At 40.9% G+C, this 288,358-nt stretch overlaps 1 protein-coding gene across 2 annotated transcripts; it reads right to left on the bottom strand.

Moving 5' to 3' along the window:
* Positions 1-156,239: 156,239 nt before the first annotated feature.
* Positions 156,240-287,524, bottom strand: HIBADH (3-hydroxyisobutyrate dehydrogenase). 2 transcript variants are annotated; one of them, XM_073333627.2, is made up of 8 exons: positions 287,376-287,524; positions 271,485-271,645; positions 262,562-262,671; positions 254,510-254,631; positions 174,829-174,962; positions 174,154-174,230; positions 164,766-164,922; positions 156,241-157,201 (listed from the first exon to the last, which is right to left on the bottom strand). In XM_073333627.2, exons 1-8 carry the CDS (start codon positions 287,455-287,457, stop codon positions 157,043-157,045), a joined length of 1,002 nt encoding a protein of 333 aa, XP_073189728.1. In that variant the 5' UTR covers positions 287,458-287,524; the 3' UTR covers positions 156,241-157,042. The 2 variants fall into 2 exon arrangements, with proteins under 2 accessions (XP_073189727.1, XP_073189728.1); XM_073333626.2 differs by lacking the exons at positions 271,485-271,645; positions 287,376-287,524 and adding an exon at positions 270,986-271,176 and having other exon boundaries at positions 156,240-157,201.
* Positions 287,525-288,358: the final 834 nt, after the last annotated feature.

Here is a 288,358-nt window from a genome sequence, read left to right as displayed (position 1 = left end):
CAACATAACTACCTCTTCTCAAGGAGATGGATTAGCTACACTGGCAGGAGAAGCTCTCCCGCTCTGTGGAGTAACATCGTCAATAAAGTGCTGCAGCTGCGCCACGGCCGCTTTTTAAGAGTAGACCTGCCCTCAGTCTCTTTTTGTAAGGAAGTCTTTCCATGCTCCTAATCGTTTTTGTCACCCATCTCTCCACTATCAAGAGTGCGCTATTGACATATACATATGTATATATACACTTATATGTGCTTAAGAATGCATCTAAACACCTTCAAGATCTGGCCTAGCTTCTCCCCTCTCTACATCTTTTTCCTCATTTCCTTCTAGCTGTCCTCTTGACGTTTGCATTCTCCTCATGCTTTTTCTCCTCAATGCTTTCTGGGCATTTTTCTCCCATCATCATTGCCTCTCGTGCAACCCCTCATTCCTGGAATGACCTCTCTTTCTTGCACCATATGAAATTTAGGGACCCAGTACATCAAGTTCCCTGGGCCCTGCCCCCTGCCATTTCACTGTTTACACAAATGTTATCACAAATATTAACAGATGTTTTGGGGGGCCCCTCTAAGTTTGGGGCCCTGATACAGTTGCTTCCCCTTTCTCCCACTCTCATGAGTCCTGACTGTGTCCTATTAAAATTCCTGCTTAAAATTAATTCCTTCCATGGAGGTGTTCAGTGGTGATTCACTGATACACCTAAAACTGCTCCTAGCAATTCTCAACACTCTATGTATTATGTGTCAACTATATTTTCCGATTGTAAACTCATTGGGGCAGGGATTATGGGTACAATTCAGTCCCATTGTTAGGTGCCTAAGTCCAATCCGTGGCACCACTATGATCCACAAAACTTCTGCTTGTCTACTACCTAACTTCCGCAGGTGCCCATGGTGTCTAAGTCTCAGGCCCTGGAGTATGTGCACGGCCATCCCACTCTTGGCAGCCAGATGCCTCGCTCTCGCCTGAACCCAGAGCAATCAACAAGCCAGGGGAAGATACGCAGAGCAACACCTAGTCCATGTTTCAGACCTGATCCAGTAGATGTGCTCAGAGGCCGCCTAGCACTTGCCGTATACCAGCCCACGCAGCATGGGGGACAGAATGTAGCACTCTGATAGGTGCAGGGCTCCACATTCCATGTATCATGTAAGCCACAGGCATGCATAGGGCAAACATGAGTGAGGTCTTGTGTGCGAACGAGAGAGAAGTGAGGAAATCTGTTGGGGGCACAGGAGTTAGGCAGAGCTAGGTGCAGGTGGTAGGGTACTGGCCAGGGATGGGGATCAGGTTAGTACAGAAGAGGGATAGCTAGTGGAGCATCCAGAAGGGCATAAGTTAGAGGTCAAGGGCAGCTTGGTGTAACTGGATAGGGTGGGGAGCCACAGATAGCTAGGGCAAGAAGGAGGGGAGGGCACTCAGGGGAGGGAGAGGGAGGACTTGGAAAGGGCTAGGGAGAGACACATGTGGGTGGAAAAGGGTGGGGGGAAGAGGAGTGGCTACCAGGAAGGGAGAGAGGAGGCCAGAGAGTGCATCGTTCATGCATATTCATGATGCATCATCTGCTGTGGCAGCAGCAGGATGAAGAGGAACATAGGCAGAGGGTAGATGCACCCCAACCCGAGGCCAGCCAAAACTGAAGCCTAGCCACTAACTACTGCCATCCCTGAGAAAGTACCACCCTGCTGCAATTTCATGCATGCATGAAACCAGTATGCATGTCACCAGTGTTGAATCATTTTAAAGAAGTTCTGTATTAAAATCACAAATGAGTTTGATTCCCCATAGTTTAAATTCCAGGGTTTTACTAATTAAGAGGTCTCTTGGTTTTTGGTACTGTTTCTCTCTCTCTATGTGTGAAACTTGCAAGCTGCTAATTGTGTTAGTACATTCTAAGACAGAGTCTGTTCTCAAAGCAATTCTTTGTAACAACAACTACTCAGAGAGAGACTCAAAGCAATACTCTGTAACAACAGAAACAGCACCAAGAGACTCCCCGCCCTTTTGTTGTATTCATCTCGCTTTGTTAACAATTGTGATTAAAATAGAGATAGAGGATGTATGTGGATGGATGCTTGGGGTGGATAATAACTGAATGATCAGGGAGGTGCCAGCCTAAGAATCCAGTGTCCATCGGCTAAAGAAGGCGTCAAAAGGAAATAACCAGAGGACCCCCGGAGGGCAGACTGGAATCCACCTAACAGCCTCAAGAATGGGAGACCCAAAATAAAAGATAACATCTGGCAGCATGGAGCCATCAGGAATGTGCCATCTGCTGATTGATTCAGCAACAGCATGATGAAGCAATTCCCATAGACTGGCATAGGAAGAAATTCCTATAAAAATGGACTCTAGAAAGTGAGAACTTTGGGGTCTGATTCTGCAAACCAACTTCCAAGAGCATCAGATGAGCATCAGACAAGGCCCTGCTCCCTACTCATGTCCAGGCCACCTGGCCAGTGGCTTGGCATGAGCAACTCTAAGGCTGGTAACTATAATAACAACCTTGTAGAATCTGTGTGTGTGTGTGTATATATGAATGAATGTGAGAATAAATATGAGATTGAATGGAATGTTATAGCTATAACTAACTGCTTACTATGATTCTTTCTGTATTCACAATAAATGTGGCATTTTGCCTTTTCCCCTTTAATAAGATCCTGCTGGTTTTTATTTTATTGATATAACACCAGTTCTACAGACTCAACTTGGATGCACTCCACCATCTTTGAGATATGCTGCTAGATGTCCAGCCCACCACCATTCACAGGAGTCAGGCACTATCCATCACCTCATAGGTCAACACCATGCTGGCCATACTAGCCACAGGATCATTTCAATGAGTTGCTGCACAGAAAATCATCAGCAGCTGGTCCACAGCGTTAAGGGTTCTGGCACAATTTTTCCACACTAGAACAGTTTCAATAGGAAAGGCTGAAGGAACCCCATATCAGAATACCCCATAGCCAATGGCTAAAGAAGTCTCCTGAGAGTGATTGCCGACTCCTGTTTCAATCCTTCTTCACCAGCTGGCAGGCAGTGTGGACAGGACCTTGGGTCCACCTCATCCATGATGAATTCTCTAACCTGTGGCCTACCACTACCTCCTTCTCCTCCCTCCTTCCCCGTTAATTGATCACTAGCAGAGGTAGGCACTTCCCTGCGGCCCACACTTTGGCACCGATGTCTGAGAGAGGGGTGGGGCTTAGCACACACACCTCTGGTCATCATCTCTCCTTGACTAGTTTGGGTGGCTCCCCACCTAGTGTGGTGGACTTGTGGAGCACTTAACTCTTCCCATTCATCCTCTAGGGGCTTCAGGTGCTTATCTTGACACTACGGATAACTGTTTTGGCCCCTGGTTTAAAAGTTAGGTGCTGTGGGACTCAGTATGGCAACACCTAAGTCCCTTTGTGGATCCCACACTGTGTCTTTATAAGAGCTGAACACACTATTGGCACGTAAATAATACAGCATAAAATACTCAGACTCTCATGGGTAACAACGGCTTGCTTTTCCAGTATTACAACAGCCTTCATCAACTATTTGAGACAGCATTTTAATACTATAATTGGGGCGGTGGGTTATCTCCACTGCTTTTCAGTTGTTTCAGATAAAGATCTGCTTTAGAATTTAGTAGTGATTTTCTCAGCCTAGATGGATTCAGTTCCCTGCAGTGTTCCTTAATCTCGCCTGAAGATGTCTTGCATGTGTAGACTGAATTGTTGGGTCTAGAACAACTTTTAGTTTTGTTTTTAACAATGTTTATGTTTTAAGTTGTTTGCTTTTAATATCCTTTCTGCAACCCCCAGCCGTAACAAAACAAACCTTTAAGTTGTATTGATGCACTAACTTTGTTCTAAATGCAGCATTTCCCTCTGCAAACTTAAGCCTTCTCTAAGGGAAATTAATGAATGTTGCTACTTTATAAAGGAGGTACCTTAAGACAATCATGAGGGAATGAGATAAATAATCCACTGAAACAATAAAGATGAGTTATGACATAATTGCAGACTAGCATTCTAGGGCTCAGGAGGTACAATGCCTTCCTCTTCATTAATCAAAGTTAATATAACATTACAGATGTCCTTATACAGAGACTTTTTTTCAGAACCACATCTCTAATGGCAGATGCCAAATAAAGTATGCATATTTTCTCCTACTCCATTTGCCTACTGCATGTAGAAAAGGAGTTTAGTCTTGTTTACAGCTGCTTTTTTAGCGTTTTTTAAATCTCTGAAAATTTACCATTAAGCTCATGATCCTCTCTGGTGGAAATAATCAAACATATCTTTAGCTAAACTTTAAGTAGAAAAGTGTAAAAGTACATAGGATCTCCCTGAAAGGCAAACTAAGCTAGAAATTAAACTCATCTAGTTACTTTCTCTTGGGAGAAGGTGAGGTGGCTTGCTAAAATGCTCTGTGGAAATACCACAATCCTCTATGGAGATGGCAGCACATTATACTATTTCTGCCTACAATATTAGATGGATAGTTATTACAATAAACATATCCTGGGTTCAGTGTATTTATTAAAACAAAACAGTAAAAACAAAAATGTGCTTCCTATTAAAACATTAATACATGAGCAGCTAACTGCCTTTAGGCCTACTGCAGGTTTGAAAACTATCTCTATAATTTCTTTCTAGTGACAAACTCTTTCCACCCAACCAAAACAGAGAGGAAAGAGCAATAGCTCTCTATATAGGGACAAAGCCCCTCCCAGATGCTGTGTTTTCAGTAAGGCTCAAGCTTGCATCTCTCCATGCCCTTTATAATGAGTTTCAGCTGGTCCTCATCACCAGCCAGGCAGTTCAATTAACAGAGAGATTATTCTCCCCTAGCTAGTTCCCTCCATTTTTAACCATTTGTGTACCCAGGAAGATCATTGAAGAAAGAGGAAGGGACTTCACTCAGGCAAAACTGACCATGTCACATTATTTGCCTCAACTTCTGAGATCCTTAGAATCCTCACTTCCCAAAGTCACAGCTTCATATTAGGAAGTGTTCCCATCTCTTTGGGAATACAGTCTGAGCCTTTCACATGCATTTTCTTCAGGGCAGCAATGACACACATCTTAAAGTCTGCTACCAATTCCCCTCTCCCCAGCTTTTCTTTCCTCGCCTGCTTCTTATTGAAGTATGGGGGTCACTGAGGTGAGACATAAAATCCACCAGTGTCTCATGCTTAGCAGGTCTATGTTTTACTAGAGGCAGCAGGACACACAGCACCACCTCTTATTAAGATTTCCTGACACTTCCCATTATCAGGTCTTTTTTTTTCAGCCACATATAACTTTTCCAAACTTAACGTGTTTCGGCTGAAAGTGTCCAGGTCAGATGTCTGCCTCAAGCTGATTTTTTTTTTCTTTATTTAAATTTCAGCAAACACAGTTCAGCCATTTCCAAGAAAAATATGTTGTTTTGCCCATGTTCAAAAATTCTGGCAACCTTTTTCTTTAAAAAAGCTCTTCCTCCTCTATGCTTTAGAACAGGGACTTGAAATTTGGCAGAGGGTGGGGTGGGATGGACTTTATGCCAACCCCATGAAAATCGGCTCATTTTTGGCCAAGGTATAGGTCTTTGAAAAATCACACTGCACATAGTCAGTAAAGACATCTTATATTTTAGCAGATAAAGTTCCTATAAATTCTGTCCACAAGGAGCACATGCTCCAGCCTGGGGCTTAGCAAGACTTTCCCTGTTCTGGGCCATGACAGGTCCAGACATCTGAACTGAGAGCAGGGAGTCTCTCTCGCCTGTGGTCTCACTGGCTCCCCTGATGGGCGCAGGCAGTGCAGAGGAGGAAGCTGTCTGATTTGAATGAAGAGGGGATAAGACCTAGCCCTAGACCTGTGAGAGGAATACACTGTTGAGAGAAGAAACCTGGGGAACTGAGGGTGAACTAGGGATTGGAAACAGGGGGCAGGGGAGAGAAGGAAACTAGGACTGGGAGTTAGAGGTAAGAGAGACTGGGACTGGGAGCCAGGGAGTGAAATGTGGGGACTGAGAGAGCCGGTATGGGAGGGTGAGGGACTGAGATTTGATGAGGAGCCTGGAGGAGACAAGGACAAGTTGGGCAAAGAGACTAAGACTGAGAACCAGTGAAGGCAGGGGGAAGAAGGATAAGAGAGAGGGGAGCAAGACCTGACAAGGAAAAAGGATGTGGGGTCGGGGGAGAACTGGGACTTGTTGGAAGAAGTCTAAAAGACTGGAAAATGGAGCCAAGGGTGCAACTGAATTTGGACAAGGAGTCAGAGTGTGGCAGAGATTGGGAATGGGAGCCATTGAGGACAGAGAAAGTGCACAGGAGGGGCCAGAAGAGGGGCTGCAATCTGACTCACTCTACATAGATGCAAGGGTGCTGGAATGAGAGGTGTTGGGTGTGCGGCAGCACCGCCTGACTTGAAGTGGTTTCCGTCACATACAGACTTTACAGGTTGGTTCAGTGGTTTTCAGCACCCTCACTATAAAAACTGTTCCAACGCCACTGCATCGGTGTGCACCAGGGTCTCCCTCTCACTGCAAAAGAGGCAGGTGGCAGGGAGTTTGTGAACCATGCCAGGCATATCCCTATGCTCAGGGCTCTGTGAAGGAGCCACCAGCTGGTATCTCCAGCAGGCTGTGGGACTGGAGTGGAGTACAAACTGGCCCACAGGGTTTCCTTGCTCTCCTAAGGGTGTAGTGAAGGAAACTCTTTTCTGAAGGACCCCTGCTGCATTTGTTGCAGAAGTTGGAAAGTGTGATGTGAATGAAGTGGGGGATTTCAGGAAGAAAAGGAAGGGTCTTGGCTAACGAAGATGAATGCTGTTCTGGAGAATTGGATTCTATCCCTGCCTCTGCCAGAGTTCCTATGTGATGCTGGGTAAGTCACTTAAATCAAACTTTTCACAGGTGGTCACGAATTGCATGTTCCTCATTTTCTGGTGCCTTACTTGAGACCCTAGGGTCTAATTTGTAGAAGTGCTGAGCACTCACAGCTGCAACTGAAGTCAGCGGGAGTTGTGTTTTGAATATCTATAAAGTACTGTGTAATGCTAAGTACTTTGAAAAAATAGGTCCTAGGCCTCTCAAATTGGGCACCCAAATTTAGTGGAAACTTTTGATTTTAATCTCTCTGTGCCTCAATTTCCCATCTGTAAAATGGGGATAATACGACCCCCTGACCTTGCAGGGATGTTGTGAAAATAAATTAATTAATGTCTGTGGAGCACTCAGATAATATAGTGATGAGCACCACAGAACAGCCCACAAAAAGAAATTATTAATTCAGTCTTCAGAGCAGGGTTTGGAATAGTGTGCAGCAAATAAGACACAAGACCAGATCTTGCTTTAAGATTAAACTCGATAAGTTTATGGAGGAGATGGTATGATGGGATAACATGGTTTTGGTAATTAAATATTCATGGTAAATAGGCCCAATGGCCTGTGATGGGTTTTTAGATGGGGTAAGATCCAAGTTACCCGGGAAAGAATTTTCTGTAGTATCTGGCTGATGAATCTTGCCCATATGCTCAGGGTTTAGCTGATCGCCATATTTGGGGTCGGGAAGGAATTTTCCTCCAGGGCAGATTGGAAGGCCCTGGAGGTTTTTCGCCTTCCTCTGTAGCATGGGGCACGGGTCACTTGCTGGAGGATTCTCTGCTCCTTGAGGTCTTCAAACTACAATTTGAGGACTTCAATAGCACAGATATAGGTGTGAGGTCTTTTTTAGGAGTGGTGGGTGAAATTCTGTGGCCTGCATTGTGCAGGAGGTCAGACTAGATGATCATAATGGTCCCTTCTGACCTAAATATCTATGAATCTATGAATCTATGACCACACATTGAACAATGAAGAGAAAGTAAAATATTGAATAGCTGCTTGTCAAGTCCTCTCTGTACGTTGAAGGAGGCAGGGGTCCAGAGGAAAAAATAGATATGATCATGTAATTAGAGGCTGTATCATAATGTATATGTACCAGGGGGCTGAGTTAAGGTTGCACAAGCAACGTTAATTCTAACACTTCCTAACTTTTGGGTGATTGGCTTTGCAACTTCAATAATGTTCTTTTAACATACTTGAGGGTTTTTGTGTGTGTGTCTATAATATGTTTTATGTGCTTTAGGGCTACAATGTGAGATACTATGTATGATACTACTGTACCTATCATTTTATACCATGGGCTAGTAGTGTCATGTGCATATCATGCAAAGTTAAAATACTTAGGTGGCAACATGAGCTAGTTCGGGCACTGGACTAGAAGTTGGGAGACAAGAGTTCTAATCCAAGCTCTGTCATTGATTTGTTATTTGACTTTAGACAACTAATTTCACTTTTGGTTCTCAGTTTCCACATCTTTAAAATGGGACTAATTATATCCCCCTTTATTATAGTGCTCTGAGATCTAAGGGCTAGATCCTCAGTGGGTGAAAACTGGTACAGCTCCATTGATTTCAGCTGAGGATCTGTCCCTATGGATGAAACACGCTGTAGAAGAACTAGATGTTATGATTAGAGACAAATTTTCAACCAGCCTCTGATTTCATTCATATACATTTTGCATGCACATGTATCTGTGTCCAAAAACTAAATTTGGTGTAAATTCTCCTGCCAGCTAGCAATGCTGCAGGTGACAGGACATGACCAATGCTCACTGTGCTAACATATATTTGTTTTACTATTACCTTGTCATCTACCTCTCTCACTTCCCATTTGTTTGTTTCATCTACCTGTTGTAACATAAATTGCAAGCTCTTTGGGGCAGTGACTCTTCTTTGGCTAAGTGTTTATATGGTGCCTAGCAAAATGGGGAATGGACCTTGTTGGGCCCCAGAGGCACTATTGTAATAGTGATAATTAATCACTGGTGTGCATAGATTGGGTAACTGCCCATCTAATCATTTGATTTGCATGACCAAATGTAGGATTTTGTGCATGTAAATGAGCGTATGCTGAAAATGTATCCACATTTACAGGCTAATTTGAAAATCTGGTCTAAGGAAGAAAAAGTGATGGACATATTGGCCCAGATTTTCAAAGGAGTCAACACACATCAACTCCCATTGTTCTGATCACTTTTGAAAAGTTGGCCTGTAATAGCACTTGTGTTCCAAATCAGGATGCATGCAGTATTGTTGTAGCCACATTGGTCCCACAATATTAGAGACAAGGTGGGTGAGAAAACATCTTTTATTGGACCAACTTCAGCTTGTCTCTTTCACCAACAAACGTGGGTCCAATAAAATCAAGATGTGACAATCATTTTAACTTAATAAGAAGTTGCATTACCTGTTTTTCATACCTAGATTTAAAGGTATATGGATACTTATTGACTGGAAGGGGTAGCAACAAAAAAAGGTTGAAAAACAGGTATGTGCTAATATTGATGGGTGGGATTTTCCACAGTTTGCTCTAATGACAGTGCAATAAGTGAAAATACCAGCATACTCCACTGCATGTCAAAGCAAAAATACACACAAATACTTCTGTGACTGAGGACAGGAATAACTGACACTCCAACCTTCAATCAAAGGTTTAAATCCAGGACACATGCTTTTCCAACTGGTTAGGTAGGGAGAACCAGTCCTATATTAATAGGGATACAAAAATGAGAAGAGAAGGGAGTATAAAAAAGGCTACTCATAAGTTCTGAGAGACAAGTTCAGGATATAATTCAGCCTTTCTACATGCTGTATTTGAAGGCCAAACCTGAGGTCCTTACAGTCTCAGTTAGAATCACATAGCAAGGGATGACAATAAACAAAGGGAAGGGAAGGAGAGGCTAAGGTGTACCATAGTAAAAGATTATGAGATCTGCCTATAAACCAGTAGGATGTATTACCGTTCACATACAGGGTCTGAACTGAAGGCCGGGGGGCGGGGAGTTGGTGGGGGAGCGGAGGGGAGAACAGCAGTGGAAGGATGACCAAAGTGAGATTTGAAGAAGAGCAAGTTGACAAAACACCCAGGAGCTGTGACAGTGGGGGAGAAAGTGAGAGCCACCTGCAGGAAGTGACAAAAGGCCTAGCACCCATTGAAGTCCGTAGGAATTTCTCCATTGACCTCTGTCAACGCTGGACCAGGCCCAATGCACTACCCTGATACAGCATTGGTTGCAAGCAAGGGAACCCTGGTAGAAGAGAGGAGATGAGGGGCAGAGTTGTGAAGAGCCTTGAAACTTCAGGAAAGGTTTCATTATTGAGGTGTCCTCTTGGTACACAAAATATGCATATTTTCCCACTTCTTCTACCCAGATATAGGGGTGTGTGTGCACGCACATGTGTATCTTTTCTAGTTACTACTGATTACAAGCCCTCCTTCACAGACATGAGCACTTCTAATTTCTTTCTGACTTTCACAGATAATGGTGTTTGACATGGCAGTTTTAATAGCAAGAATTATACATTTCAGTGTAGAAGGAAACAGACATTTGACTATTAAGTGAGATGCAGATCTTTTAGCAATGGTTATTTAATTAAGCGGGCACAACTCTGCAACGACAACAACAGACCTGTGCCTGTTTTGCCGAGGCTGAATTCATCTCAGTATATAATAATACTTTCATCCCATTCATGACTAGAATCAGAGGGGATGTTCTAGTCCTATGTAGATAAGGATCAGAGGTTAGGGAGAGAAATATTCAAATGAAAGTATAAATATGGAAATACACCATATGCCACCTATGTGTGCCAGCCTAGCTTTCTGGATGGTCTTGTTTTCTCAATACATACTGCAGGCTTTGCTTTAGCTGGAAAACACATGTTTAAAAACTGGAATCCTCCTTCCAAAGAAAACTGAAAACGTTCAAAAACCCACCCACTCCACAATATAGTCTGAGAGGATCCTGAAATCTCTAACTCCAAGAGAGTCACCCCTCTTTAGTAGCGAGTGACTTTTTCTAAGGAACAGCATGTTTGGGGATATGCGATAAGCGTGAACAAAGTAACACGATGTGACATTTGGGGGATCACCTGGCACAGTAAGGGGTTCTGTCACTGCCTGCCTCAGAACTTTGGGTGCTGTAATGCTATGCTGCTATAGCTCAGAGCTCCGACGCCAGCTCCCAGTCTACAAGCAGAAAGCTTTCAACCCTGACTTCTACCCACCTAGTTATTCCTTACCGGGTGACCTCAACAACCCCCTCAGATCCTGAGCTCCCCCAAATCCATCTCCCTGAGTTCTTCACTACCAGACACTTGGACTTTTCCTCTCTGGTTCATCACCCTGGAACACGTGAAACATGCCCCAAATTATTAGTTCATTTTGAGACAGACATTCCAGACAGTATGCTCACCAGAGACCTGCTTGGGGTAAAAATAAACAAAATATTTATTTAATAGGACAATCGCAGGCTCAGCGATGAAACAGTAAGGGAGAGAAAACACATACACGTTACACAGAAAATAAACATCAAGAGGCAATCTCATGCTTTACACTTCTATATTAGCCAAATTCCCTTTTCCAATACAAGTTACCTATTGTCTCTGAACAGTTTCCCAGCATGCCCTCTGTCCAAGAGGGGATCCACTGTTTTATGAACAGCACCCTGTTAGATACTGGCCCTCGGTTTCTGGATAGCCTTCCTTTCAAACCCCTTCTCTTTTAAGGGTTTGCAGGGGTTTTTGTTTGTTTGATTGTTTTCTTTTCTCTAAGGGCAAGTCTACACTCAAAATGCTGCATCAGTGCAGCTGTACGGCTGTTGCACTTTAATGAAGACACTCTAAGCCGACAGGAGAGAGCTCTTCCGTCGGTGCCGTTAATCCACCTCCCTGGGAGGCAGTAGCAGCTCTCCTGCTGACATAGCGCTGTCTACATGGGGGGTTAGGTTGGTATAACTATGTCACTCAGGGGTGTGAAAAATCCACACCCCTGAGTGACATAGTTATACCTATATAGGGCTGTAGTGTAGACCAGATCTAAGACTATGGTGAATTGTGGTGCGGGAAATTCCCTCCTCTCTCAGGGCTTTTCTATACTTGAACTGCTATAGTAGCACCACTGTAGTGCTTCAGTGTAGACACTCCCTATACCAATGGGAGGGATGCTCCTGTCAGCATAGGAAATCCACCTCCCCGAGAGACGGTAGCTAGCTCAACAGAAGAATTCTTCCATTGACCTAGCGCTGTCTACACTTGGCGTTAGGTCAGTGTAGTGTAGATTTTTCACACCCCTGAGAGAGACTTAGCTATACCGATGAAAATTCCTAGTGTAAACCGTGGCCCAGTTTTCCAAAGCTGAGCTTTCTTTTCATTTCTGTTTCAATGTCTTTCAATTAAATGTAACGGTCCACCATTTTGTCTTTCCTAGGTTGTACATGCTAGGTACTTGCAGTTAGTTTTATGTAAACAACTAACCCAGGATGCCAGGACGACCCTCCTTGCCTGATTACCAGGGTTCCTAGTGTTCTGTGATAAAAACAAAATTCTCTGATTAAAAAAACCCAAAGATCTACATATTTCCATGATTAAAATGAAACACTGAACTTTAGTTTCCCTAGCCACAATATACATAGGTATCAGCTGAACACATACAGTACAGAACAGAACATGACCATGCACATGAAATTTGTCCCTGGCCAGGCGCCCAGCTCTGCAGGCGGCAGCGCAGTAGTAAGGGTGGCAATACCATACCATGCCACACGTCCTTCTGAGCTGCTGCTGGTGGTGGCGCTGCCTTCAGAGCTGGGCACCCGGCCAGCAGCCGCCGCTCTCCACTCGGCCTTCAGAGCTGGCTGGCCGGAGTACAAACTAAAGATTCTCTGAAAAAATGCAAATTTGGCGTTTTTCCATGGCAAACAGATTTCTAGGATCCCTGCTGATTACTTCACCCCCTGTTCTGAGGTGATGCTGTAATTGTACCACAGTTCCACACATACATACAGGTACCCATTCATAACAATAGCCTGTATGCACATCTCCTAATGATCATCAAGCCTGGAACATTACAAGCTTTCATAAAAGACCTTATTTGACATATATTTGTACATAATAACATTATATACAATCAGTAGATTTAATTGCTTATTCTTTGAGGTTTCCGACCCCCTGTTCTTCCTGTGGAGTCTGGACACTGACTGTCACACAGAATGCCCCATGGCATCAAAGTTTTTCTCACTGCCTGTCTGAGCACTCTCTGTGAGGTTCATTTTTGTGTCAACAGAGCTCAGCTAGGCACTTGGTTTAGCAATACCTTGATTCTCTTGGTATGCTCACATGTCCCATGATAGAACTGACACAGAACTGGCTATAGAATCGGGTCCTTAAGTAGAAATATATAATTATATATTACTTAACACTGAATTATACTTAGGACTTATATAATGCTTAAAATGTTCAAAGTTCTATACACACAATGTACCATTTACTTTTTTAATTTGGTTAAAAATGGATGCAACAGTACATTTTATGGAGTTTAGATGAGTACAGTACATTGTCTTCCTTGGAGGCATCAGCAGATGAAATCATCTGGTGGTTACAGTCAAAATATCTAAGGACTGAAGCCTCCTATATTACCTTTTTCAGGTTTTCAAATGCCTGATTATGATTGGCATCCCATGTCCAGTGGGCATTTTTATACAGGCTGCTCTCATGTTGTTAGTTTTATCAGCCAAGCTGGGTACAAACTTCCCTACCAAATTTATGATTCCTAGGGATTTTGATATCCCTTTTTTGTCTGTTGACACTAGTATATTGGTAATCACCTGTACCCTGCTGGGCTCTCCCTGTACCATTTCTTCCATCAACCTTTCTCCCAGGTATGTTGTTCCCTGACCTTAAATTTACATTTTTGTTGATTTAGCTTTAACCTGGATGAATGAACCCTTTCTAGCACACTCTGGAGTCTTCTGTCATGTTCCTCTAGCATACGTCCCCACATTGAAATGTCATCCATATATATTTAGGTACCTACAACACCATTAAATATTTGTTGTCCTTTTGTGTGGATCACTTCAGATGCAGAACATAACCCAGAAGATAGGCTGCAAAAGCAGTATCACCCAATGATTGTGTTAAAACTTGTGCACAAACTTGTGCTCCTTTTTTCTAAGGGACTTTGCCAAAATCCAGCAGATGCATCTACTGTGGAGAAATATTTGGCATCAGCCATTTCTCCAAAAATGTCTTCCCTTATAGGTAAAGGATAATGTTCCCTTTTTATATCCTTACTAAGTTGCTTGGGGTCTAGACATAGATGTTCAACAACTATTAAAGAATGGACACACTCTGTTGGTTATTCTACTTTCTCTATGATGTCTAATGCAACCAACTTGTCCATTTCCTCTTTGAGTTTCTGCTTAAGAACAAGAGCTACATTCCTAGGGACATATATAGTGGGACTATTGGTGCCAGTCAACTCTATCTTATATTCTGTTGATAGCTTTCCAGTTTCCATGTTGGAACTAGTCCTCAGAGTGTGTGATCCCCTGCAACTCCAAAGAGGATGCTCTCTACATAAGTTCCAGGATCTGACATGCTTTCAACCCTTGCATTTGTACGCTTTTCTCTTGCACAATTACAAACATTATCCTTTCCACACTGTCTTTTACCTTTACTTCAAGCTCACATACACCAACATTAACTTTACCTGTATTTTTTTCAACATGCCTTGTTTTTTTCTTTAAGCCCTGTATAATAGATTCTGGCACCATATTTGCTTATGCACCAGTGTCCAACAAAAGTCCCATTTGTTTCTAAAGTAATAGTCCCATCACTTGGTGCTGCTGTTTCATGTATATTTCCTATGAAGAATTTTTTGCTGGTGCTTGTTCTCTTCTTGGTACAGGGTGTTTGAGCATATGTTGTTGCTGCTTTCAAACTCTTGCACAGTGGTTAAGCTTTCTGCAGTTGTTGCAGCATTGTCCAAAAGCAGGACATGGCTGCGTCCCATGTCTACCACCACACTGCATGCACCTCTTTTTGCTGCCTTCTGGAAGCTCATTCTAACTTTTTTTTTCAGATTTCTCTTTAGAACTCTAAAATCTATTTTGCCTCTTTTGTTTTCTGTAACTTTGAAGGACTATAATCCTGTCCACTGCTTCAGTCTATTTTGTTTTCCCTCCAACAGTTTCCATCTGGCCCTGAGTAACCTCAGATGCCTGGCAAACTCTGACTGCCTTTTCTAAATTCAAGTCTGGATTTCCAACAGTCTCTATCTCAGCTTTATGTCTCTGATCCCCATAACAATCTGGTCTCTAATCATGGAATCTGTGGACTCTCCATAATTACATGATTGGCTCAGCAGTCTGAGATCAGTCACAAATTCTTCAAAAGATTCTCCCTCATTTTGAGCTCTCATACGAAAGTTGTGTATTTCAAGTCTCATTCTTTTGGGGACCGCAGTACTCCTCAGATTTTTGCAGCACAGTCTCATAACTAGTCTGCTCTTCCTGGCTTAACTGTAGACTATTATATACATCCAGTGCTTCTGGCCCAGCTACATTAAGGAAAATAGCTACCTTTTGTTTATCCGCCTTCTCAGTGGCTCTGCTTACAAACATGTAGAGGCTGAGTTAATACTTGAAACTCCTCCATTTGTCTGCTGCATTGATGGAGAATTTGAGCTCTGCTGGGGCTCTGAGCTGCTCCACTTCCTGTCTTTGTCCTCTTCACCCCACTCCTGGTAAAATGTAATATTTGTGGGTTATTTTGAAGGAGATTTAGGCAAAGCTGAGGGAGATGGTTCTTTATTACAAGTAAGATCTCAACCATCTGACCACTCTCTCCAAGAGTCTCTCTGGCACCGCACATCCTTCTGCTTAGTCAGACTAGGTGGAGCCAACTCCCAAGCATGGCTCTCTTAAAGTGAGATCCTCACAGGAGAAACATGGGACAGAGATTTGCATGATCTAACAGACTTGCTCAAGATAATCCTGACAGATATTTCGTAACAGAAAGATCCTTAGAAAGACAATTCTTTTGCATGCTGATGAGTCTGTTATATTAGCAGATGTTCACCTTTTAAATAAAAATGTGCTTTTAAGAGCTCCTGTGAGACATCACAATTATCCCCCCTTATTAAAAGGTACTTTGATTGATATTATTACAATTGTTGAAACATCCCTCAGCAATAGAAAGAACTATTTTACGTGCAACATATTAATTCACTTCCTTCATTTTAGACATTGCAGTTCAAATATTTCTTGAATACCTTGTGGAATATTAAACATTTTCAAGCAACGAATTAAATCCAAGACAGTGTGTGTGCAGCTCTGCAACCAGGTCTCCCAGCTGTGCAATAAATTGCTGGGAGAAACAATTAGTGTAGAGTAATTTGTTACAGAATGAACCAAAAATGTATCTTAAAATGCCAATGCTAAGTGTGCTGACAATTAAGAGGAAATTACTTAGCAAAGATGCCATGTGTTCATACTTTGCTTCAGCTATAGAAATTTGATGCCTAAGTCCACATTTTATTTAAAAAGTAATTGCACATTTTGGTCAATGTAGTATCTTTACTGAAATCAAATGATATTGGGTAATCAGTTTTTAAGCAGAATTTCACAATGACTTCAGATATAGTACCTCTCTACTCTACGGGAAATCTGCATTTGAATGAAACCTGGTATATACACCATAATCATACCCTGTTTTTTCCATGCCCCATCAAAAGTGCTAGAGGAGCATTAGGATGAGAAAATAGAAACATCCGATGAAGTGAGCTGTAGCTCACGAAAGCTTATGCTCAAATAAATTTGTGAGTCTCTAAGGTGCCACAAGTACTCCTTTTCTTTTTGCGAATACAGACTAACACGGCTGCTACTCTGAAACCTGTCATTACACAAGGCACTGAATTTAGCTGTATGGAGTGGAAATCTATCAACGTCATGAAAAAACTCATACAGATACAGACAGACATCATCTTCCTCTCCAAATGCAAACAGATGGACATCATACCAAAAGGACTGAAGGTAAAAAATCCATTACAATCTACATACCACACAGAGTATGCTGACAGCTTGTGCCACACACTCTCAAAGAAACTGCGGAACCACCTGATCAACATCCTCTAGAGCAAACAGGGAAAGATTAAGAATGAGCTCTCAAAACTGGATACTCTCATAAAAAAACAACCTTCCACACAAACTTCCTCGTGGCTGGACTTTACAAAAACTAGACAAGCCATTTACAACACACACCTTGCTTCTCTACAAAAGAAAAAGGACACTAAACTACTACATGCCACAAGGGGCCACAACAGTGGTTCCCTTAACCCACCCAGCAATATTGTTAATCTATCCAACTATACTCTTAGCCCAGCAGAAGAATCTGTCCTATCTTGGAGCACTGAATGCATCTGATGAAGTGAGCTGTAGGTCACGAAAGCTTATGCTCAAATAAATTTGTTAGTCTCTAAGGTGCCACAAGTACTCCTTTTCTTTTTGTTAAGTTTAAGTTACAGTGGAATGGTCTCTCAAGTGAAGTGGTAGAAGTTCCGTTCGCTGATTCACTGAAAACTAGACTGGACAAAGGGTTTAGGAATATACCATAAGGAATAGTCCTGCATTGGTGGGTGGCCATTTGAAGTGCTTACAGGGGAAGTGCTCAAAGAACTGAAAGAGCAGACATTTACTCAAGAATAATTTGGACACGCAGTGATCGGTGCCAATAAAAGAACTAGGTAGATAGAATTTTCAGAACAAATTTAAATTCCTGTTGCATAGAATGGGTTTTGTCATCTCATATAGATTGTTTAATTTTTCTATGTGGTTCCTTTGAAATGACTGCTATTGTTCGAGAATAGATTTAGAGTGAAATTCTCAAAAGCACCTAAGCAACCAGAGATGGACTGACCAGAAGCTGTGGGGTTCTCTGGCACTGAGGAGTCCCAAGTGTACATAAGGATGGCATAGCTGGCTCCTACACCAGCCCCTCTGCAGCTCCATGCATAAGGGGCATGTAGGGGCTGGGAGGAGATATGGTCAGAGCAGAGAAGTTGGGGTGCAGTTGAAAACAATCTTATAATAGGAATTTAGCATAACTATTGTCATAAATATAAAGGGAAGGGTAAACACCTTTAAATCCCTCCTGGCCAGAGGAAAAACCCTTTCACCTGTAAAGAGTTAAGAAGCTAGGATAACCTCGCTGGCACCTGACCAAAATGACCAATGAGGAGACAAGATACTTTCAAAGCTGGAGGGGGGGAAGAAACAAAGGTTCTCTCAGTCTGTGTGTTGCTTTTGCCGGGACCAGAGCAGGAATGCAGGTCAGAACTCCTGTAAAGGGCTAATAAGCAATCTAGTTAGATATGCGTTAGATTCTGTTTTGTTTAAATGACTGATAAAATAAGTTGTGCTGAATGGAATGTATATTCCTGTTTTTGTGTCTTTTTGTAACTTAAGGTTTTGCCTAGAGGAATTCTCTATGTTTTGAATCGGATTACCCTGTAAGGTATTTACCATCCTGATTTTACAGAGGTGATTCTTTTACTTTTTCTTCAATTAAAATTCTTCTTTTAAGAACCTGATTGCTTTTTCATTGTTCGTAAGATCCAAGGGTTTGGGTCTGTGTTTACCTATGCAAATTGGTGAGGATTTTTATCAAGCCTTCCTCAGGAAAGGGGGTGTAGGGCTTGAGATGATTTTTGGGGGGAAAGATGTTTCCAAGCGGGCTCTTTCCCTGTTATATATTTGTTAGATGCTTGGTGGTGGCAGCAGTAAAGTCCAGGGGCAAAAGGTAAAATAGTTTGTACCTTGGGGAAGTTTTAACCTAAGCTGGTAAAAATAAGCTTAGGGGGTTTTTCATGCAGGTCCCCACATCGGTACCCTAGAGTTCAGAGTGCGGAAGGAACCTTGACAGTTGAAAACAATCTTATAATAGGAATTTAGCATAACTATGATCACCAATGCTTAATAAAAACACGTTTGCACTTACTCAACACTTTGAAAAAGCATTACTTTTTCCAATTATATTTTTACATCTTAATTATCCCATAATATAGAATTCATTTCACCCTGGCCCTGAAAAAGTCCCTAGCCTACAACCTACTTGCTCAGGCTCTATGCTGGAGATTCACCTTGGACTTTTCATACCAAATTCTTATCCAAATGAAGTCAATGACAAAACTCTCTCAATCCTATTATAGGATTTGGCTCTTGAGGGGTTTTCAAAAGGGTACACATTATGACTTATGGATAGATATATCTATCACGCTGTCTGGAGTGGTTCATGACCATAAGTGCCAGTTTCAGAGCAGACTGTCAAAAAGCAGGGCAGACACCCCAAACTAGTTGTATGTTCTGTAATTAGATTTCACCAACCCAGTAACAAATCTGAACCTCCATAGTGCTTACCGTGGAGTCACAGACAGTCCCCTTGAGCATTCCATCCCCTCTATTTTGCCACTCAGGCAAGCTGGACTTAATGATAGTTGGTTGCTATACACCAAAGATCCCAAAAGAGTCAGGTTGCTTCCAGTGCCAAAAGACCAGTCACTTACCCCGGTTCAACTTGTCTGTGGTGTGAGATCTGAGGTACAAGGCTTGTAGCCAATCCTCTAGTAAACTAAGGATTTATTAACAAGGAAAAAGAAATGAAAGAGTGATTTACAGGTTGAAGCAGGCAAACATACATACACAAATGAGTCACAGTGGATGGTTCCAAAAGGTGACAGAGTTGTAGTCATCTGTTAGCACTGACTGTCTTTTAGGGCTAACCCAGGTTGACCTGATGGAATCTCTGCTTCTGTTTCCTAGCTCCAGTCCTGTGAGAATCAAAACAGCAAAGAGATGGAAAATGTTCATGTCAGCTGTCTGTATTTCGTTCTCCCAGCTTTCAAACTGATGGGAGGAGCCCTTTTGAATGTAGCCTATGCAGAGGCAGGTTTCAGAGGAACAGCCGTGTTAGTCTGTATTCGCAAAAAGAAAAGGAGTACTTGTGGCACCTTAGAGACTAACCAATTTATTTGAGCATGAGCTTTCGTGAGCTACAGCTCACTTCATCAGATGTTTACCGTGGAAACTGCAGCAGACTTTATATACACACAGAAATCATGAAACAATACCTCCTCCCACCCCACTGTCCTGCTGGTAATAGCTTATCTAAAGTGATCAACAGGTGGGCCATTTCCAGCACAAATCCAGGTTTTCTCACCCTCCACCCCCCCACACAAATTCACTCTCCTGCTGGTGCTAGCCCATCCAAAGTGACAACTCTTTACATAATCAAGTCGGGCTATTTCCTGCATAGATCAAGGTTAGCGAAAGTCTTTGTATTGTGATGTACCACAATGGCCCATTTAGTTTTGGTAGTCCTTCCTGAGGGCAAGAGGCAATACTTTTCATAGGGCTTTAGCATTTAGTACTAGGTAAAGTTTTTCCTTGTTTATTGAGTTACACAGTGCATAGCAAACATTTTACAGCTATATAGCAAACACTGAAGTATTACCTTATAGCTTGGGACACAGACATTATAAGAAGGATCAATACTCATAGCAAGTTACAAGCATTTCATAAAGTCTAAACATTAAACACATTGTTATAAGTCCAATACCCATCTTAGCAATACTAACCTACAAGAGAGCTGGACTTGAGGTTTCCAGCAATGAATTTGTCTGTGCTTGGGTAAGGTTAAAAGCCTTGGCAAGAGCTGGCATCTAGTCTGCCAGTGTCACAATATCATGATCTCAACGACAGCCTCTGGCTAGAGCAAACTCAGGATGTCTACGGAGAGGGAAAAACTGTTTCCGCTTTAGAAGCTCTTGTCCCACTTTACATCTTTTACCTTAATGTAAATCCTATCAGAAAAAAGCATTATACTATTCCTGTTTGTGTGATGTACTGGCTCAATAGAAGATGGTGCGCTCCAAAAGATTGCACAAAAGAACTTGTCATAGAAATAGTCAAAGCTAATTTTGACCTAGTTTGGAGGCAGTTGTGTGACTAGTGCTGTGTGAAGCATTTGTAATTAAATCTGAAGCTCAGGCCTGATTCATCAAGGTTCACAACCAATATTTAGTGAGCCTGGACCTAGTTTTGTACAAACTTGGGCTGATGGATAGTTTCAGGTGGAAATCATAAGAAACTTGGTGCTTTCATGTGGTTTGGCTTTGAATTTGTGGGGTTTCTTTTCACAGCTGAAATTAAAAGTGGCATACGAGGTGCAAAACCAGAAAAAGTTCACACAAACTGCCCAGACAAAGTTAATACAAAAGATCTATCTCAGTGGTTCCCAAACTTGTTCCGCCGCTTGTTGCAGGGAAAGCTCCTGGCGGGCAGGGCTGGATTGTTTAGCTGCCGCGTCCGCAGGTTTGGCCAATCGCAGCTCCCAGTGGCTGCGGTTCGCTGCTCCAGGCCAATGGGAGCTGCTGGAAGCAACGCGGGCCAAGGGAAGTACTGGCCACCGCTTCCAGCAGCTCCCATTGGCCTGGAGCAGCAAACCACGGCCACTGGGAGCCGCGATCGGCCAAACCTGCAGATGCAACAGGTAAACAAACCAACCCGGCCCACCAGGGGCTTTCCCTGCACAAGCGGCAGAACAAGTTTGGGAACCACTGATCTAGCCATTACCCAGTTTGCCCAAGTAAGTATTGAAGACTCTGAAGAACATTAAACATATCACAAAGATGTCCTCTGAAGCAAGGGAATTATTGGTAGGCCAGCAAACTTCAAAATCTATTCTAGTACTTACATTTCAATCAAATCCGTTTTATGAACTTCTAACTTACTCCCTCTAAATATGTTTTAGATAACCATAAATTAAAACAATTATGTCAAGCACACTAGAATCAAAGAATGTTGCAAATTGGGAGACTTTATATTGCTGCACTCATACTACACATATGCAGGGAATAAAATACCAGATCTGTTCGGACTACCTCTCTCTTCTCTTTTGGCCACCGGCCTTTCATATTTGGTAACCTACATCTGAGAAGTTGCTACTTTTGTAAATGTGAATTGAGCCAATAGACTTGGAATAGCTAGTAGAAATGGGCCTGAATCACAAAGTTTGGATCCAGAACAGAACTTTTGTGAAGTCCCGAGATATTCAGATCTGAATGTTTGGTTTGTGCCCATTTCTAGTCACCATCCTAATAATCAACACATACCCATGTACTAGACATATCTATGTAATTGCATGGGCACGTATGCTTTCACCCACCTGAGAAAACCTTTAGATTCCTCCAGGTGTCCTCCTAGTCATAAAACCCCATTTTATATGAAATTCATAGATTGTATTTGGCCCTTAGTGAATCAGATATTCCATGCAGATTCCTTGCATTCACAGAGACCTTTAAAAAAAAAATTCAGCTAACCATTACTAATTTATTCCCTGAATTATTGTCACCTGGATGCAAGATATGCTGTTGAAATTATATAAGAAACTAGATTGTAGAAGTGTGAATGGAAAGCCAGTCCTTCTCTAAATAGATTAATTTACTCTTGCATATAATAATATTTTGCATTTCTATAGCACCTTCCATCTGAGGATCTCAAAGAGCTTTACGAACATTATTTACAAACCTCTCAGTCTTCTCTTCCCCAGACTAAACGAACCCAATTTTTTCAATTTTCCCTCATGTTTTCTAGAGCTTTAATAATTTTTGTTGGTCTTCTCTGGACTTTCTCCAATTTGTCCACATCTTTCCTGAAACATGGCACCCAGAACTGGACACAATACTCCCGTTGAGGCCTAATCAGCGCGGAGTAGAGCAGAATGATGTTTGCTTTTTTTGCAACAGTGTTAAACTGTTGAATCATATTTAGCTTGTGGTCCACTATGACCCCCAGATCTCTTTCTGCAGTATTCCTTCCTAGGCAATCATTTTCCAGTTTTTAGGTGTGCAACAGATTGTTTGACAAACTGCATTTGTCCTTATTGAATTTCATCCTATTTACTTCAGCCCATTTCTCCAGTTTGCCCAGAACATTTTGAATTTTATTCTTATTTTCCAAGACACTTGCAACCCCTCCCAGCTTGGTATCATCTGCAAACTTTATAAGTGTACTCTCTATGCCATTATCTAAATCATTGATGAAGATATTGAACAGAACCGGACTCAGAACTGATCCCTGTGGGACTCCACTCGATATGCCCTTCTAGCATAATCTAATCTAGCATAATGCCCTTCTAGCATAATCTAATCTCTGGGAGCAGTACTTGCATTGTTGGGGGGTAGCTGGAAGTGGAAAGTAACTGGTTTAATTTACTGAGTGACAAAAAAAGGGGTCAAGTTTGCAAGAGGGATGAGAGGTGTCAAGTGTTGTTTTGAGAGCCATACCCTATTTCCAACAGTGATGGGAGGGTTAGTGTTGTGGTGGCAGTCAACAAACGTATAGTCTGCCTTGGTAGCATTCAGCTGGGATATTTGTTCCCCCTGGCGGTGTTGGAGGTGTTTGACCAGGTCAGAAGTGGCAGAGAGGTGGGAAGTTGAGGGTAGGGACAGGTAGAACCAAGTGTGGAAACTAGCTGGAGAAAAAGGAGCTCTAGGAGGTGGACTTATCCTCAGAATTGTTATAGGCAAACTCCGAAAGGGTAGGAGTAGGTAAGGGGACCAAGGCACGCAGGGGCTTAGGTGGGGGATGGCAATATACCTTGCACGAGTTGATGTATGATCTCATGGAGGTATACAAGCTGGGCCACCAGAAATGTCACACAATCAGTTTTATGGTCTTCCAGTGTCCAAAATAGCAGTCTGAGTTGAGTTGTGGCACAGTCAGAGAATCGCAAGGTAGGGCGGACCTTCAAGGCCATAAATGCAGTCTTTGAACAGAAGTACCTCATCTCTAACAGAGACACCTGGGTGGGGATTTTACAAGGGCTAACAGCTCCATGTTCATTAGCACACTGGCAAAATGACAGGGCTTCAGTATGGTGGAGGATTCTGATAGTCCTTTCTTGTCATCAAGGTACTCTCCCTTGCAGGAGACAGCATTGGGCTTGCTGTTGCAGCCTCTGGCCAATAATGTAGCATGAACTCAAAACAGGAGAAAAACAGTGACCATTGGATCTGCTGCTGGTTGAGGGCCTTTGCAGACAGCAGGTGTTCTACATTTTTATTGGTGTTGAATACTTGGACAGGGAAATGCAAGCTTTCCAAATGGTGACTCCTCTCCTCAAAGGTAGCCTTGATGGCTAGCAGATCTTTGTCGTAGATTTCATAGTTCTGTTCCTTGGGAATTAGCTTTCTGAAGTAGAATGTGCCTGGGTGGAGAATGCTCTGTGACCCCTGGGGTTGTGACTGTACCACTCCAATGGCATAAAAGGAAGCATCTGCCTCAACAACAAAGCGCTTGGATGGGTGTGAGTGCTTCAATGTAGGTGCAAATGTGAAAGCCTTCTTTAGTTGCTTGAAAGCCAGTCGGACCGCTGATATCCAGCTCAGTGTATTTAGTTTGTCAGAAAAGAAGGTTAAGAGATGATGGTATAAAAGCACCTACCTGGGGTGAGATTTCTCATAGATGAGAGTTCTTTAATCTAGCAAAAGAAAGTATGACAACATCCAGTTTCTGGAAGTTGAAAATAGACAAATTAAGACTGGAAATAAGGTGCACATTTTTAAACAGAGTAAATAACAACTAGAACAACCTACCTAAGGATTCTCATCCCTTGAAGACTTTAAATCAGAAGTTATAGGCTTGATGTAGAATTACTGGATGAAATGTTATGATCTGTGTTTTGCAAAAGATCATAAAAGATGATATAATAGTCCCTTCTGGCCTTATAATCTGTGGGTGAAAATACGCCCTTTTGAAGTTGATGGCAAAAATCACATTGACTTCATCGGGGCCAGGATTTTACCGTATGATCTATGAATGACTGTTTTTTTTCATAAATAGACCGCCAACCAATCCAAACTTTGTCATTACCTCCGCACTGGCCAGTCATAGTCAATGATTCCAAACTTTTCTAAAGCAGACTTACGCAAAAAGTACTTTCACACAGCTCTCAGAGGGCTTTACTCAGCAAAGCATTTAAGCCTTCATTTAACTTAAGGTTACACATATGCTTACCTGCATTGCTGAACAGGGATGGATTTAAGCATGCTCTCAGCTGAATCAGGGCAGATCTTAATTGGCTGACAAGTTAGATTTTTCTTGATGGAACATGCTACCACAGAAAGAGAGGGTTATTGATTTTGTTTTGTTTTGCTTTTAAATTTTCTAAATTTTGTTTGTGACCTGAGTTCTTCTGAGAGGTTTTAGCGTTTGAAAAAAATACCTTTTATTTCCTCCATACTACAAGCTATTAAGCAGGATGTGACCACATAATCTACTGACCCCAAAGCCAGAAACATACACACCTGAATCAACCAGCCACCCAGAGAAAGATTGCAGGCTGTCAGCTCTGGAGACTAAAGTCACAGAAAAGATAACTCATGGACAGTTCAAGCTTCCCCACATTGCTCTATAAATGTACCTCAGTCCTGACCTGGAGAATACCACCTGGTAGGGTCAACATTCAATGCTTGGCCTCGCTGCTGATCTTGCCAACAAGGTCAGTTGAAATTGTCATGGGTTGGATTTTTTTACACTTATCCTCTGGGAACTGGTCTCAGAGCACCAAACCACTCGTTTCACACAGGCCCCTCTGAATAGCCATCAGAAGGCAACATCAAGAAGGGTTGTTCTATCGTGTCTAACAGACAGTGAAAACTCTGCCAAAAATAAATTTGAATTATTTGTAATAAATTGTTTGGGATTTTTTAATGTAGGTGATCATCTGCCATTGGTTAGACTGAGCTCATCATTTATTTCTTTGTGACCTGTCGGGCCACATTTAAACTCAAATATAGAGTAGTAAGAATCTAATGCCTTAAACTACAGAGATGCTGTCACCTTCTTGCCACTCCAAATTTACCAAATCAAATACCAGTTTAATTCCAATTCTGACTACACAGTCACATCAAGTATAATTAAAACAAGAGATTCATCATTTGATTTTTACATACACCTACATTCTTGTTCAAATATTTTCCTCATGCCACTATGCAATTAAGCACCTACCTGCCAAGGTCTCTTTCTGAATCCAGCATCTCTCTCTCACCCATCCTGACTTGCATATTAATATCACATAGGAGACTCACAGAGAATCAGTATATATAGGGGTCTGCTCCTATTCAATGGTATTTAAGTCAATGGCAAAACTCCCACTGACTCCAATGGGAGTGGGATCAGCTACACAATCTGTTTACTACCCATGTGTAATCATATATATGCACTTGTCTGTTTACAGATTTGGAGTTAATATCTTATTATGTAAAATCTTAATTAAGACTAAATTTAAAAAATACTGATACAATGTAACTTTATTGTTTGTAACATACTAATACATACTATAATCTACCATAGCCAGAAAATCAAGTCCCATTAACCTAAAGCTGTCAAGTCTCATCAAAAATAACAGCGTCTAATGCCAAAAGCTGGCATATAAAGTGTGAGTGGACCGATAAACTATCCTTTCCCCTGGGCTCTCTCTCTCTCTCTCTTTTTTCAAACGACCCTTCCCAAATAATAGAATGCAGTGTTGTATGTTTCAAATGTACCATATGGCATGATGTGAGTGCAGTTTAATTACGTATTAGCATATTCTTACAACAAGGATTGACTGGCTAAAGCAGCTTGACAAAACATGAATTAAAAATATTTGCACGAACTCTTTGGGAGTAAATCTGGCTTTGTGGTTGTCACTTTTTTTTTCCCCTTGTGCATGTGTGATGGTCCCACTTTATCCTTCACAAGTGGGTACGGTGAAAGAGAATTGAATCTAGCTGCCCATTTATCACTGTGATTGTAACTGTCGTGGTAAAGATCAGGAGGCCTTTGAGCAAGTACAATTCACAATGATGGCCAGGGGGTTTCACCCCTTCCCCAAATTGTACAGGTTCCAAATAAGTGCGACCAAGGTTGAAGCATATTTTCCTGTTCATTTACAAAGTGGAGAAATTTGTGAGGCAAGATTTACCCTTCTTTCTGCCTCATTAAGCCTGTTTCCTCACTGATACGTTTAACCACCCTTATGCTATCCTTGGCGATTGCAGCTGATCAATGGCATCATTTGGTTTCTTAAGAAGGAGGAAGCAATTAGTAGCCAATTTATAGGAGAGAGGCCTGTGAACATGAGCCTTCTCCCACTCTCTGCCTGCTCTTCTATTACCACCCCTCATTGCCAGGTTATCACATTTTTTTATAAAACAGATTTTTAAATGGTTTATTAAAGACCTCCATCCTACCCTGCTTGTCTACTCATCATTTGATTCCCTCAGTTGATACTACTGGAAGCATATCTCCATTTGGCAATTCCAGGGGCACTATCTCTGACTAGAGATGCTGTTTTTGCACCAAGTCCTGCAACCACTTATACACATGAGTTCAATGGAAATACTCATGTGAGTAACAGTTCATGTGTGTACGTGTTTTGCAGGACCAGACCCTATGTTTTTCAAATTAGCTGGATCTGTTCTGTATTGACATTTCAAGCTCACAAGGTTCAAGAGAATTAAGGAAACTCTTTACACATGCCCCTACAATCTCTGAACACTGGTATTTTTATTGCAGTTTGTCCTGAACAATTTTTACTTTACTTACCTAAGGTAAAATTCACACAAGTGCAAGGGAAAAGGACTGAGGCAGCAGATCATTGTAGGAGAGGGGACTAGTGGAAATGGAGGGAGAAAGACTTGAGTTATAGTCAAAGGGAGAAACAATGACAGAGGATATGGGGGAGAGATTGGGACAAGGTCTATGCACCACTAAAGTCGTCAAAAAAGGTTTTATGTGGAACTCAAATGGTGCATTGGCCTTATGCTGGCCCTCTGTAAAGTAATGAATGGCACCCATATTGAAATGTTAAGTTTCTTCATAGTGCTTGATACAGGGATAAGTACACTGGTCTGTAGGCTGATGACAACAAATCAGCCTTTTAACATAATTTCTTCAAGCAATATTTATAATTAATGCTTGTGTTGAAATATTTAGAAATATAAAAGAACCATAGCTTTGTCAATAAAATGTAGTATGGTTAAATTTGTGAGATAATTTCCACTATAAGCCCAATTTTCACCCACCCCACACTCAGACCTGTTGCTGATAGTTGATATCTCAAAAAGTTGATAACTTTTTGATAGTTGGTCTGATGGTTTTGGTCCATCCCTAATTCCAAAGGGTCATTCTGTAAAAACCTCAGACCTGCTTTCTGTACTAATCCTGGACAAGAACTAGCACACTGTGCTATTTTTACAAAGCTGGAATTAAAAATAGATCTCTAATTATGTAGAAACCTGCATGAGAGTTTTTGTAAATTTCACATTTTATTCTGCCCTTTTTTTTTTAATGTATGCTTTCCAGCCCATGTCTGCCAAGTGTGCCATATCTAGAGTGACAGACATTTGCCCCTGCTCTGGCACTCATCCCAGCTGAAATGTCACTCATCATCAAGACTGCAGAGTGAGAAAGGTTTTTCCTACATTTCTTCCTCCCAGTTGCTAAAGGCTTGGCTAGGAGCTGCTGCAGGGGTAAGCTCACACGTCCTCCAACTCTGCCTTCCTTTTCTGTCGTTCTGCTAGCCACTCAGTGAAGGACAAAGGGGAAGGCAATGGGGAGAAGAGACGTACAGTGGAGAGGAGGAGGAAGTCAACACTGGCTGTTTCATATTCACTCACCTACCTGGGCCGTTGGAGAAGCACCACCACCCAGGTGAAAGGTTCGGAGGAGTCAATATTATTGTGAGGGAAAGAGAGAGAGGAGCTTCTGGAAGTAAAGGGGAAAAAGATAGGCTGTGGGTTGGATATATAGGAGGGTGGGAAACAGGACTAGAGGGTGACGAAGAAGTGCAAGGGAAAAGGACTGAGGCAGCAGATCATTGTAGGAGAGGGGACTAGTGGAAATGGAGGGAGAAAGACTTGAGTTATGGTCAAAGGGAGAAACAATGACAGAGGATATGGGGGAGAGATTGGGATCAAGAGAGGGAAAGGGAGAAGAAAAAGCTTGAAGGTAAAATAGGGGCAAGATGATTCTGTAGCTTATGCACAGGACTAGAAGTCAGGAGAACTGGGCCCCACTTCCAGCTCTATCACATGTGGACTCAGGCAAGTCACAGGAATATTTTGTATCTCCATTCACCTATCTGTAAAAAAAAAAAAGAAGAAGGCTAATAGTACTTCTGTGTTTCACAGGGAGGTGAAAGTGCCTTAAAACTCTCAAATGGAAGGTGTTCTATTACTGCCCATTTATTATTAATTAAAATTAAAAATTATTATCAGAAAAACCTCTCTCATTTCACTCATGCTCATGAAAAATGTCACTACCTAGGACTTGGTAGCTACTCTAGCCCCTTTTGTTCTAAAGACAGCCTTCAAAATGTAAACCAGTTTCTAGGCTTCTACCTTTGTTACGGTAATTGTTCCTAAAGCCCAGGGTTTATTCACAATAATTTATTCATAAAAATAATAGGAGCTTTCTAGTATAGTTTTCTCTTCCCATTTTCCCTATCCACCCACAGACACTGGTTGCCAGAGCTCCTGCTTTGCATTCTTTATCTCAGCAGTAAGCATCTTCGTCCCCACCTGTCTGCAAAAGGGATGGTGGAAGTGCTTAAATTTGATTTAATAACTGATGTGGATTTCTAGCCCATAGGTGGAAGGTGAGAAGAGATATAGGAACAGTTAAGGTTTGTGTTGCAACTGCAAATTTCTTGACTTTCTAGCCATCAGAGATTTATTTTAAATTATAACAGTATGGGGGAACTGGCTGCAACTTCATAGTTAAGGATGAGTACAGTTTTGCACTTAAAGAAGAAATTCAACCTCTTTGTTGTGTATGAAAAATACAACTTTGCCTCCACAAACTTATAGCACTTCCTCTTTGAGTATATTATGAATTTGCTGAAAAATTTACAATTACATTTGTTAATTTATATGTTAAAAAATCACTTGAAAACTGAATCTTTAAGAAATTTAGCATGTTTCAGTCTTTGTCCTGAAGGATTTTAATAACAGAATCAAATAAATATGAAAAATTTCCAACATAGTTAAACTTAATTGAAAACTTGTTGCATAGGCTGCATTTGAAGAAAATGAGGTTGTCATTAATGATTATTGTATCTAATTATTATGATTATATAGACTATAATAGGGTCAGGTCAACAATTCGGGTAACTGTTGTGGAAATGCACAGATAAGCATCCAAACAGCCCTGTAGTGATCCCAAGAAGGGAAAAAATATATAAAACAAACCTAGTGCATCTTTACAAAACAGTTTAATCTAATTTGAGAGCACAAATACTAAAATGCCTTAATCATACCTGTATTTTTATTGTATGGTGTTGCTGCTACATGTGGGGGAAGGGGCAGAGTTAAGGTTGTTTCGGAGTTAAGGTATGTTTCTATACCTTAACATATTTGTGTTTCTTTTAAGTGTATCCTTAATTCTGAATTTCCTGGGTTTGTAATGCTTGGTATTGGGATAATTACAGCATCTCTATAATACTTTTTCCCTTTAAGTTACTGATATGTACTCTCAACTTTAACTACATTTTAATGGTTTTGAGGGTTTTTTTTCCTTTCTGGTTTTTGTCCTGGAATACTACTGAGGTAACAAAGTAAAAGCCTTCTGCATACATGTCAGAGTAGCATGAGGCTTTTGTCTTTCCTGTGATGTATTCACTGATTTGAATCATATGTTGTTTTACATTTGATGATGTAACAAGCTTTTATCCTTCAGTATAAATTAAATTGGTTCCCTAAAGAAAAATCAGAACATATTTTCTATAGAGTCAAGCAGACTCCTGATGGTGAAGGAACATTGGTGTATGAACATCCTACATGTCATTAATATGCAGGAGTAATAGCAGTGGCCAATTGAGAGGAATGATGCTATAGAAGCACCACCCACAGCCTTTCTTAGGATAAGGATGACCCATAAATATAAATTTTGAAATGGTTCCTCGGGATTTCAGTACAGATTAGAGATCAGACTATGGGGTGCTATTTTGAATAGATTAACAGTTGTACAGAAAGGAAGAAACTGGAAAAGTTTAGTGCTAGCCAGTTGCCTTAGAAGCAAAATTGTAAAATTTAAGAAAAAAGTCTGGATAATTGCCAAATAAATGTCTCAGCTCTTAGTCATGTGATGAGTTTATTTCTGTGGAATCAAATCCTTTTATTTTATTTTAAACACTTGTGTTTTAATTACTTGTAAACCTCTAAGACATTACTGTAAGCTTATCAGGCTTCATTATATGACATTTCATTTTGCCCCAGGAAGCTATATTTTATAAAAAGGCATAAGAGATAAAATGCATACCAACCTTCAAAATTCTAAACAAGGAATTAATTTGATGGATAAATAGTGGTCAGCAAACACCACTATCTTAGACTCCAATATGAGAGGGTCCTCTTTTAGAATCAAGAAAGCCAAACAATCAAGAGAGCATGACAACAAAATACTTCTGAGTTTTTTCTCTTTTTTTAATATGATCTTAGACTTCAGTTGTTACATGCAGAAAGAACAGCTGTGTCATACATCTTCCAAATCTGCAAAATGTTTGCACTAAATCGCAGATGAGCCTCCTAGGAAATAACTTCAGAAAAGCTTGAATTCATCCTTTTGCAGGATATGCAATCTAATCAGTACCCAGGGCAAGGGGGAATGGATTAGAAATAACAGACTTTGTTTATTTTTGTCTGGGAACTATGGAAATGTACATTTATGGCTGTATTTGAGAGCTCATAGTTATAAATATTGTATATAATTCAGTATTACTGCCTACATACACCCTAAATAACTTAAACCACAGAAGGATCCATTTAGAGTAGAGATTGGCTGACACCAAACTTAAAATTTCTTTGAATTTCAAGGAGTGGAGTTCATTTATGAATATCCAGATCTGAATCCACTGGCATGGGGATGCTTCTGGATCATATCCACAAATGGCCTGGTTTCTGGTTCAAATTCAGCTGTGGTCAATATCTTACAATAAACATTGAGTTTGTGAGGTTTCTGCCCTCTTGGGCAAAAGTCTCAGGAGAAGAAGTCTGAAAATGAACTGATCCCTGAAACCTCATGTACGCTTGATTTGGCCTCAAGCCCAAGCTTCAAAGCCTATTTGTAAACTAGCCCGATTTGAAAACTTCATTTACCCACATCACTGCTGATGTGCTCAGTTGGTAAGGCCTCAGCTGCTTAGCAATTTGACTTATCCAAAGAAGACAAGTGTACTAGATAGTTTCCTGTTCATCAGGGTGTATCATAAATATAAAGGGAAGGGTAAACACCTTTAAATCTCTCCTGGCCAGAGGAAAAATGCTTTCACCTGTAAAGGGTTAAGAAGCTAAGATAACCTCGCTGGCATCTAACCAAAATGACCAATGAGGAGACAAGATACTTTCAAAGCTGGAGAGGGTGGAAACAAAGAGTCCTCTCTGTCTGTGTGATGCTTTTGCCGGGACCAGAGCAGGAATGCAGGTCAGAACTCCTGTAAAAAGTTAGTAAGCAATCTAGTTAGATATGCGTTAGATTCTGTTTTGTTTAAATGGCTGATAAAATAAGTTGTGCTGAATGGGATGTATATTCCTGTTTTTGTGTCTTTTTGTAACTTAAGGTTTTGCCTGGAGGGATTCTCTATGTTTTGAATCTGATTACCCTGGAAGGTATTTACCATCCTGATTTTACAGAGGTTTTTCTTTTACTTTTTCTTCAATTAAAATTCTCTTTTAAGAACCTGGTTGCTTTTTCATTGTTCTTAAGATCCAAGGGTTTGGGTCTGTGTTCACCTATGCAAATTGGTGAGGATTTTTATCAAGCCTTCCCCAGAAAAGGGGGTGTAGGGCTTGGGGGGATATTTTGGGGGGGAGACGTTTCCAAGTGGCCACTTCCCCTGTTATTTTTGTTAGATACTCTGGTGGTGGCAGCATAAGGTACAGGAACAAAAGGTAAAACAGTTTGTACCTTGGGGAAGTTTTAACCTAAGCTGGTAAAAATAAGCTTAGGGGGTTTTTCATGCAGGTCCCCACATCTGTACCCTAGAGTTCAGAGTGGGGAAGGAACCTTGACAGGGTGCAAAAATGAGATCACTCGACTGAAACATTCTCAGCCTTTTCATTATTGAATCCATATAACCAGAAACACTACATCCAAGGAGATATTGTTTCCACAAATGATCATTCAGTGCACCCACAGAAAAAACAGTAAAAAGATGTCTTTTGGTAAAGATATGTTGACTTAGCCATTTACTAGGTGTCACAGCTCAGGGCAACTGCACCTGTATTTCCCCTCAGTGATTCCACTCTTAGGCTTATGGCTCCCCAGCCCAGGGTGGAGACATGCATCTCTCTCTCTCTCTCACTCTCTCTCTCTTCTGAGTCAGATATCTCCAGACTGAACAGTTCCCTGTCTTCTATGTGTGATACCCAGCAGAGGTGGGCTGCTTAAGCAAGCCTGCATGCTTCCTCTTCACAGATGTTTAACGGTCTGACCACCCACTGTTATAATTACCACACAGATCTTTTTATGTAAGTCTATTTTATTCGTAAGGTAAAAGCACTAGAGAAAACATATTGAAAACAATAAAAGAACTTTCATGCATGCTAATAAACCTGCCAGAGATCACCTCAACCCTAACATGTACTCTTGCAGGAGCAGTCCTTCAATAACGCAATGGGTTTCCTTGTGGCTTTCAAGTTCATCACAGCTTCAGCTCAGAAAAAGCACACAGACTTATGGGGCCTCAGTAGGCCCAGTCCTTCTAACCCTTCCCTAAGGATTGGAGCCTTGTGTGGATCGGGGTCCTGTCCATTTGCTGGATCAGACAGAAGGCCTTGAACCTGTTTAAAATCAGGCTATTTATCCAAAAACCCTTTCCTTATCTGTTGGTCCCTGGAGAATCCAATTTAAACTAGAACATACGAACCTCTCCGGGTGTGGCTTCAAAAGGGCAGATAACCAGAGTAAATACAACTGCATCTCCCTCCTTCTAGAGGAGTTACATAAAATTTCACAACAACACATACACAATTGCATTTTTACTACAATGGACCACAAAGATAGTTAACCTAATTCAATAAGGTTTAACTTAATTCAGTAAAGTTTATTTTAATTCCATAAGGTTTGTCCAGGATATTGCTAGTCTGTCACACTGAATATCTTAGATGGTGTAGTTATCATCTTTACTATTTCATAAGCAGAAGGGGGGAACATTTATCTACCATTAAATATTACTATTATTAGTTATTATTATGTAATATTTATTATTAATCAAATTGTAGCTGGCAGTTTGTAAAGGAAATGTGTGTGGGGAACATGTCCATGGCACCTAACAGTGGATTAAGGGATAAAGAGGTAACAATTACCAGGGCTACTCATAAATCAATGCTCCGAGATACCTGTATTATTGCATATGTAGCCATCAAATATCCAGCTCCATGGAGCACAGATTAAAGAGCCTGTGAGCTAGAAATTAGAGTAAAAGACTAGGAGCAAGGTGCCATGAGATAATTCTGGTAGAGCTACTTTAAAGATGGATTCGCTAGGCTTGTTAATTCTATTTTTTGTTTTACACTGTTCTCACTGCTATCATTTCAGTCATACTTCTCAAATGTCTCTCATTTTGAGTAATGTCAGTCATTTTAGTCTGAAAGTTACCTACATTCTGCACAAATTTCATAGTCCCTTGGTTTTATTGTTAAAAATTATTTACATCAGAAATACAGGCTCATGAAACTGAGGTTATAAAAAGAGTTATTTGTATTAATAGGATGAATGTGGCAGCATTTGAAATTTCCTGCATGAATAGTTTTATTGGCATCTCACATTTGGGTCTTGTCAGGTACAGAGGCATTGACTGGAGTGGAGTTACTCCTGATTTACATCAGTATAAATGTTAGCAGCAGTCTCCAGCCCAATGTTTATCCTTAAAGAAGTAAGCGAAGTGCCTTGTGGGCCTCCATCAGTTTGGAAAGAAACAGCGAAGTAATGAAAGCAGTTGCCTCACTGAAAATCAGATTCTGTGCCTGAGGGCAGCTTGCCTAGGTAAATGAAAGACCAAAACACATCCCTGATTCAAAACTATCATTACATAGGATAAGGACATGAAAATGTTTGGTCTATGGAAGATCAAAACCACAGAAATATCCAGTGACTGAATTTCACTCTGTTGCGAGCTTGTTCCAAAGCTTCTATTGCGGTTTTTTTACTGATTGGGCTTTCTCAACTGAACGGGATAAATGGTGACAGACTTTTAAAAATTCAGCTTCATCTCCCTTTTTCACCAACCAGGTCATGGACAGATTAATCTTGGAGGTTTAATTCTGTGGAATTATATTACATTAGAGTCCATTGTTAGAATAGCTGTGGAAAATATTATCCATAGTACCATCTGGGATACAGTAAGACTAGTGTATTAATTTTGATACCCCAAAACACTTGAGTTTTATTAATTCACATGGCTAATTATGTTATTCATCCACTACCATGGAGTATGCCAAAAACATTATTTTATTCCTCAAAAGGAAGAATTGTGAATAAAAACTAAATATTGTATTACAGGAGTTGTATTACGTGAAGCTACATGATATGCTAGAATGTGGCTGCCTCTCCTTAAAAAGGACCTCATCATGAATGAGAGGGCCAAATTTATCAATGGGCCATTTAAGTGATAAATTTAACTTTATTGCGTTTTGTTTCACTTATTTTAGCAATTTAATATTTATTTATCTTGATTTCTAAACTGAGCACTTGTCTTTACTAAAAGTTCTCATACAAAAGTTAAAATTACAGGCCTGGTAAGACATCATTAGAAACAACAGCTAGCTTCGCTAAAGTGCCCATCAACACCTGGTGGTGTAGTAAAAGCAAGCAGGCAGATCTACCTCAAACTTCAGAGTCTTTGCAAGAAAATCATTTCCTTTCTAGTTTTGTAATGCTTCATAGCACTGCCTGTAATCATAACTAATGCATACTTTGTGGCTAATGGTCCAAATATCATATATGATGGCATTTTATCTGAGGAAGCATAAAAACGGTGCAAGAAATCATTACAGGAAATACAAAGCAAATGTGAAAAATCAGCAAAGTTTAAAATGAAACGTTCTCTCTTGATTTCATACGCTCTTAACAGAATAATGCTATAGCATATAATTATCATTAGTTGTGCTGCTTTAATTGAAGTAGTATAAACCAGTCTGTTATAACCTTGTTTTGGAAGACATACTAAAAGTTCTGACTACATCTCAGCTGTATTAGCTGCACACTTCTCAGAGACTCCAGAATGAAAGACTATCTACCTCACCATCACTTTTACATTTTCTTCGTTTCAAGCTTTGATTTGCTGTATAAAAAGATGGGCTGAAAACTACAAATGTACCTTCAAACAGTGTCAAAACTGAAAATAATGAGTGGCAGTGAATTACTGAAGGCCTGATCATAGTCCAACCTCCACCTGCAAACCTGAAGAGCTGATTGTCCCTGTCAAAATAATTAGCATGTATTCAGTAGCACAAATAGTTAACAATATTGACACTGAGATTTTTTTTAAATCTTGGGGTGCACCAGGGTCCCACTTAAAATCAATGGGCTCCGTGTAGGATCTGCCAGCATGGAGCAAGGTGCAGGATCAGGACCCTAGACATATAGGAATGACCTTACACAACATATTTTAGCTTTTGTGGGACATAAATTTAAGAATAACTTACTGGCCAGAGGCTTTTTTCAAATCCACTTTTCCCCTGATGTAGCACCTTTCAGAGATGATTTTGCTTAAATTATGTGAAAATCCAAAATACACAAACATATGAACTGAGCCACTTGTCATACATACAGCAATAATTACAATCTATGTGTAAACATCTTGCTGCACTTCCTGAAAGATGAAAAAATGAAACAGAAGCAAATGAAAAAGGCAATGCCAAAGACCGGAGGATCCAAATTTCCAGAATTGCATACCCTTGTGCTTATGATTTCATGTGTTCCCGGTTTGAAACATACAAACTCCAGCATGAAGATGAACATTGATTTGCACACAGATAAAAGTGTCTGCACATGCAATACAGAGTATGCATGTGCACTGGATCTTACACACACACACACAGACACACAGCTGGTACATGCACACAAGAGTGCACGCGATTTGTCATTCACTCTTTCAAAATACAGCTCAAGATATCTGCACCCTTGATTCAAGATCTTTGAATGACTTCAGGGAATTAATGTTTGGAAGTAGTGAGTTTCATACTGTATATGGTGAAGCATGCAAACAAAGAGGCTTAGTCAGTGATCCTTCAGATTAGATTATACCACGCAGCCAAAACCCTCCACCTCACGAGGCACAAATGTAGGGTATAGTGTAAAGACACAAAAAATTGTTCATTCAGAATATTTCAAATGCTATTAGATTTGTATCTTCACTGTAAATATATTTTTCTACAACCTCAGTTCCATTGATTCTTGATCGCCAATGTAAATCATTTTCAGCAAGAAAAGTGAGGTAATGCCTAATTTGTGTGAAACCTAGGTAACTTTGAGTCTAAAATGAGTAATGTCCCTCAAAATGAAGTACCCTGGAGAGATGTGCACGTAGCTTCTTGGAAATTATGGCTTCTGATGGATTTGTTTGGCTTAACTGAAACCAGAGAGTGTTGAAAGGAAGCAAAACGTTCTTTAAATCTCTTATCTGTGTCACTGGAACTTTGCTTATCAGAAAAAACCCAACAATGTATTTCTTGGAACAATATCCTTTAACAAATTTTCAGATGTAGAAATAGTAAAGAACTAGGCAATAACAAAAAAAGATTAAGGAGAAACCCCAAATATATTTCCACAAAGCACAGTATCAACTGAGCTAAATCTTAATTTTATGTACCAAACACTTGTGCCACATCTATATTCTGATATATTCCCAGGCATTGTCTCTAAAGGACAACCAACTGTACAATGCAAATTTTTATGCACCTAAGTGATATGTGCTCAGAATAGTGATTGGCCCCCTGTGGTATAGGGGGAACATGAAAATCTTTCCTAATCAGCTACGTTATAAAAAGGAATTTTAATGATTTATATTATGCAATCAAGTATGAGAATTTCTTTCATTATAAAGTGCTATACTTCACTGTTATGCCAGAGCAACTACTAATTTTATTTTGGGATCAATAGTTTGGATGTTGAGTTAATAACTGTGAACTGTTAAAGCAGTATCTAATAGCAATTTAGGCCTCTTGGTTCTAGTAACATCCTTCTAATCAGTACACTGTTCTGTGGTGTATATGAACTATCTATAGAAACCGCTGAATCATATAATGTAGAGAGCTGCTGCTGGCTCCTACAGCCATTTGCTAGTTTAGATAGGCCTTCTGAAACAGATCACAGTGCAGCTTGCTTTTTTTATCTTGTTTGTCTAATAAAATCTGTGTAATTCTGAAATGTGTTTTCTCAAGAAGTATAATGCATATTTACTCTCCTTTAGGTAGGTTGAACCAATGATTGCAATCAATACAAAAGTCTTTCATCAGTATAGTTTTATTATAGAAGCTTTAAGGGTCTCCAACTATCAGATGCACTCACTTACATTTTGTGGGTGATTTACCAGATGTACCTTGTGAAAACTACTTAAAGAAGTTTAAAATGTATTTTCATTTGGAGTGAGTTAAAATCCTGATAGATCAAGGGACAGCAAAGAGCATTTTATCTCTACAGTAGATGGATAACCAGTAGGCTCAGTTTTCAAAAGCATCTCATCACAGCCTCTGAAATTGTATGAGCCGTTGGTGCATGCAAGTTTTTCAGCTCACAAATATGAGTGTTTGTATAGGCCAAAGCTTACATATAAAAACCAGGCATGCAAAATTGCAGCTACGAGTTTAGAGACGCCCTTTGAAAATTTGGCCCTAATTGTCTATTTTGTTGGATTTACTGCCAATATATATTTATGGGACAGGTGAAAACCACTGTATTGTCTTTCTGTTTATTTTCCCCAGTTCAGTCATTTAAGTTCTGTAACATTTCCTGTGTGTAAGCAATAGCAGTTTAGGGCCTGATCCTGAGAAGTTCTAGGCGCCCATAACTCCCATTAAAATCCAGGGGCTTTGTGGATGCTCAGAAATTCTTAATCAAATCACTTTGATTGCATGGACTCAGTGCTAGGAAAGCTACACACTTGACAGTCACACTGGACATCATGAATTTTTGATACCCCAGTGCTGCCGACTCCCACAATTTTTTCACAATTCTTGCAATGTTTGATGGTTTACTGGAAGCCCCAGCTCCTGGGAACAAGTGACTATATGAGAATCTTGACTTTCATCTTGATAAAAGTAATTTTCTAGCCATCATGATGGTGGAGAAAAGCTTGAAAATGTGACCCAACTGCACCCTGAAGTCTCTAAAACCAGAACTTTATTTTTTTAATTTCACATTTTGTAAACAATCTTATGATTTTTAGGGACTCAACTCAAAATTTGGGAATGTTTGGGGTTGGCAATTAATTCCATTGTTGTTATTATTTATTATTAATATTGTAACATTTATATTGAGGTAACACCTAGCGGCCAACCTGGTCGGGGCTCCACTGTGTTAGGCGTTGTACATACAAAAGTAAAAAGCTATGGTCTCTGAGCCAAAGATCTAGAGAATATGTCTTCTGAAATTTCAGGCTTGAAAAAAGTGTGCCTATTTTAATCAAATGCGAAAGCTAGTTTTCTTGCTGGAGTTTTTTGACTACAAAATCCTATAGTGCAATTCAGCCTTACACACAGATACTTTAAATCGGTATGTACCACTGCAACATTTTTTTCCTCACAATAAAATTTCTATGCAAAAACAAGGCAGGGAAACATCCTCCAAATGGAATGCTTACTATGAGCCTCTCAAGTACGACAACCATTTAAATATTATTTTGGTTCTGATGCGGCATTCCATTCCTAGTCAAAAAATCACATAAGCACATGTTAAAATTCAATGGGATTTATTACTTTGCCTATGTGCTTTGCTGAATTGGGATGGAATTAAGTACATGCTTACATGTTTTGCTAAATTGGGGACCTGTAGCACCCTTGAATTGTAAATATTTCAAAATAAACCGAACAGGGCTTAAATACGTATAAATTAGTTGTCTTGTGTAGTTGACAGTAATATAGTAATATAGGCCTAATCACATCAGCCACACTATCAGAGGCTCGTTCATCTGCACATCTACCACTGTGATATATGCCATCATGTGCCAGCAATGCCCCTCTGCCCAGTACATTGGTCAAACTGGACAGTCTCTATGTAAAAGAATAAATGGACACAAATCAGACGTCAAGAACTATAACATTCAAAAACCAGTCGGCGAACACTTCAATCTCTTTGGTCACTCGATTACAGACCTAAAAGTGGCAATTCTTCAACAAAAAAACTTCAGAAACAGACTCCAACGAGAGACTGCTGAATTGGAATTAATTTGCAAACTGGATACAATTAACTTAGGCTTCAATAGAGACAGGGAGTGGATGGGTCATTACACAAAGTAAAACTATTTCCCCTTGTTTATTCCCCTCCCCAACCCCCACTGTTCCTCAGATGTTTTTGTCAACAGCTGGAAATGGCCCACCTTGATTATCACTACAAAATGGTCTCCCCCACCCCCAGCTCTCCTGCTGGTAATAGCTCACCTTAAGTGATCACTCCTGTTACAGTGTGTATGGTAATACCCATTGCTTCATGTTCTCTATGTATATAAATCTCTCCATATATTTTCCACTGAATGCATCCGATGAAGTGAGCTGTAGCTCACGAAAGCTTATGCTCAAATAAATTTGTTAGTCTCTAAGGTGCCACAAGTACTCCTTTAGTAATATAGTAGGTATTACATTGTAATACAGGCCAAATTAATGGAAAATATCATAGATTTAAATATCTTTCCTTTTTTATCTAAACTAGGGAGAAATCCATGTGACTAGAACAAACCTAAAAAAGGAGCAAAATAGCTCATAGAAAAGAGAATGCTATTGTGTGTACATACTGAAAATGAGAGAAATGTACTGAATATAACACACAAATTAGTAAAGTTACTCATGCCAGAAACAGGTCATTTCAAGTGAATGAAAACAGATGAAATTTTAAAACCAAGCTCTACTAACTGAGTTTATCCTTGCAAATAAATAAAATTCTAGCAAAATTGTATATTGCTTGTCCATACATTACCTGTATAGAGATTATTAGGAATTTGTGACACTGGTAATGGCAAATTCTGTCAGAGAGAACTTTTCCATGCCAACTGAATATGAATGGTCAAACTGAGGTCAAATGTCAAATTAAAGACTTCATTGCGTATCTAAGAAAAATTACCTTTCAGTTTAATAGTCCAGGAGGAGTCCAACCGTTGCTATAGTCATTCAGGGTGACACAATAATGTATATACTACCACCTATGCTGTTATTGTCATAATACCTAAATTTACACTAAATATAAAAAGACAGAAAAGAAATAGGCAATTTAGCTTGAAAACAGCAAAAGTCTAGTCATATATCCATTTCCTATAGAGATATGAGGCAAATATTACCATTTAATATACTTGTCTGTTGAAACTGAATCTTCAGATAGCAACTTTATCAGTGAAATGCTCCTCTACGTTAACTTAATAACAATACTTATCCACATCAGAGTTGTACAGGGAAGCAGTGTGAAGGGTTCTGTCTTGGAATTCAGCTGGCGTGGGTTCTGTTCCCGGCTCTTCCACTATGTGACCTCAGGCCAGTCACTTAATCTCAGTGGGGCTCAGATTTCCCATTTGTGAAATGGGAAGAATGATATTTCCTCACTTTGGTAAAGCTATTTGAGATCTAGGTACTGAAAGTGCTATATAAGTGCTAAGTATCATTAATTTTTGATGAATAAGTAAGTAATGCTTTTTAAAAATGCTTTAAATGCACTGTATAACTGCTTACTATTATTTACTATTATTTATTAATTGTTGTCTGGTATCTTGCATATTTCAGTTGAACTTAATCAACTACTAATAGCTCCTTTGATGGTCTATGCCTTCCCCACCCTGGCAAATGAACATCCATACTTGACTATTTCTGTGAAACATCCTTCTGTTTGATCGCTTAAAATGTTGGTAAAGGTTGATGATTGACGGTGAGCACTGTGGCGTTACCTGAGAACAGCAGCTGTCGTCTTTATATCTTGTAAAGTCTGCTTCATATGAGAACTTCTTTTGTAACACGTGTGCTTCCTCTGTATGAATATGTAATTGAACCTGTGAGGAACATGCTATGTAGCTTGCTCACATAGCAAAATTTGTGAGTTTCAATACTTTCATTCCCAGGATAACATTCCTTAGACTCCATTAAAATGTCTTTTTATAGAAAACATTCTTTCAGAAGCACACTCCAGGCAAGACTGTGGTCAGTTATCTTTGATGGCTTACTGGATTTGCAGAACTAATCTCACGTACCTGATCTGATACCGTGTATTTGTAGAACAGCGTTTCTAACTTTCTATATCTGACTCTGGAAAAAAAAACTGCTTTGCAGATAAGTCCTCAAAATGACATTTACATCCTACTTACAAGAAATTAGTTGTAGCTTAATGGGCAACTATTTAACAGTTATATATTCTGAGGATTTACCAAGACCTGTCCTATTTTGACTAACAGACTTGCGCTCCTCATTCGATTTCTTAGTGCCAGATGGTATTCCCCCTGAAAAGTATCCTATTCTGGAAGTAATTCCGTTGACTTCAATAGGACTATTTGTGGATTAAGGTGCTATTCAACATGATTTTCCCTAGCCATTATGTGGGTGGGCAGAGGATAGGGAGGAAGGAGCTCCTGCCATCCCGGCATACCCCCCCATAAGGGCGAGGAACAATTACAGTCCTTATGCATAAGAGAGCACAGTGCACTGAAGAGATGGGGGAGGAGTCAGGATAAAGGCCACACCCTCCTCTCTATAGCAGAGGGAGCAGCATAATACTGAGGCACAATCCCTTCCTGAGCACTGACGGGTAGTGCAGCTACATACCGCCCCAGGTATGGGGCAGTGCCTTTATGAACATAATCCCTCAGATTCAGGACAGGCATCTGGGGGTATCTGGTGAGCAACAGCGTGTCCCAGTCTCTTCCCTTTCAAGTGCACTGTATTTGCCCAGATCACTAAGGGAAAAGTGATTATAAAAAAGGTTTGTCTCATCATGTTTTGTATCAGAATAGTCTGTGATTCAGACATGTTGAAAAGACAGATGGCCATGGAAAATCTTAATTAAATGCACAATTTACATTGCTTGTAGAGATAGTGCAAAATTTTTCACAACAGTTTACATTTTTTAAATGAAAATTTTCACAGAAAATCTGGAAATGTTTCAATTTTTCAACAAAAACAGATAATTTTTCCACAGGAAATAAAAAAAAAACAACTAAAATTCCTACAAACATCAATTAACATTTTTCAATCAGCTGTAATTGGAACAGTTATAGTAACCTGTACTGTCCACACGTTAACTAAACGTTTCCCAGTTTAACTTCCCTACAACTCAGTCACATGCCACATAGAAACTTTGCAGTGACCTGTAACTTAGAATTTAAGATTTAACCATCATGTCAAGCACATTCCCTTCTTTTATTAAAAAAAGGTTTTGCATTTCAGCCCTGACAAAAACAATTTGCACATTATAGTGGGTCTGGCAATGACCACTATTGTTAAGCTTGCCAACCCACTGTTTTTAGTGGCTTCTAAACTTCTTTTTCATGGTGGAAAGTTTTGAGGCTTGATTCTACCTGAACTTGACTCTTTTTAGAACATTTGTGCAAATATTGTTGAGCTGTTCTTGAGTGTGAGAGAGGAAGTCTGCATGTGGTGCACAGTAAGGAGTGCATAGTTGTCATGTCCCCTAAAAGCGGGAGCAGGAGATCTGTCTGAGCACAAATAAGGTTAAACACTAAGTACCACACTGAGCAGAGTAATGTCTCAAATTCCCATGCACCTAATCCCTTTTCTGAAAGAGTACAGGTAGAAAAAAATAGAGTGGGATCTGCGTGGAGAGAGAATGAGCTGTCTGAGGAGAAATGATATTAGGGACCCCATGCAGATATGGCATTTAGCTATGTATTTCCCCTTTGTCCTTACTCTGCAACTAGACAAGTAGACAGTATAAGTTGTGAGGGCCCTGCAGCAGTGCTTTCACTAATGCAATAACAGATTACCTTGTACTCTTCACATTTTACCTCAGATTTTCTATGGGCAAATCTTTACAACTTCCTTATCCAGATTCATCTGGAGACATGTTGCTTTGCACTCATGTTTTTTTTATCAAAGACTGGCAAAATAAAATGAAAAAGTTTAAAAGTAGCAAGAAATGAAAGGTGGGAAATCATGTTTTTCTCCACCAACTAATAGGAAAAGGACCTGCCAGTTTTGGTGGTTTAGTATAAAATATGGTATTTCTTGCACAAACTGGCAAATATTTCTGGTACACCAAACTCTTTGATGCATCTATAGTGAATATTTACAATGAAGAAACAGTCCAAATCTGACCTTCTCAGTCAATAATTATTTTACAACCTGCATTAAATTTTCTACTGAGTAGCTCTGTGGTTTTCTATTCATTTTGCAGGAGGCCCTGTTGACCTTCAGTCACTGGAAATCTCTATGTGTTGTTATGTGGTTGTCATTAAAATATAACATTTAGCTGCTGAGAACAACATTATGCTATTTATGAATCCATATAATTTCAATAACCAAACTCAGCAAGATTATATTGCTCTCTCCACCTGTAATCGAGAAGAGCTGATTCATCTGTCCATAATCATAGCTCACCAATGCACTGCTTCACTGAATTTTGCAAAGTGACTTGTTTTCTCATCTTTCCTGCATAACCTTTTTTCCCCAGTAAAGGAGCCCTCTCCCAAAGGTGTAATCAATTAAAAACTCAGATTACTACCAGAGACACATTCATGTGACATATTCTTCACTGCCTTGATAATCAGAAAGAGCTATATATTTTTAAAAACTTATTTAGCAAGTTTTAACAAGTTTACAAAGCCTTGCCATGTAAATATCAGAAACAAAACAATCATTATAATAGTTAGCTTCTGTTTAAAGAAACATTTTACCGGAATATAGTCATCAGATCTTTGTATTTACCAGTGTTTCCATATTACAGCATGAGCATCATTACAGCACCTATTATATGGCATTTCTAATGATTTTTATTAAATTGAGTGAAATATCAATATACACATATTGAGCAGCCCAGGTTTGTCTATCAAATGTTAATATCCAAAACAATTGGATAGGTGTGCTGGCTTTTTTGCAGGTGAATGCATTTTGTACTGAATAAAAGGTAACCAAATCTCTAAGTATCTATCTGTCTTCTCTCTATTTTGCTGGGGACATAACTGATATGTTAATTTTTTCCATACCCTACAACCTCCCATATATTTTTGAACCATTCCCCAACGGTTGGGCTATTATTCTTTTTCCAATGAGAGGCTATCAACAGCCGAGCAGCTACTCGCAGATGAGAAAGTAATTTTTCATTTCCTCTTCTGTGACCATTTCCACTAGAAGCCCTAGGAGAATTACCGAAGGATCATTTGGTAATGAATATCCAACAATTTATGATATTTGGTTATGGATTGCGTCCCAATATTCTCTAATGACTGGACTTGTCCACCCTGTATGTCTAAAATTCCTCTCCCCACAATTTTTCCAACATCTATCCCCATTCAATTGCTCTACATATTTTTAACTGTACAAGTGTGAGGTACCATTGAAACAGAATCTTAAAGAAATTTTCTGTTATTGTGCTACAGACTGAGGTTGCTGGTTCTCTTTTCCAGATCAAATCCTATTCCTTGGTAATTTGTCTGTCCAGATCCTTTTTCCAGGATGTCATATATGGACTTCTTTTGTTAGGAAAGTTGTCTGCAAAGATTGACATAAAATAATTATAATTTGTTTGTTTCCTAATTGGCCAGATACCATTGCATCTATTAAAGTTAGCTTTCTGTATAAAACAGATTTTATAGAAAGTTGAGAAACATAATGCTTGATTTGGAAGTACTGGTTCCAGGGGTGAATGGGCAAGTTAAAGTTAATTTTGGAACAATATATATTTTAATAACATGAAGATGAATTAAAATTCATGAATAATTATTTTTTAAAAATAGATATTTTACTTTTTGCTTAAGTTGTGATAAAATAGGCCTTCCTTCAAGGATTGAGATAATTTCCTTTGTACTTCTTTATTCACTACCGTGGCATATTTACTTCATCACAAATTTCTTCAACATGTCAGGTTTTTCCACCTTAAATCCTTTAATGATTAGTATCATCCTTTAATGATATGGCCTATTTGTTAAGGAATAGAACTTTTGATGGAGGCTATAAAATAGTACTTTAGCTTTTTCACTCACAAGATAAAAACACCGCAGGATCAAAGGAAATGCTATAGTGCAGTAGACTCGTGATGATTCACCAAAGCCTGTATCTGATCCCTTACGGTAGCTTATACCAGGTGCTGCAGAGGAAAGCATCCACTCCTCTTTCCTGCAGTAATACACCTGAACAGTAGTGCAGAACTAATCCTTGTGGGATCAGGTATTTCTGCCTGAACCCAACTTAGTGATCAGTTTGAAGCGTTAGAATTAGCCTTTCTAAACTTTATTCTACCTTATGGCACTTAAGAGATTTTTCTTATTCATAACGCTTTTATCATCATTTCTATAGCAACGTTGGCATGCATGACACTTTTCAGAGACTTATAAAGACACTGGGTCAAGGGAAGGGTTAATGTAAATCACACACCCATATATGTGATATATGCCATCATGTGCCAGCAATGCTCCTCTGCCCAGTACATTGGCCAAACTGGACAGTCTCTTTGTAAAAGAATAAATGGACACAAATCAGACATCATGAATTATAACATTCAAAAACCAGTCAGAGAACACTTCAATCTCTTTGGTCACTTGATTACAGACCTAAAAGTGGCAATTCTTCAACAAAAAAACTTCAAAAACAGACTCCAACGAGAGACTGCTGAATTGGAATTAATTTGCAAACTGGATACAATTAACTTAGGCTTGAATAGAGACTGGGAGTGGATGGGTCATTACACAAAGTAAAACTATTTCTCCCCCCTCACCCCCCCCCACCTGCTGTTCCTCAGATGTTCTTGTCAACAGCTGGAAATGGCCCACCTTGATTATCACTACAAAAGGTTTTTCCGCCCCCGCTCTCCTGCTGGTAATAGCTCACCTTAAGTGATCACTCCCGTTACAGTGTGTATGGTAACACCCATTGTTTCATGTTCTCTGTGTATATAAATCTCCCACTGTATTTTCCACTGCATGCATCCGATGAAGTGAGCTGTAGCTCACGAAAGCTTATGCTCAAATAAATTTGTTAGTCTCTAAAGTGCCACAAGTATTCCTTTTCTTTTTGCGGATACAGACTAACTCGGCTGCTACTCTGAAACCACATATGTTTGTAAGTGTAAATCGAGGAGGGGATCAGAAGAGTGGGTTGTAGCAGGAAAAGCATACAAGAGGAAAGTGTAACCTAGAAGGTTTAAGAAAAACAAGAGGGACCTTTCTCAGAGTTCCAATCCCTCTCCCATCTCCTCAGCCCACAAAGGGAGTGTCCATTCCTTAGGATGGCTTGGTATGCTCCTCCCTGTACAGGATAGTGCAGAGGGAGAGCAGGACAGTGAGCTATGGCTCCACCTCCTCCCCACTCCCTTTCAGACGTTTTGCACCCCTGGGGAACTAAGAGAGAAATCCCTGCACTCCCCCTGAGCACAGGAACTGCTGTTGTCTCTGGCCCTTATGTGGGAGTGGGACAAAAAGTGGGGGTAAGTTCCGCCTGTGCACCATTACTAGGACAGGGACAACTTATTATGTAACCTCTGTGCTGAGGGGCTTACTGTCGTCAAGTGCATGTAGTTTTATTATAATACAAAACAATGTCTTCTACAGACCATGGCTCCTACACCAGTCTTCCCATTTCACTGGCATAGGGGATTTGTTGGCTGAGGCAGGGACAGTGACCAGGATGGGGCAGGGCAGGTTGGAGTGGAGCTCCCTTAGGTCAGTTCTCAAGCAGGGTGTTATCTCTTTTAGAGACTGTAGCCAACTGTAGTAAGGCATGGTCCTTAATCATGGAGCAGGTCCTCAAGGAATCAATTCTGAAGCACTTAGAGGAGAGGAAAGTGATCAGGAACAGTCAGCATGGATTCACCAAGGGAAAGTCATGTCTGACTAATCTAATTGCCTTCTATGATGAGATAACTGGCTCTGTGGATGAGGGGAAAGCAGTGGACGTGTTGTTCCTTGACTTTAGCAAAGCTTTTGACACGGTCTCCCACAGTATTCTTGCCAGTAAGTTAAAGAAGTATGGGCTGGGTGAATGGACTAGAAGGTGGATAGAAAGCTGGCTAGATTGTCAGGCTCAACGGGTAGTGATCAATGGCTCCATGTCTAATTGGCAGCCAGTATCAAGTGGAGTGCCCCTCTGGCCAGTTTTGTTCAATATCTTCATTAATGATCTCGAGAATGGTGTGGATTGCACCCTCAGCAAGTTTGCAGATGACACTAAACTGGGAGGAGAGGTAGATACGCTGGAAGGTAGGGATAGGATACAGAGGGCCCTAGACAAATTAGAAGATTGGGCCAAAAGAAATCTGATGAGGTTCAACAAGGACAAGTGCAGAGTCCTGCACTTAGGATGGAAGAATCCCATGCACCACTACAGACTAGGAACCAAATGGCTCGGCAACAGTTCTGCAGAAAAGGACCTAGGGGTTACAGTGGACGAGAAGCTGGATATGAGTCAACAGTGTGCCGTTGTTGCCAAGAAGGCCAATGGCAGTTTGGGATGTATAAGTAGGGGCATTGCCAGCAGATCGAGGGTTGTGATCGTTCCCCTCTATTCGACATTGGTGACGCCTCATCTGGAGTAGTGTGTCCAGTTTTGGGCCTCACACTACAAGAAGAATGTGGAAAAATTGGAAAGAGTCCAGTGGAGGGCAACAAAAATGATTAGGGGACTGGAACACATGACTTATGAGGAGAGGCTGAGGGAACTGGGATTGTTTAGTCTGCGGAAGAGAAGAATGAGGGGGGATTTGATAGCTGCTTTCAACTACCTGAAAGGGGGTTCCAAAAAGGATGGATCTAGGCTGTTCTCAGTGGTAGAAGAGGACAGGACAAGGAGTAATGGTCTCAAGTTGCAGTGGAGGAGGTTTAGGTTGGATATTAGGAAAAACTTTTTCACTAGGAGGGTGGTAAAACACTGGAATGGGTTACCTTGGAAGGTGGTGGAATCTCCTTCCTTAGAAGTTTTTAAGGTCAGGCTTGACAAAGCCCTGGCTGGGATGATTTAGTTGAGGATTGGTCCTGCTTTGAGCAGGGGGTTGGACTAGATGACCTCCTGAGGTCCCTTCCAACCCTGATATGATTCTATGATTCTATAAGGCAGAACAGTCCCTAGACAGCTCTATATTGCATCAGAGCTGGGGAAGGGGCAACTTGAAAATTAGGAAGCCATTTCCACCTCCCTGATGTCCCGCAATCCCCATCTCCCTGCCTGGAACTTATCTTGGTATAGGAGAAAATCTGAACTCAGATAGGTAATTTTTTGGCTTTTGTGAAGGGATATTATTTTGTGAAGTGACTCATATGTCTATGGTGCAAGACTTCCACCACTGGAAGTCTTTTTATCAAGTAGAAAATTGGGAAACTGAATCATATATATGCATAGAGCATGCTGAGGAATACCTCAGCAACCAGTGCTAAACAAACACTGTATTGGATCAGAGACTCAGCTGGCAAAAATGGTCATCACCCCATCGTCTTCAATGGAGCTAGTCTGACTTACACCCATTGTGGATCTTACACCCATGTATTAAAAAGGATAGGAAAGCCAGTTTCTTAGTCATCTCAGGTAAATTGAAGGAATGCTCTGAAGAGAAAGACAACGCCTTTTCTTTGACTTCTTTAAAACATTTTTAGGCCTTATTGTTAATAACATTAAAAAGGAGATGAGTAATAAAGATACGGGAGCAGAGTTTATGATGAGCAAGAGTACACTTTGGGAAGAGTCCCCTCCCACCACTTAGCTCAATACTTTGTGTACACATCCTTCCATTCAGATTTTTTTATTACTGTTTGCCTGGGGGTAAGGGTGGGAATGGGGAGGGGGGAGAAAGTCCTGTTAAAAGAATGTGAGCAGGAGTCAACTGACTTCACTTTCCAGTTTTCTCTAGCTGCATGGATTCATGTACTTCCCATAACTTAGCAGTTTTCTGCCAGTCATGACAGCAGACCCTTCACTGGGTGAAACTCAGTACTTCCCTTGCAAATAAAGCAAGTCATCTGACAAACTATATTCTTCCTGCCTTCTGTGAGCCATTCAGTGACTATTTTACTGAAGGAACAAGGGAAAGTTTATAATAGGATCAGTTTTGTTTGCAATTTGTTTCTAATAGATGCCAATAAGCCAGTTAACTAGGCTCTAGTTAATGGAAATTTTATTGTTTTCCCCCCCTGCAGTGCACATGACCTTTTCTTACAAGCATTTGTGATTCTTGAAAACATGTATCTGCTGCCTTGCCTTTTAGAGCAGGGATATGACCACAGGCTCTTCTGAACTTGTTCACCAGCCTTCTGCCTTCGACCAAAATACTTTGATCATCCTGTCAGTGGCAAATTTACAGCAACATTCTGGCTTTTGTTCCGTGTGTATTTCTCCAAATATAATATCTCCCTCAAGAAATCAATGATAAGCTGTTAAACTAAAGAGCATGGTAACATCCACAGAGCAGTAAATTAATGGTCTTTTGTGGATAGATGGTTACAGATTTCATCATAAAAAATGGATAAAAGATTACATATCACACAGAGCGAAACTTTTAATAACTCAACATGACTTTTCTTAATGGGTTTTATTCATTTTAATCATTACAGTGTCAATGATGATTATAGCCTTATTAGATTCTAGTGATTGAGGAGCCTGTTTATGAGATATTGAAACTCTTAGTCTGCTCAGAAGTGCACAGCAGTCTGTGTAGGTTTGATGTGTAACTTCATCTGTGGGAGTAAGGGTTGTCAGAAGAGTTTCAATTAATACTTTTACTAAATTGCTCCTGTCTTTAGTGACCTAGGTCACAGACGACTTAAGGATTCTACAACATCAGCTTCTCAAAACAGTACCCCAGCAGCAGAATAAATCAGAGAGATCTGTGGAGTTAAAAAAAATAAAATAAAAAGGAAAAACCACGTTGTGAAAGTGGACCAGTCTGCTTTCCCATATAGTAACTACATCAGTATCGAGTCTTTTCCTATCATTCTGTACTGAACCTTGCTTCTTAATAATAGAACTCATCAGTTTGAAGTGGAATTTGGTGTACACTTACATTACGTGTAAGACTGTCATAATTTCTTTTAATATTTCCTGGGACATGAATAGAACAGTACAGATAATGGAAGAGATAATTAATGCTATCACTATTGGATTCTGGGAGGAAAATTGCATTCTGGGAAAGAAAAGTCTAGTATCATGTTTTACCACTTTTAAAGTGAACAGATGTTAGTAATTCCCTTTAATTTGAACAGGAATATAAAACACCTTCATCTTGATTTTGTATGATTCTGCAGGATGTCAGTGGAGAGCACACTTTCCCTTTTAAAAACTTTGATCCAATCTAAACTCTGTCATTTTAAAGTGACTTCAAGTGTGTGCATCATTAAAGAAATAGAATATGTTTAGCAAGCACATACACCTCCATTGTTGTCAGGTCAGCAACTATTCCCTGTGTTACAAATTAGTGATAGGGAAATCTCAAAAGGTTCAGAGTTCGGTTTGAGATAAGAACCCCGAAGTTTTGGTGTGTATCTAAACCTTCTCTGCATTAATACATCTTTCAGGTCTGAAACATTTGGCAAGAAATCTTGAAAGAATGCTTTTTTTCTTGAGATTTCCAGACCTTCCCGCTTCCACTAAGGCCAGAAATACTGCTGATTGATTCATGTCTTCCCCATGGCATCTTTGCACTGACTATATAAAGGGACCACAAAACAGCCACATTGTTTCCTCCTCCACCCCTCTGAATATCCCTAGAGCAAAAGACGTTCTTCACTAGGCCCAGAGCCAGTTTTTGTTCTCCCTCCACCACCACAAATTCCTAATATGGGGGCAGTCAAAGGAGTGGGAGAGAGTGTGTCCAGAGAGGGTTTTGTGCCAGGTACTCAACCAGTCTCAACAGTCCTTTGGCTGGGGGAAGGGAAAACAGGACACAGAAGCCACCCCCTCTCCGTTCCTGCCCAGAGACCTATACTGGTGCAGGGATGAATCAGGGCCACTGAGAACCTTTCTTACTCTACATAAAATCTTTCCCCTAACTCCTGTGCAAGAGAGAGCGATGGCAGCTCCTTCCCTGCATATGGGAACAGACCCAGGTGTGGGATAAGCAACGTGATGTGGAAGGGAATATGGAGGGATTACAGAGCAGAGCCACACTCAGGGAACCACACAGCTGCCAAAGAGCATGAGGAATTCATGAAAATGAGTTCCCCACTGCCACCTAATCTTGTCCCTCATTCTGTCTTGCTGAGGCACTGTGGTGGCTACTGTGGTTTTGAGTCTGCAGGCCAGGGCCGGATTAATGCAGGGGTTTTAGGGGCTGCAGCCCAGGGCCCTGGGCTAAGAGGGGCCCCGGCACAGCACGGCTCAGGCAGACTGCCTGCATGGCGTGGCCCCATGCTGCTCCCGGAAGAGGCCAGCAGTTTGGCATGCCTCTGCAGCTCCTTGGGGGCGGGGAAGCAGCTCCGTGCACTGCCCCTCCCCCAGCACCATACCCGCAACTCCCTTTGGCCAGAAACTGGCCAATGGGAGCTGCAGAGGCGGCACTTGTAGGTGCGGGCAGTGCACGGAGACACTCTGTTCCCCTCCCACAAGGGGTGCACAGAGACATGCCAAGAGCCAGCCGCTTCTGTGATAAGCGCCTCCCAGCAGGAGCCTGCACCTCACACCCCCTCCCCTTGCCCCAGGTCAGAATCCCCTCCTGCACCCAAACTCCCTCCCAGAAAGAAAATGATATAACAGCTGTTCTAAGGCAAGAAGTGGGCTATTTTGAATTAACAACTATATTCTACATGTAACCACAGAACAGGTAACCACAGGCGCTACATTAATACGTTAACCACAGAACGACTTTATGTTAAGTAAAAGGCAAGTTTAGTATAGCGTTAATAGCCTCGATGCCATAATTGTGATCATTTTGTTTTAAATTAGGAAAAAGACTCATATACAGGGGCTCCACAAAATCTAATAGCCCCGGGCCCACAGGAGAGGTAATCAAGCCCTGGCTCAGGAATCCCCACAGAACTACCACAGAAGGGAGAGGGGGTTGGCAATTGGTTGACAAAATGATCCTTTTTGGGTGGTGCTGAGTCCAAAAGGATACATCCTGTCCACCCTAATTTTTATGGGGGATACATTTGGCCTCAGAAGCTCATCCTTTCCAAATGACAGCAGTGGGCTGTGAGTTGCCATCTTCTTCCACCTTCCCAGTTGTCACTCAGAAGAAAAGGTCAACCCCACCCCACTACCCATGTTAAGACATCAGTGCAGGCTCTGTCCCAGTTCCCTCATTCTCATATAAGGCAACGGGAAAAGTCAAGGCTCCATCAGTCTGCAGTAACTCATTTAGATTCCCCCTCTGAACATAAAGTACAAGTCTGCAATACCAAGAGAATTACCAGTGTGTGAGTCAACAAAGGAAGTCTGAGTCTGCCGTAACAGGTGCAGATTCCCCCACTGCACTGCTCCTGCTCCTCCCAAGAGAGGCGGCAGCTGGGGGACAATGCAGGGGCATGAGGCCTCCATAAGGGAAATCCGCCCAAATCACGAGGCCCCTAGCTTTTGTGTGTGGAGCAAACCCTCCAATGAGCTGGAAGAATGAAGTGGAATCCCTGTGAGATTAAAGCCATTGGGCAGATTTCCAGCCCCACCTTGCATCACCAGAGCAGTGCACTGGGAAAACTAAATTGACAGCTATGGCCTCCCTGGGGGTGTGGGAACTCTCAGCTGGCATCAGGAAGCATAACCAGCTCTATACCTGCCCCCACCCTATTCCCCAGCACAGGGGACATATTCCAGTGACTAGAAGACACCACTGTGCAGTGATTCTCACTGGTGTAACCATTAGGGTGATCTAACTTGTGCTGGGGGTTAATTTGGCTGTCAACTGGCCCCAGGATCAGGGGAGGTAGAACGGTGATTTACACCCATTTATGTCACCTCCTCCCCTCCGCTGTCTGGCTCAGCTGAGGATCATCCTCATAGTGTTATATCTGAATAATATTGTCACTCCCTATATACTCATGTAAGGTAGCTTGCATCTTTCAGCTCTCACTTGGACAAAATTCTCATCCTAGTCATTGGAAGTTTATCCATAAAAAGTATTTAGCTCATTCTGACCAAATCATTTCAGTCCCACAAATGCCAGTTTATGTATTATTTTTATTGGCACTCACCACTCCTCTTTTCACTCTGCCTAACGAGTTTTTTTTTAGAATTTTTGGATAATCTTCCGGGCTCATTAAGGGAGTCAGACCTCCCCTTACACCCACATTTCCAATTCTTCATGTTTAGAGGGTTTTAGATTCCCACCATTTCTTTTTTATACATTTGAATCTTAAATTTTATGCTTTTTATGAGTTAGCTATTAATACTTTATATCTTATATCATTGTATTGTTACTGAATAACCCTATCTGCAACAAAGAATAATAACAGAGAACTCATTATCTATCAATAGATGGGGACACAAATGGATACCAAAGGTAATATGCATGAAAAATAGTCTGTCAAGAAATGTCAGACCAAATGAGCAGGGATTTGCAATCATATACAGTAGCTACAATGACTTTCAGTGTTGATTCACCCTCTGATTATTCTGTTTGCACTGCAGACAAAATGTTCTAAATGACGACCAAGATAATAAGTGAACTATCTATCATCTATTTTATTCTTATAGCCAGTGAGAGAGCCCTGCTGATTCACCACAATAACACCTTTCTCAGTGCCCAAGGTTCTGTGAATTGCTTCAAATAGGCAATAGAATTTTATGGTTATACCGGTGTATTAGACACCACGCTACTGGGGGAAAAGCCATGGCTTCAGCATTACAACAATTATTGTAGCATGTGCAGTTGACTTTTCTCTTAGTCATTTCAGCAGGTGCATTAAAAAGGTAACAAAACAGCTAAAGGAAAAAAAGCAGGGACAAAGCTGGCTTATTTTAGAAATGGCTCTGGCTATTTTTAAAATAATCCAGCAATCAGTTTTTAAAACAGAGCTCAGCTTCACCAGCCAGGGCAATCCAAATAAAGCCCACATGCTCAAGCTTAGGTCCATATCCCCTTTTTTCAGGGCAGGTTTATTAATCAACCAAGAGAATGCTGATCATTCAAAATCATGCAAAACACTTAGAAGCAGGAACCTTTCCTGCTTTCCATGGCTGGGAAAGGGAAGGACAATCCTTCCTTCCCCATTAGTTAGCCCTTCCTGGCTACTAGTGAAAACCTTTTCTTTGGTCCTTCACTGACCTACGGTCTCTCCTCTCTGCCCCCTACCTAGCAGGGAAATCGTTTGTGTGATTACATGTAGGGTGCATGTCTAGGAGCAAGCATATGATCTGCAGCTACGGACCCCAGTTTGAAAGGATCAGTGGGTACACTAGGCACACTGGTGCATGCACACATGCTCCAAGACCCAGTGCTGTAACACAACTTCATCGTGATCTAGTTTATGCTGCATTTTAGTAATAAATATGGGCTAGATAGAGACCTTGTTCCTAGAACTTAGCCAGCAGCTGCCCAGGACTCAGCAAGTGACAGGCACCTCAGGGGGAAGTAACCTGCTATGGGCCCAGATCTTCCCCTCTATGCTAAGGTCGGGGGAGAGCAGACCCAAGACTCCACTCAATTTCTGGCAGGCGTAGGTCCATGGAGCCTGCTCAGCCTGTGAGGAACAGACTGGAGATGCAGGGAAGCCACCCAGAGTGTATTCACCCCTGTGTGAATCCATAGGGAAAGTGACAGTCTTGGCCTATAGTAACAGGAATAAACAAACAAATATTCAAAAGTGTTGCGATGGAAGCTGTAGCCTCTTTATTGTTATGGAATGGTCCTATAGAATTAAATAGAAAAATTAATAAAGTATATTTTTGAGACACCCCTATGGATTTCCATAGAAAATTTTACCCCTATTATAGAACTTCATAGGATGGCTTAAAAACAAAATACAGAAAACTATTATGCTATATGTTTTAGAGTAATTTCTATAGAGCTCAATAGATTTCATCCCTATTCAGTTTTATAAGACTTTCCCATCACAGTAAAAAAGTCACCCAACAAATGAAAGCTCAAGCTAGCCGAAACTGGAAGGTAAAGTAGTTGGAGTATGTGAATATGGTGAACAGGATTTGGCCAAATGTGTTAAAGCCAGAGTAAGGTAATTCCTGTGCAGGGATTCTTGCAGCATATCCTATGAAATATTCTCCCTTTCAGATAAAGTATTAAGGGACCTGTAATGAAAGCAAATAAATGATGATTGTGCCTCACTGCTTGATCAAAGCCATTAAATTAATGTCGAATGTATTGGTAGTATAATTGTATGATAAAATAAAATGGCCTAATATCTCTACAGTGAGTGAGCCAAAAATACCTACTCCAAATATCTAGATATTTTTCTTAAGGTCAAGCAGCCTATTCCATTTTCTAGAGTTTGCCTGATAGGTTCATGGTCCCATCTTCTTTCTTTTACTATGGTAATAATTAATTGTTTCTGTTCTATACCTTTGTCACACGTAATTGCCATTTTATCGTTCCCAATGGGCAATTTCACTAAGACTTTTAAAAAGCTGAATTTAAAATGACTAATGCCATTTAAAAGAAGGAATTCAGTGTTGCAAAGCCTATCACAGCCTTATGCCGTTTTCTGTGCTTGTATTTTAAGATAATTAAGAGATCTCACCATAATGCATCTTTGGTAAGGTAACCCTGCCAATGTATTAAGATACAGGCCTATGCATAAAATATTCACACTTGGTGGTGAGGTGGAAAGCTTTTCCCTGACTTTTTCAAAATACTTCAGCACATCCTAACATGCACCAATAAAAGTCCTACTAGTTAGCTATCACCAGAATTATTTTAACTGCTTCTCAGTAAGGAAACAGATCCAGGGAGACAGGCATGGCAGATATCAAGGGCTTGATTCTACAAGCTCTTACTCATGTGAGTAAGGCTAACAAGACTACTCATGTGAATAAGGATGCTTCACGTGGGTAAGGATTTGCTAGATCGGACCCCAAATCTATTGTTTATAGAGCTTGAAAATATTAGTTTAAAAATGCTACACAGGGCGCTTGTATCTCTTAAGTACACTGTATGTTCAAATAAAAGAGAAACCTTTATCTGCTTACAGACAAACATAGCCTAATTGTTCAGAGGTGATAAGCAACCTAGTGACATCTGAAGACAATGGGATCTGTAGAAGTCCATAAGAGGTCCATGTTTGGAGTCCTTAAAGGATTCAGCCTGTTCATTTTTCAAAGATCCTGCTTTTGTTCTAAGGCTTTTACCGATCTACTCTGAATTAATAGTTTCAAAAATAGTTTAAATAAAATCACTTATATGAAAAACACTGGAAAAAACTGGATTTTTATGAAACAAAAAAGCTAAAATATAATGGTATAACACATTTTACATTATATATTACGTAGTATTTTTTGCAGTTTTATGATGCACTCTTTTTAATGTAACATCAAAGCGGTTTGAATCAGGTGCCCACTATTAGGAAAGGTTAAACTCCTACAATAGACTAACAAAGTAAGGCTAGTCATTAGTAAATAAGGGTTTATGGAAAACGCATAAATCATAGGGTCAAAGAAGGCATCAAAAGTTGAAGCTTGAGTAATTTATCTAATATAATACACATATTGAAGGGAGTCTAAGAGTGGAAAAAATACAGTTCTTTTTTATAAAATATTGGGAAACGGCAGAGACATAAATTGATCAAATGGCACTAGCTGAAAAGACTCACCAAAGAGTCTGAAATCTCAGCAGATCTATATCACACAGAAAGTGTACATTTTAGCATAATCTGCATGTCAGATTATTAATACAAACCTATGTCCAGAATGCAGTCAATAGTGGGATTGTAGAATTATCTGGCACGGACATTGCTAGATTTGCATTACGCTAGGCAATGTTCAGAAAACTGCATGGTTTCACATTACAGAGACTATATTGTCCCACCACTGAGAGCAGAGTAAGGCAGACAGAATGGAGCACATCATTCATTTCTGTTGCAGAGATGCCTTTCAAATAGGAAGAGTGAGACAGTCTGTCGCTGATGGCTACTTGGCACTGCACAGAGCTGTTTTCTCAATAGTGATATTCCCACAACAGTTGAAGTCACCTGGTACTGGACACATGACCTGCAAGAAGTCTTTTGATTTGACACCTTATGATGATGATGCTTTTGGCACACTCTTTTCTAATTTGTGATTAACAAGGATTATGTTGTTTTCACTTTTTAAGAGCTATTTATAGGGCAATGGGAGGTTTTCCCCTGAACCACTATGTATCAATGGCATGATTTTAGTCTTAAAATGTAACTGTACCTTTACAGTCAATTGGAGTGATTTACTAAAAGAGCTATTTATAAAATACAAAGGATTAAGTAAAACCACAGTAACAATGCTTTCCATTTACGCAGCACACATTTCTTCCAGAAGACGCAGAGCCCCTCAAACTCTTTTTCAATGAACCATCACTGAAATACAGCCACCTCTGAGTGGAATATGCTTTCTGTTTACCAGTTCCCTACACAACAGTTTAGGACAGTAAACAGAGAATAACTATCCAGCTGAAATTATAGTAGAAATCAATGGCTCAACACTTGCTCCCACTGAAGCCAATGGGAGGAGGATCAAGACCTAAAAACAGGCCAGAAAATAATTATCTGAGAGGGAATTTGGCTGAGACATCAGGGTTAGAATGCACTTGTTAATTCAGGAGAAAGTTCAGCTTGACATAGGCCAGTATCCATAACAAATAAAAGATAACTGTGAGGTATGTCAGGTTAGAAATATAAAATCTTCAGTTAGGGTGGGATTTTTAAAAGCACTCATGGCTGGCTTAGATCTATTCCCACTGAAGACAGCTGTAAAAAAAAATCCCATTCTTTCTTTTAAAATCTCTAGGTCTGTAAGCCTTGGGGTGTGGAAGATGGGGAGAGAAAGAGAGACTTAAAACCTGCCCTTCCCTGCATTTCACACCCCCTCCTCTCCACCCACAAACCATAACTATATGGGATTCAACTGTACCATTGGCAACATCGCATGCATCTCTATAGAAGAGGGTCATATTTTTGGCATCCCCCCAGAAGAGTAGCAACCTATTCAGACTATGAGCATTGGTATGTTCCAACAAAGCACAATCCATATTGGGGCAGGGGTCAACAGCAGAGGCACACACAAGAAGGGCAATAAAGGAAATGGAGCTGTGAACACGAGAAAAGGAGGTATACACACAACAGCTGAGCAAACCTGGTATGCTTCTCACCGGTAACACAGATAGAAAATGGCACTCAGAGTAAGTAAACCAGAAGATGCTTTAAAGTTCCTGGTAAAGTGCTGGAAAGTGAGTATGTGCCAGGGAGGCAGCAACCATAGACAACAAATACAACTAACACTACTGACATAGGTCACTGAGTGTCTGGAGAGGCCTTGCCTTCTAACAAATAGTTTCCTTTTGTTGTATCTCTGCAATTCATAGAATCATAGAATCATAGAATATCAGGGTTGGAAGGGACCCCAGAAGGTCATCTAGTCCAACCCCCTGCTCAAAGCAGGACCAATTCCCAGTTAAATCATCCCAGCCAGGGCTTTGTCAAGCCTGACCTTAAAAACCTCTAAGGAAGGAGATTCTACCACCTCCCGAGGTAACGCATTCCAGTGTTTCACCACCCTCTTAGTGAAAAAGTTTTTCCTAATATCCAATCTAAACCTCCCCCACTGCAACTTGAGACCATTACTCCTCGTTCTGTCATCTGCTACCACTGAGAACAGCCTAGATCCATCCTTTTTGGAACCCCCTTTCAGGTAGTTGAAAGCAGCTATCAAATCCCCCCTCATTCTTCTCTTCTGCAGGCTAAACAATCCCAGCTCCCTCAGCCTCTCCTCATAACTCATGTGTTCCAGTCCCCTAATCATTTTTGTTGCCCTTCGCTGGACTCTCTCCAATTTATCCACATCCTTCTTGAAGTGTGGGGCCCAAAACTGGACACAGTACTCCAGATGAGGCCTCACCAATGTCGAATAGAGGGGAACGATCACGTCACCTCGATCTGCTCGCTATGCCCCTACTTATACATCCCAAAATCCCATTGGCCTTCTTGGCAACAAGGGCACACTGCTGACTCATATCCAGCTTCTCGTCCACTGTCACCCCTAGGTCCTTTTCCGCAGAACTGCTGCCTAGCCATTCGGTCCCTAGTCTGTAGCTGTGCATTGGGTTCTTCCGTCCTAAGTGCAGGACCCTGCACTTATCCTTATTGAACCTCATCAGATTCCTTTTGGCCCAATCTTCCAATTGGTCTAGGTCCTTCTGTATCCTATCCCTCCCCTCCAGCGTATCTACCACTCCTCCCAGTTTAGTATCATCCGCAAATTTGCTGAGAGTGCAATCCACACCATCCTCCAGATCATTTATGAAGATATTGAATAAAACCGGCCCCAGGACCGACCCTTGGGGCACTCCACTTGATACCGGCTGCCAACTAGACATGGAGCCATTGATCACCACCCGTTGAGCCCGACAATCTAGCCAGCTTTCTACCCACCTTATAGTGCATTCATCCAGCCCATACTTCCTTAACTTGCTGACAAGAATACTATGGGAGACCGTGTCAAAAGCTTTGCTAAAGTCAAGAAACAATACATCCACTGCTTTCCCTTCATCCACAGAACCAGTAATCTCATCATAAAAGGTGATTAGATTAGTCAGGCATGACCTTCCCTTGGTGAATCCATGCTGGCTGTTCCTGATCACTTTCCTCTCATGCAAGTGCTTCAGGATTGATTCTTTGAGGACCTGCTCCATGATTTTTCCAGGGACTGAGGTGAGGCTGACTGGCCTGTAGTTCCCAGGATCTTCCTTCTTCCCTTTTTTAAAGATTGGCACTACATTAGCCTTTTTCCAGTCATCCGGGACTTCCCCGGTTTGCCACGAGTTTTCAAAGATAATGGCCAGTGGCTCTGCAATCACAGCCGCCAATTCCTTCAGCACTCTCGGATGCAACTTGTCCGGCCCCATGGACTTGTGCACGTCCAGCTTTTCTAAATAGTCCCTAACCGCCTCTATCTCCACAGAGGGCTGGCCATCTCTTCCGCATTTTGTGATGCCCAGCGCAGCAGTCTGGGAGCTGACCTTGTTAGTGAAAACAGAGGCAAAAAAAGCATTGAGTACATTAGCTTTTTCCACATCCTCTGTCACTAGGTTGCCTCCCTCATTCAGTAAGGGGCCCACACATTCCTTGGCTTTCTTCTTGTTGCCAACATACCTGAAGAAACCCTGGCAATTGCTGGCAGTTAATGAATACTAGAATATGGATTCCGTACTCTAAGTGAGATATGCACTTGGATCCAAGAGTTTATTTACCTTCCCAGCTGGGTCTCCTGCATAGCTACTTATCCCACTCCAGGCTTCTTACAGCCCTATTACAGGTGCCATACAGAGATGTGCCCGCTATTATCACTTTACACTGCCTCCTATTCCCTGTCACTGCCAGGATTCATTACCAATGTTTTGTTCTCTAGCCATTACCCTTTGGACTGTGTATTGCTCTCTTTTGAGACAATCCCTTTCCCAATCCTCTGTCCTTATGTGGCCACATTGTAGCCTTGCTGGACCATGGTCTGAGCTGCTGAGCACCCACTTTCAACTCACTCTTCTTCTCTAACACATGTTTTTGTGTGTACCTGGATATCACCATGCCCATGATGTAGACCCATAATGTCTCTTTTTTGCTTCCTCTAACAGCTAAAAGAAAGATTTAAGCCTATAGTCAATAATTAATTATTATTATATTGATTATTCGTTGAATCTCAACAGTGTGCTCAGAATATGCTCTAGAGCATCAGATCTGAATGCCACTGAAATGCTTTATTTTGTTTCACTTCAATCCCCTCCTCAGTTCTCACTTTAGTCAGCACCACAGAGTCAGTTGTCAGTTCCCTACACTCAGCTTTCTCTTCCACCCTTGATTCTTTCCTTTTGCATTGTAAAGTCTATCCCTTTAACCATAATCTCTGGCTAACTCCCTACATCTGATTCCTTTGGCCAAGCAGACTTACTTCATTACAAGTTGTTCTCTCCTCCTTTGCTTCAGCCATTTTCTTGATCCAACAGCATTATTTGTCCTCTCTCACTGATGTCCATCCCTCTTGCCTATTTGCAGTTACTGACCCCCTCATTAAACCATTTCCTGCTCCTGCACCTTTCTCCTTCTCCAGGCAAGATCTTGCAGACATTCTCAAAACATCAACAAGATCTGCCGTGACCTACTTCCTATCTCTACCAGTTTCTTCCCCCTCCCTCTCTAACAGCATTTTCTCCTTCTTCCCTGTGACTGACATTGAGGTTTCTTGGCAAATCTCCACTTCTAATCCTTCCACTTACCCCATCCCTTTCTGTTTCTTAAGGTCCCTTGCCCCCACTCCTACACTTTGTCTTGTCTTCCTCATTATCTGCTCACTCTCTTCTGTCTCCACCCCTCACATTACAAACCCATCCCTTGAATCCACTCATTTCTCCAATTTAGGCATCATCTCTTGTCTTTCGCTTACCTCTAACCTCACTGCACACACCATTTACAATTATTGCCTTGAGTTCCCCTCCTCCAACTCCATCCTGGATCCTCTCCAATCTGGCTTTTCCCCACTGAAATTTGGGGATGGATTATATCATTTAACAAGGAAAATATTTCACCAAGACAATGCCTGTCACCACCTGACCTCTACTTATACTGTTCTATCCCTTTCCCCTAGTTTCCCCCATTTATATTTGTTTTGCCTTTTTAAGGTATAAGCCCTTGGGGGTTTATTTAGTTATTGGGTAATCCCTAGCACATTAAGAGCACTGTGAAAAACATAAAAAACAACAATACAGTGAATCCTAGTTCAAATAATCAGAACACAACTATCATTGATATTATATTACAACATTCAATAATTTCCCCAAAAACTACAAACCCAAACTGACTGACACTGTGAATGCAATTTCCCTCAATCCTATTAACATTTCAAGTGCTTACTACATAGGAGTCCTGATTTTGGTTAGGCTAGTACAACTGAGAGCCGAGTTTGGTTTGATGTACTTTTTTTCTTTTTTGCAGATACTCCTGTTATTTAGGTATTACTGTACATGACTGTACTCTGATTTTCGTGCACCTGTTTGATTACTTTGTCATTTATTTGTTATTCTCCTTGGCTGATTTAGTTACCTTTTCTGAATATTTTTCCATGATTTAATAAATTGTGAAAAGATAAACACATTAAGCATAGCTAAATTTAGCTCAATCTTCCTTCATTTTAAGAAACAATTACGTGGGTTCATTTACATTCTTTATTATTCATTTTCCTTATAAAGCCTCAAGAAGCATGTACATTACCAGTCAGTTTTATTACTTAAATGCTCTAGCCATCCTTACTTAAGATTAAAGTCATTTTTGTCACAATTGCCCTCCCTTCTTACAAGAGAATTCAACTTGTGGAGAAACAAATTCAGTATAAATGGGTTCTGCTGCACCTCCAAGCTTTCAGCCTAGATTAGGGCAGGATTTTAAATCAGGAAATGACATATCTGAGCAGTGATCAGTTGTGCTATCCAGGCAAGTCTATTTAAAAGCACTTTCCATTTTAAATATAGCAATAAAATACCAGACTAGCAAACCTTCTTGATAAGGGTAAAAGCAATACATCCAAATCCAATCTAAATTTGACATTGCCTCGAACAAGAATTCACATTGATAAGTCAGGACTCATTTACAGGGCCATAAATGGGTGTGTAGCTATAATTTGGGTATTAAACTTGTAAAATATATTGATGGCATACAAGGGCTAAATAAATAATTTACTACAAGAAAATTGGAAATCTTTACACAGTACTTAATTGACCAGCCAGTCTCACATGTTCTTGATGACTTCCTAATTTACATTTTCTTATTTTTCACACTGAAATTTTCCCCATGTGTATTTTATTTTCAACTTTAGTGAATGATCACAAGTTAGTACATTTCTGAAAACATGATCAGTTTCCATGTTTGTTTCATCTGTCAATTACATTCTTTTGACATTTTCATTTATTTAAAAGCATGAATGAATCAAATGCCTTTTCTGGGTGGATTAGCTGCTTTTGTTCTTAAAACTAAAATAAAATGGTCTTAGTGAGCAACCTAACTGTGAATGGGCCTGATCTAAAACACTGCAGTTAAGGAGTGTCTTTGCAGTGACTCCAATGGGAGTTCAATGTGCCCCAATTCATTAATCTCATAAACTGTATCTGATATGTGTCATGAAAGGTATCATTGGAAAATTAATAACACACCAATCATTAATATTCTTGTGTGGTGTATATACAGCAGTGGTCTCCAACTTTTTTATGCACAAGATCACTTTTTGAATTTAAGTGCAACACAGGATCTACCCTGCCCCTTCCACAAGGCCCTGCCCCTTCCCCAAGGCCCCGCCCCACTCACTCCATCCCCCCTCCCTCCATCACTCGCTCTCCCCCTCACTGGGCTGGGGCAGGATTTGGGGTGGGGGAAGGGGTGCAGACTCTAGACTGGGGCTGAGGGGTTCGGCATGTGGGAGGGGGCTCCAGGATGAGCCTAGGGCAGGGGGTTGGGGTGCAGGAGGTGGTGAGGGGTGCAAGCTCTGGGAGGGAGTTTGGGTGCAGAAGGGATCTCTGGGCTGGGGCAGAGTATTGGGATGCAGGAGGGGTATGGAGTGCTGACTCTGGGAGGGGGCTCAGGGCTGGGGCAGCAGTTGGGGTGCAGGAGGGGGTATGGGGTACTGGCTCCAGAAGGGGGCTCAGGGCTGGGGGTTGGGGTGGGGGCTCCTGCCAGGCAGCACTTCCCTTGGGCAGCACCCGGTTGGCAGTGCAGTCGGGCTAAGGCAGGCTCCCTGGCCCCACGCTGTTCCCAGAAGCAGCCATCACGCCCTTGCAGCCCCTGGGGGGTGCACGTGGCTCCACGCACTGCCTCTCTCTGCAGGCACTGCCTCTGCAGCTCCGATTGTCCACAGTTCCCTGTTCCTGACCAATGGGAGCTGCGGGGTCGGTGCTCGCAGGCAGGAGCAGTGCACAAAGACCCGTGCCTTGCCCCACAGGGGCCTCAGGAGCGTGCTGGCCATTTCCAGGAACGGTGTGGGGCCAGGGCAGGCAGGAGGCCTGCCTTAGCCCTGCTGTGCCACCAGACTTTTAGCAGCTGGAGACTGTGATCGACTATCAGAGGCTCCAGGATCAACCAGTCAATCACGATCTACTGGTTGGTGACCACTGATGTATGGTAAACTCTGAAGGGACCATAGAAACATGAAGGAAATGTGGAACTAAAATATGTTTACCAGACAAATCTGGGGAGTGGGTAACCAGGTTTCTCTCAGACAAAGGATAGGTAGATGCCTCCAGCCAGGTGTCATCATAGTCAATTAGCAATCTCATGTCAAGTGACCATTCATTTGTATTTTAATAAACACAAGTGGAGGAAGAAACCAGCATGGAATTCTCTTCACCAACAGACTCCATGTATCCTTCCACACAGCTTGAATGAACTTACTTTACTAACCTTCAGAAGAATCCATTTCAAAGGTTCACTGGACTATAAAAGAGCAGGGTAAAGAACCTCTAGTTATCTTTCACCTAAGAAGACAAAGAAACCAAGCAATTTGGACTTTGTGGGAGATCCTGACCAGAGGAGTGATCAGCCATCTTGCTGGAAGATAGTGTGGTAAAAATTTTACCTTGAACCAAGACTGTAAATTTATTGTCTTAGCCCCTAGAAAGCATTTTCCTCTTTTATTGCTTGTAACTATTTCTAACTGTACCCTTCATATTTGAACACACTTAAAATCCTACCTCATTTTGTTAATAAATTTGTCTTAATTATAATCTAAACCAACCCAGTGCTGTATTTGAACAGAAGTGACTGTTAACTCCAGTTAAAGTGATAAGATGTGCATTTTGTCTCTTTAGAGGAGCAAATGAACCTTATTATTCCTCTCAATGGTCCAGGAAAGGGTTGGACATTGAAAAGCACACCGTTTGGGGAAAATTCGGGACAAGGAGGTGTTGTGGGTCATCTTGCCAGGTGTAACCAAAAAGCTAGTGGACACCAGTGTGTGGCTGGGCTGTAACAGGCAGGCTGCTGGAGTCAGAGTTCCTGGTCCAGAGTTGCTTATCACACAGACACTAAGTGCATGCTTCTGTGCTGGCTGGGAGCGTCCATTACAGCAGCAGAGCATTTTAAGACTCCCAGAGTTACAGGATTCAGAGTAACAGCCGTGTTAGTCTGTATTCGCAAAAAGAAAAGGAGTACTTGTGGCACCTTAGAGACTAACCAATTTATTTGAGCATAAGCTTTCGTGAGCTACAGCTCACTTCATCGGTTGCATACTGTGGAAACTGCAGAAGACATTATATACACAGAGACCATGAAACAATACCTCCTCCCACCCCACTCTCCTGCTGGTAATAGCTTATCTAAAGTGATCACTCTCCAACCGGATTGCACCCCAGAACATGATGGAGTTAGATTGCAAACTTTTACAAAGTGACCTAAAATGCTCAAGGCTAGATCCTTGGCTGGAATGAGTGTAGCTCTATTGGAGTCAATTAACTGTGACTTCAATGAAGCTACACCATTCATACCTGCGGAGGATCTGGCCCCACATTCGAAAATCATGAGTCAGACCTGTGTCCCCTGTAAGCTGCGCACTTCCACGGCCACCCAGGAGAAATTCAAATGCTGCCCAGCTGAGTAGCAGAGCATGCACAGCTGGCAGCATGTGTTCAGGTGCCCCACCGCCCCCATCGCTCTGTCCTGCAGCTGCCCCTGGCACCCTCCTGCTGGCTGTGCGGTGAGGGAGGGGAGGGAAAGGAGGATGTTGATATCAGGGTCTCTCCCTCTGCCTGCCCCTGTACCCCATCTCTGCAGAGCAGGCGATGGGGACACAACCTGGCTCAGGTCTAGGAGCTGCTGCGGTGAACAGTGAGTCAAGTGTCTTTCTTAAAGAAACAGTGCACTGTTTCTGAGATTTCCCCAGCAGCCAGCTCTCACGGTCTATCTCTCTCTCTGTCACACACACACACACACACACACTCTGTCTCTTTCCCACTCACCTCCCAACACATACTTGTATTATTGTTGTTGTTACTTCTTGGTACTTTCTGCAGTGTATATACATTCTCTGTAATTTTATTCTTTCAAAGTGTGTTATTTTAGTGTTTTGACTGGTCCATGCATTTCATAATTTTTATTTCTCTTACACTTAAATTTAATTTTTTGAGTAGTGAGTTCTAAAATGCCTAACCTGTCCTGGCTAGAGTAATTAGCCCTATGGTAACTTTTAAAAAATATATATTATATCTAGGTGTTTTGTTTCTCCTGGTGGTGCACATCGGCAGATACCTTGGTGCACATAACAAAATTTATTCTGCATGTGGATGGAAAAAATTAGAGAGAACATTGAGTCAGACCCCAAAAATCACCAGGTTTTATTTTTAAAATAATATTTTTCAGTTTCTTTTTCTGTGTCCCCCTTTGGTTTCTGAGCCTTCAGGGTGCACTTGCTTCATGTTTTCAAGCTTTTCTCCAGCATCATGAGGACAGAAACTTACTTTTTTTCAAATGAAAGCTGAGCTTCTCATGCAATCACACAATTCCAGCATCCTGGACTTTAAGAAAAACACCCACAATCATAAGACATGCAATGAAAGTGTGAGAGGTAGCAATACTTCAGGCTCTTGGAACTTGGTGGATGTCAGGGTCTGAAAAATGGCAGCAAAGAACGACATAACCAGAATCATCTCTGATAACAACTAGCTGCATCAGTGTAAGAATATATTCACAACTGCCTGAGAGATAAAGGGCATGGGAGTGCAGCAGGAAAAAGGAGGACTGACATATACAATCAAAATATGAATAGCCTTTTTGGGCAAAGGGTGAAAATAGATTCATAGATTCTAAGGCCAGAAGGGACCATTATGATCATCTAGTCTGACACAGGCCAGAGAATTTCCCCCAAAATAATTCCTAGAGTATATTTTTTAGAAAAACACCCATTCTTGATTTTAAAATGATCAGTGATAGAGAATCCACAAGGTCCATTGGTAAATTGTTCCAATGGTTAATTATACTCACAGATAAAAATGTACGTATTATTTCCAATCTGAATTTGTCTAGCTTCAACTTCCAGACACTGTATCATGTTATACCTTTCTCTGCTAGACTGAAGAGCCTATTATTAAATACTTGTCCCCATGTAGGTACTTATAGACTGGAATCAAGTCATCTCTTAACCTTCTCTCTGTTAAGCTAAATACATTGAGCTCCTTGAGTTTACAACTGTAAGGCATGTTTTATAATTCCTTAATCATTCTCCTAGCTCTTCTCTGAACCAATCCTCCCCCCTCCACAACGTATCAACATGCTTCTTGAATTGTGGGCACCAGAACTGGACACAGTATTCCAGCAGAGGTTGCACTGTGCCAAATACAGAGGTAAAATAACCTCTCTACTCATATATGTGGTTTATGAATGTGACTCTTACTCCAGTCTAGCTTCAGGTAATCACTACCTCCACTAATGTGAACCCTCAGGCCTTAACATTAAATTATTCCCATTGACATCACCTTTCAGCATCCCCTGCACGCAACCAGGCCCCGTCTCAGAGCAGGGAATTCATCCATCTCGCCCTGGAGAGAAAAGTGAACTCACCTGCTCCATGTCCTTCCCCCCTAAGGAAGCAGATCAAATCGCTGCTGGGAGTGGGAGGGGAGAGCAGGCCTGGCACTGGTAGCTCTGCAGTGAGGAGCAGGAAGAGGTGGGGAGCTCAGCACTCAGGGTTGTGTTTGGTAACCATCCTAGCGAACACCCCTATAGCAGTACCCTCCTGCTCTTATCTCTTTTCGTCTTTGGAATCTCTGTGTTCTTTCTGCTCTTATTCATTAGGTTGCCCCAGCTTCCTTTAGAGGGCTGTCACAAGTGCTACCCCCAACCTCCACCCTCCTCTGTCTCTCCCATTACTGGGGGTGGGTGGGCGGGCGGGAAGAGTACTCCACTCCCCTAATTGTTCTAGGTTACTTGGCAGGGCACAGCACATGTGTACCTGCCCATTCTCCACTGACTCCTTTGTGTGGCAGAGTGGAATTGTTCCTTTCTCTAAGCTGCACGAGATCCCTCTATTAGGGTAGTGAGAGGACACGGGTGTACCTATCTGCCCCTCCATTGCCTTCTTAGGGCTGCTGCAGTCTGACAGTGGCTCTAGTTGACCACACTCCAGCGAATATGGATTCTAACTGGATAGAGGACTTGGATAAAAACTTACAATCAAGAAGAGAAAAAAAAAAGGGATCAGTCAGGAGCCCTTAAAATATTAAATAACAGCAATATTATAAATAGTGATATATTTAAAGGTCAAGGCAGGCTTTTTACCTTCCCTGACCCTCACTTTCATGGAAAGTAAGCAAAGCAAAAAACAAACCCTGCACCTAGTCACACTTTAAATCTCCCTTTGGACAGTGCATCTAAATTCACATACCCCTTTAAACCCTACATGGACTATTCAGACTTTGAGTCCAGGTGCACAATAGTAAGCGGGATTACACAGCCATTTATTTCCTCCAAGGGAGTAGGAAGGGAGGGGTGGAAAATGGCTGGAGCATTTGTTCCATCCACCTATCCACAGGCCAGCTCAACTGAACCAGTGTATGTGACGAGGGAGGCATAATTTTACTTCAGGCCAGCAATAAATTATTACCCCCACGAGTAAGGAGGAAAAGGTGTGTCTCTGAGTTACAATGTCTCTTGGGACTCCTTCTGTGGTGGTATAGCTTATGCATCACCCTACAGTCAGGACTGTGCCTAAAGTTAAAATCTAGCCCTTAACTTATTTCTGCTTCTATTCTGTTGTTAGTAGCTTTCATTACTAAACTCTTCTCTTTTGCCCCTTGGCACCTACTTAGGCATTCACACATTCATCAGGCCAAATTCAGAGGTAAAGTATAAGGGTGTATGTATAATTTACATGCTGGTAAGGTGTCAGTCTAAGTCAGTCAGTCTAAGGGAGTCTAGAAGGCATCTAAGTCAGTATAATGTATTCATTATGGAGGCCAGAAGCTGTACTGTTTACCAGGTTAGAATACGTCTTAAACTCACCACTGAAGTTGGTCCTGTGTCTCCAAAGTGCCTTTAAATAATGTATTTTTGATCCAGGGTGTCTTTAAAGAAATGAATGGGAGAGGACGTTGACTCAGAGTCAAAAGTAACTCATATACAGTAGAGGCAATAAAACCTTACATACTAATTTGGTAATATAAAATGGAGAGATTACACTTCCAGGGCAAAGCCCACAAGATGAAACTCCACAAGGACCCTCACATGGATCTTTCCACAAGTTGTTCCATTCAGGGGCAGGTTCTAAACAGGGGAGAACCCCCAAATCCCAAGAACATTCAATTTCCTTCTCAGAGATCAGGGCCATCTTCACAATACTCTGTGTCCCCACATCAAATGTGGGGTACTGCACCTGCTCCCCCATCCATGCTGTCTGGGTTTCTTCCATCAGTAACACTCCCCAACTTCTGTGAGGAAAGGGAGAGATGTGCATGAAGGGCCCCTTTCATTCACTGTTGCAGTGGGGGACGGGAACGGAACATCCCTCTCACGGTACTTAGCCACAGTGAATTATATATTTATTACTTTATGATGCAATAAGTCTATCCTTTGCCTAGTACAATTTCCATGTACAGTATGTGCAATACACAGTGAAGGTGTATTTTATTATTGCTATGTTTGCTCTTGAGCTGTTTGGGCAAGAGAGCCGCAGAGAGTGCTCTGAACAAAATAGCCATTCTGGCACTGTGACAGCTATGGTATCTGAGTGCCTTCTCCCACTGGTGTGTGATGTGCCTACATAAGGATATACTGATCCAAGTCTCTCTTCCCTCCAGGCATTAGGGCCTGAATTTTGTTGTTGTTCTTTTGGGGATGGGGGAGGGTTAGGTGATGATAGTGTGGGAAGCTCAGATTAAAAAAAGGGGGTTTCTTACTTTTCACTTTCATCCAGGATTTTCAAAGGGCTGCACAAACATTAACAAATTCTGAACACCCGAGTGCATTTTGTCCATTCTACAGATGGGTAAAACTGATTCACAGAGAGGGTAAGGGATTTACCCAAGGGCACGCAATGAGAGCGAGGAATATAATCTAAGAGCCTTGCTATTTAATCCTCATCTAGAGCCATTTGAGCACACTGCCTTCCAGATGAATTAATAGGACAAAAAGAGGTTTAATCAAAGAGCACAAACTTAGTACAGATACACTAACCACAACTCTCACTATCCTTATGTAATCAGTCACATAAAGAACATAAGGAAGGGGAGGTATGCATCACGTTTCACCATGTATTCTGCTGATGAATAAGTAAACAAGACCTTCTGCCAGAGACTGGATCATATTTTAATACTCAAAACTGAGCTTTTGAAAGTGTTCTTCTTTTCCAGCTATGCTCTCCAAGATGCATAGCACAAGTGGGCACTGAACACAACAGAATTAATTGAACAATCACAGCAAAGGAGGTCAAAACCCAACAAACAGTGTAGCATCTAAAATGACTCCAGAGAATTTTAACAGATGGACACTTGTAAATCTAACAGGATTTCCTACTGGTGAGAATGCCTTAGGTAAAATGCAGAATGTCTCATTAAACTGTCAGCCAGCTATGAGGTGTTGCTCATGTGGATAACACCAGCTATACAATTCTACTGTAAATTCATACGAAGATATATTAGGAAGGGGCTTGAGTTGCAAAATTCAGACCTGAATCCAGACTTAGAACCCTTTCAAAGTTGAGGGGGTGCTCATGTCTGATGTTTTGGTCCAGCTCCTTTAAAGAGACCGGAGTAGAATTAAAACAGGATCCCAGCACCAAAGCCATATCTCCCCTTTCGTTCCCAAAGTTCAAGGGTGTTTGGTGACCAGCCTATGTAGATTTTCACCCAAATTAGGAAAATATTTTAAAAGGCTTTTCTGATCCTTTTGTTATAGCTCTGTTGTGATTTTAAATCCTCTTACGTTGCTGATGAAATGCAGAGCGTACTGATTAAACTCTATGTTTCTCCCAAGTAGGTGCTGTTACATCAGTTATTTGAATGGTAAGTCAAGTAAATGTAGTGGTTACATATTTTCATTTTTACAGGTTTGCACTTACAGCATTGGTGATCTGGATAAGAGCACTTAATCTCTTGCTGAAATACTGCATCTGACTCTTTCTCACATTTAGTAAACCTATCGTTGAGATCTGTGAGTCTGTTGTTCAAGGCCACACTCCTATACAATCAACCTTCTTGTAAGAAATACTCTCTAGAGGGCTTATTGGCATTTCTCGCAGTATCTGAGTTCAAAGGAAATGATTATAAGTTAAGACAGAGCTCTGTTCTTTAAAGCACCACAGCATCTACATCTGTAGAGTGATATATAACATAACAACAACTTCCAACTGAGGAAAGCTTAGCACAGCTCCTGCTAGCTTGGCAATAGGAGGCTTCCATTTGGCTCAGCTGCTAGAATTACTGCTTACAGACCATAAAGGGCCCAGCTTGAGTTTCAGCTGTGGAGGCATGTGTGTTGCACACACAAGTTCAGCCCCAGGATGGGATATCTGCCAATTCTCTAACCTCAGATGAAATATCTAGCCACTAGCTGACAGGCAGAACGTGCTTATTCACTGCCCATCAGCATTAGACAACTAGGCTGCAAAACAGCTTAAGGACAAAAAGAAATGTGTGAAACCACCATTTTCTGCTTTCTGAGTATTACTGACAGGCTTTGCACCTGTTAAAACTGCCCTTCATTTTAGTGATATTCTTGGCATGAAAACAATCTGTAAATATAAATAGCTCCCGTCCCTCATCACTGAAAGGCAGGCACTCTGGGGTGGAATACCAAACGTGGACCAGTGTCATAAACTCTACACAAAAGCTCAGAACAGACCCTGAGGGGCACACCTTATGGCCCAATTAAAAGAGCTGAGAGAGGAAAGGTTGAGTGTGAGGGGAGCACATGCAGCAGTCAAAACACCCTGCAAACCACAGACCAGAGGAAGCACCTCCAGCGGGACTCCCTGTGCCACTGTGGCTAGGGGAGTTTTGAGGATAGGCTGCGAATGGGATGGGGCTGGCGGATCTGTGACTATGCAGACACACTGACGAAATCCCCCTGCAGAGAGTAGGCACAGAAGCCTGGAGGCCAAACTAGTAACTGTAGGGTTGTATTTGCCACTCTGCATCCTGAATGAAAGATTTCATCCCACCAACCCCCTGCAGATCTCCCCAGTGCATGGCTCTTTTATTTAGTCTTTGTACTGGGGAAAGAATTTGGTCCTAAATCCTTCAATCTTAGCATTTGCTCGGGGGGGGGGGAGAATGTGACATCACAGGTGAGAGAATTGTGCATAGTGTTATTACAATTCAGATGTGTCAGTCCCAGGATGTTAAAGAGGCAAAGTGGGTGAGGTAATATCTTTTATTGGACCAACTTCTGTTGGTGAGAGGGACAAGCTTGCAAGCTTACACAGAGCTCTTTTATTATTTTTTTTAAATTCAGTATTTGAAAACCATTTTTGGTAAAACACATTGCCAATTTTTTTTCAGTGTTTCATGTCTGTTCTTTTTCTCCATTTCTTCTCTCCCTAACATGAAGGATTCCACCATTATTCTGTGAGGCTTAAGTCTACTGAGTCCTCTAAGATAGCGGTTCTTGACCTTTTGGGGCTCAGGATCCATTTGCAAATGTTGATGGCTTGTTGCGACCCAGTAAATAGTCTGGGGGTGGAGGCCCTGGGGTGGTTTCAATTGGGTCCTGAACCCCAGGGTGTTGGGTCCTACCCAGCACTCACACCCCAGTGGGAACTCCTGCATCTTCTGTGCTGTGGGCCTGGCTGGGTTTGGCTCTCTGTTCCAGGCGTTGCAATCTCCGGGGTTGCAGTGTCACTCAGGTTTGGCCCCGCCCCTCCAGACTGGATCAAGTGTGTGTGAGTGGAGTTATGTCCTGGCTCATGGGGTTGCCGTGCAACTCACTCAAATCTGACCTACCTGGACTCCCGTCATCATGACGGCTAGGCCAAACATGAGCAGCACTGGGACCCCAGAAATTGCAGTGCCTGGAGCAGGGAGGTAAGCCCAGCCAAACCTGTGGGACAGGAACTGCCACGCAACCTTTTGAAACATTCTGGCAACTCAGTTTTGGGGCCCGACCCACGGATTGAGAAGCCCTGCTCTAGGATTCTACCCAGCAAGCCTGTGGGTGGTTAGAACTCAGCACAGAGACAAAGACATTTTTCTGAGAGTTCCTTTTGCGTCTAAAATTTTCATTTCTATTCATGTTTATTTCTGCAGAGTTTGAGGAAAATTTCTTTGTTTTGGCTGTTTCACAATTTTCAGCTTTTTTCCTACTTTGTCATGGCTGTCTGTGATGATCCATTTTTATTTGACCTCTACCATCATCAATCAAATTCTTAAGTGCCTATTTGCATATCATTGTTTTGTCAAAGACTTCATGACTTCAATAATTCCATCCCCTCAACACCCTTTATAGCTCACCAGCCTTACTCTTTTTTCAGTCTTTTGCTTATGTTTTTTTTAAAAAAATCTCTATTTTACAGGTTGCAGTAGGGCTAATGGTAAAAATAAGGCTACACTTTCAAAATAAGAATGCTAAAATAAATTTGCACAAGTAAACAGACAACCCTAAATGCATGCGGAAATGTGGAGTTTGTACATGCATTTACCTGTGCATGCTCTGTTAGAGTTCTGCTTGAATTAAAATCCTGGAGCTATGCTGTGGATCTGAACTTTGTGTGTCTGATTCTCCTCTCACTTGCACTGGTGTGAATCTGGAGGAACCCTGCTGAAGTCAATGAAGTTATACAGGTTTAAAGGCAGAGGAAGAAGATACTTGGGCCTCTACATTGGAGAGAAACAGATACAAATGTTTGCACATTTGGGGTTTGCAATCCTATTCTGTCCTATTGTGTCCCTATCCAGGCTGAGCAGGTGGTATCCACCCTTTACTGATATCTGGGGGATCCTACATTTTGACATTTGTACAGATTGTTATGCATTTAAAGTGTCATTACATTGAATTGTAATCCAGATTGGAATTTAACCAAACTGCAGAGTGTTCTGATTTAGCTCTTTATAGAGACAGGCTCAAGATGTGAAGTCTGAGGTCTGGACTTGGGTCCAACACTACTCAAAGTATAGTACAGCTTTGAAAAATTTACTCTGTAAACTGGCAAGGCAGGGTCCCATTTCATCTCACTTATTCCATATAAAATTTGCTCAGTTCACAAGAAAAATATATTTCTTCTAACTGGCAGCTCTGCAAATACAACCTGCGATCTGAGAGTCAAGCTGGGTTCTTATTTCATCCATGGTCCTCACTAGGCATATCTGAAGATAGAATTTGGTCTGCAGAATTTATATTACTGATGATGATATATAAGAAGGAAAGAACCTGCTGAGACTCTATGAGAAACAACAAAGAACACAGAACCACACAATGCCCTTTCACAGTTATTAGCAAGAGAAGAACAGCATTTAAAAGTCTAACTTCCAAAAATCTGGGACTACCATATACAAGAGTTGCAACTAGTAGGAACTCATTCAGTAGAAAGCAGAGATACGTCAGGGAAGCCAAGCCCTGGTTTTGCAAAAACTTTTTGGTGGCGTTTTCATTTTGTAGAATCAGAATGAAATTAGTGGGGCTTGGAGCTAAGTCTACTTTATTGAAGAAGAAAGAAAGAAAGAAAGAAAGAAAGAAAGAAAGAAAGAAAGAAAGAAAGAAAGAAAGAAAGAAAGAAAGAAAGAAAGAAAGAAAGAAAAAGGGTTTATTTTGACAAAAAACATGTTAATCTGCAACTTTCTGATGTTTTTCTCATTAACCTTTTTTTGCTGAAAACTCACAGCTTAACAATAATGCCAGTACTAGAAAAAGGCCTAATTTAGCCTGCATATCAAATGTGTAGTCAATACAATAAGAACAGTCATCCCTATTTAAAGAATGGAAAGCTACTACATAATTGAACTCTCTACACAGATACAAGTGGGTAGGTAGGGAAAGATATAAAGCCTGATGCTATTAGTTTTACAAGTCCAAATTTAAAACACCATGTACAGCATTTTCTTGGGACAAGAGGAGAGACAAAGAGCAATTATCTTGTTATGAAATTTTATATATACAATAGTTAAGCTACTAGGAACACAGACTATGCTCTTCAGTAAACATCTTTTTGGTGATTTGTTAAACAAAATGGAAAGATGTATTTTTCAGGAGAAAGCAGAATATAGAGTGGATACAAACACTGTGAAAAAGCAGAATGTTTTTTTTCAAAAGGAGTCACATGGGCATGAATAGCACCTGTTTGACAAGAGATCATACTCCAACAGCTTTAATCTGGGCAAGCAACTTTGCACTGTTCTTTTAATAAGTTTATGTCAACTTCAATAAGACAAGAAAGAATATAGCATGTATTTCTTATGTAAGCACAACTGTAAAGTATGTGGGCCAGATTCTCAGCCTAGCTGGCACAAAGGGAATGTTATGATAAATTGGTTAGTCTCTAAGGTGCCACAAGTACTCCTTTTCTTTTTGTGTATACAGACTAACACGGCTGCTACTCTGAAACCTGAGATTTCTCACTGTGTTTGAAGGGCAGGGGGAAGTCTTGAGGTTGGACTAGCTTATGTTAAGAACTAGTTTGGTCCCTAGCACATCCCAGGATCAGGAGAACAAACAAAGGTGAAGGAAAGTCATCTTGTCATCCACCTCCTTTTGGGTCCTGCACTGAGCAGAACTTGGCCAGACCCAAGCACTGAGGCGCTACTTTCTTGAAGTCATTCGCTCCTTCTGATTACCAAAAGAGTCCTGTATTTCCTCTAAGAACCTGTTTGGGCACTCAGTCCTCGGCACATTATGCCACTTTGTACTCCTGGGGGAATTCTGCACCAGTTCGCAAAACACCCTCTCCCAGAACACACAGACCCCTCCAGCACTCCCAAATAGCCTCTCCAGCACCCCCAAATGTCCCTTTCCAGTACACACATATACCCCCACATACCCCTCAGATATCCTCTCCCAGTACACACACACCCCTACAGCATCCCCCAGATACCTATTCCCAGTACACACACACCCCAAATGCCCCCTCCCAGTACAGACACACCTCTACAGCACCCCCAGAAACTCCCTACAGCACCTGCCAACTGTATCCCCTTAGCTCCCCCTTTCCCCCCATTAGTAACCTCTATTTGGGAAACTCTATATGGTAACCCTACTGGGGCAGGGCAAAAAAACAAGAATTGAAAAAAAAACTACTAAAAGACCGGAGAGGCAGAGTTTTCCCCCAACGTGTGCCCAGCTGGCATGTGCGACACACCCAGCCTGAGGCATCCAACAAAAGCATAACAGAGAAACAGCAACTGGGTTGCCATAAGGGTTTTTTAACTCTCTACTCCTGGGGGGATCTTTTTTGTTGTCTGTATTGTTACAGACATACTTGCTGACAGGTATTTTGCAATAAATTACCAAAATAATTGAAACTGGCTTGATTATACTGTATTATTTTGACAAATAAAATATGCAGAGTTTTGCAGAATTTTAAAATAGTGTGCACAGAATTTTTAGGTGCAGCATTCCCGCAGGAGTAACTCTGTACACCTGTATCTGGGGTTTAAGCACAGTGCTAACTTCCTGCTAGCTGGAAAACAAAGCGGTCCTGTGAACCTAGTCACAGTACCTACACTTATGTCCACAACTTCCAGAGAGAAACAAAGTAATTAATGTAATTCACAAAAACAAATTGATTAGACTACATTATTGATTTGTCAAAAGATATTTTCTATGGCAATCTATTTCTCAGCTGTATAGGAATTACAGCTGGAGAGTGATCTAAATATATAACTTTCTCTTAGTTCCCTATAACGTGAAAAAAAATAGTGGAAACATTTCTTAATTAAATAAATAAACTTTAAAATTCTCAGAGGACAAGACCATATGCTGAGTTCCCACCCTGAAAGGAATTTGTAGCAAGGAGTTACAAGTCCCTGAAAATAGCAGATTATAATAGTGATTCAAACTAAACTACATTGGTACTAGCATATTTAACCATAATGCGTGTTGCAAATGACAGACATGCAGGGTCTTATTCTATATTCTTTCAAGCCAATTAAAAGACTCCCTTGGCTCCAGTGGGCATTGGATCAGGCCCTTAAGCCACAGAGCAGGATAACAGAAACAAGACTTACAGTAGTTGTGAATCACAGCCATGCCTTTGCCTTTATGCTCAATTTAACATACAGTTTAATGTAACAATTGCAAAAATTGCTATTTTCCATACTGCTGATTCGGCAGACTTTAAAAATCCTGAGTATGAAATAAATATCTTGATCTTAATAAATGTCTAATTTAGGTATGGATAATATATTTAAATGTGAGAAGATATAAATGATATATTTTTATTGCATTTCTGGTTACCTTTCTGTATTGATTCAGATAAATGCAAACTTTAAAAATTACAAGGAGCTGTCTAAAAACATTTTCTTATCATAAGTGACGTACTGGAAAAATATTATGCAAAGTTTTGAAGATTAAATACACTGTATCAGTGCAATCAACATTTGAGTATCTCCCAAGTGAAACTGTGGGTATATCATGTAGATGTAGTGATAAAACATTGCATAAAGAATAAAATTGGAATCAAAGTAGTATTCTTCTCAATTATTCTTCATTAGCTGGACTGTCTGTGTCAATATACCATATTCCTTTGCAGAGAAAAGGCTCAGAAAGATGGGATAATTATGAAATATTTTTGGTACTTAGAACTGTGTTGTTGCTGTCTTCGAATAAAACATTTACAATTTTTTAGAAACATGCTTTGGGAAGTTTTAAAGAAAAATTATTCATAACACAATAAAATGAGTAAGAAAATGGATTACTTGACATAATGGAGTGTGCTGGATAAAGTGGTAATTTAAAAATGTGTATGAATCCTCTTTAGCTGGATGAATTGCTAGGGGGTTAAATTTCCTCCATGAAAAGTTCTTACCCTTGCCAGGTAACTCTGTGGCCACTTTCTCTATAGCTTAGTACTTTATCCAGGTCTTTGGATTACTCTTTTGCTATTTGACCTATTCCATGACATTTCTGAATCACCATCATAGATAGATCCCAGATACAAAACTAAGCACTTAATTGAATGATCCATTAAGACTCTAATCTCCTTCATTTCCTTGCTTCAGCCACAGTTATATTTTTTCTTTCCTTCCCCCTTCTTCTTCTGCCTCTTCCCTCTCATTATTCTGACCGTGAAGAATCAAGACAGATATGAAGATGAGTCAGGTATCCAGACCGGTATTAAATAAAACTCCATATAGCTATACGACCATTCCTCAGCTGTCATTATTGAATGAAGGTCTTGGTCAAGAGCTGGTTTTGGCAACTTGCTATGGAAACAGTCAGGCTTGAATTTATTCAGTCTTTCACTGAGAATGCTCAACCCTGTGTTCCTGAGACTTTCACCCTAATATCCCTGAGTTGCAACATTCCCCCTAAGCACCTCTCTCTCAGTAGGTTGAAGATGGATAAGTAGGCTCTAAGAAAGCATGCCTTGACTTCATAAAGGTCCTCACTTGGGAGTAAAGCTTGACTACAGCCATGCCAGACCGGCCTCACCTGGAACACCTATAAATGAAGATCTCTTCTCTTACCGCCTTTTTACATAAACTATCAGGAACTCCTGGGGAGCAAACCCTTTGGTCCTTCAAACATCCATACTGGCCCTCTTTTTCTCTCCTCTGAATACTGCTTTGTGGTCTCGGGGCACAGCCACCACACTCAGCTTGCTGACATAGAGCTGAATTCAGCCACTATATTATTAGCGGCTGTTTGACTTATATACCAACTTCCAGTTTCCATGTGCTAGTACACACAGCTGTGCCAGACCTTCAGTGAGATGCCATTCCTATTGAGTCTGCCTGAAGAGTTGGAACAGATGTAACCAACCTATTACAGCTCCAGCTGACCAATGCTCCATTTTCAGATAGGAAAAAACACCACAGTGCCAACTCGAAGGTCTGCTTGTATCCAGGGGAGGACTCCCACTCCTGTAGACCAGGATGTGACACCACAGTGATCTCCCAACACCCCTTTGCTATGGCAGCTCATGCACTCCTGGATAGGAGCACTATTGGCCCATTACCAGGCATGGATGATCAGCACCACCAGGGAGCTGAAAACCATGTTCTTATAGAGTGGAATCATTGGTGGGAAAGAGAGTCTAACACACTAAGTAAATTCAGTAGTTCATTGCTGCTTCTGCTTCTTTGTTCACTTGATTTTAGATCCTGGACCAGGCTCAATATGCTACTCGCTAGCTAATCTAGAGTTGCCACAAACATGTACCAGCTTTGCTTGGTTTCCTCTTCACACTGACCGTGGAGCACATTGCAGACAATAACTCGTGTGGTGGAGGAGTGCCCAGCTCGACATCTGGAGGGCAGATTACAATGCCTAGCCTCCCTTGATACAGAGGTTATCCTATGGTAATGGAACCTGGACAATGAGATCTGATGTCTGCATTCCAGGAGGATGATAAAGGGTCTTAAATAGCAGGTCTAGGACCTTGCCTGTATCTAGGATCTAATGGGGAGCCAGGGAAGTGTGTGGAGTTATATTGTGATGTTCATTCTTGCTCAAAAATGGAAGTGCAGTGTTTGAAAGTTTCCATGTAGCTTCTCTCTGAATTCTATTCCTCCCCCTGCCTGTCACACATTCCTTTGCCTGCCCCTAGATCTCTCACTGCTTTCAGACTTATTCTTTTTGGCCTGGCCTACACTACAAAAATGACCCAGTGTTGACAACAGGTGTTGGCAGTGGGTGCAGCTGAACGCAGTTTTCCTGTGTCTTTAGTAAAGTGTCTTTAATACCATTTCCAAAACAGAGGTTAAAACTTGACGAGTCCACAAAATTAGTCCATAAGACACTAGACGTCACCAGCTTCTTTCCTGTAGGCCAAAAAGCCATCATGCAGGAATGTGAGTTTCAGAGCTTCAAAAGAACGTCACTGATTTGTGAGGTCAGTAAAGACCGACTCCCAGAGATGCATTTGGCATTTGTTCCCACATGTGACCTTTTGCAGTTCCCTGCCACTCACTGTATTATAGCTGCACACATGCATAATAATTCACTCAGCAACATCTATTAGTTCTTCACCTTCTAACTGTGCAAGGTGTTAAAAACGAAGGAATCACAATTGATAAGTACAAGAGAAAAAGCACTGAGCACTCTAAGTGTAGATATGGGAACTGGGATTAGGGACACTTGATAAAAGCTAAAAAGAAAAATGAAAAATCTCCCTTCTCTTTCTCCAGCCTATAGGGATGTAGTGAAAATAAAGTCTTCTTCCCATTCCAAATTCTTCATTGTGAGTTTTATTCATTATCTTATTTACAACAAAAATATTGGTTTATAACACATGTATGTGTGTACATATGGCACATGATACAGGTACAACCCTGCACCCAAAATAAATAACTGGATCAGTGTCCTACCTCATTTGCATAAGTATCCAAAATATTCAGACATCTCCTCTTGTGTTTTTTTAAAGATGCAGCCCCCAGTCTTACCATCCTCCTGTTTGCATATAAAAATCATTTAAATTACATTTTAAAATAGTGCCTGTCTCTCTACGATCTCCTTCCACTGCAAACCTCCCGGGATGTTTAATTCCTGCCTATTTACTAGGAGAGGTTGAAAAGTTCAACATGTAAAAAAAATCTGCTTAATGGTTTAAAAACTGCATATATATTAAACGCTGAATCACTGAGTGGCTACAGTACAGAATTGGTTTGGTAAACTTATAATTAATCAGTAAGACAATGAATCTGCAAAATGCCCTCTCTGGGTCAGGCTGGCTCAATAAGAATATAAACTACATATGTTGTTCTTATTAATTGTGACTAATCTTTTTTGGAAAGGAAGAGGGTTGGATTTGCAGCAAGTAAACTCATCTGAGCACTCTGGCAAAATCCCATCCTGCCATTTGCACAAAGCAAAGAGGTTCCCTAAGCAAAGAGGTTCCCTATGTCATTAAGCAAGTGTGCATACAAAGAACAAGATGCTTTAGCTGATGCTCTTTCAAAGTTTGTTTGTTTTTTCCATCTACTTTTATCTGATCCAAAAGCACATAATGAGTGTGCATGTATTAACAACATATAGTAAAGTTCCTCATACTCACTGCAATGATTCAGTAAGTTGGGTCAAATATAAAGGGCCCTCCTAAAAGTGTTTTCTTTATCCGACAGTTTTGCTTTCAAAGACTTCAATTTCAAGTTCCATTTCTCCTGCCCTTCCTCCTTTTTTTTCAAATGATTTGTTTGAATTGTGAGGGTGGGGTAATTATGACCAGTGTCCATTTACTTCAGCTTTATAGCAGTGTAACTGAGAGCAGAAGTTGACTGTAAGTGATTTTATTAAGAGGCAATTTTGGGCCATGCTAGCAACAATATCCCCAACTCTTTTCAAAAATCGCACAAGATCTTTAACTTCCACCTTCTAAATAAACCTAGTTCTCTTTATAACAGGGAGGGCCAAATCAAGCTCTAATCAGTACAGTGTCAGGAATCAAAGATACTTCCCAGTGCATTTTCTGCTCCAGAGTCCCACGGACCACAACAGGATTCCACACAATGAGCCAGGGTACATTTGGTCACTCCTACTATGAGGAGCAGAGTGCACCCTTTCCCATCTGCTGGCTGAAGTTTGCTGTTTACTCCAACATATGTGCTATTATGATGGGAGGGCTAGACACCCCTCTAAAGCATAGACCATTCACCCCTGCGTATAGGGTACACTGGCCAGAGTGTTAGTCAGTGGGGTCTCTCTTACAGGCCAATTCAGCTGCCATAAAATCAAGCAGATGACTCAATTGATTTCACTGAGTACTGGATTAGGAGCCTAGTGCTCATTTGAGCACTCCGGAAAATCCTGTCCTGCCATTTGCACAAGGCAAAGAGGTTCCCTATGTCCTATTTGCTTCCCCAACCTTGCTTACCAATGTAGCCAAGGACTACTCTTATCCCTTAGATAATATAGTGCACAAGGTTTTTGCTCTCAGACCCAAAAGCCTCAATACCATTGCTGAGCCATCAGGGAAGGATATGAGTAAAAAGTCACCATATAGATTCAAGACTGCTTTCATAGAGCTGATGTTATGCATTCTGATATACACTGGGTCCTTTAGCAGCAGACTTAGGACTGATTATTGCCTGCTCCTTGTCACAAGTTACCAAAGGAATGGGGATCCCCCTACCAAGGTGATTCACGGGGATATGCAGGCATTGGTTTTTAGACTGCACGAAGATAAATGTCACCATCACCAATGACTTGAAGAATGAAATTAAAAGGATAAAAATATCTACCAGAATGAAGATACATTGTAGGAAAAAATCCAGCATGTTGTATGGTCTGAAAAACTAATGTGTCTGATTTAGTAATGATCTCTTGTGTAGCATAGTCAATGCTAGGGAATAAGAAAAAAACGAACTACATATCTGAGGGACACTAAAAAGTATGCTCCCACTGTAAAACACTGACTCCTTAGTTGATTTATTCTAATTATTTAGAAAAGTATCTTTATAAACAAATATTTTATTTACTAGCTATTTTAAAATACATTTATGTTACTAACAATTTAATGTTTTAAAGTAAAGCAGACCAGGTCTGATAAGGATAGTAACATTCAGTGACAGAAGGTATTGGGTTCTCTAGAGGAACAAACCCTAATGATTCTTGCAGCCACAATCACCATAGTAACAGAAATGCCACTTATATTGGCTTTCCTTGTCTATGAAATGAAATATTGCTACTCTAGGGAATTTACAGAATTGCTTGCAAAGGCCTTGATCCTGCAAGGTGCTGAACACCCCCTGTATAGTTCTGAAAGCCCTTAACTCCCACTGAAAGAGATGGTTTAGGCCTTATCCCTTATGCCCATCAAACTGACTGGGAGTGTTGTCATCAGTTTTAATAGGAACAGGATAGGGTCCTTACTAAGATTATATGGTATTTATTTGAGACTATTAAAGATTACAAAAATCAGCCATTGATACAGTGCAGTGAGATGTTAAGACAGCCATGAGCACGCTGGTTTAATTTGCAGGATTCCTATTGTTTTCTTACCTGATTTCAGCCTTATCCAGCCGGGCATCCAAACTGTGAAGGGTACATCTACACTTTTTGATGTACAAGGTACCAGAAATCACTTGGCTCAAGTGGCCAAGATAGCTGTTCATAACTTAATACAATTTGGGATTGTGCAGACCCACAAAGGGATCTTATTTATCACAGAGAAAGCAGACTGGGGCAATAATCATCAAAGTAATATTTACCCCTTAATAACTGCCTATTTTTATATTGGTGTTAGAGGTTAATAGCACTGTTATTTACTTCTTTGCCAAAGAGTATTGAAGGATGTGAAATGTAACAGTCAATAAAGCTGAGCTGTCTGATAAATAACATTCATATTATTCCCTGGCAAATCCTTTTGCAACACAGAACTATAAATAACACTAAGAAAGCAGTTCCTACATTACAAGTTTACTGATGCGTAAAATGTAATTTTAAAAAAAGCCCAAAGCCCTAGGACTGTGACATTCTGTTACATGATATATAGGAAGAGGTACTTGGAAATTCAACACTAGTAAGTATAAGAAACTGGGAAAGTGAGACATCTCTCTAAAGATGCATTAGAGAACCAAAGTCCAAAGAAAGACAGATACTTCTATTCAGTGAGTGGATAATCAGGTAACTTTATCAGTTGAAGGGAGCTTTGCAATAATGAAACAATGATGATATTTCTGCCTTAACAGTCCCACATGGGATGGTGAGTCTACGATCAGAAGAAGATTCTACTCTTATTTAATATGTTTATTTTAGAGATGGGCCCAAACAAAAATGCTGGATCTGAAAACCAGAAAAGCAATGAGCTTTGGACAAGTGCCCAGCTTTCATTTGGTTGATCGAAAGAGTGGATTTGATGAATTAATTATGCATATGGGGAGATCTAAATTGGAGGATTCTCCTGTTCAGTAGTGCTCAATATGGACCCACCCCTTCTCCACACTGGCTTAGCAAAAGGGGGTTGCAGCAGCCCTGGCACTCCCAGAGAAATTTTCTTGCCTCAGAATAATTCTTTACTCCCAACCTGCCAGGAAGCAGAGAGCCATTTAAAAAAATAAAAAATAACCCTAAACAAGCCAGAAAAACATTGGAGAAGATGGAAATGGAAAACTACAGAGCACATGAAGTGAGTCAGAAGGGAATTTGTTGGGGGAAGGCAGAAGGAATGAGACATAAGTTCTGCTGTTTGAAGGCCTGTAAATCCTCCCTACAGCCTGCTAATGTCATTGCAGATAGCAGAGATAAGAGAAGTCTCATCCAGGGGAACTGTCCTGAGCAGTGAGCAACCTTGTTAAGCAGCTTTACCTCCATTCAGTTACTATGTTGAGCTTTTCTCATTGTGAAAAAGAAATTTCATGAAAAGGGACTTAAAATCACTAAGGCTTGGTCTACATTATAAACGTAGGTCAACGGAAGCTGCCTTAAGTCAACCTCATAATGTACAGTGTCCAGTGACACTACCAGGAATTGTTTTAATATATGCGTGTAAATTTAGACAAAATAGATAGTAGTTATCTACTTGCTGGAATACGTTTAGGATAAAGAAGGTGTGGTGATGCATCAGCCTGAACAAGCTACACCACTAATGAGCTTCTCTCTCTCACCTGAAACAAATGCCTTCACTTCCATAATCTCCCTCATTCACTAGGTGCACAGCTACTTTTGGCAGGCTATTGTAACTGCTTTTCTGCACCTGTATACCGGGGGTACTCTTGTATTTTCTATTGTTTATTATAATGAGAACATGGCTGAGACTCAATGGAGACTGTTTATAAGTGGGAATCATAATGGGGAATTTCGCCTCTTGTAAGGATCTAGACTATTGTACAGTATGCAGATATCCATGGACACATAAAGATCTTCATGTGTCTGGCAGTATTTTCTCCTCCCTTTCAATGGTTGAGCAGTTACTGAAATATAAAGAGTTTGGATTTTCTACCAATTGTTCTCTGGTTTGTTTTTCATTTTACTGCTGTCTGAATGATCGAAACTCTGGAGGTGCAGTTTCATTCCACTTCAGTCATGGTATAAAATATCAGCAATGACACTTCCAAATCATTAGATCCATTCTTAAGGAAGGGCCTAATTCAAAGACCATTGCAGTAGATGAAAAGACTCCCTCTGATGGCAGTGGGCTTTGGCTGAGGTCCCCAGAAGGGAAGAGGGTGCTGCTTTGATGTCAACAGATAAAAGGTGTCAAAATCTGTAAATGCAGCCAAGCAATTTCGCAGTGCTGAGGCTGCCTTTGCAGAGCTCCCAGCCCCTCCTTCCCACCTTCCCATGTTCTTGTGACAATATGGACACTAACACTTCCCAATTAATAGTTAATGTTGTTTAAAGAAACAATGGGTTCTGATTACCCAACAGCAGCATGACAAACCACATTGCGCCAGAAGGGAAGATAACATGGGTTACCACCATTGCTGGCTCAAGGAATTTTGTTGCTCTAGCCAAATTGGAAATAGCCACCTTTTCCAACCCATAGTCTATTACACTTTAAAGTCATGCAAGGTTTTGCTTTGGTAGACAGCAGCCTATTCTTCCTGTATAGTAAAGCAGGGGGCCATATAAACTACCACTACAAGGTATTGTGTACAACCTCCTAACATAACTTTTATACACAGTATATAATAAGCATAGCTGGTTCCTACATAACACTTTTCACATGTATATCCTTAAAGTGCTTTACCAGGGAGGTAAAGATCATGATTCTCTCTTTATACATGAGGAAACTGAAGCCACAGAAAGGTGAACTGACTTGTCACCCAACAGCTCAGAGGCAGAGCCAAGATTAGAACTCAGGTTCCCTGAGTCCAACTCCAGGCCTAGCCACTACCTCCCCTTTTATAAGAGAACTTTGAGTTAACTTTGACGTTTGCAAAATAATATATGTAGGGATAAATATATTAAGGCAAAGTAAAAAGTGTGAAATCCCACACAACACTGAGAGTGAAATGGTGGGAATTCCAGAGTTCTTTAGATGGAATGTAACTTCTAAAACATCAGGGGTTTCTTTGCACAATTAAGAATATGTGCAGCATAAATTGTAGGAGACTGGGAATGCTTAAACCATAGAAATGTAACAACAAAAATAACTGTACTATTGTTGTTATTAAAAACAATCTTACTTACATTTGAAGAATTTCAGTCATATCTTCCCAAGGGAAAGAAAGCATACTTAAACGTGAAATGGAGATGTGTTCCCTTTGGATTTTTTTCCCCTATTAACAAACTTCTGCTGCAAACAGGGAACAACAAGAGCCATTTTGCAATCAAAACAACTTTATTTTTTGCCTTTGTTCGTGCAAAAAAAAAAAAAAGACGTAACTCAATTAATACACCTTAAGGACAAAAAGGAAAATGGTTCTGCAGCCCTGGGCTAAGACCTATCTAATTTCTTTCAAAATGGGTTCAGCCATGGTGGCTGTCATAATCAAAGGATAAATTCTGTGAAGATTATGAATGTATCCATGTGGGAAGCAAAAATAAATATGATGTAAACCCACCTTTTGTCATAGATAAATAGTTCTTTAAGTAGCAAGCCCATGAGTATTTAGAGCAAGGCTGCAAAGTCCAATGAAGTGTCAGCTCAAGCCAGCAGCATTATCATTTATTGTCAGCTAGAACCTTCATCACTTACAGCCATCATTGGAAATATTGCTGATGATTGATACTGATGGCAATGATGATTACTCTTGCAATAAGCTAAATTAAAATAATGAAGTACTGTGGCACATAAATTTGTTGTTACCCAAGGAGGATAACGTGTAAGCAGCACAAGGAAGTCACCAGCTCACAGAGCACTCATCCTTCAAGTTTGACACAGCTGGGAAGCCAAGGAGGCACTATGTGTTATTTCCCCACTAATAGCTCATCCCCAATATACATACCTATATAAATAATTGCTGGAATAGGCATGACCACGATAACCTCTTGGATATCGATTGTCTACTTCAAAAAAGTAAAGCATATGTTGTTATTAAGGGGTGCTGCTTGTCTCTGAGAAAATTCTTTGTCAGTCAGGGTTCTTTGGGGAGTTGCTTAATCTGACTCCCTGGTTGTGACATGTTAAGCTATCTTCCTTTCCCACTCTTGGTAACCCACACAATCAAAGGTTATAAAGGATCTGCAGGGAAGAGAATTAGTTCCGGCCTATCTCATTCCAGGCAGCTATGTTAGAAAACCCAATGACTAGGCTATAATGTCAGTTCATTTTTCTTTTCAAGTCAACTCAAGCTATTATCTTCCCTCACAGAATCTCAGAATAAGAATCTAAACTCTGGCCCACACAAAAAGCTGGACTTAAACCTGGGTCTCTGTCAACCTAACACAATCTGTGGAAGTCTTAAAATCATAAGCAGCTCTTGGCTCTTAATGGAAAGATCAAAGGACTGTTTATCAAATCATCTATCTTTATAAACTAGAATACCAACCAGGAACCCCTAGCTTTATGGTTTGGGCCTATTAAAATAATTACTCAGACCATAGAAGGCTATAAGCATTTGAGAGGGAGCTTGACCATTAATAAGTGGTTTCTTTTATAGTTAGATTTGTACTTCTGATTGACTTCAACCCATTCCAGCTGGGGTGGGGAGGAAATCATCTGGTGAATTACACATCTGGCTAGCAGCACTTAAATGAAATGATGTACAAAATATTGATTCGGGGGAAAATCATGTAACAGCATGGAGAACATCTCTTTGCTCTTGTGTAATATGTCATATTCACAGCAGGATTATGAATGAAGTCTCGAGTTGCCACCATGTTATTTGGCTCAAACAGTCTAGTTTTGTCACTTCCTTTACTTGTCTTTTCCTATCTCTGGCTGTGAGACTATCTATCTTTTATAAAAAGAACAGGAGTACTTGTGGCACCTTAGAGACTAACAAATTTATTAGAGCATAAGCTTTTGTGGGCTACAGCTCACTTCATCAGATGCATAGAATGGAACACATAGTAAGGAGATATATACATACAGAGAAGGTGGAAGTAGCCATACAAACTTTAAGAGGCTAATTAATTAAGATGAGCTATTATCAGCAGGAGAAAAAAACTTTTGTAGTGATAATCAAGATGGCCCATTTAGACAGTTGGCAAGAAGGTGTGACGATACTCATAGATGTTAAGGTCAGAAGGGACCATTATGATCATGTAGTCTGACCTCCTGCACAATGCAGGCCACCGAATCTCACCCACCCACTCCTGCAATAAACCTCTCACCTAAGTCAGAGCTATTGAAGTCCTCAAATCATGGTTTAAAGACTTCAAGGCGCAGAGAATCCTCCAGCAAGTGACCCATGCCCCATGCTGCAGAGGAAGGCGAAAAATACTTAACGTAGGGAAATAGATTCAATATGTGTAATGACCCAGCCACTCCCAGTCTCTATTCAAACCCAAGTTAATGGTATCTAGTTTGCATATTAATTCAAGCTCAGCAGTTTCTTGTTGGAGTTGTTCCAGAAAACACCATCTTGGCCACTATGGATGTAGACACCCTCTACACCAACATTCCACACAAAGATGGACTACAAGCCATCAGGAACAGTATCCCTGATAATGTCACAGCAAACCTGGTGGTTGACCTTTGTGACTTCAACCTCACCCACAACTATTTCACATTTGGGGACAATATATACCTTCAAGTCAGAGGCACTGCTATGGGTACCCGTATGGCCCCACAGTTTGCCAACATATTTATGGTTGACTTAGAACAATGCTTCCTTAGCTCTCATCCCCTAATGCCCCTACTCTACTTGCACTACATTGATGACCTCTTCATCATCTGGACCCATGGAAAAGAAGCCCTTGAGGAATTCCACCATGATTTCAACAATTTCCATCCCACCATCAACCTCAGCCTAGACCAATCCACACAAGCGGTCCATTTCCTGGACACTACTGTGCTAATAAGCAATGGTCACATAAACAGCACCCTATACCAGAAACCTACTGACGGCTATACTTACCTACATGCCTCCAGCTTCCATCCAGGACACACCACACAATCCATTGTCTACAGCCAAGCTCTAAGATACAACCGCATTTGCTCCAGTCCCTCAGACAGAGACAAACACCTACAAGATCTCTATCAAGCATTCTCAAAACTACAATACCCACCTGCTGAAGTGAAAAAACAGATTGACAGAGCCAGAAGAGTACCCAGAAGTCACCTACTACAGGACAGGCCCAACAAAGAAAATAACAGAACGCCACTAGCTGTCACCTTCAGCCCCCAACTAAAACCTCCCCAGCGCATCATCAAAGATTTACAACCTATTCTGAAAAACAGTCCCTCACTCTCACAGATCCTGGGAGACAGACCAGTCCTCGCTTACAGACAGCCCCCCAATCTGAAGCAAATACTCTCCAGCAACGACACAGCACACAAGAAAAACCCTAACCCAGGAACCTATCCTTGCAACAAAGCCCGATGCCAAATGTGTCCACATATTTATTCAAGTGACACCATCATAGGACCTAATTACATTAGCCATGCCATCAGGGGCTCGTTCACCTGCACATCTACCAATGTGATATATGCCATCATGTGCCAGCAATGCCCCTCTGTCATGTACATTGGCCAAACCGGACAGTCTCTATGCAAAAGAATAAATGGACACAAATCGGACATCAGGAATCATAACATTAAAAAACCAGTAGGAGAACACTTCAACATCTCTGGCCACTCACTAGAAGACTTAAGGGTGGCAATTTTGCAACAGAAAAGCTTCAAAAACAGACTTGAACAAGAAGCTGCTGAGCTTGAATTAATATGCAAACTAGATACTATTAACTTGGGTTTGAATAGAGACTGGGAGTGGCTGGGTCATTACACATATTGAATCTATTTCCCCATGTTAAGTATCCTCACACCTTCTTATCAACTGTCTAAATGGGCCATCTTGATTATCACTACAAAAGTTTTTTTCTCCTGCTGATAATAGCTCATCTTAATTAATTAGCCTCTTACAGATTGTATGGCAACTTCCACCTTCTCTGTATGTATATATATATATATATCTTCTTACTATATGTTCCATTCTATGCATCCAATGAAGTGGGCTGTAGCCCACGAAAGCTTATGCTCTAATAAATTTGTTAGTCTCTAAGGTGCCACAAGTACTCCTGGTTTTTTTTTTTTGGTTTTTTTTTTGCGGATACAGACTAACACGGCTGCTACTCTGAAATCTATCTTTTATGTTACTTTGCCTGGAAGTTTGCATCTTTCCTTTTGGACTCTGTATGATGGGTACTTTCTTACCACTTTTCTTTAAGCTCACACCAAGGTTTTAAAATAACCTTCTCCCTAATAAAATAATACTGTTAGGGTAGGCAGTATTCTGAATAAAGTACTCTCTCCTGTGAAAAGAAAAGGAGTATTTGTGGCACCTTAGAGACTAAGGTTTGTCTTTAAGGTGCCACAAGTACTCCTTTTCTTTTTGCGAATACAGACTAACACGGCTGCTACTCTGAAACCTCTCTCCTGTGAGTGAGAAGCAAATGAGATAGCTGATACCCAGTCTAAGTAGAAAGGGTCTGACTGAGGCTCTCCTGTTACTCATAGGGATGGGCTCTGTTAAAATTTCTCTGCTCCAGATCTACAGGTGATCTAAATCAATGTCAATTTGTGCCCTCTGAGAATCTGGCCCAAATAAAATACATATATGTATACCTTTTTGGCTCACTTAAGAAGAAGCTGAATAGAAATCCTGCCTGGCATTCATCCTGCTCTACCTGTTTATTCTGTTTACTGCAGCTTTGCCCCATCTTTTCTCCCACAACAAATGAAAACAAGTTCTTATGGGGAAAAAAATTACACAAGTGTAAAGGAGGAAAACTCCATCCACTGAACTGTGCTTATTGTAAAACTGGTGTCCTGTCAGATTATGTCTGAACTCACAGTCCCCTGTGCATGCTGGCGAGCTTTTTTTCTTCTGTAAGGAGCTGTTCTGCACAGCATGCTGGCTGCACGCTGGGAAAGCATTAAAAAAGTCAATAAAAAGTACCCTTACATCATGAGATCTTAATTGAATTTCTCAGATGAGAGGGAAACATTGTATATGAGAGAGAGAGAGAGAGAGAGAGAGAGAGAGAGAGGACTCCCATTCCTGACATGTAAGCCAGGATGACATTTTCAGAGGGTGCATGGGGTCCAAGTTTACAATACAACACATTCCCCCCTGTTTTGTGAGAAACTGATAATGAAGGGTGCTCAAATGACCCAGTTTATAAACTTAAAGGGAAAAATAAAGTCAAAAGTATTTTAAAAGGACTTGTGTAAAAGATAGACCCAGGGAGGGAGAGAGGGAGTGCCATGCATGCATGCATATGAAGGACTGGATTGTTGGTAATATTATCATGTTGATGCTTCTCAAGCTGAGAGAGGCCCCACTCAGTTAGATACTGACAGAGTGAGCATAAGGGAGCTTGCAGTGCGTGGGAATAAGAAGCTTAATTAGTTGTTAGTGGGCGAAAGTAAAGAAAAACTGTAAAATCAAAAACAACTGCAAGACTGTAGCTACTAACTAAAAGATAGAAGTAAAACCTAATTCGATTTAGTACCCAGTCACAGTTCAGCTCTGAACGTTGAGGACCAGACAGCAATAGATTTGGGGGCTGCACAGTTTAATGCAAAGCAGCCCTGATTCAGCAAAGCATTTTTACTCAGCAAAGCATTTAAGTATGTGCTTAAGTTTTGCTTCACTGACTAGGAACAGCCTTAAGCTCTAATGCTAAGCTCTAATGCAACAGCCTTGGCTCTAATGCTTTGCCAAATCAGGCTCAGAGTGCAGAGTGCGCACATTGGGGCTGGCCAATATTTTATGATAAAAAATTTCAGTTTTAACAAATGAATTTTTAAGGAAAACTGTCCGCTTTCCCCAGAAAATGACAAACTTTCATTGAAAAATTGAATACCTGAAAGTTGAAAAATTTTGGCTGAAAATAAAAGAATTTCTATTCCAAAATGTCACTGAGGTACAAACACCTTATGGCCCTCAGAGCCCAAGATCAGGCCCTGTTTAATCAAGGTTCACTCATGGCACTCGTATAGGGCTCCCATCTCAGCCCCCCATTCTCACCCACAAAAAAACTGAGTGGGGCTCAAATTTGGCCCAGTCAGCCTCTGCCCCTGCAATGAAAGAGAAGGAGCCGTATGAGTGTGGGGTGGGCAAAGGGAGCAAGAAGAGCTGTGCAGAACTTCTCTAGCCCAGGATGTGAGCAGAGTGCTCAGCTAGTGAGTGGCCAGGAAGGTCCTAGGGACAATGGGTGAGGGGCTGGGGGTGAGTTGTTCATGAGCTATGGGGGTGAATGCAGAGAACTGGGGGGGCTTCAGCATAAGAGGTTGGGGGCAAGCAAGGAATGTTGGGGCTCTGTGGGCGAGTTGTATGGGAAATGGGGGATGTCGAGGGTGAATGGGGGATGCTGGGGGCTTTGGCTAGTGGGGCTGAGGTGCTGGAGGTTGCAGCATGCGGGATGCATGTGAGGGCTGCTGGGATTGTGTGGGGCTGTCAGGATAAATGGGAGATGGTGGAGAGTTGTTGAGGTATATGTCAGTTGGGAGGGCCATTTGGGGGACCTATGTGTGTGGTGGAGTGGGACAGGCATTCAGGGATCTGTGGAATGTGGGCTATGCAGGGAGCAGGGGCACTTTGCTGTCTAGTTAACAGAAGGTGGAGGAGCCCGATTTCCATATTGCACAAGGCCCCAAAATTCTTTAATCTGGGCCTGTCCATGGTCATCATTTTGAGGCCAGAGTTGTTGAACTGATGAGAGAAGAGAAACAAATTTACAGAGGCAGCATGTAGATCCAAGTAATTTGCACCCAAAACAAACAAAAAAGTTAACAAATGAGCACTCAAAACTGTTCATGTTAATTGTGAATAAATCTTGCAAAAAAGCAGAAGTTCCAGAAAACTAGAAGAAAGCAATATTGCATCAATATTTAAAATGGTAAACAGGATGACGCCAGTAATTATGGACCTGTTAGTAGTCCAACATGCAAAATAACGGAACAGCTGATACAGGATTCAATCAATAAAAAATTAAAGGATAAAGTGTAATTAATGCCAATCAACATGTTTTGATGGAAAATATGTCTTGTGAAATGAATTTAATATAATTATTTGATGAGATTACAGATTCAGTTGATAAAGGTAACTATGTTTGTGTAATATACATAAACTTATGTAAGGCATTTGACTTAGTCTCACAAGTTATTTTGGTTAAAATTAGTATAGTACAAAATCAATGTGGCACACACAAATGGATTAAAAACTGTCTAAATGAGTCTTAATGAGGAATCATCAATGAGTGGGAGTATTTCTAGTGGAGTCCTGCAAGGATTAGGTTCTTGTCTGAAAACTATTCAATACTTTAATCACTGGTCTAGAAGAAAATATAAAATCATTGTTGATAAAGATTGGAGGAGATAATATTGAAAGGGACAGGTCACTGTTAGCAGTCTAGATAATTTGATAAGGTGGAAGCAGGTAAACAATATGTATATTATGTGACGGGGCAAGGCCAGATGACTATAGAAAAGTAGTGGGAGATAGATATATTAGCTCCAGGCTAAACAAATCCCTGGTACCAGGTTAAGTGAAATGGAAGCTGCTCCAGGTCAATTAAGACACCTGGGGCCAATTAAGAACTTTCCAGAACGCAGAGAGAAGGCTAGGTTGATTGGGACACCTGAAGCCAATCAGGGGCTGGCTGAAACTAGTTAAAAGCCTCCCGGTCAGCCAAGTGGGTGTGCATGTCAGAGCTATGGGAGGAAGTTATGCTGTTGGAGAGGCTGAGTAGTACACACCATATCCGGCACAAGGAAGGAGGCCCTGAGGTAAGGGTGAAGTGGAGCTTGAGGAAGTGAGGGCTGCTGTGGGGGAAGTAGCCCAGGGAATTGTCCATGTCATGTTTCTAAAAGGTCAGCTACCATAGCTGATACTATTAGGGTCCCTGGGCTGGAGCCTGGAGTAGAGGGTGGGCCTGGGCTCCCCCCCACACCTTTGTCCCCTGATTAATCACTGAGACTGGGAGACAACAGAGACTGTGCAAGGAAGGATAACTTCTCCTCACCTCCCTTGCTGGCTTATGATGAAAATGGCTCAGTAGACTGTGACCCTTGTCTCTAGAGAAAGAAGGGTTACGTGAAGTTCACAGTGAGCCTCTGAGGCTAGCAAAATCCACCAGGAAATGTGGGACGCACGGAGGCAAGGACAGAGCTTTGTCACAATTAATAAAGTCATATCCGGTCATACACTTATAAACAAAGAACGTAGGCCATACTTACCAAATGGAGGGCTATATCGTTAAAAGGATTGACAAGGACTCTGAACTCATGATAGACAAACAACTGAACATGAGCTCCCAGTGCAATGCTATGGCTAAAAGGGGTAATGTGATATTTGGATGTATATACAAGTGAATATCAAATATGAATAGGCATGTGGTATTACCTCTGTATAGAGCACTGGCAAAAACACTACTGGAATACTGTGTCCAGTTTTAATGTCCATGCTTTAAAAAGGAAGTCAAACTATAGGGGAGGGCTCCCAATACACAAGAATGATCTGAGATCTGGAAAACCTGTCTTACAGTGAGAGCCTTTAGAAGCTCCATCTACTTAGCTTATTGAAGAAAAGAGAAGAACTCTTGATCACAATTCACAAGTAACTACACAGAAAGAAGATTTCTGTTATTACAGATCTTGAGTAACGAAGAAAGACATAACAAGATCCAATGGCCAGAAGCTGATGATAGAAACATTTAAACTAGAAATAATGTGCAAGTTTTAAAAGTGAGGGCGATTAGCCATGGGAACAGATTGCCAAGGGAAGTGGTAGATTTCCCTTCATGTGCATCTTTTAACTCAAGACTGGATGTCTTTCTAAAACATGTGCTGTAGTTCAGTCAGAAGTTATTGAGTTTGAATCTATCACTATATGGACATTGCAGAGTAGGTATACCTCAGAGCTGGCTCCCCCGCTCATGCAGTTGAGGAAGCTGGTCATATGATGGGAGGGTACCAAGGTGGAATGGAAGGCATCTGGAAGGGACTCACCTTCCAAAAGGGTTGAGGACACTGGTTGTTCCTCCTGAGGGTGAGTAGTGAGGTGGCAATATTTGTAGACGAGACACAATTATTTAGATTAGTAAATAATAGAGAAAGCTGTGAGGAACTTCAGAGAGGTACCTAGTCAAATTAGGTGAATAGACAACATGGTGAATAAATAAGTTGATAAATGAATTCAGTGTTGATTAATGCAAGGTAATGCACACTGGAGGGAATAATCTGAACTCATATACATTGCTGGAGTCTAAATTAACTTTAATCATTCAGGAAAATGACTTGGGCATCATTATATGCAGTGGCAATCAAGAAAGCAAGCAAAATGTTAGAATAAATGAAGAACAACATAGAGAATAATACTGAAAATATTATAATGTCATGATATAAGTCAATGGTATGTCCTCACGTGAAATACTGTGTTAGTTCTGGCCCCCTAATTCACAAAGGATACAAACAAAAAAGAGAAGTTCAAAGACAGGCAGCAAAAATGACTAGAGACGTGGGAAGATTTCCAAGTTACGAAAGACTGAAAAGACTGGGATGATAGTTTAGACAGCAGATGAATAAAAGGAGATGATAAAGGTATACAAAATAATGACTGGTACAGAGAAGGTAAATTGGGTGCTCCAATTTATCCTCTCCAATAATTCAAGAATGTGGGGACTTTTGGTGAAATCAAAGGGCAACAAAACTTGTATAAGGAAATCCTTTTCTGTTTTTCTAACCACACAGTAACTAACCTGTGTAACTCAAGACATCACTGTGGCCAAGAGGTTACCAGGACTTGAAAAAAGCTCAGACGTTTATAGAGACAAAGAGAATATCTATAGTAGCATAAGGCTCTGAATCAGTAGTCCATCCCTATTCAGCAAAGCACGTAGAGGAGAGATTTTCAAAGACACAAACGGCAAGTCAGTGGGAGCTGGGTGCCAAACTTATACTTGTGCCTTAAAAAATCTCCCCCTTAAGCACATGGTTCACTTTAAACATGTGCTTACATGCCTTTGATTTAAATGTCAGAGACTGGCTACTAGACTGGGCTGATCTGGTATGGCCAATCCTATCTTTCCTGTACAATAAAACTGATATCTCTTTTCCTATTGTTAATTTCTTTCCTTTCTCTTAACTTCAGGGCACAGGGAAGAGTTAATGTTTTTCATCCAGGAGCAGAAGACTTCAGAGAAGAACACCGCCATGGAATTTTTTATTTTAGGCACTAAGAGAGACACACCTTCCATATCTCCTATTATTTCCTCAGAGGATGAGGATCTAATATTTCTTCTGTGGGGAATTCTCAGGTCTAAGTAGTTTTCAAAAGTATGCCAGGGTACTTGCTTCTGCAATGACCTATGTGAGGTATAATACCAGCCTACTAATTATTAGCAACAATTATGTAATTTAAAAATAACCTTTTGGGCTAAGAGTAGGTATTTCAAATAGAAGTTTGGGGCCTGATCTTGCACTCATTGAAGGCAATGTAAAAACTCCCTTTCTCTTTTATGGGATCAGGATCTGGTAGTGTCACCCCTACGAAATAACCAAGGTTTTGCAATCCTCACAATTATATTATATGTGCCTCATAAGTTGTCACCTAAAAATATAAAATAATATATTAAAGCAATGGTCAAAACTATGCAACCAACACACTGGGGGGTGGGGTAGGGTAATGAGGGGCAGGGCAAGAGATGGGGCAAAGAAGTCATTTGCAATTTCTCTATCCGAGTGCTTTAGTGTTTTGAGCCTTACTGTAGACTACTTGTAGTATATTTCATAAGGGATCGTGTGGTAAAATGAAACCCAGTGTGATGTGGCTTGAAAGTGGAAAATGCACAATGGGCTAAAATCAGCTGGGCCTGAGGAAAAATTAGTGCTACGGTTTTTTTTTAGAAATCCCACTGCCAATTCTGTTGTGTCTTGTACCTACTAATGGATTTTAACTTTATTGCTGCCCAGTTTTATTGGAGCTAATCAGAATGAGAGGGCTCCCACATTACTGAAACAGTTACATTTTTTTGAAGCCAGGATACAAAAGTGCAGTTTAGGAGGGGAGCAGATCAAATCCATGTGCAGGTCATTTAAGAGCTCAGTCTCATTTTTGAAATATAGATTAGGCACAATAGTATGAATTCAGCATTTCTAAGTAATGTTGTTTCATTGATTCTTTAGATCAGCTGGACTGGGCTTTAGACAGATACTTAAAAATGAGTTTTAAACCTTTACTGTCTTTCAATATTTTATAACCTGTCAGAAAATCAGTTAGGGACTCTGCTTTTCTCAGCTCCTGATATCAAAGCAGCAGATTTTTAGCAAGAATGAGGGGGTTATTTTTTAACATAAACTAAATGGTAGTTGCCATAAAAGTGCTCAGTCAATCATGGCTTCAAGGAAATTCTTGGGTGAACAGTTTTCAAGGTGAAGTGAATGGCTATTTCCTGCCAAAACCTAAATGTACAGTGTTGATATCATCACTAGTGCCATCACTTTGCAGGCAAAGCCTCAGGTCAGGTCTTGACAGCTAAGGGCAGGAAGCTATGATCTTCAAATATTCTATTTTGAGATGCATCGTTTGTGTAGTCCTTTTAAGGTTACACATTCATTCTTTTAGGGCTTGATCCTGTCAGCTGCTGTGCACCCTCAGCTCTCATTGAAGCCTAATCAGGATCCAGCCTTTACTAATCAGGTGCTAATTTATATTTACAAGCTTTTCTATGGAGTTCATCACTGGAGTATCTGGGGGAACATGCATATTAATTGAATTACCCTCACTATACGCTGTGAGTTAAGGAAGTATTATTATCCCTGTTTTGAAATGGGGAACTGAGGCAAAGAAATGAAATGATGACTTGCCCAAGGTCACACAGATCTATGACAGAATAGAACCCAGATCTCCTGAGTCCTTAGCGCCTTCACCACAAGTCCCTCTGTTTTGGCAATCAAGGGTCCAGTCCTTTACTTCTGTGGGAGCTGAGGGATATCAGTGCCTCACAGGATCTGGCCCACTGGATCTTAAACAGTTTTCTTCTTCTTCTTCTTCTTCTAATATTAACTTGGTACTTTTCACAAGCATTAAGCCCACACAATTAAAAAGAAGACATTTTAGTTCAACTGTAAATTACAAACAGTCCATTTAGAGAATGAAACCTTTTCTTTCCTGAGCTAACATTCCAGAACCAAAATTCTATGTACACCCCTCTCCCACTGATCTACCTTAGCATGGTTGTATTGAATACCTTCAGCTAGCAATATGGAGGAAATTTGGTCCAAAGGACAGGGTGCACAGGGTCTGGAAGTCAGAAGCCCTCAGTGAAATTATTGGTTTTACCACTCACCTACTGTGTGACCATGGACAAATTGCTTAACTACACCATGCCTCAGTTTACCCACCTGTAAAATAGGCATAGTGATACTCACCTATGTTTACAAGGTATTTTGAGATTGTGAATAATAAGAGCTTTATTATAATTATAATTATAGAATTATAATATAATTAGAATTATAGTTCAGAATATATTTTAATATCCTACATGAAACAGCTGACTTTATAAACCTAGTTTCCCTAAAAACACAATGGCTGCTAAACTAAGAAATCGTCCAGTCAAATCGTGGGACCATCCAATTTACTATAGTTAAATTGCAGCGGTAGCAAAAAAGAAATGCAATATTTGTTAATCTGCCCAGGGTACTGTTTAGTGCACAACTGCACATGGAACTATTTAACTCTTGTGATAGTAAAACACTGGAGATCTTTATTATGTTGACATTTAATAACCAGTTGAAAAAGATGAGAAACACAAAGCAAATTGTAGTCCCTGCTGGAGTCTACTGAAAAGAGAAACAAATTATCTCCTTCGCTTAAAAAACTAACAAATTGTAGTACCAGCCCTGATAGCCCAGCCTGACTGGCAATGGACTCAAAACTTCAGGTCACACAGCAGCTGAAGCTGAAAGTAATGTGAATGAAGGTGATGTGTTTAGCCCCAGGAAGGGTGGAATTAAACGGTCTGCTAGTAGGAAGAAGGAAAAAAGCTAGAAACAACAACAGTCCCTCACTTCAGCAACAACAGCCCACAGGAAGGTGGGGGAAATAAGGGTGGCTAAAACACAGCGAGTTTTCTCTTCAGTGTACCTAGCAGGAGATTAACAAAGAATATGCTTAATTATTGCTTCCTGCCCACCTGCCTAGTTCCTTCAAGAGCCAGGACTCACTCAAATAACATTCACTCCCTTGGCAAATTTACTCATAATGTAAGTGGTTACAAATTAACCAAGCCTGTTTTCTTTATTTTAAATGAAAGGAATTATATTTTTTCCTTCTAGTTCTTATGAAGACCTGAGGATGACCTTTCTCTTTTGAGATGAGTGAAGGCCAGATTATTAGCTGGTATAAATCAATTTAGTTCTGTTCAAGTCAATGGAGCTACATCTACTTACACCAGCTCAGGATCTGACCCTGGATGTTTACATTCATTGTTTTATTTACTATTTCAGTGTTGTGTTATTCTAGCAGGCACTGGATTTTTTTTTTAAATAATTCATGCAGTAACTTCATCTTATGAGTCTCTGTTTTACACAAATGATCTGGAGTGATTAAACTATCTTTAAAGCACCTTGAGTGCCGTTAGCAGAAACAACTGCAAGTATTTAAAAGAATATTTAATACCATATACCGCCAGCATGCATGCTGGGAAACAAGCTCACATCCTAGAGCCTACCTTGGGCCAATCACTGGAGAATGGTTTAATTGGTTAATCATATAAATTACAGTCACTTAATCATTTTAATCACCATCAGCCAATTAGCTCTGAGTTATGGGCTCTGAGGTAACAGTTATGCAAATGCTTGTTCCGCTGCAAGCTATTAACAGCCATATTTTCCAGATCAAACTGACAATGACTGATGTGGAGAGGGAAGTGAAGGAAAATGAGCATTTGTTTAGTTTAAACTTCTTTCCTGCTAGATTACAATGAGGCATATGACAGGAAGTGGCCTTAAAATGTAACAATTGACTTTTCCCCATTGAAAGTAGCCTTCCCACGTAGGATAGCGAAGGTTATGCTGGTCCATTGTGACCAAGGAGATTCCACTTCCACCAGTGAAGAGCACGCTTTTGATTATTCCAATGCCCTAACATCTCCATTACTTTTAATGAACTGTTTAACTAGTAACACAGAAGTAAATACCTGTTAGCATTCTATTACTGGGAGTTTGCAATAATTAATGGAGGCAGATTAGTTATAGTTCAGTTATGCTTTGATAATTTTCTAAAGCAGAGACATGAAGCCATCTGTATATAGCAGCGGTTCTCACTAGTTATTGTTCTACCAGAATTACCCCATTTTCCTGAGTTTATGGGCCAGATTCTGATCTCCATTACTTTTCTGTAACCCCACTGGTTTCAGTGGAACTGCTCCAGATTTACACCAGAATAACAGAAATCAGAAACTAGTACTGGAAGCATAAGTTGTTCTCAAATATTTGCCCTGGGCTGAAAACTATGGGGGAGATTCTCCCCCATGTTATTGCCATTTTGCATCCATCTGCCTAACCAGTAGGATAATAAGCCCGGCAGATCCAGGCAGCTGAGGATTCCCCAGCATGTTTGAATCTGCAAATGATGTAGAGCTAGTATGTTCAGGGTATTTGTCTGAACCTGAATACTGCTGGAATCCAAGCACTTCTAATGTGCATTACTTTGCATTTATCAATATTGAACTTCATCTGCCATTTTGTTGCCCAGTCACCCCTTTTAGTGAGATCCCTTTGTAACACTTCACAGTCAGCTTTGGACTTAATTATCTTGAGTAATTTTGTATCATCTGCAAATCTTGCCTCCTCACTTTTACCTTTTTTGAATAGCACAGGTCCCAGTACAGATCCTAGGGTAATGCCATTATTTACCTCTTTCCACTTTGAAAACTGACCATTTATTCTTACCTTTTGTTTCCTATCTTTTAACCAGCTACTGATCCATGAGAGGACCTTCCCTCTTATTCCATGACAGGTTACTTTGCTTAAGAGCCTTTGATGAGGGACCTTGTCAAAGGCTTTCTGAAATTCCCAACTATACTATATCAACTGGATCACCCTGGTTCACATGCTTGTTCACACCCTCAAAGAATTCTAATAGATTGGTGAGGTATGACCATGTTGACTCTTTCCCAGCATGTTGTGTTTATCTAAGTGTCTGATAATTCTGTTTTTACTATAGAGTCAACCAATTTGCCTGGTACTGAAGTCAGTCTTACCGGCCTGTAGTTGCCGCTGGAACCTCTTTAAAAAAATCAGCATTACATTAGCTATCCTCCAGTCATCTGGTACAGAGGCCGATTTAAGCAATAGTTACATACCACAGTAAGTAGTTCTTCAGTTTCACATTTGAGTTCCTGTAGAACTCTTGGGTGAATATCATCTGGTCCTGGTGAATTATACTGTTTAATTTATCAGATTATTCCAAAACCTCCGCTACTGACACCTCAGTCTGGGACAGTGCCTCAGATTTGTCACCTAAGAAGAATAGTTCAGGTGTGGGGATCTCTCACATCCCCTGCAGTGAAGACTGATGCAAAGAATTCAGTTAGCTTCTCTGGAACAGCCTTGTCTTCCTTGAGTGCTTCTTTAATACCTTGATCATCCAGTGGCCCCGCTGATTGTTTGTCTGACTTCCTGTTGTACTTTAAAAAAAATGTTATTAGTTTTTCTGTCTTTAGCTAGTTGCTCTTCAAATTCTTTTTTGGTCTAACTAATTCAACTTTTACATTTTACTTCCCAGAGTTTATGCTCCTTTCTATTTTCCTCACTAGGATTTGACTTCCAGTTTTTAAAGGATGCCTTTTTGCCTTTAACCTCCTCTTTTACTCTGCTGTTTAGCCATGCTGGCATTTTTTTGGTCTTCTTACTGTTTTGTTTTTGTTTTTTAATTTGGGGTATACATTTAGTTTGAGCCTCTATTATGGTGTTAGTAGTTTCCATGCTGTGTGCCGTTTCTATGCTGCTTATTCCTTTTAATTTCCATTTAATTAGCTTCCTCATTTTTGTGTAGTTCCCCTTTTTGAAGTTAAATGCTACGGTGGTGGGTTTCTTTGTATTTTTCCCCCTACAAGGATGTTAATAGCGACCATAATGTAATTAAATTTACCAAGTGGGTCAGCTATATTCACCTGTTGGCCAGATCCTGTGCTCCATTTAGGACTAAATCAAGAATTGCCTCTCCCCTTGCGGGTTCCAGGACTAGCTGCTCCAAGAAGCAGTCTTCAGTGGTATCTAGAAATTTTGTCTCTGCATCCCGTCCTGAGGTGACATATATCCAGTCCATATGGGGATAGTTGAAATCCCCCATTATTATTGGGTTTTTTGTTTTTGTAGTCTCTCTAATCTACTTGAGCATTCACAGTCACCATCGCCATCCTAAACAGGTGGTCGGTAGTACATTCCTACAGCTATACTTTTATTATCCAAACATGGAATTTCTATACATAGAGATTTTATGGTACAGTTTGATTCCTTTAAGGTTTTTACTCTATTTTACTCTACGCTTTCTTTCATAGATAGTGCCACTCCTGCACCAGCGCAACCTACTCTGTCATTCCTATATATTTTGTATCCTGGTATTACTGTGTTCCATTGATTATCATCGTTCCACCAAGTTTCCGTGATGCCTATGATATCAATATCCTCATTTAATACCAGGCGCAAAAGTTCACCCAGCTTAGTATTTAGACTTCTAGCATTTGTATACAAGCACTTACAAAAATTTGACAATATTTAGTAGTCTACCTTCATGTGATGTAATTGAATGGGACTCTTTTTTTGTTTGACTGTTTCTCTTCAGTTCCTACTTTATCAACTTCTATACTCACCTCCTCACTGGGTCATATAGTATCCCCTTTAATAAATCCTCCCTTAAGGGATGTCTGTCCAAACTGCGTGCTCCTCTGCACCTGTCAACTTTCCCCCACCCGTAGCTTAAAAACTCCTCTGCAGGAATTTTTACATTACGTTAAAGTGGCAAATCCATTATGTTCTCAGCAGAATGGTCTTTGCTAAGCCCTCAGCAGAGCTACTTATGCATGGCAAGCACTGTTTCTTCTGTCAGTGTCATTCCACAGCACCACAGATTTAGTCCGCCTGAAATAAATAACTAAACCTATCACTACTCATTAACATTACTCAAAATAGAAAATAAAAAAGAGGCCTGATCCAGATCTTTAGGTTTGGTCTACACCTAAAACTTAGGCTGACCTAGCTGCATTGCTCAGGACTGTGAAATACTTCATACCCTATACAACATAGTTAGGTCAACCTAACCCCTACTGTAGACACAGATAGGCTGACAGAAGAATTTTTCTGTTGACCTAGCTACCACCTCCAGAGGGAGTGGATTTATTACAGTGACAGAAAAAAACCTTCCAACACGCTAGCAAGTGTTTACACTACAGTGTACAACAGCATAGCTGGAGCACTGCAGCTGTGACATTGTAACAGCTGTAGTGTAGACATACCCTGAGAAGAGCTAGGGGAATTTTTTTCAGTGAATAATTTATTTGCCAAAAAATGAAGTTTCCAGTCAACTGAAACTATTTGCAAATTAGGGTTGAATTCAGCAAATGGCTTCAGCCAAAACAACAAAGTAAGAAAAAAATTCAGAAAAAGTCAAAATGATTCCATTTTGATACTTTGCAAACAAAATATTTTGAACTTTTTGTTTTGAAATTTAGCTAGATTTAACCGACAAACAGAAACTGAGAGTAAAATCCATCCCAAAGCCAAACATCATTTTTCATTTCAGGTTGAACACAATGCTTTGTTTAACCCAAAATGACATTTTTTCAGTTTCTTGTTTTGGCCACCAAACCAAAAAAATCCAATTATTCACCCAGCTTTAGTTTTTCATTAGGCCAGAGTTGGGGGCCTCAGGGCTACAAACAAAAGTCTTCATATGCCAGAAATCACTCCAAAGACTTAGTTTCAGTCAAAAATAAGATTGAGAGTCTCCTGCTTGGAGACCCCTCTCTGGCAGTGGAAGAAAGAGGGAGACTTTTAAAGAGTCTGTAAGACAAAAGGTTTTCCTGCAGCGGGGACAGAAGACTGTTAGTGGCCTCTCACGGGGATTGAAGCTCATTGCCTGGGAGAGTTCAGTCTGTCCCACAAAAACACTGTTTCCTACACTGACAAAATAGATTTTTACACTGCCAGGTCAAAATTTTCCAAAATCCTTTCTGAGTTCAAAAAATAGCAAGAGTCCATGCTCCAAAGAATGTACCAAAGGTATTTATAGAATGCCAATGAGTGTAGTATAGACCCTGGCACCAGATCATCCTGTTGTTCAGAAATGGTTGCCACTTTTTTTCTTAAATTTTCAACAAACTTTTTGTCATTGTTTTTTAAAAAAATCTTGCTTTCATTCCACCAATGTATAAAGTAGTCAACATTTTTCAAAAACTTTAAATGTTGATTAAAAAAACACTTGTGTGTGAAATTTTGAAATTTTTTATAAAGGATCTTCATTTGTCAATTGTTTCTCTTGTTTTAACTCTGATGGCCTCTCCTTCATTCTTTGTGTCTACTCGCAGTTTGCACTGTGCGAAGAATGCAAGATCTGGCCCGAGTAAATTAGGCTCTATTAAGTCAGGTCAGTGGCCTTTGATTGTTATCAACTGATTAGAAAGAGAGAGACAGATTTACAATAAATAAGTCAGTAATTTAACATTTTTTTACCAGGTAAAAAATATCTCCTTTCTGTCTGTTTATTTTATGCAGTGTAGTTGTAGTCATGTTGGTCCCAGGATATTAAAGAGACAAGGTGAGTAAGGTAATATAACAGAAGTTGGTCCAATAAAAGATATTACCTCACCCACCTTGTCTCTCTCTGTTTATTTTAGTTAATCCATTAAGGCGCCATTATTTATGCTAACATGCCTAGACTGAATTTTTTTTATTCCATTGACAAACCTGTCACTTAGGAAGGAATATAATGTTGCTACTAGTTTTCCTGATGAGTGCTAGCTCTGAATACATTAAATACAATAACAGTTTTAATATATTGCCACTTAGGAGCAAGGTGGTACTTATGTCTCAATCCTGTATGTGCAGGGATTGCACTGTACGAGGGATTTATTACTTAAAGATAATTTAGGTGCAGATAAGCACCTAGTGGGATTTCAAAAGCACCTAGATGGTTAACTCCCATGCAGGAAGAAGCCATGTCATCAGAAATTCTTGTGTCCCATCTCTAGAGCACAAGCAGAGGGAAAGGGATTAGCCAGGTCAAGAAGATATTCTCTGTCCATAAGAACATCACACCAGGGGGCAGGAAGTCAAGAGGACACCTACAAGACTATCAAGGGATCCTATCTTAGAAAGAATACTTTGTAGAAGGAGACAAGATCCTTGCATGGTCCTGGGTAGACAGGAGATATTGGGGTCAGCAGGGGAAACAGTAGAGAGAAAAAAGAATGGAGACCTGCTTTTTTGACTGGAGCTGGTATTAAAAAAAAAAAAAAAAAGACTCCACCTATGTCATCAACACACCTTAGTCAGTCCTGCCTCTGGCATGCCAAGTCGTTGAGTGCACCCAACAGACTACTACACTACCGTGCAGCTCACATTTTCCCCACCATAGATAAAATGGCAGTTCACAGTTGTTGAGTTCTTGGAGGAGTAGGAAACATTGAATTCCCCCATTGACATTCTCCCTTGCAGTGATTACATTTATAGATTGAAACAATGTTTAAGGTCTAGCAGTAAATTGAGACAAAAATCACAGCTGTGCTGCCTAAGATATGTCAGAATAGAAATGACACTGTTAAATTAATAGGGGCATTCTGTTGTTAAGACCTGGGAACATGGAATACGAGCCAGGTCTGGGCAATGAATGTTAAATGCAGCAGTAAAATGGGTAACATTAAAAATATAAAAGGACTATTATAAACTCCTGATTAAGCTTTCTTAATAAAAACTGAAAGCTGGCAGTGCAGTAAGGACTATTGAAAGTTGTGACTGTGTTCAAATACTGACGGGGGAAGGGAGAGGGAAAGCAGAGCATAAGGAGAAATTGTAAGTTTATTTTCTCTTTTAGTTTTTATTATTAAAGTTTATAATAAAAAGGGGATAAATTGACTCCTCCATTTACACAAGCAGAGGGGACCTTGATACCAAGGATATGGCTTAGAGACCACAGAAGACAACTAGCTCTGACGCAGGCATGCTCCTACTTCACCTTTGATTTCACAGAAGTCCTTCCATGTTTCATGGGTTTTAGATTCTGTGCAGAAGACAGGGGTCAAAATAGAAGAGAAGCCAGGGAGAACATAGTTTTCCCTCCTCTACCTAAAGAACAAAGGAGCTCCCCCTCTTCTCCCTGGATTGGCTGAACAGCACCACATCTCCTTGACTGATGTAGTGAGAGCTCTCCCTCTTATTTTGGTCTACTTTATTCACTGAGAAGAGGTGGGTGGGTTGGTGATAGGAGGGGATATGTGGGCTCAAAACACCTGGGGTGAAAATCCTCATCCCCCTCCCCCAGCCTCCCGCCATTGACTTCAGTGGACCAGGATTTCACCTGTGGCGCTCAATCCCTTTTGAAACTAAAAGAAAGCAGGTTTAGATTTTTATCTACCCCCAAATTTCTAACCATACAGTATAAGAAGCAGTTAGCAAATGATGAAATCTTCACACATAAAGAAAAGGTGATTTCAGATTAGCTAACCCTTTCAAATGATGTATCGTTCTATTTATTATTAACTCCTCTAACCACCATGATATAAATGGTGTTTATGTAGTATTGAGAATATAACATACTGAAGGATAAATGAATGTGGGCTGGACAGCATTTGTGGGACAGGGAGTAGATAGTATATGAAATACAGGAAAATCACTACTTGTGAGAGAGGGTAGTGAGAAAAAAGTTTGGTTGCAACATTCACTAAAATAGGGTTTGAAAACTCAAGTAAATCCAGTTAATTGATGTCCAAGATTCCATAACCAGCGTAATACACATTCATTATTAGTTTGTAATAGTTATGAGTGAATGAATTTAATCATTATGGTAAATCACAGGGCTTTTAGCCAGCTTCCCCAGTGACCACATTATCACAGTTGTTATGAGAAAAGAACATGTGCATTAAATTCTGCCTGGATAATGAGGTGGCCCCCACACATTTCAGTTTGGAGTCTTGTGAGATGCGTCTACATTTCAGTACAGAGTAATATCCTTTAGTGCACTGAATACTGACAGTGAGAGTGCTTAGGCTTTTCCTACAGGCCAGTTTGCAGCAGTTTAGTTAAATTGGTGCAAACCCTGTGTGGACACACTTATTTCAGTTGAACTGTAGCTGAGGCCACGACTACACTACGGCTGCTACAGCAGCATAGCTACATATCTGTAGCTCTGCCGCTCTAACCCTGTAGTGTAGATGCAGATTACAGCAAAATGAAAACAGGAGTTTTTCTGCTCCTCTCCCACCTCCCTGAGCAATGTTAGCTAGGTCAATAGAAGCATCCTCCCATCTGTCTAGCTGCATCTACACTGAGGGTTAGGCTGGGATAGTTACGGCAATCAGGGGTGTGTATTGAGAAACGTAGCTATGTTGACCTAGGTTTTCGGTGCAGTCCAGGTCTTATTTTGGTTTCGCTTAAACATGTTCCTAGTTGACTAAAATTAAACTGAATTGAGATTCGGCCTTTTGCACCTCTTTAAAACTGGTTTAAAAATCACAGCTTAAGTTAAAAAATGTTTCAGTTCTGCATGTAGACAAACCCTAAAAAGTTTAAGTTCACTTAGCTCCTAAGCCTCACCTGTATTAATTACATCGCTTCTGTGTTGTGGAAAACATATCTCAAGAAATGATCCAGCTCCCATTGATTCAGTGGGAATTTTGCCATGGACTTCAATGGATGGGAACAGGATCAGACTTGGCTCCCAATGTGGTGCTCAATCCTCTGGACCACTCTGCCTCTCCTTGACCTCTCTGGCCTGATACAAAGCTCACTGGAGTCAACAGAAGTGGTTCCCTATTCATGGAATTCCAATTGTATCTCTGCATTGTTTTCCACACATGGTGATTTTACAGAATTGAGTCACCAATCAGAAACTCAATGGTATACATTGAAGACTCTACCCAGTTCTATTGCAGTCAATAGCATAATTCCCATTGACTTCAGAGTGCAGGACCTGGCCCTTAATAACAATAATTCTGTTTCCTGTCAGTTCATTTCTTACATGCTGTAAGTAGTATAAGGGCCCTACCGTCAATCAAACCCTAACCCCGCCCCTTGACCCCTTAGCCTCGCCCCTGACCCAGTAGCCCCGCCCCTTGACCCCTGCCCCCACCAGAAGTCCCACCCCCATGGGGTATTACTTCCGGGGTCAAGGCTGCCACATGACCGGAAGCAAGGTGTGTCATGTGACACCCACTCCACCCCTTGACCCGTTAGACCCGCCCCTTGACCTCTGCCCCCTTCACCGGAAGTCCCGCCCCAAGGGTATTACTTCCAGGGTCAAGGCTGCCATGTGACCGGAAGCAAGGTATGTCATGTGACCCCTCTAAGAACTCCTCCCCCCACCCTCTATCAATCAGGATGGGTTTCGCCCCCTGTAGGACTTCCCCCAAGAGGAGCTTTGACCAATCAGGGCGAGTTCCGGGGGCGGGGTGTCCTCTCTGGAAGTGGGTCTTGTGACCCCTCTAACAACTCCTCCCCCCACCCTCTACCAATCAGGATGGGTTTTGCCCCTGTAGGACCGCCCAGAGAGGAGCTTTGACCAATCAGGGTGAGTTCCGGGGTGGGGGTGTCCTCTCCAGAAGTGGGTCTTGTGACCCCTCTAACAACTCCTCCCCCCCACCCTCTACCAATCAGGAGGGGTTTTGTTCCAATGGGACCAAGAGGAGATTTGACCAATCAGGATGAGTTCCGGGGACGGGGTGACCCGTCCGGAAATGATTCGTGTGACCCCTCTAACAACTCCTCCCACCAACCTCTACCAATCAGGCTGCCCCCAAGAGCAGATTTGACCAAAATAGGGCAGGTTCTGGGATGGGGTGACCTGCCCAGAAGAGGGGCATGTGGCCCCTCTGCCAATCAGAGCGCAGCACCATCACCCTATAAGTCCCAGCGTCAGGTGGAAGAGGCTGTCTTTTACCAAGAGCACGTGTTTTAGAAATCGTGGAGACATGGACTCCTTCACCACCCCCATGAGAACTTCGGACTTTGTTTTAGCCCCGAGGGCCTTCGACAAACTGCGGAGAAAGCGCTACATCAGCGACAGTTCCGAGGAGGAGGTGGGGGCAACTGAGGGGAGCCCTTTGGCTCAGCCGTTGATAGACACACATGAAACTGATCCCGAAACCCGGCTGCTTGTGAGGCACAGCGATGAGCGTGATGGTCTCTTGTTGTCCACCCCCCGAGAGGTGGAAGGTGATCATGGCTTGGGGGAGTTACGAGCAGACAAGGTGAATGAAAAAGATGTGGCTCAGGTAAATGAATGTTTAAGAAGTGACGATCAGGGGTTGTGTAATGGGGGGTCTAGGAACCAGGGATTGTGTAAATCAAAAACCAAGCAGTGGGGTGCTTATGCTGTTTCTTGTTTGAAAAATCTCTCAACAGCTCGATGATGCCTTTCTAGAGGACCCAAAGACCCTGGACAGCATTGCACCAAGCAGCGAAGATGAACCGGGCCCACCTTGTTTTTGCTCAACGCCGATACAAAATGTTGAAGAGGACTCCGAGGATGACGGCTATGAGGAGTTAAGGAGGAGGCTTGGCATGGAACTGGCTGAGCCAGTGCCACGTCGTGAGCGTAAAAAAGTCATGCGGACTATTGTACGCGTTGCTGTTTATTCTGTTCTTAATCACTGTCTTAGGGAAAAGCTTTTTGAAGATTGTGAGGGCTGTGTCATAGATGCACCAGGCCAGAGGCACCATGACTGTGTGACTTGGACTTCAGTGGATATAAACTGCAAGCTCCAGGGCCTGTGTGCTGAGTTGTGTTTGGAAAGCTTATTAAACACTGTTATTGCCATAGGTTATGCTATGCAATGTCTGTGCCTAACCCAAGAACATTTAGCACAAGGGGTGACCTTGATAAATGCTGTGCAATTCAGTGGAGACCCTGACCATGTTTTAAAGAAAATGACCAAACCGGAAGATGCCTGCTTAGAGTGTTATATTGACCGTCTAGTCCACACAAAAAGTTACAGAACCCTGCTTAAGAAAAAGGCTATTTGTAAGAAATCTAAAAGGATTAAGTTAGAAAATGGTGAGGGGCCAAACATGCGATATAAAACTTGGTAGCTGTAAATTTAAAAAAAAAATCTATTGAAAAGGGCTTTGTGACTATCTGTATTTCTGTTAAAAGGTCTCTGGCCCCTAAGGAAGCTTAGTCTTTTTTTTCTTTCTTTTTTTAATGGAGCATCTTGGTTTGTTTTCAAGGAGCTGTATGTCTTTTAAATAAAAAAAAATTGCTTGTGAGAACCTAGCTCTTGTGTCTTTTGTGTAAGAGAGACCCATTTACAGCAAAAAAAAAAAAAAAAGCTGAAATGTATGTTGTGGGAAGGGAAAAAAAAATCCTAAAAATGTGTTTACAATAAAACAAACAGGGATGGTTCAGACATGTGGTTGAGTACAATAGAACTGACTTATTCTGTTGAACTGAATGGGTTTAACCATCCCTACCCCTCACTGAATAGCCAGGGTGACTGTGATTACTCACCCTGGTTGCCATAGGGTTAATTTTGATGGGGGTGCACCCATAGTAAGGGAGGTGGTCCCCAAAAAAATACAAACAAGTCCCAAGACATTCATTGATATCTGCAAAGGGTCCCTCACTTGAAATGGTTACTATAAGAAGGCCCTACAGGGGTGGGGAAAAATAAAATGTATTTGAACTTAAAAAAAGAAAAGCAGCCCTATTGTGCAGAAAAACTTATACCCACCCCTTCCCCAGATCACAAAAAAGGGAATGCTAGGGAAGGGTGATCCAATCAACCTCCTAACTACTTTGAAACAAAAGAGTTAGGATGGTATAAAAACCTCAGGTAGCTTGGAGACTGTCTCTTTCAACAGAAACTCTCTTGAATTGCTGCTGGACTGCAAAAAGAGGTATGTTCCCTGTTTTTAACCTTGAAAATATATATTCTATAATGCCATGCTTTGGCCATGCTGTCTGAGTAAATAATGGTGTCTATCTTTATTGCAGTGTGATCTGTTTAGCATGGAACCAGTAACTTTAAGTTGCAGTTCATCACCAGGCCACGGTAAAAACCATTTTAACTGTAGTTATAACTTAAGTAATAACTTCAGGTATTACTTAGGTTGAATAGGGATTTGGGGCTAATACTAAGTAACATTTTGGCTTGTTTTTTTTTTAAAAAAAAAGCCAAAGGCCCAAGCACACATGGCTGTGGGGGTGGGGGACAGAACAACCAGGGGGTCTTTTTAAAAGCATGTGGGGGGTTTATTGAAAAGTATTTTGTTGCAAACTGTTTTAAACTGATGGTAAGGGTGTGTTTATAAAGCTGCTGGGGTTTTATGTGTGTGTGTGTGTGTGTGTGTGTGTAAAACATAAGTGGTTTTTAAAAAATATATGTCTACAAACTGATGGTGATGGTGTGTTTCCAATTAACGGGTTTTTACTTTGCAAAATGAGATGTATTTTTAAAAAAATATTTGTGGGGGTTGTTTTTAAAGTGGTAGAAATAAACTCAAAACCTGTGTTTGTTGTACAGCGTGAAATGGATTATTTTGTTTTAAAGCTATGGCTTTTTAAATAGAAAAAATACCCTCATGAATATATTTTTTTTTAATTTTAAAGTTTACTAGACAGTTTCATGTGTTTTATAAGAATGTTGTTTGCTTTACAGTATGGTCAAAACCTGAGGGGGTAAAAATGCTCAAAAGAAAAAGGAAAGAGACAACTGAAAAGAAAAATTCACCAGTATCGGTGATGGATGGATGGATGAAGCAGGGTAAATATATTTTGCTTATCAGTCTGGTTAATTTATGAGGTTTTGTATTTTAAGTAAATACATAGGTGCAGGTGTGAGAGGTGGCAAAGTTACGTTTTTGTAAAATGCTCTTTTTTTCCCCTGCCCCAATCAGTCATGTGCAGCCCCTCTGACAAGGCTGTAGTGAGAGCTACCAGGACATCCCCCCGAGAACCACCAAAGAACCAGGAATCTGCTCTGAGACCTTTAACAGCGCAAAGCAGCACAAGCGTGCAGATGAGCATCAGGCCAGTCCAAACCTCATTTACGTCAAACCCAAGGACAAAACAAAACACTCTGGTAAAAAATGCCCCTGCAAACACAACTCCAGTTCCTCAGCGGCCACCGCTGCACCAAGCCCTGAGAAAACTGTGAGCGAAAACACCCACATTCACAAACCCAGAGCGCGCTCTGTAGCGGCTCTGAATGTGCGCAGAAACCCACACATTCACAAACCCGGAGCAGGCGTTCTAGGGGCTGTGAATAAAAAACCAAGGACCGACAAGCCATTCTCCCAAAACCATCAGCTTGTCACAGATCCCCCATATGATAGTATTTGGGGAGAGATTGATGTGTCATTCAGAAAACTGATGGATGTTGTATCCTCGGGGGGTCTAAAACCACGACATTCTAAAAAGATTTGGAAAAAATACGCTTTGTTCAGAAAACTGGTGGAGGCTGAAGCCTCAGGGGTCCTAAAAGAAAGGGGGGCTGGAAAGGGTGGCTCTGATCAGGCCTGTCTAGGTGTGGAAAGGGGTACCTTCAAGGATGCACATCAGCTCACGTGTAAACAAAAGGGTGGACAGCGCTTGGGGGATAAACAGATGGCTACCAAAAAGTTCCAGGCCAGGGTCACCATAAAAATTTTAAAAAGGGCTAAAGAGGTAATGAAGAAAAAAAACAAACAAAAAGAGACGCCCACTACTGGAGGCTGTCACACTGGCCTGTCTGAAAATGGGGAGGCAAAATCAGACTCTGGTTTAGAAAATTCCCCAGCGAGTTCTCTAGATTGTGTCCCATCTACTCCCAATGACCCACAGGGAGGCGTCTCAGGGTCTGACTCTCAATTAGTGTCTGATGTAGAAGATGCCATTGATGGTTCCGTAGAGGAACCGCCAAGTAACCCTGAAAATGCAGAGGTGTATATGGAGAGAGTGAGAAGTTGGCAACGTGAATTACCTAGATTTGGGGGGTCAGTGTATTGTGAGGAGTTTCGTTTTGTCCATCTTGAGCAAATAAATTCAGCTCAACAGGCTGTTGAAGCCATACACAGAGGGATACAGCTAGTTCTTGATGATGTTAATGGTAGGGTAGGCCCTGATGATTACGTACAGTTACGTTTAGAGAGCTATCGTTTAACTAACCCTTTGTTTTCGGTCAGAAGAACTAGGGATGAGCTGTCCACTGAGGATTTCTTAAATCAGACCTCAAAGCTGCTTCAGAGCAATAGAGAATTGCATCTCAATGGTACGTTGCGCCTCGTTGTGACAGTTGTAAAAAATAGGGGTGGGGGCACTCGAAGAGTTTTAAATTCTATCCTTAGTAGTCAAATTATTCATAAAAAGAGACAATGTTTAGTAGACCTGACTTACACCGGTACCAATCTATGTTTTGCGGGAGGGCTCTTGGCCGTCATGGCCGGTCATAAACCTACGTATGCGGAATTGTTAGCAGAGGCGAGAAAGTTGCACGAGAAACTGGGGTGGTCAGATCAAAAAAAATTTATGCTCAGTGACGTAGCAAAGTTTGAACAGCATTTAGGAGTTAACATACAGGTGGTGTTGTATGCGGTGAAAGGTGGCTGGGTTTTTTTAAAACGGGGGGCCCCGTGTACCCTAAGACTTATTTTATCCTGTTGCACGATGAACATTACTATGGGGTTCTGGATGTGAAAAAGTTGTTCGGAGCAAAAAATTACTGTGAGTTTTGCCACACGGTGTACAGTCACGACCATTCTTGCAGGTATCGTTGCCGCCTCTGCTTGAGCGCAACATGCTCTGACAACGTGGGTGTGCAGTTGAGGTGTCCTAGCTGTAAACTGTATTGTCGGTCCAAAGAGTGTTTAGACAGACATGTCAACTGTGCGTCAAAAAACCAAGTTGAATGCCTGTCTAAAACTTTGTGCGATAAGTGTCAGGCGTACGTGGACAAGCGGCACAGGTGTAAAGGGAGGCGCTGTAAGCAGTGTCAGGGTTTGATCGTTGGAGATGTAGATGTTCACCTCTGTTTTATGGACAGCCTTAGAAAGCCCGAATCATCAGAAAAGTATATTTTTTATGATTTTGAATGCATGCAGGAGACTGGGTTGCACACTCCCAATTACATTTTTGCGATGTCCCTAAAGCCGGAAAAATCCTGGGAATTTAAGGGTGACGAATGTCTTTCTATGTTTGTTAAGACCTTTATTGGCAAAGAGTTCCAGGACTACATGTTCCTAGCACACAATTCCAAAGGTTATGATGAGTATTTCTGCGTTAGACAGTTACTGAAGGAAAAGATGTGCATAGAACTGATCACTCAGGGCAGTAAACTAATGTGTGTGGAAGTTAAGGCCCTTGGCATTCGTTTTATAGACTCTTTAAACTTCTTGCCCATGAAGCTTAGCAAGCTCCCGCAGGCGATGAGGTTTGAAGGTTGCAAAGGGTATTTTCCACATTTTTTTAACACTTTAGAAAATCAAAATTATGTGGGGCCTATGCCCGGTGTGGAGCACTACGGTGTAGAAAGCATGATGCCCAGAGAAAAAGCAGAGTTTCTCGACTGGTATCAAGACCACAGCTCTGATACTTTTGACCTGCAGAAAGAGCTTGCGTATTACTGCCAGCAGGATGTAAAAATTTTGAGACAGGCTTGTATCCTATACAGAAAAGAAATTATGAATATGACAGAGAAGGTCAATCTAGTAGAGAGAGAACCAGGTAAATTCACCGAGATAAAACTGTGTATAGATCCATTCCGGTACATAACGCTGGCATCCGTCTGCATGGTTATGTACAGGTTTATGTTTTTGGAGCCTAACACAGTAGCTCTTCTCCCTCCAGACAACTATCACAGACAGAAAAAGAGATATTCGACTCCATCTATCCAGAGGCTGTTGTATATCTCTCAAAAAGAAAATATACAAATACGGCATGCTTTACAGGGTGGGGAACTACAGGTAGGCCCCTACTTTTTAGATGGTTATGCCAATATTGACGGGGTACACACAGCCTTTGAGTTTAATGGGTGTTTTTTTCATGGTTGTGTCGCCTGTCATTGTGAAAAAGCACAAAACCCTATGATGGGTACAACTTTTGGGTTTCTTTATTACAAGACGCAGCTCAAGACCGACTATCTAAAACGGCTCGGTTTTGTAGTGAGGACTCTTTGGGAGCATGAGTGGGTGGTGATGAAAGAAACAGACAGAGAGCTTGCGAGCTTTTTAAACCGAGCTCAGTTACCCCAACCTCTCATGCCTAGGGATGCTCTTTTTGGGGGGAGGACGAACGCCATCCGTCTATATTATAAACCTAAGCCCGGCGAAGAAATCCACTATTATGATTTTACCAGCTTGTACCCTTTTGTAAACAAAACCAAAGACTACCCTATTGGGCACCCCGATATAGTTTATGACAAATTTGGACCCCTTGCAAAATATTTTGGAATTGCAAAAGTTAAAGTGTACCCCCCACGAGGCCTCTTTTTCCCATTGTTACCTGTTAGAGCGGACGGAAAGCTTATGTTCCCACTATGCCAAACCTGCGCGGAAACCGAGCAGCAGGAGACGTGCACCCACACTGACAAGGAAAGGGCCATCCTGGGGACTTACTGCACAGTGGAATTGAACGCAGCCATAGCAAAGGGGTACGTGGTGGCTAAAATCTATGAAATCTGGCATTTTAATGAAAAATCTGATGAACTCTTTTCGGAGTACATAAAATTACACCTCCGCCAGAAACAAGAGGCTTCAGGGTATCCCAGCTGGTGCACAGACGAAGACAAACAAAATAAGTATGTTAACGATTTCTACCAGAAAGAAGGCGTGCTTTTACGCCGACACGAGATCAGGCTAAACCCCGCTAAATGCCAAATTGCTAAACTGTTTTTAAATTCTCTGTGGGGTAAATTCGGCCAAAGAACCAACCTACCTAATACCAGCATCGTGAGAGACCCCAATGAACTCTTTCAGTACCTATTTTCCCCGAACTACGAGATTTCATCCTGTGAGTTTATCGACGATGAAACAGTGTGCGTATCTTGGAAGCACGCAAAAGACCGTTATTCTGTCTCTGGCAATACCAATGTTTTCATAGCCTGTTTCACCACTGCTTATGCCCGCTTAGAACTATACAACCTCCTAGACGGATTGCAAGAGCGGTGCCTGTACCACGACACTGACTCGGTGATATTTGTGAAAAGGGAGGGGGCCTGGAATCCCCCTCTGGGGGATTATTTAGGGGACCTCACAAGCGAGATCCCACAAGATCAACACATCACCGAGTTTGTGTCGGCAGGCCCAAAAACATACGGGTATAAACTGTCGGGAGGAAAGGTTTGTATGAAGGTCAAAGGTATTACCCTGAACGTAGCAAACTGTGAAAAGATCAACTTTGACAGTTTGAAAGATCTAGTCCTGGTCTATTGCACGGGTCTGCGAGAAAACCCCTCAAAAAAGATAGAGGTCATGGGCAACGCCACCAACAGAGATCTTTTGGAACGCCTCAAGGCCTCGATCGCCAACACCGGTGTGGACCAAGAAACAGTGACCCCTTTTTTGCCATCTAAAAAACAAAAATTGGCTAAAAGAGCCGAATGGCTCAGTTTGTGATCTTTTTCACGTTCTATTTTTTTTTAAAACTGGTAATGTTTTGCTTTAAATAAAACATTTCTGAATTGGGTCATTGTGTTTTGTTTTTTTTTAAAAAACCACGCCAAACATCGATTGTCTTTAAACCCCTCACCTGGGGTGCTTTATTGGGTAACATGACTATGAAAATCGTTGCAAGATATGCATGTCTGGGCTTGTTGAAACATGCTTTGAGCAAGGCTAGGCATGGCCAAGTATTTAAATTTATTTTTTACAAAATTCATTACCATCCGGTCGTTTTGCACTAAGTCATTAGAATACAATTTTAAAATCCGGTCAAAAAATAAACCCTTTCTACGATTGTGTAAGAAAAACACGCAGTGATAGCCGCAGGCGACGGAGCCAGGGTCTTGTAATTGTCTGTTGTGAAACACAATGTCTGTGGCATTTTGTTTAAAAATTTCATAATGCTTTTAGGAAAGAACACACTGTTTGGGGGATGCCCGTATGAGTCAAAAAACTCTCCAAGGTTATGCTCCACCAGATACACGGCAAGCCAGTGTTCACCCGGTTGGCTGTGTGGATGCGTGTTGACCACCAAACCTAGGGGTCTCTGAGACAGCTTGCCACCAGGGAGCCAATCACAGGGAAACATGTCTAAGAAATTCTTTTTCGTGTAAGGGTCCGTTGATAAGACACGTGAGAGCTGCACGGTATCCATGTTCACATGTAGTCAAACAGAACATTTCTCCTCTGATTTATCTCTATGACGTTGTCAAAAACCCCATACACGATCATATTGACGGTAATGGTTAAAGCCTTCCCAAAACGAATTTCTGCTCTCAGGTTCCCAGTTTTAATCAGGGAATAGTGATCGGCGCATTCCTGGTCGGGGGACAGGTGAAAGGCAAACATGGTGTAACCCTGTGCAAAATCCTCACGGTCGATTAACAGAGAACGATCTTTCATGTGTTTACTGGCCGTCTGTACCAGATTCATGTATTCTCTCACGCAGCGTCCTGCCTCAAAGTCATTAAACAGAAAGGATCTTTACTGCGCGTCAGTTTAATTTTCACATCCACTCCATTCAACAATAGTTTTTCTTGAAAAAACAGGTCGCTGTGTAGATGACCCAGAAGCTCCACTGTTCTGTTTGTGAGGCGTGCAAAGCTGACCGCTCAAAACAGAACAGTGGAGCTTCTGGGTCATCTACACAGCGACCTGTTTTTTCAAGAAAAACTATTGTTCAAGAATAGTTTTTTCAAGAAAAACTGTTGTCCGGCAGTGTCTTTGCAAAAGAGGCCAGTGGAAAACTGCGTGGCGAGGGTGGCGTTGCTGTAATTGAGCACCGATTCTATAAAGGCCCTGTAAGGGTAACAGTTGTTGCTTTGGCTTACAAGACGGTCTCCGAGTGTGACATCCAGCTGACTAAAAATAGAGGCCACTGGGTAATTCGCCAGGCCCACCTCAGCGTCCGCGTCAAGTTCAGTTCCGTCTCCTTTTACAATTTTGCAACACAGGTACAGCAGTTTGTTGTTTAAATCCATATAATCTACGGCATTCCCTGCTATAAAAAAGTCAATGGGGGCAGACTCCATAACGGCCGACAGAGGTGGCACCTCGATGTAGATGCTTTTCTCAATGCTGGTCTGCGTAGGGGCTATTTGGAACAAGTCTAGTTCGGATTTGGTGCATTCTTCAGACCCGCAGTGAACGAAAGCCAAGTTGATTAAAATATATCTCTTGTATCAGCCGGCGAGTGTTTCCTCTTTCGCCCAGGCTTCCTCTTGGACTTTCGCTTATGGCCAACCCTGCGGGTCAAAGCCCTTCTTTTAAAGGGTTTCGGGGGACCTGCGCGTCGCGGGTATGACACATTTCTCTTTCTCTTCTTCCTCCTTTTAATGTACATCAGCCCCGATCCTTCCTGTGAAGCTGTGTTCCCCACCTTCTCCAGAACAGCGCGGGAGACGTGACCTACCACGTCTTTAGCTATGTTTTGAGCGGCGGTTTTTACATGGGGTTTAATAATCTCTAGCCCCCTCCTCAAAAGCGGTACAGCTTTTCGAAAGAGGCTACGGAATATTCCACCCATGCCTGCCCCATACATCACGGGGGCCCCATGATATCCGGGAAGGGCGTATCCCGCCTGGGCTTTGTAATAGTTTCTGTAGACATTGGGGTCACCGTAATTTTTTAGGATCGCCATAATACTGTTTTGCTTTTTTAGAAAACTCGCTCTCTCCGGGGGCGCAGGTGTAGCTTGATGATCACCTTGCCAAAGCGAAATGAGACGCTTTTCTTCTGATCTGTCTTTATTTCAATGGTAATGGTGTCAATGTGGTGTTTACTGATAGGGACGTAATGAGGTTTATCATAGGTGATGGTGACAAACTCGTTCCTTCCTTGGATGGGGACACAACGTAACAGGGGAACAAAAAAGTCCCTCACAAACTGATGTTCTATGATATCCGTGTACAGATACAAGGAATTAAAACCTCCTGTAATGTCTGCCGAGAAAGGGAATTTTTGGACGCTGTGTTAGGGGCCCAAGCCCAGAATGTTAGCTAGCTCCCCGCTGGTAGAAAACATATAAGTAAAAGCGGCAGATTTAAGTCTAATTTTTCTACCCACAGGGTCGTAGTTCATGACCATCTCAGGCGGTCCGGGGTGACGAGCTATGATACTGTTCATATGATCCAGTAATTCGGGTATGGATGCGTAATAACCTCATCGTAGGATGAAACTCCATGCCATATCTCCAAAGGTGACTTCAAAAGGGGTGTCTTCATTGATAGTGTTCCAGCTGTGCGGGTATTGTATTTCCACTAACCCCACCTCCCAGGCACCCCGGAGATCCAAGGGCTTTGTAATAAATATAAAGGGAAGGGTAAACCCCTTTAAAATCCCTCCTGGCCAGAGAAAAAAAATCCTCTCACCTGTAAAGGGTTAAGAAGCTAAAGGTAACCTCGCTGGCACCTGACCAAAATGACCAATGAGGAGACAAGATACTTTCAAAAGCTGGGAGGAGGGAGAGAAACAAAGGGTCTGTGTGTCTGTCTATATTCTGTCTTTGCCAGGGATAGACCAGGAATGGAGTCTTAGAACTTTTAGTAAGTAATCTAGCTAGGTACGTGTTAGATTATGATTTCTTTAAATGGCTGAGAAAAGAACTGTGCTGAATAGAATAACTATTTCTGTCTGTGTATCTTTTTTGTAACTTAAGGTTTTGCCTAGAGGGGTTCTCTATGTTTTTAGTCTAATTACCCTGTAAGGTATCTACCATCCTGATTTTACAAGGGGGATTTCTTTATTTCTATTTACTTCTATTTTTATTAAAAGTCTTCTTGTAAGAAAACTGAATGCTTTTTCATTGTTCTCAGATCCAAGGGTTTGGGTCTGTGGTCACCTATGCAAATTGCTGACACAGCACTGTGCACATGAAGCCTTATGTTGCTGTAACTTATGTCGCTCAGGCGGGTGGTTTATTCACACCCCTGAGTGACATAAATTATGCCGACATAGAGGCAAAGTACACTTTTGCTGGGCTTTGGGCCAGAGCAAGTGGGGGCCCCTCCTCACCCCTTCCACCTGCAGTCCTCCCCCGCCCCACTCTGGTGCTCCTGCTGGGGAGCAGGGTTGGGGTGTGGGGGCCTCCCTACCCTCAGCTCTCCTGCTGGGGAGCGGGCTTGGGATGCAGGGGCTTCCCCTGTTTCCCAGCAGGAGTACCAGGCAGGCGGAGCAGGTCGGAGCACTGGGGCGCCCATTTTTCCAGGGCCCCTGGGCACCGGCCCCATTGGCTAATCCGCCACTGGTCGACATAAACTGTAGTGTAGACATATCTTAAGGATCCTTTTTAGGCCCATGGAAACTCAGGATAGCTGCTACTTCTTCAGCAAGAACTGCAGCCATTATTTTGGTAGCACTGAATCTAGATTTATGGTATTCCATTAAAAAGGAATGCATTAACTCTACAACTGTCACCACCACATTGATGTCAAAGGAAGTGCTTCACATGGCTTTGCTGACTTGATTGATATACTATTTTTCATCAGTCTAGTCTCTCTGAGATGAGAAAAGCAAGTCTGTTAGACCTCGTCAGCTCAAGGGAAGTTCAGTTTTGCACACTTGGCTAATTTTGCTTCATTCTCTGGCACTGGCCATGACAGCCAACAAACACAGTTTAAAAATGTCAGTTTAAATTTTTCACTTTGTCCAAGTAGAGGGAGGCCAAAATCAGAGCAATGAATCTGAACTGCCCCCCCTCTCCCACCACAAACAAGAGCAGTTTAGCTCAAATTCCAGGTCTAAAACTGAACTTTGCAAGTCAGGCCTTTCATTGAAAAAGGCCAAACAGGCAACCACAAACCTTGGGGAAGCTGCAGGGTAAGATCAAAGTTAAGATCCTAACTTCATGAGTCAGATACTTCTCTGTGTACAACAAGCATGTTGAAAAAAAAAATCACACTGAAAAACCTGGGCAGCCTATTTATATGGCACCCATTACTATAGTATCTGAACTCCTCACAGTCTTTAATGCATTTCTCCTCATAATACAGAGATAAGGAAGTATCATGATCCTCATTTTACAGATGGGGCACAAAGGGAATAAATGACTTTCCCAATGTCACAGTGGATGTTTGTCACTAAGCAAGGACTTGAACTAAGGGGTCCCAACTACCAGACTAGTGTCTTAACTATTGGACCTTCCACAAGGATGGTCAGTCCTAACAGAATCAGTCTGATACAAACCAGAAGAGTGTCACAAGGCTAGGACCATAGACAGTGCTATATGCTATAATATAAGAAATAGACCAATTCAAGAATGATGTACATGCCCCTGAGTTCTTTGCTTTCCCTTTTGACCATCAAAGTAGACTTGATCACAGAAGTAAACATTTTATCCACCTAGATGGCATTGTTTTGTTCTGTTGTATTGAGACTTTTGATTGTGTATCTATCAGGAAGAAGAAGGATTCTGGGTGGACTCCTCCTGAAAGTCAAAACAACAGACTGGACTTCTACATAGAGTGCTTCTGCCGACATGCACAGGCTGAAATTGTGGAAAAGCATCATCACTTGCCCCATAACCTTAGCCGTGCAGAACACAATGCCATCCACAGCCTCAGAAACAACTCTGACATCATAATCAAAAAGGCTGACAAAGGAGGTGCTATTGTCATCATGAATAGGTCGGACTATGAAGAGGCTGCTCGGCAGCTCTCCAACACCACTTTCTACAAGCCATTACCCTCTGATCCCACTGAGGGTTACCAAAAGAAACTACACCATTTGCTCAAGAAACTCCCTGAAAAAGACAAGAACAAATCCACACAGACACACCCCTGGAACCCCGACCAGGGGTATTCTATCTGCTACCCAAGATCCATAAACCTGGAAATCCCGGATGCCCCATCATCTCAGGCATTGGCACCCTGACAGCAGGATTGTCTGGCTATGTAGACTCCATCCTCAGGCCCTACGCTACCAGCACTCCCAGCTATCTTCGAGACACCACTGACTTCCTGAGGAAACTACAATCCATCTGTGATCTTCCTGAAAACACCATCCTAGGCACTATGGATGTAGAAGCCCTCTACACCAACATTCCACACAAAGATGGACTACAAGCCATCAGGAACAGTATCCCCGATAATGTCACGGCAAACCAGGTGGCTAAACTTTGTGACTTTGTCCTCACCCATAACTATTTCACATCTGGGAACAATGTATACCTTCAAGTCAGCGGCACTGCCATGGGTACCGGCATGGCCCCATAGTATGCCAACATTTTTATGACTGACTTAGAACAACGCTTCCTCAGCTCTCATCCCCTAATGCCCCTACTCTACTTGTGCTACATTGATGACCTCTTCATCATCTGGACCCATGGAAAAGAAGCCCTTGAGGAATTCCACCATGATTTCAACAATTTCCATCCCACCATCAACCTCAACCTGGACCAGTCCACACAACAGACCCACTTCCTGGACACTATGGTGTTAATAAGCAATGGTCACATAAACACCACCCTATACCGGAAACCTACTGACCGCTATGCCTATCTACATGCTTCCAGCTTTCATCCAGACCACACCACATGACCCATTGTCTACAGCCAAGCTCTATGATACAACCACATTTGCTCCAACCCCTCAGACAGAGATAAACACCTACAAGATCTCTATCAAGCATTCTTACAACTACATTACCCACCTGCTGAAGTGAAGAAACAGATTGACAGAGCCAGAAGAGTACCCAGAAGTTACCTATTACAGGACAGGCCCAACAAAGAAAATAACAGAACGCCACTAGCCATCACCTTCAGCCCCCAACTAAAACCTCTCCAACGCACCATCAAGGATCTACAACCGATCCTGAAGGACGACCCATCACTGTCACAGATCTTGGGAGACAGGCCAGTCCTTGCTTACAGACAGCCCCCCAACCTGAAGCAAATACTCACCAGCAACCACGCAGAACCACTAACCCAGGAACCTATCCTTGCAACAAAGCCCTTTGCCAACTGTGTCCACATATCTATTCAGAAGACACCATCATAGGGCCTAATCACATCAGCCACACTATCAGGGGCTTGTTCACCTGCACATCTACCAATGTGATATATGCCATCATGTGCCAGCAATGCCCCTCTGCCATGTACATTGGCCAAACTGGACAGTCTCTACGTAAAAGAATAAATGGACACAAATCAGATGTCAAGAATTATAACATTCAAAAACCAGTCAGAGAACACTTCAATCTCTTTGGTCACTCAATTACAGACCTAAAAGTGGCAATTCTTCAACAAAAACTTCAAAAACAGACTCCAATGAGAGACTGCTGAATTGGAATTAATTTGCAAACTGGATACAATTAACTTAGGCTTGAATAAAGACTGGGAGTGGATGAGTCATTACACAAAGTAAAACTATTCCCTCCTCCCCCCCCACCCTGCTGTTCCTCAGACGTTCTTGTCAACTGCTGGAAATGGCCCACCTTGATTATCACTACAAAAGATTCCTCCCCTCCCCCTGCTCTTCTGCTGGTAATAGCTCACCTTACCTGATCACTCTCGTTACAGTGTGTATGGTAACACACATTGTTTCATGTTCTCTGTGTATATAAATCTCCCCACTGTATTTTCCACTGAATGCATCTGATGAAGTGAGCTGTAGCTCACGAAAGCTTATGCTCAAATAAATTTGTTAGTCTCTAAGGTGCCACACGTCCTCCTTTTCTTTTTCCGAAGTTTTCTGTTAATTTTATTCCCACGGTGTTACTGGAAATGGCCCTTTTATATTAAAATTAAGTACCCATCATAATCAGAGGAATATATTTTATTAAATATTTTAGGACTAAATTAAAGTTAACCTTCACCCTAACCCTTCCCTTCTCAGCTGTTAATACTTTTTCTTGTTTAAACTTTAAAGTACAAGAATGTCATCCATTTAACTACTGCAGTCTTCAGCACCCTTTTCTAGGTAGAGCCCTGCTTAAAGTTACAACAGAGAGGTTCTTTTGTTTTTATTCTCATTCCTTTTTGTTGAAAGACAAAAGCAATAATTACCATATATCTGTATATAACATTAACCATTTATTTTTGAATTAAGGCAAAATTAAAATGATTTGCAAACTATTTTAGTATATCCCTGAAATCACTTACTCTGTGTATATTAATTCATATATAGACATGCTTCCTGCTTTTGGGCAACTATTGCTTATCTAATTCAGCTAACATGGAGAATAAATAGTCAGTCCCAGGACATTTGGTAGGCCAGCAATGAACCAATGAACCTGTCCTTGACTTCCAAGGGCATAGCGTGTGCTGATTAGAAACTCAGCGTATATGTACCACTGAATCCAGAAGTAAAATAAAATATCCAACAGCTACAGTAAATCAGCCCTAAATGAAATGTCCTATTAACATTTGGAAAATCAGTGCGTTAAATTCTTTTCTCACGTGCACCATTGACACAATACCATTAGTTAATGGGATTGTACCGGTATAAACAACAGCAGGTTCTGGCCCCTTATGTCCAAGATGGAAACAGTGCAAATGCTCACTTTTTAGTGTCTTCTCCTGTTCTCCAGCTGCCCATATTGTACCAAACGCAAATGTACGACAGTTCTTCTGTTCCAATGGATGTAATGGGCCCACAGTAAACCCACTAATCAACGTTCTTGGGATTGAACTGTAAAGAACTCTCTCAATGCTGTATTCCTTCCCAACATTACAATAGATGCTAAGGCTGATCACTGATGATAATTATCACTTCCATCCTGTTCTGTAGTCAGCACATAATGTCAATTGTTCTTTCTTGATACACTGGTGCAATTCTCCATATAGAAAAGAATGAATCATGACACGTACTGAGGCAAATATACAGCAGTGCCAAAGATGAGTGAGCTTAAAAATAAATGTTAGGTCCATTTGTCTCATCTTTGTCTCTAAGCCAAAGCAAATGTGTGTTTTGCACCTAAAAGATTCTACATTTTCCTTGAGATCATTTCTTGTCTAAGTCTCCTACTTCTATTAAATGTGAGCTATTGCACTGGGTTATTTTAATGTAGGTGATTCTGAAAACTTATATCTCTCAGTACTTGACTTTATAAAACTTATTTATGAGGCTTATTTTGACGCACCAGTGCAGTGAGAATGCTGAAACTACTGAGAGTCATGAAATGGTGTCATTGGAGAAGTATCCTTTACTTTGTTCACAGCCTGGAAAGATACTTTGAAATCTTCCTACACTTTTAGATGTGGGGTATGGTATTGTACTGATTAGCTGGACACTGCTCCTTTCCAGAACAGGTGGCAGAGCTTTCTCAGTAGAGAAAGCACTTGCCTAAGGAACACTTTGTCTATTTTGGCATTTATATGACATTCATCACCGTGGTATCAAAGCCCCAGACATTCTGGTAAAGCTCCTATTCAGCAGTCTTCAGGACAGGTTGTAAGGCACATGTGTTTGGTCAGTCTTTTAGCTAATTGACAATACATCAGCTGACAATGAGAGGGGAATTTGGCTGCAGATGTTTCCTAGTGGCAGCATGCTTGTGGCTTTTAGGCTACCCTTTTGGGTAGGGTAGAGCTTAATTCTTCTGTTTTTGTAAACAACATGGATAAGGTGATGAGCACTTAAATATGCAAAGCATATTCCTTTATGCCAGCATTTTATAATCATAATCTTCAGTTGCCATGGGTTTGCTTTCATAGAATCGTAGAAGATATAAATGTAGAAGACCCAGCATGTGCTTTATTTGCTAATATTTTAAAAAGAAAATTTTGATTACCAAAACCACTATAGAAAAGAATTCTGTGCACCAACAAAACACTCTCACATCTTTCTATTTTATCACTGCTATGAAATAGCTGTTAACTAGAAGAACTGCTACAGTAATCATCTGTTTCTTTGCTTCAGAATTTGTACTGATGCATTAATTAGCTGTATGAAAGCGAGTGCTTTACAACCATACATATGTGGTGTAGTATAACAGGGCTAGTCAGTATAGTACAACAATTTCTCTTTAGAGGATTTCAACAGCCAATTTTTATTGTATTTAATCAAAAAGAAAGAAACAAGCTGACTGCATTGCTGACTGTTGAGTTAAAACATGTTTTACCAATTCATTTTTCAATAGACTTTCACAGCTGAACTGCATCAACTTTATTTTTGCTATAAAACTTTATATAGGTTCATTCATTATTCATTTTAAACAAACAGTGTAGTATCAGGTTGGCATACTTTTCTAGCAAAAATCTGTTGACGCACTTGCATTCATTTGTCATGAAGATGAAAGTGATAAAGTCCTTGCATCAGAAAACTCACTCAGATCAAGTTACATATAGTACTTCACTGATAACTCCCCTTAGTTTGCTGGAACAACTTAAATTACATGCATATATTGACACTGAGGGGCCGAGTCCTGTGATGTGCTGAGCCTCCACAATTCCTGCTGGCGCCAATGGGATGTGAGGGCAATGAGCACACTGCAAGATTAGGTCCTAAATTATACACACAGTGGATACAGGGCAACGCTGCAAGTTTCTGAATGGCTTCAATGGGAGTTGAGGCCCCTCAACACTTTATAGGGGGCCTGCTTGCCCTGAATGGAAAGATTCCTATCCACTTCAGTGGGCTTTGGATAAGAATTAGGCCCAAATTAGGTGTTCTACTTTACCAATTATTTTATTCTTAATCCATCACCCAACCTTTATTAATTACATTCTATGGGCCAAATTCTGACATCCATTTACACTCATTCAACCCTAGTCACTACAATGAAGTTGAGGATACATAACTGATTGTATGATTCATGTGGGCTAAATTCTGCCATCTGTTTGGCTTTATAACACATTTTTACCTAAGCTGCCTACTGTAGTTCCTGATTAACTCTTCAGATATGTTTTCAAATAACTGAGCGTTTCTACCAACATTTGCACATCACAGACTATTTTACAGCTGTTGGGATTATCCTCAAATTAAGTTCTCCATCATGTGCTCTGTAACCTCATGATGGAAACTTTTCTTAGTCGTACCATCCTAGAGTTAATGTTAGTCTTTATTATGACTTACAGATAATAAATACTCACCTACTGCAGTGGTATTTCAACTGCATCTGCCAAAGGTTCTAAAACAGACCCAGGAGGGATGGGGCAGATGCAGAATTATAGAACACACACTGTTTCAGGCCACGGGTCCAGACAACACAAACCCACTACTACGTTGCTCAGATCAGTACAGCTGACATGTGTGACAGAAATATGCTGAGTTGTGCAAAGATAAGTTAACTACTCAGCAACATGGATTATTGCAGTATTAGAAAGTGATGTGTCCAAAACATGCATTTTTAATGGATTCCCAGACTGCTAGCAGTAAATATTTTTTAAATGATGCATGGACAGTTCAGTTCTGAAGCTACATACCATGTAAGTAGTATACCTGTATGTTTTTGCTTACCAAGTGGCATTTTAAAAGTGTTTTGGAGCTAAATCATATTCAAAGAGCTAAATCCAAATCCACTCCTACCATACCGGTTCAAAACTACTGTATGCAGATGAGGGCCACTGTGACAAACTTGAGAATGGGTGATCTCATGACATTTTTCACCGTGTTCTCTCAGGAACACCTTATGAGATTTCCTTGTCATTAAATCAGAACCTGAACCCCTACCAAAGCCAGCCTGGACCTTGAAATCCATCCCCTAATTTTAAGGTGATCTCAAACCACAACTGGTCACCATCTCCTGAGCTCATATGCTAAAGGAACATCAGACTGGTTATGTTCTTTTTAAAGTGATATGCTCCCATTGGAAAGAGGAAGGCAGATATTTTTAATTTTTATATATTATAGTAACTTACATTTCTATGGCATCTTTCACCCTAGTCATCCTAGAATGTTTAGAATTTTTAGAAACTATACAATGGGATCATTCATCGACCAGTGAAATACATCTCCTTGTGTTTCACAGCAGCGCTACACTGCAATTTAGGAGAGGATGTGGAGAATTTTAATGGCCACAAATGGACAGGACCTTGGTTTTAAGTTTCATCCAAAATGTGATGACTCCGTCAGCCTAGTCCCCCAAGAGCAGACTAGGTCAGCAGTTCAGTTCTGATTGCAAAGGGAGTTTGCCACACACTAAATCACTACCAACTCTTACGACAGCTCCACACATTCGTTGGGACCTTCTAGCCAAGTACAGACTTACCTCAAATCCTGCTTAGCTTGTGAGATCTAATATGATTACACCACAAAATGGTAGTCATTGAGAGGTTTTTCAACCAATTACGTGAAATCTTTGGAGCTCATTAATCCACTGATTAGAAGGTAGTGGGGAGGACAAAAATAGCATGTATTATGACTGGAAAAACGTTTGCCACCCAATCTACTCATTATTCTTGTCAAACTATAAATTAACCCATCAGATCTATTTTCAGCCATCATTTTAATATATATATATATATATAAAGAAATTTGCTAAAAACAACTATCATTGAAGCATAAAATCCAAACACATATTATAAAATATTAACACAGAAAGCTTGGTCAATAAATTACGTTAATACATTGATCATATGATCTTTTCTTTTTACTATAAAAAAGTAAAGGAGTAATTGTGGCACCTTAGAGACTAACCAATTTATTTGAGCATAAGCTTAGGTAAGCATAAATTGGTTAGTCTCTAAGGTGCCACAAGTACTCCTTTTCTTTTTGCGAATACAGACTAACACGGCTGTTACTCTGAAACCTTTTTTATAATGTAGTAGTTCGCTCAAGGATATAAAACATGAACTAAGAAAGTATAGATTTCAAATTATAACTGAATTACAGCACTATCCAGACATGCATGATTCATTCAATAAAGATGGCAGTTCTCTCAGATTAGGTGCATTTCACATAGAATAACTATACAAATAAATTACTGTCTCAGTGTGCATAATTTGCTAATTATAAAAAAAAAAATCTATATTCTGCAGGGGGTGAAACTCAGTCTTCTGTGTTTAGGGTGACCAGACAGCAAATGTGAAAAATCAGGACAGGGGGTGGGAGGTAATAGGAGCTTATATAAGAAAAAGACCCAAAAATCGGGACTGTCCCTATAAAATCGGGACATCTGGTCACTCTATCTGTGTTTTTTATAATATTCATTGGTACTTTAAAAATGTAGCTACTAAATGAAAGCCAAACCTCTACAATATTTATTTTTGTATAGCATTCCTATCACAGAAGGATGAGATAGAAAAAAGTTGATTTACAGAGCTGGGTAGAACTGTCATGGAGGCAGAAAAGGAAATGACATACAAAGATAAGGAACATTCAAAGAGCAGAGAGCTTAACTAGTAAAGATCGAGGCCAAGATTTTCAGAAGTGACTAGTGATTTTGGGTGCCTCCATTTTTTGAATGTCCAACCTGAAACATATTAAAGGGGCCTTCCTGATTTTCACTAAGGTATCTCAAGTTAATCACCTCAAATCACTAATCGTTTTGGGTAATCTTGGCTGAAAAGTAAAATTTAAAAGTAAGACAGATTAAAGTATTTTTGTGGACTATAATCCAGTGCAGAAAGAATGGAAGGGTGTGGTGATTAGGGAAGGGACAAATATATAGGATTTAGAATCAACTGCTTGTGTAAGTAAAGTGGAAGGTTGAAGACAATGGCTCAAGGGAAGAACTGGCTCCTATCAGAGTTAACAACACTGACAGAATGCACCATTATGATTGAACCAACATCAAGTAGCAGCTGAATGAGCACAGAAATTGTCTGCAGATGTAGTCTCCCTAGAAGAAGTCTGAGCCAGAAGCACAATTTTTAAAATAACACTTTGTGCATAATTTTAGGCTATGTCTTACCAATGTTGAACAAAAAAGGGCAAACCCTCAACTTTTGTCATGGTTCAGCCATGTTACAACTCCAACCCTGTGTGTTGCAAATACTCTTCTACTTTCCAAGTAGCAGGTCATGAGCAGGATGTCAATATTGTGCCTGCTCTCATGCCAGCATTTAACAAGTGAGTCACAACAGCTATGTAAAGCAAATGCAACTAAAATGGCCAGACCCTCATCTGTGTACATGAACATAACTCTGTTGGAGTCAACGGAGCTATGCCACTTACACAGTCTGAGGATGTTTCCCAACAGATTTAGATAGCAGTTAAATGTCATCAGAGAGAAAAAAAATTGGAAGGCCTGACTGATACAACAAAAGCAAAAGATTCCTTGCGAACACCAAAGAAAGTTTAAGATGAGATTCTGAACCTCCGAAAAAATGGGACAGAGGGCAGTTGACCAGAGTTAGTCTTGTTCACAACATTTCCATTCTTCTCACAAGCTCTAAGAATGGAATAAGAAGTACTTCTGTACAGCCAACATCAGCATAGCTTAGCTTGGCACAGAAAAACTTAATAAGACCAGAGCACTAAACTAAGTAAGATAAACTGTGCTATGTCAGCAGTTTGATCAGCAAAGTATACAATAATGTACTGTACTATCAAGGTATGCAATTACTAAATTACTAAAATATGTAAAAATTGAAACAAACATGCAGTCTGATTGGATGAGGATATAAAATCTATGGTAGCGAAGGCTACATCTGAATCAACTACGTTTATGAAAATTAAACTAGCAGAGCATGTATTTCTACCACTTAAGCATACAGCTATTAGTAAAGTATTCAAAACTTACTAGAGACAAAACATGCAAGTCTTGTTTTTGTCTAAAATGATGCATACAAGCATCAGTTCCGTTATCACTTCAGCACTACTGAAGTAAGCTATGTATCGAGCTGCACATCTGGCTTCACCTACATCAGATGAGCTTCCAATAATTTTCACCTTTGCTACTTTCTCATCATGAAAACTGTCAGGACCTGATTTTCAGTACTGGTCTCTGTTTCAGTAGGCACAATACTGCACATGCAAATATCTGTGCCAGTATTTTTGCACCCACAATAAAGTGCAGCACAAGTAAGGGAAGGCAGAAGTTTAACTTTGGCCCACAAACCCGGTACACCATTTACCATGAGGTGCTATTGACTCCCTTGCAGTATCTGCCAGGGGTTGGATTTGCTCCTTTATCTTTCAAAGGTCACAGAATTATTGGCCAAGTGTTCAGCCTCCAGTCATCCCTCTTGTTCAATGTTTATATTATGCCACAAGGGGAGAATGTGGTCTGGATTAGACTACAGAGTCATCATAATTGTGATGCTCTGCTTCCTTTTCATCAAACCCAGATACAACTCTTGTTAACCTGACAGTATCTGGCAGAGGTAGAGATATGGATGAAAACTGCCCATGATTCAACCCAAATACATACAAGACTAAAGTCTGATGGCAAGAAATGCCAAAGAATGATGGAGTAGTGTCTGCATTATTTACTGTATGTATTCTTACCTTTAGCAAAATAGTTCCCAGCCTCAGGATTCTATTGGTTCCATCACTGCTCTTGGACTCCCTCTCTCATGATTTCGTCATGACTCTCATGATAATTATTGTTTTTCTTAAAGCCCCAGCTCCTGGAGTCAAGTGGGTATGTGATCATTTCAGCCTTCATTCTTAAAGAAAAAGTAAGTGTCTAGACCTTGTGTCTGTGGAGAAAGCTTCAAAATGTGACCCCAGTGCACCTAAAGGCTCAAAAAGCACAAAGCACATAAAAAGATTGTGGGTTGGCAATACTGTAAACCTCACGTGGTCTATCACACTAGGAGCTATGACTGATGATGAACACAGAAACCCTGCTTCTGAATGCTGCAGGCTGCCATAAGCACATATCATCTTGACTCTAGTCTCTGCACCGGCCTCCTGTGTGCCTCTAGATAAAATTTGAAGGGTTGTTTATGGTCATGGAAGCTCTGAATGGTTTAAGATCTATTTCTATTGGAGAATGTCTTTGGCTGGCTCTTCCAATGCCAGTCCTCAAGCTCTCTCAGTTTCAAGAACCCACCTTTGGAATTTGTTCTCCTTGGCAATCCACCAGAGCCCAGTCCTAGCAGCTTGCCATGCATAACACAAAGCACTTTTTGTTAGTCTGTTTGGGTTTTGTTTTGCTTTTGGTGGAGAGGAACGGCACATTTAGTTTGTGATTTAGTCTTTGTAATTGCAGCACCTCGCTGCCACGCTTATATGTGTTATAGAAATTAGTACATAAAAAACATAATTTGAGTCTAAATGCACCCAGAGGATCTCTCTTGCTTGAAGAGCATGGATGATTTGTCTCCATGTATTAACTTTTCCATCACAACATTCTCCACACTTCGAACATGAAAGAATTATACTATGTAAGTGGAAAGGAGTGAAAATGCAGTAGCCAGTCTCTGAAAAGAGCTCTGTTGCAACAAATTGTTGAATACATCACATATTACAGCATCTTGAGGGCCACTGCCAATTACATAAAAAGGTGGCTGCTGCCCAAGAATGCATATCTGCCTTCTAATTTATGACCCTTCTGTTTCCTTTATTATCCCAAATTGACACGTTTTCCTTGATCTCTTTCTCTTGCTCTGGAGATCCATTCAAAGGTGATTTTCCCCTGTGAGGAAGCAAGTCTTTAGGCAGATTTGTTGCTGTGTGTTTTAGTAACTAGGAGGCTAATTATCCCTCTACTTGTAGGTGTTATGTCTGTTCATCTGCTGATTGCCTTAGCCTTTTGCAAACCTCCTCAATGGCCTTTGGCAACAGATCTGTGTCTCTTCTGTCTTCATGAAGCCCTGCCTACACATCAACCAAGTGAGGCGATCCCCTCTAAAGTCTGATCAGTAGTATCTGATTGCTGGAGGGCTTGGAGTGATTAAAAGGGACATGCTTTTTTCTTTTGTCTGAGTGTTTTCCATTCTATTACTTTTAGCCTTAGCCTCATGTTTCAGTGAGTTTTCTCCCAGCAGGGAAACTGCCTGCTGCAAGGCGCTTTGTTGCTTTCATAAATCTCTAATTAGATCCCTATCTGATTTAACAAGAAGTCAATGCTGTTCCTCCTCATCTTGAAATCCTTACAAATCTTTGCTTTTTGAAGTTTTCTGAGAGGAAGAAGAAAGCTCCCTACCCACCCCACTATTAACCTTTTCTCCTTGTCTTGAACAGTGCTATTTGTTATCTTCCCCCTTTCTAGATACAATAAAAGCAACCAAAATTGAGAAGTAAAAATAAACTACTTATTATATGTATTTTCATATTTGAAGGATGCTTGTGTGAAATAAGCCCAGTTGGAAGCTTAATGCTCTCTTGGTTGGGAGCATTTTATTTGCAGTGGAACAGCCCACAACACTCCATTCTGCAGCAAGATATTATTAGAATTTCCAATACTAAGATCTCCACGTCTGTTTTCCAAACAAGGCTAGTTTCCTCTAATTTAATCCAGCAACCATGATTCCTGGAATTTACAAGAAAGAGGATCATCAGTGGAATTCATGAACTGAGGTGCATGAACTTCTTCTACACTCCAGTTAGGTCACCCCTTACAGGTGTGGAAGAAAGGAATAAGTATAAAGTCTTTCTAAACTGTTTGAAAGCTAAAAAAAAAATGGTTTGGAAATTGGAGATAATGCAGCTTGAGCATTGACTATATATGGCTGGTTTCTCCCCAGGTTTTTTTTTTTTTTTTTTTTTTTAAAGGAAATGTAAAGTTTTCCAGAAATCTGAAAAGATCATTGTTCTTCATATAACACAACTGGGATTAAGGATAGCACACTTGCCTAGTAACAACTGAAGCAATTACAACACTCACGTTAAATCACCAAAACCAACATTAAAATAATGGTTAAGGGCTGACTTCTTTTGCAATTTATTTCCCAGGCAAGCTCATCTGAGTTACAACATATGGTTGCTAGTAAGGGACAGCATTTTATCCAATTTTCAGGTCCAATGACTGGGGCACCAGGAAGTTAACTTGACTTCTTTCAGGTCATACATACTTATTACTATAGGTGACCAGGCTTCCTTAAAAGATTACTATGGTACATGAGAACATGTCAACTCTTGCAACGTTACTACAGGCATGATCACTCTGCTATGGAATAAATTACGGCATTTATTTATATGGAACTCGATAGTTTTACATTTCGTCTTCAAACAAGAAGTGCCTATAACTTAATTTGAAAAGAAAGTTATTTTAAATTACAGGAGCACAAATATTAATAAATAATAACAACAACAACACATCATTCTGAGGCAGTTTTCCCCCCCCATTTTTATAACGTACAATAAAACAATCAAAAGCTGGATTTTGAAGAAGACTGAGCACCCGCAGATACAACGGAAATCAATTAGAGTTTTGGACTCTCTTGGCACAAAAAAATCAAGCCCTGTTTCACTGCTATGATATAGTCCCTTCACATCTGATGCCAAAAAGCTTTACAAAGGAATGCACCTTTATCTCAAATACACCTATCCTTTGGCCTCAGTGTCATCTAAAGCAGTGGTACAATAAGGATCTGAAAAATATATTTGTCACTGGAATCACGGGCTCTTTAACGTTTATTAGGGTAGGATTTCAGTTTAATGTTACAATCGAAGAACTATATAGAAAAGAACTGAATCACAGGCACACCCAAATCTTTCAGTTTTTCATAGATTTCAAGACCAAAATGGAACTATGATCATCTGACATCCTGCATAACATAGGCCACAGTAATTCCTTTAGAGCTCTCTACTATCAAGCCCAATAACATGTGGTTGAACTAAAGCATATTTCTTGGAAAGCTATCCAATCTTGATTTAAAGACTTAAAAGGTAGATGAATTTACCACTTCTCTTGGTAGACTGTTTCAATGATTAGTTACCTTCACTGTTCAGAATTTGCATTTTTCATTCTATTTGAATTTTTCGAACATCAGTTTCCAGCCATTAGCTGTTCCTATGCCTTTGTCTACTTTATTAAAGGGACCACTGTCAGATATATTCTCCCCATGTAGGTCTCCTAGACAATAATCAAGTCACTTCTTAACCTTCTTTTTGATAAATTAAATAGATTGAGCTCCCCAAGACTCTCACTGCAAGGTATATTTTTCCAGACATAATATAATTTTGTAGCTCTTTTTTGAACCGTTTCCAGTTTTCCGACATTTTTTTTGAAGTGTGGACACTAAAACGAGACACAGTAGTCTACTAGCAAAATTCAGACACTAGCACTGATATGAAAGTGCTGGAAGAGAGCTCTGGGTATTGACATGCAAATAAGCAGGCATACCCAAATCTTGGTTAAACCCTACACTAGTTGAAAAGATACTGGGTATAGGACTTCTGAAGCACAGTAGGACATTTATTGGCTTGGTTTTGCATGTCAATACACAGCATGCTATCCCAGCTTACAGTGATGTTGCAGCAATGCTGATATCTGAAAAAGGATAGGATTTTTGTATGTTTTAGTGTGATCTGAGGTTTTTTTCCATGCAATTTGTGAGCAAAAATTGTACAAAGTTTCCCCCACTTTTAACCTTAACACCTTTATCCAAATAATATAAAATTAATTTGCATGGCACCTTTTATGATTTTATGAGTGTATTTTAAATGGGGTATGCCAAGGTGCAGTTACCCTTTTGATCTAGATCAGACATAACAAGGTGAAAGGCCAGCTAATCAACACATTAAAGGCTGAAGTATTCCACTTTAAAGCTTATGGTATAAATTCACAGCACCACAGAAGAACACCTAACTGTGGAAATTATTGTGAGGCAGATTTGATTAGAGTGAAGTGTAAAGTCATTCAGAAAACAAGCTGTTGAAAAGTTGCCTAAGGCTGGCAACAGGGATAAACTCACAACAATGAAACACACGTTAGAGCAATATCAAAGTCTGGCATAATACTACCTAACAATTGGAAAAAAAAGACACAGAAACCCTTCATGAGTCCACATACTAGACCTCTATGAATGCATAAGAAAAACAGGGAATTTGTTAAATTGTATTGGCCCTTTTCAATTGCTTTAGAGCAGCACATAGGCTATATGGCAGAAAATGTTGACAGTTCTGCTTTGTGTGTCTCACCAACTGTTAGGTACATTGTATTATTTTCAAAAATGACAAACAAAATAGACTGTTTCTCCAAAGGTCACATCTATCACCGTTTTCAGTTTCTCATTTGAGTCAGTGCATTAGGGTTTTGTTGTTATTCTATTTTGCTTATTTATTTACTTATTTGGTGAAGCAAATAATTTAGGAGGATTGTTCCTTATCTGAATAGTTTAATAGAATCCAAATGTTGTTCATAGAGTTGAAAGAATTAAAGAGACAACTAAAGGTTGCAACACAGAAAGTGAATTTTGATCCTTTCTGTTTACTATTTGTTTATGATTTTCTCAAATTTGAAATTAAAGTCTATCTAGATTGTTCAGCCACCTAACTGCTGCATCACTGAAGGTAGCAAGGCATTGCAGTCCACACTGTAATCTTCTAATTATGAACTCCTGCTCCACCACACGTTTGAGCATCTGTGTTGCTGCCCCGCAGTCCCGCTGTGAAGACTGAACTAAGCCAAATTCTGCATTGTGACAGCTATTCCGGAACAGAGGCTTGCGTTAAAAACAGGTAAAGAATTATTAACTCATGTAGGCTATCCCATATCAGTGGAAGGTTTTTGGCTACTGCCCACAAAACCACCCTGGTTAATGGACGAATTACATCACAGGAAATTAATTGGCAGAAGAATAGAAGTCCACTAGTGTAAAATGTATTCTGAATTCAACTGCCAACAGCACAAAGATTTTATGAAGGATTATGATACTGCAGTTAAGGAGATAATGCAAAGCTCCTTTGCCTTGACAGCCACAAAAATCACATCCAACAGAGCTACCCCAGAGTGAACAGTCTCATCCACACTGCACAATACAAGCATCAGACATAAGCACCCACCAGTGCAAAGAGGTCTCATCCTACTTCACAGAAAAGATCAAATGCATTCACCAAGGAATTTGCTGAGGCAGAAAACTAAACCTCACTTTAACTGTAATAAATGTGCAACACACAGGAGTGCTGGTACGAGGATGAACTTTATTTTCTTGTCCTACTCACCTGATACAGATCAGGGTTACCAAAGTGTACATCCCATCACATGACAAGGGTCGGCATTACTGGCACCAATGGCTTTTACAACTTCATCATTATTTGAAAATGAAATGCAAATAAAACACTACTAAATACAAATAATCACCACAAATAAATACAGGCAAACACACAAATGAAGAGGTCTATGATAAAGACCTGGCTAGACAACCTGAACCTCCTGACAGACAAGAGGATTTCTCTGCCTCTTACTCAAAATCTCTCAGTTACCATCTCTGAACTGCAATAGTTTCAGATGACATAACCACTTTTTGTTCTTCAAGTGGTTCCTTTTACAGTGCCCTATTTGGCTGCTGGCATGGATCTTCCACCTGGAACCTCGTTTGGTTGCTCTAGGTTGTAGTATGATGACTGGAACTGAAGAACAAGAGGTTGGTTTCTGAATGAACAGAGTTTGGTCAGACACCAACGACCCAAGAATAAAGCAGTGGCTCTCAGGACAGGTGCTATGACTAGGGCCCTACCAAATTCACAGTCATGAAAAACACATCACGGACCGTGAAATCTGGTCTTTTGTGTGCTTTTACCCTATTCTATACAGATTTCACGGGTGAAACAAGCGTTTCTCAAATTGGGGATCCTGATCCAAAAGAGAGTTGCAGGGGGGTGGTCACAAGCTTATTTTAGGGGGAGTCATAGTATTGCCACCCTCACTTCTGTGCTGCTTTCAAATTTGGGCAGCCAGAGAGCAGCAGCTGTTGGCCGGGTGCCCAGCGCTGAAGGCAGCAGGCCAGCAGCAGCAGGGCAGAAGTAAGTGCGACAATACCACACCATGCCACCCTTACGTCTGTGCTGCCGCCTTCAGAGCTGGGTGACCAGAGAGTGGCGGCTGCTGACGGAGGGTCCAGCTCTGCAGGCGGCAGTGCAGAAGTACGGGTGGCAAAACCAAACCATGCCATGCTTACTTCTGCGCTGCTGCTGGCGGTGGCTCTGCCTTCAGAGCTGGGGTCCCAGCCAGCAGCCGTTGCTCGCCAGCTGCCCAGTGCTGAAGGCAGAGCCGCTGCCTGCAGCCATACAGAAGTAAGGGTATCAGTACTGCAACCCGCCCCCCTACAAAAACCTGGTGACCCCCCCACAACTCCTCTGTGGGTCAGGACCCCTATAATTACAACACTGTGAAGTTTCAAATTTAAATAGCTGAAATTATGAAATTTACGATTTTTAAAATCCTATAACTGTGAAATTGATCAAAAGGGACCGTGAATTTGGTAGGGCCCTAGCTATGACGAAGTTGTAGGCTTCTATATGCCAACAGACATAGTGGGAAGAATGGGAAATCATCCACTGGGAGTCTGTTGAGATGCCAAGTGTGCCAGAGAGCATAGAAACTGAGAATAATCCTGATGCTAGCCCTGCAGTCTTGGAAGAGACTCTAGAGAGAGACAGGTTAATAAATTTAGAAATGGATAATAAAAGCAGGAGTAATGCAGTACAGTCACCCACTGAGGAAATCATATTATATCAGGAATTAAGTGCCTACTTGAGTTCATGGCAAAGGCAGAACTCTGACTAGGCTACGCGGTAGTAAACTATGGGAGTTCTGTGGGATTAGAAGTTACTTAAGTGTTTGTTGATAAAATAGTAAATATGTAGTATGATGAGTGGAACTGAAGAAAGAGGGTCAGGATTAAGGAGGAATGAAGTTTGGTGTGGCACCAGGAGCTCAGGAATGCAAGCTGGGACACAGGCTGCTGCATTCTAACTTGAGAACCTCAGCATGTAACATTGGCCATTCAGCATGCATAATAAAAGACTTCTTTTCTAGAACTCTGCCTGCTTGCCGCATCTCAGATTACACTGGTGTTTTTCATGGTCAGTGGCTGGGTGGACAGGCATTACTTCTGTTACCACTGTGAGCACTGACATGGCAGATGTCTTCAAGAAACACAGAGCCAGTGCCCTCCTTTGTTTTGATATACTCTGTAGGAGTCCTGACCCTCAGGAAATGTTTTGATATATGCCTTCGTTCAGGATGGAATAGCTGTTAGAGTGGTAGGTTGCCAGCCACTTTCTGTTTGGAATCCAAAGTTCTCTCCTATTTATAATGGTGAAAACCAGCAAAGAATACCTTTTATAGAAACCATAAACATCTCCTTCAGAGAAGTGAACCTATTTATATTTTGAGGTCTAAAAAATGACATTAGGTTCAGATAACCTTTCTAACTACTGCCCCATCTCCAACCTCTCATTTCTAGGCAAAAACTTTACGCAAGAAGTGACAACCTAGCTTAAATAACAATGTGTGACATATGCCAACATTCTGGATGGTTTGCAATCAGGTTCAGTTGAGAGCATGACGTGGAAACAACCTTAGTGGCACTAACAGATGACCTCAAAATGGTAATGGATGTTGGCCACATCTCAATATTCAGACTACTCAACCTATCAGCAACTTTTGAGACAGTTGATCAAGGTGCTGTTGACCCATTTACATAACACTGTTGGAAGAGATGGTGCAGCACTCCAATCAATCCTGTTCAAAAGGACACAGAGAGGTAGCAGGCTGCTGTTTTTCTTCCTCAAGGGTGGTCACCTGTGGATTGTCAAAGAGATATCTTCTGTATACATGAGGTGATGCATCCAATGTGGTGTCATCTGCAAATTTCAATAATGTGTTGTTAATCCCCTCTTTCACGTCAATGAAAACATCAGGACTAGATTTAACTGCAACACTCCACCACAAAACTTCCTACCACACGGTACATTGTCATTTATCATTACATTTTGTGGTCCATTAGCCAATTATCCAGCCACATGACTTCCGTTAAATCAATTTGAATAAATATTGAGCATAAGATTTTTAAGACACACTATGACACTTTAATAAAATCCAGAAATCTACTGCATTCTTTTCATGCACTAATTTTGTACTTGTACACAAATAATCTAGATTCCTGGGGGGAAAATGGCTCTTTATAAACCCTTGTTCATTAAAACACTAAGAGCCTGATTTTGGTTTTGTTTACAGGGGAACCCTTCACCCTACATTGGGTGAAATCCTGGCCCAACAGTAGTTAATGGCAAACCTCCCAGAGCAACCAACAGAGCCAGGATTTCACTCACTGACTTTAACACAGTCACTCTTGAGCTACACTGATATAACTGCAAGAAGAAACAGGTTCAGAGTAACACAGATCAAGCCAGGTAAAGATCTACAGAAAAGAAATGAAGACATGTACATAAAATCAGAACAGGATTTTCTATTATGTTTCTAGCCATAAAAGTACAATACTTAAGTTCTAGCTATAAAGAAAATGGCATAATTAAACTAACAAATATGCTTAGTTTTATCATAATTTTCTCTGTATACATGAGGAAGTACAAGGAAAATGGATCATTCTTCAATATTATATGTTTTTTGGTAAACACTTTGGTAATGGTCTTTTAATACAGCACAATATGTTAATTTATTGCTTGCAGTAAAGGCTATTCACACCCATCCTGATATTTATTACTTCAGGTAGGAAGATCACAGCTTTCTAAATGTAACCGAGTAACTGTAAATTACTGTTAACAGCTACATGGGAGAGAAAGAAGTAGAAAAATCACCTCAACATTGATTAGCAGTTTCTATTTCACCTTAGTGTTTTTGGAGGTGATGCTTTCAGTTTCAGATTAAAAAGTAAGGTTTTTTTTTTCCTGAAACCCTTATATGCCTGAAACATCTGCTAAAGACTCCTTTTAGAACTAACACCAAAAGGTATTCTTTGTAACTAGCTAGGTCATTGATACAGCAACATTAGTCATTACATTGTTAAAAACTAATTTCCCAGTAATAAAGGTAAATAATTTTGAAATCTGTTTAAACCCAGGATTGTAAAAGCAATATCAAATAGAAAATAGATTTCAACTTGTTGCCTCAAGTTTATTTACATGGTTTCCAGAATATGATACTGATCATCTTCATAAAGAACACAAAACTAAACCAGTGTTACAATTCTTGCTTACACCCAACATGAAGATGGAAATTCAAAAAGTTAAGACTGACATTTATCCATAATCCAATATTCCTATATTTTTCAGAGGGAAATATTACTAATCAGCATTTTCATAGGGCAGTAAATTAAATATACATAGTATGTTACAAAATATAGAATAAGATCTAATTTGGGTTTCAATTCTGCTCTCACTTACATTGGTATGAATCAGGAGAACCCCCTGTGGAAGTCAACAGAGTTGCATAGGTGTAAACATAAAAGAGAAGTGAATCAGGCCCCCAGTCTCAGTCCTGAAGAGCTTACAATCTAACATCAACATGGCAAGATGCAGGCAGTGCTTAGGTATTAGGCACTATAGAAAATCACATGTCAGATAAAACAGCTCAAGTAAGGAAGGGTATAGAAAGAGACTATTGTTGAAGTGGCCCACATAGGAAAGATTCATGTGAGAAAATAGGCTTGATGAAAGAGGGAGAGGGTATTTATTGGCTGGTTAATGGGGAAACTGTTTCAATAGCAGATGGTATGATGGAAGCTGCAAATTAAGAGTGTTGAAGACAAAGATCCTGATTCTCCACTGCCTTGAGCCTTGCATAGTTATAAATCGAGTGCCAAGTGAGAGTAAAACGCTTCCATTCTCATTGGCAGCATTAACATGGGAGTAAATGACTACATAAGATGCATGGCAATGGAGAAGATTGGGTTCAAAGGGAGCAGTAAGAAGACAGAAGAGCATAGGGAAGTAAGGAGGTGAGGCAGAAGTAAGAAAACAGAAGAGAAACCTAGACGGGGTGAGGTTAAACAGGGTCTTGGAAGGGGAAAATGAGTTTAAATCAGATGTGATAAAAGAAAGCCAGCAAAATAATTTGAGGCACTGTAGTTGGCATGATTGTGGGAGAAGAAGGTAACTTTAGCAGCAAAAAACTGGATAGCACTGCAGTGTAGGGAAGAGGGATAAGAATGGCTAGAGACAGCGGAGTTATAGATGACCAAGGTGTGAACAAGATCTTTATTAGCAGAAATAGAGGAAGATGATGGATTTTGTTGGTATTATACATGGAGCAATGAGAAGGCTTCATGGGAGTCTGGTTGTAGCCAGATGTCAGACACAGGATGTGATCCTGAGAAACAAAGCAAGTTCAAGTTAGTAACATAGGTCGGGGTATATTTTAAGCGGTACGATTAACCCAACTGTGTCTAACATATAGACTCTCTGTTAACACACACTCTGAATCCCTATTCTCATTTTCTCACACCACCTCTGAAATCAATATGTTAATGCCGCGGCTCTCAACCTTTCCAGACTACTGTACCCCTTGCAGGAATCTGATTTGTTTTGCATAACCCCAAGTTTCACCTCACTTAAAAACTACTCGCTTACAAAATCCGACATAAAAATACAAACGTGTCACAGTACAGCATTGCTGGAAAATTGCTCACTTTCTCATTTTTACCATATAATTATAAAATAAATCAATTGGAATATAAATATTGTACTTACATTTCAGTGAATAATATATAGAGCAGTATAAACAAGACATTGTATGAATTTTTAGTTTGTACTGATTTCACTAGTGATTTTTATGTAGCCTGTTGTAAAACTAGGCAAATACTGTATGTAGATGAGTTGAGGTACCCCCAGAAGACCTCTGTGTACCCCTGGCTGAGAACCACTGTGTTAGTGGATATTTAGGGAAGAACTCAGCCAATTGTGTTTAGAGTCATTATAATATTGTTTCTAGATACAAGAAGTTTGCTCTGAAATTTTCTGAATGGTTCAAGTGACACTTGTCATGTTTTCTCTAGAGTTTTTTCTCTCTCTTTTGGGAATGACTTGCTGCTCTGTAGCTTTGTTATCGAGAGGAATAGCAAATCACTGGTTAGTCAGAAATCAAATGAGAGGTGAGTATCCTTAACAATGCAGAACACACTGAAGTACTGTAGCTCTTTTATACTTTCTGTGAAACGATGAACCTCACCATCTGTTGTATTTGTTGCAAAGAAAGACTGAGCCTCTGTCTTCATATTAAACAAAAGTAATTGCTTGTATCAAATGCTATTTAACTAGAGAAAGTGTAACTGCCTAGTTTTCAGGATGGCACCAACTTCCACACACAGAACTCCAAGCACACACATCTCACTTATTCTTATTTTAAAGTGACAGCTCTTTTACAGCCTAAAATACCCCAGCCATGAACTTTTTAGATCATGGATCCTACTGCACAGTCCAAACATAGGTCCATTTCACAACACTTCAACATTTATCAGTCAGGGAAGCAACATTGTACATTCTGTGTTAAACTGGTGACCAATGCAACAATGAGCAAAAGGATAGACAATCTGGAAAGAAGGTGTATCTATGACCCATTTTGCCCAACCCCCATTTATCTTATATTAAAGATTTCAGGCAAACAAGGCAAGCTGTCCTCCACCAAATCCCTATTAACTACTGAGCCATGCGAGGGCCCTCATTTCTAAATAATTACTGTTCTCCTTCCCACAAACTAATTTTCTACTGAGATTTCTAGCTAACAGGAACCTGGTAGCTTTCCTGAAAGTAGAAGCTTCATAGCTCATGAATGTTTGAAATAGGGCTAGTGCACAAAGTTTTTCCTATGCAAATCAGCGCTGATGAGCACTTAACTAATCTGTTTACAAACCAGAGCTTCTGGCAGGCCTCAGTGATTTTCTATCAAAGCAAACTACCCTTGTTTATGGGCATCTGGTTGTCCCTGAGTAGGTAGTTTAAGCATATATCCTTTCTTCAAAGAAAGATCAAAAGCTTTATTACTTCTAAATGAGTGCATTATTTCCACTTACTACTTTCTTGTTTGTAATGCGTTAACAGCACCATGGCAAGTTTGCCTTGAGACTTACTAGTTTATCAAAATGCAACGGTTCCTTAATAGATCTCTAGGTAGGGTTTTACCAAAAAAAAAAAAGGAGCCAACAACAACATGTAGTCCATCAGAGACATGGATAATAAAGACCTACATTAATAAAGAACTCAAAACACATATTTCTATATAACTGGATAAAGGGCAGAAGAAATTGGGAGTATAAGCTCAAGAGTTTATTGTGAATTTTTAAAAGATAGCATGTAGTTTGGTGTAGCTACATATGGAAAAGGCTGTTTCTCACTTTCCCTGTAAATGTAAAAGTTGCAACGAGAAAACCCATTTCAAAATGACGTTGCAATTTTGTTTATGTAGCCAGTGTATGAGCAATTTTCCACATCCCTATCATTTTGGCTCACAGTTTGTAACCGTATTTACCTACTAGCCCTCATTTCTTCCAGATCGAGTGACACTTTGTGCACTTGCCGGCACTATTGTGAGCACATGAAAAACAAGAAAGAGCTAACATCTTATTTCCACACAAACTGGAGATAAACACCGAGACCCGCTACAGAAAGAGAAGCTGGCTGTTCCAGAGAAAGTCCATAAATAGGCTCTAGGCAGCCAGGCCAAGACAGACCTGCCAAACTTACACAGAGGGCCCCAGGGAGTGGTTGGAAATGCTGGTGTGATGTTTACTGCTCCGATTTTAGTGCTGGGTGGGTGCAGTGGGGTGGTTACCCACTCTAGCCTTGAGAGGGCTGGAGGGCTGGGAGAACAGCCCAGGCTGAGTGAGAAGCAGACTCAGCTGGGGCCACGCCCCAGGTAGGGCTCAGCTGGCCCTTATAAGTGGGTAGGGAGCCAGGAGCAAACAGACTCTCTCTCTAGCTCTGACAGGGAGGGACTTGGCTGCAGAGACCTGAATAGAGGACCCAGTTTGGAGCAGGGTTGGGGGAAAGGCCAAGGGAGCCAGGGAGCTCCGGCCTAGGAAAGCTCCAGACCTAGGAAGGCCTACTAGGTATGGGGGTTGCAGGGGCAGCCACGGGTAGGCAGAGGCAGCAGGTCCAAACCCCTTTGCTTATGATGAGTAGCTGATACCCCTGCTCTCTGGGCAGACTGCAGTGCAAGTGAGGACTGGCAGTAGCCAAGACTGAGGTGAAGTGGGGATAGTGGGGCAAATTAGTGGCTGGGGCAAATTATGGGTTCCCCTATTCTCCTGTAACAGGAAACCTCCCATCCACTATTCCCCAAAATTCCTCCACAAATAAGACACACCAGTGCTAGACAGTTGCTACTCCTCACTGCCTACCCTTGATGGAATGAACCGTTTCCCACCCCTCATGTGAACTAGACTGGTATAAGAAGTTGGAGGTTGGTGCAGGAAGCTGGGTCCCACAACTGAGGTTGGGAGATACAACTGAATGGCTTTTCAGAGGGGCTTATTTGTGTGTGTTAACTACTGGGGGAGTTGAAGAGCTGTTGCTCTAGTTTCCTTTAACAGGTTTTTAATTCTGGCAGGGCAAAGTAGTTATCATTGAGCACTCACAGAGTGTGTAGCACTGTACAAACATTATATGATGTAATTACATATATATATGTTTAATATATGATATAACCTAGTTGAGAAACATATAGCGCATTAGAAGCAGAAGTTCACAGCAGTGCAAGAGTCTTGGTCGAAAGGTTTACAAAAATTTTTTTCAAAAAGAGCCCTGCTCTGTGCAATATAGGCTCAATCAAAGTTGAGTCAGATATTGTGTAAGGGCCAGGACTACATGGATATCCTGGCATGTCTGGAACACATGTCTGGAACATGTCAAGTCCACATGTCTGGAACACATTTCTTGACTAGAATTGGGCAAGCAAAATTACCCTTTTTGGTGCTTTGACCTCAAATATCCTTCTACCACAATCAGAGGTTTTTCCAGTGTTAGGAACATGATGCAGCCAGGTTTGTAGCCCTGGTGAGATCTTCCACGGTGCATGGTTTCTCCACAAGTTGGCAGACTAATAGGCATTCCATGGTTTGGGTTTGGGTTTTACCACAGTCACATGTGCCTGGCCCTACTTCTGCATATTGACTTTTTACCTGCCAATTCTCCATCAGTGGCAATTTAAACATCTCCAGCTCAACCAATCCTTCTCCACCCTTGGGGGAAGGCTTCAGGGACATCAGTGTGCATGTTGATGTCCTTCTCAAATATTTTGAGCTGCATGCACTACATTTCCAGTCATGAAGCCATGGGTGACTTTTTTAAGTGGCCCTGCTGCAGCTAAGAAGCTTTTTCATGTTTTCAGGTGGCTAACTGCTGCAATGTGACCATATAGCAGATGTCTGATGCTTTCAACCTGTCATATTGTTCCATTTTGCTTGTGACCGCTCTCCTAATATCCAGTGGAGTCATTCTGGCAAACAGATAGTCTGTTCACATTTGTTGGCTTTAGACATCCTGTGGTGAAGCGGCAGCTGTCATTCAGTACAGGGTCCAGCTTCTTTGCATGAGCTGATCTTTCCCACACTGGACATGTGTATTCAGCTGTTGAATGGCAAAGTACAAGTATGGTGGATCTTAGTGTTGCTGGGTTGGTTCCCCATTTTGAATTAGCAAGCTTCCTGAGTATGTTGTTCTGGGTGCTAACATTGCCATTTGTCTTCTCCACGTGCACTTTGAAGGAGAGAGTGCTGTCTAGTGTCACTCCAAGGTAGACAAGATTCCAGCGGTGGGAAAGTGATACCCCATTCCAGATGATGTTGAGTTGTCTACTGGCTTCATGATTCCGAAAATGGAAAAAACTCACTTGCATTTTGGCTAGGTTGGTGCGCAGTTGGTTCTTGGTGTAATAGACAGGGCAGCAACGTGTAAATCATTGGCTTATATAAAACTTTTTGTGCCAAGATGGATTGGTTGGTCATTCGGGTACACGTTGAAGAGTATTGGCGAGAGTACACTCCCTTGTGGTAGGCAGTTTTTCTGTTTCCACACTGACTCTGCTTCCTGCATAGTTTGATGTAAAAAAAGTCAGTTCTCTAATAGAGATGGTATCAGTTGTACGAGATGGTTCTTTAATCATGTTGTATTTTAGTGAAGGGCCTTCAGTGATTCAATGTGTCATATGCTGCTAATATGCTGACAAACACTGAGCCTGTTACCATACCCTTTTTGAAGCCATCTTCAATGTATTAAATGATGTTCAGCACTTGACTGATGCATGATTTGCCTGGGCAGAATCCAGCTTGCTTTGGGATTAGGTACTTTTCAACAAGTGCTGATAGGTAGTTTAAAATGAGACACCTATACAGTTTGTAGAGGTGACATTGTAGTGACATAAGCCTGAAGATCTTAAGCTCTGTTGCCTTCTTCCGCAGCTTCAGGAATGCTGCAATACGTGCTCATTGCCAGATCTTGGGTACTTTAACACATGCTCAGCCAGCTGCTTAAAAACAACTTAATTCTTTGTGGCTGGTCTGAGGTATTTGTTTGGTATGAATGTCATCTAGACTGGCAGCTTTGCCATTCTTGAGGGTGTTCACTCCAGAGGTTTAATTAGGTCATTATGTACTGTGCCCTAAAATTATAAGTCTCCTAGTCTTCTTGCCACTTAAGCCATGTCTAGGGGTGTTTGTTCAGTGCCCTGCCATTTTCTACAAGTTGGTGTGCACCCTTTTCTGCAGGAATGTTGTAGTGTTGCTCTGCCTTCCTTGGGTCATTGTTAAGCATCCGGATGGTTATCCATATTTTCTTGGTGCTGTGGGTCACATCCACGTGTTCAGTGAGATTCTACCACAACTTCTGTTTTTCCTCTTTAGTGCAGAGATCAGTTCCTCACCATCTCCTCAGCAAACGGGGCTGCTTCAAACTTCTGCATGTATTTTGCATACCAATCTAGTAACTCGGCTGCTAGTTCTGGTACATAATTTGTTCTGCAGACTCGTGGAATATGCTGCTTTGTGGCAGTGTGTACTGCATTAACAAACTGGTCATAATTTTCTGGTATTGATTCGCTCTTTCTTACAACGTCATTGAGGTTGTTGATGGAGCTTTCCATTCCACCTTCATAAAATTAAAGTGGTGCTGGAATGGTACTGAATTCGGTGATATACCTTTACAGATCTGGTGGGCGAGTGCTGTGAATGTGGAATCAGACCCAAACTAAGTTTGTTACACAAACCAGCTATGTTGTTACTGACAAATGCTAGATCAGGGCTGTAGTCCTGTTTCCACTGGCTGCTGTTGAAGGAACTGGGGTCATGAATTAGCTAAAGGAGTATGCATCTGCCCATGATTCAACTAGTTCACCATTTTCAACAGTTATGATGTAGCCCCATTTGATGCTGTAACTGTTAACCTGGAACATAACAAAACACTATGTGGGGTAGTGAACTTGAATTGTTTGCATAGTGGTTTGTAGACAGACGTGATGGAAATGCCACCAATGTCTCCAGTCAGGACTTCAATGTCATTATTATTAGTCATAGATGCTGTGCTGATAAGATCAGGATAGACAAAAATGGTGCTGCCATATTGATTGTATGGTCCTATCCGGGGACAGTTGTTGTTAATTCCTCCGGGTGTCTCCTGGAGGAATAACACCTGGCAGTTGTAGTCAGTGCACATTTTGGCTCTAAGGTCTTATTTGGCACCCAAGAACCCTTACACCTTGCTGATACTATTATCAGTGCCAGCCCTGATGAGCACTGTGAATGACACTGACGACTGTGTCAATCTTCAGGAACAGTCGGTCGGTTATGCTGACATTGACATATTCTTTGGTTATATTGTGTGGTAGGTGCTTTGACTGGTTATGGACCTTTAAGCTGGCCTCCCAACCACCATCATACAATGACAGCATAAGAGTTTTTAAATTACAGTTAAGAAAATGTACTACTGTCCTAAATCTGCAAAATTTAGTTATGCTTGGCCCCCAAGACAATGAAAAATATCACTTCCAAGCAAGGTGACATTTACTACACAAAAGGAAAAGAGAGCCAACTATACAACAGTACTGAGAGTCCTAGGAATAAAGCAGCATGACATGGAGATAGGAGATCTAAAGAGGGCAAGGTGGTGTGGAATTTATAAGTGTGTGTACACTTCTATTAAACTGTAAGCTGTCCTCTATTAAACTGTAAGCTCTTCAGGGGAAGGAGTTGTCTTTTATTCTGTATTTGTAAAACACCTAGGACAACAGGATAGCCTATCGTGCCATACTGTACAATGTGTTTGCAAACTAGACAGTCATGGAGAAAGCAAGTCTCTTGGAAAGAGAGAGAGACCTAAGAGGAAGCACTCATTAGGTACCCAACCTGAAGAGAATTTTTAGTACTACTACCTGGGTCAGATTACCTTCTTAGTTTAGTTGCCTTCTTTTCTCTTTCCGTCTGAATGTTGGAGCCATACGTAAGTGGTCTGTGCCTACCTCCACCAGCTGTCAGGTATCCAATGTATAAATCCTTTTTTCAGAAATCAGACCATGTGTAAGACGAATGTAAAGTGTCGTTTGAGTAGAGAGCACAAGTTCACCTTTGAGAGAAAAAAGCTTGTCCTAGCTAAATTTCAACTCTATTCTGCTCACCCAGATTCCACCCTGCAATTACAGTTGGCGATCGTATGATTCAGTTGTTTCTCTAAACTATTGTGCAATGATGCTATGCACTGTAACAGTTTCTGAATTTTGCAGGGTGGTTGCATTTCAATTGTCAATTAAGTGATACAGGTATCCGTCATGTACTAGTTACACTTGTAAAGTGCTTTGGGATCTTTTGAAATCTGTGTTTTGTATAAACTGCAGGACAGTGTATTACTATTTCCAAAATCAAGGTAATGCCTGGTGATTAATGGCCTACTATTATACCAACACCACCACAAAAAGCCATCCTGCTTTCTGGGCTCAGTAAAACCTTCCGCTAAACTAGCAGAGAGAATAAATGACCTCTGACCCCTAATGAGAATGAAGACACCAAGTCAGGGTTAAGATCAGTAGGGAAAGGGTGGGGGAAGGGGAAGAGACAGAATATTCAAACTGCTTTTAATTACATAGAAACTATATTTAGAAATCTATTACTTTTTAGAATTTATAGGTTTTAATACACCGCAAATATTCACTGAATGCATGAATAATGCACAACTGACATATGTACACCTTGATCAAGGTTTAAAAATACTTTTCAATATATTGAATCTACTCCAGTTCTACTACATGAAATCATTCATTCATTCATTCTCTTTATCATCCTGACAACAACAGTAAAATTTACAGTTTTTCCTTATTTACACAACTTTTACTAGCCATACTAGAGACTTGTCAGGCTTTGCCAAATAAAACCGGTGAAAGTGACAAGTCTTTCCAAATCTGAAAATACCAGAGTTTAAAAGATCGGTTACACATCTGTTAGGCCGTTGCATTCCACAGAAAAGAAAGTCTCAACTGTTGCAGGTATGAGCCTGTCAGATTGAGAGCATTTCTGGTAATTTGTGGACACTGAACTAAATTCATCCCAATATTGTATAATAGCCTTTAAGTTTTGTATGGTTTCCATTAACAAACATATCCATCTGTCACTGAAGTCAATGAAAAGACTCCCACTGACTTTAAGGTTGTATAATCAATGCCTAAATCCATAATACGGAAGGGAACCTAGCTCTACAGTTGTGTTTCATCGCCTCAAAAAATACAGTACATTTTCTTACTACCTCTTTGGAGATTGAAATTTGGATGGTAGTTTTCACTCTTTAATAAATTGCCACACCCGTCTAGCACATACAGTGACAATACACATCATATGCCTGACAACCATGCTATAGTGGAAAACCTTAACTCCTACCTCATTCTTCCCCATAGGAAAACACCACATACAGACGTGTTATATCCAGCATGTTGAAGTCTAACACGTACATTGAATTGCATGTGTTGTATTCTTGTGGTTACATACGCAGTCAGAGTTACAGCCTTATGCTACAGTGTGATCATGAGGAATGTGATGTGTGTACTGAATTGCTGTATACATTGGAGGTGTACGGGAATTCCCTATAAACGGAGAGAAACTGTCAGTGGAAAAGTTTCAGAGTAGCAGCCGTGTTTGTCTGTATTCGCAAAAAGAAAAGGAGTACTTGTGGCACCTTAGAGACTAACAAATTTATTTGAGCATAAGCTTTCGTGAGCAACAGCTCACTTCATCGGATGCAACCAATGCAGTGAGCTGTAGTTCATGAAAGCTTATGCTCAAATACATTTGTTAGTCTCTAAGGTGCCACAAGTACTCCTTTTCTTTTTGTCAGTGGAAAGCAAGGAGTGGAGGATAATGAGCATTAAAGAAGGGTATTTTAAGAGGACATTCCTTTACTTTTAAAGGGAACACCCCCTCACAAAAATCCTTAAGCAACCTTAACTGGTTTGTAACAAAGTGCTTTTTGGGGGTTAGGAAGAGACCTTGCATACTGAGATAAATCCATCCCCTTTTAGTGCTAACCAGGCCTTCCCTTTTTAGGAACCATCAGAAAATATTCAGGTCCATTGCATATCTTTTATATCTCCATATTTTGAAGATGGCAAAATATAAGGAATATCAACTACAGTTGCTGAGTATCCCAAACAATGATTTTTGCTTGTCACAGGGTAGTTGGTCCCTGTCAGCAAACTGGGCCCCGCTCCCCTCTGTCAGAGCAAGTGGGCCCAACTGAGCCACTTAAAGGGGGCAGGGCTACAAGTGGGGCTATAAATGCCTGTCATGGGCAGGAAGAGGAGTGATTGGGGCAGGCTGTGTATGGGGCGAGGCACTAACTCTAATGGTGGGCCCCTGATATGAGGGAAGAGTGAGCTGGATTTTTGATGCACAGTGAAAGGTAGGCGGGGGGGGGGTGTGCGTGAACACAAAGGCAGAGTGAATATGAATAAGACTGCTTAGATATACTTTTACTCCACCCCCCAGCCCCCAACTTTAGTGGTTAACAGTGGTTTCATGTTCAGCAGAATTCATTAGATATAGGCAGTTTCTCATCAAGCATGATGGAAGGGCCAGTTTAATATTCGAAGTAATTTAAAAATATGTTACCTAAAATTTCCCTTTGGAACATTTACATAGTATGCAGTTAACTTGTTGCATCTAATTTGGGTGTATATACTGCTGGGTCATTAGTGTAAAAATTTAAGAGTTTAACATGCTTTCTGTTCTGCTCAACAAGTTATCATTTTCAACATCTGTTGCTGGCAGTGACAACAGCCTTATTACTTGGCTAACTTGTATAGAGTAGTAAACCCCATGCAGAGGGGAAATTACAATTTTATATACTGTACATACAGTTCTAATATGAATACCAATATGATATATCTAATTTTCCCTCTATAGAATAGGAAAATATAAATTCTAATATAAATTTTATTATTGGCAGGGCTGATTAAGGTTGCCAGACACTTCCCATTATAAGACCCTCTTTCCAGTTGCTTATAACTTTGCCAGATTTAATTGTCTGGGCTGAAACTTTTCAGGTTTCCCCAGCCAAAACAATTCAGCCCTATACAAAAATGAGGATAGGAGAAAACACAGTTTTGTGCTTGTTAAATTATGGCAACCTTTTCTCTGAACAGTTTTTCAACTCCCATGCTTTGGAGCAGGAACTTGAAATTTAACAAGTGGGTGGCTATTGTGTCAGGAATCACTCTCTGTTGCCACGAAAATCTTCCCACATTTGCCTAAGTTATAAGCCTTTGAAAAACTGCAGCTCACATATGCTCAGTAGAGACTTCAATTTTATCGACTAAAATCTCTGAAGAGTCAGTCCTCACTGAGCATGCTTGAGCCTCTCAGATCTTACTGCTGAACAGACGACACATGCTCCAACCCCTCAGCTCCTACTGTGACCAAACTACACATTTAGCAAGCCCCACAGAGCAACTGAGCATGCTCCCGCCAGACCAGGGCTACAGAGGCAATGCCTGGCTACCCCTGTCATGGCTGCTCCAGGCCAGCATGCGGCCATGCACTAGAATGAAGAGCAAGGAATGTCTGATAGTGACACCCCTACTGGTATGCAGGCAACGAGGAGGAGGAAGCCCTATGATTCAAATGCAGAGGGACCAGGTTCTTCCTGCAGTTCCCTGCCTCAATCACTGCACACCTTCCAACTGTGCAACAGATGAGGGACGGGGCCTATAGACAGGGCCAGCCTTAGGGAAAATGGCACCCTGGATGAACTTGTATTCTGATGCCTCTGGCCCCCATGGGTGGCCCCCAGCATTTCACCTGGCTGTGTGGGCCCCAAACCCTAACCCCTGCACTGTTCCCCCATTGCCCCTAACCCCTGTATCCTGCCTCCTGCACCCACATAGGAAAATTGACCTCGATGCATGGAGCGCTTGGTATTACTCCTCACTCCCCTGTTCACAGTCCCCTAAAGGGGTGCAGAGGAATGTTGGAGAGCAGTATCTGTGCATCCGCACTTGCCTCCTCCTTCCATGTTCCTGCTCCAGATGAAGCCAGAAGAAATATGGGCAACCTCCTCCCCCCCACAGCACTCTCCTGCCAGCTGGGAGCCACTTCTGACTCTACACTGGCAGCAAACACCTCTGTGCTGCCGCACAGCGGTCCCCTTGGCCATGGCGCCCCTGGGTAGTTGCCCAGATAGCCCACCCCTAAGGCTGGCCCTGCTTAAAGACAACAGCCTCCTTCACTACCCAGCCCTGATTCATCCCCAGAGCAGGTCCTCCTATTCACTGAATGAGGCAGGAGTTTTGTGGAAAAATATGATGTGATCATGTAATTAAAGACTGTATGACAGTGCATATGCACAGGACGAAAATAATTAAGGTTGCACAAAGCATCTTAATTCTGGCATTTCCTAACTTTTGAGTACTTGACTTTGCAACCTTAATAATCTTCTTTCAATGAAGTTTGTTTTGTGTGAAATATTAGGTAGATTCAGAACCACTGCAATTGAGCAGATGAACTGCTAATTTTTATCTAATTAGTGATAGGCAGATGGATAATTTGGAAACATATGCTTGTTTTTAATAGTATAGTGCCCATACATAGTTGTAATAAAAGTCCTAGAATAACAGAGCTTTATTTAGATATCAAAACAAGCTTGGAAAGGAATAAACAGAACAACGGTAATATTTAATGAATTTTGTATATGTTGTTGCTAATTTATAGACAACTATGCCCAAATTTTCTGAGTTTTCCATGCACAACTGGTGCCTATGTTGTGCACACAACTGTGTTCCCTGCATGCACCTATTAAATGCATCACTGTACATGCAAAATTCTGAAAATGTAGGATGCAGAGAGACCATTAAGACCCCAATCCTGCAGATTACTTCAGTGAGACAACTCACGCATAAAGTTAAGAGGAATACTCATCTTCAGAATGCTAGATCAGGGGTAGGTGAATGGCTAGGGAAATTAATATGCAAATATGCCACCTTACACATTTTACAATAAAAACTACACCGTGCTTATGAAAGACTGACTGTAGAAGATCAAAAAGTGAGTGACCTAGCACAACTTTGCAGCTATTTGTATGTTTTTTTTTTAAATGCAAGTTTGCAAAAAAAACAACTCCATAGCAGGCATTTACCAACATAGATTTTTATTTGATTTCAAAATAATGGGATTAATTTTATTTATATTTATAATAATCCAGTAATTATCTAAAGCAAATGTACATTTGTCAGAATTTTTAGTAGGTGCCATTTTTGACTTTTGAAAATATATGACAGGGTGCAAGAAGGAAATATAAAATTGGGTTAGCCAAATATAGTACTGGAGCTTTATAAGAGAGACATATATACTATGTTATTTTAACTAAGTCTACCAGTTAAACATGCTGTAACAGCTTTCCACTAATTTACACACCCCCATAAACATAAATCTGTAACACTAATCCCAAGAGAAATCCATCACTGATTATCAGGCCCAAGCTAATAGTTAAAAATAAATAGCAAGAAAATGAAAAAAAAGTTGTTTCTTCATTGTAAGGACCTTCCCTTTTTCCATGAAGGCTTTATCTTTATTAAAAGTTAATGAAAGCTGGTTTGTCACCCTATGTTATTACTATTGAAGATTCAACTCAGTTTGCACAATTTAGAGCCATAATGTCAGTTGTTTTATATGCAAATCATTGGGTACTTAGTTTAAAAAAATACTTAACTGGATTTTGTGAATATGCTATTATGGTTCTTAAACAGTTGGTGTATTTTTTTTTTATTTGACCAAATAAAGAACCGTTCTCCCGGCCTGTTTTTTTTTTAAGAATTGATGCACAATCCTAGAGTTTGCTGAGACCTAGATGACCAAAAGCAGACAGGTCAGTGTGGGTTCATGACTTGTGACCTTTGATTAAACCCATATACTTCTCAAATGAGCTATAAGGAGGTTCCAAAAAATTGTTTGGTTTCTAATAGTGTCCATTGCCAAAACAACAGCTCACAAGTTCTCCTCCTCACGTAAAAACTGGAACACAGCTGAGAAGTCTTTCAGGGCATAGCCCTTTGCACACATGATCCTGTATATCTGATGTGCTAGAGATCCCAGAGGAACAGGTGTTTTAGTGTTGGTAGCAGTAATCTGTGCCAAGCCAAGATCCTGAAAGCAGAAAAAACATTGGGAGAAACAACAAGGAATTAAGTAGCCATATGAGTATTACCAGCTATTTGGCTTCCTTGTAAAGAGAAGCCACTGCCAACAAACGAAATACTGCAGCCTTAAAATTCCAGCCCTGGAAGAAGGCAAGTATTGCCTTCATTTTTTTATTTTGCTACGGGAGCTGCACCACAAAGTCCAAAACAGCCTTGGATTAATTTCAAAGAAAAACTGATTTTTTTTTTCCAGTTTTTCCTCAAATGAAATGAATTCAGGAAAAATAAAATCCATTTGAAGCACCTGAAATGGGGGGGAAAAAAAAACCAACAACCCAAAACAACCTTTTTCATTTTTGGGGGTCTCGTTCACCTTTAAAAATATATTGTTAAATTTCTAAACGAAATACCATTTAGAGAAAAACGTCAAAACATTTTGACATTTTCCCATTGTTTTTCTGGCTGAAACTATCAGCTAAATTTGACACAAATTCAGTGAATAGTTTGAGCACTGCAGAAAGTGCATTTTCCGGTGAATTTATGCTGAAGAACCAAATGGACCCATCAGTTTTTGGCACCACGTTGGAGCTCAGCTTTCTCTCTCAATCACTGTTTTAGAAGTAAAGAGGCAGTGTGCTGAGTGGCAGGAGCAGAGGACTGTCAGGATTCCTGAGTTCTGTAATTGACACTGCCACTGACCATGTGACACTTGCATAAAACCAGCTTCTCAGAGCTTTAGGTTAACCATCTTCAAGTGGGCATAATAGTATTTACTCTCCTCAAACCCTCCTAGGCTAGCCTGGTCTCTTGAGCTGCATGAGGAGTTTATACCAGGAGAAAGGCACATTCTGTTTCCATCCTAGCTCTCACCTGGGGACCACTTAAGATTTCCCTTGTCAGCTGGGAAAGCCCTGTCCATGGAGACCGTAGTAGGGTTCTGACAGAGCAGGTTCCTCGGCTGTCCTGACCATGCCCATTTCTCAGCTAGTATTGCTCCACTTTCCTTGGCATATTAGCCTAAGGGTATGTGTAAGCTGCAGCGGGGAGCGAGCAGACAGACTCACGCTAACAGGGCTCACACTACCATACTAAAAATAGCAGTTTGGATGTTGTGGCTCAGGCTGGGGCTTGTGAGTTTGTCTGCTCAAGCTGGTAGTCTCTCTCTCAGCTTCAGTGTAGATCATACCCATAGGCTACATCTACTTGGGGATAAAAGCCCTGTGTGGCAAGAGCCATGACTGCAGTGGTGAGCTGACTTAGGCTTATCGGGCTTGGGCTGCGGGGCTAAAAATTGCTGTGTAGATATATGGGCTGGAGCCCAAGCCCTTGTACCCTCCACCCTCACAGGACTCCAGAAAAGCTGTTACTGTGCTGTCTGGTCAACAGTGTGTTGACATCATTGGCTGGTAGCGAGCAGAAGACCGCCCTAGCCCCTGAAAACCAGTATGCTGCTTTCTTGTAGAGATACCTTTTTCTATGAATGGACACGAAATATAAATGGGCTCCCCAACTCCTGAGAATGTGTTTATGATCACAATTTTCCAGTGGTACACTCTAAATTCGGAGGGACCATTCACTAGCATAGGCAGAATTTCCATAGATCTCGGTATGACCATTCAACATGGATAATGAGTCCCTACTCCAAGACTGCTGAAACACAGAGCTGCTACTTGTTGGGGGTGTACCTGACCTTTTGCTTGACATCATAAGCACATGACCCCTAAATGGACAAGGACTTCTCTGACTCCAGTGTAAGAAACAAGAGAAACAACTTTGCTCTTCTCTCCCAAGATGGATGTGATTCCCTCACGTTCTGTGTCAGGCTGATCTCTGAAGTAGCATCGATGCTGTTACAGAACAATATACTGCTAAGCATGATCATAAACTTCAGATTGTGATGTTTCCAGCATCTTTTCTGTAGCTGCTTGAAGCTCCTGGAACAGGACAACTTTGACTAATCAACATTCGATAAGATGTACTTTGTATCCTCTTAAAGCAACTGCCAGCAATACTTGCACTTTTGTAAAGGGGATGAAGACCGAAGGAAAGGAGCTATATTTACCTAAAACAACCCAATCCTGGAAACCGTGCGCCAACAGACATCCTGCAACGTTATCCAAAACATATAATCTCGGGGCGCAGTCACTTGTCTTCAGAATTTATATTCTGAATTTCTTCCGATGACAAAGTTGTTCTGACTGGGATCCGGCTCTTCCTGACCTTTTGGGAAAGGCAGAATCAGAATATACTTTCCGGCCCCTCTCCCCCTCTTGGGAACTGACACAATGGCTTCCAGATGTCTCACTATCAGAGACTAAAGCAGTTTTTGCTGGACTTGGAGAAATATCCATCTTTTATGGGGAAGCAGTGGCCAACATTTTTAAAAGAATGTTTGTTGTTATTAAGGAAATACTTCATCTATTTTTAGTTATTTTCTAGTCTGACCTGAATCGGATTCTGCCATTCAAAGGAAAACCCAAAGACTGTCCTAACCTAGTATCAGAAACTCTTTAGTAAAAAAAAATGGAAAGCCCTACTTCTGCCCCTACTCCGTCTGATGAATCACCCTGACAAGGGTCAAGATTAATACGATCTAAATCTAGCTCCTCCAGGAATCCTAAAAGGAAGGCTGTTATCAACACCTTTAATGTTAATGGGAGGAGAGGACTTCTGATCTGTAATGTCTTCTCTGTATAACCCTCTGACCCTTAAAAGGAAAAGCAATAAATCTGATCTTTGAAGTGAAATCTCCAGACCAGGGCTCATATTAGAGAGCTTGTCTAGACACTAGGTTACACTCCAGACTTCGAGACAGAAGAGAGGTGATTTCCAGAGAGGTGTCTTATAGAAAATTTGCTGCCAAAAAACCTTGGAGCCTATAACTTTGTCTGTAGGATCCATCAGTGGTGGAATACTTTAATAAATCTTTCAACTATCACCACATTTGACATCTGAGAAGATGAAGTTTTATGACCATCTTAGGACAACAGCTATCTTGTGGTCATTTGACTCTTCAGATAATTTTTCTGTGTAGACAGTCATCTTCTCCACTTCAAGAGATGCTCTTCCTCCCCTTCTCTACAAACTCTTATTATTCATTATTGTTTTATGTGCTGTGCAGTTCACAGGAAAAATAAAAGAGTAGGTCCCTGGCCTGAAGAATTTACAATCTAATTTGAATAATGGCATGAGTGGGTGGAACAAACAAAAGGATAAATTCTCATCTAACAAATCTCTTTAAATAGACTAGGGACTGGACTGTTTAGTACCTGGAAGAGGTCACCACATCACCAATTTTCACCTTTTGGGATGTTCAGTAACGGATAGCTCTAGTGCCTTAGCTAAATGCTTACTCAAGTAATTCTTCTTCGATGCAGAGGGAACAATGTGTCCCCTGAGGATTGTTCAAGAAGTGCTAGAAAAATCTACTGCCTCTCCATCCCTCCTGTGTTGCAGATTCAAGATTAGATGAAGACAGTCCGACACTTCAGCTTTGCTCTTTGGGGGAAAGGAGGAGGAGGAGACTCAGCTGAGGGCAGCTAGCAATCTGACTATGATTTACATTATGAACACTCTTGTGCTTTAGGAAACCTTAGCTATCCCTGACACTTGGATAGGCCAGAGGTTGGCAGCCTTATCAGTGATAGAAATTAAATTCTGATTTTGAAGAATGAAGTGCTAAATTAGTTAGCTCACATCAATTTTAATGACAGCTCACACACCTTTGCACTGGTGTCTCCTTTTTTCCTGTACCCTTTTCTTCTACCTTTTTTTTTTCCTCTTCTATCGACTGCTTTCATCTTTCTACTCCTTCCTGTTCGCTAGTAACTTTCCTTACACCCCTCCCCAATCTGCTACTGCTCCACAAATATGCTCTATTTTATTCACATTAGAAAAATGCCTATCATAGTACCAGGCACCAGACCCAAAAATTTATGGGTGGCATTGAAATTGTCCATACAGGACTCACCTTTCCACTCACTGCCCTGGTGTCATTTATATTTTTCTTCTACTGTTTTTCACTATATGTGCAAGAAGATCAACAAAGTAAAACTGAGGTGGCCGATGGACGGCTGGCGCTCCTTCCAGGCCCCTGCCACCATGACAGGGAACAACACTGACCCCCTGCCTCGAGAATGAGGCCCCAGGTGCCCCCATCCAGTACACACACACACACACACACACACACACCCTTCCCATAACCCCAAATACCTCCTCAAACACCACACTCAGTATACAAACCCCTCCAGCACCCCACCAAATACCCCCTCCTAGTACATACACACCTTAGCACCCCTAAAATACCCCCTCCTAGTACATACACACCTTAACACCCCTAAAATACCCCCTCCTAGTACATACACACCTTAGCACCCCTAAAATACCCCCTCCCAATACACACAGACCCCTCCAGGACCTGAAAATAACCCCTTCCAGTACACACCCCTCCAATACCCCCAAATACCACTCCCAGTACACACACACCCTTCCCATACTCCCAAATTCCTCCTCCAGCACCCTCAAAATATCTTCTTCCAGTACACACACCCCTCCAGCACCCCCAAATATTCCTTCCAGCACCCCCAAATACCCTCTCTCAGTACACACATTCCTCCATCACCCCCCAAATTCCCCCTCCCAGTACGTACACACACACACACACACACACCCCTTCCGGCACCCCCCCCAACTGAACCCCCCTTCAGCTCCTCCCCTGCATCCTCTTTTGGGGAACCTGAAAGATAGTAACCCTAGGCCCATCAGTTTCACTTTCTAGTTCTGCTCCTGGGTCTCTTCATTCACCTGACCGTGTGGGATATTGGGGGTGGCACAAATAAAGGACGAGAGAAGGGAGGCAGGAGTTTTGTTTCTTCTGTATCCACTCACTTTCAGGCTCTCAGACAAGTGGGTGCTCACTTCAACATATAAACTGCCCTAATCCTGCAAGCTACTCCTGCATCTGTCCAGAGCCCCCCTGGAAACAATTTTGTGATGGGGAGACAAGTGAAAAATACTAACAGGCTAATATACTATGAAATATTTTGAGGTGGTTAAAACCAGAGAGACCAGCAAAAAATCCAACTTCCTTCTGCACACTGCAAATCCCACACATACTCCTAGACAGGCCCCAATCCCACAAACCGACCTGGAAGGCTTCCCACCCTGTAGAGGTTTCATGCAGGCAGCAGGGCTGGCCCACACGAATCAGTTTGCAGCTTAAGTATGAAAGAGGGAGAACGTGTGTGTCTAAGTCACATACACACATGTGCGCCAGGGTAGGGTTTTGGGTTGATGGTTTGTTTTTGCAGCTTTTGGTTTAAACTCTGAAGTATTAGAGTCAATGAAAGAAAAGGCTCGGAAACTAGGAAGAACCCACACGAAACTTCTTTTCTGCAGCTTTTACTCCGCTTGAAAGTGAAGAGGCTGTGAACAGGCCTGTGGCATGCAAGCTCCAAATATTTATTTAAAAAAAAAAAAGAAGAAAATTAAGCTCCAAGCCAAAGTGTTCTGTGCAGCAGCAGCACAGCACACAGAGTAAACTCCTGCGCCCTGGGGAGCTTATTTTATAAAGACAGATAAAGATCCCAGGGAGCATGTGGGGTTTTGGAAGATGATAGAATGAAAGGAGGGATGGAGCCTGGAGCACTGATGGGAAAGTAGCTTCAGGCCTAAAGGGTAGGCACAAACAGGAAGGAGGGAGAAGGGAACAAGAGGGGATGGAAGAGAGAAAGTTGAAAAATAATAAGAGAAAAGAACACAGGAGGAGAAGGGAGCAGCATTGTGCAAAGACTTTAAGAGCAAGAATAACAGATGTGAGAAGACAATGACAGGATGGGATGTCGATCAAGTGAGGAAATTATTTAGCTGCTGCATTGTGGATGTACTGGAAAGGAGCAATATGGGACCTCAAGAGAGACCGAAGAGGAGAAAGTTGCAATAATAAGGAAGATACTGAAAGTTTCCATCAAATATATTACAAAAAAGATGATTACGGTCTCTCTGTGCGCCATGCAAGCGTCACTTCTCCACCTCCAATAGAGAGAAGGCAAGGAAATACGGCCGGTTTGTATCTGTATTTGACCTGTTAGATGGATGGATGGATGACTATCTATCTGGCTGGGGCAGTGCTACATTTGTTCCCTGAGATTCCCCCTCCCTGTAGAATATATTTATTGGAGAGGGGGATAGTACTGCTTCTCTCCCGTTCCCTCCCCTTTCCTTGGGCGGCAGGGAACAGGGGGTATCCAGGTAATCGAGACGGTCATAAGGGGCCAGCTGATGGCTCTTGCCTGCCAAGGGAAGGAGATAGCATCTGCTTACCCTTGTTGCTGTTGGGTGGCCATTTTGGGCCCGCTTTGCTCTTGCAGCTATTCCATCACCATCTTGCTCACCCTTACCTAGTGAGCTGGATCTTTTATGATGCTAGGGGCTAGGCCAGTTGCCAATTGGATGGGAATTTTCCCATGTGGCAAAAATGGTAAATTGCCATGTGGGTTTTCTCACCTGCCACCCAGCATCTCAGAGGTCTGGTTTCGGGGAGGAGTGTTTAAAAGTTTAAATTACACTCACACCTTTGGCGGGTTCTAGTGCAGTTGCTGGATTTAAAAGGTCTGATGTAAGGACCCTGTAACGCAATGGGCTGCCTGGTCATGGGCCCAGAGCATGACACTGCATGTCGCAAGCAGCATATGGCTCCCCTCATCTCATCTCTCCTACTTCCTGCATGGAGACTCTGGCTTCCAGCCTGGATCCCTGGGCAGGCCTTAGAGCATAGAGGGGTACTTCATACCCACCTTCAGGACATAAGTACACAGCTGAAATCCACCCTGGAACAGCCCAGCTGAGTAGTTAGGGTTCCTCATTGGTTAAGGGTTCTTAATTAAATGCAGAGGTCACAATTTTAAATCTTATTGTCTCCATGTCCACATCAATAGGTATAATACTTACACCTACCCCACAGGGGTGTTGGGAGGGTTAAGTCAATCAATGTTTGTGAAGCTGTCAAATGGAAGACACTGTGGTCCAAATCCTAGGATATTGTAAATCAGATAATTCTACTGAAGTCAATAGAAATACGCTGATTTATATCATCTGAGGATCTAATACTACACAAGTGCTAGAAATTATTCTATATGGCCACTAGTTGACCAGGAGCATGTGCTGCTGGAAGAAGTCCAACTTCAAAGAAGGAGGATATGGCTTTGTTGACGGTCTTTGGAACATAGAGTCATAACACTAACCTTCACTGATCCAACACTAAGAGAAACCCCCTTATAAATCTACAACCACACCTATCAAGGACTCAGCTGATAATTCAGAGCTACAATAACTTGTGGTCCTCTCCAGGAGTGCACATAATTCCAAACACCATTAACAATTTTAACTGAGGGAAGAACATCACATTCCATCCAGTGGCTGCTGGAATTGTGGTACACTGTTAGAAGTCTGGTATAAGCGATCGATGATATTCAGGGAGACCACACGCACAACATAGAAACATTTCTCATGTATTCTGACAATCAAGAACAATAAAATAGTTCTTTCCATACTTATGATTTATATTTATATACCTTAGCCATGAGCGTTGTTCCAAAGCCACCTTGGTAATTATTAGCAGAGGGTACTCCTTCCATTACTCCTGGAACAGGGTTGTAAGTGTCGCTTGACCAACAACGGCCCGAACTCATATTTAGGATTTTAGCCAGCAGTTTCGGGTCAAGCCCAAACCTGTCAAAGGTCAAGGAAGAGAAGTGTTAATGTCAAAATGCACAAGATATGGGTGACTTGTTTTATATGCTAGGACCACACTATCATTTCTCTCCCTTTATTGTAAGTCAAGAAAAATGATAGAGTATTGATATGGGGGAAGGGGATCCCCTATCCTAAATTAAAGGGTATCAATCTATCATTTAAGCAATACGTTTTCAAAGCTTCTGCCTTCTGCTCTATGAAGAGACCTTTCCCCTAACAATTTTGAAAATGCAAGCGAAATAAAGGCCCTCTGAGAATAGCAGTTCTCTTGCATGCCTATTACCAAAAGAAGTTTTCAGTTCTTCCACATACTACTATATACCTGTGCTTCATACCTTTACAGCCAAATGTTAATCTTAGAAACTGGATGAACGATTTCAAAACTAAGTATTGGCAAATAAAAGGTGCATTATGGAAATATGTGTTGGTGAATTTATGGGTGTATATTTATTTTTTAATGAAAGCAATGTAATATTAACAATAAGGAGACTGAAAGATGTTATCCCTATTAAAAACATTTACTGTTGTTCACATTTGCAAACTAGTTTTTATTATTATTAAATCTTCATTATACACTCTTGCTTAGGAAGCAAGTCTGCATGAAACTGTGACATATGCTCTCTATCTATTCACAGACATGCATTATAGTTCTGGGTCAACTGCTGATAAGGTTACTGATCCTGATAAAACAAAGCTTGTCCGAGCAGAAACATCATTTGTTCTAGCACTGAGCTGATGGCATAAACTGCTGTTCATTGTGGACTTTAAAAGAAATGTAGTCAAGATATTACTTTAACACACTGAGTTTTTAACCCTGTTATTATTTTGCGTTTTTGCTGAATATCAAGTTGCAAATGTAATTTTACACCAATTGCATTTATATCAATTGGTAGCAATATTTTTTAAAGGTTCTATTTATATTTGTTGCACTCTCCATGAAAAGAGATCAGACACAATTATCTCCTATATCTCCTAATGCAAAGCAGAACAAGAATTTTTGAAAGAGACTTCACAACCTACTATAGCCGTATACTTCCTGCAGGAAAACTGACAAGACTAAACATAAAATATGTTTCGTACCACAATTCCAAGTCAGTTTTACCCAGGGCCGGATTATGACATTCTGAGGCCCTAAGCTATGTCAAGTGTAAGCAGCTCCATAAAAAAAATGAATTTATTATTTTCACAGAAAGGACATTGAATATATAAACCCAAAAGTTCTCATAGAAAAACAAGAGAGGATATATAATTTTTTAAAAGCCATAAATAAGGAAAAGTATCCTCCTTTTCATATGAATAAATAAAAAAATCATTTGATTAATTTTGTTAGGGAAATACAAAGTTTATCCAGACTATATATAAAATATATTTACAAATGTTTATTCCGATTTAATTTTCGCTACAAAAAAATGAGTTGTTGGGATTTTTCTTTGCCATACTATAAAAATGTAGTGAAGGTTCCCGAAACTGACGGAGGGAAGCCAACACAAATTTATCCTCCTCAAGATCCACTCGACCAAAGTCCATAGGATGATCACCTGCAAACTCAATCACGTGAAAAATGGACAGCGTTTCAAGCAGCATGCACACTAAAATACACAATTGTACATATCTACAGATCAAAAGAAGAACGAACACACTAACACTTAAGAAAACGAAGAAAACCAGGATCGAAGGCGCTACACGACTGAGCGTGCTGGACTGTAAACAAAAGATGGTGGCCTTCCAGCTATTACCAGCCAAGGGGGATGCTATACATGACATCTCTCCTAGAACGAGTCCCATAGGGGTATGAGCTTGGCAGGATTGCTTCACGACACTGCCGTCTCCAACCTCACGTTTTCCCCGAAGTGAGTTTATTTATTGAAATAAATTATGAAGGCGGGTCAGAATTTTACCAGTAGCAGCTGGCCAACAAAACGCTGCCTTAGGAGACTGATAGCAGACTTACTTGTAAAAATATTAATTTTACAAATGCAATTATCAGTTTTTTCTCAGCCCTAGTCTCCCGCCTATCAATAATGAACAATCATTGAAGGGTAAGGGTATTTGTGTGTATATTTTTGTCATATTTGAACAAAAATGTCTATATTTAGAGAGAACATTCTTTTCCCCATATTTCCTTTACTTATCAACCAATTTTGATCAAATTTGAAATGGAGTCAGTTTTTTCTTTTTTAGAGTCCCCTCATATTGCGAGGCCCCAAACTGTAACTTAGTTAGTTTATGCTTTAATCCTGCACTGGTTTTACCTTCTCACAAAGAGAAGGTTCCTCCTCTTTGCACCAATTCTTTAATTGTGGCAACAACAGATCAGCAAGGTATCCAAACTAATCATAGGAATCTCTGTTTGTAGCATGTAATATTTAATTTATGGGAGATTAAGGGTCATTTATTAGTGGATTTTGTAAATATACAAATTTAAAATGTAACATTTATGTATTTAAGTTTAAAATATAAAATGACACTTTATATGGTGGGTACTAAGGTGTGGATCCTGCTCCCTTGGAAATATGTCTCACCTGTTTCCTCCTCCTTTTAAAAACACCCAATATTTCAAAGGTTCTTTTTAGAATTACCACTGTTAGTCCCGTATTTAGGGCCTGATGCAACAGCCCATGGAAGTCAGTGGATAGGTTCCCACTGACTTCAATTGGATCAGGGCCTTATTACCCCCTCTCTCCCTCCTTTTTGAATTGAGCTTTCAATTTTTATTTCATTTGATTTGATTTTTAAATTGAAAGAGTTTTCCCCCGACCATTATGTTTTGATTGCATTTTAATCATGTTTTATCTTTTATAGTCCATCAAAGGCCTCAGCAAGGAGTACTTTATGAATACAAATATTATTGAAAGTGTTCTCATCCAAATAAGCTGTAGATTGGAACATTGACTAAAAAGAATATTAAGAACATGTAGGACTCCTGATCTCTCATCCACACAGCACACTGAATTGTTTGTTTGTTCTGTTGTTACAGCACCTCCACTGGATGTTAACTACAGCTTCCAGTAGAGTTTACACTGCAAGATTGGGGTGGGGAGGAAGGGGCGAAATTTTAAAATACATATAATCCCTCCCCCTCAAAATGAGTATTGTCCTGGTAGCATTCCAGTCAGTTCCTTGAACAAAATATATTTTAAAAATACAAATATTGTAAATGTACACCAAAAGAATTTTCAGCACTAGATGTGAAAAGGCTACGTACAAATGTTTTCGCTTGTGGTGGGCGGAAAGATTTTTGCGTCAGTTTGAATCTCTATTTTTTTAAACGCTGATGCTCGTCTGCACTATGCAGCTTCAATTCAGAAGACCGGCAATGCTTTTTTTTTTTTTTGTTGGCAGCAAGTGTATCATTAAAAAGAGCAAGTTAGAAGTGTTTTGCATTTCATCTTTCTGAGAATTCGTCTACTGGTGCATATATAACTGACAGTTAAAATTAGACATGTATTAAAATCCGTTACTGAAGAAGTCCTCTGTCTTCCACTGCGCTCAAAGCTTGTAATGTCTGAAACCAGCTAGAATATACAGTAATTGTCATTCAGTGAGAGTCTATCCTAGAAAGTCATGCTTCAGTGGAGAAGACTGAGTTTCCATTTGAAATCAACAAATTAATCCAAGACAGGTATCTGAAAGGGCAAGTTTAATAGGAAGCAGCTACTGGGCTCTCAACCATGATAAAATGTTATTGCTGTTTCCCTGTAAATTGGCTAGGAACATATGATACTTTCTGCATAAGAGCTCCATTGCTGTTCCAGAGATATACTGCTCAAGCTATCAAAATGATGACAGTCTGTCAGTCCCCATAATAACTTGCCACCGGATGTGGCAAGAGTATGTGCACGCGCGTGTGCATTTACAATTGCCAAAATGTTCTTCCAGACACAGAGAAAGCAGCCAATATCCCAAACATTATTCATAATGTAACGCAAAAACAATTGCTGTGTCAAATCAATGCATCTTCAACAGAAATACTAATGAGCTACTAGGGAAGTAGAAACTAGAGATGGACACACAGATCTAGATAAAAATAAGAACAATTCTAAGCACTGTTAAAAACCCAACCACATTCATTGAAGTTTGAAAAAAGACTTTACCAACTTGTTTAAAATTCTCACAAACTTCTCCCCTGTTTCAGTCTGTAGCAGTAACAAATCAGCAGTGAGACCCCACAAGAAAGGCAGTTCTGGGATTCCCTGAATGAGACTAGGAAGTAGCTAAACTCTTGAGAAATTTCAAGCCTGAGGTGCTTTGGGTAAGCAGCATCTGATCTCTCAGATAATTATTCAGACAGAAGCTTTTGAGACTCGCCCATCGCTAGTAGAAATGTGTACCCCAGCATGGTTTTTGTCATCCAAGTACCCTGAATGGAATATTAATAATCGCACAGGGCTTGATCATGCCATTTAGGTACAGACCTACATCGAGGGCAGCACAGTCACACTGCCCCAGAAGGCGATCTAATTGTCTCCAGCCATTCCTTCCAAAATTTCCCAGTGTTCACCCAGTGCTACATCCCCACAGGGGGGCACAGCTTGTTTCTTTCCTGTATACCTGCCCAGCTCTTCTGTGATTGTCCTTCCCACCCCCTCATCCAGGGATGGCTCCAAGCACCAGCGTTCCAAGCAGGTGCTTGGAGCGGCAGTTGGAAAGAGGTGGCAGTTTTTCCGCCGTGGTGGCAATTCGGCAGCAGCTTCTCTCTTTTGCCGTCCACGGCAGCAGTTTTTTTCACCGCTTGGGGCGGCAAAAATGAAGAGCCGGCCCTGCCCTCAACTCCACCTTGTGGTTTCTTGTGCCCCACAGATGCATAGGGAGACAGCAATCCAGAGACTGGAGTGCAAGGATTACAACTGTGCTTGGCTGCTAAACAGTGGCATAAAAGGAGGAGGAAATTCTTGTGTCCTCAGACCCACCTGCACACCCACAAAGCAGCCAGGCACAACCTGGCACATAATAAAACTGTATAGAAGAAAAAAGAATCTTTTGCTACACTTGCGGTGGCCACTGTAGTCTCTCTCGTGGTAGACAGAAGACTGGACTTGGTTGTAATAAATATAAAGGGAATTCTTTATGAAGAAGACTTCTGGTACAGACAAACCTTGTAGCTCTTTTGTGGCTCTCTAGCTCCCAAACTAATTATAAAATCTTGTGCTACCTATTGTCACCACCACACAGGCTCTCCTTAAAGGTATGTCTACACTGCAATTAAAAACCCATGGCTGGCCCGTGCCAGCTGACTCGAGCTCAAGGGGCTTCGACTAAGGGGCTCTTTAACTGCAGTGTAGACATTTGGGTTCGGGCTGGAGCCCATGCTCTAGGACTTATGAGGTGGGAGGGTTACAGTATACATCTATACTGTAATTAAACAGCCCCTTAGACCAAGCTGAAGCCAGCTGGCACAGGCCAGCCATGAGAGCCTAACTGCAGTGCAGACATACCCTAAGACTGCGCAGGCAGTCACAGAAAGGACTCCCAACTACATTGCAATCTCCACATGATTGCAATGTAGCAATCTCCACATGACCTAGTTGTAAGTCAAATATCCACAATAGTTTATTTAGATTTTCAAGCTTTATCTTGCTAATACTTCATTTTTTTACCTGAGAACCCAAAGACCAATAAAAGTAGGCCACTAGAAACTGAGATGGTCAGCAACCCAAGTAGAAAGAAGAAGAAAAAAAGTAATCTGAGGTTGCCGATGGTATCAATATGTATTTTAATTTCTCATTAATGAAATTTAGGTGCATTCTGTCTATTACTTTGTCATTAATATATTATAGCTTTTAGCAATATACATACACACTCATATGTACGTACATACGTGCACATCCACACCCATGTGCTAAACCTCTCTCATGACTAGAGACTTTCACTATCAGACTGCAGCACTAAACTGGGAAAAGAAAAGCTCTAAATCAAAATGTACATTACTTTCCAGTATTTTTTCCAAACATCTTTCTACTACCTTTAATCATCAACATTCATAAACAGCCATGGAGTGAATAGAAAAAAGTGAAAGGCAATTCAACAATTTTAAGAATTGCCAGAACTCAATGATCAAAACAAATAAAAGCCACTTAAAAATCCAAATTATAAATCTGAAACTAACTAATAAGTACACACTTTTAATAAAAACAGCCATCTTCATTTGTAAAAGAAGTTCTCATACAAGAAGAAATATGGTTCTCACCCTTTTAATTAAAAAAAAAAAGAAAGAAAAAAAAGAAAACCCAGAGGAGCAAATTGACCATAAATATAGCAGTCCTGTAGTGCTCAAGATCCTGCTTTTTGTGGGAGTTTACTACCGGGAAATTTATGCTCACTGATACCAATTTCATAAATGCTTGAACTAGGGGTGCTGGCTTCAAGTGGATTCCATTATATACAGGGTTTACAGTTTGGTTCAATGACTCTCAGCATCCCCACTCTACAAATGGTTCCAGCACCCCTGGTATACTATATTATGGGACAAATCTGTCATTTCAAAAATACATATGTAAATCTCATAGAAAATAAGAGAAGTACTTGTTTTAGTGATTCTAAACTAATATAAAGAGACCCTCTGCCTGTAAGAAAATGAAAGAGATGCAGCACTGTTGGCAAATTCTGTAGTGGAGTAGAAGTTCATTAACACAAACCCAAATATGAGGGCTTGTGTTAATGAAGCATCTTTCTTGTAGGAAAGAGAAACCCAGGGAAGTTACCTTGTTTGGTTGAAGGATGTTTTCATTTGTGTATTCAATTTCTCTTTTTCTGTTGGACATTTCCTTGTTCCTTCACACCCCTGCTCAATAGCCAACCTTCCCTACGCAACACACACAAAAAATCCCTAGCAGTTTCAAGTTAGTAAAGCTACCAATAAGCTTTCTCCATTGCCAGAAGATGGACTTTCAATGCCAGACACGTCAACTTAGTTATGCTCAGATTTTCACTTCTCTAACCCCAGCCACTACTGTCCTTTGGGCTTATCTACAATAAACAACTTCATCCCGTTTGAACACTGTTGGGAATAATCCAGTTAGATGCTATGATGATGATGTCCACAACCTAGTGGCCAGTATAGACTGCAACAAATTGTGCTCAGCATCATGTCAATTAACTATGATTAAACCCAGTCAGGCAAGGTGTTTTGAAGAAGGACACCACCTCCATGACTTGGAATACTGAGACTAGGTCACACACTGGATTTATACACACAAATGGAAAAAATTTCACCTATGGAAAAATTCTACTTTTGTTAAAAGTGGAAAAGGTGTCCTCCATGAGCTTGATCCAAAGTCCATTAATGCCCATGGAAAGACTACCATTTACTTCAATGGGGTTTCATTAGGGCCTATACAACAAACCCTAATGTTACTTTGTATGATGACAAGTCTGTATTTAAGCGATGCCCAGTATAGGAACAGCAGGTCAAGCTGAGCTGCATTACCATTGCTGTGAGGTGGGGAAGCTTGCACAGTGCCTGCCTTCACTAAAATCTGGCATTAGCATGCACTAGCAGAATGCTACTTTCATACAACCCAAATTCACTCAACACTCGAGAGAAAAAATTAACCTGTAATGAGACAATCCAGACACTTGCAGGCTGAAAACACCTATTAGTTTCACATGGGATTTGATGCCAAGAATGTGTGTTCAAGGCCTCTTAAAATACATACATACATACACACACAAACAACAACAAAAGTAGTAAGTAAAATAATCCCTAGAAATGTGGACAAAAATATAACAAAAGTCATATGGCATTGATTTTTCATTAAGTGAACCAAGACTTAAAACTGACCATGATACAGCTTTACCATCCTGAATTACAATAGTTGTATACAATCCTACCAATTTTATTATGGCTTGGTACAGATATGCTTCACCATCTATCGTACAGACACTCAATTTTAAAATGTAAATGGTACAGGATATTGATAAACCAATTAGCACTGATGCAAAGCAAATTCCTCTTTTATCTCCATTACAACATGACAACTTAATAGGTCAAGATAGTCTAACATCTGAGACAAGGGCAATTCAATAAAACAACTGCATCTTGATATGGTAATTAAGAGGAAATGCGAATCCATTACCCTGCCTTTTGTGTGAGTGTGTATGTGCACGTATGTGTGTGCATATGCCCTTTTTTATTTATTTAAATTCTGAAGCCCTCTTGCAGTTTCTGTCATTTAAATCAAAAACCATAGTAGGACATGCAATAGTGAATTAACAAATATCTGCAGTATCTGTAGTTTCTAGTGGGCGGTTGTAAAGGTGTAGCTAAAGAGATGAATAATTCATGAAAACCCTAAGAAGTTACGCATTTACAGGATAATCTTCTCAGAAACACAGACTTTTCTTATTTATAACCCTACAAATGGTATTTATAGTGATGTAAGCTTGGGCAAGGGAATCAAAGGTAAAATATTGCAAAGTTTAATTAAATGGCTTGTTACATGTAGAGGCTCACGCAGGACTGGAAACGTAAAAATTTCTAACAAAACGAATACTTTAAAATTAAAAAAAAATTGGTTTTAGAAATTAAAATATTTCAAAATGTTGCTACCTACAAGTTAGATACATCACTCGTTACAGAAAAATGTTGTTCTTAAAACAGGAAACAGTTTAAGCAAAGTAATGGAATATATTTTGGATTTTTCACCAGGAAGTATCTGTTATGACTAGCATGAGAAACAACAGTAGTTAAGTTTGACAGGAGGGTAAATTGACATTTTATGACTGCATCCTAGTTTCTTTTGAGATATGCACAAATGCTAGAGGTTTCTTTTTAACACATTTTGGGGCAATATTTAATGTAGGCAAATAAAGCCAAATGGAGCCATGTGAGAGCATAATGCTTGTGATACTCGGTACATTAGCCTATGCGTCAAACAACTATACCTCCATGTTATCCGAGTACATTTACATTTTATAGTGCATGTATCATCAGAACAGAAGAAACTGAGACATCATAGAAAAAATATAATGTAACTTTAGATATTTGTAATATTTTATGGCCACTGCAAAGAACATTCCTGTTCTCAAGGGTCCTACTCTTCGTCAAATAAACAAGCCTTATTGCATTCTAATAATGAAACACTTCTACCTTTTTTTCCTGGCAGAATCTCATCTATTCCTTCTGATCATCATTCTCTAGCCACAAAAAAGTCAACCAGCACAGCTCATAAAATCTGCTAATACAAAAACACATAAAATCCAACAAACCTGATTCCAAGATTCATAGCCTCAGCAGTTCCAATCATACTGATGGCTAAGAGCATGTTGTTGCAGATCTTCGCAGCCTGAAAATAAATTAAATACTAAGTAAGATTCTCTGTTTCCATGTAGATATCACATAGGAATTTTTTTCACCCAGCTCCAACCGGATTTTGACTGAATATGGTTAAACAGCCTCTCCCTAAATGTAACACCTGTAAGTACCAACGTACTATAGCATCAGGTCAATGAAGGTTGACCTATGGATACTTCAGATAGCATGAAGTATATTTGTTTTGCTAGCACAATAACTCCGCTTGCTTTGATTTGAGTGTGCGGGCTACTTGTTCTTTCAGACTATACCATAAATCTATTTCACAGTTTTTTAAGAAGATTGTGACCACTGAAAAGTACAATCTTAACAAGCCAAACTGCGAAAATGCTAGTTCAGATGTGTATTATTGGTTACCAAGTCAAGATGCTAGGTAATGGTACCATGAGATATTTTATAGAAGAATTTGCACCTTTTTGCTGATACCAACATCTTGTACTGGATTTCATTGTGGATTCTAGATAATTTACTTGGGGTAGATTAAAGCGAATTGGGTTAAAATGGAAGACAAGTATGGTAACAAAAAGGGAAAGGCCAGGCTGATTGAATACCAAACATTCCGCAAGCATTACCTGTCCAGTTCCAACCTCTCCACAGTAGATCACATTGGAACCCATGCATGTCAGCAGTTCTTTGGCAGCATCAAACTCTTGTTCCACTCCACCAACCATGAATGTAAGGTTCCCAGCTCGAGCAGCTCCAACACCTGAATTGAGAGGAAAACATTAGATTCAATACCAACCTTTTAAAAATCCAAAAAACAGACAAAAAAGGCTCAACATCTGATTTTTTAAAAAATATATTAACATTTTGTTACAAATATTTTGCATACTTCTAATCAGAAACAGAAGATCTATTTCTCTGAATTAAGGGACTTTGAGACCAATGTCCCACATATAATTTATAAGGGGAAAATGTATTGCATAACAATGTAAAAAAGTTTTAAAAAATGATTAAACATACACAATATTTACAACTTCATTCCTATAAATCTGTCCCACCTTTATCAAGGGTCAGGAAACAAACACGATAATTCATTGGCTACAGAATTTTCAAATGGCAATACATCAAGTTTTAGCTTATGATATCTTTTGTTCTAGGGGAAAATAAACAATTCTGATGTGAATTGCATCCTCTTCAACCCCGTCTCCCAGACAAAACTGATTTTAATGGATGTAACTGCCCGGTGAATTTGGCCCAAGGAGACTACTTGGAAAAGTGATTAGCAACTTAGCTTTACAGTTCATTTTGCTAGGAACCTAGACACCATAAATTGTCTACGCTATGCATCGAACCTTGACCTATTAGAACAGACTGCTGCAAGTAATGGCCTACTTCTGAATTTAATATATTCAAGCAGTTCCAGTGTTTTTACAAATAAAAAATCCAAGTGAGGGAATTCATTTTTCTTCCACATTTAACTATTTTGTTTCCACAAAAAAATCAAACTGTCTTTCCGTTAGGGTCCATACTGCTTTTAACCAATTAGTTACGATAACTATTATTAAATGTTTTAATTGCAGTAGTAGTAGAGATCTAATTGGCATCGGGCCTCATTGTGCTAGACGTTGTAACATATGAATTTACAATCCCAAAGTGCTTACAGTCTAAGGCAAATCAGAATTACCTTTCTAAAAACTAACCTGAAAAAGCCATCAGAGCAAAACTCCTTCTTTTAAAATGACATTCAATGGGACACTTGCTCCATTTAGTTTTTCCTAGTACACAGAAGCATTTGACTTTTTTTTAAAAAGGTCACTTTTATAAAAGTATGATTGGACCCCAATCTCAATTAAATCCATGGCAAAAATCACCACAATAACTGAAAACCCAGTTACAATGCAGAGGTTTTGATGAATTGGTCTGTAGCAGTTGATCCACTCCCCTGGCAAGTCCTGCCCCTACCGCTGCAGGTACAAAAGCCCCCAAGGCAATGGAACCAGTGCTGTACTGCTACACAGTGAAGGGGTCAGGATTTGAGTAGGGGATTGGACTGCCTTTGTATGTAGACCATCATAGGTTTTTTTTAACAGTGTGGCACTGCCAGAGTATCCACCACTGTAAAGCTCTTCCCAACACTATAAACTCCGAAGTTTCAGCATTGCAGCCACCACTCCTCAGCCATTGGATGGAGGATTTCCTCTCACCTTCTCTCTTCATGTAACTTCCAATGCCCACTCCCAGAAATCTGGGACAGAGACAGGAGCCTGGATTTGGGGCCTAAGTGAACAGATGATTGTCATATTGTTGGCTACTAGTTTACCATGCAACGTGTCTGCAAAGATCACTACATAATTTTCATGCTGTTCCCCTAGCTATTTTTATGCAAACCACATAATGACCTTTTCTTACTAATCCTGTGATCTGACCTGCAGCAAATTAAGTGGACAATTTAAGTCAAAGCTTACAAACAAAATCCACCACTATCCATCATAGGTCAAAAGCCTTGTATCTAGATTACAGACTGCTAAATAGCTTCAGAGAATCATTTATTAGAGCAAAATTAATGCTGACAATAGTTTTCAGCTGGTTAATCTTTTGACAGCTGCACTCTCTCACTCGTACAGATGCTTACATTTTGAGTGCAAAAAATTAAATTAGTTAAGCAAAAGAAAGAAAAATAATTTGTTTTATAATGAGGAAGCCGTGGACATTTGTACTTCTAAAAACAAAAAAAATCATTCATATCATGATGGGTTTTTCCATCAAGATTCCTCACCAATTGTCAGCCAACTGATCAGAAACAAACAAGCAATCCAGCAAACACACAGTATTGGTAATTTGTAGTCAATTCAGCCTCAAGATGTCATCACTTCAGCTCCAAATGGAAGCAAAAGGGCATAAGGACATGCACACCACTAATTTCATTTCATGATTTTGGAGTATAATAAAATACCAGCACTATAGTTCTTAACACTACTTAAGGCGAGAGCACGAAGGAGGTACAGTGGCTTGAATTTAAAGGAGGAGCACTGGTCACCACTTTTGTTCCTGTATTTTATGTCTCACACACCAATTAATCAACTCTTTTGCAGACCCTCAAGATCCTTATGTCCCTTCCCCTTCTCATCCTTAGAGAATGGCGGATAAGAAATTACATTTGTGATCAGCACAGAATTTCACTTGTAAGATTCTCCCCTCCAGCAAGCCAATGTCATTGGACTCACAAGGCCCCAATACTGCACTGGGTTTCTCTAGAGTTGCCTCTGTTGTGTCTGTGAAGTCTTACGGAAGTCCTGATGGCAGAATGCAAAGCAGGATCGGGAACCAACTAGCACACTGCCCCATATTCTACTTTTCTTACCATATAGTCATATGACTATAACAGTACAGAACAGAGAGAGAGAGAGAAGGGAAAACATTTTTCCTACAACAAAAATATTAATAAATTAAATTTTAAAATCTAAGATGATTTATTGCTGCTGGAAGGTATGGGCCAATCTTTGAAATCCTGAAGGTGGAGCCCTCTAGAACAATAGACCTACTTCCTTAAACGTGGGAGGGACCACAGATCTAGGAATCAACTAAATGAAAAAACAGCAACGGAGGTGGAGGTCAAATGTTTAAAATGAAGGAGCTGTACGGGGACAATGAATAGAGACCCCAAGACAGCACTCACTGCTCCCTGAAGGAATCCAAGGAGTGAGCAGAGGTCACCCAAAGAAACTCTGCACAGAGAAGAGAATTGACCAGGGAATGAAAATAAGACACACATTCTCAGAGAGCCTCCCCATCAAGCTTCCACCTCCTAGATTGGTAGATGGCTATCTTGGCCACTGCCAGTTGAAGGGGATGTCTCACATAGAGTCATAGATGGGGTCTGCATAGAGGGAGTAGAAGTGAAGAAATGTTGCAGCCAGAACCACAGCAAGATGCTCTACAGGAGCCATAAGAGGAGTGCAACCTGGTGTAATGGAGGTAGGTGTGTGTCTCTCTCTCTCTAGTTGCCTGTAAGGTGTGAGACTGACAGCCTTGGAGTCTGAAGTCCTCTATTTGTACACTGAAAGGGTACAATATTAGGTAGTAGCAACAACACTGTTATGCAACCTACCTCAGTCATATCTAGAAGGGCCACCTATGGGGTGAGAATTAGTTCAGTTTCCACGATTCCCTATTCAGGCTGCCAGAGGTGTAGTCAATTAGTGTCAAAAGTGGTGATGTGGACACTTGTCCACTAAAACCTGGATCATAGAATCACAGAAGATTAGGGTTGGAAGAGACCTCAGGAGGTCATCTAGTTCAACCCCCTGCGCAAAGCAGGACCAACCCCAACTAAATCTTCCCAGCCAGAGCATTGTCAAAGCAGGCCTTAAAAACCTGTAAGGATGAAGATTCCACTACCTCCCTAGGTAACCCATTCCAGTGCTTCACCACCCTCCTAGTGAAATAATTTTTCCTAATATCCAACCCAGACCTCCTCCACTGCAACTTGAGACCATTACTCCTTGTCCTGTCATCTGCCACCACTGAGAACAGCCTAGCTCCATCCTCTTTAGAATCCCCCTTCAGGATGGAGAACACGAGCTCATTTCCTTGAGGCCCAAGAGCCTTCAGATGGTAATGGTAAGTGGTCACTACTGACCTGGGCCAGTCAGGTCACTACTGACCTGGGCCAGGTTTGTGCTAAGTGACCTACAAGTGAAAAGCTCTGTACCTAATCAGTAATCCCCCAAACACCTATTTCTCCTAATTAATTTAGCCACATTTATTTAAACCTCACAGCATCTTATACCTTGAAAATCCTGAGGTGTGTATAAGACCTACTGGTATGGCAGTATTTCCAGCTCTAAGAACTAGGCTTTTATGACCACACTCCAAACATTTGCAATGGTAAGAGCAATTTGATAATACCCAGCTTGATTATTTAGGAATGTGAACTGAAAATCACTGAAAGAAAATAACCAATTGCATTTACATGTAAATGATTTGCTCTTATTTTAGAGCACCATTTTTACCTTCTCCCCAAACAAAATATAGTACATTAAAAAAAATAATAGACCAACATTCTAAGGTGTGCATTGTCCAGTTACATTGTTGAAAACAAAAAGCTTCCCATTGCACTTAAATGTGTGCATATACCAAGATAATCAGTCTTGCTGTGTGTTGTGTACACACAAACTTTGTAAATGATTTTATTGTTGACAGTTAGAAAGAAAAACTAAATTTAGCTTATCCATTGATTATGAAAACTGTATGATCCTGTGACTGTACTGGAGACTCCAGCTCCAACCTTCACCCTGCCTTTTGGAACCGTGAGAGGTTTAGGCATAAATATCTCTTTCCTCCTTGTTCTATTATGTATACAGTGGATTGAACAATGTTGTATTTAAAACTAATTTATGATCTGAAACAGATTTAAAAACAAAAAAGAAAACAGGGTTAGAGTTTTAATGCTCTCCTGTTTTACAATGTTGTACCTTCTAGTGTGAGAGTTTAAGCTTTGACTGTTATGCTCTGGAAAATGCAAGAGAATACTAGCTCCTTATTCCAGTATTCTTGCAAAAATACAGTTTAAAGGACTATAATCCCCTAAAACAAGTAGCTTCTTGTCATCTCTTTGCTGCCTTTCACATAGGCTTAACTTGAGAGCTGCATGTGTTTGTTTTCTTTTAAGGGTTATGTGATTCTTATTAAAATTCTTGCCAGCTCACATGAAAAACTTTGTCTTAAGCAGTGCACAAGTTACACACTAAGCACCAAGATACAGGAAGAACCTTCACCAAAATTCTGTGAAGGTTACCATTGTTTTGTTATATGTAAAACCAAAACAAACAAAAAGCACTTAGAGGAAACACCAGTTATAAACCTCAATCAAAATTAAAAGCAAATTATTTAAACTCTGATATGTACAATAGTAGATTAAATGTCATGTAATCATACAAAGACAAACTGGGAACCATTTTCTTCCACTAGTTTGCTAAACACAGACTTACGATGTCTCAGACTTGGGAAATAAGGGCAATGCTCCCAGAAATTCCAACAAAAGTAAGTATATTTCTTAATATTATAAAATCAGGCAGCCATATAAAGCTATTTTATGGCTATATAACTAAACACAGTAAATCACTTAATTTACTCAAAAGAACTTAAAGGTTTTAACCAGTGTGCCATCAAAAGAGATAAAGAAGAGGGCCGATGGGACCTGGGCTGCAATGTGAGCCGTCTTTAAAATGCAATTGTTCTAATCATTTTCTACAGATGCAGCCTCACAAGGGGCTGCTGTCACAGGGACCATTTACGACTTGTTATGGTGTCTCTATTGTTTACCAGCGACATGCGCTAAAAAGGCGACAGCTGGGACAGAAAGCTGCTACTCAACGAACAATATAATCCCGTGAAAGTAATCAACAAATTTAAGGGTGTTAATTAACTTTACACTTTATCATGTTCAATTAGTTGTCCTTTCTAGAAAAGATTGCCGTGCACAATCGGTTTAGAGCGTGCCATGTTTGATTTGTAAGTGATCACTGTTTCTGTTTCAGAGTCCATGTCAGATGTTCTCTTGGGTTTTGGTGACACAGATGAATGGCTCTGCACATGTTAGGGTGTGATCTGGTTTAACATAAACCAGCATAACATAACCCCTTGTTACTGTATTGTTGGCCTTAACCAGGATGGAAACAACATGCACGTGTGTGCGTGCGTGTGCACGCACAAAAATATACCCACAAATAACTATCGAGGTGGTTCTACAGACAATACAGAGTTTAGTTTCTGCTGAAACACGGACACACAAATGGACAATTTTTCATCATTATTTCTCAAAGCAAGACTTGTCTTTTAGGGGCACGTTTGGGATCATTTCCTCCCAGCAAGATCTCTAGTTTTGCTGCATTATGCACTACGCACAAGAATGTTCTTACATTTTACATAATGCACATACCCTTTTTAATGGCAGCTGAACAAATGCTGGATAGATGTAGTAAGTGCTGGTGTATATAAAATTCTAGAATATGATTTTTAAATTTCTGTGCTATTTTTATATAATTACAATTTGCCTTTTTCTCCCTTTAATGCACCTGTTCCTGCTTGCTAATGGGACAAGACAAAGCTCATGATGAAGTGACAATGTATTCACAAGTGCACCTTAATGAAAGTCACTGCAGTTTCTCTGTATTGATAAATAGAACTCTGCATCAAAATATTTCATAAGCTATTGATGTTTGAACAAAAATGAAAACTGAGGTTTAGGTCAGTGCTTTGAAGAAGTACGTCTTAGTGCTCAGTATTCTGATTCCTAACAAAAAAAGAGTTTGTTAAGGAAGCCTCAGTAATCTATATATATAATCTTTTTCTTTTTACAGAATAATCTAGTTATACGATTTATTGAAATACGTCTACACAAAGACAAGACTAACTAGCAGATTCTTGGACAACATGTCAACTAACTACATACTGACAATTGTTTATCTACTTATATTGTGCACAAAAATCTTCACTAAAAAAAATTCAGAAAAGTTGTTAACTTTGAAAGCTAATAATGGGCTAAGTTAAATATTTAAGAAGGAAATTACAGGCTACATCTGAAATAGCTGAAACCACAAAACACAGCAGCAGAAAACATTCATTTTGTGCAGAAGATCTGCAGGGAGAAGGGAAGCGGTCGATAGATCCCTAAATTGGAAGCAATAGCTGCTCTTCTATCCCAAGTTGGCAGCTGCTACATTTGCAGACCTGGTTCATTATTTACCCATAATGACCATCAAGCTCCAGTCAATGTCAAATCACAACAACTGTCAGCAGCTCTTTTAATTAGCCTTGTTTGAATTCAGATAAATATCACAATGGCCCAGCTTCTGCTGAAAGGAGCAACAGAACGCTGTAAGAGGTGAGCTGCTCTGACTTCAGAATCATCAGACTGTGTTGAAATCTAAAGAACTGAAGTAAGTATATAGGTGTATTTTTTAAACAAACTGAAAAGGGGATGCAAGCGGTTCTTTTCACAATCTCCCCACCATGGCCCATAGTTCCTGTTTATGACAAAATTTGTGCATCTGAATTCTCAACTCATGAAGCATTACTCTAAAGTCTAAAAAAAGTAAACATCTTAATGCTTTAATTTTCTCATAATTAAACCATTCTAAATAAGACTTGTAAATGCCCAGTTTTGCATATTTTGTAAAATTGAACCAAAAATTAAGGAATGTACATATATACTGGATTATCCTGTCTCCTAATTTATCTCCTTCTGTTTGTTATCCTCAGGGAACGTAATTTTCCTTTGCATCAAGCCACTCTCATTCTTCCTGTGTTAGCAGTAGAATAATAATCTCTCCACCTCCTCCTTCCAAGTATGGACAAGTCTGAAAAGGAAGACTGGATTGGACAGTGTGCATTACCAACAGGGCACCCAGAAACCAGATACTCGAATGACAGTAGAGCAGATTGAAAAGGAGAACGTGTGTGGATGAGGTGCTCAGTTTGTTAGCATCTTCATTCTGGGTGGGCCAGCATGAAATGGAGTACTAAAATATCTGACTTTGTTTTCTAGAAGCACGTTAAAAAAAAGATACAAGCATGCAGAAGTGAATGTTGCATCTATTAATACTTATATCCCAATCGGGATTGGGCCCAACTATGCTAGGTGCTGTACAAAATACAAGATATAATAGCAGTCCCTATCCTAAATAACGTATACTGTCTAAAGCACTAATCCTGCACTGTAATCAGTGCATAACTGCTGTGCCTGCTAACAGCCCCACTGACTTCAATAGAGATAGGGACTCTAATGCATTGCCTTTCACATGCGTGCATGCATCACAAGGATATATGGATATAAGCCATAGATCCATATGGATGTTGCAGTGATACAGTGTGTGCCTGTAGGGCACAGATTTAATTAAGTTAAACACCGCCAGGGATCCAAGGTGGTGCATATGGAAGGATAAGGAAGTGGTTAAACCAAAATCAGAATCGTTAATGAGAAGATTTATGCTTTGAAAGGAGTGTTGAGTGAAATTACGTAGGGAACAGTACTTGAACTTAGTCAGGGACACCAAAAAAGTAATAAAACCTCCAACTAATTTAGATATGTTATATCGAGATGCCGAAACCCAGAAAACAATATGCATTCTTACTAATTACAGCACAAAAGACAGAGCAGAAGCTGTAGTCAAGGAAGTTTAATATGAAAGGAATGGGTCATGACAAATTTACAAGAAGCTTTCAAGAAGTCATTGACACCTCAGAAATTATTAGCCAAAGAAAATAGGTCACAAAAAGGTAAATATATGTAGAAGTTACTGTAGCTTCTGCGACAAAATACAACCCAAAGAAAGTTATGATGAGGTTGTTCTGTATGCTGCAATTTATAAAGTACTGTGTTCAGTTCTGGTCACTGTAATGTCAGAGAGAAAGATTACAGCACTTGAAAAGCTGCCGAATAGGGTAAAAAAGGCTACTACTCCTAAAGGAAATAAATTATGATGACAAAATATAAAAAAATTCTTTTACCTTTACATTTGTAATGCCTAAAATAATATACATCTAAAACCTGTACAGAATCATTTAAAATCAGTAGGTAATGCCAGTGTTCTCCCCAGCCCACTGGTCAAATACAAATCCTAACAAAAAATATTAGTGTTCATATTTGAATTCTGGAATTTATTGCCTTACCACCAATGCCTGACATTTAGCTCAAATCCTCATGCACATCCACAGTGCTATATTCCAAAATATTAAAATGACAATTGCCTTGGCAGTATGTGGAAAGAAAGGCAGTCTCTCAGAGAGTCAGAGCCCAAGTCTTAGGGCTTTACAAATCAAAGGCAACACCTTGAATTTTACCCAGCAGGGAATAGGAACATGGTACAACTGGCAAAGAACTGCTGCAATATGTTCCTGGCATCAATTATGCCAAGATTCAGAGCCATCTTCAAGGACGGTCCAGTACAGGTCATACTGCACTAGGACAGTTGTTATGGGGTTTATGGACCCCACACTAAATCAGGGCAAGACACGGAGCAGTACTGGCTTAGGGAGGTCCCACCCCATAGCAGCTAAAGGGAAAGCTTCAGGTGCAGGGATAGTCTAAAAGGGCACTGGTAGCCCAGGGGAAGAGCTACAGGAAGTGAGGGTGATGACCGGAACTGTGAGGGGCATGGCTATAGTATTGTTAAGGCTACTCTGAAAGCAGTGATTCAGATCCCCCCAACTTTGGGAGCTGGAAACTCACTGGAGCCTGAGAACAACAGGACAGCATCCCAGTGTCAGACTAAAAGGATACTCCTAAATCTGTGACCACCCCCCACATGGAGGAGCTATGGCCTGATCGGAACCAACCTAAGGGGGAGTACAATTTGGGGTGGACCAATGAGAGATACAAACACTGTAATACCCCTCTATGACCCTGGAACGTAGGTCCTCTTACTTACTCCCCCACCACTCTGCTGTAACAGAACCCTAAGGGGAGTGGAAGTGACACTCAGGAGGGATTGAGACACACCGCCCCGCCAGAATGACCAGATCAGAAAAAACTGTGGAGCCACTGCCTGACCACTCAGCCAGCTGGCTATCAGACTGACTCGCTTATACCAACCTAAAGGAAAGATGTCTGCATAACCACAGCTAGGTCCTGACTGAGAAAAAGATAGCTAACACATTACCCAAAGTGGATAAAGTGGCTCTCTTGGCCAATACCATCACCACCACCACAGGTTCCAGTAGTACAGTAGAACCTCAGAGTTACGAATACCTCAGGAATGGAAGTTGTTTGTAAATCTAAAATGTTCATAACTCGGAACAAAACATTATGGTTGTTCTTTCAAAAGTTTACAACTGAACATTGACTTAATACAACTTTGAAACTTTACTATGCAGATGAAAAATGCTGCTTTTAACCATCTTAATTTAAATGACACAAATCACAGAAACAGTTTCCTTACCTTGTCAAATCTTTTTTAAAAACTTTCCCTCTATTTTTTTAGTAGTTTACATTTAACAGTACTGTGTACTATACAGCAGAGGTTCTCAAACTGTGGTCTGTGGACCACCAGTGGTCCGCAAGCTCTTCAGGTCGTCCACAGATCGTTTCCTCTAAGGTGCGTGCCTGGGCGGCCACACACGAGAGAATGAAGGGCCACCCACCTAATTAGTGGAGCTGCGTAGGCATGGCTTCACTAATTAGGTGCCTGGACCCTGGAGAAGATGCACATGTAAGGTGAGGTGGTGGCCTTGAGGGGAATGGGGATAGGTGGGAGGGGGCAATGGGGAGAGAAGAGGGGGTGGGGCGAATGTGGAACATGCAGGGCTGCAGGGGCCAGAGAAAGAGGTGACTTTCCCCAGCTCCAGGGCTATGGCTGCCTGGGAGAGACAGCCCTCCTTCCCAGCCCCAGCTCTGTGGCTGCTGTGGCCGGGGAGATACACCCCTCCTTTCCAGCCCTAGCTCGGTGGCTGCCACAGTGCGGGGGGGAGAGGGAGAGACCCTCCCTCCTTCCCAGCCCCAGCTTGGGGGCTGCTGTGGTGTGGGGAGAGAGGACACATCCATCACATTAGAAAGGTAAGACTATTGGTATTAAAATATGAGTTGTGTGCTTTTATTTGTAAAACAAAAAAAAGTTTATTATTAAGGTGGTTTTTTTTTTAATATAGTGCTTTTATCCAAAGCGCTTTACATTAGTTAGCTAATGGTACAAACAACATTTGGAAAGATCATTAAGTGGTCTGCTGAGACCCTCTGCAATTTTCAAGCGATCTGCGAAAAAAAAGTTTAAGAACCACTGCAATACAGTATTTGCCTTTTTTTTTTGGTCTCTACAGCCTAGTTGCATACTTTTGGTTCCAAATGAGGTGTGTGGTTGACTGGTCAGTTCGTAACTCTGGTGTTTGTAACTCTGAGGTTGTACTGTATATAGGAATATGAAAATATCATTGAACTGTGAATCCTGTGAACAAACTCAATTAAAGGGGCAATAGCCATCCCTGCTATACATTCAAAATCCTTCCACCAACCTACTAGCATCATCTCAATCTTTTCTGGATTAAGTTTCATGTTCCACACATCTAGGGTGACCAGACAGCAAGTGTGAAGAGTCAGGACACGGGGTGGAGGGTAATAGGAGCCTATATAAGAAAAAGCCCCAAATATTGTCCCTATAAAATCAGGACATCTGGTCACCCTACACACATCTAAATCCCAATCCTAGTCATGTGCTGCAAAAGCGAAGAGATTTCATTGTCTAGGTCTAAATAAGAGACAGAAATGTATATCATCCATATACTGATAGCATTGCACCACAGATCTCGGAGACCATAACACAGTGAACTTGAGTGGTGATAGAACAGAACCTTGTTGCACCCTGTGAGAAAGATCTCTAATGACAGATGAATAGTTATAAAGCCCCACTTCAGTTCTCTGAGAAATGAAACAACGGAAACACAGAAGAGCTAGTCAGGGTGTGCAGACAAGTCAAAGTCTCATGGTTACTGGTATCAAAAGCAAAATGACAGAACCAAGAGTCCACATGGACATCTTAATTTTTACTTTCATCTATCTTGACTGATGAATATAAATTGTAAGTTCACCAACACACACTTGCAGTTGGACAGACTTATCCCTCTCTGCATTTACAAGGAACAATTGGCGACAGTCACAAATGGCCATGTTTTGAGACTGGACTGTACTTTGTTTTTATCTGATTCTATGAGTCTTAAACACATTAATACCATATAGAATACAGGTGTCCACTCAAGAGTTTAAACCTCAATTTTACAACAGGGAAATGAGTGATTTTTCTCTTTCAAGGAAAAAAGGATTTAGAATTTTTATTAACTTTAAAATATTTTCCAGTAATAGCATGACAGGAGTAACACAATACCAAAAAGACACAGCAAAAGAATGTGTCTAATACAAAATAGGAGAACAAAACTATTCCCTATGCTTCAGAAATGGTGCCTTTGTCCTTCCCCTTCTCTCCCAAGGCATCCCCAAATAGGCCCCCGTTCACCAAAACACTTAACTACATGCAGTTGAATAGGAAAGGTCCTAAGCATGTGCTTAAGTCCCTCAACAGAGACAGATTTAAGGATATACTTAAGTATTTTGTTTAATCAGGGACTCACTTAAAAAGACAACAGCTACATAATCCTGCAGTCATTTAAGTAAAATTTTGTTGGTATTTCTGCCCAGGTATCTGTAGCCACGTCTAATTGTGTGGAGGGAATAAGGAAATCATTCAAACAGAAAATGACAAATAAATGTTTTTTTAAAAACAATGAACAACTTAGAGAAGAAGGGGATGGAAGGGAGACTCCCAGCTCCCAGACTTATAGTTTCAACTTCAAGGAACAAAAAAATGTGGAAGAGAAGAAAGTGTGACATGCATATGTACATAATTATGCTTTTTGTAAAATAAGAGTATTCAACAGTAGCAATAATTAAATTCTCAAACACTATAACACATTTTATATATATTAGATCTATATAAAACCTGAAAAGTGATACATAATATGCTTCAAAAGAAATCCAGTGCTGGCATTTTCCGTTGGAGGCTTGCCCAGCAGAAAAGTTTGAATTTTAACTATAGAGTAGTCTAGGACTTGACATCTAAGAGAATTTTATTGGATCAAAAGGGAAAAGCCTTTAAAAATACAGAACTGCAGGTTACATTGTAAGCTTGTGAACCACTATGTTGTACTAAACTAAATGGGATACGGGGTGCTAAGGTTTAGAACTTTCTGGATAATCTGAGACACCATAAAAATGTGGGTTTTAGACGCTGCTATCCTTACCCCCACCCATCTTAGCGTTTGAGCTTTACAGGGTATAGTAAACAATCCACATTCTATTTTATTTATTTCTTTCAACTTCTCCTCCTAAGTACAAATTTACTTGCAAGGTGTGTTTTCACTTAATTTTGTATCCATAATGCAATGAAATATTTTCCTCAAATAATTTCAGTTTAACCAAACAAAGAGGAAATTACAGAAGCTTTTATCCAGCTGTGGAAGAGCCAAGAGATGTAGCAATACAAGACTATGAACAAATGCTATGAAATCAACCTAAAGAGAAACATTACAGAACTTACATTTGATGAATTACGTGACTGTGATTATAAAATTCTCTCTTACAAAAAATATCCTACGTGGATCCTCTATTCTGCAAGAGGAGTAATAAGGGAGCTGTGGCTAGTTAGGATTCTCTGAAATAAGAAAACCTATCTCATGATACTGCACTTCAGTGTAAACTTTAATGCATTGATCAGTGCCCTGAAAAATTACTTGATGCAATTTACACATTAATTTTGAGCAGCTATGGTGTAATTAAAATCACACTGAACTCTTTAAGTACTTCTTAATACAAAGTTTAAATTGGAAACATAAAAAGTAGACAAATATCTCATAGCAGAAAGCAGAAATATATCATTAGATCTCACCTTTCTACTTAAATACACTGTAGCTTTACAAATCTTTATACGCTCCATAGGCTTAATTTCCATGAAATGAGAATGTTTTCAAATGTGTTTAGTACAATGAATCAAAGTTCAAAAAAGCCCCACAACAAAATAAATAGTGCTTGTGCACCCCATACTTGTCAACTTTTAAAAATAAATAGACTTCCCCGACATCATTACATTAACACACTTGCGGAAAAAAAAAATACTGCAAACTACTTTTCTTTAAAGGTAAATGTTTGCAACAGTATTAAATAAAATGCCAAGTTCTTCCACTTAAAAGGAAAAAAAAGGAAAATTGCCTTTTGCCCATGAACAGAATTAAGAGGGTAACAAAGTTAATTATTTCTCATAATCAGTAATTATGATTAGATAAGAGAGTCTTTGGTAATGAACTGTTCTAATGATGGAGGACTTGCATCCCAAGAAATATAATAGTACATTAGCATAACTGTGTATGCAAAGTACATAGAACCACTGCCACAGTTAACTTGTCATTGAATGATTAAATAGGAATTCATAATTAGAAAAATCCACAGCGTAATTTATTGGCCTTCCTGACAGTTCTGGTTCATTAGAAGTTGATTACCAAACAGTGACCTCTAGTGGTCCAGGATTTTCTCATGCTCTCTTGTTCTCTTAAAGAGACAGCTTTCAGCTGGTATTTAACCTAAAAAGCAATTAATTTGAGGAGTTAAAATATGTTTTTCTTGCGCATTCTAGTCAGATTTTCCTCTTCCTGTACCCCTAAAGTATATGCACGGTACAAAGTATAGTTCTAGAAAAATGTTTACCTTACTGTGGTCATTTATAAAATATACAGATGTATATTCTAGCTGAAAGAACAGGAAATGTTGAACTCAGTCTGAAAGAATTCAGCGCTGAGATTAACATGGTTTTCACAGTAATGAATATTTATATACCAATTAACATATGGACAGCATGTCTTTTAACAGTATTAGAATCATCAGTTATCTAGTGCTGGATGTAGAAATTAGACTAGCTCATTTTTTAAGTAATCCTTGATATCAGGAGTATAGTGCTGCTAAGCACCAGAAGATTGACTCATAAAAAAAAGCCTCCTAGATCTGTTCGGAGTAGAATAACCATGGGTTATTTGGTGCAAGGCATCCATTTAGCTGTAAATCTGCAATACTCATTTGACCTGTACGCCAAAAGAACACATCTTAAAAAAAAAAAAAAAAAGGTAAAATTTGCTTTTAGGTGCAAAATCCTCTAAGCCTTCAGGAATGGAATTTGCTTCAGCCACCTTAATTAATAATTCAGTGTTAAGCCATTATAAAACCTCTTTTTAAATTATCCACTATGATATGTTACTTTCTCTCGTTTCTAGAACAATGACGGAGTTAAGATAAAAACATATTTTGCCATCTATTTCAACAGCAAATGGCAAGTAAGAGAATAATTTAGAAGCTTGAAACAAAATTTATTTTTTAATGAGAACTTATGTTCTACAATATATAGGAAAAACAGCTTTTTAAAATTTGTTGTTTTTAGTTTCACATCAAGTTGCATTTTCCAGAGCTAAAAGAAAATATATCTTTGTTTTGATTGTTTGTGAAGCCTTTCACACAGACTGACTATGAAAATAATATCCCTTAATTAGGAAGAGCAGAAAATGCAAAAGTGTTCAGGTCCCTGTTTCATACAAAACAGAGATTTTTCACCCAGGACCATTCCAGCTTCCCAAACAGGGGGATACTTCTCTTGACCTCATATACTGCAGTCAGCTTGAATAATTTTTGCATGCATAGGGAGTGGAAAGGATGGAGGGTAGGGATGAACACCCACTTTCCTTGATTCACCATTTCTGTAGACCAGTTGTTTGTGACTATGATTTAATACAGTGGCGAGACAATGAGTTGAGCTTCCCACAGCAAACGAATCACCATTTAATGCTATTATCAACAGTTCATGACCCACCAGCACGAAATGTCAGCCTGATTAATTTAAATGCTGCTGACCTCAGAAAAGGTAAACCACCTTATTGTCAGAATATTTTATATATTAAAAATACACAGAGAATATAAACATCTGATTAAGCAAAAATCTTTAAAATAAAATCTATTTGCTTTTGCTCTGCTGTATGCCTTAAAATATGCAAAGCCACAAAATAATGTTTTTAATAAAATGCATTTCATTTGCTAGACAAGAACGCAACCCTTCAGATGATATGCCTCACTATACATTAAAATACACAGTGTTGTTGTAGGCCTGTTGGTCCCAGGATATTAGAGAGACAAGGTGGGTAAGGTAATATCTTTTATTGGACCAATTTCTGTTAGCAAGAGAGACAAGCTTTTGAGTTTACACAGAGCTTACACTGACCTGAAGAACAGTTCTATGTAAGCTTGAAAACTTGTCTCTCTCACCAACAGAAGCTCTCTAGTGTACATTAAAGTAACATTCGAAAGGTGAGTTCAAAAAGTCTGACCTTTTGTATGTCATCAAATTAGGTTATGAGTTTAGTTTAAGAGTTGTTTCTCTCAATTAATACTATGAAATAATAATCAGAAATTGTTCATTTTTCCTCTGAAATCAATGAGGTTGCATGACATTCAAGTCAGTGCAGAATCTGGCCTGTGTATTAGAATTTTCTACTTCTATTTCCCTTAATTTAGGGGCTGCATAAACAAGATAGGAATATGCTCCATATCTTCTACCAAAAATAAAGCAGAGTTTAAGTGGTCCATCTTGAAATCCATACTTTGTTTTGCAAAGAGAAATTATTACCTAAAAAAGATAGAGTATCTATATCTATCTATATATCTGTATTTAAAGAGCAGTTATTTAAGTGAAACTGCATGGCTCATAGAAAAAAGTTAATTTCAGCCTAGCAGTGCTTAGAAAGTTTACTGGGTGTAGATTAGAAATCTCTAAAGCTTCATATGAATTGAGTTTAACAGAAACATTCTTCTCCCACATCTACTTCACAATGGTCAATTTTGCTCACGCAATTCTGCAACACCATATTAACAGCCCTAGTCAGCAGGTCAGCAGATTTTTATGGATCACTTCACTCCCTGATAAAAGTTTTGGGTTTTTTTAAGACCACAAACTACAATAAAGCTGATAATAATTTGGCTAATCCTTCTTATAAACTCTCCGTCCAAGATCTCTTTCAAATTAAAGCAGACAGGGGTATGACCTAGAACTGTTAAGTCTCCTTTCAGTATTTCTATACATCACAATATGTAAATTCCTCATAACAGATATAACATTACTTAGAGAAAACAAAACTAGCCATCATATCAGAAACCAATATCCCAGGCTAACGCTGAAAGGACTATAATATAAACAACCTAAAACTGGGCAAGATGATCTCTTTAAAACTGTTATGTTTTTAAAATCTTTCTGGCAGAAATTAATCCTTTTGAGTACATTCTCTACAGAAATAAAAAAGAAGGGTAGGCTCCAGGAAACTCTTTTTTTTTTTTTTTTTTGCGAATACAGACTAACACGGCTGCTACTCTGAAACCTATGCAGTATGTATTAGTATACTGATAGGATCTACACTCTCTCTTTGTGCTATAAGCCAATTTCACTTCTCCATATAGGCATCAGAATTTATGCCAAAATACAAGGAATTAAACAGATCAATACCAAACAGTCCAGTTTTATTTCTGAAGATCATCCTCAAACAATCTATGACACACATTGATCTGTAACCATTTGGCCCATATGAAGAGACAAGAATTTGCCTTGCCACCTCTTGACATATAGAAGGTTTTTGAGTGGGTTGACTGACCTTTCCTAGTGCGCTGCCTTGAATGATATGGATTAAAATTTAGAAAATATATACATTACAGTTAACATCAGAAGCTAACACCTTACTATAGAAATAGTCCTGAAAACTAAATCCAGACGAACGATGCCCACTCTCACATTCCTGTTTTATCAAACATTGCAAGAGGGACAAACATATTACTAGTGATGGTCCCCATCCCAAAATGTTCACAATTATAAAATAAAGACAAAACAAGTAGGCCAGGCTGGAATGGGAGAGGAAGACGACAGTAAACAAAAATAATAGGATATTTTAGCACAGGCTGTTTCCACAATTTTAGTCAACTGGTAGAAATAAATCATTATCCAACACTTACCTAGCTTTTAATCAGATGGTTGTTTTCTGTATGCATTACAGCAGAGGTGAGGAGGGACTTGAAGAAGAAAATGGTGATGGCTTTATGGATTTTGTCTGGAGCCTTTCCGTTGCAATAGGGGCAGCATGGGACAAAGCATCAAGATGTTTGCAGGAGAATTGAAGAAGTGGCCCATTGAGGCTGGTATCCTTGGCAGAGTGGAGACCAAAGATGATCTCACAATAAAATAATTGGACAGATAGTTTGGCCTCATCCCACCAGTGGCAGGCTCTGAAGGTTAGAACAAGTTTATGTTTGGCTTACCCCCTTCCACTGCATCAAAATAGGAACTTAAACAGGGGTGCTGGAACAGTTTATATAGTGGGGGTTCTGAGAGCCACTGAACCAAACTGTAAGCCCTGTATATGATGGAAACCACTTCAAGGCAGAGGGTGCTGCAGCACCCCTAGTTCTAGCACCTATGGACTTAAAGAAGGGAGGATAACAAGCCAGGAAGATGATCTTAGCAGCAGCATGGTGAGTAGACTTTGCGGGGGAAGGGGCAAGGATTCAGGCCAAAGAAGATCAGACTGAATGATCAAGGAGGGGGATAATTAGGGCTTGGACAAAAGTTTCATTAGGGTGGGCAGACAGGCAAGATCAGATCTTGGACAAGTTGTACAGGAAAATGCATCAAGATTTAGACACTGCCGAGACAAGTGAGTGAAAAAGGTGTCAGAGTCAAAGATAAAGAGAGATTATAGGCTTGAGGTGATCCTATACTAGATAAATTGGAGGATGGTGATGCTGTGGACCATGACAGAGAAAGGAGAGTGGTGAGAGCCTCAAGGAACAGATCCGGTGCTCAGTCTTGGCTATATTAATTTTTTGTTGATGGGTGCTCAAAAAAGAGAGATGTCAGCAAAACAGTCTGAGATTTTAGTTGGATGCAGGAAGACTGGTCTGGAGTATAGATGAGTCATCATCATAAAATGGAAGTCAATTCTATGTTTGCATATGTGATCACCCAGAGATATGGCATAAAGGGAGAAGAGGAGGGTGCCAAGGAAAGATCCCTGAGGAACCCCCACCAACAGGGGGAGAGAGGAAGAAGACTACTACCAAATGAGACACCAAAGGGATGTTCAAAGAGAGGAGAGGAGAACCAGATGGGAATGAAGTTATAAAAGTCAAGAGCTGACAGGATTTCAAGAGGAGTATGATCAAATGTGGCAAAACCAGCTGATAGGTCAAGGAAGATGAGGGTGGAGTAAGGGCCCTGAGGTATGAGAGGAAGATAGAGAGGCAAGAGTCAAGATCAGAGATGAAGATGGATGAGAGGGAACTGCAAGGCAATAGATGACAATAGCTTGAAGGGGAGGGGAGAGAGGAGACTGATCGAATGCTGTTCCATGGAAGTGGGAAGAGGGAGGAACTGAACTTGCCAGGAGAGGGAGGAAGAAGAGGAGGAACCTGATAACTTTGCCACAACCATTTGCAGATATTCAAGAGGAAGCTTAGAGAGAGGGATATGAGATCTAAAAGGGAAGGACCATTAAACCAGAATGGATGATGGGGAAAGGCATAAGAGGAGAAGAAGGTGGGGATGGCGGGAGGACCAAGGTTGAGTTGGTACAATTAGAGGCGAGGGTACTGAGTAAGGAAGAAGAGAGAGGGGGTAAAGTTGCCACCTCAAAGATGCAGAAAAACTGGCCACTGCCCCCTGCCTACCTCAGCGTCCCCCACCAGCCTGATGCCCCCTCTTCCCCTCTCAGGCATCCCCTCATCAGCAGACTGACCCCCTTCCGCCACCCTCCTGCAGGTGGTGGTACAAATGGGGGGGGGGGTACCAGTTCAAGGACTGTTTGCCTCTTACCTCTCCATGAGTCCCTAACCACTCCTTCCCAGAAGACTCAACTGTTGAGGGAGAGCCCCTACTATCCCCTTCCAGGAGCCCCAGCCTCCCTCACCCTGGTCCCCACTCTTTATCCCTCGGGTCCATCCCACTCCTAGGTCCCTGGTGCTGAGAGAAGCCACTGCATCTTTGAAAGACGGAGTGCTTGGGACGCAGAGAGGGATCCGGGTGCTATGGTGGCTGTTCTCCCCTCCCAGTTATGTGACATGCGCATGCCAGGAGTTACATGCTGCACAGGCACTACTGTGTTTGCGCACTACAGTTTACAGAGGGAACACTGGTGCCATTACAAAAAAAAGCAGGATATTTTGTAGCACCTGGCAAAAAACATCTCAGTGGCAACATTGAAGGAGGTAGCATAGCCAGTGTGAGATGCTGAGGAGGTAGCAGGGAGGAGGACGACAAAGGTAACGCACTGAAGGGAAGAAGGGAGTACCATACAGTCATATTATTTAGTTATAGACAAGAAGCAGTTAACTGAGGAACCAAAACTTGAGTATGTTAAGCAATGAACTAAAGTACAGTGAATCGCTCATGGATCAGATAAATTAAACAAAAAAACAACTGCAGGAAGAATCAATCTGTAAATAATCAGTCACTGGTATGCAGTGTCAAATAGGGAGCACTAAGTAAAGCTCAGAGCAATCAAGGCGGCGGGGGAGGGGGAGAAAGCAGAGTGTTATTGGTTCCTGAGTTAGACCAGGACTGAAGGATATCAGCAGTAGCATCACAAAAATTTATTTTGGCAACGGAGACAAATGAGAAGCAATGAAAATATTACAGGACTTGTAACTGAAACCACAAAACATAAAATAGCCTTTTAAAAAGATGAGATTACTTTATCTTCAGATTGCACCACCTCTATCCTCGATACCTACAGTTTGACAGGAATTAGATTGTATTGGTTAGACTGATATGATATTGGTGAGGAAATCTCAGTGGAGTTGAGTTATGGTAACGGTGCAGCACAAGCCTCTTGTGGCAAAGACTTTGGTACAGCGTTGGACAAGGAGGGAACTGAGATTCAAGAATGGGAAGTTAAGGGGAAGTTTGTGCAAGCAGTATAGGATAACTACCCAGAAACAGATTTGGCATCAGCTGAAGAGGAGTGGCACCACCTCAAAAGAACATGGATTGCCATGATAGAAGCGGTTTGTGGACAATGCAGACCTTATCTAGTATCTGTACATTCATTTCACAACCATATTAATGACCAGTGTGACCCTGACTTCATTTAAGATGTCACATGATATTCTTTGGTGAAAGAGAAAGTACAAACCAAGGTCAAGATATTCTTGTAACCTCTTTGCCAGGTGGCATTGAGGTGTTCATGCGTCTACTATGTAGATCACCTAAAACTGTAGACCTGTAGAACAACAAGCTCCTTTGACGTAAATGTTGGCCCTCAGTCCACTGCGGTTTATCATACTGATGGACTATGTCAGCAGGAAGACTCCAGTAGGAAAAGATGAGAAGCTTATGTATGCAGATGATGTAGCAATAAGGGCATCCTCAGAAGAAGATCTAGGGGAAAACACTAAATCAGTGGTATGACCAACTAAGCAGGCATGGAATGCAAATGAATATGACTAAGAGTGAGATCATGTGGCTTAGTAGAGGTGCCACAGGAAAACTGGATACAGAGATTAATGGAGTACAATTAAGCCAGACAGACCAGTTCTAGTACCTAGGTGGCTGGGTTATGGAAGATGGAGAGCTTAAAAGTGAGATACAGTCCCGACTGGGGAGTGCTGGAAGAGTGTGGAACAACATGTCAAGAGTTGTGTATGACAAGCATATGCCACTGGGCCTGAAAGCCCAAATGTATAGAACCATGGTGTGTACTGCAACACTGTATGGTGCGGAAGCATGGTTGGTAAAGAGACAGTTCAACAGCTACCAGTGTTCAAGCTGAGATGTCATCAAGCATTAAAAAGTTACCCGAAGAGACAAATTTCAAAATGAAAGCATTAGGATGGAGGTCAAAGTCTGTAATGTGGCTGACAAAACCCAGGAAACACAACTTCACTGGTTTGGACACATACAGAGGATCAATGAAGATAGCATGGGGTAGATAGCATGGCAGGAGAGGGTGGTAAGAAAGAGACCCAGAGGAAAACTGAGGAAGAAATGGATGGATTGCATCAATGAAGATGGTAAGCAGGTGGACCTTAGTGCTTCCTCAAACAGATGAAGATGGCAGATACTTGCAGAACAATACAACCCCAGATAATGAGATATGGGGGAAAAAGATGATGATTGTATTAGACAAATATTGGACTACAAAGTGGGTATTCAAAGACAGAATTATTGCCTGTCTGTTTAAGAGTCTACAAAAATAAAGTATTTAGACATATATGTAACTGGTTCAGTAGACTCACTCATTAGGCTAATTTTTCTCCTCCTCACAAAAATTTCAGGAGGAAGCAAGAACCTGAAATAAACCTTTTGTAATGTGTCTAGAGAGACCATGGGCCACATGTATGAACTGACTTCTGCAGGTTTTCTACTTGTTTTATATGCTCCCTATACAAATACCTAAGATCTTCTTTGAAAAGTTAGAAAAGAACTGCAGCTAGATTTTTATGGGCCTTTAAAAACCATTGCCTTCAGCACAGGGAGGCATTGGGCTTCAAAACTTTAAATGTTATTGAGCAGCAAATTTAACAGCAGCAGCAGCCTGGAATGAAAGTTAAAAAGTAATTGTATTGGTTCAATCTCTCTCAGACTTACCATGATCTGAAGAGAAGGAGTCTATTCTTAAGAAGCATCCTCTTGCTATCGCAACTCTGAAATGTGGGCTTCAATAAAATGTATTAAAAAAAGAAAAACTAGGAGTGATACACAAGATAACACCACCAGTTACTCAACAATTATGGTCTAGCAGACAACAGTCCACCCTATTATAGCAATTTGTTTCAGAATGAAAATTCATTCCCTGAGCATTATCAGTAAAATTAGGGTTCTCCATAGCTTTCCTTCCTACTGTACCTATACTCCCTCACGGTAGTTTAATCATAGAAAAATATCAAAACCTAAAGACAATTGATTTGCACAAAATTTTTATTCAAGGATTCTCAGTGGAAATGACTTACCAGTAGAATTTACACAATTTTAAGCAGTTTGAACAAAATTGACAAAAGTAAATCAAAGATAAATGGAGGAGAAAGCACTTAACTTCCATAAGGAAGAGGATGAATGAATGGAGAATAATATACACAAGAAGCACTGCTATTGATGGAAACTCAGTATAAATGCATATATTAGGTAGATTATATTATACCCCTTCCATGTTAATACGTCTCACAAGCAGTTTGGGGCAAACTGCAACAGAAGTGAATTTGGTATGTCTAATTTGGTTCTGCCCCAAAGTATAGACAGATTGGCAGAAAATAATAATTGAAAAACAAAAATATTATTGGAATGAGAAGTATTGAACTCTCCCTGAAGGAAATAATCTTAGGCATGGGTAATATTGAAATAGCAAATGTGAACAAAAAATCTTATAAAACTGTCATTCCTGGTAGGGAAACATACTGTTATGAAAGCTAGCATCTATAACTTGTTAGGCAGATAAGTTAAACAGTGTATGGAATGTGGTGGAAACAGACAGATGGACTTACTCAACAATCAGCTCAAAAAAACCCAAATCTTTTTTTCAAAATTTGTTCTGGAGAACTATCCTTTTTTCAAAGTGAAAGAAGCTTGCATTAACTTACTGTGACCTGGATTGTCACCTCTTGCATTCCAAGTTGTAGGTGAAGACTTTTTTTGAGAATTTCCCGGTGAAAATTCCAACAGGCTTTGACACAGAGAAAGAGAGGGCAGAATTTACCTCCTCCTCCCAGCCCCCCATGGAAAAACCTGCCTCCAAAGTTGGTGAATCCAGAGGTGTCTATAAGCGATGTGATGTATAACCCACACAGGCCTTGAATAGGTTAATGCGGGCCTGAGGATATGTCTACACAGCATTTTGGAGCGAGCAGGAGCGAGCCTCTCAGTCTAGCCCAGCAGACGTGGGCTAGCAGGTGCTCCATAAATGTCTGTATAGGCAGAGTTTTGAAATTGTGACTTGGGCTGGGGCTTGGGTGTGGAAGCTAGGGAAAGGGGGAGTGTCAGGAGAAAGCCCAGCTGGGATCCTAGCCTGCCTACAGAAGGCTGGCAAGCAGCCCGGAGAGACAAAGCAGCGACTGAGAGTGAAACAAACTCCAGTGGTAAACCCGGATAGAAGGGCAGGTTCTAGACTTCCAGTAATGTAGAAACGCCCAGGAGGGGTTCAGTTAAGGAACAAAGCAGGGGGGAAGGAGTAGCAGAAAAGCATGAAAGGCCAAGCCTAAGTGAGGGTGGAAATTGTTTTGAGTTCATACTTTTGGTTTGGGTTTGTTAAGAGGTTTCCTCCAGGGGAGGTCCCTGAAACAAGAGGGAACTGAGAGAAGATGTAGGGAGAAGGCCTGAGGAAGGCTGAGTTGGAAGAAGCCCAGGGAAACATCGGCCAGAAGTGGGGCTGAGTAGACCTTAGCTGCTGGTTATAGGGCTGGAACCCAGGGTAGCGGGAGGACCTGAGTTCCCCACCAGCCTCTGAAGGAGATGGCATGAAGCCCCCACTTATATAAGGGGGTAAGGATATTGGAAAGCCCTGAGGCAAGAGTGTGAGGACCGTGGGGTCCAGAGTTGGGGACGCAGACCCTCATCAGGATATTCATCTGTTTTATGTTAGACTTCCTCTTACTCCAAAAGGGGTGGATGAAATTGTGAGCTGGATAAAGGGCTGAAATCACAGGAAGAGAGACGACAGAAGCTACCATTGGCAGAGGAGTGCAAGATGGAAAGAGAGCCACTACACCATGCCTGGCCCCAAGGATGCATTCCAGTGGTGAAAGAACTCCTCACCATACAAGACTAGGGGGGGTTCATGCAGAGTCACTGTACCCTTAATATGGCTCTGGCCCCAGCTGCACCTCCTATGCTCCCATCTTTCATTATAGACAGCTTCAGCGGAGACTCCAGAAGGTATCAAGAGAAGATAGTGCTGCCTAGGACTAAATTCCAGCTAAATTCTCCAGGGCCAAAAGGAGACTGATGTGCGTCCGTTCATGGCTCTGCCTCTGGTTTGGCTACTGCTCCTCAGGCCCATCCCAACTAAACCCCTTCTCTCCATGCCCCGCCCCAGACTCTGGACTCCCTAAAAGGTCAAAGAAAAGAGGCACCTGCACCTTCCTTTTTCTGTGGAGGAAAGGAGAGCTGCTTGCAGAGGACCCCACCAGACACATATCACAGAGGGCACAGTTACTATTAACTACTAGCCCTCCTTAAGACCAGAAAGAATTCCATAACTGTAACTATAAAGGAAAAAAGGCATTTTAGAGAAGCATGTACATTAAAGGTAGTTTAGTTCCTCAGATTTTTTTTTGTAATCTGCATGTTCAATTTCTGAAGCAGCCTGATGTCAGAGTCTGCGCAATGTGCCTCAGGTGGCACATGACCAGGATTCATCACCAAATTTGTTCCGCTGGTTGGAACATTAGCTTCCGTGTCTTGGGCCGGGTACTGATGGGGAATGCGACATGAACGCTCATCCATCAAATACTAAATGTCTGTACCAGCCACCAAGCAAGTGGCACACAAGCCAAGTATCCATGTCAGGAATTACTGAAACTGTCAAACTGCATACATCCATCATTTAACCAGATTTTCGAAACACAGCCAAACATTATACTTTTATCAGGAAAGCTAATTATACCTGCTACAACATAAGCAATAGCAAAGATCCTTAACCATGTATTGTTAGACATTTAAGCCTTATTTTCACATGGGTCAGATCATTTCAGCAATGGCTTCTTTCCTGTGGTAGAGAACAGCTTTGCAAATTATATTACTTGTCACTGGTTACCTTATATACCCATCTCAAGAGCAAGGACACTCTGTACTATCACAAACAGAGAGAGGAGCAACAATGGATCAGAGGTGTCAAAGTGGGAAGAAAACTCAGCAACCCCTTATCTGAAAGGTCATTTCCTACTCCCTCCAACTCTACTGTACTGCTTAAGAAGAAGTATACTTAATAAATCAAATAGCAAGGTAATAGTTGTTTCTAAATTAGGTACCCATCCAAAAAAAGTTGTCAGCTATCTTGTTCAGGTAACTACCCAACATTTACACTGTACCAGAGTAGACCAACAGAACTGTTGAACAATTACATTAAAAACTTCCACATTTCTAGATGTAGTTCCAGTAATATTCTATGTAAATGCATGCAAAAAGAAATTTTAATATAAAATGAAAGATTGCTGAGGTCAGTTCACTGGGAGTACTAATTTGTTACACAGGATGAAAATGCAGTGAAAATATTCTATATCCTTTCCTACAGTCTTACACTGTCTCCATACTTCAAATTAGAATATTTTCCCCCAAAACAGAATAATATACATGATAAAAATTAAGGCTATAAAGGATGGCCAATTTAAGGGTTATTTCTCTATAAATATATCCTTTCTAAACTGATGGACATAAGCCAATTATTTATTCAGCTTTACTTGGCATTCTTATTTGAAATGGACTTCACTTGAGGTTATTGTTTTCCAAGCCAAACCTGTGTGCACACCAAGTTTTAGTTGTATAAATAAACTCAAAAGGTTTATAATTTATTACTTGAGCCTGTTCTGTGAACAGATTTTCAAAATTTAAAAAGCCACTGACATATTGTGACATTCCCCTGGTGTTATTTGGACTGGTCATCTGCTAGGTCACTCCAATCCTTGACTCTGGGAGCCAGCCTTACCCTGCTCTGCTGCGAGAGCCCACACTCCTGGGTTGTTCCCACACAGCCTCTACAATGTAAGCTGCTCCCAGCTATGTGAGTGAGCACTTTTGGTCAGCTGCTGCTTGGATTGTGCAACCTAATGACACTAGCCAATATCTCCGGTCCTAGACACAACCCTAGGAACCTCCATCTTGCAGTGTCCAGTCATGTCCGCTGGACGCTGCAAGCTTGTATGAGTTCATCAATTTGACAAAGAAATTGATATGTTCCAGGCTTGTTATCCCAAGGGGAGTCTCTGACACTCTTCAAACCAAAAGCACTGCTTCAAGTAGAATAAACTAATAAATTTATTAACTACAAAAGATAGATTTTAAGTGATTATAAGTCAAAGCACAAGTCAGATTTGTTCAAAGGAAATAAAAGCAAAACGCATTTTAAGCTGATCTTAACACTTTCAGTGCCCTTACAAACTTATATGCTTCTCACCGCAGGCTGGCTGGTTGCCCTTCAGCCAGGCTTTCCGCTTTGATCATCACTTCAATTGGTGGTGTCTGTAGATGGAGGTGGAAGAGAGAGAGCATGGCAAATGTCTCTCCCTTTTATCATGTTCCTTCTTCCCTCTTGGCTCCCCCCCCTTCAGAGTCAGGTGAGCATTACCTCACCATAGTCCCAAACTGACCAAGGGAAGCGGGCTGACTCACTCGAGAGTCCAACAGATCCTTTGTTGCTGCCTACGCCAGTGTCCTTTGTGCCTGTGTGGCTGGACTGGGTTTGTCCCATACATGCCGTGATGAGGTGTGAACTGCCCCTCTGCTCCCGGAGAGTTTTGCCTGGGTTTGTTTTAAGCCATGAGGACACATTTTCAGCCTCATAACTATACACATGAAATTACAGTCTATAACGTTACTGTAACAACAATGCTCAGTGCATCACGAGCCTTCCAAAGACACCTGACATGACAAACTTTGCACTGGATACCACACAATCATATTATAAGGATGAACATGGGGGTGCAGGGTGTTCTCCCAAGGTACAGAGTGTCACACATATTTCTAAATATTGTCACCAAAAATACAACACTTAAAACTCGAAAAAATCAAGTCAGTCTTCAATTTTACAATTTCTCTTATTAATTCTCTATTTGTAGAGAATCTTGTAAAGGGGAAAATCCCTCTCTTGACAGTTTCTCCAATAGTATCAAACGTCCTTGCTGAGAAAAGGAGTTATTTTATATTGAAGATCTTACTGTTATAGCTCTACATGTCTTTTACGACAAAATGGTACACACACAGAGTCAGATTAAGGCATAGGTACAATAGGTCCATGCCTTGGCTGGCAGTTTCTGTGTCACATGATGAGAACAGAATCCACCTTTCATTTCTTAAAAACACACTAATGCACTCTCGGTCACAAAGAAAAGCTTAAAAATGTAACCCAAGTGCAATCAATGACTGCCTAAATGCATAGAGAGCCTGAAACAGTTTAATGAAACATCCCATTCATCTTAATTCTGAAATGTGCTGTTCTGGGAGCCCCCCTGACATCATTACCCAGCTGAGGACTGTGTTTCAGGTGGCCTTGCTGCTGCCATCCCCTCATAACTCTGTGGTACTGTCAGGAAGGCAACTCTAAACATAGGCACCTCTGCTCAGACGGGTGCAGAGTCCTGCTTTTTTGGAGGGAGACCCCAGCCTGTCTGAAGACAGGGTGTGGTGGTCCAGAGATGGAGGCCAGCCTGACCAGGGAGAACGGAAGTGTAGCTCCCTCACTAAACCAGTAGACAGCTCTTATGTGGGTGGCCCCTGCTACTGACAAACCCAGAAGTGGAGCCATGGTTCTGGAGTGGGGCTATGGGAGCCTTCCCAGGAGGTGTGCACCTACAGCCCTAGATTGGCTTAATCTGGGCCTGGTAACATGGCTCTGTTGCTGTAAGGGTAGGCTTGGCCCAGCACAGCTGTTACAGGTCCTGAGCCCTTTAAGGTCAAGAGAATGAAGTTCCAGGTCATATGACCGATCACGTGAGCAAAGCAGAAAACAAAGGCAGGGCCTGTTGCTCAGTCTAGAAGAGACATGGGCTAGGTGGGTCTCATGCTCTGTCCATGGAGGAAGCCCCAAGAGGAGTGATAGGTGAACCAAGCCCTGGAAACTTTTGGGAACAGAGTGGTCTGAACGAGCCTTAAGGGAAGCCAACCCTGAGGAGAAAGGTGTCCTGTATAAACTGTTCAGCAACATGACACCTCCAACAAGACCCCAACAGGGCTGGACCCATTGTCCTCAACTTCAATGAACCACAACACAAGCCCAGCTAACACATCCCAGTGTGATTTCAGGGCCCTTGGCTGTAAACTCTTTGAAGCAGGAACCTTTTCTTATGTCCGCAAGTGCCATGCAGTCCTTAAATACTATTTAAACCATGCCTGTCTTACTTGCACACCTTACTTTGCTGTTGCACAATTAACTTACTTAACAAGCATTTAATTAAATACATTTTTTTTTTTTAACTCCAGTTAAGTTTTTGGGAGAAATTTTCTCTAAAAGTATCAGATGTTATAGCTAAGTGACTTAGAATAATAAAATGCCAAATTCAATTAATTCCTTTTAAAAGAAAAACACTCAAAAGCATTCTCAAATACAAATAAAAATTGGTTATTGTTGGAGTTTTAAGTTTTCATTATTGAATGATACCCAAGATATAATTTAAAAAAAATGTATATTAATCTTTCACCTATGTGGAATGTGTGTGTAACTAAAATGGTTGTTGCCTAAGCACATGGACCACCATTTAGGTTACTGCTTGTGTTATTTTTTCCTTTTGCAGCATATTTCTATGAACCTCTCACTATAGCTGAACCTGGTGAGTCTAAAAGGTAACAGTACAATCCCAATGAGAGGGATAAAGGAAACAAGCTGTGGTGTTTAATTGAAAAGGTAACAAAAGGCATGAAAAATTCCCTTAGAATCTGCATGCTTGGTTGGAGGCACACAAATCCTCCCACTAGTATTGGAACTAAATATGCAGAGACTATCTCAGACTGATATATTTCTAACAAACTGCATAAAAATACATTTGTCTCGTCCTTGTTCAAGAACAGAAAGGCTTTTGGAAGGTTTGGTCTCAGTAGTGAAGCAGCAGCTACTTAAACAGAAGCAGATTTCTCAAGCTTCTTAACAACTCTACTGGTGACTTGTTACATCGTACCACTCGTCCCTGCAGATCCAGTACCCTGACAGGCAGTATGAAAAGATTTTCTAACGGGGCCATTGGCTGTCAGAAGCCACCAGCTGGCCTGCCAGGGCTTTGCAATTGCACGGGCCAGCTGACAGTCTGGGTGTTGCTGACCATGCTGAGCAGCGTGCCACCCAGCTGCTGTGTGGTCACGTCCATCTGGAGATCTCCAGCCAGACAAATCTCTACGCCTGTCAGATCTCTTCAGCAAGCCTTGTTATGCAAATTCAATTACTCAAGTGTGCCCTATTACTGCTGGCTAACTGCTCCTAGAACCAATCTCATACTGACAGTCCATTCACAGTTTTACTCACTAAAAGTACCTCATTTATTCTTGCTCAGCTATTCCCTTGTATCATTAAAGCAGAAGAGCCGAAGTCCACAGTACTGTAACCTCTCTGCAGCGGGCTACTGCTCCTTGCAAAGAGCTTGGAGAGAAAGTAATTTAAAAAAAACCCTTCTAATCAAACATGATCTTGTTAAAGCCACAGTATCTACAGAATTTCAGACATAATTTTACTACAAAAAATGTGAATTCTAAAACTCTGAACAGAACTCTGGCTAGTCTGACATCCATTTTAAAGCATGAAACAAAATAGTCTGGATGTTCGTGAGCTGTATTTTGCAAACTCACTCATCTAAAGTGATCTCCGTAAAGCAGGCAAGATCTTTTAGTCAGACATTCTATACCACAATGATGTTTAGATTTGTTTGTTTAATGAGACAGTTTTATCAGTAGCTTACATTTTCCTAACACATTAAAACATTGGATCCAATTTACCAACAATCTTTTAGCTGTCCATGTTTGCCTGGTGAGAAGACATACAAAAAGGTTTACTCAGGGATGTCATCGTGCAAATACAATGATAATTATATAAAAGCTATCTGGCCAAGACTTAGAAACTAAGAGTTAAATGATAAGCCTTTTAAGGTGACTCCCCCAGCATATCAATACAATTTCCTGCATACAAAGTCATTTTTAAAGTGCATTTATTTATATTTTGAAAAATAATTTGTGATGGCCACAGAAAACTAAGAGAATTTTAGTAGTTAGAACAAGTTACTGTAACTGTCTGTGTCTAGTGTATATATGCTAAATTTAAAGTATATCTGATGTTTGTAGCCTAAAAGCCAGAATAGAGATCACACATCAGCTGTTGGTAGATCTTTGCCTGGATTCAAAAATGCGAAGTAAATAATATCAAGTAACTTACAATACAGTTAGTTTACATATGGGCGTGCATGGTGTTTTACAGAATAATAAAGATAAATATCTTACAATCTAATTCAGATAACGTAACAAAGGACAACAAACCTTGTTAGATGAGTTTTCTCCACTTTCATAGCACTGAAACTGCCTTTCTATATGTGAACACTGGTCTATCTTATTAGTATCTGTCTAACTTTTTAAATATAGGGTGAGTTGGAAGGTTGGCTGAAAGGAGAAAGTATTAGAGATATCAGAAAAGGAGAATTCCATTCGCTCATAGAATCAAGGAGCATATAATTGTAAAATAAGGAAAAATCTTTAAAAATTAAAGCCTCTCTTTTCACAGGTGTATCAGAAAAAGCACTGTTTGTGTAAGAATTCGTGAAAGTGAGAGAACCAATGACTGAGTCTACAAGAGCTCTCTAAAAGCCAGTGGGACATAAGCGTACGCTTAAGTACTTTACTGAATCAGGGCTTAGTTAACGAAGACAATGCAAGAAAGGGTTTGTAGGATGGGGAGGAATGGAAATGTACATCACTACAACATCTGTTTTTGATGTAGCAACACTGCTGTTGAAGAAATATTAGAAACCTTGCTCCTACTGATGTTTGGAGTTTTGCTATTGGCTTCAAATGGGAGTAGGATGTGTGGGGAATTACCTTTCCCCTTCATACCCTCTTGTTTTAATAAATGCGTTTAAGTTTACCTGTCATATTGCAACTTCTAGGAAATATTGGGACAGTCTAAATAATAAAAAGGCTCTAAATCTAATAATGTTTATACTCCAAACACGCACAAAGTACTACTCACCAAAAATGCAATTAAGCAACAGTAAAGTTGAAATAGTAGTGAAATTCCATTTTACAAGTTATGCTGAATGATACTTTTGAAACAAAACAACATAAGAGCAAAGATGATCTTGTCAATAAGCATCAAACATTGCCCAGAAATCATTTATGGTTAATACCACAAGGTGAGCTTTATCATTAAAGTATAACAAAAAAAGTTACTGTTCTATAAGTTCGTATTGTTATTAGACTGAACCTCTGCAATATTGCATTCTATTTCATAATTATGTGGCAATAGTATTTTTGCCAAATCAATAGCTGTCCAAATAAATGGATGCTACTAAAACAGTACTACCCACATCTCCTTGGCACACATACAAGATCATGTGACTGAAAAGAGATTTGATCAAATTTTATTGAAATATACGCTAACTGAACTAGTCTGATTAACTGGAAAGTATTTGAAAGGGGATATTAATACATCTGTTTTTATACAGCCCAATATTGATTCTGCTAATTTGACTTTCTACACTCCTTAGTCACAATAGGATAGGTTCTGTTACACCTCATAACCAGTACCCCAAGTTAGTGGCAGAGCACAGCCAAACTGCACGGCCTTAGGAGTAGTTACCAGAGGAATTTTGACTCAGGGAGGCAAAATAAATCCCATAGCTGCCTGGTAGCTGGTGGAGCATACCTCTAGGGAGCAGGGAGCCAGCTCGAGTGCCTCTATCCAGTTCTTCTCGCTGGTGCTTTAAAAAAAAAAAAAAAAAAAAAAAGACCCAATCCCTTCCTGTCCAGCCCTCGGACACCAAAAGGGAGAAATCACAAGTGATTGCACTTCTGAGAGTCCAGGGACTGAGCTGCACGTGTCTGCTGGACAGGGACATGTGGGGGAATGAGGGAGAGGGAAGGCTTCTTGCACCCTTTCCCTTGCACGTCCTTGTAGTAAGGGAGACACATCTGGCTTATTAATAGCACCAGAAGCTTAAAGAGTATATTGGGCTATGCTCTAGCACATTTCAGGAGGCTGCATCACTACATGTTGTTTGGGCATGAGTTACAGCTGGTAGTCTGTAATGGGGTAAAGGGAAAAAAGAGCTCCTGTTGGTGTGAAAAACAGATAGAAGTCACAAATGTAGAGTAAACACATTCCAAAAGTTAAGGTCACACAAGTCTTTGAATTGCCAATACTGCAAGGTTCTAAATCACTTAAGTAACCGTTTAAAACAGTTTAAAAGCTATATCCCAGTTCTCAGAGAATATCTCAGAGAAATCAAGGACTCAATGCATGGAATACTCATGACAAATCACTAATTATGTACGTTTCTGCTCTGAAGCCACACAAGAAGCCTAGGTTTTAAAGTTGATAGTTCTTAATGTTCTAATTAAAATGGACTCAGATGCTTACTATCGTCCACATACATCCAAAAATCCCAAAGTTGCATGAAAGTTTATATCCCTCTAAAAAAGAAAAGGAGCGGTTAGTCTCTAAGGTGCCACAAGTACTCCTTTTCTTTTTGCAAATACAGACTAACACGGCTGCTACTTTGAAATATATCCCTCTAATTTGTTTTAAAAAAATCTAATATCTTATGTAATATTTAATGTACCTGTGGACGTTCTTATTAGCCATACACACATTTAATCCTTAAACTCTGCTCAACTCTTGGCTCCAAAAACAACTTTTGGGATTGAGTTCCATGGGCTAATCATGCATTGCATTTAAAAAAAAAAGTGTAGTATGAGTTTTATATTTGTTGCCTTTCAGTTTCATTGAGCATCCCTTTGTTCTCATACCATGAGAGAAGGCAAACCAAGGAGTGCACGATCACCTCCTCTACACCATTATTTTGTATGCTTCAGTCATGTTACCTTTTAGTCACCTCCTCTTTAAAGACACCACATTTTCAGCCTCTCTTTCTATGAAGTCTTTCCATGCCTCTGTCACGGTTCCTCCCCCACTCTGAACTCTAGGGTACAGATGTGGGGACCTGCATGAAAAACCTCCTAAGCTTATCTTTACCAGCTTAGGTCAAAACTTCCCCAAGGTACAAAATATTACACCTTGGACTGGCCGCTACCACCACCAAACTAATACTGGTAACTGGGGAAGAGCTGTTTGGACGCGTCCTTCCCCCCAAAATACTTCCCAAAACCTTGCACCCCACTTCCTGGACAAGGTTTGGTAAAAAGCCTCACCAATTTGCCTAGGTGACTACAGACCCAGACCCTTGGATCTTAAGAACAATGAACAATCCTCCCAACACTTGCACCCCCCCTTTCCTGGGAAATGTTGGATAAAAAGCCTCACCAATTTGCATAGGTGACCACAGACCCAAACCCTTGGATCTGAGAACAATGAAAAAGCATTCAGTGTTTTACAAGAAGACTTTTACTAAAAAATAGAAGTAAATAGAAATAAAGAAATCCCCCCTGTAAAATCAGGATGGTAGATATCTTACAGGGTAATTAGATTCAAAAACATAGAGAACCCCTCTAGGCAAAACCTTAAGTTACAAAAAAGATACACAGACAGAAATAGTTATTCTATTCAGCACAATTCTTTTCTCAGCCATTTAAAGAAATCATAATCTAACACCTACCTAGCTAGATTACTTACTAAAAGTTCTAAGACTCCATTCCTGTTCTGTCCCTGGCCAAAACGACTACAGACAGACACAGACCCCTTGTTTCTCTCCCTCCTCCCAGCTTTTGAAAGTATCTTGTCTCCTCATTGGTCATTTTGGTCAGGTGCCAGCGAGGTTACCTTTAGCTTCTTAACCCTTTACAGGTGAGAGGAGCTTTCCCCTGGCCAGGAGGGATTTCAAAGGGGTTTACCCTTCCCTTTATATTTATGACAGCCTCTAAATAATTTTGCTTACCTATCTCTGTATCTTCTCCATTTCAGCTAAAGAAATTTAGAGGTAGAGTGACCAGAATTAAACATAGTATTACATGTGAGGACACCCCCTTGATTTGCATAGCGGTAATTATTATTAGCATTATTACTAGTAGTAATAGTATTTTCTATCCTATTCCTCATGCAATCTAATACCGTTTGTTTGAATGCTGCTGCACTTTGAATAGGTGTTTTAATTGAATTCTATACAATGATGCACAGGGGCAAACCCCCCACTTCCTTGGAACCCAGCAATATATAGGAATCATTCAAATAATTCTTTCCAATATATATTACTTAGTATTTATCAACACTAAACTGCATCTGACATCATGTTGCTTAACTACCTAGCACTGTTATTTCTCTTTCCCCACCTTACACCGATTCTTGCATGCACCATCAGACCTGTCTCTTTTTCCCGCCCTCAGCTCGTGGGATTGCAGACCTCAGCACCAAGTTCTTTTTCTTGGGGGAGCCCTGGGGTATCTTCTTACTGGCAGCCTTTCAGCAGGTGCTTCATCCTCTCCCTTTATCAAGAATTTACTCTGGCTGCCCTCCCTACCACTATTCCAGCCATTCACTGCTGGGATTCAGGGTTTCTCCCTTCCCGTTGTTGAAATACTGAAAATGAGGGCTCCTTTTCACTAAAGCATGCTCCCTGAATAGCAGCTGGGATCTTGTCAGGAAGTGGTATGCATCCAATGAAGTGAGCTGTAGCTCACGAAAGCTTATGCTCAAATAAATTGGTTAGTCTCTAAGGTGCCACAAGTACTCCTTTTCTTTCTGTGTAACTGCTGTTCCTCTCCTGCATTCTAGGTAGTCACTGCCTCCCAGACCTTGTGAAGTTAGAGTAGAAATCGTTTAAACCCAAACTCCATATTAAGACAGACAAAATAAAAATGGGAGGGGAAAAATCCACACAGAATGGGACCTAAATCTTTAGGGCATTTGAAATGACAGTTGTATGGGTCCAAAAAATGGCAATATCCCTACTTCAACAGAGCTGCTTACAGGTGATCTTGCCCATTTTATTCCAAATCAGAATGATAACAAAAGGAAGATGACAACAAAAGGAAGATGATAAAAAACGGGGTGCGGGGGTGTAAAATCTACGTGTCCACCCCTTTCAGTTTAAAAGAAAGATAATTGTGTAAAATTATTGATACAGTTCAAGAAAGCCAATGCCTTCTTTGAAATCCTTTCTTTTAGGAGTATGCACAATAGATTAATACAAGAGTCCCAAAAGGTCATCATTATTGGGTGATTTTCAGATTATTTGAAAACTGAAACGGTCAGGTCAGAAACAGAATGGTGTCTATGACAAGTGTTTGTAACAAAACTATGGAGAGTAATTATTCTAAAAGAAAACAACAGATGGGAACGGTTATTTCCACATAGAGAGCTTCTGTCCAGCACATACTAAAACACAAACATAGCTAATTTATTATATACTACCACATCTGCTCCAACCAGAAGGATACTTAATAGAGCTCTCCAAAAAACCAACTGTAAACCTAGCACCTTTGAAAAAAAAAACAAAAAAAAAACACCACAGAACCTGTACTTTGCAGAACTAGGCAAGACATGTTTCAATAGGACCCCTGCACCACTGCCACCTCCTAAAAAGTACCCATGTTTGCAACATACACTTGAATAGTGTAAAAATTCCAAACAACCATTAAAGAAAAACACTACAGCTTACAATATATACCTCTAAAACATGTGCAAATGAAAACAATGTCATGAGCAAACCCCTGACTCCCCAAAAAAAAGGGTAAGGAGAAACTGGTGATTATGTCAAAAACCAACTGAAAGACAAAGTCTTGAACTTGTTAAGAAAGTGGCAACCCTCTTTGCTTAATAACATCTCCTTCAACATAGCACAAAATGAACAATTATAAAAATGATTAAAGTACTTTGCTTCTACACACACACACAATACACACACTTCTCCAAAATTGTTTTGGTTCAGCTACTTTTTACTACAGTCAAACCAATCCAGAAGTGCCATAACCATTCTCTATTGATGCTGAGCTGGCTGGACAGGAGTGCACATCTTTTAAACTTCTAAATCTTCTGTGATTTTCAGTTTTGAAGTTAAGTAGATCAAACCAGATTTCCATTTAGATTATGACAGTAATGTCCCCACTCTGTCAAATCCCTCTGAAATCTCCTTCAGTTGCTTTGGTAAATTAGGGCCTCCTTGCATAAAATGCATGCTATGTTTTGATCAAAGTACCCATATTTAGTATAAAAGCTTCAACATATTTAGGGTACGTGAATGGAGATACTGCGACAATATTTCTGAGTTCCACTGAGTGTCACTGTGACATTGGCACATAGTTTTCTGGACAGTCAGTCACAAGGTCTGATGGTAATTGTAGAAATATGGTTGACCTTTCACAATATGCTTTTAGGACTGAGTTAGCATTATTAATTAATAATTAACTTATAATGAATAATTAACTAATATTGTTCTGAACATGCATATGAAAGAAACTTAGGATGACTGAACCTGGGAAGTTCTCTCATCTTTAATTCTATTTTTGTTTTCTGAGCAAACGGCAAAGACGTCCTGGTCATGTTTTTCTCTGCATTCTTGGATGGCATCTTCAGCAACTCAGACATAATATTCTGGAATTTTCTGTTCAGTTGTAGAATCAATAGCATTAAGTAGACACACTTGTAGGCACTATTGGATCACTTCTGATTTCTGACAAGTCATCTTGTATTAATGACAATGTTTAGTCTTAATCAATTTTTCCACTCCTTCACTTGCAGCATCTAGCACTGGACCCACAAGTTTAAATCTGCTTGGAGAACTGCTAAACTGTGGTGGAGCAGTTATGTTTCTTTGGATGGGCAAAGAGATGGGCAGTAGAATATTGCACATGCTGGAACCTGGACACCTGGGCTTTGGAGTAGGGACTATAGAGAAGGGATTTGCAATATCAAGGGCAAAAGACGACAAGCTGTGGAGGTGGTGATAGGCAGATTTACAAACATGGGAGTTTGAGGAGGAGAGTCCAAAGTCAAGGAGCATGTCAGAGGAGGCAGATAAAAGGCCTGAGTACAGAAAGGAGAGAGATTTATATTTGAGGCCTGAGGAGAGCAAGGAGAGAGATTTATATTTGAGGATGTTTTTCTTACCTAAGAGAAGCACTTTTATTTGAAACACTTAGCTGAAGGAAGCTGAGATGAAGCCACATGTTTTCTTGGTCAAGGAAAGTAAGAATGGGTGGATGGAGGAAATGGGGGCGGCGCCATCATTACAAAGGTCAAAAGACACATACAATTAACCATCAGGGTAGAAGTGGTAACAGATAAGATAAGATAACCAAGAAGGAGAAGGTAAGTGGGGAACAAAAAAGCTGAGGATTGGAGAATTTAACCTTGCGGGATGTCACTGAGGAAAGGTTTTAGCCATAGCTCTCAATCATCCCAGGTACAACAGCATCCTCCTGATCCCCTTTATGGCTACTCTAAAACTTTCTGTATCAGAGGTTACCAGTTCCTCTGCCTACCCCAGCTTCTTCCTCCTCTGCTTGTGCACAGCTCACTGGATAGTAAGATTCCAAATGAAACTAAGTGTTGACAAGTTCATCTTTGCTTCAAAGCCATCCACGTAGTATTAAATGCACTGCCATTCAGTCAGACTCTCAAAATTCCCATTCTGTGAATAGGACAATGGGTTGTGGAGCAGTGCGGCAGGGAAGCAACTAAGGGAAAAAGCAGAAGCTGCCACAAACCACATGACAGTTTCTGCCACCTTCTCCAAAGTTCCACTCAGATAGCCCTAAAAACCTCATACACCACACCCGTCGCCATGATAGCCAAGCTCTCCCATCCTATTACTCTGATCATTAGCTCTCTGCCCGGCTAAACAGGTTGTTTGTTGAGTACCTACTCTTGCTATATCAGCTAAGTGGTCTGTTTAAAAATAATTGCTCCTCTGCTCAGCTCCCCGTGGCCAGGTAGGGTGCTCTGATTACTGCAGCAGGTGCAGGTGCAAAGTATCAACAATGTAAGCAGTTCTCCATGGGACATTGGTGCCCAGGTCAAAGAATGAGTCAGAAGACAGATGGGAAGGGATGGAAATGTAAATTAAAGACAAAAATTCAAATCTCCCTCTAGCACCAAGCAAATCTTTCCTTAAGCCTGTGGTTGAAACTTGAAAGTCCTGGTCTTGATGGTAAGGTGGAATTGTTGTCAAAAAGATTTGACAGGCAGGAGAATTACTAAAGAAACCTATTTAGCTATGGAGATGACCTGGGTAATGAAATGAGCCACACTGGCAAAAGCTGCACCACGGAAAGTGGGGGGGAAAAAACAGAATGATTCATAGCCATCCCAATAAATTTTTTATTAATTTCATGGATGACAGTGTTATTGGTACGATGTCCAGCTTGAGAATCCTGCTTATCTATAAACACTCAGACACCAAAGCCTCAACAACAGAGATTTTTTTTTATGTCAATGAAATACATAAAAGATTACTCACCTTGGGAAGCTTCAACAGTTATACAAACAATGGCCCAAAACCACCAGTCCAAACTCTACACTCGGAGTTTCTCACTTAATTCATACATACAGCTGGCCATACTCTGGACTGAATCTCGGGCAGGGCATGGACATAAATTTAAGAACTGCTCCCTCTTACCCCAAAACATGGCCAGATCACTTCCCCTTCTTATTAGAAATAAATTACCAACAAAAAAAACAAAAAACAAAAATAAATCAACAACCCACTTCTCATCATAAGGCAAGAAAAAGCCTATCACCATGGTACCTCAGAAATTCCTGAGTCCTGTTAAAGTCCAAAATTAATTTACAGAAAAATCTAATTCTTTTATTCTTTGGCCTCTTAAATGGTTAATGAGGCATTAGCCACTAGTTAAGGAGTGGCTGTAGGGACACTAATATCAAAGCCTTCATTCCAACACAGTCATCTACCACATGTTATTCAACGTCTGTGACGCTAATGGGATAGCTGATGAAATAACATGGGCTGAAGTGCCAGAAGTACATGGATGTCACTCAGTTAAAATTGCTTCATGTCAAGCATAAAAAGCAACCCCTCTTTCTCAAAGCTTTAAAAAAAAAGCTAGTCAGTACTTAAATGAAGAGCAGTTGGCTAAAGATGGAGGATGCTGGTAGGAAGAGGGAAGTGATTTGAAGAACCCACCCTCTACAATGGGGCATGTCATAGAAGAGATATCTGCCCTCAGATTGTTGTCAGTCTACAGACATGGGGATCCTCTGGACTCTTCCATGGTATTACAGGCCCATATATCTACAGTGGCAAACTATACTCCCTTCCAAGCCACAGCTGCCTTGTTGGGCTCAAAGCTGGACAGTGATCCATGTTTCTAAGAATTTCAGGTTTCGTTATTACAACTCATATCCAGGTTTGAAGTCACACCCTTCTGAAAAAAAGCTCTAGGTGGTACAAAAACTATAGCAGCCTACCTATGTACCAACACAGGTCACTGTGAGCACACCATCCCAATGCTCTGCTAGTTGCACTAGTCCCCCCATGGAACAGAATCCACTGTCCTGATAGAGTTAGAGTCCTTCATGGAAGTGGGCCTATCTACTCAAGAGACTGGTTCACCCTCCATGCCTGTGGTCTTCAAATAATATGCTTCACTGAAATATCAAAACCACTGACAATAGGTGCACAAATGTGTGAGTAGGTGCACAAAGATGTGAAACAGAAGTTCCGCAGGAGCTAGTCCTAAATTATGGAATTCAATCCCATAGGGAGATAAGAATGATCACAAACTCAAACTCAAATATGTTTAGTATATTACAATATATTTCTCACACATACCCTAGTGCAAACACAAAATCCTATAAATGAATCAAGCTATTTCTCCTATAGGTAAGAAAGGAGACAGTTGCAATTTCTATTATTAAATACTTGGGAGGTGTTCAAATATTAAGATGGAGAGAGGAAAGAACATGAGCATACACATAATGATGGTCATCCCTCTATAACTCAAGAGTACGAAATGTATAGCTTATGTGTTTGTTCACAGCCAGAACAGGACTTACATGTCCTACCTGAGGCAAAATATGTTGCTCTGGCAGATAAGGCCGATACCATGACTGCTGTAAATACTGGCTCTTTGTTTTCTTTGTTATGCCAGCCTATTTTCAGAAAGCTCCATTTTATCATTAGTCACCAGTTCAGTCAGCCAGCAACTATACATTTTAATGCTCTGGGCCATGGCCGTTATTACACAGATTAAGCACTCTTGGACAATATTTTCCACCAACTAGCTCATGACAGATTTGTTGCTTTGGTGTATACTTCCCATCTATTCACAGAATAGAATTACTTCATCAAAGATGCATTTCAGCAGCTTTCCTGCATTCGAGTGAGACTAGCTCACTCCAGAATAGTGTTGGTTATTTTATCTTCCCATTTTACAACTGAGAGTGACCACAAAGATCTTATATGGGAGTTTGCACATTATACTAGTAGCAAACCCATGGCTTTTCAACATATAATTGGGTGGAAAGCATGCACCGTACAGTTTGATCTTATGTTGTTTCCATATGACAGCCAAATACACAGCTAGCTTTTTGGATAGAGAATCATAAGTGTAGGACTGGAAGGGACTTCAAAAAGTCATCTAGTCCAGTCCCCTGCAGGCAGGGCTACTTAATAACTAGACCAATCTTGATAGGCCTTTGTCTAACTTGTTCTTAAAAACCTCCAATAACAGAGATTCAACAACTTCCCTAGGCAATTTGTTCCAGTGCTCAACTACCCTGACAGTAGGAAGTTTTTCCTAATGTCCAACCTAAACCTCCCTTTTAAGCCTGTAATTTAAGCCCATTGCTTCTTGTCCTATCCTCAGAGGTTAAGGAGAACAATTTTTCACCCTCCTCCTTATAATAACCTTTTATATATTTGAAAGCTGTTATGTCCCTCCTCACTCTTCTCTTCTTCAGACTAAACAAACCCAATTTTTACATCTTTATTTATAAGTCAAGTTTTCTAAACCTTTCATCATTTTTTGTTGCTCTCCTCTGGACTTGCTCCAATTTGTTCACATCTTTCCTGAAATGTGGCGCCCAGAACTGGACACAATACTCCAGCTGAGGCTTATCAGCATAGAGAAGAACAGAAAAATTGTTTGTGTCCTGTTTATAACACACCTGTTAATACATCCCAGAATTATTTTCTCTCTCTCTCTTCCCCCCCCCCCCCCAACAGTGTTACGCTGTTGACTTATATTTAGCCTGTGATCCACTATGACCCCCCCCAATCCCTTTTGTAAGTACTCCTTCCTAGGCAGTCATTTCCCATTTTGTATGGTGCAACCGATTCTTCTTTGCTAAATGGAGTACTTTGTATTTGTCTTTATAGAATGTCATCTTATGTACTTCAGACCATTTCTCCATTTTGTCCGTATCATTTTGAATTTTTAGCCTATCCCCCAAAGCACTTGCAACCCCTCCCTGCTTGATATCATCCACAAACTTTAGAAATGTACTCTCTATGCCATTATCTAAAATCATTGATGAAGATATTGAACAGAATCAGACCCAGAACTGATCCCTGTGGGACCCCACTTGATATGCCCTTCCAGGTTGACTGAACCACTGAATTACTCTCTGGGAATGGTCTCCCAACCACTTATGCACCCACCTTATGTAGCTCCAGCTAGGTTGTATTTCCCTGTTTATCAGAAGGTCATGCAGTATCAAAAACCTTACTAAAGTCAAGATATATCACATCTACTGCTTCCCCCGCATCCACAAGGCTTGTTACCCTCCCAAAGAAAGCTATCAGATTCCCACCACCTTCATAACATATGCAGTTCCTGTAACAAGCAAGGGAGAGCAATCTTTCTCTCCCCTTACTGCCTGCTTCCCCCTTTCCACTTCCTTCCTGTGCCTATTTGTGGGCTCTGGCTAATGGCTTAATTAGCCTTTCTGCCCTGCCCCACCCACAAATTAGGCACAGCTCTGCTTAGTCAGCTCCATGTGCCTTGTTTGATTAGCACTCTGTTCACAGCAGCTCTACTCAGCCTTTCTTTCTTAGCACTCTGTCTTAGCCTACCCTATCCTTGGTCATCCTCTTTCTTCCACTAGATTTGTGGAACATCTTCTTGTTATCTTTTATGTCTCTAGCTAGTTTAATCTCGTTTTGTGTATTGGCCTTTCTAATTTTGTCCCTACATGTTTGTGGTGTTTGTTTATATTCATCCTTTGTAATTTGACATAATTTCCACTTTTTATAAGGCTCTTTTTTGAGTTTCAGATCACTGAACATCTCCTGGTTAAGCCAGGATGGTCTCTTGCCATATTTCCTATTTTCCTACAGAGAGGAATAGTTTGCTGTTGTGCCCTTAATGATGTCTCTTTGAAAAATTGCCAACTCTCTCAAACTGTTTTTCCCCTTAGATATTACCTACCAACTCCGAAGTTTGCTAACATCTTCCTTCTTGAAATCTTTACTGGGCTCTTTTCCCTCCTACCATTCCTTAGAATCATGAACTATATCATTTCATGATCTTTCACCCAAGCTGCCTTTCACTTTCAAATTCTCAACCAATTATTCCCTATTTGTCAAAATCAAATATACAACAGCCTCTCTTTCCTATAGTTGCTTTCATCACCATCTGAAATAAAAAAAATGGTCTCCAATGCATTCCAAGAACTTGTTGGATAATCTGTGCCCTGCTGTGTTATTTTCCCAACAGATGTCTGGGTACTTGAAGTTCCCCATCACCACAAGTTCTGTGCTTTGGATTATTTTGTTCATTGTTTGTTGTCTGCTTTCATGCTTTTCCACCTCAGCAGCCCAGCTACACTCCAGCTGGAGCCTGGGATTTTGAACTGTCAAGGACCAGTCAAAGAGGAAGTGTTTTCCTGATGAATTTGTGGTGGACATCCCAGACATGCCCAACAAACAGGTAGAATACCAAAGGGAAAAGGATTGACAGCATTTGGAAAGGCACAGTCAGGCAGCAGAGAGTGAGGAGAGAATTACTGACCATGAGGACAGACTTGCCACACTGATTCTGGAACATTGCTCAAGGGACAAAGATAGAGGGCAGCAGAAAGACCTGTTTGAGAGGCTATTTGCACGAATGGCCCAAGACTTTAGGCTCCTGCTCCACCTGCACCATGTCCTGCATCCCCTCCACAGTACCATGTCCTGCAGACCAGGAGTGCATTGGACAATACCAGGTTGGGTGGCCCATGCAACCGGAACTGAACACCAGTTGGAGGGGGCAAATTTACCCTCAGCCATCCTCCATTCCCCTCTGCAGTGGTGCCAAGTGCATGCTAAATGTGCTAGAAAGGGAAAGGAGAATGGGGTTCTAGGGGACATGTAAAAGCGTAGAATTTATTTTTGTTTGCACTGGTTTCACTGTTTTGCACTGTTCAGTGTTTCTGTTATGCACTCTGTTTTATTAATGGTTTTGATATTGGTTTATTACTGGTGTTTTGGTGTTGTAATGGCAGCTGGCCTGCCTGTCACGGCTTTAAATTTATTTATTTATTTATTTTGTGGGGAGGGATTTAAATACAATCAGGCTCACAGATAAAGGCTTTTAACTTATTAAAAAGTTGATTACCATCCTGTATAACATAATATAATGTGTATTTTGAAGAATAAAGATAGAGGCAGAACTGGGAAGTTATATCCAAACACAATTTCTCAATACATCTATTTAGATCAATCCATAATGAAAGTCCACAATTCATGTCGCACAAACTACTGTCCTCTCCCTTGTATAAGTAGTCATCTCATCCACAGTTAACAATTCATGACAATTATGCACACACCCCATTCGTAGCATATAGCAAGAGTACTTTGTTTACTGTAAAAAGTGCTGTACAAATACAGTAGAACCTCAGAGTTAGGAACACTTTGGAAATGAAAGTTGTTCGTAACCCTGAAATGTTCATAACTCTGAACAAAACATTATGGTTCTTCTTTCAAAAGTTTCCAACTGAACATTGACTTAATACAGCCTTGAAACTTTACTATACAGAAGAAAAATGCTGCTTTCCCTTTTTTTGTTTTGTTGTTGTTGTTGGTAGTAGTTTAAACTTAAAGCAAACACAGTACAGCACTACGTTTTTTTGGTCTCTGCTGCTGCCTGATTGTGTAATCCCGGTTCCAAATTAGGTGTGTTGTTGACTGGTTAGTTCATAACTCTGGTGTTCATAATGCTGAGGTTCTACTGTACATCCATAAATATACTGTTCTCCCTCTTCCATTGGTCCATGCAATTCCATAATGTGGGTGCACAAAGCATGATTTCTGTTGCCCTTGTGCATCTTGCTCCAGTTATGAGTGGGACACTTTCTGGCTGAGTGTTCAGCGATCTATTACTGTTTTAGGTCTATTCATGGGTAAATGGATCACCTTTGAATTCATGAAGATTTTGAGAGCCCAGCAAGCTATAACAACATGGACAGCACTGATGACACTGGAATCCAAACAGTTTTGTGAACAGTGTCAGCAGGATTTCAATCTGCCAAACACACATTCAACGACCATTCTACAACTCCTCAAAGGGTAATTAAACCTTTTTTTGCCAAGGCCTCTTAGATCAGGGTACGTTTTCATAAACCAAGGCAAAAGGGGATATGGGGTACAATTACTCCTGGGATATTTTTTTATGCCCACCACCTTTGGGTACACCACACACCTGATTGGCAGAGGTTTCTGAGGCACCACTTATGGTGACTTTCCAACACCAAACTAGTTATCAATGGACCTGTAGCAGTCTGAGGTAGCCAGCTTCCAGATGGTTAAAGCAACCCACTTCTGGACCAGTATGGCCACCCTCATGTACATTTCGTGACACTAGAGGTTCATGGAACCTGCTCACAAAGCTCCAAAAATGTAGCTTTCTTCATGTGAAAGTTCTTGAAGCACCGCTGAGTATCCCAGGTCTGTATGACAATGTGATCCCACCAGTCTGTGCTCGTGGCCCTACTCCTGAAACACCTGTCAATGTAGGGGGCATCAGTGACTATACTGAGAGTCATGAACAGCAGCCGCCAATTTGTGTCTGCCATGTCTGTATCGTCCTCTGACAGGTAGCCTTCAGTAGCTCAAAAATGCCACCAAAAGGTCCACCAGCATCTCATGGATGCTCTGCCCATTTCCTGAAACAGGAGTCAAAGCCCAAGCAGGACAAGTTCCTGAAATAATGCCTCCTCCTTCTTGCCAGAAGCATGCAAAAGATGGCTTGGCAGGATGTCATGGTGGGCAACAACAACTTCCTGTAAAGTGCTGTGTGATGGATAGTCAAGGTTTCCCACAGTGCACCATGAATAAATGGCTACAGCGGCTACTCCTGAAGAGGGTGCTAGGAAGCCTGGGATAGACCAGTTTGATTCAGGTCTACATTATATAATATAGACACCTGAGGGCAGGTGTGAGACCCAGGTCCAGAAATCCTAAACCTAGGGTCAGTATTCAGCGTGGACCCTCAAACCCAGGCTTACGAACATCAAACCTGTGAGCTCAAGTCCCACAGACCCTGGGCTTACATTGCAATGTAGACATATCTTTAAAGTAGGACAAGAAATAATAGTGTTAATCTGCAGCAAGGGAGATTTAGGTTCAATATGAGGAAAAACTTTCTAACTATAAGGGTAGTTAAGCTCTGGAATAGACTTCCAAGAGAGGTTATGGAATCCCTGTCACTGGAGGTTTTCAAGAACAGGTTGGACAAACACCTTTCAGGGATGGTCTAGGTTTACTTGGTCCTGCTGCATCCAGGGGGCTGGACTTGACTTCTGAAGGTCCCTTCTAGCCCGACTTTTCTGATTCAGTAATGAAGTACAGTTGTATAGCAAGATGTGAATTCTATAAAGCCTTGGTTACATATGATGAAAGAAGGATATGATGTACTTTAGTCAGGGTGTCAATAAGCATGTTGTCGAGGGTGATCCAGTTAATATAGTGTACTTAGATTTTCAGAAAGCCTTTGACAAGGTCCCTCACCAAAGGCTCTTAAGTAAAGTAAGTACTCGTGGGATAAGAGGGAAGGTCCTCTCATGGATAAGTAGCTAGTTAAAAGATAGGAAACAAATGATAGGAATAAATTATCAGTTTTCACAATGAAAAGAAGTAAGTAACGAGGTCCCCCAAGGATCTGTATTCTGACCAGTAGTGTTCAACATATTCATTAATGATCTGGAAGAGGGGTGAAACAGTGAGGTGGCAAAGTTTGCAGAGAATACTAAATTACTCACAATAGTTAAGTCCAAAACTGACTGCTAAGAGTTGCAAAGGGATCTCACAAAACTAGGTGACAACAAAACAGCAGATGAAATTCAATGTTGATAAATGCAAACTAATGCACATTGTATAACATCATCCCGCCTATACATACAAAATGATGGGGTCTAAATTAGCCACCACCACTCAAGAAAGATCTTTAAGTCATCGTGCATAGTTCTCTAAAAACCATCTGCTCAATGTGCAGGGGCAGTCAAAAAAGCTAACAATGGTAGGAACCATTAGGGCAGGGATAGATAATAAAACCGAAAATATCATAATGCCACTATATAAATCCATGATAGGCCCTCACCTTGAATACTGAGTGCACTTCTAGTAGCCTCATTTCAAAAAAGATTTACCAGAATTGGAAAAATGACAGAAAAGGGCAACCAAACTGATTAGGGGTATGGAACAACTTCCATAGGAGGAGAAATTTGAAAAACTGGAACTGTTCAGCTTAGAAAAGATGCAACTAAGGGGGGATATGATAGAGATCTATACAATCATGGATGGTGTGGAGAAAGTGAATAAGGTAGTGTTATTTATCCCTTCAGATAAACACAAGAACCAGGGGTCACCTGACAAAATTTATAATAGGCAGCAGATTTAAAACAAACAAAATAATGTATTTCTTCACACAAGAGTCAACTATGGAACTTGTTGACGGGGGATGTTGTGAAGGCCACAAGTATAACTGGGTTCAAAAAAGAATTAGATAAGTTAATGGAGGATTGGCGCACCAATGGCTATTAGTATGCTCCAGTATGCTCTTATGTTCTGATCTTAATTGAGAAAAGTTAGCAGGCAAACAGTTGTATTAATAAAATGTCTGTAGACTAGCAATATAGTAGACATAAGTATATTTTCTTCTAATTTAAAAAGGTTCTCCAGTACCACTAGAGAAAGTATTAATTATTAGGGCTGTCAATCAATTAACAAAAATTAATCATGCAATTAATTGCTCTGTTAAACAGAATACCCTTTATTTTAAATATTTTTGGATGTTTACTACATTTTCAAGTATATTAATTTCAATTACAACAGAATATAAAGTGTACAGTGCTTACTATTTTTATTACAAATATTTGCACTGTAAAAAACAATTGTATTTTTCAATTCATCTCATACAAGTACTGTAGTGCAAGCTCTTTATCATGAAAGTTGAACTTACAAATGTAGAATTCTGTTAAAAAAAAAAACGGCATTCAAAAATAAAACAATGTAAAATTTTAGCGCCTGCAAGTCCACTCAGTCCTACTTCTTGGTCAGCCAATCACTCAGACAAACAAGGTTGGTTACAATTTACAGGAGATAATTCTGCCTGCTTCTTGTTTACAACGTCACTTGAAAGCGAGAACAGGCGTTCTCAAGGCACTGTTGTAGCTGGCGTTGTAAGATATTTACGTACCAGATGCGCTGAAGCATGAAGGGACACATGAATCTTTAACCACAATTCCAGAGGACATGTTTCCATACGGATGATGGGTTCTGCTTAACAACAATCCAAAGCAGTGTGGACCAATGCATGTTCATTTTCATCATCTGAGTCAGATGCCACCAGCAGAAGGTTGATTTTCTTTTTTGGTGGTTTGGGTTCTGTAGTTTCCGCATCAGAGTGTTGCTCTTTTAAGATTTCTAAAAGCATGCTCCACACCTTGTCCCTCTCAGATTGTGGATGGTACTTCAGATTATTAAACCTTGGGTCGAGTGCTGTGGCTAATTTTAGAAATTTCACATTGGTACCTTCTTTGCATTTTGTCAAATCTGCTGTGAATGTGTTCTTGAAATGAACATGTGCTGGGTCATCATCTGAGACTGCTATAACATGAAATATACGCAGAATGCAGGTAAAACAGAGCAGGAGACATACAATTCTTCCCCTTAAGGAGTACAGCCACAAATTTAATTGACGCATTATTTTTTTAACAAGCATCATCAGCATGGAAGCATGCCCTCTGGAATGGTGGCCGCAGCATGGAAGGGGCATATGAATGTTTAGCATATCTGGCATGTGAATACTTTGCAATGCCAGCTACAAAAGTCCCATGTGAATGCCTGTTCTCGCTTTCAGGTGACATTGTAAATAAGAAGCAGGCAGCAGTATCTCCTGTCAATGTAAACAAACTTGCTTGTCTTAGCGATTGGCAGAATAAGTAAGACTGAGTGGACTTGTAGGCGCTAAAGTTTTACAGTGTTTTGGTTTTGAGTGCACTTATGTAACCAAAAAAAAAAATCTGAATTTGCAAGTTACACTTTCATGATAAAGAGATTGCACTTCAGTACCTGTATGAGGTGAATTGAAAAATACTATTTTTTATTTATCATTTTTGCAGTGCAGATATTTGTAATAAAAATAATAGAAAGTGAGCACTGTGCACTTTGTATTCTGTGTTATTGATTTCAATTATATTGAAAATGTAGAAAAACAGCCACAAATATTTAATAAATTTCAATTGGTATTCTATTGTTATAAGTGTGATTAATCATGATTAATTTTTTTAACAGTGATTAATTGAGTTAATCGCATGAGTTAACTGCAATTGACAGCCCTATTAATTAATGTACTTAAATTCCTGTGAAAAAGTTTCTTGTGAAATAACTTTTTTTCTAAAAATTATTAAAAATTCGTTTCATTCAAACAAAGTTTAAAGCCCTCTCTCGCAGCCTTTGCACTATAGTGGTTCACAGCACTTATAGTCTCTGAAGGGCTTCAGGTTGACATAGATTGTGAAGGTATGACAAAGTTTAATCATTTCAGGCAAGTTGAAAAGCTACTCAATTCTTACAGTAGAAGAATTAATGCTGTCTATAGCGCACACACACAAAGACAACAGCATTACCCACAAAATTAGGACAATCATTAATATAACTGAAATAATTAAGCAATAAGAGAAGAAGAGGTGTGTTACTGGATTTTACTGCCACTTTTATGGCTGCGATACATTGTTAGACATGAGGCTGAAGGTCGAGTGCAATAAACATATCAGATAATGCATTATTACCCAATAATGCACACCCTGAAGTGACACATTGGCATTATAAAATGGGTATTTTTTTGTTGTAAGCAAGTTTTAAAAGGTTTTTGTTTTTCATTTTATTGAACTTCTGATATGAGAAGCAGGTCACTATAGGATAAGAGATGAGGGAGAAGAGATTTAAAAAAAATAAAAATACTTGATTTAACATCTGTCCCCTCCACTGTCACCCTAATACCGCAGGCTTTAAACTAAACTGTGGAGAGTTCTAAATACTTGCAGGACCCTCTGCATTTCTGTCACTCCTCATCCTCCTCAATCCAATGTACACGGTCCCAGATTTATTTTATGTTTAAAATAAAATGTAGGATCACATTGATTCAGTGATGTAGTTTATTAGTTGATGTATTAAGGTTTCATTCTTAAAAGGGAACAAAAATAAAAAACCGTCTTGATTAGCCTCATTGATTATGAAACAGTAAAAGCCATGGCAGAAAAAAGACTTGAGATTTAGGGAAACAGAGGGAGAAGGTCTCTATTGCTCTAGCAAACAATTTTAATCCATTAACTGAGTTACATGCCCAATAGTAACCAGCTATATGACTAACCCCTAGAGCAACCACTGTCTGCCATGTCTACCCCCCCGCCCTTTTTATCAAGCATACAGAGCCACAGGATACTAAATAATGTAGTAAGGAACTTAAATCCCTTAACCTAATAACTATGTATGCTTCATCTCACTTTTCAACATGCACACTCCCTTTATTTCACTTACTCTCCATGCTACCCCGTGCTATTTCAATGGTTTTCTTCTTCCACTTATTATTTCTCCAAAGGAATAAATATTTTTCTGATTTCCCAGTTACAAACACACCCTTCTTTCACTGCTTAATTCTTCTTTCCCCTCAACTCAGTATTTTGTGATAGTACTGATTTAACATTTGTCAGAATCAAGGAGGAACAATACATTCCTGTGAACCACAGCCTTGCGACTGTTACTCATTTTCCCTAGAACACAGGAGGACATCACAGTTTACACTGCAATGAGGTATAGTTCAGAACAAATAAAATACAAGGAAATGTATTTTAAAAGACTTGTTCAAGTAAACGCATTACAGCTATAGAAGAGATGTCTGCACCCTTAAAAATTGCTGTATTTCAGTTAGAATTACCTCTATTCAACATGATCTTAACTGTTCTCACTTATGCTCTGTTGCCCAATGCACCCCAGCTGTGAACTCAGATTCTACAGCAGACCACTTGAATTTCTGCAGATTTCATTTCTAAATACTACTTTGGGGCTTTTAACACTTTACTTTATACACTCTCTCCCCATTCTTTTTAATATACAGGTTACAGACTGATGCTCCTAAAAGACAGCTGTGTTTGCAAGAAGAGTTAAAATAGTGTATAATTCCACTACTCATTTTGTTCATTTCAAATTTCAGCATTCCTGGAAGTGGTGGAACTAATGCTACAGAGTTTGTAATTTAGAAGCTTTTGAGGTGTTTTCCACAGAGGCAGTGTTAATTTTTCCTCTATATTTACTACTAAGGTAAGTATAAATTGATCTTGAAATGCTGCTCTTCTAGACTTTGTTATACACTATTTGTAACTATTACAGAAAATAATGTTAATCATTGTCAGTGTAGTGTCTTGTCTTTATTTTGCTGCACTGACTTGTGTTTGATAAAAATATAATTTTTTGTTATTTAAAAATAAATAAATAAATATCTGAGTTTGAAATATATATAGTTAGCTTGGGTTTTTTAAAATAAATCCTTTTTTTATGTCCGTCTTTCCTAACAGGCTATATTTTTAATCACCACCTTAATGTTTGGCCAGTGCAGAATATTAAGAAGCAAACATGCACAAACACTCACACATACACGTATACCCCCTACTGTATACGCAGCTACACTTTTTCATTCTTAAAGATGAATCTTTTAAATCCTATTATGTAAAGTAGGAAGTTTCAAAAAGTTTTTAGCTAACACCATATGCTGTATAATTCTTTTCCCATTTTCACTGACCCAGGACAACAAAGGAAAGAAAATGTTAGGTCAAAAATGGTCCAAGTAGGAAATAAATCAATCCTGTGAAGTTTACAGCAAGGCTGAAGCGTACATATTTTCTACAGATACTTTATTCTAAACTTTAGCTTACTGGAACAGATTTTAGTAATTAAACAATTTCAACAGACACCAAAATCGGTGTTTAACAAAGAAATTTATTTATCCAAGTACTTTTAAAATTAGCAAAGTGGTATATAACTTTGATATGGGTGTGACAAAATAGAGACATTACTAATGTAAATGAAGAATCAAAGAGGAATCTGCAACTCAGCTTTCTTCCCATTTCCCCACAAATCAGTGCCTAACTTTTTAGGCTGGTAACAATTATTCCATTTTTTTCCTTTCATTCATTCCTTCTTGTTTTTCACCCCTATACAAGGTTCCCACAGCTAATTCCACTAGTACTGGTGCCATTCCTAGCTGAAATCAGTAGAGCCAGAATCAAAACTGTGATATGATTAAATTGTTCTATAAGTGAACAGTTTAACGTGTAGAGATTTCTCCCTCCCTCCCCTGGCCCCAGCAACCATTATTTTTAATGAGGCTAGTTTACTTTTGGAATCTTGGCAACAAACAGTCATTTACTCCAGTCCTAGAGCAATGATTGCAAAATGAGCAAATATAAAGATTACATGCAATGTAAAATCTGCATGTGCATATCATTATGTCACAAAATCACGATGTGCTAGAAGAGAGGCCCATCAAACTACTGCATTTGTTAATGAAAAGAACAGTTATTCTAAACCAGTCTACTGTATCAGATTTGATAAAACAAGTGTTAAATAAATGCCTTGCTTAAAAGCTTTGATGAGAAAAATCTAACACGTTAAACCAAGAAACAGTTCAAGGACAGCAGGAGGCAATTCCAGAACACAGGCGCAATCTATAAAGGCAAACTACCACAGCTTTTTGATGTTAAGTAGCAATATCAGCATACAACAAAGCTTAGAGGCAGACTGTTGTATCAAGTTTAAAAGTGTAATATCCAGGGTCAAAAGTCACAATTACCATATACTACCACTATTTTCAAGTGAAATCAAGGTCAGTTTTAAACAAATAGTAAAACACTATCTAAATTATAATATTTCCTCTTTATCCTCTTAACACTTGAGCTTTTAGATTTTTGGTTACGTTGTATTGCAGATACTCTATAAGACTAGGGCAACATACACACTTGGACTTCAACAAGGTGGGAGGTCACAGACACTTACTTTGAAAACATATAGATTTCTTAAAACAGGTTACGCACATTAAATAGTCTAAGTAAGAGAAGAGGCAATGGTACAAAATGAGTGACACTTCATAAAATTGTAGATAAATTACCAGAGTAGTACATTAAAGTACTCCCTATATAGTAAAAGCATAAAAACAATGGGTAGACTCAAACAAACCTAAAGTACAGTATGAAAAAAATTGCCTTCTTTATTCTATGGTTTTCTGACTGTATTATATCAAATGAAATTAAACTGGTCAGACCAGATGACACATGTTATTAGCTATTTTATTTTGTTAAATGGTGAAAGTTTTACAGTCACACTTAATGGGCAGAAGCCTTCTTTGTCTAGTTGAGGGGAAAAAAAACCACCCCTAAAACTAATTAAGTTACAGAATAATTTCACGTGAATCATTAAGCTGTCACTAAAAAAAATTCTCCTTAAATAAAAAAGGGGAAAGAGATAAGTTTTCCAATGATCATTTTCTTGCAAATTTAGAGTTGAAGAGAATGTTGACGATTTGGACAGAATCCTTACACTTGGTAAAAGGAAAACGCATAATTCCCTTCCATACAACCACCCACCACCACCACCCCCCCACCAGTCTCCAGAATGAACACACACACACACACACACTTACTTTAAGAAAATAATTACATGAATGAATGAATCCAAGTTGACTCATTAAGTTCAACTTGTACATTCAATTGTATTATCAGTGCATCACAGCAAATACCACATCACCTCACCAAAGCTTTGACGTGGCAATTTTAACATGAGTTTTATCTTGCCCTCCTAATAAAACCAAGTAAAATCCCTTACTGTTTCCTAGAGATGCTAAAAAGCCATCTGTTATCTTATTAGTTACCACTACCAGAAAGGTTTTTAAAATAGGATTTTAAAAATTACAGAAAATAATAAAAAGAAAAACCACACTTCTGTCCATATTTCCAATTCCATTCATTGACTATTCTAAGCAAGTTTGGTTGCAATGCCACCTGGTGGCTTAGAAAACTAACAGATTCTGTTTGAATAATGGTTTGGCAAATAAATGCAATATTCTATAAAATACTAAACCTTGCAAAAATTGTTTAAGTTAATCTTTTGCATTTATTAGTATACAATTTATTTCATATTAATTTGTCAGTGTTCTGCATTCTAGAGTAATTTTTAAAATTCATACATACAGTACAAACTAAACTGGGATTTTGCAATTGTTTTGAGTCCTGTAAATTGAACTCCTGGATCAGAATGTACACACACTTCAGGCTTTTTAGAATTAGCCCCCAAAAAGTTGAATTTTTTTCCATCTGAGGAAAAATGAAATGCTGCAGAAGTCTTAGAGAAGGGTTACTGAACTGCTTTGTAAAATTACACTGTATAATTAATTCCATAGCAAGAACGTTTTTATGGTGTGTTTTGGTGACCTTTTATTACCATCAAGTTCACAATGCTGGTGGGCTGCCTTTTAATCCCTCCGCAGACAAAAGCCCTAAATAAACACAGATCCCTTCCTGGGAAAAAGTCCACTCTGGTTAAATGGTAAGGAAATGAGTAAATCATTAGTAATCTTTAAAGCCAAAGCTATAAACTCAAGTTACCTTAAGTTAAAATGAAAGTGTCCTGCAAAAGTTTCAAAGTTCTGTCACAGATAGAAATCTCCAGCTCTTGACTCCAGACTAGGCGCCAGCTGATAAACAAACAATTTAAGTCAAGAGCTGGAGAATTCCCAGCTTTTTCATTTAATGGCTTTGGCCAAGAGTATTTATTGCCTCCAGTTTTATTCTCACTTAGGTCTAAGAGGAAATTTAAACTCATCATTATCTGAAAGCCCCATATGGGCAACAGTCAGCTCACCTGATACAGCTCCTTTTACTCTGCATAAGTTTTAGTCTCCACTAGAAGTGATGTAATAGTGTAAACTAATTAACTGTAGTTTTAGGTTGACTTTTTAATAGGCTAAATAAATTTTGTTCAGTATGGTTTATATTCCCACTTGGAGCAGTAACAAGTCCAAAAGTTTAACTTTACAGTTTCCAGTCCAAACTACAAGTAGCATGCATCCGTAAAGGACAACTGAAACAAAAAAACCTCTCTCTCTGCACAAGAAAACCACAATGCTACATGCAACAACTCTGGGAATTCTTTGATATGGATGAGTTTTTCAATTTTGAAAACTCTGCAGAGCTGTGAAAGGTAAAATTTTAAACACAACTACTTCAGACACATTTCAGAAGTATAATCCCAATATTTACACAGATACAAAAAATTAAAATTCTCAGTTCAGTACGAGTTGTAGCTTTTAAGCAAAGTAAAGCAAATTGTCCAATTTAAGTGTAAATATCAATTAAGCATTTTTGGTAAAAGCTCCAAGAGGCTCAAACTAGGGTGATGAATGCAGGAGACATTCCAAGATAAAATATTTTTATCATGGAGAAATCAGAAGAGGGAATCATTCTATGCCCTCATCTCCTGCACACTAAAAGAAATTTAAGTAGATGTATGCTTGTTCATCCAAATGCTTATTGTTTGGATGAAGTTATATAAACCATTATTGTGATTCAGCAATGGTCATTTTGGTCCCCCTCCTCCTAACAAGACCTATTAGTTTTATCCTGCATAATTTGATTTAATGCCTTGCTACTAGAAATTTTACAAGTACTACAGATCAATACAGTTATGCTTAGCAAAGGGAACACACTGACTTTCATCCCTTAAGACTTAATATAGCTCACACTTTAAACCAGGAGGAGGTTGGGTTTCCCCATCACCTCACCCCCCAAAAAATTCTTTCCTAACCTGACTTGGCTGAAAAAGGCAATTAATTGCTCCAGTTTCTGCCAAGACTCTCTTATTCCTTTAAAATGAGGACAGCATTTCTAAAAACAGGTAACGCCCTAAATATGGAAAGAATGAGAGGAAAATGAACTATGATCAACATTTAAAAAAGGATTTTCATTATGTGGACAGGTGTCTTAAAACTATTATACTTCCAGTATGTGCTAAAAATAATTGGCCTCCTATATTTGAAATTATATACTTTAAAGAGATATAGGAAACAATTATTAGTGTTGCTGTATACATTTGTGAAAATAATTTAAAACAAACTGATTTTAAGAGTTTTTTCCTTCTCTGTTCTTACCAAACAGGACAATAATCCAGATAATTAAAGAAATAACACACAGTTCAAGCAGTTACCGACCTAAGACCATCAGCAGAAAGCCTGAGAAAATGCAACCCTTACAGAAGTGAGTCATTTCAGGTCAGGTTAAGGTCATTGCAAGGCAGAAAAAGAAGCCCATACTGCACTTGTCTGCCAAGTATCTGGTTTAGCAATGAATGGACTGCAATTAAATTGTCATTTACATTTCCAAAAGAAAAGGGAAGTCCAAAATAAATTAGACTTCTGTTGTTTTCCATAGAAGTCACGTAAAGCTTCACATACATTCTCATTTTGCAATATGTCAATTTATTAAAATAATTTGTTTACTTTGTCAAAAGCATTCAGAAAGGTGGTGGTAAGCAATCATTGGATGGCACAGCACTGATCACAAAGCATATTACCAATAAGTCATATGTTGAAAGTGATATGACTACTGCTAACAGATGACATAGTATTAATTAGATACAAGATAAATACTTTAAAGGTGACATTCAGCTACCTCTATACGTGGAACAAAATGTCACTGTTTTTAGAAATGAACTTACATCAATTAAATAAATTATTTTTATTTTAAATGTCACTCCTGTCTTTTCCACTTCGTCTTACAGATCAAGCATTCAAAATGAAGCCTCTGGTTGTGCACACAAAATTTCTAGTAGAGAATATGTTTTGTGCACTATTGTGTGTGCATAGACAGGATGTACATCCACTTAGACCCAGACACTGCACTCAAATGTGTGTGAACAAAGCCCCAAATTGGGCGAGAGGGGGATTTGTTTTCTAGTTTTTGAGTCTCTAAGATACATCCCTCTCATGTTTTCAGTCTTTTCTCCAACCACGAAGGGTAGGAGAATTTTAACAGATGCTGGTATTTTAATGGTCTCTCGATTCCAGCAGCAGATGCTTCAAACAAACAAATATCCCACCTACTATCACAAGACTTGCAATACCAAGATCATTACATCTGTATAGAGTCCCACTGTTATCAACCAAATTCTGTATAGGCTCAGGGGTTCCCCCACACACACACCTCCAAGTGGATCCAAATGCAATATTGGAACCTAAAAATCTAATGATTAAAATGCTTTGTCCGGACTATTTCATCCTAATTTAGCATTTTATCTTTGCCTACAAAATGTATATACGGACACCAGTGAGTTATTTATGACCAAACACCAGCAGCACTGCTAAATGAACTTAATTCCTTAGTTCAATTCCCCACTCCCAGCGTAGTTTTCCTTTCTCCTGCAAAATGTCCAGGTGGCTTGGCAGTCCCAAAAAGACTTAAAAAGGGAGACATAATTATAATGGGAGAAATTATGGAGCCTTACCCACTCTGGTGAGCACTTATTCACGTGGTTAGCTCCATTGGCTTCAATGGGAATTGCTAAGCGTACATCCACGTGAGTAAGCGTTGCATAATCTCACTCCAAGACTGCGAAGTGACTGAATTACATTAAACTTCACTTCCAGCATTTCAGGGAAATGTGTCATGCAGAGGAATGCATATGTTGGAAAGGAAGTTGGAGAAACATCAGGTGGATACACAAATGCAAGAATAGCCACATAACTGTTTTACCAAATGGTATTAAAGACAAACCCCCTTTACTGGTAATGTACCTAAGCATTTGGAAGTTAGAATTTTAGACTAAAATCATATGGCTATAAAAACACTTGGTAGTTTCTCTTGCTATTGAAGTCTAAGTCAAGTACTTACAGACAACTGTACAGCAGCTAATAAACCAATTTTCTCCCCACCATCCCCACCCCCCAAAGAATCCTATACTTTTTCATTTGTCACGAGACATCCAGACGATAATGGGAATTTAGGTCACATTAACTTTTATCCCATTAACTTGTGTGGAAGACATTCAAGTTGTTAAAGAATCAACTGATAAGGATTCAAGAATGCAGTTCTTTCCCAGCTGAGATTTCACTGGAAACAGTAGACTGAGCTCTAGCTTGAATGAGGAAAAAACTGGACAGTATTTCTGCTTCAGTCAGTGAAATGAAAAGTAAGGGGCAGTATTTAAAGGAGTCAGTCAAAGTTATACTGGAAAAATCATCAATATGAATGATAATAAGGACTACAGTTCATGAAGTCTAAATACATACATGGGTTCACGATCATATTTGCAGAAGTCAGTTACATAAGTAAGTGAAATCTATTACTACCTTTCCAAGAATGGCAAACAAGCAGTCTGAATTTGTGTGTCCAAGTTATATTTCAATGAGGTTTTTGATATTAAATTGAAAGTAACACCTCACTTCGCTACTAAGATTTAATTGATGCCAACACCAATTCCTTTAGGCTTAACTCAAACTTCAAACACAATTTCATCTAAAAATAAAAAGGATGAGATTTTTCAAAGCAATGCAAGAGATTCAGCTAAACATCTTCCATTAACACCGGCACGACTTTGAAATACCCAATGAGGCTGGTCCTGTGAGATATTCTGTGAGGCAAGATGAAGGCCTTAGTGTTTAACACAACACTATAGCTAAATAACCAAGCACCTGAGCACCCATTCTGCAAACTGTTCAGTGTAGGTGGACCCCTAGGCCCTCATGGAGCATCACTCTTCTTGAATTGTTTGTTAGTGTGAATAAATTGGAGAGGTTTCAGAGAAGAGCCATGAGAATAATCGGGCCTTTTAGTGAAAAACTTAAGGAGCTCAATCTATTTAGTTTAACAAAGAAAAAGTTTAGGGTGACTTGATTAAATACTTACATGAGGAATAAATATTCGATAATGGCTCTTCAATCTGTCAGACAAAGGTACAACAAGATGTTGAAGATAGACAAATACAGTCTCAAAATACAACTAGGGTTCCCAACTTTCCAATCACACAAAACCAAACACCCTTGCCCTGCCCCTGCCCTTTCTCCAAGGCCCTGCCCCTCTTCCGAGGCCCTGCTCCCCTCACTCCATCCCCCCTCCCTCTGTCGCTTACTCTCGCTTATTTTCACCGGGCTGGGGGAAAGGGTTGGGGTGCAGGAGAAAGTGAGGGCTCCAGCTGTGGGTGCGGGCTCTAGGGTGGGGCCAGAAATGAGGGGTTCAGGGTGCAGAAGGGGGCTCCAGGCTGGGGAAAAGGGTTGGAGTGCAGGCTCTGGGGTGGGGTCAGGGATGAGGGGTTTGGGCTGCAGGAGGGGGCTACGGGCTGGGACCAAGGGGTTCGGAGGGCAGGGGATTGGGGTGCAGGCTCCAGGAGAGAGTTTTGGTGTGGGAGGGGACTCAGGGCTGGGGCACAGGAGTGGTTGGATGGTTGGGGAATGCAGCTTTACCCAGCACAAGGGTTGTGATCAGTCAATAACTCTGACAGATCTCCTAGCCCCATCTCCTTCCTGGGGAGCTCCACCCATTTTGTGGACTGCAATGGCCAGCTTCAGGCCTCCAAGTGGAGCTTGGCAATTTATGCCTCCAGACGGACTTTTACTACTGGGGTTCAGTCTGGTTCTTCTGCTAGTTAGAGCAAACTGTGCCTTTGGGTAGGGGCAGAAGAGAAAGTGTTAGGAGCAACTTTAAAAAGTGGTTTTAGGTAATTTGATGTAACCAAGGAAGGGTTAAATGACTACAAAATAAAAACACCCATTTTTCTTTCACTATGTAGATTGACCAAAAAGCTTCTGAAACCAAAATTAAACCCTGTATTCCCTTTCACTCCAAATACTCACACTCCCTCTCCCTTTCTCTAATAAACAGTGGCCAAACTGATTTAAATGAAATCTGTAAAAGAATTTGTGCTTGGAAAGAAATGGCATGTTTGAGCCCAAAGCAAACTAACACCACCAAGCTATAAACCTCTCAAAGAGAAGGTTTATAATGGAAATGCCAACAGACCTTTAACTATAGTGGTGCTGTTAGGTGCCAACATATAAATAATTTTAGTTTTTGTGGTCACCTCACCATAAATTAGATACAGTGCTTGTAGAAACAGTAGGGTTCTGATTCAGTAAACAGTAAAGACCAAGAGTGCATGTTTGTATTTTAAGACAAGCATAGCATAGATTTGACATTGGCTCTGAAATGAAGTCTATAAGGGGCTGCTGGATTAAAAAAAAATATTAGTAAGCAAGCCATGTTCTGAATTCTTGAGAGCCTGTAAAGTAACAGCTCCTTAACAAGCTCTGCTGCCTACTGTTTCAATCTTCTAGGAATCCTTTAAGCAAGTTACCAAAAAATGCTCCATTCAACCTTTTTATAATTGTCTCTTTAGAAAATTTAGTGTGTGCACGCACAGTATAAAGCACAATTACTCATACTGGACACAAGCAATGACTGAATACAATACCTAAGTGACCACATTCTGCAAAAAAGGAGCATGTGATAGCTACACAATGCCACATTAGAGTCACTTGCTTCATTACTAGGTATCTCAGTTTACACTGGTGCTTGTTACATTGTTAATAAATGGGTTGGTATATCCTAGTTTGTCTCAATGGAAGAGTGATGCACTTAGAGGACCAGATATACTCATACTGGCAGGGGAAGTAAGAATTCTCTCTAAGGTAGCCTGGTTTCCCATGCCCTTGCCAAGATGGGTGGGAGAGGCAACCAGTGGTACCACCAGTACACCCCATTTAAGTTTCCACCTGGGAGTGAGTAGGAGCTCTAAGCTACATCCGGGATTCAAGCTGAGGCTACCCAAGAGGATGCCTTGATTCACTGAATGTTAGTTGGCCCATGGTTACAGCAGATTTACTCTGCCACCAGATCACCCTCAGAACCCTCTGCTGAGGTGTATCCTGGGCTGAACGTATCCCAAAGAAAATCAGATATATGCACTATTAACCAGAGCCTTACTAACTCATTATTCCACCAAGCTGGTAATATTCACACACTCTCTCAGCAGACCCTTAAGAGTGCTATAGTGAGTGCAACAGTTTTACAAAATATACCAAGATCTACTACTCTACCCAAAAGAGTTACAAAATAAACACTGAATTACATTTAAACTAAGGACAAGATTATGCCCCAGTACAATGCAGCTACACTGAATAAAACCCCTCCCACGCTGTCCACACAGGGCTTACTCAAAGACACCACAGCTGGGGGCGTGCTGCCTGGCTTGGGTGAACAGACATGCACTAGCTCTGCTCTAGCTAACATGCTAAAGTCAGCAAAGTAACCAGAGTAGGAGGAGCAGAAGCTCAGGCTAGTTGCCTGAGTATAAACCCTCCCAGACCCCTGGGTGTGTACTGAAATGGCTACACCCAGCTATACTGCTATTTCTAGAGTGCTCGCTCCAGCAGAGCTACCGCATGACTGTCTACTCAAGCTGTTCCTTGACTTTAGCAAAGCTTTTGACACGGTCTCCCACAGGATTCTTGCCAGCAAGTTAAAGAAGTACGGGCTGAATGAATGGACTAGAAAGTGGATAGAAAGCTGGCTAGATTGTCAGACTCAACGGGTAGTGACCAATGGCTCCATGTCTAGTTGGCAGCCAGTATCAAGTAGAGTGCCCCAAGGGTCGGTCCTCGGGCCAGTTTTGTTCAATATCTTCATAAATGATCTGGAGGATGGTGTGGATTGCACCCTCAGCAAGTTTGCAGATGACACTAAACTGGGAGGAGAGGTAGATATGCTGGAGGGTAGGGATAAAATACAGAGGGACCCAGACAAATTAGAGGATTGGGCCAAAAAGAAATCTGATGAGGTTCAACAAGGACAAGTGCAGAGTCCTGCACTTAGGACGGAAGAATCCCATGCACTGCTACAGAGTAGGGACCAAATGGCTAGGCAGCAGTTCTGCAGAAAAGGACCTACGGGTTACAGTGGATGAGAAGCTGGATATGAGTCAACAGTGTGCTGTTGTTGCCAAGAAGGCCAATGCACTTTGGGATGTATAAGTAGGGGCATTGCCAGCAGATTGAAGGAGATGATCATTCCCCTCTATTCGACATTGGTGAGGCCTCATCTGTAGTTCTGTGTCCAGTTTTGGGCCCCACACTATAAAAAGGATGTGGAAAAACTGGAAAACGTCCCACGGAGGGCAACAAAAATGATTAGGGGACTGGAACACATGACTTATGAGGAGAGGCTGAGGGAACTGGGATTGTTTAGTCTGCGGAAGAGAAGAATGAGGGGGGATTTGATAGCTGCTTTCAACTACCTGAAAGGGGGTTCCAAAGAGGATGGATCTAGACTGTTCTCAGTGGTACCAGATGACAGAACAAGGAGTAATGGTCTCAAGTTGCAGTGGAGGAGGTTTAGGTTGGATATTAGGAAAAATGTTTTCACTAGGAGGGTGGTAAAACACTGGAATGCGTTACCTAGGGAGGTGGTGGAATCTCCTTCCTTAGAAGTTTTTAAGGTCAGGCTTGACAAAGCCCTGGCTGGGATGACTGAGTTGGGGATTGGTCCTGCTTTGAGCAGGGAGTTGGACTAGATGACCTCCTGAGGTCCCTTCCAACCCTGATATGATTCTATGGGAAGCACTTTCCCAGCTGCAGTGTGAACATACCCAAAAATGCAGCTGGGGTGATGGAGTGGCAGAAACTGCACACCCAATACCCACTCAGGCAAGACGACAGGGAGAAGGTGGAGCCATGCCACTGCTTCTCTACATGCCAGCCACATGGGAAGTACGAGAGGGGCAGGAGAAGCTGCACTCTGAAAAGAGGCAGTGACACAAATTACTCCACCCAAGCTATCCTCTTGTTTCTGGGAAGAGGAAGTTTTCACTGAGTCACAATTTTTTTCCCGGGGTCTGGAAGCAACACACCATCCCATATTCAAGGCAGAGTTCAAACTTAATCTGATCCTAAAGAAACAGTGTACATTTTATGATACAAAATCCTCAGCCTTTATTTTGTTGTGCGTTAATTTACCAGCAGTAAGTCTCCCAGTCCCCAGTGCAAGTTAGCAAGAGTCTACTGTGATAATTGTTTTTTTCTTGAAGGCCTCATCCCTTAGAGATTCAGAAATTTTTACTAAAAGTTTGGTTCACTCCAGTAGCCAGAACTCTGCTTAACTTGAGGTGTGTGTATATATATCTTTTGGAAAAGACATAATAAGTAGTGTGTCATCACAAAAGTGACCATATCTGCCACTGCCAAGAAATGCCTTTATTAGGGAGCATGACACATTTAAGGTTGTCAATAGCTCAACCATTACTAGCTTGATTCTGAATTCCTGCCCCCCGCACCTCCATCTAAATTCCACGAAAAACGTTAGTTTCTACTCAAAATTTCTTATACATGTTGTCTAGGCAGATGAAGGTTTTATGGTGATGGTGGTACTTTTGTTCTGTTTTGTTTTGTTTGTTGTGAAATATCTGAAATATTAATCTGGCAAGGAAAATAATACTTTTTCCCTCCTTTTGGAAAAGGATACATTTTTTCCAGCATATTCCATCTCGAATGCCTTGTTTAGAAACCCCAAATATATTTCAGTCAGTTGTCTCCAAAATCACTGCTTGTGTTTTTGACTGTTGGGAATTCTAGTAATAGTAAGCAATCATTGAGTTATTCACCACAAGTCTTCAGAAACCAGTAAAGCTTATGAATTAACACAGTTAACCCTTCAGGCATTCAGATTAATCCAAGCTTCAAATTACATGTCCAGTCCTTTCTGATATGTAATTAATTTTTTTAAATAAAAATAGGTCATAGGTGCAACCTTGCCAACCATTTACATGTCATGTATACTCACAATCCAAAAATATTGCCAGAACAAGTCAAAAGAAGGATTCTTCAATATCTGTGGGTTTGCAAACATACTAGTGGTTGTGACCAGACATACCCAACAACTCTGGCTTTTCATAAAGCGGAGGAAGTATACAGAAACTGAAAACATGACAGCAAGAATGCATGTTATCTTTGACAACACACAAATCATCATACTTTGTGGGTTACCCAATAACCAGGGTGTTACAACAAAGTACTGAATCCAGCAAGCCATATCTTTTAAACCAAAGTTTAAAACTAAACATCAGATATCTCACTGGCAAGAATATTGCAGATAAACATTAACAGAAAAAGAAAGAATAGTTTGCCGACATTCTACTCAACTTAAAGGGCCACCATCAAATAATTTAGGTCAGTATTTTTTAAACACCTAAAGGGTTTAATAAAATTTTATACAATGTTTTCACACTTTTTTTTTTTCATTTCAGTGGAGATATTTTTATTTTAACATTCCCCTGGAGTACTGAAAAGCCAAACACAACTGCACTGTGCTGAGAACCAGAACCAGAAACCTGAACAAACTAGTTTTAGGGGATGGTTTTCAAAAGCACTCAATGTTGGCCTAACTTTGCTCCACGTAAGCCAATAGTAAAATTCCCTTTTATTCTTCTTAGGAGCAGAGTTAAGCCAATGCTGGGTGTGCTTTATAAAATCCCACACTCAGCGTCCAAGCTAAATGAACTACAAGGATTAACGAAGCAATGAAAAGCATGCAAATTTTTTTTTCCTCCCCAATTTTAAGAGTTAAGATCTCAGGTCAAACTTCTAACGCAGCAAACCATTTTGGTTTCATTTCAGTTTTACGTTATACTTGGCATGGAGGAATCTTAGTTACCACAATAATCCTTTTTTAACCCAGGAATGGAGTTAAATGAATCTTCCTTATTCTCTGCGTTACAGTGGACTCTGTGTTTCCTCTCCACCAGACCAAATATTACTTTTCTGTACAAACCTTGGCATGCATCTTATATTCAAATCTCATGAGCAGTACAGGGCTATGCAGTTTCATTTGGTTACGCATTTTCATTTAATGTGAAGTGGTGGTACTTCTATCTGATCGGAAGAGGAACAAATTTAATCAAGTTAATCCAGAGTTTCCACATAGTTTCAGGTAATCAAAGATCAGTCCTTTCAAAGAGTATGACCCAAAATGCTGAATCAATGAAAAACTGACATGATTAATGTAGATACCTCTACAAACTGTACTACTTTCACAATTTACTTTTCTTCTTTTTTTAAAATAGAGAGTGATTGCTTCTGTTAGAACATTTCCCCTTTTTATCAGCCCAGTTTAAAAAGAGAAAAGTAAAAACAGAGAGGTGCCCTCCATTGTGGGGCTAGTAGTCTCAAACAAACTGGTTTCTTGTACAGTCGCTTGGAATCAGATGTGTTTTCAAATACATAAATAAATCCCCTTCCTTGTCCAACCAGCTTCATAGTTTTAAGAAAAAAAATGGAAAGAATCCTAATGTGAACATAATTCAGATGGGATTCAACAGTAGGTTCAGTTTCAGATCTATTGATCTTGAGGAAATCCATTTAAAAGATCAATAAGTGACATTTTCAGAAGTGAGCTTCAAAGCCGCTACTCTGCAAGATGTTCTGTGTTGGTTGACCCCTGCACCTTCAAAGATTTATCAATTTTATTTATTTTTTAAAATAGCGTAAGATTTCAGTGGGGCTGCACACAGGCACAGGATTCCACCCCACTGCAGAGCAGCTTACAGGACTGGAGTACTTAGGAAGCAAGGCACTGAGGTACAGTAGTCTCATGGATGTCAATGAGACTACTCGCGTACCTAAAATCAGACATGTGCTTAAGTACCTTGATGAATCAGGGTCAAAGTCTGCAAATGCAATTTAAGATGTTAATGCAGATTGTCTTGTTGAACAAGTGGTTATACATATGAAAATGCACCTGTGAATTTAAAGTCTGTTTTGAGGCATCTTTGAAAACATCTAATGGGTGTTCTCAGTCAGTTACAGCAATTGCTTTTAGTTGAGAAAAAGATTCTGACTACATATTTTTGTATGCTAGATGAAACAGAAAAATCCAGTATATACTTTTCTTTAAACTAGAGGCTTCATTAAAAAAATTCCTCATAACTTTAAAAATAAAAAAGAATGAACAGTTGTATATAGCTTCACAGCAGCCTTTGCATTCCAGAGGCACCACCTGCATCCCCTTAAAAGTCAAAGCACTTATAAAAGGCCAATCACCAAAATAAATTAAAAAGAAACAAGGTTTTCCGTTGGGATTATGACAGACTAGAGTCTGAATTTCTGTAGCCTCTTTCTCACTTTGTGTATCCCAAAGCACCTCACTTAGTGGTGAGTTAGACACTGGCATTGAAGCGACTGTAGGTAAATAGAGCAGCCATTAGAAATTCAGTAACAGCTCACATATTAGAACCAGTTTTATTGAGAAAAGAAATGAATGTTGGGCATAATTCCAGGGTTATACCTATTCTTTTCAAAGAGTGCCATGGGGATCTTTAACTTCCATCTGGACAGTTTTCCTTTAACTGTTTTTAAACACCATGTGTGAAAACACAATAGAATTGTTGAAAATAGGAAAAGACCTATTAGATTATGTAACCCATCCTCTTGCCCATTAAATATTTTTCCCTACAGAATACTTTATAGTGCTTTGCCCAGTCTATTTTTTAAGCATATCAAGAGGATTAGCTTCTACCTCCCATCCCTCCTTGGAAAAGCATTCCATAATCTATTAAGAACATTATTAAGAAGTTTTTCCTGGTGTATTCAGCCTACATTTTTTCTTTAAAAAAAATTATTGCTAGTTCTATCCCAGTGGACCACCTAAATAATTCCCTTCTCTCTTTATCATTTACACCTTGCTATTATAGCCACACTATATGTTAAACTTGACTAAATCAATCCCTTCATCCCCATTTCTCTCCCCACCCCACTTTTTTTTTTAACATATTGATACAAACTTTGTTTACCCAGTCTCAGTTTAATACCTCTCCAGTTCTCCGTAATATGTAAAAACAGAAAACAAAAAAGTCGAGTAAATTTATTATCCAAATTCTTTTGCAGCATATTATCCAAGCCTGTTGATATTTATACTGAAAGTTTATGTATTTCATGTGTTCAATAACTTACATTTTATAAATAGCTAGAGGTCCAAGATTTTCAATACTTTCTAGTTGTCCAGATTGCACCTCCTTTCTTCCTACTTCTTGTTAAAGACTTTAGAAATAAATACAGTAGTCAGTATTTCAGACACTTAAAATAATTTGTAACACTCAATTTCAGTGGCCCAACTTTCATTCTAATATTTCTTCCTCCTTCACACCTGCCTGTTCCACTCCCAATTCACCAGTAAATCCCCTTTATATTACCAGCTACCACTATGATTATCAACAGCTCATTTGGCTTTCAGAATAATATCACAACATTTTGCATACCATCTTTAATATAAACAGTCACATAAAATGATTAAAACTGTAGTCTGAATCACAAAAAGCAGCAATGCAAAAAACATTGTATGTAGACTATATTAAAGAATTCCGCTATAACACAAATAGGAAGAGAGAAAAACAAGCAGTACAGTCAAGGAAGAAAACAATGGACAAGACATGAAATGGAAAGGGGCAAGCAGAGGAAGGAGACAGAGAGATGGGAAAGCTCTTCCCGATGTCAGGAGCAGTACAGATTTTACTGTTGCCAGCTGTATAGGGGGCAAGGTTTGTGAAGTGGGCTGGGAGCATGTCCATGAGAGTTATAAAACAAGGCATAAATCCAGAAATATCAGTAGTGCAAGAAGTGGAAGTGGGCAGAGGAGCATCTTCTTCCACTTATGATAGGCTTGCCAGTGAGAAAAAGGGTTAGATATCATGACCGAAAACAAATAAAATAGTTTTGAAGATGTTCCTTCTTCTGGGTATTGTTCCAAAGATCCTAATAATTAGTTTCTACTCCAAACAAACACACACACACACACACACCCCCTCTGAGGAGGCAACTGAAGTGCCTCCCCTCTCCATATGTTAGAACAAAGAGTACTGTCTCTCTCACAGCAGAGATGACAAATCCAAAAACTATGGAGTTTAAAGGACCACATGTAGACAGTGGCATCAGAAATAGGGCGCAGGCACTCAAAAATAATTAGTTTTTAGAAAACAAAAATCCTCACATCTTTGGAAGTTTGTCTAATGAAACAAAAAATTGAACCAGGACTGTTTTGTCAAAAACATATTGCTGAAACTTTCATATTGCATGAACGCAGCTCTCTTTTAATTTGCACATAATTTTGTTCTGCTTTGAGTCCTCTTAAGGTATACTCTACTGACCTGTTTGCTTGTATTAAGCATGTCCCTATGAAGGCATCAGCTTGCACAACTACTGAACTGGTCATATCAAAATACCGAGACATAGCTGTTTAGGGTAATGCTAACTTATTTGCTCTGGCATCCACTAATACAGCACATAATTTTTAGCAGTTACTGCAATGGTGCAGTCAGCTTTGCTTCACTTGGGAAAAGTACATACTGGATCTTTACTACAGCTGACTTTATGGCTAGTATATTTCCATCACCTGATATACGATTTGACCATGCCAATTTGCTGCCTTGGATGCTATGATCCACTATAAATATTAACTACTTCTATTTGGAAAAAGCATTATGAAGTCAAAAAGTTCAGATTTCAGGTGCTGCAGTAAGAGCACCTTAAATTGTTTAATGGTTAGTAGAAGCTGGTGGAAGGCAAAGAAAAGGGAAATTCACTACATCCATTTTGAGATGGTTGTGGAAAAAGGAACTCTACCCTTGTGTGACCATTTTCAGCCTGGAGATGCACAATGAGCTGTTCCAGTATACTGATGGTTTGCCCCCTCCTTAACCACCAAGTTAGCGTGAGAACTGCTCTATGTTTCACAGCCCTTTTTAATCAGCATCAGACCACTATTTTCCATGGATTCTCACAAGAGACGTAGAAGTGTCAAGGCTGCAGTATGTGGTGAAGGAAAACCCAGTCATAGTCAGGCTGACAATACTTCAGACATTCCTGGAGACAGTCTTGCCTACAACTCTAGGAAGTTAAAAACCAAACAAGCTCATGGATTTTGTTGTTATATACCACCTTTAAGAGACTGCAACACCAAGTATTTTGAGTAGAGGAGCGGATGGATATCTTCTCCTGGATTTTTTCCACTAGTCTTTAAAATAATTATATTCTTGTACGTCAAAAGTTAAACAAAGGTTCACAACATTGATAATGAAACATAAATTGTTTTTGAAATTATAAAACATTATTTTACATGACTCTAATCAACTGTAGTTTTAAACACGGCACAAAATATCGTGATAGACCCAGACCAGCTGGGTACAACAAAGTAGCAGAAGGCAGATATACTGGCCACTGGATTAACAGTTTTCTGTTCCCTGACTGACCAGAGCAGGGGCTGCTTCAGGCTAATGAGAACACCTGACTCCAATTAACCTGCAAAGAGTCAGGTGAGGCCATTAAGCTAATGTGACCACCTGACTCTAATTAAGGCCCCTCTGATAATATAAAAGGGCTCACTCCAATCAGGCAGAGAGGGGCCTGTGAGCGGAAGTCTGGCTGAAGGGCTGGTTAATGAAGACACCCTCAAGTCATTGGTAAGGGAGCCCTAAGGTAAGGGTGAAGAAGGGAGAAGCAGGAGAGCTGTGGGAAAGTGGCCCAGGGAAATGTAGCAACTCTGGCAGTGAAAGGTTGGCTACCAACAGCTGCTACCATTAGGGTCCCTGGGCCGGAACCCAGAGTATAGGGTGAGCCTGGCTTCCCCCCAAACCACCACTACAGAAACACCTCCTGGGGAGGGGAAAACAGGCCCCTGTCAGGAGGATAAACTATTTTGGCATAAGGCCGTAGGAGCAACAGAGACTGTGGGAGTTCTCTCACCAACCTCATTGCTGGCTTATGACGAAAAGGGCTCAGTAGACTGTAACGCTGGCCCTAGAGAGAGAAGGGCTACATGGAGGGTTGCAGTGAGCCTCTGAAGCTAGCATAAACTACCTGGAAGCACGGGACCCATGGGGACAAGTTCGGAGCTCTGCCACAATATATAATATGCAAACATACTAATATTGAGACCTTTAGGTCTGAAATCGAGTGACCAGAGAGATTGAAGTGTTCTCCCACTGGTTTATGAATGTTATAATTCTTGACATCCGATTTGTGTCCATTTATTCTTTTACACAGAGACTGTCCAGTTTGGCCAATGTACATGGCAGAGGGGCATTGCTGGCACATGATGGCATATATCACATTGGTGGATGTGCAGGTAAACGAGCCTCTGATAGTGTGGCTGATGTTATTAGGCCCTGTGATGGTGTCCCCTGAATAGATATGTGGGCACAGTTGGCAACGGGCTTTGTTGCAAGGATAGGTTCCTGGGTTAGTGGTTCTGTTGTGTGGTGTATGGTTGCTGGTGAGTATTTGCTTCAGGTTGGGAGGCTGTCTGTAGGCAAGGACTGGCCTGTCTCCCAAGATTTGTGAGAGTGACGTTCAGGATAGGTTCTGGATCCTTGATGATGCGCTGGAGAGGTTTTAGTTGGGGGCTGAAGGTGATAGCTAGTGGCGTTCTGTTATTATCTTTGTTGGGCCTGTCTTGTAGTAGGTGACCTCTGGGTACTCTTCTGGCTCTGTCAATTTGTTTCTTCACTTCAGGAGGTGGGTATTGTAGTTGTAAGAATGCTTGATAGAGATCTTGTAGGTGTTTGTCTCTGTCTGAGGGGTTGGAGCAAATGCGGTTGTATCGTAGAGGTTGGCTGTAGACGATGGATCGTGTGGTTTGGTCTGGGTGAAAGCTGGAGGCATGTAGATAGGAATAGCGGTCAGAAGGTTTCCGGTATAGGGTGGTGTTTATGTAACCATTGCTTATTAGCACCATAGTATCCAGGAAGTGGATCTCTTGTGTGGACTGGTCCAGGCTGAGGTTGATGGTGGGATGGAAATTGCTGAAATCATGGTGGAATTCCTCAAGGGCTTCTTTTCCATGGGTCCAGACGATGAAGAGGTCATCAATGTAGCGCAAGTAGGGTAGGAGCATTAGGGGACGAGAGCTGAGGAAGCGTTGTTCTAAGTCAGCCATAAAAATGTTGGCATACTGTGAGGCCATGCGGGTACCCATAGCAGTGCTGCTGATTTGAAGGTATACATTGTCCGCAAATGTGAAATAGTTATGGGTGAGGACAAAGTCAAAGTTAAGCCACCAGGTTTGCTGGGACATTATCGGGGATATTGTTCCTGACGGCTTGTAGTCCATCTTTGTGTGGAACGTTGGTGTAGGGAGCTTCTACATCCATAGTGGCCAGGATGGTGTTTTCAGGAAGATCACCGATGTATTGTAGTTTCCTCAGGAAGTTAGTGGTGTTGTCGATTTTTAGAAATTGATTTTATACAGTCAATTGTGTATGTCCACACTAAGCGCATTAAGTCGGCAGAGTGTCCTCAATACCGTGGCTAGCATCAACATACGGAGCAGTGCACTGTGGGTAGCTATCCCACAATTCCTGCCGTCCCTGCTGCCCATTGGAATTCTGGGTTAAGCTCCCAATGCCTGATGGGGTAAAAACATTGTCAAGGATGGTTTTGGGTACATGTCATCACTCGCTCCTTCCTCCCTCCCTCTGTGAAAGCAACGGCAGACAATCGTTTCATGCCTTTTTTCCTGGGTTACCCAGGCAGACGCCATACCACGGCAAGCACGGAGCCTGCTCAGCTCACCGCTGCTGTTGTAAGCATTGTAAAACACCTCGCGCATTATCCTGGAGTATGTGCAGAACAAGACTCAGAGACACCAGCACGAGGACGATTGTGATGAGGACATGAACACAGATGTTCCTGAAAGCATGGGCTGTGGCAATTGGGACATCATGGTGGCAGCGGGGCTGGTTGATACAGTGGAACACCAATTCTGGGCCCGGCAAACAAGCACAGAGTGGTGGGACCACACAGTATTGTGGGTATGGGATGATTCACAATGACTGCAAAACTTTCACATGCGTAAGGCCACTTCCATGCAACTCTGTGAGTTGCTTTCCCCTACCCCGAAGCTCAGGGATACCAAGATGAGAGCAGCCCTGACAGTTGAGAAGTGAGCAGTGATAGCCCTGTGGAAGCTTGCAACGCCTGACTGCTACCAGTCAGTCAGGAATCAGTTTGGAGTGGACAAGTCTACTGTGGGGACTGCTGTGACCCAAGTAGCCAATGCAATCACTGACATTCTGCTATCAAGGGTAGTGACTCTGGGAAATGTGCAGGTCATACTGGATGGCTTTGCTGCAATGGAGTTCCTTAACTGTGGTGGGGTGATAGATGGAATGCATCCTTATCTTGGCACCAGACCATCTTGCCAACCAATATGTAAATCGCAAGGGATACTTCTCAATGGTGCTGCAAGCACTGCTGGATCACAAGGGACGTTTCACCGATATCAACATGGATGGCCCAGAAAAGTGCATGACATTCGCATCTTTAGGAACTCCAGGCTGTTCAAGCAGTTGCAAGAAGGGACTTACTTTCCAGACCAGAAAATTACCATTGGGGATGCTGAAATGCCAATAGTTATCCTTGGGGACCCAGCCTACGCCTTGTTCCCATGGCTCATGAAGCCATATACAGGCAGCCTGGACAGTAGTAAGGAGCATTTCAACTATGGGCTCAGCAAGTGCAGAATGGTGGTAGAATGTGCCGTTGGACGTTTAAAAGCTTGCTGGCACGGTTTGCTGACTAGATTAGACCTCAGCGCAACCAACATGCCCATTGTTATTGCTGCTTGCTGTGTGTTCCATAATATCTGTGAGAGTAAGGGGGAAGATATTTATGGCAGGGTGGGAGGTTGAGGCAAATAGCCTGGCAGCAGATTTTGAGCAGCCAGATAGCAGGGGGATTAGAAGAGCACAGCGAAGCGCGCTGCGCATTAGAGAGGCTTTGAAAACCAGTTTCATGATGGACCAAGGTATGGTGTGAATCTGCATGTGTTTCTCCTTGCTGCAAACCCGACCCCTTTGTGGATTTTAATTCCCTGTAAGCCAACCATCCTCCCCACCTTCCATCACAGCTGGCAAAGGAAATAGAGTAACTATTGTTTTGAAACCATGCTTTTTTTTTTAAATGAATAAAGAAAGTGAAATAACTGACAAGGTAGCCTGGGTGGGGTAGGGTGGGGTGGGGTGCAGGAGGAGGGAAGGACAAGGCCACATTGCTTATTGTAGCCACACTAAAAATCAAAACTGTTTGAATGACAGCCTTCTGTTGCTTGGGCGATCCTCTGGAGTGGAGTGGCTGGGTGGACAGAGACTCCCCCCATGTTCCTGGGCGTCTGGGTGAGGAGGGCAAGCGCTTACACAATGGATGCGGCAGGGGTCTGTGCTCTTGTTGGCTTTCCTGCAGCTCCAACAGACGCTTCCTCATGTCAGTTTGCTCCCCCATTAGCCTCAGTATCACCTCCTGCCTCTGCTCTTTGCGCTCACTTAATGCTTTCCTGGCCTCTGCCACTAAATGCCTCCATGCATTAAGCTGTGCCCTATCAATGCGGGAGGACTGCAGAGCTCGGAAAACATGTCATCATGAGTGCGTTTTTTGTGTGTGGTTTTTTTCACTTTCTAATCTGCAATAACCTCAGGACAGAGATGATAGGGGAAGTAGAGAAACATTTGCACCTGGGGTGGAGATAAAAAGGGAGAGTAAAATTTATGATACATTTCTGAAAACAAAAAGGGAGATTCTTTCACAGTGAATCAAGCAATTCACAGCAGACAGCACTTGTGCTTTACGTACAAGGTTGCATTTTGCCCTTTATATTGAGCACCTGCTGGTATGGTGACACATCACAAACAGATGGGCAACAGAATTTGGTTTCTAGGTAGCCATAGTATGCAGGGCTGACTTCTTACGTCTTCATAACGTGGGAATGGTTTCAAACTGCAGCACCATCCTTTCCCAGAGCAAGCAATGCCGGTTGGGTTTCACATTTAAAAGGACGGGCTGTGGTTTTCGGGTGAATGTGCAGCACACACCTCCCCCCACCCCACAGCGTGGCTATTCTCCAGGATTATCCCTTTTAGCCAAGCACAAACAACCCAGCATGAACAGGGTTCTTTTACTGTCCCCTTACAAAAATTCCCCTATTTCAACCAGGTGATCATAATGATATCACTCTCCTGAGGCTAACACAGAAAGATAAAGACCGAATGTTGCTTGAATGTGACCAAAGCCCAGGACCATTCGCTGACATGCTTTGTGCTGCAATGATTCCAGACTACTTGCTACTGGCTTGGTGTGGTAAAGTGTCCTACGGTGGAGGATGAAATAAGGCAGGCCTCCCCACAAACCTTCTGCAAAGACTTTCAGAGTACCTCCAAGACAGCTTCATGGACATATCCCTGGAGGATTCCCGCTCCATTCCCAGACACATTAACAGACTTTTCCAGTAGCTGTACTGGCCATGAATGCATCCCAAGTCTTCAGGGAAAATCAAACATTAAACACTATTGCTTTTAAACCCTGTACTGTAGTAACAAATGTGCACTCACCAGAGCTGCCTTCTCCTACTCTGGGGTCCGGGATCCCACCTTGGGAGGGTATTGGCTCCAGGGTGATGAAAAGGTCTGGCTGCCAGGGAGAACAGATTCACTGCTTGCCTGCTGTGCATTCCCCGCCTCTTCCTCATCCACAAAATCCTCCTCCTTGTTGCGTGAGACTCCCCCCTTGCAGGTGTCCATGGACAGTGGTGGAGTAGTGGTAGGGTCCCCCCCTAGAATGCCATGCCGCTGATCATAGAAGCAGCATGTATGGGACTCTGACCTAGATTGACCTTTTGCCTCCTTCATCTTTTGGTAAGCTTGCCTGAGCTTCTTAACTTTCACACGGCACTGCTGTGTGTCCCTGTTGTAGACTCTCTCCACCATGCCCTGTGCAATTTTGGCATATATATAATCCATCTCATTTCTTCTTTTTGATCGGAGTTTGGTCTGCACGGATTCTTCTCCCCATACAGCAATCAGATTCAGTGTTCCCCTTTCGGTCCATGCTGGAGCTTGTTTGCGATTCTAGGGGGACTCCGTGGTCACCTGTGCTGCTGAGCTCGCCACGCTGACCAAACAGGAAATGAATTTCAAAATTTCCCAGGGCTTTTCCTGTGTACCTGGCTAGTGCACCGGAGTTCACATTGGAGCACTGTGGGATAGCTCCTGGAGGCCAATACCATTGAATTGCATCTGCACTATCCCAAATTCGACCCAGCAAGGTCGATTTTAGCGCTAGTCCTCTCCCTGGGGAGGAATACAGAAGTAGATTTTAAGAGCCCTTTAGATCGACAGAATGGGGTTGGTTGTGTAGACGCATTCGTTTTAAAATCGACCTAACGTGGCTAAATTCGACCTAAACCTGTAGTGTAGAACAGGGCTTCATGCGGTACAATATCCACTTAGAGTTAAATCAGTATTACACCTCAAGGCTGTATCTTGCCTCCACTGAAGTCAATGAAGTCGTCATATTGTTAAGGACTAGATTTTGACACCCTGACTCATGATGAAATATCCTACCCTGCACAAAGCTCCACTGATTTCTTCTTTGTATGATAATTTGTATTTATAGGAGGCTGTTGTAAAGTTGCCAAACCAAAACTGCCCAACCGAAAAAAAGGATCAATTTATTATTAGTCTAATTGTAATAGACATTTATTGGTTTTCTCATTGCATCCTCATTAGGCATGGAATATTTATATTACTGAAGAGCAAGCAATAGAACTCATCTCCTGTTTTTATTCACATCAATACCGTGCTGGCAAGGATGATACAAACTTTCTCACATAGACCTGCCAATGATCCTAATCCCCAATGTAAAGCAATTGCCATCTCTAGACAGTATTAATAATTAAATCTGCAGGCAACAGTGGGGATGAGAAGTATTTTCCAAAATTAATACATACAACACTGTAATGGGTTTGTGTATTAATTTCCAATTAGAAACTCCTGAATCTAGGCTACAAGTGTGTATAACAGGGACACTCAGACTGAGGCTCGCAAGCTGCAATTTGCTCTTTAATGTGTCTCCTGCGGCTCTTTGCAGCGCATGATATTAAAACACTGTGTGGTTTAATCATTAAACCAGTCTACGTTATTAACCAGCAAGGATGCTTTTACTAGGTCATTAACCACTTGTAGTTTATAAAATATTTGGTCATTCATTTTGCTGTGAAAATAGTACATATAAATTCAATTCTCTCTCAAAATATATATACAAACAAACACACACACACACACACCCCATTATCACTGACTGCCCAATTATTAATTTTATCAACTACAATATACAGTACTATAGTAAATGAAACAATGAATTCACACTACTGGGGCTCTTTTGGGTAATGTTGATCGCTAATGTGGCTCCTGAGGTCTGCGTATTACTGGGGTACAACATGCCAGTTTCTCACCAGCCAAGAAAGTGTGTAACTACTCCATGGAATTCTAGGTCTATCCTGAAATAAGCCCTATAAGAGAGAGTACAAAATGCAAATAAACTGTCAAATTAATGTTGCAAACTGGAGGTCATATGTATTCATTTCATTTGGAACCACCAACTTCATATACTCAAGGCCAGCATTTTCTCCATGAGCTCTGCAGCCCAAATGATTTCCGAAAAGATTATTCGGAACGTAAACATATGCTTTCACAAACAGACAAATATTAACTTCCATTAGGAAACAGCATAACCCTGGGCACAAGTGGAACCATCTGTCAATAATGCACTGTAAATATACAGGTACAAGGATGATTGTTCTTGTCCCTTGCCTGCCATCCCCAACCCCCACATCACTGCATTTCAAAACAACACAAGGCCTGTAGATTCTCGAGGAAGTACTGTACTTCTGCTGGTCATTAGACCAATATTAAATAATGTAATCAAGATATACAGTAATTCCTCCAAAAGATCCTTTTATGACTTACTGCTTAATGTTATGTTTTATTACTGAATTCTTTATCTTTTTAATTCTTCTAATGCGGCACTTAACATAGAACATACCCTGCAATTGTCCATTTTCATTTGGTTTAGTTCCAAGTTATATCTTGTACAGTTAATGTTATCTTTATCTACTAGAAAGCTAAATATTGATTTCCCTTCCCCAAAAAATGCTAAGTTGCTCACGATATTTTGTATTTTATTGGCATCACAAACTAAATGAAAGAATTTTTATTCAGATAAAACTTTATCTGTTATTGCTTTAACCAGATCTCCATTTTATATTCCCAAGCAACAAAAAGCAGCCAATACAATAGTTTGGATGGAATGTTTTAAAATAAATGACCTCAGTGAGTTCTGGGTAGAAAGAGAACACTTTCAGAAGATAACCAATCCTAGCAGCCAAACAATTTGTGAAATTATATTTGGAGTGGTGTCACAAAGGGAACCACATAAAAGGTCTCAATGCTGCCAAACAGATAAATATGACAGACTATGTTTCAGTGGTTCTCAATCTGCTTGCAGCCCAACCAGCACACAGCTACAGCCCATGTGACATCCTCAGGGCCAGACAAGTAGTATATATATTGCGTGGATATGGCCCACCTCACACAGAGAACTGCATATACGGCCCACAATGGTAAATAGGTTGAGAACCACTGCTATGTTTAGAAAAAAATTATGCAAAAAACAGAAAAAAAAAGTGAGAGAGTGGAATATCTATTCCCAGGCTAACAATTCATCTAATTTTACAAATCAGAAACATATTTTGGCTGTGGAGTAAGAACCCTTCCTTCCACATCCTGTCAGCTGATATCTTCTGAGTTTTTCCACCCTCTGTTCATAGAGGCAGAGAAAAATGTTGGCCCCCAAATTCCAATTGCATGGCCAAATTCAGTCTCAGTTAGATCTTGAAGGGAATGAAGCTGCACAGAGTAGAAGCAGAATTTGGCCTTGCAGACTCTATCATCGTGATTATACACAAACTAGAAGAACCCAGTTTGAACTTCAGCTCCAAGGGCCAGTTTGCAAGACTGCCAGCTTGGAGAGGTGAGGGGGAGGAAAGGGGAGAAGGAACATCTTTTTACTTGTAAACTGAGAAAGTTTTATCTGAAGTCAGTAAAAGATAATAAATATGAAACCACACAATGCCATTTACACAGTTATTTTTAGAGTAGAACTGCAATTAAACTCTGGATGGCCAAGAATGATTGTCCCAAATAGTTCAATAAAACTATCTGGTATTTTTTGTTTTAAATTTCAAGACTGCCTTTGCTATGTTGCAGGTTGTAAAAAATGTAGACTTAGGCTTTAATAATGATAGTTAGTGTGTTGGTTTTTTTTTAACATCTAATTTTACCCAAAAAAAGGGGAAAGACTTGCATATTTTTAAAAAGTATCTCCTGACAGAGGCAATACTAATGTCTAGGGTATCAGTCTCCAACTTCAAGAGTATACAAATATTACATACACACATTCTAATCATTTTCAAATCAGAGAAAAGAGAAAGTTTGCTACATTTCACTGTAAGCCATTATGGGATACATTTAGTATGTTCTACATAAACATTTGAAAAATCATTTTTAAAAACTGTCCTGTCTTTTTATTTTTAAATCATTTGACTGACGCCCTAAACTTTAGGTTTCAGAGTAACAGCCGTGTTAGTCTGTATTCGCAAAAAGAAAAGGAGTACTTGTGGCACCTTAGAGACTAACCAATTTATTTGAGCATGAGCTTTCGTGAGCTACAGCTCACTTCCGATGCATGCATGCATGCATGCATCTGATGAAGTGAGCTGTAGCTCACGAAAGCTCATGCTCAAATAAATTGCTTAGTCTCTAAGGTGCCACAAGTACTCCTTTTCTTTTTCCTAAACTTTAGCTAACTTTTCCCAAACAGGAAGTTGGTGGTGGTTGTTTTTTGGTTTTTTTTTTAGGAGGGGTGTGTGCAGATAGTTTCCTAGGACGGCACTACTAGTAAGCAAACTTGGGATAAAAGAAACGACCATAGTGCTGAGAGAAGGCTCCGTGAGTTCAGATCCAGCCTACAACCACTGCAGCAAAGCGTGCAGCTAAGGCTTTAGGTAAAGTCACAGGCAGCTTCTTGAAGGCCATCAGCCTTCCCTCCCTACTCTTGCAGGAGACTCTAATGCAGCTGGCTGTGGAAACACCGGAAATGTACCAGGCTGCAAGATCAGGCAGAAGCCTACAAGCCCAAGCTACCTTTCTCTGTTGCTGCAGCACTCCTTTCAGCCAAGAGAGCACAACAAGTAACATGCCCCACCCAGCCTTTAGAGAGGGCCAAACACCACACCCTGAATCAACTGTGTGTGCCAATGCAGCCCAAGAGCATTAAAAATAATTAACAAAACCAAGAAAAATACATCTATACAAGTGGACAAATAAAGGATAGGAGGGGGAAAGAAAACATTAACAAAAAGGGGTAGCAACTGTGCCAGGATATAGCACAAAGAGTTGCTCATAGCAATAACAAGAAGGGGGGGGGGGGGAGAGGCAAGGGAGGAGGTAGGATGCACCCATAAAGAAATGTCTTCTACAACATACAGGATTATATATTTAGCAAAGAGACTTACCACCAGAAACAGGGGCATCCATGAAAACAGCTCCCATTTTTTCAACTGCTTTAGCTAATTCTTTTGAAACGGCAGGGTCAATAGTACTGGAGTCTATTAACAATGAACCTTTCTTCACTTTCCTAAAAAAAACACAATATCAATAAATAAAATATTTGTAGCTAAGTAGAAACTGCACATGACCACATCTCTGACTGCTGTCACTGGCTAGTAAAGCCAATGCACTCGATGCAAGAAAGTGGCCATGGATCCTTTTCAGATCACAGTCTTAAAATCCTAGTGTGAGTGAGACCTGCTAAGGTACCAACATATATACCTGTTCCTCTTGAACTTCATTATACGGGGTTGTGGGTTTGTTTGGTTGGTTTTGATAATCCAAAACCAGTCACTTCAAATGGACTAACAGATACATAAAACCCTTATGAGAATGAACAAAAAAGGGATGTTCTGCCTAAACCCCACTATAACACAAAGGATCAAAACGACTTGCATTGTTTAGGTACAAATTCTATCAAACAAGATTATATATAGTTCTATATGTGGCAGACTTAAAATATGTTTATGCAATGAATGGTAGAGTAGAGTACTGTATATAGATGCAACACCCTTCAAACTTTTAAAGTTATATACACAATGGATCTTTCTTTCCATAAGCAATTTCTTTCATATAAAAGTATCTGATCAGAATTACCTATTCCTTTCAATGCAGCAACCTCCTTGTATTTACCACCAGAACTTGCTCTAAATAAAAGCTATAATTACAAATTGTAAATCCAGCAGATTGAAATGGGTAAGAGGAATGTGAAGCAACATGGAAAAAAGTTGTGGGGGTTGGTTCCCCCCTGCCCCCCCAGGGGTCTGGTAAATGTATGTAGCATGGACAAGTTCATTTTTCATATTGCACCTTTGAAATGTATACAGTAAAATGCAGATATCACACACAAAATATGTCTTTAAATGGCAGCTGTCCATATTTGGGTCAAAAATCAAATTCAGACTGCTTCTTTGCCTTCTTCCTCCTGACCCCACCTGCAATTCTTGCTCAAAAGAGCCCAGAACACTCAGTTCACACAGCACATATTTCCAATTAAAAAAGGTAATAATTTAAAGCTACATATTAGGCAATAAAAACCCATTCTATGATCATATGTTGTATCCAATTTCTAGTTAGAGTACAGTGCAAATACAGAAATAAAATTCAGTGTATCACTGTGTTTACATTGTTGCAAGTACACAAACTCATCTTGCTGTTTAACATAAAGGGTTAAATTTTGCTCTTGGATATACAGATACAAACATTTTTGACTTCTAGCCCATACTACAGCTCCAGACTCAAACATTACCCAACATATGAAGTTCTTGTCCTATTTAACAGAAGGAACAGACTGGAGAGATTACTTCGGATACAGCCTAACAAAAGCCAATTCTGAAGATACCATTGGGTTACCTTCCTCCAGGTTCAGAACAAGCCCTCAAACGGGGGACTGATGGAAGTCTGTGCAACCACACAGAATATATACCAGAGATTTTCAAACTGTGGGACACTGGTACACCCTCCACCCCCAGCTGACAACAGGAGCCCTGGCCAGCAGCCCCCAGAGGGAACACAACTAAAAATTGTAACTCAAAGGGGAGGGCTCAGCTCACGAAGTTTGAAAACCACTGATGTAGACCCACACCTCTTCTGGCAAATGGAAACTTCTGGAGTATGACTAGGATCATTCTTAAGTTCTTGGGATCAATGCTTTCTTGGCAAGAGTGAAGAATCCTTAAAAATGGTCAAAATCCAACCTATCATCAAAAAATGACCACTCAGCACACAATCTGGCACTTACTGCTAGTTTCTAGCTTTCCTTTATTCGGTAAGGGAATTGAGAAGGCAGCAGGAGGGAAATTCCAGCAGCATTTAACTGCTTTCAGGATTCTAGGTTTCCTACAGCTTGAACTCACTGTCAGAGTACAGACCTACTGGCTGCCTTTGACACATGATTAAGTGCTACTGATCCACTCACGGAAGACTACCACTGTGGAGAGAGCCATGCCGGAAATTCATAAGGTTTCACCTGAACAGGTCCCAAAGCACGGGGGCACCTGCTCTTCTCCAAAGGTACTAATCTACAGATTCCTTCAGGGCCAAATTCTGTCCTTCCATTTTGCCTGGGATTAAGGCAAGGGAATGGCAGGGAGGAAAGGGTCCCACTCCTCTGCTGAAGACAGAGGGGAGCTCCCCCTCCTCTCTCTGGTTTGGATAAGGGGTACACCCCCACAGTTTCTCCTCCTCCTTGCCTGGTGTAGTAAGATTTCTGTCCAATCTGCCCTAACCACACACCTGATCAATATCTATTAAGAGACTCTAAGGCTATGTCTGCACTTCCACTTGTCCCCAGGTACTTGTCCATGTACCGCTGTCACATGTACCCTGTACCCGCACTGAGTGTCCACACATGCTGTGCTTGGCCAGGGTATATGCTGTGACGGGTATATACCCGCCTCCAGACATCCCTTTTGGTAAATGATGTTAGTCACTTCAGGATTTGTAACCCAGAGTCTTGTACATCACAGGAGACATTCTGGGAACCGCCTTGCTGTGTGTTGCTGGTACTGTATGGCACCTTCACACTTTTGGCAATGGCGGCTCCTTCTCACCTCTGCCAAACTGCATGGAAGGCATGGAGCAAGTATATGACAATGCGGTTCTGCGCCTGCTGGCAGGACAAATGTTTGTGCAGTGCAGTACCAGTTATTGGATGGAATGGGTCCAAAACTATTTGAAACACCAAAGATGGCTGACCAAGAAACTGCTTTATGGAGAACAACTAAATCATTCGTAAAGTTGTGTAAGGTTTTGGGTGGAAGGCTTCACACATTCCTTCTTCACAATGTTTTCTGAAACGGGAGCTCACAGTACTTCACTGTTACGAATGAGTACACCCCTGGTTGCAAGTGGTGATTGTTTGGGGGTGAGGCAGGATGAGTCATAAAAGCACAGCTCAGTGTCAGATATCTTCAATGTTAATTTAGTTTGGTTTCTTCTGTCTGTATTGTTGCCCAAGTTATTAACAAAAGCGCAAAGACATTTCAGTTAACTTCTCTTCTATTTTCCATTCTGGTGCTTTGGACAGCAACAGTTATTTCACAGCTTAGTTCACAGTCATGAACCCTGCTTTTCTTAAAAAAAAAAAAAAAAAAAAAGGCTAGGGGCAAGAGATGGAGAATGAATTGCATTTCTGTGGCACCAGAGTTACAGAACTCTCAGTCACGTCCTGTGAGTCCCACTGACCTATCCCAAACGTGTGTGAAATATCCCATTGACCATACTCGGAAAGCAAGGTGAACACACAAGTGAAGTGAACGGAAATTTTTATTTAAAGAGATACATGGAACACAGAACAACAACATTAACAGGCACTACAAATGAACAACAACAAAAAGATCAAATTCCCGAACATTACTGTCTGTGGCCCCATCTCCTTGTCCTTCCACTTCCCCTCACCCTCAGAAAGAGGGGGAAAACAGATGCAGAATATTATGCAAGGGGGCAAACAACGATGACTCCTAGGTGGAGTTTGGGGACTGAACGTCGGCTGGGATCCAGTCATTGGATCGTTCCACTCCTGCATGCCCTGGGGGATTCCCCTTGCAAGGGGTTTCAGGTGCCAGTGGAGGATGTTGTGACAGGTGTCCGGCATGCTCTTCCCCATCACCAGGAGAGGACGGTGGGGTGGAGCCACCACATCAGGAGCAGCCTGCTTGGCAGCTGGAGGAGGAGTGGGCAGAGGCGGTGGGGTCTGCTCCTGGGGAGAAGCAGTGGCCACAGAGGCAGGCAGGCCCTGAAAGTGTTCTGCCACCAGTTGTTCTAGCAGCCGCGTGAGTTCACAATCCAGTTCTCTCTGGGCATATTCCTGTTCACTGTGGTGTGACTCCAGATCCAGGAACTGGTTCATCAGTGCCTCATCCTGCCTAAAGGCCCAATTCTCCCTCACTCTAAAGAGCTCAAACAGCTCCTGCTCCGTCTTTCAATGCCAATGAGCAGGTTCTCCATGGCCCTTCTTCATCTGCTATCTCTGGGACACTGCTCCTGCCCTAACTCAGTGGAGTGGGTTGCATTATATTTTATTTCTTCTTTGAAGGAACCTAAGAAGCCCCCCATCCCCCATAATATAAATGTGCTGCCAAAGGTCACAATATTGATACTTTTTAGCATCTCAGGGAATGCAACTGTTAGTGTCCTTCTTTCTCAGACTGCTTTTGCAGCCCATGAGGAAGGCGCCGATGGTAATAACAGGAATACCTGCAGTGCTATTATTAAAATGCTGTAATGTTTACAGTGCATGGAGGGGCTGGTTGGGATGGGGTTTAGTTCCTTTCCAGGGGTACTTCACCACTCATCTATTTGTTCTTTAAAGGCTGGACACCATTTGGAGAACATAGAACTTTTCAAGCTACCAAAATGAAAAAAAGGTGTACTTCCAGTGCAGTGGAGGGGCTCTAGCCACCTATGTCAGACAGATGTTTTTACTAATGACCACCTATCTATGTATTGCTGAGTGGAGGGGTTTGGTGAGCTATAAAGGTGGACCAAACATTTGCACTGTCCTTAAACCTGAAGAACCAGTCTGAATTTCAACTGCATGAAAAATTTGTTGAATTATGCTTATAAGACTGGGAGGTGATCTGAGAGGCAATTGACCGTATTCCAAGCTAGTAGACAGTTCCCAGGCACAAGAGGAACCGAGAATCACTAAGAACGTTCATCCACCCCCTAGCCAACCCTGAAGCACTAGAAAGTCCAGCCCCTGTGTCCAGCGAACAGCACTGAAAGGGGCAGAGCGTCACACTGCAAGTGTATTTTCTTCCCTGAACTTTCTGATTAACATTGCAAGCCTGTCACCTGTGCTAAAGGACACATCATTGTGTTTGTGAAACTGCCCAAGAGGATCCTACATCCACTTCTGCTTCACCTGGCTCCTGCCGAGTGATTTAGCACAGGAGAGGTCAGATACCAGGGACTGGGAATGGTCATAAACAGCTGAAATGGTCATAAGGAGAATAGACCGTTCTGATACTCCTCGGACAACCAAAGCGTTCCTTCCCTTTCTGTTTCCAAATCTGACAAGGCCTGCACCAAGCCACCAACTACTCCCATTTCCCTTCTGCAGGCTCCCATTTGGAAAGGAAAAGAAAGGAGGGGGGAGTGGGGCAGAGGGGCGATTTGGGGTTTTTGATCAGCCATGTCATACAACTGTTCTTCCTCCCCCCTACACACACACACACACTCTCGTTTTCCCCCCCAGTTCACACAGCCCAGGGACTATCACTGTTCACAGTGTTGACAGTCAAATGAAGAGACATAGGGACTGCTCGTTAATATTCTTTTGTTATGGCTTCTGCTAAGTGCATTACAGTGGTTCATGGAATTTCACTGAAATCACTGATTTACAGCTATGTCCTGCTTGGGGACCATGTTGAGATAGAGCAGGGAGGTGGGGCAGCTTCAGGCATGTATCACCAGAGCAAGAGGGGATAGATTGTAACTTACCAGCTTCGGGTTCTGGTTCCTGCAGTGGGTCTCAATCCTCCTCAGGCTCTTCAGGGGAAGGCTTCCTCACTCAGGTCTGCTGGGCAGAGGTACAGAATCACACGCTCCTCATCCTCCAGGTCACCCAGGGCTTCCTTGGCAGTCCCTGCTGTCTTCTTGCCCTGCCCCTCAGTCCCATCATATGAAGAGGCCGGCGAGTTTGAGAAGGTAGTCATGAATCACTTCAAGGTCTGTACTTGAATCTCTGGGGAGCACCCAATTCAGCTCATCGTAGCATAGGCACATGCTAGGTCCCCTCCTGGAATGATTGTTTCAGTCCATCACCCTCTGGGTACAGGAGCCTCAAGCACTTCCAGAAATCCCAGCACCGGAACAGAGTTTGTTGAATGCCCGACTCCTCCAGCCTCTGTGAAATCTTCCAGTAGAGGTATATGTTCCTGCCACTTCAGTTGAAGTTGAGGAGGACAGTGTACTCTGACCACACCTTGATGAGCGCACTGGTATGCTCCAGAGACCAGGTGGCAGCTCTTGGAACATGATCCATAATGGCCTTTGCTGATTAACAGAGCAGTTCAGCAGAAAACTGTCCTGAAGTGCTCAGTGCAGGATGCTACTAACGGTGGCAATGAGGGATAAGGGTCTGGCAGGAAAGGGAATGGCCATGGAGGACTATTGAGACTCGTGACCTGGTAATATGCCCCTTGCTCCTGTCCATACTGCACTGTAGAACATGTATGGGCCATGCCACAGCAGAGGCATGTACATACCCACATCCCTCATGCATGCTAGCTTTCTTGCTGTGCACTCTCCTTCAGGAACCTGCTTCAGCACTTCAAATGTAGACAATGGGGAAGGGGTTAATGGCACAACAATGCACATGTAACCATGTACAGTTGCAAGGGTAGATGTAGCACAGATATCCTATGGACTCTGATATCAATATTAGACAACCACTCTTCGTTCAACATATGTAGGAGCTGGCTAGAACTCACCACTTTCCCTTCCTGCCCTCACACACCAAGGGTTTCCCCCACCAATCATGATGATGCAGAACCTTGGAATCCTGCTAATCCTTGATGTTTTCATTGCAGCAATGGCCAGAAGTGCCTTTGGCTAGTCAAGAGACTCTGGATCTTCCTGCCAGACATAGAGCTAACTATGGTCACCTATAAGCAAACCACTACTGAATGAGACACTTTAGGGTCTTCCCCAGGTAGAATTAACTGAAGACCACCCAATAACTTCAGAGGGTTAGGCATGTAGCAGCCAAACTCCTGATTAAAACAGATCATACCAGTGCTCTGACCCCTACCAGCTATAACTACGTCTGATTCATTTCAAGGCCCTGATCCATCTCTTTAAAGGCCTAAATGGATTAGGAAGCAACATCTCAGTGACTGGCTAGAGCTTTGTGTACCAACATGTTGGAGCATCCCTATTGAGCGTACCTGAATGGTGAAACCCTGATTTGTCCGCACATGAATTAGAGGTAGAGTTTTCCTAATGGAGTGCCATCTTGTTATGATCTGGAGTTTAGGTGAGCCAGAAGGACAGATGGAGCTGTGCTGATTTACAACAGCTGAGAATCTGGCTCCAAATCTTATCATCAAGGCACAGTTTAAATGATACACATATTTTCAAAGGAATTCCCCAAACACCCAAGAAGAGGAGCAGACTAAATCCTTTTACACTGTGCCTCGTGTACTTATTAAAACCATGAGGTACCATTTGTCATGTTAATGGACATTCTAAAATGTGAATAAAAGGTGATTTTATAAAAGCCCTTCAGTATATCCAAAAGCAGAATTCAGTCTTTAGTTAGAAAAGATTAATATTAGACAGGTCAATGATTCTCACTTTTCAATAATCTAGCCATTCTTTTTCCACTCACAAGTCCTAGAATTTCTTTATCAATTCGTCTTTCAAATAAGTCAATTGCAAGGATTTGTAAACTTGTTAAAAATTTAAAATAAAATTAAATCAATAAATAAAGTCTGTCCAGATATTCTATGGTAGTGTTCTGCACTACCGTGAGCCAGCATGGCATCATCTCAGATCTAACTCTGACATGGGATTTATTGACTCCAAAGGATTTAAAAAAAAAAAAAAAAAAAAAAAAAAAAGATATGCTTGAGCAAGTGATTCATAGCCAATGGATATGGAAACACTGGAGAAGAACTATAAAACATCTATGTATCATATTCATAGGAATATGCACTTATTTTCAGAAAAAAACACCATGTTTAAATTGTGTCCCTCCTTTAAACTTCACAGATAAATCTTGTGCTAATAAAAAAAGTTATTTTAGCCAATGACATTTACCTAATATTTACTATTGAAAGAATCCTACAGTTAGTAAATCAATCAACCACCACCACCAAGCAGATAAAAACAATCGATCAGTTAATGCTGTGCCTGAAGTGCATTTTAGTTAAAACAATAGAAAAATCACTTGATAAAAGCAATATTGCCTTGATCATAAATGGAAATTAACTAGCAGAGCAAATTCTTACTTTAGAATTCCATTTGCTCCTGTGTAAACTTCTACGGCATTGAGGCTGGAGGGTAGCATAGTAATAATCCTGTCTGCTTTTTCTGCTACTTCTGCTGGGGAATCCATTACCTTAAAAAAAATAATAAAAATAATGTAACTGCTGTTGAAAGACAAAGAAAATATATCTTCTTTAATGACTTTTAAAGCACCACACTTAACAGCTAGACAAAAATGAAAACACAGGAAACAGACCACACCATTTGACAAGCTCTAGTGACAGAGGGAGAAAAATTTGATGAGGATCCTGTCAGAGATTCCTCCAAATTCTCCATCCAGGGGTGTGATTATAATACTATCCATGGATCCTCCAAGACTGAGGGCTAACTAAAGATCTACTGCAAGCACAAGGTCATCTATGCAAAATGCACCTCCACACACTGTCTCTGGGGTAGTCCCATAATACTAGAGAATTAGTCCCACATGGATGACTGCCCCGACTTCCCCTCTATAGATACTGGGAGGGACAGGAAAAGACCCCCCTTCCACAGATGTATTTAATTTTAGAGCAACACACTCTGGTTAGCTTTAACTAAAGCTACCAACACTGCCAGCAGGAACATGTTGGCAGCATCATATGTGTTCTGGCCGACCGCCAGGGAGGCTTTCAAAGGCCAAGGCCCTTTGAGCAAAAAGAGCAGTTAGTCCTGGAAAAGTTCTGACAGCAAAGCCATCCCAGCCAATCTTAAATTACTGCAATAGCAAAACTGATACACAAAGTGAAAAAAAGAGTGAAATCTTCAGACTTTTTGTTTCCATCTTGCCATAATCATACTGTCGCCTACAAATTAAGTCAGTTTATGAACAGGTAAATGCAGCCAACCCTAAAAACATAGCCAACAATATATATTATTATAAATTAGTAACAGAGACCTATTAGAATGACTAGACCAGCCAGGGCAAGACTGTTGCAGGCAATATAATTCCTGAAGTGCCACAGAATTTAAGGCTAAAAGGGACCATCAGATCATGTAGTCTGACCTCCTCTATATCACAGGCCACTAAATTTCACCCCAATAGCTCTATATTGACCCCAGTGACTTTAGTCCTCAAGAGATGAAGGCCTGGTCTATATTAGGAAATTAGGTCATACAACTATGCCACTGAGACCTAACCCATGGTGTCAACCAAGCTACTCCCTCTTGGGGAGGTGGATTACCTACACTAACAGAAGAACCCCCCTCACTGGCACATGCAGTGTTTTCATGGAAGCGCTACAGCAGTGCTTCTGCAGCATTTTAAGTGTAAACTAGCCGTAAACTGTTGTGTGCCAGAGACAGAGGATAGGCCCCTGAAATGACAGGGAATTGACTAGTGAGATATGCTGAGATGACTAAGCGAACCATAACCCATGCTGCAGAGAAAAGTAAAAGTTTCCCCAAGGACAAGCAACACAATAAATATCTTCTGCCTATTAAGGACAGCAAGCAAAGTAAAATAACTTGACCAGATGCGAGATTAGAAAAACAAATTTTTACTTTATAGAAAAATTAGAGTGCAAGAATAAGTTTTATCATTAAAATCAATTTTACGGCACTGATATGCCTGATTGATATTATTGTTATGACCAATTACAATGCAAAATAAGTTAACACAAGTAGAGCTGCATTCATATAGTCTAACCTCAAAATACAATTTGTTACATGAAAAAAAAAGTTTTACTGATGGAACTTAAGAGTTGGGTTTTAACAAAAGCAACATGAGAAAAATATCTGACATACCACACTTAAAACACAAGTCCAGACAACAATAAAAGACAAAACCACATAAAAGACGAAGAAAAAGACAAACTTCATTGCTACAGTTTGAGTGATTGTATTTGAAACATTGCAGAAAATGTATAAAAAAATCACAATTCAATATTGAATTCAAATAACAACTGCTAATAAAATTTTAAATGTATATAGAGAAAAGACATTTTAAAATAAGTCCTAAGAGACTTGTGCTTATTTTCAATACATTAACTCCCTTTTTCATAGGAGGAGGCTTCTTACATCACAAAGAAAGACTGGATGGAAATTCATCTTTGGAGAAGCGTTGCAAAATTAAAATCAGCCAAAGCCACCAAACCTAAAAATGAATAAGTTTTGGTGTCCAAGTGCAATAGTTTATTTGCTGACCACAACAATCTCGCATTACTTGACAAAGTTACAGCAACAATGAACAGAAAGGAGTTGTTGAAAAGAAAAAAAGGTATTCATTCCTTCTCTGAGCCCCATCTTCAAAAATCAAACCGAAGTGTTTCAGACAACTGTTTTTGTTTTTAAGTAAAAAGTTAACAGCTCAAATGTCCCTCACCAGAAACTTCCATAAAGGTTTCAACATGTCCACCCTGCTAATTATCGAGCTGTTACAAAAAAATATTCTGAGACATGGCATCTTCAGGAGACAAATCACACACACACTGCGGGTGAAATCCTGGCCCCATCGAAGTCAATGGCAGAACTCCCATTGATTTCAGTGGGGGTAGAATTTCATCCATAACGTTTTTCCACACTTTCCAATAATATTTCTGTGTGCCTTCAAACTTCTTTAAAAGCTGAAGTTGTTATTTTGAAAGAGATACAACGGTAAAGATAAAATACTTTGTCTCTTTTCCTTCACATCCAATCATCTTCGTTTTTGAGTTAGTGAATGTATTAACATAAAGATTGTAAAACACAATTTTTAATCTGTTAGCCAGTCTGAGACCATTAGGGTTCCAATCCTGCTTACCTTACTCACATAGGTAGTTCTTTTGATCGTAGTAGGATCACTTGCAGGAAGAAGGTGAAGGGAGATCTTTTATAATATTTTCATCTATTCAAGAGCCTAAATATCACATATTCATGCTAAAGAATATCCTTGATAGTATGATTGTCTACTTCTGACTAAACTCTGAATCACAAAGCATAAATAAAAAATTCTGCTTTTTAGATCTTTTAAAAAAAAAGATTTAATTAAGGCTTTCCGCATAACAAGGCACTGTTAATGTTAGGGGAAAAAAATAGTTTGGTTAAAAATGAAATATGGGTCTATGTTTATTTGACCCTAAACCGGTCCAACCATCCCTACTCAAATGGATATCTATGAGTTTAAACAATAAGTAAACACATAAAAGGACATATAAATATTAATCTCTCATATACACAATGTATTTATGAAACTCTAAACCTCAATAGGGCCCATTACCTCTTATTTAGGATGGTTGGCTTTTTCCTTACTTTTAAACAGCGACCATGAGAGAGAAGTTGAAAAAGGAAAAATGGGACAGTTTGGGTAGCTGGGTTTACCCAAAAGAATGATTAACTTTTTTTCTTTTTGTTTTAAATACACAATACAGTATCTGCTGATCGGTAAGACACAGTTGCAGACAGCGAAAGGAGGCAGACAGATTCCAAAACACACAATTGACACTAGGTAGAATGAATGAAGCAATATCAGCAGAAGGGCTTACTACTGGTTAGTATGTATGTATGTGTTCCCTCCGTGCCCAATCCACAGATGGTGGGAGTCTGTCCTTTTTTAGTTCAAGCTGTAGAAACCCATGCTTTTAGTTCTGGGGGTCTCCAATTCAATCCCCAGTGCTGGTCAAGATGACAGCCATCACATACGTGGGGGCTACACCAGAATTTTAATCTGGACTTGCATGCAGCTTCTTATTTGAAATAACTATTTCCAGCTTTCTGACAGGTAGGGTTGCCAACTGTTTAATCACACAAACCCAAATACCCTTGCCCTGCCCCTTGCTCCACCCCTTCCCAGGGACCCATCCCCCCTCCTTCCATCGCTTGCTCTCCCCCACCTTCACCAGGTTGGGGTGCAGGGCACAAGCCCTTGGAGGGAGTTTGAGTGCTAGAGGGGACTCAGGGCTGGGGTGCAGGAGGGGTGAGGGCTCCGTTCGGGAGGCACTTACTTCAGGTGGCTGTGCAGCAGGGCTAAGGAAGGTTCCCTGCCTGCCCTGGCTCCACATCACTCCCAGAAGAGGCCGGCAAGTCTCTACAGCCCCTGGGGGGACAGGTGGCTCCATGCACTGCCCCCGCCCTGAGCACCGACTCCACAGCTCCCATTGGCCGGAGCCCACTGTACCACCCACTGGGAGCCGCCCAAGGTAAGTGGGGCCAGGGGGCTTCACGCGCCACTTCCAGAAGCAGCCAGCATGTCCCTGTGGCCCCTGGGGGGGCCGGGGGCTCCGCACGCTGCCCGCACCCGCAGGAGCTGCCCCCGCGGCTCCCACTGGCAGCACATCCTGGCCAATGGGTGCTGCAGAGTCAGGGCTGGAGGCGGGAGCAGCACATGAAGACCCCCTACCTGCCCCCCAACAGCCACAGGGAGAGCCAAGGACCAGGGCAGACAGGGAACCTGCCTTAGCCCTGCTGGACTTTCAGGGGCCTAAAATCTCCTGGTTTGGCTTCAGTATCCTCAAAGAGATAGGGCCTGATTCCAGGAGACTCCTGGAGAAAGTGGGAGGGTTGGGAACCCTACTGATAGGGGTGGAAATGTCAGTTATTTATACTGATAGTACAGCTGAAGATTCAGCAACCTGTTTCTGTCCTTTTACAGACATTATAAAGTCACAGTATCTACACTGTACTGGGTACATAAGTTAAAATCACTTCAGTTTAATAGTTTTGTTATACCAATAAAATAAAAACCAGCAGGATCTTATTAAAGGGAAAAAGGCAAAATACCACATTTATTGTGAATACAGAAAGAAACATAGTAAGCAGTTAGTTATAGCTATAACATTCCATTCAATCATACAAACACACACACACACACACAGGTTCTGCAAGGTTGTTATCATAGTTACCAGCCTTAGAGTTGCTCATGCCAAGCCACTGGCCAGGTGGCCTGGACATGAGGAGGGAGCAGGGCCTTGTCAGATGCTCATCTGATGCTCCTGGAAGTTGGTTTGCAGAATCAGACCCCAAAGTTCTCACTTTTTAAGAGTCTATTTTTATAGGAATTTCTTTCTATGCCAGTCTATGGGAATTGCTTCATCATGCTGTTGCTGAATCAATCAGCAGACAGCACATTCCTGACGGCTCCAAGATGTTATCTTGTTCTTTGGTTCTCCCATTCTTTAGGCTGTTGGGTGGATTCCAGTCTGCCCTCCGAGGGTCCTCTGGTTATTTCCACTTGGCACTTTCTTCAGCCGATGGACACTGGATTCTTAGGCTGGCACCTCCCTGATCATTCAGTTATATCCACACCAAGCATCCATCCACATACATCCTCTATCTATATTTTAATCACAATTGTTAATACAACGAAAGGGCGGGGAGTCTCTGGGTGCTGTTTCTGTTAGAGTATTGCTTTGAGTCTCTCTCTCTGTGAATTGCTTTGAGAACAGACTCTGTCTTAGAATGTACTAACACAATTAGCAGCTTGCAAGTTTCACGCACAGAGGGAGAGAAACAGTACCAAAACCAAGAGACCTCTTAATTAGTAATACCCTGGAATTTAAACTATGGGGAATCAAACTCATTTGTGATTTTAATACAGAACTTCTTTAATATGATCCAACAGTTTGCCTGTTATGTTATGGTTGCAGGGCAAAGCTGCGTTAAGACAGTCTTATACATTAAAAGGAACACACACAAAAATCCCGAACTAAAACCTTTGCCCCATTCACACCACCCAGAAAAACCTGAATAAGTTTCAGAACTGGTCCAGTAATATATATTTCCTGTGCAGACAGAGCCTCTATCAGGATAGACAGATGTATAGAAGACATTGAACAATATTTCTTTCTATAAATGTTTGTTCATTCTGTCCATGGAAAAGCCTCCTTTTTTCAAAAATAGTGGGAAACACAAGTTCCGCCAATCTATTGTTATTTATCGTAACGCCTAAGAGCCATACTCATGGACCACGACCCCACTGTGCTAGTTGCTATACAAATACAGAACACAAAGATGGTCCCTGCCCCAAAGGATTTGCAGTCTAAGACACAAGTTCATTAAATACCTCTGAGGGAGAAAGCTCTAAAATGCATATGATGTGACAGGAGAAACTGTACCAGGCCTCAAAAGCTGGAAGTCTGCTGACTGTGTTTATAGTATATATGTGAAACAGCTATTCGATTACTCTTCATGTTCTGATTCAGAGCTCTGCATAACAAACATTCCTTTAAATCCAGAAGAGGATGAAAGAGGAAAATTATGCAAAATCATGAAGAATGGACAGTCTCTTCACAAATCTGAAAGCTTTTTTTGCTATTTTTAAAAAGGAGAAGCCCTCACACTTGTCCCTCAGTCACTGAAATAAATCTGCTTAATATTTCTAGAGCAATCCACTTCTATTGGCAGTATACATCTCATTTACTATTTGCACTGTCAGAAGTTAACTAAAATACTTTGAAAGAAATAAAAATGTTTAAAATTGTAAGTAATTGGGAGTACTTGCATTACTTTAAAAAGTACAATACTGTAAGAGTTAATTTAAAAAAAAACCTGCCAACACAGGAATTGCCATACTGGAGCAGAATAGTGGCCCACCTAGTTTAGATCTTGCTTCCAACAGGGGCCAGTGCCAGATGTTTCAGAAGAAAAAACTCTGCAGCAGTAGGCAGTTATATGAGAACCAAACCCCAGAAAAGTTTCCTTCTAACACCCAATCATTGTAAGTTGGTTGATGCCCAGAAGCATGGAGGTTTGCATCCCTTCTTAAGTTCTTGTTTAATAATTTAAAAAAAATATTTACTACAACAACTCAATTTCACAGTTCTGTGTTTCTCCTGCAAGGCTATACACACCCAAAGCAGTACAGAAAATTCAGTTTTTTAGGCTTTTTGATGAGCCTCTAGCATCTTCAACTATTTTAGTTAACACCCCCTACAAATGCAGGTCCTAAAAGGTATGTAAATGGAGTCATAATTGGAGAGATTTCCAAATTCCCACAATTGGGTCCCCTCTAAATCATTTTGAAGGATCCCTTTTCCTGTGATTACTCCTTCTGCCACTCCACATAGAAGCCTATCCTAAGCCATACCACCTCAGAGCGCTTTTCCTAAGTCTCTTGTAGCTCCTCCCCTACACTCAAATGCCTCTTCCCTTTTCCTTACCTCTCTCTGCCTTTCACCCTCTACTACAGGTGCCTGGGTTTAGCAAAAGAGGCTATTACTACCTGCTATTCATCACAGGCAGGTAGATGGCCACCTTGCTGCTAGTAGGCCATTCATCCAGTTTTAAACCATACAGTCCTGCTTTTGTAATGCACGTCCCACGTCTGGCATGGAGACAAAACCGGATGTGGCTTTGACAGTCAGGGACACCATTTTGAAGAGAGTGCTGGTCTGCCCCCCCACCAGCATGACCTTACATGTACCCTGGCAGTGTGACGTTCCTGGAAGCACCGGAACATCCAGTATTTTGAGGATGCATAATTGGCCACCCTATTTCTGACATATGTTGCTTCCCCAGTTGACTGCTTCTGAGACTATTGTAGTAATTGGGGAACGAAGCAGTGGACAGGCAAAGACACATCATCCCCTCTCCACTCAACAGTTCCTAGCAGTAGCAGAAACCACCTGCAGTGAACACGGACAATTGACAGCCTTCACTGCTCCCTGCTCTCTTCTCTGGCATTCCTACTGGTTCTACCCCACACCCCAGATCAAAGGAAAGGCAGCCCTTGCCACGCAATGTTCCTTTTGCAGTAGCTTCTACAGGCCCCCCTGGACTCAAGTTTCCAAGTCCTGGCTGGTGTAGGATTTACACCTCTGAAAGAAAAGGAGGAAATTATTTTCAAGGGGTTTTTTAAGTGTGTTATTTGTATTCGAGACTAAATATTGTGTTCAGGAGCATAAACAGGCTTTTGGCTTTACTTACTTTTAAAAGTATTTCTGCTCACCTTTAAAGTCACTTAATATCTCAAGTTAAGTCTTGTAGCTGATGCCAAGGATTCTATTACTAAGGCAACAATGAATTGTATGAATGGTGAGCCTTGACAAGTCCCACTGTATTCCTGATATCCTTTGTTCAATCAACTTTTCAGTCTTTTTTTGGTTGTGTGTTTGTATAGTGCCTAGCATGATAGTGCCCTATTCCATGCATGGGGCTCCTCTGTGCTAACACAAAACAAAATAATTAAAGCCAAGAAATAGGCTGTAAAGGTTACTGATCCACTTACAGCATCAAATCATTATTCAAAACCAGATGGAATTAGATGTCCAATTACTAGTGGTTTTCTGCCCTGCAGAACACCTTGATTGTAACAGTAACATTTTCACTATTTAAGAATACAATCAGCTCTAACAATTAAAGATCTTAGTTAGAACGGTATTCCTTGTACCTACTCACACTTCCCTTACAACTGCTGAATATTTCTCCCCCCCACCCACTGTTCATCATATCACATGCCGAGTAGCCACAATATTATTTTTGTTCTGGTTTCCACTTACCCTAGCAACATTTTTTGTCTTTAGCCCTTTTGTGCTCATTAGTCCTCCTACAAATAATGGGCAAGTGCCAAGAGCCCTGTAGCATCTAAACTTAAAAAAAAAAAAAAAAAAAATCACAGACTCTTGCTCTGAAGCATGGACCATACAATCATGCAAGATAGTGGCTAGGATCCAGGGCCCATTAAAAAGCAATGAGAGTGTTGCCATTGACTGCAACAGGGCCAAGCTATCACAAGATGCACACATGTGAGGTGGGGAGAGGGGGGAAGAACAGCTAACTAGCTTTATAATTAGCAACACATATCCATCATTTACTTTCCTTCCCTCCTTTTTCTTTTTCTCCCACTACAACCCTCCCATCAAAATAAATAATCACATCAGTAATTTGTTGTTTTAAATTATGCTTAGTGATGTGTACCAGAGTCAGAATGTCTAAGAAGGAAAGTCATTTTAACAAATGCACAGTTAACATTAAAATAAAGAAAGTGGGTTACTATACCTGGGCTCCCGAGTCTTGAAATTCTTTGCCAGCTTCTGGGAATACATCATATGCAACAACAGGATATCCGTGTTTTACCAGGTTTTTTGCCATTGGATTTCCCATGTTACCCAGCCCAATGAATCCAACTGGGGTTTTGGAGGCCATTGCCCTAGAACACACTGATTTCAATACAATAAATTAATATTTTGGAGAAATATACCTTAAAATATAAGAATAAAATCTACTGAGCAATTTAACTGGCTTCTTTGAAACATGGGGGGTCCGGGGGGGGCAGGGAAGTAACTTCAAACCCAGTTATATTTAAGTTTCAAGTGGACAGATTTAAATCCTATTCATATAAAATGTAAACAGTGTCCCATTACTTTTTACCAATATAATCTCAGTCCGAGATAAAGCAATTTCACATTTTAAAAACATTTCTCCATTTTAAATATTGGATTTCTTAAATTGAATATTAATGAATGATACCTAACCAATAACCCTGAAGACAGAAATCCCATTTAGCCACAGAACAGATAAGGTTGGTGAGGTAATATCTTTTACTGGATGAACTTCTGTTGGTGAGTGAGACAAGCTTTCATGCTACACAGATCTCTTCCTCAGGTCTGGGAAAGGTACTGAGTGTCACAGCTAAATATAATGCGGTCCGATATAACGCAAATTCAGATATAACGTGGTAAAGCAGCGTGCCGGGAAGGAGGAGTGCTTTACCTCGTTATATCCAAATTTGTGTTACCGCAAGTGGTACCTCTGCGCCTGCCCCCCCCACAACTTGCTGCGGCCCCCCCCTCCCCAGCTCACCTCTGCTCCGCCTCCTCCCTGAGCGCACCACCACCACTCTGCTTTTCCCTCCCTCCCAGGCTTCCCGCGCCAAACAGCTGATTGGCACGGCAAGACTGTGAGGGAGGGAGGGAGGGAGGGAGAGGCGGAGCAGTGGCGGGGCGATCAGGGGAGAAGGCAGAGGCAGAGCAGAGGGGAGCTGGGGCGGGGAGCGGTTCCTCTCCCTACCCCGGTATTATGTGGTCTCACCTATAACACGGTAAGATTTTTTGGCTTCCAAGGACCGCGTTATATTGGGGTAGAGGCGTACAAGGTCATAGAATGTATGACAACTACTTAAGCTAAGGAACTGTTCAAGGTGACATGGCCTGTTAACACCCCTGTAGTCATGGGAAAAAATGGGGAGTTAGTGGATTACAGATTGCTGTAATAAAATCATAAATCCAATGTCTTTATTAAGACAATGGTACATAGCATCTAACAAAGTTATGATTTTAAACTCCCATGCTTGTCTTTTGAAAGCGTTGTGCAGATTTCCTTTGAAGATGAAGACTGATAGATCAGATAAAGAGGGATTACTTTTTGAAAAAAGTGTTCACCCACAGGTGATGTGGCATTTTGTCTTGTCATTTTCCTGCGTTAATTCATTTACGAGCATATTGATTGTCTGGTTTCTCCCACATAGTTGTTATTGGGGCATTTAGTGCACTCGATGAGTTACACCACACGTCGTGATAGTAATATGCAAGACCCATGGATTTTGAAAGGTGTTTTGTTGGGGATGTTGATCAAGGCAGCAGTGTAGACATGTCTGCCGGTTTTGCAACTGTTGTTGTGGCAGGGCCTGGTGCTACTCAGAGTTGGCATTTCCTGGTCTGTGGGGAGCTTGCTTCTGATGATTAGGTTGGAGAGGATGGGGGGTTGTTTGAAGACCAGAAGAGAAGGTTAAGGAAAGATTTATCTCATGGAGTACCTGTCCCAGGCCTGAGGAAGAGCTCTGTGTAGCTCAAAAGCTTGTCTCTCTCACCAATAGAAGTTGGTCCAATAAAAGAAATTGCCTCACCCACCTTGTCTTTCTAATATCCTGGGACTGACATGGCTACAACACCACTGCATACAACAAAGGGGAAAGGTGTCAGGTGGCTGAAATAAAGGCTGCCTCTCGGAGACACAGAGGGCTCTCACTGAGGGACTAAGGACAAAGGGGGAGAGCTGGAGCCAGAAATGGATTCCAGCTTGGCTGGCTGACTGCACTGGCTTGGCCAGGATGTTGCATACATCATATGCAACAGGATATCCGTGTTTTACCTTTGCCTCTCTTTGCTAACCTAAGGACTTTCAGATTCTGTAGGCCAGGTGACTAATATATTACCTTGTTTTGAAAAGGCTACCTACTGTAGCTGCAAATACTCACTGAGAGCATTGCGCCATGAACAGGTACAGTACAAGCCTCCTGCGGGTGTGTAGCTTGGCTGAATTCACAGCAGGAAGGTCCAGTCTTGGAGGCCACGGGCCTGCCCCTTCAGAACTGTGTGAACCACTAGGGCTTGGCACACTAAAGAGGTCACGCCCATGAGACTGGTTATGGGCTAGGGCATAGACCTGACTTTGTGGATCTGTGAAAACCACCAATTCATTTCACATAGGTTGCCAAACCACTATCAGATGGTGACTGGTCACTACCGTCTGTGGCCAAATGTAAACCACTGAAAGAGAGTCTCCATGACACATTGTCAGTCCCTTGAACAATGGCATAAAGATTACTTATAAAATGCTACAGTCTTCACTGCAGGAGCAACTTTCAAAGAAGTACAAAAAAATAAGACAAAAATATAACATGATGTACAATATACTAATACAGTGTGCTATGGCGGTTTATGGATACATGGAAAATAATGTAGTTTTCAGCCATTTTTAGCACAAGCTACTGTGTATGGGTATATAATGTCAGGCAATGCATAATTCCCATAAATACCAATGTATAATAATTCCTTTCTAATCATTCTAAACTAAAATAATCCTAGCTCAATGCTAGGGCAGATGCCAGTTTTTAGGTCTTACTGCCGGTTACAAAAAAGACAATTTTTCCTTGAAAGGAAGAGAAAATCTCATTCAGATTAAACATTAAAACAAGAGAAGACCAAACAGACTATGAGGATAATAAATTAAACTATCCAAATTCAAAAGAAAAATTGCATATCCTATGCTTAGCCTTTCAGATGTCGCATTGCTTAAAGAAGAATCTTTCTTAGTTCAGAAAACACTTCATTCATTATTTTAAAGGTTTTTTCTGACTTTAAAGTGCCTTCTTAGCTAACAACAGTCAGGCTCTCATTTACACCACTATTTTGTTAGCGTCATATTTAATAAGTCAGGTGTATCAAGAGGACTCCTGTTAAGCCCTGGTTTCCACAAATGCCAACAACAATGATCTGGCTGGATAAATATTGCCAGTTTTTGTTTTTGTTTTTTAAAAAGACTACACTGTAATTTATAAACATGTTCTAATATCTATATGTCCAAGTATGCAAAGAGCAAATCACTATAAAACATGCCAAACATAAAAAACAACTGAACATACACCCCTGACCATACTCTTCTTGAAATCTAGTCCTCTCTTGGACTCTGATTCTGACCTCTCCTGGTTCTCCTCCTTTCTTTCTAATTGCTCCTCTCATACACCCCCTCCTGCAACTTCCTGTGGGGATTTCACAGGGCACTATCCTTAGTCACCATCCCTTTTCCATCTATACATTATCTCTGGGTAATCTCATCCACAAACACAAATTCAAGTACAGTCTCTATGCTGATGACTAAGGCTAAGATTTTGTCATGGATGTTTTTAGTAAAAGACACAGACAGGTCACAGGCAAAAAAGAAAATTCACAGAAGCCGTGATCTGTCCATGACTTTTATTAAAAATATCTGTGACAAAGTGGAGATCTGTGGGTTCCCACACCGACCTGAAGCAGGGCAGTGCACAGGGGCTAGGAGCTGCCTTCAGCAGCTGGGGACTGTGCAGTACCCCTGCTGCCAGCAGCTCTGGGGGCCCACAGTGGCCAGGAGCTTGGGGGTTCTCCCAGCCACAGCCAGGAGCTGCAGGGGGTTTCCTACTGCTTGCGGAGGCCAGGAGCTCGGGGGTTTCCCCACTGCCCATGGCATCTGGGAGCTCGGGGGTTCCCCTTCTGTTTGCAGCAGCTGAGAGCTGTGAGGTACCCCACCACCCACAGCAGCCAGGAGCTGCAGGGGCCGCCAGAGGCAGTCGGGGTACCCCACAGCTCCCTGCCCACATGGGCAGTGGGGGGATCCTGCAGCTCCCAACCACCACAGGCTGAATGCATGGAGGTCACTGGAAGTCACGGATTCCGTGATTTCTATGACCTCCGTGACTAAATTGTAGCCTTACTGATTACTCACAGATCTTTCTCGCCAAACTACAATCTCAGCCTGACATCTCCTCATGGATGTCTTGCCATCAGCTCAAGCTCAATACAGCTAAAACAAACCTTGTCCTCCTGCACCCACTAGATTATTTCTCAATCACTGTAGGCAACACCAACCTGCCTGTCACTCAGGCCTGTAACCTGGAAGTTATCTTTGACTCTGACATCTTTCTGGGTCCTTTATCCAGGCTTTATCTAAACCTTGCAGATTCTTTCTGCATAACAGATCTAAGATATGGCCTATCCCATCAATCCACAGAGGTAGTGCTCTCATCCAGGCATCATCTCAGTTACAACAGCACCCTTCTCTCTGGCTTTGACAAATGCAGTCTTGCCCTACTCATATCCATTCAGAATGCTGCTGCAAAGATCATTTTCCTAGCCCATCATTTTGAACATGTTACTCCTCTCTTTGCATCCTTCCACTGGCACCCCTTTCTCCATTGCATCAAACGTTAAGGTATTTATCTTCACTTTCAAGGCCCTTCACAACCCATCCCCACTATAGCTACCATCTCATTCACTATCGAGAAGTCTACTTCTGCCTCCAATCGCCCATTTGTTAAATTTTCAAACAACCACCTTTGAGTGCTTTCTCCTATGCTGCTCCATGCACTAGGGAGGAGCTCTTCATAAACATTTGTAAAATTACTTCATTATTTTCCCTCTAAAACCTCATTAAAACTCTCCTTTGCTGTGATGCCTAAAAAAAACCCCAAAGAAAAAAACCAACCTAAAACTTGACAATGGTTAATCTGCTGGTGTGCTGAGACCTCTGCCTATCATATTGACTGATACTGTCTCATTATTTACTAATACTCTACTATTTGTCTACATCCATTTATTGTCTCTTGTCCTATATTTAGATTGTAGGCTCTTAGGGGCAGGGACCATTTTTGTTCTGTGTCTGTACAGCCCCTAGCACGATGGAGTCCTGGTTCCTGACTAGGGCTTCTAGGTGCTATGGCGATATAAATAACAAAAACAGACAGTCTGATTATACTAATTGGAACACATTTTAATGCATGGAAAACTGGATATTTTCCAAGTTATAAGGTAAGTTACATCATAGTTTTTATTTCTTATAGAATTTTGGGTTATTACACCAGTAGTTAAACCAATATTGAATTAGCCACATTAAGAATAATACAACTTCACTTACAACTTTGAAAATATCCAATTTCCCCTGTATTTCAATCCAGGAAAACCTATTAAAATAAACTGCCAAAGTTGCTTAGTAGAGGCCGTTTTCAACTAAAGGTATTTAAAACTTTGATTTACTTTAAAAGTGGTCTCTTGAGATAGAGGATTGCTGATTGGACGTGGTTTGGAGGGAAGCATCATTGTAGCAAGATCCACTTCCCATATCCATATTCTAGACAGAAGAGGCACAATAAATACGTCAGATTTAAAATATTCAAATCATCTAACTTTAGAGATGGGCTGATAATTGATTTTTCTGTTCCCTGGCAGTTCTGAAAAACTGGGGAAAAAAATGTGGTTTGAGTTGAACTGAAGCCAAAAAAACTGAAAAATTTCAGCAAAATGTTTTTCAATCAATTTCAGGTCAAATGAATCCTTCTGAATTTTTTGGCTGGTGGCAGCAGACTTCTTATAACCATCATCCCAGGGGTTAGAGCAGTCACCTGAAAGGTCCAGGTTCCTTTCCTCCCTCCGCTGGGTGTAGAGCCAGGATTTGAACTTGGGTCCACCATATTGGAGAAGAGAGTCCTAACCACTGAGCTCTGGGATATTCTGGAGCAGATCTCTCTCAACCTTCCCTGTTAAAAACTGTTCTAGTTTTTAATAAATAAATAGCAAGCAGGGACTTGAACTCGGTGAGTGCCATGACAATCATGCTATAGAACCACACACTCTCTCTTTGTCCCTATTACTATATAAATGACAATTAATAGTTATTGAGAAATAGTCTGCACTAGAAGTGCTACAATGGCGCAGCTATGCCACTGTAGTGCATCTGGTGAAGACCTTCCATGCTGATGTAAGAGAGCTCTCCCGTCACCATAACTACTACACCTCCGTGAGAGGCGGAAGCTATGTTGTCAGGAGAACATTTCCCGCCGACATAGCTCTGGTGTGGACAGTGCTTCGGTCGCTGTAATTTGTGTGGCTCAGGGTGGTGGTTTTTTCACTCCAGAGCAACGTATGTTATATTGACATAAGCAGTAGTGTAGATCTGCCCCGAGCTAGACAGAGAGAGAAAGGATCTATACCCTGGTGGTTAGGATACTCACCTAGTACATGGGAGAGTCAAATTCAAGTTCCTGCTCTAATGACCAGATAGTCATAGAAAATGGAACAGCTTCAATAGGAGAAATTGAGGAAGACCTGTCCCCAGAATATCCCACAGCTTAGTGGCTAGGGCACTCTCCTGTAATGTAGGAAACTCAAGTTCAAATCCCTTCTCTACATCAGGCAAAGGGAGGAACTGAAAGGCCTCCCACAGCCCAGAGGAGTGCTCTAATCACTGAGCTAAGGTTTTAAGGGAGGCCACTTCCTCCTCCTCCGAGTCCTCAATAAAAGAAGTTTGGCCCTAAACTATTTGACAAGTTTGTGAATAATTTTCAGTTGATCAAACTGCACATTTTGGCAAATAAACTATTTGTACAAATTTTTTACCCAGCTCCTAACAAAGTTAAATTACCCTTCACTTATCAGGAACAGAACCACAAACATTGGTTAAGCATATGGGTCTGAAATTCACTGCTGGCATAAGCATAGGTACAACTCTTAATTCTGGTGGAATTGTGTATACATACAGCAGAAGTTAACTTGGCTTGGTTACAATGTCTTCAGGCTCAATAGCTGAAATACTTCCAATTGCTCTGTTGTCATGAAGAAACTCTTGGCTAGGCCTTCCCTTCATTTTACTCAAAAACAAAAACTCTGATCCTGCAATCAAATCTGTGCAGGCAGACCCTTTCTCCTATTTACTTGGAGGACCTACCTGTACTGATCCAGTTGCAGGATCATGGCCTTAGAATGGAAGGATTTCAAGACTATTGAGTTGTAGCTCACAAAAGCTTATGCTCAGATAAATTGGTTAGTCTCTAAGGTGCCACTAGTACTCCTTTTCTTTTTATAAATTTAAATGTTTCTCTTTTGAGTCTACGACTACTAAAATACTCTCTGATCTCACAATTTTGTTGAAGAATTCTATAAAACTGAGTGAATCTCTGAATGCCTGTTTCTTGATTAACATTAACAGGCAATCAATGGGTAAGATACTTCCAGTGTAGATGCCCCCTTGCCTTAATTTCCTCATGAGGTAAGTATTATTTTACAGACACTGGGCTGTTGTGAGGATTCATAAACAATGTTTGTACGTTAAAGATAAAAATGTAACTACTAAATATTTTTTTCCAAACATGCACGTAATGTTACAATTCACATTTGACCCTGTGATTAAAGTACTATATTGGGTTTGTTCTCTTTTGATACCACTTACCATTAGGCTAATGGAGCTAATCTGCAGTAGAACACTAAAAGTTAGTGGTGCTTCAGTCAACTGTACAGCATCAACAGAAGCACCAACTAATTGAGTAGGTCCACGTTACCAACCCTGAATTGATATAAGGTTCGTTTGTGTCCACAACAGGGCTGCCTAACACAGATTCAGTGGGGATGGGGAGAGGGCTGTTATCTTTGATAAAAAGAACAGCACTCCCTCAGTTGGCAAAACTTCTTAGTTTGCTAGCAAAGCCTCTCCACTATCCCAATATACCTGCTTCAGCAACCAGCAGTCCCACCCGAGAAGTGCCTCCCAGAAAGGGTTTCCCCCATCATGACCCCACATATTTTAATCTCGGTCTCTCTCGCCCCTCCCCTTCCATCCATCCAGCTGGAAATTACCAGATGAAACTGCATATCTTGGCCATCTGATACCCTCATACAGACATGTCCACAACCAAAATACTCTCCCTACATGTTTCTCTCTCAGCTAAATTTATGCCTCCAGTACAAATGTACAAAGTCAGCAATCCAGCTGTGGTTTGCCAGCTGCAAGCAGCAGTTCAAACAAGCCACTAGGGAACTCACAGCAAGTGTGCTAAGGAGCTTCACTGGGTGAGGCAGCTGACAGATCTGAGAACTGTCACAGCTGACTGAACCAGTCATGACACTATGGACATTACAATCAACTGATCTCTCTAAAACCAGGCAAACCCTTAGACTAATCAGAATTAACAAGGGAGGATGACAAAACTAATGTGTGCGTAGAAAGACAGGGAAGAAGAGAAGAGAACATACGAATGACTGGCACTGCCTTTAATAGGCAACTGTAAATTCCATTTAAGGCACCCAATCCTGCAAACACTTCTCACAGTCAATGGGACTTTATGATAATCACATATAAGTGTTTGCAGCAGAATCAACTTAAGCACCTAGGATATATCTACACTGCACTATAAGACTGTGCTTAAGCTTGGGTTCAAGGTTAACCCCACCTTGTATCCACACTGCTATTGCACCAACCCAGGGTTCAGACCCAGGGTCCAAGCCCTACTGTTTTGCAGCGTAGGCGCAGCCCCGCTTGACTCGTGTCCTGGGAGTCTGCCAGATGTATTCCACAGTTTCACGGGCCAACTTCTTTAGTCCTTTCTATCCCAACAATCTGTAATGGACTCTGTTGAAAATGGAAGCCACCCCCACTCCTTGAAGTATGGCAGTTGCTCCCATCAGCATTAACCCATTCTCTGATCTCCGAGCTGCAAGCTGATTGGCAAGCCTCCTGGCAATGGAGGCTGAGCAGAGCAAGTCTTTTGCAAAGCATGCTGCTTTATGGTTATGGGAGCACAGCCAAATTTTGGTGAATCTCTGGTGCAAGGCCAGAGAAACTGGTCAGCACAGGCACCATGAATGACCAGGCATACCAGAAGACAGTTAAAAAGCTGGCAGCTTTGCAGATTTTCAGGATAGGTGATCAGTTTAGGGAGCATATTAAGACGCTGAAGAGCAAGTACTGGAAGACCAGGGACAAGAACCACACCTCTGGCAACTCTCCAACAACATGCCCATTTTATGAGGAGTTTCACTCGGTGCTGGACATGGAGCGCCTGCGTGCTGGGCACCGAACCAACTGTGCTTCATGATGACTGGGATGGTGCCCAGCTGGCCCCTGAATCTATCATGGGGACTGATGGGAGCCAGCAGCAGGCTCTGAGTGAGGTGCATGAAGTGACTATTTACGAAATCAGTCCCTAGCAGACTGTGGATCAGGATCAACGGCAAATTCTAGGTCCCTATTAGGAAGAGCCATTTGATTCCCCCACCTCCGAGGAACAGACCGCTGCTGAGCCTGCGGCAAACCTGGTAGAGACAGAAGCCACCCCAGATGCCAGTAAGTGTAGGACTTCAATTTACAGCTAATTACAATAATAAGAGGGATTTCTGCTCTAAGAAGCAATGCAAAAATTACAGTAAGCCCCAGCTACCAGCGTGTTCACTACTGGCAGATTGTATCACAGCATCTTGGCATTTCCCCTTCCCTGCCATCCTACCATATGGAATTCAAAATGGTGACTGGGAATTTCAAACATTTATAAAGAGGCATAAAGGGCATTTTCATTGTAAAGTAACCAGTGCTTGCCACGGTCATTCATGTTCTCCTTTCAATAGTAAGGGCTTGAAATTTGCCACTCTGTAATCATTTCTCCTCTGTCTATGGAGCCCCACCTGGAAACAGTGCACTCAGTGTGTGTGTGTTTGGAAAACAGTCTTCTATTTCCAAATCTAGTCCATTTCAGTTAGAGATATTCCATGATGTTTTCAGGTCACAAAATCATTTCTCCCAAGTCCGAGTGAGGTGTCCATTTTTACCCAGAACTTGTACTAAGTGCAGAGAGGAGGAACGCTGTAGAGTTCTGCATGTTTGCATGCAGCAACAACAGGGTAAACCATGTGTGAGCTAATACAGCATCCTGTTAATTCCCTCAGAAACTCTGACCCAGTCCTGGTTGCTCAGAGCTGCACATGTTTTCTTAAGCAGGAACTCCATACAGTCAAATAGAGAGAAGGGTGTATTTGACAGGTCCTCCTTTAAGCCCACTCCACTCACAGATGTGCTGTTTGATCACTATACGTTTGAATACACTGCAGGTTTCTCACCAGCAGCTTGGAATAACTTCGCCCTTTGCCCCACAAGAACTGTTATGTCCTCCAAAATGTGAAAGGCCTGAAACGATTTGCAGCAAGGGCACTAAGGCTTTCTCTATCTGCACCCCCCCGCAGAAAAAAGGTTGTAATTTTAACTTTACTATTGTCTCTAAAGTTAACAAGGCTGTGTCCAGAGAAAGTACATGGACTGAAGCATTCCTTCACAATATATGATGGTTCAGTTGAGAAATGTAACATTTTACGTCCATGAGATTCCACGAAAATTAATTCTGTGATCCTCCACTGACCTATTTTAGACAATAACCCTCTACTTCTTGTCCTATTTCAGGGCCTCTCAACCTCTACTGCCTGCTGTTCATTGGGAACTCAATCCTGGCCCAACATACCTGACAAGCAGGCAGAGAGGCTGAGACTTGCAATCCGAATGAAGGACAAGGTTTCAGAGATTGAGCAGACGCTTGCAAAGCAGTTCCTGTGACAGGAACAGCGGCTAAGGGGGAGGACCGAGCTCAACAGAGAGAACTGTTTCATCAACTTAAGTTCATCATGGCTGCAAGAGCACTGGCTCCTGCTGCCTCCCTACACAATGGCCTGATTCCCCTGCATTGTACCTCAGGCATGCAGTAGCTTGGATAACTATGTCAGGGTGGCCCAAGCATTCAGGCCTCATGAGCAGCTGGCTATGCAGCTTTCCTTCTTCAACCCCTCTTCTGTGGATACCTGCAACTCCCTGTCCCAGTGCCAAGCGAGCAGAAAACAGGAAAAGAAGGGGGGAAAAGAATGCAGGGCCAGGAAGCATATAGCAGTCAGGGGGTTGGGTTGGGTTTGCACTATTTTCAGGGGAAGGGAATAACGTTCTTCTGATATGTGTTTTGGTGTGTTGTAATGGCAGCTGATCTGTCCAGCACTGAGTGACACTTGTACTGTTTTAATATGGGTTTACAAACAAAGCCTTTTAGGTCTTCAAGAAAGTTTATTGCTATCATTGCCTCACTTGACAATCATGATTTCAGATAATAAACTATACATTAATAAGCAAACACTATTCCTCTATTTACCAAGGTACAGCAATTCACATTTCAATAAATTCTATACATAAACCCATGCTGCCCCCAATTCATTAATCATGTCATTCATAATTGCATTGGATGGCAATCAACCCATACACCTTCCAAAGCACTAGACACCCTGCCCCAACATTTAATTAGCCACTTTCCGCCCCCAAAAGCACATTCGTACAGGTACTATTCCCTTTCGTCCATTGGGCCATGTAAGTCCATAATATGAGAACACAATGTATCCCTGACTTCTGCTGCCTGGGTGCAACCAGCTCCCACACTGATAGCTGCACTTGCTGGCTGAGGGTACCAATCCAGCAGCCCCTCACTGTCATAGGTCCATTCAGGGGGAAATGGCTCACCTCTAGCTTCACAAAGGTTGTGAGGAGCACAGCAAACTACTGTAATGCAGACAGCATTGATGACACTGGTATCCAAATGGGTCTGTAGACATCTCCAACGTGATTTTAATTTGCCAAAAGCACATTCAACAGCTATTCTACATGTGCTGAAAGTGTAATTAAACCCATCTTTTACCAGGGTAGTTGTTTGAGCATTGGCCTGCTAAACCCAGGGTTGCGAGTTCAATCCTTGAGGGGGCCATTTAGGGATCTGGGGCAAAAATTGGGGATTGGTCCTGCTTTGAGAAGGGGGTTGGACTAGTTGACCTCCTGAGGTCCCTTCCAACCCTGATATTCTATTAAACAAATCAGGGTATGCTTTCATAAACCAAGGCAAAAGTGGTTATTCAGGGTTCTCCAGAATAACGATGGGGACAGGAACTCTGTTTATGTCAATATCATTTGGTGACAATAGTGTCACAGTCTGTCCATGAATGTAGACTCCTAAGCAGCAAAAAACTGGCATTATGAACTTTTCCAGTACAGCCCACGTTGATATTCCTAAGCCTCTGTGGTCCAGGAGGACCTGCATAACAATGTACTAATACCCTTTACAGTTTATGTATTCCTTGAGGAGGACAAACTGTTGGCACAAGTCCTATCAATGGTCCCGGCACAGTAGGAAACCCCATTCTCTTAAAGCCAGCAGTTCCTCCGGAATATCTTTAATGCCCGTCACCTCAGATACCTCTGCCACCATTTTACCCACAGCTTACTGTTTGTCAATGAACCCGTAGCAGTCCAGGGCAGCCAGCTTCCAGACAGTTATAGCAACCCACTTCTGGACTGGCAAAGCTGACCTCAGTTGTCTCTCTTAATATTGAACGGCAGGAGCAAGCGGCTCCAAAGCTCCAGAAATGTAGCTTTCTTCATGAGAAAGTTCTGGACCCACTGCTGGTCATCTTAGAGCTTCATGATGATGTGTTCCCACCAGTCTGTAATTGTGGCCCTGCGCCAGAAGCACTGGTCTATGTAGAGAGCATCAGTGACTATGCCAGTTATACTGAGCAGCATCTGTCAGTGTAAGTCTACCATGCCATGCCAAGGTATTCTTCCTTCTCTTCTGCCTCCACCTCCTCCTCCATCAGGAAAATCTAACAGGTACTTTTGGTGGAGCAGAAAACATCACCGAAACGTCCACCAGTACCTCACAAATGCTATGCCAGTTTCCTGACACAGGAGTGAAAACACAAGGAAGAGAAGTTCTTCAAAAAGGTGCATCCTCCATGCTGCTGGCTCCAGTAGCTGGGAGCACACAGACCAAAATGACTGCGCAGCAGGCTGTGTTGGCAGACTGTTCAAACTTCCTGTAACATGCAGGGCGGACAGTAAAGTTTTCCCCACAGTGCATCACAGTGATAGTGTAGAGTAGCCACATTTCAGGAGGGTGCAACAGACTCTGGGATATGGTTGGTTTGATTTAGGTCTGCGTGCTGCAGTGTGGACACCAGACCCGAGGTTCAACACGGGTTAGAAAAGTCTTAATACAGGGTTAAAAAACAGTTAACATAAGAACAGCCATACTGGGTCAGACCAAAGATCCATCCAGACAAGTATCCTGTCTACCGACAGTGGCTAATGCCAGGTGCCCCAGAGGGAGTGAACCTAACAGGTAATGATCTCGTGATCTCTCTCCTGCCATCCATCTCCACCCTCTGACAAACAGAGGGTAGGGACACCATTCCTTACCCATCCTGGCTCACAGCCATTAATGGACTTAACTGGATAAATTCATGGAGGTTCTCTTTTAAACCCTGTTACAGTTCTAGCCTTCACAACCTCCTCAGGCAAGGAGTTCCACAGGTTGACTGTGGGCTGTGTAAAGAAGAACTTCCTCTTATTTGTTTTAAACCTGCTGCCCATTAATTTCATTTGGTGGCCCCTAGTTCTTATATTATGGGAACAAGTAAATAACTTTTCCTTATTCACTTTCTCCACAACACTCATGATTTTATATACCTCTATCATATTTAGTCCCCTTTAGTCTCCTCTTTTCCAAGCCTCTTTAATCTCTCCTCATATGGGACGCATTCCAAACCCCTAATCATTTTAGTTGCCTTTCTCTAAAGCTTTTCTAATGCCAGTATATCTTTTTTTGAGATGAGGAGACCACATTCAAGCTCAGGGTTCCCTAACCTAGGCCAGCTGACTCAAATCCCACTAACCCTGAGCTTACATTGCAGTGTAGACATGCCCTTAGAGTAAAATCCTGGCTCCAGGTAAATCAGTGGAAGTTTTGCCATTGACTTCAATAGAGCCAGAATTTCATCTCAGACTGCAGTCATTGCTCTCTCAGGTCTCTATGCAAAAATAAAGCATATATATTTGCCAAACTTAAAACCTGAAGTAATGGTTTATTCTCTCCCCTCCCCCTCAAAGATTATATATTTCAAAAAAATAACTAAAGTTACTTTGTGGTACTTCAGGAGAACTGCATTCTGAATCTCCTCTCTCTTGCATGTGATGACAACATTCAAGCTGTCATGTTTAAGCCAGTGAACAAAATCATAATGCTACTTCAAAGCTTTTATAGAAACGTCTTTATGAATAGTATAGACAACACGTATGAAACAGTGACAATTACTACTGATAATATTGTGGCAAAAGACACCCGATAGACCTATTCTCCGTACCATTTGTGTATTTCATTTAACTTCACTAACACATGACCAAGTGTATCCATTAGTCTGTATTCCACCTGAACAACTAAAAACTTTTTAAAAAGTCAGACTCAGAACTGTGAAAAGCTTTAATGGATTCTGTTAGTGGGAGAGATATTAAAGTAAAACAATGCCACTAAAAGTTCATTTTAAAATAAAATTAAGAGTCAGACATTTATAATTTTGTCAGATCAATGAAAACAAAAGGCACTAGAAGCTTTAAGAAAAATCACTTTTAAAATAATAGAGTAGTTTCAGGTGCACCTTTGCTGAATCCCCTGTCAAATTTTGTGGTTTTAAAGTCACATTCCCCCTTTTTAAAAAATACACACATACATTTCTCTTCGGTTACTATGTGAGAGACCCCCAATAAACACAGGGGAAACTGACTGAGCTTCACAAGGGAAACAGTAAAATGGACTATAAATGAAGTGCTGTCAAATGCACAAAATAAACATATTAAAAAGACTGTAGAAAAAGATTCTACAATTTATTTCACTTATAGTAATCTTAGGTGTTACTTGTAGCAACAGTAGGTAGAACAATTTCAAACAAAAGTATGATCTTTAAATCACCAGTGTCCCTTTAAAAGGAAAGATAGAAGACAGGGAAAAGGTTATAACTTGGGCCGTAATCCTGCAAATACACTTGCTTAACTTTGCATTCAACTGGACTACCTGCTGCCCATTAATGTGTGTGTAAAGTGAAGCAAATGTATGCACTACCAGGGTCTTGAATATAAAAAAAAGTGCTGCTGAATTCAGATTTGGCTCAAAAATAACAAAATATAATCACAAAGAAAGCAAAGTATGAGTACAGATTACAGGTACGTGCTTTTTAAGTCACGAGCGTCACATAAACTTCTGTGGGCTGTTTTAAACTCTAGGTATGCTATTTTAAATAAACACATTAAAATATTTATTATACTAAGCAACTCATAAGATTAAGTAAGAATTGATATAAGCCTCATATAATTTTACAACCTGTCTAGCTTTAATAGAGTGCACAATACTTGTAAAAGGTGCAAAACACAAGTGATAATCCTCTCGTGCTATGAGGCACATTTATCAGGGGTTTCAAAACCCAATGCATGTTTCACCTAAGGAATTAGAAGCTTGTCAGGAGTGGGGAGTCCTTCAAACGCACTCAAATCCGGAGCGCAGCTCTTGTGTGCCTGCAATTACCACCCACCCCACCTCCCCTGTTTTCACGTGATAAGAAGTACTGGAGTGACTCACATGGCAATTTAGCTAGGGGGGTAGGAAGCAGCAGAAGCAGAAGCTTTTCTCTGGCTGGTTCAACAAGGAGGCCTGGCCTTTTAACACAACTAGGCAACAGTTTGCAACCCCAGCTCGCGCTGCTAAAATGCCACCAAAAAACCCAAGGCAAAGAGGGAGAGGCGGCTCCTTACCCATTGCAATGCTGGCAGCGTGCACCTTCCTGGGCTTGTATAACAGCCTGGCGGAGCCTCTGAGCATTAAAACTGCGGCCATGCCGCTTCCCCCAGCTCCACTCTGCGTGACCTCCAGTTAAACACCACTCCCGCCTCCCCTCTCTGCCTGTGACCGTGAACGGGGAGGAGAGAGAGGAGACGAGTGACAGCCAGGATAGCCAACCACCGCTTGGCCGTGGCAGCCGCACACCAATGAGAGGGGACATCCTCCTGCGGTGACCCGCCGGGTTCGCCTCCAGCCCCATGATAGACAGCGGAGCCGCCTGCCTCCCCTCGCCGCTCTGAAATTGAAGGAGAAGGGCTGGGCTGTTCTGCTGGGCGGCGCCCGCTCGTGGGCAATTGCTGCGGGAGTAGCACCAGGGGACAAGGCGTGGATTCCTCCACCCACCTCTTGCGGGTTGCTCCCTCTGTGCCGCCTTCACTTACCCTTAATGTATCCCCTCCTATTCCCATAAGGCCTCTTCCCACCCCGGCATCCCCGCCAGCTTCTGCTTCCCTGCTCTACCTTCTGCACTTATGGCTTTAACTAGCGAGGGGGGCAAGCAGAGCGGCCGCCTCGCTCCAGCGGGTGGTTAGCCAGCTAGTCGCCGCTTTATCCAGGTAGCCTCAACTCTGTGCAGCTGCCACGCAAACGGTGTATATTTCACTACACGCACTAGTGCACTATCCTTCTTGGCCTTAACGTTCACAGTGCTTTAGGGTTACACACTCCGGTTTCCTTTCTCTCCCTCTGCCTGCCTCTCCGTTGCTGTGACAGCTTTTAGCTTGTATATTTCCTCCGCAACCAATCAATAGAATCTTCTTGGTGTCTATAATAAACGTCTGAAATGTTATTCTGCTTCTCAAAATGCCATCCTACTGTAGCCCTAGAGTTCACCAGCCTGCTAGCATTTTTATACATACATCAATTACTTTTTCAAATATTCTTGGACATAAAATCT

The sequence above is a fragment of the Lepidochelys kempii genome, chromosome 2 (genome assembly GCF_965140285.1).
Source record: "Lepidochelys kempii isolate rLepKem1 chromosome 2, rLepKem1.hap1, whole genome shotgun sequence".
Taxonomy (NCBI): Eukaryota; Metazoa; Chordata; order Testudines; family Cheloniidae; genus Lepidochelys; species Lepidochelys kempii.
This window is presented reverse-complemented; position numbering and strand designations above follow the sequence as displayed.

Coding starts and splice junctions, on each gene's coding strand:
- HIBADH (XM_073333627.2), bottom strand. CDS start 287,457: ATGGCCGCAGTTTTAATGCTCAGAGGCTCCGCCAGGCTGTTATACAAG. Junction 262,672..271,484: donor TTCAAGACTCGGGAGCCCAG/GTATAGTAACCC, acceptor ATTTTTTTTAAG/GTAATGGATTCCCCAGCAGA. Junction 174,963..254,509: donor GGATGCCCCTGTTTCTGGTG/GTAAGTCTCTTT, acceptor CTCTCAATTCAG/GTGTTGGAGCTGCTCGAGCT.